Source organism: Melospiza melodia, chromosome 13 (genome assembly GCF_035770615.1).
Source record: "Melospiza melodia melodia isolate bMelMel2 chromosome 13, bMelMel2.pri, whole genome shotgun sequence".
Lineage (NCBI taxonomy): Eukaryota > Metazoa > Chordata > Aves > Passeriformes > Passerellidae > Melospiza > Melospiza melodia.
The window spans coordinates 4,182,257-4,470,614 of NC_086206.1; the positions used below are offsets into that span (position 1 = coordinate 4,182,257).

Consider the following 288,358-nt stretch of genomic DNA (forward strand, 5'->3'; position numbering starts at 1 on the left):
GTCAGTCATCATTACTGCTTCTTCACACTATGTCATCACCCCACAAATAGCAAATGAGTGTGAATTTCTCCCTGCTGAAAGAGAAAAGAAAAAACTGGTTAGTACAGCCAAGTAAAAAAAAGAAACAATATTACAATAGCATCAACTGGAACATTATATAAAATATTAATGACAATGAGAATGCAGAGGGAAAACCCTCTAAACTGTCAAACAATAGTATCAAACCTCAAAATGTTGAGCTGGAGCAGAACTCATGAATTTCTCTTGATTTGATAACCAAGCTTGAAATATTGATGGGACACAGTCTCTCCTGCCCATTCTTTATGAATGATTCTGTGCTACTTGAGGTGCTCAAACAGACAGAACTCAAATAAGAACAGCGAGGAATGTAATGTAATAGTTTGTCTCTGGGGCATCCATAAAATCTTGAATTTCCTTTTTAAGCAGACATCTAGGAAAAATATAATTTTATTTAATTCCCCAATGTTCCTACTACACTTTAGTACAAAGGTTGCAATTGAAATGCTTATCTGCAAAGCCCCTCTGCCATTTTTGGTCTCTTGCAAAGAAATGTATGACAAAGCAGCCTTGGAAATAGCTGCCGCAGGAACTTAACAAACCCCAACTCTGGAAACATCTGTCCCAGCTTTGGAATGGATATTTCAAAACCATCCTTCTTGAGAAGCAGCAAAAACAGTTGGGGTTTATGGGGAAAAAAATGTGTATATATGTGTGTGTGTGTGTGCAAAAAAAAAAAAAAAGCAAATTAAGAGCCTCATTGGAATGTCTGAAGCAGATCTGGGCCATGTTGTCTCCCAGTTCTCTAATCCTTCGTTTCCTTTGGATCCTTCCCTCAAACAGCAGCTCATAACAGGATGCTAATGCACCTGGAATTGAGCCCCACATGTAAACAGCAAGCTCATTTGCAGACTCCACGGACTCTGGCACCCACTGAAATAAATCTGTATGAGGTGCCCTTCTTCAAACATCTGCCCATGTAGGCTCTTGGGCTGGAGAAGTTTCTCCTAGGGCCGGTTCCAGGATCTGATTGTGTTACTGATGCTGCTTTAGGGTTCCCAGACCTGACTGGGGGAACAGAGCATTTCTCTGAAGGCCATTTTCTTAAAATTGCTTACACACAATGAGCCAGTCAGGGTGAGCTGGGCAGGCTGGGGACAGAGCCAGTGAGGGTCAAATAAGAGAGGAAAGCTCAGAGTAATGCTAGGGACAGAAGAAAGTGGAGTGAATTTTCTGGGACCAAAATTAACCAAAATTAAGAAAATAATAAATAAGTCCATGCATTCTGCCCCTGGAGCAATGCTTCTGCATAGGTACTATCTGGCAAGGTTTCTGTGGAGAGGCAGTGTCTTTTTCAGACCAAGAAATATCCATGGGACAAATTGTAGGGTACACAAACCATTCTTTAGGAACAAAATAAAAATCTCTGGAAAGATTATAGAAACCTCAAAAGACAGAACTGGAAGAGATGTATTAGATCATATGGTTCCTTGTTGGTAGAAGCAGTAATAAATTGCCCCCTGGAGATAGAGAACATCAGTTATTTCATAAAATATAGCCAAAGGGCCCTGAAGGAACAATATGGTTTAGACAGGAAAGCCTGAGAAACATTTGATTTAGTCTTAAGTGAGAGCAGCCAGACCTGGCAGACTCAGATTCCAAAAATGGCACTCAGAACTACTCTTTGGAAACTCCATCAATAACTTGGAGTAACTGGGAGCTGGAGCTGGTGTGCTCCTTAGTGGGTAGGTGTGGGTGTCTTTCCATATACAAAGGTGTGTGTTGAAATATTCCCCAGAACAACATATAAAGCTGCAGGGGTTTGGAGTATTTTACTGCTCCTGTTTTTTGTCCATCCTGGAAAAACGGATGTTAAGATGGAATAATTGCTGATGGCTCTTCCAAACCAAACCTGAAGGTAATGCTGTTCTCTAAGGATTAGCTTGTTGCAGGTGATACAATGTGCTCCTCTAAATTTGGGTCTTTAGGGGGTCTATTCAAATCTTATCCATGCTGGCATTTGGGGCCTGGGGCTCTTTTGGATTGGCTTCATTGTCCTGGATGGATTTGCTTTGTCATTTCTGAGACAGTAAAGCTCAGGGACAGAATTTGCATGTGCCTTGTATGCAGCTCCTTGTTGCCTGTGTTTGGGCAAGAAATGAAACTATGATCTATCAATATAGTGATGGACTTTGCTGTGCAGCTGTTGTGATGGTGCTGAGCATGTTTTTCCAAGTGGATGTGTGGAATAAATCACACTGGAAAGATGAACTGGAGAAAAATATGCTCAATGTTGGCCAGTAAAAGTGATCCTAGTGGGATCATTCCATCACTGAAGGAATGTGTCACAGCTCTTTCATAGGTGGCATAAACAAGTTCCTTTTTAGGCTGCTGAGAACAGGGGCAGATCTCCTGACACTTGCATTCATTCTTCTCGATTTTATGTGTTTTGTAAGTTGGTGGTATGAGTCAGCAGAGAGGGAGCACTGTGCAGGCATTAAGTTTACTCCTGAACCACTGCTCTGAGGACCAACCAAAGCAAAGTAACTACAAAGTCAGGCTTTGCCCAGCCTCATGTTAGGCCTGGCTCCTGATCCCTTATCATGGACCTAGCTCCTGATTCCTTATCATGGCTCCTGATCCCTTATCATGGACCTTCTCTCTCTTCAGCATCTCTTGCCTTCTGCTTCCCTATCCCTGCAGTGCACCTCTGCCTCATCCATCCCGCCCACCTGCTGCCAAAACAAACCTGGCTTTGGCCAGACCTTCCTGCCACCTCTTTTTTTCCTTTCCTGCCTCTGTCTTTTCCCTCTCATATTACTGTTAACAGTTCAATTCTTTTTTAACATAAAAAATGAAGAATTGATTTTGTGTGTGGTTTGTGCAGAGGGAGCTGAGCCTGTGAATGTAGCTGATGTTTCTTTTTTTTTATTCTCCCTTAGTTTTGCATCTGTCATGCTGTTTTCAATAAACAATTAAAATAAGTACAAGTACTGTGCTCAACTGGGATTTCACCTAGTCTGCTTGCTTGAATACCCCCCCTGTGAAATGGGCATGCCATACTCTGGAGCTGCTCTGTGATCCATGGTTTCATTACATGGCACCACTCCTTGTTTCTCCTGCTCTCTCACTGTGTGAAATACTGAGAGGAACAAACCAGGGCCAAAGGGGAAGCCATAGATTTAGGCCTGGCTTTGCATGACCTCATCTGCTGGGTTTTGTTTGCAAACCCACGGGTGCTTGAGATTCAGGTCATTCCTCTGAATCCCCCTGCAGTGGTAGGCGTGTGTGAATGCATCAGAGAGGAGACATAAATGACTCACACTATGATCCATCTTTATTTCAAACACTCCTCAGCAAAAGTGAGAGGCTGGCTTTTCTCTTGCAAAACCATGTTATTTCATTTTTATTTTGCCAAGCTGGGTGTGGTTTGGGAAGAGGTGCTTTGTATCTTGTTATCTATCTATCTATCTATCTATCTATCTATCTATCTATCTATCTATCTATCTATCTATCTATCTATCTATCTATCTATTATCTATAATCTATCTATCATCTATCTATCTATCTATCTATCTATCTATCTATCTATCTATCTATCTATCTATCTATCTATCTATCTATCTGTCTATCTGTTATCTATCCATCTATCTATCTATCTATCTATCTATCTATCTATCTATCTATCTATCTATCTATCTATCTATTATCTATAATCTATCTATCATCTATCTATCTATCTATCTATCTATCTATCTATCTATCTATCTATCTATCTATCTATCTATCTATCTATTTGTTATCTATCTATCTATCCATCTATCTATCTATCTAATCTATATATTATCTATTTGTTATCTATCTATCTATCTATCTATTTGTTATCTATCTATCTATCTATCTATCTATCTATCTATCTATCTATCTATCTATCTATCTATCCATCTAATCTATCTATTTATTATCTATTTGTTATCTATATCTATATCTATCTATCTATCTATCTATCTATCTATCTATCTATCTATCTATCTATCTATCTATCTATCTATCTATCTATCTATCTATCTATCTCCCAGAGGGTGAGAGCAGCACAGACCTGTGATTTTCAGTCTGGCCAGCTTCTCAGAGGAAAGCAGATCAGTTCAGAGGGAAAAAAAAAAGTAAACTACCTTTGTCCCGTAGATTTCCCCCTGTTGTTTTCATTTCTGAACAGGCATTGTCATCTTGTCTCATTAGAGGTAACACAAGCTGAAGGTTAAGAAGGAAAAAATCCAGCTATTGACATACATGATGCAAACCAGCTCTTATTTCCTTTGTAAGTCAGGAATTGTGGGAAACTGTAGCAGATGTCTTGTCAACTGGGGAATCTGCTGTTGTCCTTTAAAAGGCAGCTGCTGCCTAGGTGAGCTGGTTTTCCTTGGAGCTGTGATGCTTCCAGAGTCAGGCTTTCAGTCTTCTCTGAATTTTGAATCACTAAAGCACCTGCAAGGTCACTTCCTGGAATACCTCTGGATTTTCATCACTTTGGGCCATCTGGACTAGATGAGCAAGGTGATGTCAGTGAATTCCTTTGTGAGCAACTATCTATATGGCAAAGGGAAGAATGTCATGAACAGGGGAGGCAAAAATCTCAGGGCAGACTCGGGATTTCAGGTTTATTTTGAACCAAGCAATGTAACCTTTCAAATTCATAAAGCATTGTCAGCTCTTGTAATCCTTTATTAGTCTGCTTGGGTTTGATTTCTGTTTGTATTTTTGCTATCTAGGGAAAAACAGATTTTGGCATCCTTTAGTCTGAACGTTGTCAACTGTCATTGTAGGAATAAGGCAAGTAAGAATTCCTTATGTAAGCAAGATTTAATCGACTGGGCACTTAGGGAGAAGAAAAAAGGAGCAAAAAGAAAAGGGATGAGCTGTAGCTTGATTCAGGTACCTGGTCCATTCTGCAAAGAAAGGAAAAGAGAACATAAGCTGCTACATTTGTGTGATTGCACTGAAATAGCAGCTTGTGTTTACATTTTAACTTTCCATTACAAAGCTGCTGGCTGTGCAGCTGGAAGCACAGATTTGGGATGTGCTGAGTACCTGTTTGGTGGGCTCTGTTACAGTGCCCCAAACAGCCAACACACAAATATTATCCTTTTGATATCAGTGCCAGCTTCTGAGGCCAAGACTTATGACACTGGGGATTTCACCGTGCCATTTAAATGAGAATATGCAGAAAAAAAGAATACAGATAATGTTTGCTGTGTCTCTCTCAGACTGATTTTCCTTGTTAAAGTGGTCAGTGACTCTTTGTGCTACTGTTAATTCAACACTGCAGAGAAATTCTCCCTTGTGTCATCCAGGGCCAGGCTCTGCCCCCAGGTCCATTTTGAGGAGTTTCTTGGTCTGTCAAGTGCCTTGTTAGACTCCAAGTGTGGTAAAACACAAGGCAATATTTTATAGCATGGCAGACCTGAAGCACCAGTTGCAATGTAAATAATTCACTCCCACTGATGCCTAATGTAGGTGATTCCCTGGATGGCTTCCCCAAATACTGACAGCAGAACCACAGCCATATGCTGGAGGGGCCAATGGCCTTTCCTTTGTAATAATTCTTATTCTAGTTACAAAGCTGTTCTCAGGGCTGAAGAAAATACCCTCCTTCCCCTCCCCTCTCCCTAGGCTTTTGGAGAGATTGAGTAAAGACCTGACTTTTGGCTGTCACTCTGCAAATCAAGCTGTTTTCCAATCTCCACACAGTTATTTGCCCTTCTGTCCCTTGAAAAGCATTGCTAGAGATCCCTGATGTGAGTTCAGTGATGACATGTGAACACTTTCTCATTAAGCAAGCCAATTTGCACTGGAACCTCGCTGCTCCTGCAGCTCTCAGAATGCAGTAAACTTTTTGTTTAATCCCACAGGGCCCTTGAAGATAATTTCATTACAGACTATAATATCTCCTAATGGAAACTAGGTAATAGACATACCAAGAACTAGCAAACAGGAGATTTTGTGCCAAAGGAGAATTCAATTTTAATTAATCTTTTCAGAGTAATTCAATTGAGTCTTCAGGAGGAACCTCTTTCTGCTTTTCCCTACAGTTCCCTACACTGATTCTGTGTATTTTAAATCTGTAACTCAGTTGTCCAAGAGTGTAGCTAAATAAAAAGCAAAATATACATATTAGACCACAAACTGGGAAGTTTTCTTGTGTACAAGGATTGGATCTTTTCCTTTTATCAGGACTTGTGTGTTTTGGTGAGAACTGTAAGATCTTTATGGTTTTCCTGTGTCTCATTCTCCATCCTCCCCCACAGTGCCTGCACAGGTGTATGTGTATCCACATCCATCTGTGTAAATATTCTGTTGTTTTTCATATTTTTTCTGACTCTTAATTTAAATATGAGCATTTCTTTGTCCCTTCCTCTGCATCCCTTTAGCAGTGCAAGAAAGATCCCTGTGGCAGCAGGACAGGTGCAGTATTTGTGTGTTCAGTCTCTGCCTGTATCCACAAGCTCTAGAGCCAGATATCATAATTCACACATGAATGTCGGCCAGTTTAGAAATGATTCTCTCTAAAATGATTCTCCTGCAATGGCAGGAGTGACAAGAAAAGCCTGAAAGGAAACTGAGGAAAAGAAAGAGAGGGCGTTTTTTACAGTGGAGGCTGTTGGTAACAAGAAGGGAGGTGGTGCTGCTTTCTCCTGGGGTGCAGAGATGCTGGTTGTCCTAATTCAGATGTCATAATTCACACATGAGTGTCAGCCACTTTAGAAATTATTCTCTATAAAATGGAAAGAAAATACATAGAATGTATAAACATGTAGCCCTTCTAGCTAGTTCTCTCCGGACCTCTGAACAACTAATTCCTCAGTTTTGATTTTCATTTTGTTTAAGGCTGATAAAAAGGATTTCTTGCCATCCCTCTGATTTTTGATTGCTTTCAATTAAAGCACTTTTATTTCTTAGATGCTATGCCATTGGCCATGAAGGGATGACATCACCCAGATTTGCTCTGCCTCCATCCAGCTGGGGAGGGCCTGTCCCAAAAGGATGTGGTTAGAAGGTAGCTTGGGATTCACTTGCTGTAAGTGTAAAAAGTACAAAATCGTGTCATCCCAGAGCAGCAGTTATTTTCTGACACCCATTTTCTGCAGAAGTATCTGAGGGTTTACCACAAAATGTTGGCCAAGTGTGTGCAGGGAGGCCCCACACCACAGTTCTGAGCACGGAGCCAGTGCAGAACGTGCTCCCTCTCCCTCTCTGATTTCTGCTGTAGCCTGTAATAGAAAATAAATTAATGTACCCATTTTAATTTTAGGCAGGGGAGAGTGACATATATTGCTTATCTGGCAGTGCAGGGTGTCCATATCATCTCTGGCAGAGTGGGGAACATGCCAGCAAACAGAGGCTGCTCTGCAGAGTGGGGGCTGATGGAAGGTGTGCACTGCAGTTATTGAAGTGAGAGCAGCTGGGTGCTGCAAACCAGGCTTTAAATGCCCAATTTATTTCTCATTTAATTCTCCCCTTAGCTTTATTTAAAATTGTTTTGATAATGGGAGGCATTTGGCTCTGGGAATTTAGCACGGGGAGATGAGAACGCTAAGAGTTTGATTTGCTGTTTCTGTAAGTGTATCTAGAATTGCTGTAGTTGTACAGTGCAGCTTGAATTCAGATGCACTGCTCCCCCTCAGCACAGTGGGTAATACATCTAGCCACAAAGTGTCACTAGAATGGGGCAGGGAGAAAAAAGAGAAGCAAAGAGTTGAAGGGAAGAGGGTAAAAAGAAAAATGGATCAATAAAAAATGAGGAAACATAGACAAGGGGATAAGAGTGGTAAACACAAATGAAGGGATAGGGGATATGTTAGAAATAGAACAGGAGAATGTGAAGGGGCTTGAGGATGCTTGGAAATCTCATCCTTTCAAAAAATGAGACTCTGGGAACCAGAGTAAGGCTTGATGTTAGAGCATTCCCTCACAGGCAGAGGGATGGCAGGAGTGAGAAGAAAAGCCTGAAAGGAAACTGAGGAGAAGAAAGTGAGGGTGTTTGTGACAGTGGAGGCAGTTGGTAACAAGAAGGGAGGTGGTGCTGCTTTCTCCTGGGGTGCAGAGATGCTGATTGTCCTGCTGGGGGTTGTGAGGGATACAGATGCACAGCTGGACCCACCATGAGAACTCCCTGTTTTCCAAGAAACACCTTGGAAGAACTTGACTGTATTGTACTTGAGGGCTATTTATTTGACCTGCTGTAGAAACTTGCTTTTCATTAGGGGAAAAGGTGAATCTGAGGTAATAGCCTAATTCATAAAAGAAAGTATCTTTTCCTCAGCATTTTTAACAAAGGAGTCAAACAGAAGCAGAGAGGGCTGCAGGAGGAAGCCCCACGTGTCCACTGAGCAGCAAATAGTTTGACCCAGCAGCTATCAGTGTTTATCTTGGGGCACTTTGGAAATGTCTGATTCAAGGCACAGTCTGCAGAAGCAGGGGCTGCCCAGGCTGCCAGCAATGGCTGGCTGTGGGGGCTTTGCATGGGAGGTATTTATGGAAGTGATGCAAAGCTCCTAGCTGCTGCAAAAGTGTATATGCTTCTGTGAAAAACACATGTTAAAGATGAAAGAAACCCAGGAACATTTTTACTATTCATGAAGGGAAACACAAGAGAACTGGTTTCTTGTAGAGAAGTCTTCATAGCATTAACAAGAGAGACTTCTCTCCCTAAGTGAACCAAAGAAAGACTGTTCCAGATGTAGTAAACTGACTGAAATTTTAAGTTTTATTTCTTTGCATTGTCATTAAGAAATAAAAGGTTGTAAGGGGAAGAGAAGTATTCTAAAAGTTTTGCTCTGATTCTTGTTACTCTTTCTTTTAGTTACTGTTAATAAATTTTTCTTTATACCCTTTTAAAGTTGTAAGCCTCCTTTACCTTTCTCCCAGTTCTACCTGGCAGCAAAAAATAGGTAAGTACAGCCTAGTGAGTGCACTGGTGATTAGCCAGCACTGAACCCACCACACTTATTAGTGCATTAGCTGAGAAATCTCAAATCAACCAACCAAAACTGTGGGAATCCTTAAAATCAGAGAGGTTTGGGAAAGCTGCAAAAGGCAGGCCTCAGAGACAGCAGAACTGTCATTAGGGCTGAGCAGTAGCCATGAGATTGGTCAGCAGAAAAATTATATGAGAAGTAGAAAGTAAGGACAAATAGAACAATGGTCTGTGTATTAACACTTGGCTAGAATAACTCTCTAAGCTGCAGAAAATTTTATCTAGTGAGATATTGGGAAGTTTGAAGTTTAATAATGGAGCTCTGTGCATTGTGTTTTAAGGCTTACAAGCAGGTATTGTATGTGAAATAAGCAAGGATTGTTTAACCAAAGGTACCTGTGCTTACAGTGGTTGGATGGAACTACTGTCAATGTGCTTTTGTTTTGTGAGATTGGTCAACAAACTTATAAAGTGAGTTGTAACATTGAGTTCTTTGCTGCCTGGGATGTGATCTGGTGGCATCTTCCCATTGTCATGACCATGGAATGAGGCTGATGCTGGAAAATCAAACAGCTCAAGGCACGTTCCCAGCAGTCCTGTCCTGTTTGTGATTTGTACACAGACCCCAGCCAGCAACACAAACCCCCTGCCCTGGCACCGAGGCACAGAGGCACTGCTGGAGCTGTCCCATCATGGGCAGTGTTCCTCAGTCCCTGCCCAGCAGCACACCTGGCACCTGGCAGGCTGTGGCAGCACGTGCTGAGCACCAGTGAGGGGCTCCTGGGCTGGGGCTGTGCCCTGCAGTGCTGGTAGGGGCTGAAATTGGGTTTGTCAAGGCCTTGGGCTCACCTGCCCAGGGCTCCTGTGGGCCCAGGTGTCCTGGTTTGAAAAGGAAGTGAGGTGTTTGGGAGGCTGTGGTCAAACCAATGGGTGCTCAGGTTTGAATACCTGACAAACCTGCTGTCAAACCATGACACCAGGGAACCTACAGTAAAATACAGGGTGCCCCCAACGTGCTGAAATGATTGGCATCTGACTCCATTGATTCAGAAGGCTGAACAATTGCTTGATGAAATTATATTACATTATACTATATTAAAGAAATAAATAGTATAATGTAATATAATATAATATTATACTATAGTATACTATAGTATAGTATACTATAATGTAATATTATAATATTATACTATACTATACTATACTATACTATACTATACTATACTATACTATACTATACTATACTATTCAAAGATACATACTAAAGAAAAACCCATGATTGTCTGAGACAGCCAGGACACAGCTTTGACCCAATTGGCCAAGGAAACAAAGCAATCCCCAGCAGAATCCAATTGCCAAATCCCTTCAGGTAAACAATCTCCATAACACATTCCACATGTGCGAAAACAACAGGAGCACAAGTAGAGATCAGAATGATTTTCTCTTTCTCTGAGGTTCCTCATTGCAATTCCCAGGAAATATCCTTGTGAAGTTGTGCCTGGAACCAGGCTGCCCTGCCTGTGCCCATGTGTGTGGGCACATCCACCCTCCCTTTGTGTCCTGGTACCCACAGTAGCACAGCTAATGGCTGCACAGAGAATGAGGAGGATGGGCTGTGGTGTACAGCAAACACCTGGGGGTGTCTCTTCTGACCACACAAAGAGCTGCATCTCTTGAAAACAAGACCAGATCAACAAAGGTAAGGATTCTGTGTTTTCAGTTGCTTCAATTTCTGGGGGGATAATTGGATTGAGGAAAACTCAGTAAAAAATATAAAATCTTGGAAATATCCCTGAATGATTCTCCAGAAATGTGCTTAGGAAATTAGACAAATTATAGGGAACCCAAAGGAAGACCACAGCAGTGTTCAGAGCACTCCAGGCTGCAAATAGGAGCCATCTTTTTCTTAAATCAAAGTGATGGAGAAATATTAGGAAAATCTGTATATATTTGGTGCCATTGTATGGTATGGCTAGCATCTCATCTGCTACCTGTTAAGGAGCAATGTTTACTTACAGCTTCCTATTTACTGCCATCCTTTTCTATTTGAGCATGTGTAATTTAAAATCATTTGGAAAACCAGCAGAGTGAAACAAACTGACTGAAGCACTCAAGGTTATTTCCTTGGAATTTGGGCTTTAACGGCATGCAGAAAGGGGCTTGCTTTATTTCCTTCAGGTAGTCCTTGATTTTGCATGGTTCCTTTGAGTCCAGTTTCACATGAAATTGTCTTGGGAAGGTAAAAGGAATCCCAGTTCCTGGGAGGAGAGGGGCAAGTCCCCTTCTGTGTACCCAGGGACAGGGGGGTGGCACCAGCACTGCACTTGGCCCTGTTTGGGAAGGAACATTGCTGAAGGTGCTGTGTGTGCTGAGCAGGGATAAAATGAAGAACCATGTCAGCCCTGTAATTCTTGCAGATTAAAGAGACTTCCCCTTCCCCCCACCCCCATCTCACAAGCATTTGGCTTAAAATGTGCTCTGACTCAGTAGCCAGGTGGCTGGTAGGAAGCACAGAGCCCACATCTCTGCCAGGGAGGGAGGCTGCTGCTCAAAGCCCTTCCTGGGAGTGCACAGAGCCTGCTGCAGGGCTGCCATTTGATGCTCTGGGATCTTCCCTCTCCCTGCCACAGACTTCGCCTGGTGTGCCATGCCTGTTTGAAAAACCTCTGGGTTGTTTTCTTATGTTTCTCGTTGGAGTGTGAACCACCAGCCTCATGCCTTGGCTTCCTGCTGAAGCTGTTAAACCAAATTCCTGACTTGTGCAAAATACCCTTTTCTCTCCATCTGATGCAGGGCTTAGCAGCACACAGCTGTCCCAGGTGACTTTCTGAGAGGATGAGCAATCTCCTAATCCACTTTCCATCAGCATCCTGCTCTGCAGCTGTGTTGGTCATAGAGCTGAAAGGCATCTGGATGTCACTGGTGAGGTGACATGTCAGGTGCAATCTTCTGTACAGCCTTTGGCAAATGCACTGGCAGGATCAAAGGTCTGGTAAACAGGACATAGCAAAGATAAACAGTCTTAAATAAAAATCTCTAACTCAGATTTTGTGGATGGGCTCATCCTCATCCTTACTTCAGGATTAGGTTTTTTTCTTGCTCCTTTTATTCCCTTGTTTTTCAGATGGCTTTGCTGTGGGTTTTCAGGAACATTCTTTCTGTTCAGGAGGTATGAAATAAGCAATTAAAACCCTCAGTTCTGTAATTTGCCATGTCTTGGCAAAGCCTGCCAGTGTCCCCTCTGAAGGCATTGCTGGCTCTCCAGTGCAGATGCAGCTGGCAGGGACAGGGCTCCTGGGTGGGAACACAAAGCTGGTAATGCTGGTGAGCTAAAAACTTTGAATTAACTCTTCTGAAGGTCTTCTCTGGACCTGGACCTCCCTGAAGGCTCCCCAGTAGCCCCAAGGGTGCCCTTACCCCATAGGGCTGGAAGTTCTGCAGGGCATGGATCATTTCATCCCACATCTCTGGGGTGTGTGTTCCCAAGGGCCCTGACCCCACAGGCAGCTGGAGGAGCTGTGCAGCACAGGCACTGTGGAACTGCAATAAGTTACACGAAAGTAGCAAATAGGAAGAGAGATTTTATTTTTGTTGGTTTTTATTTTTGATAGCCTTCAGAATAACAGAAGTTATTTTTCTCAAGCTGTCAAGGAAAAAATATTGGGTGGAAGCAGAGACTGAGCTTAAGGCAACTTGGGTGGAGCAGGAGCATTCAACAGCTCCTTCCCCATGTGCAAGCACCTACCCAGGCTCTTGGCTCTGCCTGCCCTGTGCTCCAGGCAGGTTTTGTGCAGGAGCTGGGTGTGCCCAAGCAGAAGAGGGCTGGGACAGCTGCACATGTTGGGAAGGGAGGAGGGATCTGGGCAAGCACTGCTCCATCACCAGGCAGTCTGTGGTACCTGGGAGCAGAATGTGTGTTTCTCCTTTCATGCCTCTGCTCAAGGAGCAGCAGGGAGGCACCAAAAGCTGTGAACACACTACTGAGCAGTGCTCTGCACTTCTGCAGCAGCCAACAAACACTGGGTAAGGTTCAGTTGAGGTTGGGCCTCCAGGGATTAGCTTCACTGTGGGAACAGAGAGACCCAAAAGTTCTGTCATTATAGCAAAAGGAAGGAAAGTGATGTGAGCACAGATGCTTGCATGATTTTGTATTTTGGAAAGTACAAAGGATCTGTAAACCTGCCAAGGAAAAGGGTTAAGCTGGGTTTTGCATCTTTTAGGCAAGCAGGCAGCGTGCATGGAAGCCTGCTTGGAAGCACACTTCAGATGGAAATGGCATCACTACTACTTGGCAGTGGCTGATCTCGTCCCTGTAACACACTGCAGGCACAGCCAGGCAGTGCTTCATGGCAGGAGGGCAAACACAGCCTGATTTGGTGTGAGAGGGATGGGGAGAGCAGGAACTGGGAGTGCCCTGGGCTGGGGTGTGGGAGTGATGGGGGTAGGATGGTTGGGACAGACGGACACGAGAGATCTCTGCAGCCAGGGCTGGAACTTGGGGTTATTGCAGAGGGCCTGGGTGCAGGGCCCTGCTGGGATTTGGGGTTTATTGCACAGGGCCTGGGTGCAGGGCCCTGCTGGGAGCTGCCAGCCACAGCTTAGATCAGTAAAGAGAGAAGAGAGGGGGAGAGAGTAAAAGGGTAAGATCGTGAAGTACCTGTTACAATACCATAAATCTTCTTCTGTGTTGAATATTCTAATTCTCACTAACCAATCTAGTACAATACACAAATCCTACAGTATTTACATACAGCCTATAAGAATCATTACATTACCACACTGTGTTACATTTTAAACCCTAAAAACTCCTCTTTGGGCCCCTTCTGCCAAGCTGTAGGGTCTGCTCTGAGCCTTGGGCCTGTCTGCAAGCAGAGGGTGTTGTTCCATCAAAAGGGGATCACCTTCAGCTGGCCACACCATTGTTTTCCAGCTGTTCAGTAACTGAGGGATCTCAAAGCTTGCTTTCATTTCAATCTCATTTATAGTTTCCATATTCTCAAAATCTTTTGTCAGACAATGATATTTATAAGGCTTTCCTGTTTCATCTTCCCCCACACTGGGGCTATGTCCTGGGGCTCCCTGAGGGCAGCTCTGCCCCAAGCACAGGCCTGGCTTCAGTCAGATGCTGTTGTCTATCTGACACATGAAATATCTGAATCGAGTACAGTGCTAACAACTGACATGCTAACAGCCCATTTGGAATCTCCAGGGAAAACAGAACCTTTGGAGCTGGTACAGTGTGGGGTGGGGGAGCACAGGGACCTGCTGCAGTGTGGTTGTAGCTCTTGATATCAATGTGCTTAGCTGGAACCTGAGGGGTTTATTAAAAGCTGCTCTGTTTCACATTTTTTCTCCCCATATCTATATTTTGCTAAAAAGGTGACATGTGAAATGTAGATTTGGATACTTCAAAACTACCCAATCTCAAAAGCATTGACTGAGATGTGAATGCCTGAATTTCATCACTCTTGAGGATACCTTCCTGAACACAGACACTGGAGAAAGTTAAACACAAAGAAGAAATAATTTCTTACTTCAACTGCTGCCAAATGACGGATACTTTACAATGCATGGATCTAAACAGACATCAACATTTTTTCAGTCATGTTTTATAGCTGTTATTCTTGAGACTGATCATAGTCTAAGGGACAGGTATGCCAAAACTCCTTGGTAAAAAACATAAAAACTTTGGAGTTTGAAATAATTCTATGAGTGTCTGCCATTTCCAGTCCATTTCCTCACCTTGTCCATCCTTGGCCTATGTGATGGTGTTCACAGGGGTCCCAGGATGAGGGACAAGATGAGGATCTGACTCCATGTTTCAGAAGGCTGATTTATTATTTTATGATATATATTATATTAAAACTATACTAAAAGAATAGAAGAAAGGATTTCATCAGAAGGCTAGCTAAGAATAGAAAAAGAAGGAATGAATAACAAAGGTTTGTGGCTCGGACTCTCTGTCTGAGCCAGCTGACTGTGATTGGCCATTAATTAGAAACAACCACATGAGACCAATCCCAGATGCACCTGTTGCATTCCACAGCAGCAGATAATCAATGTTTCCATTTTGTTCCTGAGGCCTCCCAGCTTCTCAGGAGGAAAAATCCTAAGGAAAGGATTTTTCATAAAAGATGTCTGTGCCTGGCCTGGCCAGCCAGAGGAGAGCAGCATCTTGGATGGCAAAGGAAGAACCTTCCCTGGTGCCAGGAGGCTGAGTCTCAGTGCTCTGCTTTGGAACAGTGAATGAAGAGCTTGGTGAGGAAGGACAAACACAGCAGGATGATCACAGTACCCAGCCATCCCCAGAAATGGCCTGCCCAGGTGAAAGGAGCTGCAGTGTCAGAAGGGATGCCATGGCCATGTCCTGCTCTGAGTGGGACCAGCAAGAAGTCAGCAGATCCTCCAGATTGGCATCAGCAAAATCACAGATGGAATTGTATTTTCTGAAATTTCTGAAGGATATGCAGCTCTGCCAGCAGAGTGAATGCAGTCAGATCCAGCACAGCAGCAGTGGGGCTGGGACACCATTTTATTCTTTTTCAGTTTTTAATAATTCTGAGCTTTAGCACTCCCACTTATTATTGCAGTGGCTGGCAAGGGACCTACGGGAAAATCCAGTTTTATTGAAATTGAAAAGGTCAGTTTTGTTGAGCATTTCCATGGTGAAAACAGGGAGTTAAATGTATTCAGACTTCTCAAGCTACTCAGCTCCATGGCTGGACTGACCAACTGGAAGATTTTCCCTGCAAGCTATTGTAATAGTATCTCATTGCACAGCTTTTGTGTGTGGGGTGGGCTTGAGGTTTTTGTCAGAAAAATAAAAATTGCTGGCCAAGTTCTTCAGCCTTTGCAGTGCTGTTCATGGCCAGACTGCTGCCAGGAATCTTGTGGCAGGCTCTGAAGGCAATGGGAAGGCAAATTTTCAGTATTTCCATTTCTGTCTCACCTGAGGCTTCTGCTGGCTGCCCCTTTAAAGGGTGTTTTGTGAAAACATTGCTTCATTTGTCTCTGGCAAGTGTCACCTGTGACTCTGCTGTTCCCCTGATGTCAGTGAGCTCTTTGCTCTGTGTGGGTTAGTCCATAAGAGGATATATTTTATTTGGGCCCAGATTGATTTTGGTTCATTGTTCAGGGGAGTGTGATCTCTCTATCATTCCCTGAACATTGGATGGCGTTCACAGCTCCAGCCTCAGGAGATGCAGGCCCCCTTCTCTGAGATGCTGCTACACTTGAAATGTTCCTTTTCCTGTCTGCAAACCTGCAGGAATCCCTGCCCAGCAAAGTCACACTGGAGCTGGAGAGGCTTCTCTCTGTGCAGTGACTCCTTGGAGGGAGCAGGAACACATTTCTGGCTCAGTCTTTGTAACTAAATGCCCAGTCCTGCTCTATGAATCTTCAAATAATTCATCAGGCTCATATACTTTATTTCTTCTTCCTTCTGTGATGGTGTTCACAGGGGTTCTTGGATGAGGGAAGGGAGTGTTTCAGAAGGATTGATTTGTTATTTTATGATATATATTACATTAAAACTATACTAAAAGAGTAGAAGAAAAGGTTTCATCAGAAGGCTAGCTAAGAATAGAAAAAGAAAGAATGATAACAAAGGTTTGTGGCTCGGCTCTCTGTCCAAGCCAGCTGACTGTGACTGGCCATTAATTAGAAACAACCACATGAGACCAATCACAGATGCACCTGTTGCATTCCACAGCAGCAGATAACCATTGTTTACATTTTGTTCCTGAGGCCTCGCAGCTTCTCAGGAGGAAAAATCCTAAGGAAAGGATTTTTCATAAAAGTTGTCTGCGACATCCTTCTGCTTGTTACTTAGGTGCCATGGGCATAAAAATGGAAATCTTCCTTTTTAAAAAGTTCATCTTCTCCTGCCACTCACTGCTAATTAGTTCTTTCTTCCCACAATTTTCATAAAGCTCTCTCAGCAGCCAGGTATGGTGACACCTCCTTACCTTTTGTGGTGTAGGCTGTCACTGTGCAACTCCTTCAATGATCGTGTGGAAGGGGTCACCTCCTCTGGCTGTTCTGTAGACATATCATACATGTGAATTATCAAAAAGGTGTAGGGAATTATCAAAATTGCATGGGAATTATCAGAACTGCACTGGGAAGGGAGTGCTCCCCTTCACAGCCAGGCCACAACCCCTGCCCCAGGGTGTGACCCCATGAATGGCAGCTGGGATTCCACCAAAGCCCCGAGGGTCTTGTGCTGGATTTCCCTCAGAGCCTGTCTGGCAGCACAGAGAGGGGCTGGCGGGGGCCTGGCGGGCTGGTGGCATTGGTGGCTGTCCCCATGGGCAGCAGAGGGGCAGTGTGACACTGCTGCCCCCAGTCCCACTGCCCCACTCCCTGCATGAAGGGCAGGGAGAGCATGTCAGTGAGAGACTCCCTGCAAAGAACCAGAATGAAATTGTTTTATTTTATAACTTTTTGCTTGGATATTTACACCTTGAGACAATCCCTGAGCAGGTGAGGCACTGCTTGGCTGAGCTCTGGGGCCCTGCCCATGCTTGTGGGTTTTGCATGTTGCCAGGCTGGCCTGTGCAGTTTGTACGGGCAGCAGAGCCTTGAGAAACAATTGTCATGTTAATGGGAGACCTGTCTGTGTTTTATAACCTTGGATCCAAGCCCTTCACCCCCTGCTACCCCTGACTCTATCACAGCTTCTCCTTCTGCTCACCCCTGTGCCAATCAAGCAGCTTTTCCCTTGGTGTAGCAAGAAGCTGGAATAGCTGAATCTTGTATTTTACTGTATGTAAATTGAGGGAATTAGCTTTGCTTGGGTTTTTTCTTTCTTTTTTTCTTTTATTTCTTATTTTTCTTATTTTTCTTTTTTTTTTTTTTTTTTTTTTGCCCACAGTAGGCTGCAATATGCATACCATGGTAATCCTTGTATAATATCCTCAGAGTTTTTATGGCTCCCAGTTCTCCTGTACCTCATCCCTGCCAGTTTCTCAGTGCAGCACCATACACCGTGCAGCAGTGTGAGCTGCTGGAGGCTGGGCAGTGCTCCTGCTCTCCCCTCCATCCCCACACTCCACCACAGCTGCTCCTTCAGGCACAGCCCTCTCTCCGTAGGTTTTCCCCACGTTGCACATGCTTTTTAAATCCTGGCCTAATGGGTTTTAGCCATTCCAGCTGATTTCAGAGGGGTTCTTCAGCCTATACATGTAAGAGATGTTTCATTTTGCATTCAGTGTAACATAAACTGAAGAATGAAGACCTGGAAAACCAACACATTGCAAACTTTGCTTACTTTCACTCTGGTTTGCAACACATGCACATTCTTGCTTGCTTACAAGGGTTTGGTTGTTTATTTCTCAGGCCAGGCAATTTTGCTATTAAAATCTGCAGAGGTTTTTGTTTTTGAAAACAGATGAGCACCCACAAGCTGGTGTGTGTTACTGTTCTCCATTTCCCAGGGATGGAAGTTTAAATGCAGCCAGCAAACCTGGAAGAGGCCAAACTTCCTTAACATCAGTTTCTCAGTGAATATGGAGAAAAAAGGGAAAGGAAAGGAAAGGAAAGGAAAGGAAAGGAAAGGAAAGGAAAGGAAAGGAAAGGAAAGGAAAGGAAAGGAAAGGAAAGGAAAGGAAAGGAAAGGAAAGGAAGCTCAAAAATTAAATATTACAAATCATTGTTTATTTTGCAGCTGGCCTGGGGCATCTTCTTTCACATGGGAACTGTGCATGCTCACAGAAAGATGGCACAGCCCAGTACATGGAGGGAAGGAGAGGAATGTCCCCATTGTGAAGGTAAATGAGAGGAACAGGGACATTGAGGAAGTCAGGATGAAGCAAGGAATCTCTGGCAGAGCTGGAGCTCACTGCAGAGTCCCAGCAATCAGTGCCTTATCTGGAAGATGATTTTTTCCCCCTTGCTAATAGTGAATATGATCTTTCAAATAAGATTTTATGTTTGTTTGCATTTAATAGCTCATCCTTCAGGAAGGACTCAATCCTGCTTGGTACTACATCAGTTTGGGCTGATTTAGATCTGTTGGGAGCTAAGGATGCTTCTCTTTTCCTAAACCAAGCCCTTCAAGAAGCTGATGCTATTGACAGATTACCATTTATAGCTCTTTATTGCTTACTGTAGGTTTATTGCAAACTCCTTTCCTGCTTAGTTTTCCTTCCCTCTCTCAGAGCAAACATAATGTACAGCCTATGTAAATATAAAGCATTAAGCAATTACTGGGTTATTTCAGATGCAGCACTGATAATATATCATTTCTGGAAAGCACAGAAGCACAGATTCCCATGTTCAGTACTCCCTGAAAGGGAGCTCAGCCATTCCTGCTGCATCCCTGAGCTATTACTCACCCACCCCAGGAAACAAAGGGGAGTCCCAGAGGTTAATGTGGTTACTAAAGCAATTTGAGCAAGATGAGCTTGAATCTGCTTACACAGTGCTCAGAAGATATTTAAAGAGCAGACTTCCATCCCCTGCTCTGCAGCTCCTGCATCTCTGCTGTGCTTGTGCAGGGAGTGCCAGGCTGCTGCTGGAATGAGGAGCAGCCCCTCTGAGAATCTGCTGTGTCTGAGATCCCCCAGGCACAGTGCCTGGCACCAGCTTTGAGAGGCTCTATGCGGCTTCTTGCTGAAAATGAAGACTTCTGAGTGTGCGTGGCTGCTGTGTGCTTCTGCCCTGTCAGCCCTGGCACTCAGCCTGGTCAGTGCCAGGGGAGGAGGAGGCAGCAGGGCCAGGGGATGGGGGCATCTCCCAGCTGAGCCCCCAGCCTGCTGCCCTCTGCTCCCCTCTGCACTGCACACCCTCGCTTGCAGGCTGTTCAATTTTTCAGCAGGTGCCAAAGGCACATTGGTCAGGCAGGCTCAGCAAAGTTTGTGCTGCCTGTGTGGAGCCTGTTCAGTGGGTAAACAGCAGAATGGATCTCCAGAGCTGTCAATCCTCCACCTCCACTGGCACTGCAGTGCCTAAAAAAGATGTTTTTACAGAAAGGTGCAGATGCACTGTTGTGCTTCCTTGGAATGCACAGTTGGAAATAAAGCTGGGATGTGCTTAAAAGCCTGTCTTCTTTTCTGTACTCTTCTTTTCTCCACCTAAAAAATCCACCTTGTGAACTTATAAAGCTCATTTGGTAAAACATTGAAATGGATGCATGGTGGCTCAGGACCCACCCTCACCTCTGAGCTCTGCAGGTCCCCGTGCCCTGGGCTGGTATTTCTGCTTTATTGGTTTGTTCTGAATGGGAGTGGGGCTGTCTCCAGCTCCTGCTGAGCCCCCAGCCCCTGCTCTGGAGCCTGGCCCTGGCACAGAGGGGCTGCCCAGCCCTGCCCGTGCCAGCCTCACCTGGCAGTGCTGGTTTCTCCTTTAGCACTGAAAAATGAGCTTTTACTGATGGATTCTTGGCTGGCCCTTCCCAGGCATTTGGCTCACAGCTGAGCTAGCTGTCATGGCAGTAATGGGGCTGCCTGTGATCCTGATAAGGAGTTAGTTTGCTGAGGATTATCTTGCCCTTTCCTTTTGCACTTGGGATATGAAGAACACTTATGTTTTATTAAAATATCTGATCCATAATTCCAGTTTGGCACCATGGTGTATGTGCTTGGCTATGAAGGTGTGGTAAGACAGAGAGACAAATCACAGCAGTGGGCTGAGCTTTTTATCTTTGAGTCTTGTTAAATTTGGAGCACTATGGGGCAGATCTTTGGTGCAGTGTCCAGATTTAATTTGTATTTGTGTAGGAATAAGCAGTGCTCACTTATCTCTGCAGCATTTGCCAATTACATAAACAATGTTTATAATTATGATTCATTTATTTAGATTTTCTCTTGTGGGATTTCCACAAGCACAGAGAATTAGAGAGAATTAAAATAATGTGGCTAGATTACTAGCAAGGCATTATTTCAGGCTTGCTCTGGCTGTATATCATTCCCCTTTGATTCAGTATGTGAGTGCAATGGCCACAGTGTAATTCTTTATGGACATAATAAAAATCTCCCAAGCTGAACGTTAATTGACAGCCTGTCTGGATGACCTGATTATAACCTGCAGCAGGACCAAGGCAGGTTTTGTTTCTGGGGAAAATAACTCAACCTGGGGCACTGTGAGCAATTCCCCACTCGTAATCTTGTAATGTGCTTGGGAACATACAGAAATTTCCAGTGCTGGACTTGTGCTTTTGTTAAATTCAGAATTTCAGTGCATTGAAGCAGAAGTGATCAATAGTTTTACACATCTTTCTCTCTTTTTGATGTGCAGGATATGCTGAGCAGGGCTGAAAGGCACAGCTGCTATTCATTCCTTTGGGAAATACTGGCCTGCTTTGGTAAAATGATTTTTGTTCAGAAGAAAATTTTTGATTTCTTGTAGAAGCCTTAGAATATGCAAAAATAAATATTTTTAGTCCAGAACTGGAGAAAATTAAAATGTTTTCAACATTTCCTTAAAAAGCTGAGTACTTCAGTAGGAAACCCCCCCACATTCTGCCATTCCCCGTTCTGTGGTCTGTTCCTTGAACATCCTTCACAAAAATCCCCCAACACATTCATAAAAGAAAATTAGGAGGAAAAATTTCCAGCACCCTTGATATTTACAAAGGGAATTTTTATCAGCTCACAGTTTCCAGAAGCAAATCTCATTCCTGCAGAAGCAGGAACCCAGACATATCTCCTGTAATGAATTTCAGCCATGAGATGAGTGTGTGATGGATTGGCCAAGGCTGTGCAGGAGTGGGTGCTGATAGAGCTGGGAGCAGGGCAGATGGGCAGATTGCCTTCCTCAGTCCTGCAGGGGAAACGACAAACCCCTGTGAGGGTGTTTGCAGGGGTCTGAGGGTGAGGGAAGAGACGAGGATCTGACTCCATGTTTCAGAAGGCTGATTTATTATTTTATGGTATATATTACATTAAATCTATACTAAAAAAATAGAAGAAAATGTTTCATCTCAGAAGGCTGGCTAAGCTAAGAATAGAAAAGGAATGAATAACAAAGGCAGCTGTCCCAGACTCTCTGTCCAAGCCAGCTGACTGTGATTGGCCATTAATTAGAAACAAGCACATGAGACCAATCCCAGATGCACCTGTTGCATTCCACAGCAGCAGATAATCATTGTTTACATTTTGTTCCTGAGGCCTCCCAGCTTCTCAGGAGGAAAAATCCTAAGGAAAGGATTTTCCATAAAAGATGTCGGCGACAAACCCCCATTATTTCCTAGCCTTAAATAACTTGCCACAGTCCAAAGCTCCCCTCTGTGCTTGGCCAAAGCTCCCAGTGAGTTCCAGAATTCCAGAGGGTTAACTGAGGATGTGAGCACTGAGCCAGGACACCACCATTAAGCATCCACTCCTGCTGGTTTGTAATTAGGGCTAGAGAGGAGACACCTTGCTAATTTGCTGATCTTCCAAGGGTGGCAGAACCACTGGGCTGCCCTCACTGGGGCCCCTAAATGGTTAATCAATGATAAACATCACACATGGGAAGATGAGAGAGTTCCTGGAAAGGAGTCCCAGCCACAGGTGCCCACATCTCCTGGTCTGATTTCTGCTGGGAGTTAGGAGGAAAGGAGCCTACTTTGTCCATGCTGGCAGTCAGACACTTTTCAGGGAACATTTTAATGAAATAGATGAAGTCTCCTTTTTGGGGGAAAGTTGATTCATTGACATTTTCTGACAGAACATGTTCTGTCAGAAAATCCTGTCAGAAAATCCCTACCTATTCTGAATTAGAGGGCTGGTTCTGGCCTCTGTGCTCCAGGCTTATGTTTGGATATCAGATAGTGAATTTTTACCAGTGTGAGCAATTTCCTAAAAATCACTTGAGTATTCTGGCAGTTTGTAACATGGGGAAAAAAAAATTTAAAAATGCTTAGGGGCAAATTTTCTGTGTGGTGTGCAGGGAATTTTAACACATAATAACTGCAGCTAGGTGGGTAGCTCACTAGGCTGGAAATTTACTTCTTCATACCTTGAGATTATAAATCAGGGTGTTTCTTTGTGTCAGCCTTGGGGATTTTTCCTTTTTTAGACCTCAACTTTGTAACTAAGTGGAAGCAGATGAAGTTTGTAATGCACAGAGAAGGGAAATTTGCACTGCTCCTTACATCAAACAGGGCTGAACAGCTCAGGAAGGCTTCTGTGAGTCAGCAATGCTACCCTTCCCTAAAAATCCTCTGGAAATCAAAGGTAATGGTTGTGCTGGCAGCTGAATGCATTTCAAATGGGAATATGACCTATGTAATGAAGATAGTGGGGCATAATTATGGCACTTCAGAACTGAGATTGATAGATTTGCATGATACCCTGCCTTTCAAGGCATCTGCAGCATTCCTCCCCAGAGACCTTAAGAAACTTTCCAATGATTTGGGAGGAGGAGGAAGGTAAACCTTTGGCACAGTGCTTTAGGTAGGGCACTGCTGAGATTTGCTGTTGACCATCTGCTGGTGCCTGGTGTTTAACAGGACACAGTGCAGCTCTGAACTGCACCAGGGACCAGGAAATTATTTTAGAGAGCACCTCTAAAATTACTTTTTCCCTTTAGAAAGTTTTGATTCCCTGAGGAAAGATCAAGAACAATTGTCACAGACACCTTTTATGAAAAATCCTTTCCTTAGGATTTTTCCTCCTGAGAAGCTGGGAGGCCTCAGGGACAAAATGTAACCAATGATTATCTGCTGCTGTGGAATGCAACAGGTGCATCTGGGATTGGTCTCATGTGGTTGTTTCTAATTAATGGCCAATCACAGTCAGCTGGCTTGGACTCTCTGTCCCAGACACAAGCTTTTGTTATCATTCCATTCCTTTTCTATTCTTAGCCAGCCTTCTGATGAAAACCTTTGTTCTATTCTTTTAGTATAATTTTAATATAATTATATCATAATTATATCATAAAATATATCATAAAAATATATCAAAAATATATTTTTGATATTATATTTTACAAAAATATATCAAAAATATATATATATAAATCAAGCCTTCTGAAACATCGAGTCAGATCCTCATCTCTTCCCTCATCCTGGGAGCCCTGTGAACACGGTCACAAACAATCTAATCCAAATTAAACCCATGTGTCCCACATGCTGGAGATGTGAAGGCTCTTGGCACCTGCTGCTTTGGTGTCCTGATCCCATTCCAGCTGATCTTGCTCATGGAGACCCTGCTGGAAGCATCTGCAGGAGTGCCCCCCTCTGTGCTGCTCTTTACTCCAGGGGCAGTAAAAACCTCTGGGGGCTGCTCTGGTGTCTCTGGTGAGTGGCAGCATCCAGAGCAGCACCACAAAGGACAGAGGGCCTGGGAATGGGCACCGGGGACCTGGAGGGGAAACTGCAAAGTTGGGCACAGGAAGCAAAGCTGAGAGAAAATGTAGGTACTGTGCTACCAAGACTAGGAGGAATTAAATCCTGTCAGCAAAATACTCTTAACTGGAGCTGACTGTAAGATCTGACATATTTTAGAGGTTTTGATAGTGACTGAGACATGGATAATTTGGGGTGAGAACTTTTGTGACTTTGACTTCCAGTTTGTTCTTAGCAACAGGAGCAAGCTTTGGGATGCCTTATACAGTTCTAAAGGTTTACATAGTTTATAAATAGTTTTGAAAATTATCAGATTTCCACTATTTTTTCCATATTTCTAAGTTTTCTCTTCTTCATCATATCTTAACTTGAATACAGAAGCTGTAATACCATAAAAATGTCCTTAGCTCTTACACCACTCTAATCTGACAAAACAAATAGATCCACATTATTACACTCAAGATGTAAGGGAAAGCCAAAAACCCCAATTAGCCTTTCTCAATCACTGCTGAGTTGACATGGGAGGGATGAAGATAATACTAAAAAAAATGTTAGTTTTAAAAACCTTGTGTAAGCTGGAGAAATTGTTCTTAGCCAGCACTTGCAGAATACAATGCCAATGTCAAAAGAGTCTCTGCACAGAAAATTGTGCAAGAACAGAGAAGCAGAAGAAAACATTACCAGCAGATCTCTGCAAAATACATGTTTCACTTCGAAACAGCTGCTGCAATAATTTTCTTCTGATTTTGACCTTTGTGAATTTAACATTACAAAGCTGTAGCTGTAGCTTTGGATTCAGGTGAAGACAAAAATCTAAAAATAAACCTAATTTGTTCCAAGACAGAAAGCTGAGGTCTGAGTAACTTCAATGTGCAATTACAGGTGTGCTGAGGTTCACTTGACTAGTTCCTGTAGAGACTCAGTTGAGAACACTTGCAGTGTTAATTTAAAGCCAGTAGCAGAACTTGCCAAAAGACAAATCAGGCAGGTTTCCTGCAGCTTTATATTGTTCCAGAAGACTTCTTCCAAATGAGTAGTTTTCTCCTCCTGCTCATTCATTAATTCTGCAGTGCTGTGCCTACTGTCAGAGTGAGATGTGGGGGTTTGTCAGGGGATATTATGATATTATGGCTATGAGCATGAAAAGCAGGGTGGCTGTGAGCCAGGCAGCGGGGGTGGGATGCTGTGTGTGTCATGGTGTGTCCTGGCTGTGTCCTGGTGCCCCTCTCCACGCTGGCAGTGCCTGTGCAGGCTCAGGGCCATGGGCTTTGCACTCTGCTGGCTCCAGAGGGGCTCTGTGCCTGCAGTGCTGTGCTGCTGTGCTTCGGCTGAAGTGGTTTGCAAGGTTTGGGATTACTCACAACGTGGTTTGCAAGGTTTGGGATTACTCACAACGTGGTTTGCAGGGTTTGGGATGGCAATGAAGGGCTCCTTGCCGTGCCTGTGCTTGAAGGGGCTTCCCTCTGGAGGCTTTGGAGTACTCTCTGTGCAGCTCACACAAAAGCAGTGCCCAAGAAACGTAGCTAGACAGACAGAGGTGAGGTTGGGCAGGATAAAGGTCCAGGAAAGGAGCATTTTAAAGGCAATTGCACAGGCTTGTTTGATCCTAAATTTCAATTAAGAACAAATAAAATTATGCTGCTGGGCAGTCAGAGATTTCTCTGATCACTTTAAGGCATTGCCTAAGGCAATCTATGAATATTCAATGTGATGATCTCTCTTATAATATTGCAATCACCTGAAAATACAAATCATCGAGGTTTTTTATCCTCGAAGTAGGATTTGTCTTACATTATTTTTTTTCACCTTGATTGACTGGCACACCTTGAACTCAAGTACACAGTGGTTAACATTCCTTGATCATTGTATGTTGATCTTGACTATGCCTTTCTCATCATAGGATTGATTATTGAAGTAGTTGTGTGAGCCCATCTAACCTGGTTTCAGATTATTCCAGTGGGTTTGAACTTTTTTTCCTCCAATAAAACCCCTCATCTGCAGTGTCTGTACAAACAGGCTCTGATGCCTCTGTTTGTGCAGGGCTGGGGATGCTGGGTTCCACACTGCTCCCTATTCCATCAGCTGTGGACACAGAAACCATTGGATTCCCTGTGTCTTTTCACCAGAGCTAGCTAGCTAGCTTTTATTGAGCATTAGGCTGAATGGAAATCCTCATTCCCAGGTCCATGCAGGCCCATTTTCTAGGCTGTGACCTTCCCCACTGTTCTCCTTCAGACCCTTCCCAAGTGGTGCAGGTCCCTCCTGCAGGACAGTGCCCCACAACAAACTGCACACCCTGCAGAGCATCCCTTTATTTATGCGTGCCTGTCTCTTTCAGAATTGTAGCATTCTTGATTGCCACTCAGTATAATTTATTATAATGCTTAGATCCTTTCCTAAAGAACTTCCCACTAACAAATCTTTCTCCATCTTGTATTTCTGCAGTGGAGTATTTTTGCAGGCTCTTATTGAAATGCACCCTCTTGTTTGTGTAGTTCCCCAGCTTGTTGGGGCCATTTGCAATTCTGATGCTGTCCTCCCACACATTTGCAGTCCCTTCTGGCTGGGGTCATTGCAAATGCACCGAGAATGCTCTGTGTCCCACCTTCCAGGTCACAGCAATGTGGCACCGAGCAGAGCTGGCTCAGAACAAATCCCCAGGCAGTTCCTTTGTTTTGTGCATCCTTCCATTCTGAACAGTAAACAATCAATAACTCCTCCCCAGCTGAAGTCACCCTGTCTTTCCTGCTTCCTCCTACAGAAGTTTATTCTACTTTGTATATCTGTAGCTCACATAAAAATATGAGAAACAGTGTCAGACTCTTAGTAGGGTAAGCATGAGGTTCGCCCTTCTCCCTTCAGCACAAGGTCTGCTGCCTTGTTGCAAAATGCAATGATATTGTTTTGATATTATTTTTACATGACAGATTCATGCACAGGGCTGTTCATCTCCTTCATGTCCTCCCTGGCCTTACAAATGACTCGTTTATTTGTTCCAGCATTCTCAATGCCCTTTCATTCCTCACTCTGCCACCCTCCCCCGTGTTGAGCATGGGCACTGTCACTTTCCAATTGTTTTGTGCCTCTCCATGACTTCTCCAAGGTGAATTCCTAGTGATGCCCCTGACTAGTTGTTTGTAAAGCCCTATGGGTTATTTACCTCAGGAATTAATTGGCTGATGCAATCACAGAGACCAGGCTTACTCAAGTATCCTTGAGACTCAGTTGCTGTGAGTTTTATTTCCCTTTATGCAGATGGTGATAGTTACTTTCATCATAGGTCTGAATTGTTGTCTACCTGTTGATGGGGATTATTGCTCACAAGAAAGCCTGGAAATCATCAGCATTCACCTCTGCAATCCAGAGGTGTGGCACTCCTGGTTTTCCTCCAGTTTCCTCCGTTATTGGGGTTCTTAGGTCATTCCTTAGCTGTAGCACGTTCTGTGATTTCTCTGACCTTGCAGCCCACTTTGCAGGGTGACCATGCCTGTCCTGGCAGGGCTGGGGACACCAGGTGACACAGCCCAGCTGGGAGCACTGCAGGGACCTGGGCTGGGCACACCAGGGCTTTGCTGCTGCAAACAGGCAGATCTGCTTGCCCAGGGGTGCTCAGTGATCACACAGAAATAAACCTGTCTGAAGTCACCTGCATCCCTGGTTCTCAGTCTGTACTGAGTTAGTGCAAACTAATTACATCACAGTTCTCAGTCTGAGTTAGTGCAAACTGATTACATCACAGTTCTCAGTATGAGTTAATGCAAACTGATTACATCACAGTTCTCAGTATGAGTTAGTGCAAGCTAATTACATCACAGTTCTCACAGTATGAGATAGTGCAAGCTAATTACATCACAGCTCTCAGTATGAGATAGTGCAAACTAATTACATCACAGTTCTCAGTCTGTACTGTTAGTGCAAACTAATTACATCACAGCTCTCAGTATGAGTTAGTGCAAACTAATTACATCACAGTTCTCAGTCTGAGTTAGTGCAAACTAATAACATCACAGTTCTCAGTCTGAGTTAGTGCAAACTAACTGTATCACAGCACCACAGAGCATTCTGGGTTGGAACAGACCCACAGGGATCATGCAGTCCATGGACTCTCAGACGACCTGGCCTTCATTTTCCTTTTGGGAGGCAGCTGGTGAATGTCACAGAGAGCCCCTGTGCCCCTGCTCTGCTGCAGCTCTGTCACACACACCCATGGGCAGCACAGCCAAGGCACCACAGCTGGGAGGAAATCACACACAATGAGAGTCCTCTGGCCCAGCCAGTCTTTGTGATACATGAAAGAATTGTGTTAATTTATATAAAGTGGCTTTTGCTAAGGCTGCTCCTACTTGAATTTGATTTTGAAAAGAAGAAATTATTCTGCCTCCTTAATGCAGACTTTGTAATGCTCATTGTATTCTTCGTTCAGGTCACTCTGAAGCATCCCACTGCTTTTCTCCTGCAGATAAAATGGTGCCTTTTGTTTCCCCTTGTTCAGCCTTGACCTCTCCTCTTGGCCTGCCATCCACATCTCTCTGATGTCTCAATCTCTGTGGGCTTACCTGGTGCATGAGGAAGCCCTTGTGGAGGATTTAAAGGAGACCATCTTGTAGGTCCTCACATTCCCCCTCTGGTGTCAGCCCTGGCCTCTCCCAGCTCCAGCAGGATCCTTCCCCCCATGTCCCAGTTCAGTCTGATTCATCTCCCTTCCAGAAAATTTGCCATAGGAGGCTCCTGATCCTGGGGTAGGGGAACTTGCATTTCCCAGAGGGCACAGGACCTTTCCTGTCTGCTGCTCAATGCAGGAGCTGGAAAAACCTGATAAAACTTCTACAACTAATAAAGCATTGCTTCTCTCACCTGCTTTTCTCCCTGCACCTCTTTTGTATCTTCCCTTACTCATAAACCTGACACCTCATTTTCTTTCTCATCCTTCTTCTCATGCTTGCCACTTGTCCATTTTAAGATTTTTCTGGTAGATCTGGTAAATGAGAATTGGATTGTTAATCATTAAATAAATTTCTGTGTGAAGACAGGGTTAGAAGGTCAGGATTAGCTAGTTAGGAAGAAAACTAGTTGGAGTTGATGTATAAATCAGAATTTCAAGTTAAATTTCTTCCCATTTGCTGCTTTAAAAAATAAAAGGAAATGGAAATATTAAATTGACAAGAGGAAGACAACAATTAAAAAACTTGTACATTTTGAAACATGTGTCATGAGTGCCTGAAACTTGCTACATTTTGTCTATCAACATATAGTAATGTTCATGAGAAAAGGCATTTGTTTATGTGACTAATAAGAATTCACACAATTAGAGAAGATTTAATTAAGAGAAGAAATTTGTCAGACATATGCCTAAAGTATACTCAGAGGTGTGTGTGTGTGTCCCTTGAAATACCCCCTGGCTTCAGAGCACACAGCAGCCACTCATGGAGAGAGTTTGGTTACAGCAGAGGGGCCCTGCCCCACAGCTCCCCAGGCTCCCGGCAGAGAATCCTGGCTCAGGAAAGCTCAGGGCATTTCTGACAGTCTGGCTGCACGTGGTTTTTTACAGGAAGGGTAAAGTGGCATCTCTGTTTCAGAAAAGTTTGATGAGATCTCAGTTAAGACTGTAGTTTTCTGCTACTTTCAAATACAAATATAAATACACAGAATATGGCTTTGAAGGAGTCTGTGCTCTTTGCATTCCCAGGGCACACCACAGAGCCCTTCTGCATGGGAGACATCATACCTGGCACATCTCTACTGACCACACACCTTCAAACATCTCTCTCCCCGAGATAAAGGCACATGAATATTAATATACATGAGCCCTCACAAGCATTTTTCCTGTTGCCTTTTGTGAATATTTGTGACAGTGTTCACAGGGGTCTGAGGATGAGGGAAGAGATGAGGATCTGACTCCATGTTTCAGAAGGCTGATTTATTATTTTATGATATATATTATATTAAAACTATACTAAAAGAATAGAAGAAAGGATTTCATCAGAAGGCTGGCTAAGAATAGAAAAGGAATGGAATGATAACAAAGGTTTGTGACTGACTGAGACAGTCCGGACAGCTGGGCTGTGATTGGCCATTAATTAGAAACAACCACATGAGACCAATCCCAGATGCACCTGTTGCATTCCACAGCAGCAGATAATCATTGTTTACATTTTGTTCCTGAGGCCTCTCAGCTTCTCAGGAGGAAAAATCCCAAGGAAAGGATTTTTCATAAAAGATGTCTGTGACAAATATTAAAGATCAATGTTTTTGTCATTATTTTGCTTTTTGTTACCTCTTCAAAGCTGATGTTAAGTAACAAATTAGACTCAAAACCAACCACAAAGAGCTGTCACTGGCTGAGGTATTTGATTGAAAATAACCACAACCATGGCAGCAATACTATTGGTATTGGCAATAGAGTTATAAAGCCAGGCACATCTCCAGAGGGCTCTATATTCTGAATGATCTAAGACTTGGATATCTTTTGTTGTGCAGCAAAATACCAGTATAACTCACTTACCACAGACAAGCTAGGGCAGACAGTGTGAGTCAGTCCCCAAAAGTTGAAAAGCTCTCTCATCAGCTGCAGCAAACAAATCACACCTGGTGGGTGTGATTTGTGTCCAGTGCCACTCTCAGTGCCACGCTGGGCATTCCCTGCACTGGAGAGCACAGAGCTGGTGGGGACATCCCCCCTGAGGTGACTGGAGGCACAGCTGGGGTGCAGGGTGTGAGTGACCCTGCTGCTGCACAGCCTGAGCTCTGTCACCTCCCAGAGCACAGCCAGCCTGGGCTTTGGCTGGGCAGGCACCCACATCAATAATGCTGCAGGAATAGGGATTACTGTAAGGCTTTGATAAATAGCTACAGCAAATAAGGGGCAGATAAGATGCTGTAATAAAAAGACAAATAGGTTACATGAGATAAGCTAGGGAGAAAACAAGTTAGATAGCTTTATAAATCACATCAAGGAGTTATGAGACACACAAGTTTGATCTTTGCTAGAGAGGCTAATGGGGAAGTATGAGCAGTATGTACAGACAGGAGAGCTGGACCCTGGTAAATGAGAGATGCTCACAGGATTACAGGAAATTATCTTTCTGTCATTACACTATTTAGATCTGGCAGCTTAGGTACATTTGAGCTCACATCTATCCTGCTTTTATCAATGACTTTAGCTAAAAGAATAGCAAAAATGTTCACAAAGGCCTTGAGGTCTCCTCAGAAACTGCAAGTGATGGCACTAGGCCTGGGAGCAGACCCAGTATTTTGTTTCCCTTGGCTGTTGAAGTTCTGTGACAGTGTTCAAAGGGGTCTTATGTTGAAGGAAGAGACAAGGATCTGACTCCATGTTTTAGAGGGCTTGATTTATTATTTTATGATATATATTACATTAAAACTATACTAAAAGAATAGAAGAAAGCTAGCTCAGAAGGCTGGCTAAGCTAAGCATAGAATCAGAAAGAATGATAACAAAGGCAGCTGTCCCAGACTCTCTGCCTGAGCCAGCTGACTGTGATTGGCCATTAATTAGAAACAACCACATGAGACCAATCCCAGATGCACCTGTTGCATTCCACAGCAGCAGATAACCATTGTTTACATTTTGTTCCTGAGGTCTCTCAGCTTCTCAGGAGGAAAAATCCTAAGGCAAGGATTTTACATGAAAAGATGTCTGTGACAAAGTTCCACGTGCTTCTTGGTCCTTCTCAGTGTGGGATCACACCTCACACCATCAGGAGTTGGGGTCAGGGGTTTCCTGCAGTGCCAGAGGATGTTCTGCACAGCTCCATCCATATGGCAGCACGGTAGAACTCTAAGCAGGATCCTTTTTTTGTGGGGATGTGGGAGCAGGTGAGCCATGAGCCAAGTGGGGGTGTTGTCAGAGCTCTGAAAGTCCCTCTGCAGCTGATGTGCTTCATCCCTTTTTATAATCTCCTTGAGCTAAATGACACATTGATAAACTGTCTGGGATAAATAGTGTTTTCCAGACATCACCAGACAGTGGGGACTTTTTCAATGATCCTTTGTCACCGTTTAAGATCAAAAAGGTTTGTACCCAGTGAAATGGGAGGAAGAAAAAGCTTCGTGATATTGCAGCGAGTGTTTAAGTATCCTATTGTTTTGTTAACATGTTTTGACAGATTTGGTTTCAAGATGCATAAAAGTGTAAAAAAACCACTGTTGTATAGCCCTCATCAGTCAAGGATTGAAATTTAGATTTACTTCTTACTGAACAGGGCTATTGTGTTCTAGCATGGAGCTAGTGAAAATGCATAGCCATAACAGTGCTGGGATTTAAAACACAATATACCAGGTGGGCTCACAGGGAGTGATCAGAATACTAAGTGTCACTGGTGGGTTGCAATGAGCCTGAGAGATTATTTGTTTTAGGAAGAAAGATGAGTAGAGCTTGCTGTAAAAAAGTGTGAGGAATCTCTGATTGGGGTACACATGCTAGACAGGCCAAACATCTTTCACTATGATTAAGTGGTATCAGACACTGAAGCTGGATTGCTTGTTCTGGTGATGCTGCTGCTCCCTGCGTGCCATGGCAAGTTAATCTGGTTCAGCAGTAGCTGGGGGATGAGTTTTGGCATTTGGAGTATGTTTTATCACCTGTTTCCCTTCTCTGATTTCTCTATTTGAAGTAAGGTCTGTGTGTGAGAACAGTCCCTCTGAGCTTTGATGTGCTTCAGGCTTTGCCCTGCTGTCACTGCAATCTCCAGCACACAGAACAGAAAGCTTTAAAACAGAGCATGGCACAATCTTCACCCATGTTGAGCTGGGTTTGTGCTGCTGTTTGATTTTGCACTTTCTGCACGTTTCACATGACCTGTACCTGGTGCCTGCTGTGTCAGGGCTTCAGAGGGGCTCTCAGGGGACCCTGCTGGATCTGCAGCCTCTGATCTGCTCCTTGCCTTGCTCCCAGCAGAACAAAGGGGATGTATGAGCATGCCATGTAAACATGTCATTGCATAGGAGTTCATCATTTTTGCCTTTCCCATGCAGTGCAGACCTCCTAGCCCACAATGAGGAGAGGCAATAACAGCAGTGCTAAACAATAATGTTTGCAGAATGGCAGGTTTGGGCTCACCAACCTTGCCAGTGCTGTCCCTCCTGGCTGGCAGCAGTGGCTCCTGGAGGGCTGGCCAGCCTTGGCTGCAGGGACATGCTGCTGGAATGCACAGTTGGCAGGAAACCCTACTGGGGAAAGCAGGCACAGCTACTGATTTGGATGGAGCTACACTTGTTTACACTTGAACTGAGCTCCATCCCAGCTCTGCAGCAGTATTTAGATTCCTGGTGCTTTGCTGTGTCTGCCATTGGCTCAGGCCACCTACACACAGAGGCAGTGCTGCAGCTCCTCAGGGCTCCCAGCAATCCTGTTAGTTAGGGTTTTGTACAGGGCTTGCCTTTTCCCCCAAAATGTATTTAAACAAGTAGTAGCACTATGTTCTGCTTTTTTACTGAGCCACTAGCAAAAGAACTAAGCACAACAAGAACAGCAGGAGAAATACAGCAAAGATATGGGGGATTAAACAACAGGCATCTCCTCATCTTACCAGCAAAGCTTTTACTGAAATATCTTCACAGAAAGAATTTGAATGGTTCTGATTTTACACAGAGCTACATTAAAAATAAATGCAATCTTTCAAGCATTGTAAAATCTCTGTTCCTGGACTACTTCAGGCTCTGGCAGTAGGCAAGAATATAAACTTTTCTTGTTTGCAAGACTGTGGCAGTGGTGTGGGTATTCCTGGGGTAAAAGGGGAATGGTCCTGATGGATGGAGGCAGGGCTGCCCCTGGTGTGCTGTAAGTCCTCTCAGAGCTGCTAATGAAGAGGTGCTTGCTGCTGCTGTTTGTAACCAAGAAGGATGAGGGCTCCCTGAGGCTCTGATTCTTGTGCTCCTGGCCATCCATAACTCTCAGTGTAGCAGCATGACACGAGCAAGAAAATGAAAAGGAAAACACATTGGTTGTCTATCAGCATCTTTGAAAAATTGATCCAATAAAAAGTTCAATGAATATATTCACAAGTAATCTACGCAGCTCTATGAGTGGAAAATAAATATAGGGAAGAGGAAGGTCAATCATTATATACCTTGTTCCAAATAAATCAAATAAGCTGTCAGATCAATTGTTTGTCAAATATGAACTGAGCAATTTTTGGTCTCCTCTAGTAGCATGTCAAAGAGCCACACAATTAGCATCAGCCTGGCTCACCAGTGATGTTGACTTGGCCTTGAAATTCTGCAGGCCACGTTATTAAGCTGCTCAGACTCTTCATGAATTTGTTGTTGGGTTTGGCTGTGCACTGGCAGATGCCCCAATAGATGTGTGTCATTGCTGGTTTGCACCTCAAGAGTTCCATTTCACCTTCTGCCCTTGGCAGATCCCTCACAGCAAACTGCTGGGAACACCTTCTCATTTGCTTCCCTTTGCTGTAGCTGATGCCTTGAGGATTTCTGTTCCTTTGTCTCCTTGTTACCCTATTTGATTCACTTATTAGCCTGTAAATGTCCCTGGGCACTTAGAACTCTTGCCTAGATGGACCAGTGGCTCATTAATAACAGAAATACCTTTGGAGAACTCATTTGGATGTTTTGTTGGTGGGTTCTCCTCTATTCTTAAGAGTTCATGTCTGCTCTAATTTGAGAAGAGACTTTGATTCTTAATTTTGTGCTCAATACTGGGATGCTAACTGACAGCATCTCTTTGCTTTGCTTCCCATTTTAATATACACAGCATTTAAAGCCAAATCAGTAAAAATCACTCACTGACTGTTTAACCAATGACTTCAGCACAAGCTTTGCCAAAAGAAGATAAAAGGTTTGGGCCAGTTACCAGTTTCAGTGCTGCAGAAATACTGGGAGGCCTCATACTGGATGTCTCACGCCTTAGACAAGCACAATGGGGGACAAAAGACTGCCCAAAGGACAAGATACCAGGGAGCTTCATGAGCAGGGGTGGCAAAGAGGCTGCAGGAAATGGGAAGGGAGGACATACAGACTTGGGAAGGAAATCTGAGTACAGAAGTAGAAAGGAGACTTTGAACAAATGGAAAATCTCTCTAATTCCCAGCACCCACAGTGGCAGCTTCTCATTTCAGTTGACTTTCTCAGAACTCAGACTCATGTACATGTAATATTTGATGACTTAGGCAGAAATAGGTCTATTTTCAAAGCTGATCTTTGCATTACATATTGAATCCATTATAGATTCTCTTCTACTTTAATGAAAAGCCTGCATGAATGGCTTAAAAAATGAAAAGAACTTACATCATAAATCGGACTGAGGCACTTGCTTGAGAATTAGCATGAATATGTAAAAACTTCCCCAATCAAATAAATGGTAATAGTAGAACTATTCAAATATCTCAGCATATATAAAATAGATGTAAGTGCACTCTGCATTCTGTGGCATTTTGTGCATCTTTGTCAGAGGTAATATTTCCATAGTATTTAAAGGACATGGTCTGTGTTTTTATGCAGGGATGAGACATGAGAGCAAGTCCTGATAAAACCGAGTACTTGGATCAAGAATTTATGGCTTGTGTTCAAAAACATTTTAAAAAGTAGTCCTGTGGAGGAGATCTGGGTGTGTGTGGAGCTCTCCATGACTCGTGATCAAATGCACAGCAGCACGAGCTGTAGTGCACTGTACCCTCACAAGGAACTGTCCAAAGGATGTTGAACTGTTCATCCCCTCACAACAGCAGAGCGGATGAAAAAGTGCCATAATCCTGCTCTTGGGCAGTTTTTCCACTCCAGACAGTGCCTCTGCATTGTAGTTTTCAGCCCTGGAAGGGAATGATCACCAAGCAGGATGAAATAATTGGGTCAGAACTGTGATAACAGTGTAGTTCTGTTTTGCTAGTTAAGCTAGTATTTTACCCAAAAGATTTAAGAATTTTGGATAGGTAACAGAAATGAACAGACAGAATTAGAACAGCAAACAAATTAAACTTGGAACCACTCTATTTTTTCTGGTTTTATTTCCTTTCCTGGGGCTTGCTGGGCAGCACAAATGTTGCCTTGCTGACACTCCTATAGCCAATAGCACCTTTTCTGTGCTTGATAAGGGAACAAGTCTTTCCCACTTACCTGGGAGAACAGCACACTCAAAGTAAAACCATTATTTATTTATAGAACAAATGGGAAGGTACTTAGAGAAGATCAAGTATGTAGAATGAAATGCCAAGGTTTTCTTTTACATCACAGATGGAAGTGATTTGCTGTCATCCCTCATTTGGAAGATCCTCATCATTGTGGATGTTCTAACCCATCCATCCCCAAGCAGAATATCCAGGCTCTGTGTGCTGGGTTGTCATGGGTACCTGCATGTGTCCATGAACTCTCTTCAGATGGAGCCTGAACAATCACATTCCTACACAAAGAAAAATTCTCTTTTCATCAAAAAGAGATTCTTTCTGTCTCTCCACAGAAGCTTGTTTTTTAGTCAAAAGCAGCAAAATAGAAAACATTTATAAAAATGTCAGCGTAGCTGCAGCTTTGGAGTGGGGCTGGGGAGAGGAAGGTTTTTCCCCAGAGGAGGGGTAGAATGACTGTTTTGGTCTCATGACCTTGGAGAAATGAAGGAGCCTCTGAGAAGTTTGGAGTTTGGTCCTGCCTGTTGACTACTCCAGCCTTTAAGGACTGACTGACTGAGTGCCTAGCCCAGCTGCCATCTCCTCTCCCTCTCCTGGGAGCAGGGGAAGCAGCAGATTGGAAATAAATCACCACAAAATGCAGTACCAAGTAAGGATTCAAGCTTTCTGCCCCGTTCCACCTACTCCAGAGATATTTCCCAGCCTGTGGCCCATGGGTTCCCAAATTTGATGGAAAACACAGGCTGATTTTGAAATGTGACAGCAATTCAGAGGGAGGGAGGAGAGACTGCCAGATGGCTCTGCTTTGCACCTTCTTCAGTTTGCAGGATAACACTTTGTGATTTGCCATAAATTTATCATTTTCTTCTATGCTGTGGAATGAAGCAAAACTTTTGGCCTCTTGGCTCCATCTTTTCACCCAAGAGCAGAATGATGCAGGATGGTGGAGGGAGGAGGAAGAATGTCTGCTCTGTATGTGCAAAGGGAATAAATGGGGGTGTGCTATGGAAGGAAGGAGAAACAGCTCATGAGGAACAGAGCAGAGCTGGAAACACCCCCTCAGTGCCCACAGGGAGTGCCACTCATCTCACCCCTCTGAGAGTCTGGCTGTCTCAGATCCATGAGAGCAGAAGGAACTGACATGATCATAATCTGAGGTGGAATTATAGCCTGAATTGATGAACTTTTGGAGGTATACTTGTTACTGTACAAATCCAAATGACACTTTCTTTGCTAATTTATTTTGCTCACTTCCTGCTGGTGCAGCAGAAAATGGTGAAGAATTCCAGTGGGGCATGGTGGCCACTAATCTTCACACCAAGAGACAGGGGGATGTGCTGTGCTTTCAGATCTGTGCTCCAGTGTCCTCCTTTGTCCTTCTGGCCTCTCTTCAGAGCTTCCATGGAGAACATTTTAACCATGTTTTAATTCACTTTCACACTGTAACTAGTGGGAGTGTGATAATATCACATTACATGATTATTTTTGGTAGTTTCTACCAGGGACTAAAGAGTAATAAGACTATAAATACTCATTGCATGACCTTAATGCAAACCTTCTAGTTTATGAAAATGTCAATTTTCTTTTATGATAATTTTAACAAATGTAGCACATAGAGCACAAACTTGCACTTGGGAGCTCTGATTTTTTTATTTTTTTTTAAGTTCAAGAGAGAATTCAGTACAGAAAACTTGTCAATAGGAGGGGTTTGGAGCATGTGTCAACATTTGCAGAGAAACTAAGTTTATGCATGTAATTTCCATATTCTGATTGAATTCTCAACCAGACTTTTAAAATTGCAGTCCTAAAATTTGCAGTGAGGTTTAGTCTCTTCCAGGTTCAGATCCAGTCATGTGTATGCACTGGGCTGTTCAGCAGGACAGAATGTGACTTCATTCTGTCATCCACACACAGAATGAAGAATCACAGAATCACAGAAGTTCAAGGCTGGAAGAGACCTATAAGATCATCAAGTCCAGCCGATGTTCTAACTGTTCAACTAGATCATGGCAGCAAGTGCCACATCCAGTCTTTTTTTGAACTCTTCAAGGGATGATGACTCCACCACCTCACTGGGTAAATGATTCCAGTATCTGACCACTCTTTCTGTGAAACATTTCCTTCTTAATTCTAGCTTGCATCTCCCTTGACGCAGCTTGAGACTGTGTCCTCTTGTTCTATCCGTTGTTGCCCAGAGAAAGCGGCCGACCCCCAGCTCACCACAGCCACCCTTCAGGAAGTTGCAGAGCTTCCTGCAGCTTACCCTGCTCCATTTTGAGTTTGTTTCCAGCAGGAGTCTTCCTGTGCCACTGGTGGGAGGAGGAGCTCAGCCCAGGAGAGCTCCTGGTCACCAGCTCCATCAGTGTCCTGCCGCAGCTGGGGAAGGATCCATGCCCTGCACATCCCCATGCACCACCCCTGTTTCCCTTCAAGGCATCACCCCCAAATGCTACAGGTCCCTGTGTCTCCCCTGTCTGTGCCTTTGCCATTGTTTTGGTGCCTCTGCAGCAGCACAGCACAGCATGAAGTGTGATTTCCAAACCTCCCCCTACCCCTGGCATTTGCAAAAAAGGAAAGCTTCTTGCTATTCATATCATATATATAATCATATATCCTGACAAACTGGTGGCACAGCAGGGCTGTAGCCAAGGGCTTGTGTAGCAATAGAGCAGCTTCTTTCACACATGAGAGCTTTGGGGCTTTGGATTGAAGCACAGCATTGATTTGTTCACTTGTGGACAAACACGGAACCTACTGAGAGAAAGGTAACTGGGGAACAGCAGCTCAAACTGTGATCCTCATCTTACAGCCCTCAGCTGAACCTCTTGAATGTGGGAAATGTGAGTTCCAGTCCTCTCTGGGGTGAGGAAGTCTGTCCCAGGGAGGATGAGCTTTTGCAGAGCCCAGTTTCCTGTCCATGTCCCAAGCTCAGGGATGAGCTGCTCCGTGTGATCTCCTTCATCCATCCCAGGCAGGCAGGCTGGAGCAGAGGCTGCACACTGGCAATGGTACAAGCACTGAGCTGCACTTAATAATTTGTGATCTAGATGCATTTATAATGAAGTGAAAGTGTAAATATCTGCTGGTTTTGCACTCTGATATCTCTGCACCTTTTCAGTTCAATGTTACCTGGAGTGGCTCCTTCAGAGCAGATGCCTGCAGCCCCTTGCCCTGTGATGGGCATTAGGTCACAGAACCTAAGAGCTGCTCTCATTTCTGTTTGTTCAGGGACAGCCCAACTCAGGTTTAGCCATCAGTTTACTGTAAATGTGCAAGCAATTTAACTTCTATTTAGAAATGTGTCTAAAGCTTGCAAACAACTGTATGAGCAGAAGTTTGGTTTTCTCAAGAGAGCAATGTGCAAATGTGCCGAGATAAGATTAATTAAATCCTTTCTATCTGTTCCTGTTTTAAAAGTTCTTCAATGCTACTGCAATGGCTAGAATCACAAATCTCCTTTTTCATGGAACATATCTAAATGGAAATAAAGATAGCTACAAATATATGTGCTGTGCTGCACATGTGTGCTCTGGTCAGGGTAATAACTTTAATGTAAGAAATCATACTTTTTTTGATAGCACCTGCTGTATTTTGGTACTCCAATAGGAATTCCAGACTTTGAGAATAAATCCTTTCTCAATTTAAATCCTATTCAAATGAAAATTGTAATTTAGACACAATGACATGATTTAAAATAATCTGTGTAGGTTGTAGCAAGAGTCTGTCCTTAATAAAACATTGATCTCAGTCTTATTTGTCACCTTTAACAAGGTTTTTCTTGCAAAGGGAGAACTGTCTCCAGAAGGTCTAGTTTAAACAATAAAGCAGGATGAAGAGGCTCCCTGTTTTCCAGACTGAGTTTGTTTCATGGGAGTAAATTCTATTAAGTCTGAATTTAAACAGAAACTCATCAGGAAAACAAGTACCAGTTTCAATCATCTAGCATTTTAGTTTGCTTGGGTTTTTTGGAGGTTTGTTTTATTATGAGACTTGGTGGCAAATCTGCTAGGACTAAACATGGTCAGGTTTTGTAAAAACAAGCTCCACTTCTTTGAGCTCTGTCTCAAAAGTGTTTTCAGGTCTTGGAGTGAATTAAGATGGTTCATTTGAAGCAGGAGGTCTTCTGATTGCTCCTGTCATAGATCTGAGCAGTCTTTCATGGGAATCATCCCAAGTGTGCTTGGCACTGGGCAAGTCCGGGTGTCACATGAGGTGACAGCTCCCAGCCCGTGGTGGGGATGGTCCTGATCCCTTCTGCTGAGGCCCCATGGACAGGGACAAGCAATGCCCACACTGCTGCCACTCCCCTTGGGCTGGGGGGCAGAGATCTGTGGTGCCAGCTGTGATCTGGCTGTCTCACCACACTGCTCACCACTGGAGAGGTTCTCCTGGGGCTGGAGCCCTTCCTCAGGTGTCTCAGTGCTTAGGAACCACACAAGGGTGTGATCTGGCAGTCTCACCACACATTGGAGAGGTTCTCCTGATGAACACCTGGGGCTGGAGCCCTTCCTCAGGTGTCTCAGTGCTCAGAAAACCACACAAAGATGTGATCTGGCACTCTCACCACACTGCCACTGGAGGGGTTCTCCTGGTGACACCTGTGTGTCCCTATAGGACACGAAAACACAAGCGCACACCGCTGCTCTCAAGGTGAAGAAGGAAAAGGAAAGTTTATTTTCTGACTCCAACATTTATAGTTTTCCAAAAGTGACAGTGGATTGGAGGGTGACAGTGCCACCTCTCCAATGACACTGGACAAACCAACAGTCCATCACATTTCTCCTCCTCCATAAAAGAATGTAAAACAATGAGTTATTTACAGAAAGTGTGTGAGAAAGTTCGCTACAAGGATGTCAACATCAGAAGGCTTAGAAAATCTCAAAAAATCAGGGTGACACGTGTGGCTGGAGCCCTTCCTCAGGTGTCTCAGTGCTTAGGAAAGCACACAAGGGTGTGATCTGGCAGTCTCACCACACTGACTTTGGAGAAGTTCTCCTGGTGAGCACCTGGGGCTGGAGCCCTTCCTCAGGGTGTCTCTGTGCTTAGGAAACTGCACAAAAATTCACTTCCAACGAGATGCTGCTAAAATATTTGTAGCAGAATGGACTGATTTCAGGAGAGATGGGCATTTAGGCAGGATTTTCAGGCAGGTTGTCTCAGCATGGGTCCTGGTTTCTTACTAGAAAGACGGGCAAGGGAGAGGAGGTCAGGATTGCGCAGGTCTCCCCTGCTGCCATGACTTGTCCACAATAGATTAATTAAAATTTTCTTTTATGAACTGGTGATGGTTAGAAGGCAAGGGACTTTGTCACCCCAAAAAGGACTTGAACTCACATTTCCCACATTCAAGAGGTTCAGCTGAGGGCTGCAAGATGAGGATCACAGTTTGAGCTGCTGTTCCCCAGTTACCTTTCTCTCAGTAGGTTCCGTGTTTGTCCACAAGTGAACAAATCAATGCTGTGCTTCAATCCAAAGCCCCAAAGCTCTCATGTGTGAAAGAAGCTGCTCTACTGCTACACAAGCCCTTGGGTTCTGCCCTGCTGTGCCACCAGTTTGTCAGGATATATGATTATATATATGATACGAATAGCAAAAAGCTTTCCTTTTTTGCAAGGGTAGGGGGAGGTTTGGAAATCACACAGCATTTTTGTGACAAAGAGATCAAGATTTAGTACTTCATAACCATTGCTGCATGTGAACAAAAGGACTTTATTTTGTAGATTAAACAAATTCTGGTGAGTGGCATCTGTTTCCTGTTGGCCCTCAGTGCTGATCCAACACTGCTTTTCCTTAAGCTTGCACAGCACTGCTCTGCTGCAGTAATGCTGGATAATACTACAACCAATATTGATTGTTCCAGGACTACAAAAGGTAGTAGCTGTTGCAAATACTTTGATCCTCTCACTTCTCCACTGAATATATGCTACTTTCATGAAGGCTTTAAAAAATCCCAAATAAATAGTTCTAATCAAAGGAACACAGGTGAGAGTCAAGCATGGTTATGTATGAGTAGGCAGGAGCAGAAATCTTGCACCTGGTATGGGCAGGCTTGTGCATTCATAGCACTCAGCCTGTCTGTTTATCAATATTATGATCACTTAAAAACTGCATTTCTAAACCCTTAGTTTTGATTTTCATTGTTTTGTCAGCAATTTCCATATGATTGGCAGAACTTTGGATATAAAAGCCTACTTTAAGCACAGAAACATTAGAGCAATCATGAGATTTTATAGCTATTGCAGTTGTATCCTTTTCACTTGCCACTGAACGCTGGAACACTGGGGATTCCCATTTTCAACTTGTCTAGAAAATGAAGCAGAAGACTTGCACAGCTTTGTGTCATCTGCTGTACATTTGTGATAACCTGGTACACACAGTGACCATGAGGAGCTCAAAGCCTACCTGAACCATGGAATGAATGAGCCCATGAATATTTTCAAGGCAGAGCAAACACCTGAGTTCCCCCAGCTCAGCTGGTGTGTGCTGGCAGCACCTGGAGAGTTGTGTAGCTCAGCATTGGCTCCCTGTGTGGAACAGCCTTTTTTACTGTTGATTTTTCCAAGTGATAGCACAGGTTTTACACTGTGTGTCTGAGCATATCCTTAATTATATTACTCTTTCTCTGCTTGCTACTGGTGTAGTGAAAATATATTTTCATTTCAGTGATTGAAGGATCTGTGACATCTAACCAGTGCCTCACAAAATAAAACTGTGCCTCTCTTTATCTCTCCATTATTCCTTTAGCAATCTGATTTTCTATTTTTTCATTTCATATGTACATTGGCTGAAAACCTTAACAATATTGCACTGTAAGTTTTATCTTTTTTATGAGGTAGATTGCTCCAGTGCCTTTCCAAATAATAGTTATTTCTTCTGCAAGTCCTTTGCTTGAAGATTTTAAAGTCTTTGTGTATCTACAATTACCATCTATTAATCCAAGAGTATAATCAATCTAACGCCTCCATGGTGTTAGAAATGGTTTGGATGTTTTCTCTAATTTAATCTCATCTGCAAAGTCTGAAATGTGAATTTCAGGCCCATCAATCATACCATTTTTATACATGATGGTACAGTGGGAAGATTGAGTTCAAAAGTTCAGGTGTGGAACTTGTTTCTAAGGTCTTTTTGGGTTACATGTTATTTATGCTTTCTGCTTAGTACTTCTACTTAGAGCCCTTAGTTATGTTTGATACCTTGGAATTCTGTTCTGCTGGGTTTTTAGCTCTTCTGGTATTTTTATAAAAAAAGAAAATATTTTTTCCCCATCATAGTAATAGAAAAAATTAGGGTAGGAGAGTCAACCAAAGCCCTGGACCAGCTGAAGTGTTTCAGTGAACATCACTGAGTTTGAGATCTGTCCTTCAGAAAGGGGGATAAAACTGAGGTGGCAGCTCATTATCCTCAGCAGCCAGGACTGAAGAAGGCTGAAAAAATTTGGCTACCTGCTCACCCTTCAGTGTGATGTGGGTAGGTATGGATAGATGTGGATAGTGGGTGAATATTTGACTAGAAGTACTTCTGGAGTGGGTGGAGCACTTGATATTTGCATATCCCACCATTCTACCACCATTATATTCACCTTCAGAACATTAAGGATAACAGTGTTCACTTGGAGATTTTCATAATTGGATTTTCTGGAAGTATTTGCCACAATAAAATAGCTCAAATAATCTATCTTTTATTTCTTTTTCTAATCTGAATTTAAGTTTATCTTTTTTGTGGTTTTTTTTAAGGTCAAATTGCTGCTGCCCAGGTAACGTGCATATGTTTGAGAGGAAACATCTGTTCTTATGTTTGGATTATTAATATCCCTGAACCTCTTCCACGTGCAGGGGAGGCAGCCCTGTCACCCCAGGCGCCTTCCTGTGGGCGCCCACACATTGCTTGCCACTTCTTGCTGGCTTTTTGAGGAAAGACCCATTGGTCAGATTGGTTTGGCTTAGATCACACAGCTTCAGCCAGAAAAGCAATGCTCTTCATGTTCTGTTCCCCAGGAGCAGCTGGAAATGCCTGTTTGAACAGAAAATCCTGTCTGTACCAAAGCTGCCTCCAGCACAGGGCTGGCTGGGAGCAATTGCTGCTCTCAAATGCTCACAAGAAGGTGGGAGGGAAGGGGGAACTGTGCCTGTTTGGTGTCTGTGCTCTGGGCTGAGGGGAAAAGGAGATCCTTATACTGATAAGGAGTTGAGCCTGCATTTGATAGTGTAGAAATTAAAGGTTACGTCTCTACATTCCCACTGATTTTACTGAGGTCACTGGAACCTCTCAGGGACTCAGCTGTCTGCCCAGGCACAACTAATTGCAGGATTGAACCCAGCTGATTATATTTGAAATTGTCTTTATAGTGGTTACTCCATTTTCTGAAGCTCTGTCATGTTAGTAGAAATCTAGCTTTTTTACTAAATCTATATTTTGTGTGATCTTGGATTCAGAAGAGAGCTTGTTAAACTTCTATTTGTACTGTTCATCCCATCGAGGTTGCTTCCCATTGTTGCACAAGAAAAGGAAACATATCAAATGAAAAAAATCCGTTTTATAGTTGGCAAATGCCTGTATTTTGTCTTTGTATGATGTGTTGTCATTCATCATCTAACCTTGGGGAAATCACGGGCACTCTAACAATGTAAGAGGCCAATAAAAAAGAAAACGATTTCAGTAAAATTTGAGCTAGGGATATGTAAAAGAGAAATGCCCCTGGGTAATAAGAATTACCCATGCATAATGGCGGTGGCTGTCTCCAGCAGGCAGGCTGTGTGCACCCACAGCAGCTCAGCTGCAGCTGGCCCTGCTCAGCAGGCTCAGGTGTGCGGGGATGAGGGCAGAGCCCACAGAACAGGAGGGCAAGCACAGGGCTGGGGAGCCAAGTGCTGGGTAAGTGCTCGTGTGTCTGTGCCCATCTCTGCTGCCTCTCTGGCAGAGCTGTCTGCTTTCATCTTGCCTTGCTCATTATTGCTCTGCTACAGCATTTGGGCTCAGTTCCAGGGTTGAGGCCTGCTCTGCTGAACGTCTCCCATATCCTTTCCCTGTTAGCCTGTCTCATTAGAGCCTGCAGCAATGACATTGCTCTCTCTGCTTTGCTGCACTGTAGGGGCTGTGCTTCTCTCCAGTTAATAGCTGGGAACATTTTCTGCTGTCATCCCCTTTGGACTTGGCTGGCACAGCTTTGGGAGGCTTCTTAATCTGCAGCTCCTTAGTGTTCACTTTTAGTTTGGTGAGGACCTAGCCCCAATCTGTGCCTTAATGTTTTGAACAAAAAAGGAGTTTTTTACAAGAAACCACTTTTCTAGCAAGTCCTCTTGTGACAGATTGCAATCCCAGCAAGTAGTGTGGCTCCTGCTGGAGGACTGAAGTTTACTGGAAATTTCCACTTTAAATTACATTTTTGTTTATTGCACTTTTTATTCTCACTGTTGCTCCAGCTAGCAAGGGGCATGAATCTCAGGTTAGGGGTAGGTCAGTAGGTTATTGGGTGATGGGGCTATGTCCTTCCTCTTGGGCAGAAGTTACCACACATTTGACTGCCCTGGGCTATTTCCTGCCTGTCTGACCAGCTCCCAACAGGCAAGAGTCACATGCATAAAACAAGTCACTGTTACAAAGAAATTATTACAAAGGGCTGGTTCTGCCAGCTAGTACTGGGAATGTACCAAAGGCCCCTGAACTTTGACACTGGAGTTAGAAAAGTCTTCCAGAAGCAGTAAATCAGCTCTTGCAGCACATAAAGCTCCTTGCAGATAAGTCTAGACACAACCTCTCCTCTTCTAGTGCACATTACCCCAATGACTCTTTATTAATAGGAGTCTCCTTCATTTCCATGTGGCATTTTCCATTTGCAGTGACACAGAGGATTCACAGTGCAGCCAGACCCTTCTCCACAGCAGGCTCTGTATTTACTGGCTCTGTCCTCCCGACCCCCAGCTCATTGTCCACTACAGCAAATTCAAGTTTTTGTCTTCTTGTCTTCATCAATGTAGCTCCTAGTGTGAGCAACTGTGAGTTTTCTCTTTGAATCAGACTGTTGCTGAATCAAGTCCTTTTATCTCCTTTCTCTCATTTCAAAAGGGTTTAGTTAATCCTGCTGGCACTGATATTTGAGCCAAAAAGCTGGGTAAATGAATCTATGATGAACTCTGTGCTACTATAACTGATTTCCTCCAGTACCAAGCTAGGTGTTTCAAAAATAGCTGGGGTAGCAGTGTGCTCCAGCACAGTCATTCCTGTGCCTGGAGCAGAGACATGCCTGAAGAATCTCCATCAGTAACAACTTTGCTGACTTGATTCCAGCTGCACCAGCTGTTTGTTTAGGTAGACAGCCAAACAGCAAACACCCACAAAGCTGTTAACTCTGCATATCTTCAGGAAGTATTTCCTAAACTACTGCCGACAAATTTCTGCTGGGACCTTAATCTCCATAAAATCTATTGAATGATGTCAAAGCACCATTAGTCAGCATGTCACTGGGCCTACTTTGTGGGGTGGCTCAGAGATTTGTTTTCCCATTCTTACTGCAGAAAAGTCAAACTGGGAAGATTTTACCCAGCAAGGGAGATGGGCACAGCCCACAGCAGGGATGAGCTGGTGGATGGTGCCCCAAGGTGTGCTTCCAGAAAGAAGCCTGACCCTGAAGAGCTTTTTCCTTCTCTGTTTTTTATATCTTTGGAAACAAGTGAAAATTACCTTTTTACAGTCTTGGCAAAGCAACATTTTTCCTTTTCTGCCCTTACTCATACAAGAGCAAGGGTGATATCACCAAAGGGATGCTGCAGAGCTAAATGTGCAATCAGCAGGAAGTAAATGCACAAAGCCATGCCCAAATGAGCACTGTTAGGCCAAGTTTAATATTGGAACTGTTCTGTTTTTACCTGCTTTAGACCTTTACTCAGCACAAAGCCCTGACAGTTATCACTGAGAAGAAGCTGGGGCTGGAGGGGAGCAGGCTGCCTGCCACAACAGCATCCCAGGGTGAAGCCTGCACTTTATTGCTGCTTGGCATCTGCCCAGTTCTGGGACTCACTGAGAACTCACACAATTTTCTGAAGCTGAATCCTTTTTCTGTGGCCATCATATAACATCAGCCTGGAATAGAGAAGTTATTGCTGTCAACAGTAACAGATGGAAAAAAGTTACCACTTTTTCTGAAAATGAAAACAAAAGCAAACCAAAATAACCCAACACCTCTCCTGCCAGCCTACAAAGCAAGGACACCAGGCAACAATTCAAACAGGGCCCTTGCATACAAAGATGCCTGACAGGGCTTGAAGCAGAAAAAATGGCACAGCTGCACCACCACATCAGTGAAATTGTATGAGCTTTTTATTCTCAAGGATGCAGACAGATGCCACCTGAAACACAGTTAAACCACACACATTCTTTGAGTTTCACTTCTGAATCTCCTTTGCCCAAATGACATTAACACTGCTAGTGCTGACAGGAACCAAGAGGAGCTGTCCTCACAAAAGCTTAAACTTGTTCAGAACCAAAGGGTGGTTTAGCAAAAAGCTTTTTGAGATGGCAAATAATAATTTCTTAGAAATCACCTTGTATTCATGACTGCAAAACTAAAAACAGACAATGAGATTTGAATTTAGAGGCCAGGCAGCAGAAGATGGTGACTGTAGATACTATTTTTGTTGCCCAAGTTGACTCTCATTGAGCCTAATTTTCATGCTTGGATCCAAGTCACCTTGTAGATACCTGTGCCCAGTGTGATGTGTGCAGGGAGGTGCCAGCTTGTACCCCTGGAGAAACACTCTGCAAATAAGGGCTGCCTCTGCAATAAACTGAATCACACTCATCAAACTGACAGTCTGAAAATGCCTGGAAATGTGACCTGTTTTTAAAATAAATGTTAGTCAGTTGATTCATTAAAAGGCAAAGAGGCAGATAACATCCTTAGTGAACTTTGTGTTTTTGGCACAGTTTCCCCTGCCTGGGGAGAGGCTGTGTAATGCCTTTAGGGGAGAGAGTGGTTGTGTAAAACAGGCATTTTTTCCAGTTCAGAAGATAACTGAACTCTCTGATTCACAAGCTCTAGTTTTTTATCCTCTCTGTCCTCCAGTATGTTATTGCACAGTCCCCCTGGTCCTCCCTAAGCTCCCAGGTTAAAGCTGCCTCACGAGAGGGGCCTTTGGACACTGGGTAGTGGAAGCGTCTGACCAAACTGGAAAAGTGCTCAAGTCCCAGGACATAGACTGCGATTAGATAATCTGATAGCCAGTTTCTTATCACTTGGGGTTCTTTAGGTTTAAATTGAAGGCAGGAGGCAGCTGGGTTAAATTTCCAGTCAGACGCAGAGGAGATTAGCTGAGTGGTTTGCAGGAAAGGGAAGTAATTAATCTCATCGTGTGCAGTTGGCACGGAGGGCCAGCGCTGGGAGGGCTTTGGGGCAGCAGCCCTGATGGCTTTTGGCCGGGAAGGGCCGAGTTCAGGCCGTGGCTCCACTGCTGGACTGGCTGCTGCCCCTCCGCAGAAAGGAAAAGCTGCAGGAGCGGCGGTTCCTGGCGTTGGAGGGCAGCACCGTGAGATGCCTTTCTTCCCCAGCAAGGAGGGTAGGACTGTTCCAAGCAGAAAAACAAATGCTGCCTGTGGGATCTCAGCACCTCAGGACTGATGTGCAGAGTGACCGAGACCACCCTTGGGGGGCTCGGGAGTCCTGGAATGTTGCCAGAAGTGTCTGGTGGCTGGACTTTGATCCTACACGGGAGACGACACCTGTATGAGGATGGGAGGATTTCACTGGGTGAATGGTGAAGGGATAAGTTAATTAGAGTGTGAAACACAGGGTTTAGGATTTCTGTACAGGGGGGTCTAAAGAAGTAAGATGGAGGAATTGGGGCATGTCCTGTTCTTCTTCTTCTTCTTCTTGGCCTCCATCTTCTGTGGTGATGGTGGCACTTTGGGATTGGTTATTACTAGAAGTGCACTGGTTAATAAGGGTAAAAGGTATTGGGGAAAAATGATAAATATTGTACACGTAACTTCGGGTATAAAGATAGGTGACCGCCCCGGGGGCTCTCAGTGTGCTCATGGCTGGCTGCTGTGCAGACCTCTGTTGGGCTGAAAGAAAATCTTTTAGATAAACAATTAATAAACACCGAGACCGAGAAAAGATCTGAAGTCTCTCCTCGTCCTTTGAAGCGCCAGGCTGTCCAAGGCCACCTTGGGCCTTTCCAGGCCACCTAAACAGCCGAGAAACCGACAGCTGCCCATGCAAAGCCTGAAAGAACTAATTTCAGACAATTCTAATATGTCTGTGTAAGAAACAGCAATTTCTTCATCATCAACAAAATACAGATCTTGCTAAACCAATGGCTTACAATTTTATTGTAAGATTTCAGAGTGGAAAATACAATCCAGATAAACAATAATTAAAGAGGATTTTCCTACCAAAAAAAAGTGAGAAATCTGACTTTAAATTGGTGTGAAGATATGGATCTTAATCTGCAAAAACCTGAAGGCATTAATCTTTTGAGAAAATATTTGCATATGCATATTATAAGCTTGTTTGGGGATTTGTTATGCACTGGGGGGAGAGTATATTATGCAGACACTAAGGAAAGAAAAAGTAAGCTTTGTAAACATGTTGTGTATTAAAAATCCACAATATATTGCAGGGGTTCAGGTAAGCTCAAGGTACCACAGGGAACTTGCAAGAGAAGTGGTGCTTTCCCATTGTACAAGTGGCACATGTTCATGTGTGCAGGCCAGACAAATTCTCTGTGACACAGGACAGAAGCTCCATCAGCCTCTTCCCGTGCTGATGAATGTAGTGACTAAGTGGTGCAAAGTCCCTTTTGTTGTGGCCTTCAAAATCCAGCCAGAGAGCCACTCCTCATTGTAGAGAGAGGCTGTGCTTTGAAAGTGAGAAATGCTGAAGGAACAGACCATGAGTAGTGTGAAGGGATTTTGTTCTCAGATGTGGTGTCTGCTGTAACTCTGGTGATGGTGTTGGGGTGATGGCTTCAGTGATACTGACTACATTCATGTCCCAAACCCACTGTTGCAAAATTTCACTACAAGTTTGTTAAAACTTACTTAGAATAAACAAAAATGTTCATCTATCATGTGTCGCAGAAAACTTTCATAAAAAATCCTTTCCTTAGGATTTTCTCTCCTGAGAAGCTGTGAGTCCTCAGGGACAAAATGTAAACAATGATTATCTGCTGCTGTGGAATGCAACAGGTGCATCTGGGATTGGTCTCATGTGGTTGTTTCTAATTAATGGCCAGTCACAGTCAGCTGGCTCGGACTCTCTGTCCGAGTCACAAACCTTTGTTAATCATTCCTTTCTATTGTATTCTATTCTTAGCCAGCCTTCTGGTGAAACCTTTTCTTCTATTCTTTTAGTATAGTTTTAATGTAATATATATCATTAAATAATAAATCAAGCCTTCTGAAATATAGAGTCAGATCCTGGTCTCTTCCTTCAACATAAGACCCCTGTGAACACCATCACAATCATGCTAACTGGTATCAGTTATAAAAAAGGAGATACAGGTTGGTGGCTTATCTCTTATTCCTGGCAATTAGCCATGACTGAACTGCACTCATGTCACATTTTTAATGCAGTACAAGTACACCTGACTCTAAAAACCAGAAAGGAGCCATGGTGCTGGGCACCAGGCAAAGGACACAGGACAGACATAAACTGTGCCTTCCTGGCCTGTGGGTTAGCAAAAAATATAATACATGAGCAAACAGACTGAAAAATCATTGAGAAGTCTCCTTTTATTGAAGCAAAGCAATATGTTGCAATATACAAAAATTGATTTTTTCAAGCTTCCAGAGATATTAGAGAAGCATTACAGACAACATCACATTTGCTACTTATTCTTAAAAAAACCTGACAACACAAACCTCTAAAAAAAGAAGCCTTTGAAGCAGTTTTGATAGTGCTGTTTTAATACATTTTGATGAGATAGGACTTTCTGAGGCAGCAGTTTATAAATACTGGTGGGCAGATTGATTGAAATGAAACAATTACAGTCTATACTAATGAACCTAAAAAACCCCATTTTTGTGAAGGTCAACCAATAGCTGGAGAAGCTACCTTAGACTGTGATCCTTGATGGGCACATTTTGAATATACTAAATTTTCTTACTCTTAAAGTCAATGGTAAGAGTAATGAGGTAATGTAATGCTTCACCTTTCTTGTGTTTATAATAATTTAGTTCAAGCAAGCTTTAGGAAAATCACACTTTCATTTCAAGATCCAAAAGATCAATACAGCAGTATACATTTAGTGCTTGAGGGAAATTTACTAAAAGTTGTTTCATGATGAAAATGCCAAAGGCAGATGCTTTTGGTCAATCTGTTGCTTTGAAGCGACCTTGTAATCTTAATTCCACATTAAAGACTCATGGCCATTATATCAAACAAAGGCAGTAGGGGTCCCTGTAGAATGATGCTATTTTAAACCCCCCACAGCATTAACACATTTTAGCATAGCAGTCTGTATAATTACTTTGGACTAGCAGCTGATCCTACAATGTATGAAAGACTTTGACTCAAATACATACAAAATCTGTCTGTTGTTCTTTGCCTAGCCAGTGCTCCCCCATCCAGTGAAGTGTCACAGACATGTTTTATGGAAAATCCTTTCCTTAGGATTTTTTCCTCCTGAGAAGCTGCGAGGCCTCAGGGACAAAATGTAAACATTGATTATCTGCTGCTGTGGAATGCAACAGGTGCATCTGGGATTGGTCTCATGTGGTTGTTTCTAATTAATGGCCAATCACAGTCAGCTGGCTTGGACTCTCTGTCCCAGCCACAAGCCTTTGTTAGCATTCTTTCTTTTTCTATTCTTAGCTAGCTTTCTGATGAAATCCTTTCTTCTATTCTTTTAGTCTAGTTTTGATGTATATGATAAAATAATAAATCAGCCTTCTGAAACATGGAGTCAGATCCTCATCTCTTCCTTTATCCTCAGACCCCTGTGAACATGGTCACAGAGAAGAGAGTCACAGAGTGTTTCAGCCAGCAATGTTTTCTACCTTCCAAAATTTTGGAGGAATAATCAGCAGAGAAACAGATCAAGCTGAACTCAGAAAAACAAATCAAGCTGAACTTTGAACAATTCCTGTGCTGATAAATCAGCACTTCCCATTTCTGTTTTTGTGGTTTGATATGGAATATTTAGAAAATTAGTTGAAACTTGTATTGAAATCATTCCTAAAGTAAGGGTTTACTAGGGAGGGTGACTTTAGTCACTGAGCCTCAGACCCTGTTCCCCACTCCATGTCATGGTACTGGCAGCTCAAGCCTTCCTCCTGTGGTACCAGGTTCTCAGTGTGGCTCTGTGATCCTTCACAGCAGCCCCAGGTGATCTGGTCTCTTAACAACTGCATTTTCCCAAAGCACAAGAGAAGTTCAGGCACTGCAGCACACAGAGAGTGTTTAGCTCCAGTATTTGACACCACTCTAGGCTGGAGGGCAGAAGGAGAATTGATGCTCCCCAAGGACACGCTGTGACTACAGCTGCAGCATCCTTCCTTTTCCATTGGTACATATTTGGACTGCATCTGCCCTTGTTAACTTTGGATTTTCATCTATTGAACTCTAAAAGCAGCAAATGCCTTGACCTGTATTCACAACAGTTGTGTAATTTTCATGTAATAAAAGGAAGTCTATTAACCTAACATTCTTTCTTTTCAGCTGAGATAATAGAAGCAATCAGCACTGATGGTGCTAAGATCCTGCCTGGACAGCAGTGTGAAATAGAGAGGGCTAGTGCAGAATCCCATCACATGTTGCAGTTTTGCGTCTCTTGTACATCCAAACTGCTACAGTGGGAATTTTGCAGCTGCCTAAATTGCAAAATGAGGCCTCCAGCATGAGAGAGTCACAGAGAGAGCCCTACATGGAGATAAGTGACAGTAATGGTCAGCCAAAGCTTGGTGTAGAGGGAAGTGTTCTAAACTCAGCCTCTCAGATATGAATGTTTACTCCTCTCAGTTGCAGAGCCAATTGCAGCATGGAGAGAATCAGAATTGTCTCTGTGTGCAATAAAGCTGGGCTTGCTCCCAGTCTGACAGCCAGTGCCATTCCTGTGGCTGCCAGTTCAAGTATTGCCACCTTGCACATGAGTTTTAGTTGTGCACAGTGCAGCAGTTTCATTCTTTCAAATCCTGAGACAAAAGAACAGGATATTTCTTTTCCCCTAATGAATGCAGTCTTATTTCCTGCTGAGATTTAATATACTGCAGGTAACTTCTAAATGTGATGATTGTTTTTGGAAGGCAGGTAAAATGACCAAGAAGGAAATTAAAATAAACAGAGATCCAGAAAACCCATTTCAGAGAGCAGATACTGCAATGCAGGAGACCTTTACTCTACAGAGGGAAAGTGTAGGGGTAGGAAAGGGGAGCAGGGAAGGATGAATGCCCAAATGAAAGTATTTGGGAGAGTGCCTTGAAGCTTTAGTCTTTTCTCTCTAGTCCTGAGAGGAGAAGGAAAAGCAAAGTGAGCTTCCCAGCCTCCGCAAAATATTTCACTACAGTTCACCTTGTTTTTTCAGTCTGCAAAAACGCAGGGAAGTTTCTTGAAATTCAAAAACTTATCAATTATTTCTAAAATGGGGCTTTATCTATGAACCTGGACCCCAAATTAAGTATTGTTACTTGTCAAACGTGCAGTTCATGAAAGAAACTTTTCATTATATATATTTTGTACTAAATGTCTCTGATTCTTGGATGTAAAAACATAAAGAGCTAGAGAATGACTGCTTGACTTTTCTAGTTTTATCAATTTACATGCACCTATCCAGACTTCCTGAAATCAATCTTTGCCAGTCGTTGCCCTGCAGCTCTCACACACCTCTCCAGAGCCAGCTGTGCATGAGTAGCTGCAGCTTTCTCACATCTTCTAGAGGACAATGTGACCAAATGAGAAAAAGGGGCTTAAGTGTGCATGTGTCTTAGTGACAGTGTTTCATAACACACATGAACTTTAAGCTCCATGTATTTTATGATCATACCCAGCCTTTGCACTGTCCTGCACTCCTCTCTTTCCCGAGTGTTTGTGATGGAAGCAGCTGGTTATTTCAGGTATCACAGTATTTATTTGGAGATCAGTGCCAGGCCAGCAGAGCAGGGGCATTACTGAGCAGCCCTAGAGCAAGGGCTCACACTTTGTTTCCAGGGAGGGTTCCTGCCCACCAGAGCTGCATCTATCTCTGCACAGCAGCAGACCCAGCAGTGTTCAGGTCACCGAGCAGAGCTCCAATCTCTCATTCTTATCTGGTGTTTCATGTTCCTGGCTATTTGCTTTTGCAACTGCATCGAGTCACTCGACATGTGAACCCTGGACTATGATAGTTTCTTCAGGTATCTTGTAATCTTGAAACGAGAAGTAATTTTGAGGCAATGTGAAAAATGCGAATTGTATGATTGGCTTTTTGCAAATATTAAAATGAATATAGTATGTGTTGTGTTAGAAAGCAATGCTGTATTAATTCTCTTAAGTAGTGTGCGAAATATAGTTTTAGGTTATAAAAATTGTTAAAATAGAAACTATGCTATGTACGATAATTTTTTAAAGAAAGGACTTGCAGCGAGATAGCAGCCACAGGACACCTGAATCTTTCAGAGAAAAAAAAATTTATTGCCCCCTTATCAGAAGAAACGAACTTTTTCCTGCCTCGAAGGCGCTGGCAGGATTCAGAGGAAGAAGCTGACACTGACCAGACAGAATCCTGTATTTGAATGGAATTTATGCATCATGTATGAGGTGTATGAATATACAACAGGTTATTGTTTTTAAGGGTTAATCCTCTGTTAACGGGTGTCCTTTTTCAGGCGGGTGTTGCCCAGAAAAAGGTACCCAGACGTCTGGAACTCTTTGTTTTTATTGTCTCATATTGTCCTAATTAAAACTGTCCAAATTATTATTATTATAATTGCATTACTTTTTTAATAACCATTTTATTACTATTAAACTTTAAAAATTTAAAAAACAAATGATTGGCGTTTTTCACAGCAAGAATTTCGGGTTCTGACAAAATCTGTGTGAATAGGAAAAAACCAGCAGAGTGGAGCGAGCCCATGGGCTGGCGGTGGTTCCAGCACACCATGCCCCAAGACTACGGTTAAACACCTTCACCACTTCAAAATGCAGGTGGAAAGCAACTCTTGCAGGGATTGCAGCAGAACTGCACATGAAGTGGATTTTTCAGCAACCGTTAATCGAGGTCAGCAGTAGAGCAGCAATTCCTGTAAGAAGTTGTATTTACATGATGTTATATTGGCTTCGAGGCCTGGATTGTTCCTTAGCAGCCAGCACGCGCGGAGCAGGCCGGAGATGGTCCCTCGGGACGGCACCTCCCGGGCTCGGGGAGTCCCGGCGCGGTGCCAGCCGGGCCTATGGCGGGGCCGTGAGGGGAGCGCGGAGCTGCCGCGACAGCAGCGCAGGGCGGCCGTGAGGGGAGCGTAGCGGGTCGGTGAAGGCAGCGCCGAGCTGCCGTGAGAGAAGCGGAGCTGCCGTGAGGGCAGCGCGTAGCGGGCCGTGAGGAGAGCGGAGCTGCCGTGAGGGCAGCGCAGCGAGGCCGCGAGGGCAGCGCAGCGAGGCCGTGAGGGCAGCCCGGGGCGCCCGTGAGGGGAGTGTAGCGGATCCGTGAGGGCCGCTCCGCCCGCCCCGCGCTGCGGCGCAGCCGCCACGTGACCGCGCAGGGCCGGCGAGCGAACATGGCTGCGGCGGAGGGGTGAGTGTACGCCGGACCGGCACCGGGACCCCCGAGCCCCCGGCACCGCCGCCAGCCCGCTCCCTGCGAGGGCCACGGCGCGGCCGGTGGGGCCCGCCGGGGGCCCGGCGCTCCAGCGGTGTCCCGGGCCGGCGGCGGGGCCGGGAAAGCAGGGCGCGGGCTGGCGCCGGGCTGAGTTTTCTGAACCCGGGCTGAGTGCTCCGGACCCAGGCTGAGTTCTCTGAACCCGGGCTGAGTGCTCCGGACCCGGGCTGAGTGCTCCGGACCCGGGCTGAGTGCTCCGGACCCGGGCTGAGTTCTCTGTACCCGGGCTGAGTTCTCTGTACCCGGGCTGAGTTCTCTGTACCCGGGCTGAGTGCTCCGGACCCGGGCTGAGTGCTCCGGACCCGGGCTGAGTTCTCTGTACCCGGGCTGAGTTCTCTGTACCCGGGCTGAGTGCTCCGGACCCGGGCTGAGTTCTCTGTTCCCAGGCTGAGTTCTCTGTACCCGGGCTGAGTGCTCCGGACCCGGGCTGAGTTCTCTGTACCCGGGCTGAGTTCTCCGGACCCAGGCTGAGTTCTCCAGTCCCGAGCTGAGTGCTCCGGACCCGGGGTTCTCCGAAAGGATTTCGGGTTTTGCACGGGGCGGTGGCAGAGCTATGAAGGATCCCACGGGCGGGTTGGCTCGCAGTGCCTTGTCCCCAGCCGTGCGTAATCCTTGAAGTTGTCTCAGGTTTGGAAGTGATGCTTAAAGGTGGCTCGGATTGCGCAGCACAAGAGTTTTCTCACATTTTGTAGCAAAATTCAGCCGTTTCTTGGTGCTGTAAGAAAGTGCCATTATTAGTGTCCCCAGCGCTGTCCGGGCCCCGGGGCCATCCCGGGCTGGGCTGCCAGGAAGGACATGGAGCTTCGTCGGGACTTTGAGCTGTCAACTTCACAAGAAACACTGAATTAGCCGTGAAGATCATACCCATTTTATACTTTTTACAGCCGTAGTTGCCATTACTGTTTGTTGTATCGCCCCTTTCCTTGTGCTAGGCCTCTTGAGCTTCACATACGGGATGTGGAAACAGCGTTGGAAAGTGTTTATGCTTCAGGCTGGTGTTGATGAATCTGTTGCTCAAAACAAACAAATAAATAAGGCCTGGTCAACAAACAAGTGGTAATTTACTGAAAAGTAGTTTCAGTGGTTTCTCATCTTCTTTGAAATCTGGATCCTCTCTGTGGGATCTCAGTAGAACAGAAATGGCAGTCAGTCCATGAATTTTCTGCTCAAAAAAAACAAGTACAGAAAGTTAACTGACAAATGGTAAGAAAACCAGAAATAAAATAGGAGTTTTAGTTACCAGTGTGTTCTGGTGGTTGCTTTACAACAGATCCAAAATGTTAGATGCATCATATAGTACCAGAATGTACGCTCTTTGAAATATAAGACTTCTGAAATAAGCATTGAAAATCAGGAGCTCCAGGCAAAGGGAAAATATCTTTAAAGAAACAGATGTAGTTTAATGTTCCTAGCTATATTTCACTTGCAGTATAATAAAATAAAAGAGCTCATCTGTGAGCTTGGGCCTAAGTGATCATAAAAATTGTATGTGACAGCCAGCAGGAAGCTGTCAGCTACAGTGGGAGGCCTTTACCACACTGAGCAGTGGTTAATGCTGGTACCAGACTGGGGAAAACAAGGGAGCTGAGCTTCTCTTGCCCTGTTTTGTTCTTGCAGGTATCCACTTTTGACAGCAGCTGAGGTTTATTTGCAGAAACTTGCATAGGTTCCAAGAGTTGTGCACCACAAAGCAGTGCTTGTATTAAATTCCCTTCTTTATCAAATGTGTAACTTCACATGAGAGTTTTGGGTTGAGTTTGGGGCTGGATGTGCTGGAGTCCTTGTGCTAACAGAAGAAGACTTTGAATGACCAGCCAATGTGTTGTATTAAATAAATTCTGATAACTCTGCTGAAGCAAGTCCAGAAGAGGCCACAAAGTTGATGAGAGGACTGAAGTGTCTCTCATGAGAAGACAAGCTGAGAAAATTGGGGCTGTTCTGGAAAGGAGAAGCTGTGTGGAGACTCCCAGCACCTCCCAGTATCTGAGGGGGCTCCAGGGAAGCCGGAGAGGGACTGTTCATCAGCAGCTGCAGTGACAGGGCAAGGAGTGATGGGTAGAAATGGAAAGAGAGGAAGTTTAGGCTGGATATTAGAAAGAAATTGTTCACTGTAAGAATGGTAAGATACTGAAGGAGGATGTGGATGCCCCAGCACTGGCAGTGTTCAAGGCCAGGCTGTGCAAAGCCTGCTCTAGTGACAGATGTCCTTGCCCATGACAGGAATGTGGGACAAGATGATCTTTGAGGTCTGTTCCAACCCATTTTATGATTCTTTTATTTATGTGTCTTGTGCGATATAACTGAGTAATTAGAGATCATGGGCCAAAATGAAAAACTTGTAGTTTCTTCCCTAGAGAGAATTTTATGTCAGTTTTTTCCAAGGCAAAGACCATGGTTTTACACTGCTTACACTGTAGTTGCATGTGTATTTGAAGGGTTGATACACGTGAGGCAGTTGCATATGAGAGTTGCACTCAATTTACTACAAGTCATTGAACAGTCAGTCCTATGTGTGACATTTTTTTCTCGTGATCTTGAGTATTGTGCGAGTTCTGTTTCCCAGTTTTTCTTTGCCATGGAAAGCTGGTTGTACAGCCATACACATTTTTGTGAGACTTGAATGCCCCTGTCAGCACTGTCTGGAAAGAGCTCTCTGTGCTAGCTCTGGAAATGGCTCATGTGTGTCAAGTGAGGGGATCTCTGCAGGCAGAGCAGCACCTGTGGCTGTTCTGCCGGGTTGTCAGTCCATCCATGGGGTGCCATCAGTTTGGTATCTGGGTGCTTGCAGGAGAAAAAAAGAGAACAAGAGCTGTGGAGGCAGCAAACTCCTCTAAGCTGAATATTGTCTCTAAAACCTAGCTGGTTTTCTGCGCAGAATTGCAGTTGTGAAGGTCGGTGTGTTTCTGGCAGGCTCACTCCGTGTGAGGTGTGAATTAACGAGTGCTCAGCAGGAACATGAGAACAGAGCAGGATTTACACTCAGCCCAGCCCTTGCTGCAGGGTGCAGCATGCTCAGCTCTCCTGATTTCTGCAGCAGCCTTAAAACAGAGGCCAAGGCCGTGCCCCTGAGGGAGCTGTGCTGCTCTAAAACTACTGCAGGGACCCTGCTCTGCTGTGGGGTAACACTGTGCCATCATATTCACCAGGGAAAGTGGGATCTGTTGTGTGCAAGGAAGAACACACTTTCACTCAGGGAAAATGTGCACCAGAACTGCCATTTTGCACTAGAATGCAGTTCAGCTTCAGCATTAGGATCCCAGTAAAAGGCACACTTCAGTGGCTGATTAAAACTACTGGTATGAATTGCTGCCTGATGTCATTATTTCTCCTTAAGTGTCATTTGGATTGTCAAAGGTTTTAAGTGTAATAAAAGCATTAATATTAGACTTAAGGGAGATGAAAATGTGCCTTTGTAGCAGCTTCCTCTGAACTCCAGGGTGTAGGAATAGACCTGGAGGAGAGAGGTCAGAGTTCACTCTTTTTTCTTTTTTTTTTTTTTTTTGTAAATCACAGCAAAAGATCCCCAAACTTGTGAAGTGAGTAACATGGCAATGAAGGTGACTTTTTTCCTTACTTTGAAGCAAAACATGAGACAGGCTGTGCTACAACCTCTGCCTGTTAGTTTTTTGGGATTTTTTTAATTAGCAGATAGAAAGATCTGAGAGAAACATGTGATATAAGGGTATCTGATGCTGTTCTCTCCTCTCTTTTATAAATGCCCCATAAGGTGAGCATGTGATTTCCAGGCTGTTGCATGTACTTACTCCAAGGGATGAGCGTGCTTGGAAACAGCATTTTCAGCCTCCTGTGCATTGCTGAATTTCTGAGCCACAGCTTTGTACCTGGAAGGCCTTGCCTGTTTTTAGTTTGAGGTTCATTATCTGACTTTAAACTTTCAGTAGCTTTTGCTAGGATTGTATGAACTTGCTTCCTTCTTCCTGCCGGCATGGGTACCCCAAAACAAAAGCTTATGTTGTTCTTCCAGGCTGTGCTGATGTGCTGCAGCCCTTGTGATGATTACCTGCCTTGTGAGGGGCTGTCAGATGTGTGTTTGAAAGAATAAAAATAAACACATTTGGGTTTTGTGCACCATCAGCTGAACTTGTAAGCAGATATTTTGAAAATTGGATTAGCAAGAGCAGTCCTTTACCTTCTAAAATGACTTATGCTGTTACATCAAGTGGTTATAAGCAAGTAAAATAAAGTATTTTATTAGGTCCTTTATGCTGTGGCTGCAGTAGGAAATTACAGGGTTTACATTTCTGAGGTTGATAGTCTTTTAGGAGGTTATGCAGCTATAAATCAAAGGTTGCCTTTCAGATTGCCCATGAAAGCTATATAATAATTAAGATGTGGAGCTTTGCTCCTCTAAGGTTAAGTACTTTGGTGCTTGGTTCATTTCTTGTCATCTTAACATAGTAACAAGGTAACTGCACCTTTCTGGATCTCCTGTAAAGCTTAGCTGATAGAAAGTGACCATCCAGTCAGGCTTGGAGAAGCTCAGGTGGGGGGACAAATTGGACTTAAATAATAGGATTTTATGGATAAATTTTATTGATCATTTCTAATACTGAAGCTCCAAACCACAGCTTTGCTATTTAAGCATAAAAAAACACCCCCAAAATAAACTGCTTTTAGATTCTTCTCATAGCATCTGGTTAAACTCCTCCCTCTGCTCCATATCCTAGAAAAGCTGTAGTGTTTCTACTGAGAAACCTCCAAAAGGTGCTCTTATGGAGCTCAAACAAAAAGGAATGAATCAGCCACATGTTCTTGAGGTGCTTTCAACATCTAAAATTCCTTAATAACAGTGAGCTCTCAGCTTTTAAACTGTGTCCCTGCAGTTGCAGCTCTGTTGAGCATAATTGTTCAGAAGCTTTCTGGGCTGGCTCAGCATATTTGTGTGGCCTTAGGGACAAGTGGAGGTGCCCAAGCCATGCTCCTGTGGCCAAGTGTTTGAGTTCAGTCACTGGCTGAAGCTGCTTGTGTGTGTTCAAGAATAACCATACATACATAGGAAAGAGATTTGCCCATCGTGTGTGTGGGAAACGCTGTTGTCCTGTGTCTGCTGTCCATCATCTTTTCTCTGCACTCCCTGTTTCCCAGAAGGACTTGCTGAAGTTTGCTAGACTTACTGTAAACTTCCACTTCTGTCTTCAGCTCCTCAGAACTGATTTTGTTCCCTCCTGCTTTGCCTCTCCTCAGCTGACACGGGCTGTGGTCACTTTGTGTTGCACTACCCCAAGGGATGTGGTGAGGGCTGTGCTGTGGGCTGGAGCTGCAGCCAGCCCTGTCTGCTGTTTCCACCTGTGAAAAACGCCAATCACTTGTTTATAAAATTTGAAAAGTTTAATAGTAATAAAATTGTTATAAAAGTAGTAATACAATTAGAGTAATAATAATTTGGACAATTTGAATTAGGACAATATGAGACAATTGAAACAAAGAGTTCCAGACGTCCGGGTACCTTTTCTGGGCAGCACCCGCCCGAAAAAGGACCCACATTAACAAAGGATTAACCCTTAAAAGCAACAGAGAATTAACCCTTAAAAACAAGAGCCTGTTGCATATTCATACACCTCACACATGGTGCATAAATTCAGTTCAAACACAGGATTCTGTCTGGTCATCCTCAACTTCTTCCTCTGAATCCTGACAGCGCCTTCCAGGCAGGAAGAAGTTCGTTTGTCCTGATAATGGAGCAATAAATTCTCTTTCTCTGAAAGATTTGGGTGTCCTGTGGCTGCCGTCTCACTGCGAGTCCTTTCTTTAAAAAAGTATCCTACATAGCATCGTTTCTATTTTAACATTTTTTATAACCTAAAACTATATTTAACACACTTCTTAAGAGAATTAATAGAGCATTACTTTCTAACACAACACATATAATATTCATTTTAATATTTTCAAAAAGCCAATCATAAAATACATGCATTTTCCACATACCTTTTTCCTTTGGTCCTTGTGTGAGCAGTGCTTGATGTTTGCTTGACAGCAATATGTGTACAGCAGCTCTTCCCCAGGAGTGATGAGCCTCTTGTTAGCAGAGTTGAATTAAACTAATGAACACTGTGCATCTAAATTCTGCTAACCACTGTTTGCCATTAACTGTCTATTGAAAAAATCTCTTCCAGACCCTCCTTTTGGCTGGGGAATGAGACTTTGAAGGTGCCTGTGGCGCTCTTTGCCTTGAACAGAAGGCGGCTGTGTGAGCGCCTGAGGCAGAATAAGGATGTCCAGAAGAATTCAATAGTTCTGCTGCAGGGTGGAGAAGAAACCCAGAGATACTGTACTGACACTGGTATTTTGTTTCGCCAGGTAAGGGCTGAATCCAGCTTCAGACTAAGAAACTCTCTTCCACTGCATGGATTTTTAAATGATTTGAAATTATTTTCTCTGTCTCTTGGATGTGCATTGTCTTGCTTCACTTAAATAAATTGGCTTCTTTATAACATTGCTTCTTCAGCTTTGAGTTGCTCTCACATTCAGTGCTTTAGTGCAGGCTCATTTAAAGGCCTATACCTGTTCAAGGCCTTACTGCTCATCAGTGTATCTAATCTTGAAGACAGCAGTAGAATATTTCTTCATTTTTTCAATCTTGTCTGTGACCCAAAAACAACCTTCTTTGTGTAATAAAACATGTTAGAGTGGACCTAAGCTGAATTAATTAATAGAAAAGTATATTTCATGGTTTTATAAAGCAACAGTTTACAATATGTGTCTTCTTAAATTAAACTCTTCCTTAAGCAGCCATGTGTTCTTCTGTCACAAATAGGACTTGACATGTTCTGGGGATACTGATGTAAAAGAACTCAAATTATCTGTATCCCACACCCTGCATGGTTTCTGCAGCACTTTGTTTTGTGGATTTAATTGAGCTGATGTATGTTATGAAGAAACAAACCCAGTAAAGTCTAATTTAAATAGCACAAATCCTTATGTAGTTATGAGTGTGGTTTTAGAGGAGATGCACCTTTCAGGGTACTAGAGCATATGCCTGTCCTTACCAAAATTAAATCCTGTATTATTTGGTGTTTTGTTGTTTGCCTGCTTGTTCTTAAAATAACTCTTGGCTGAGGGCTGTTCCTAGTGCAGCTTCCTCTTCTCTGGGGAAGGTTGGGGTTTCACTTCAGCACTCTGCCTTTGCCACCCAATGAAGCTGCACTGATTTTGCCTTGTCTCTTGTGAGGTGCTTGCTTCTCCCTGATCATACATTCCCTAATTCTAGACTGGAAGAATGTATTTTAATGTGTAGTGTATGTTTATTGTGCTGAGTTAACTTCTTTATGGTAATTTATTAATCTCTGATCCTTTCCAGTTGCCAGCAAAGGGATTTGTATTATTCTAACCTGAAACTAACCAGTCTGTAAAGGTTTAGACATAAACCACTTCTCCCACTCCAAAAGCAAGAGATCTCTTCCAGATATGTGGGAATAGCAATTAATATGTGTTCTAGTGTATTTTTAGAGCTGGTAGAAGCGAGGTCTTTCTTCTAAGAATATATTTTGTTTTAACCTAGGAATCTTACTTTCACTGGACTTTTGGAGTAACTGAAGCAGGCTGCTTTGGAGCAGTAGATGTTGATACTGGAAGATCTATGCTTTTTGTTCCACAACTCCCTGAAAGCTATGCTGTTTGGATGGGAAAGTAAGACCTATCTCTTAACTGCATTCTGGTGTATCCAAATACTTTATATAATGTAACTGCCTGTAGAGCTCCAGTGTTGTCATTTAATCAGATTCCACCAAATCATGCCCTGGGAATGATATATACATACAGTGATATATACAAACAGAGATACAAAGCATGACCAGTTGATATTGATCATGTGATATGAAATGATTCACCACCATTTGGAACACACTACCCTTGGGATTGAAGCCCATGAATCTCAGGTACCTCTGTGAGGAACGTGAACCATGAAGAAAAGTCAGCATCTTGTGTTGAGCCCAAGCAAGTCAAATAATAAAACAGGATTTTTCAAGCTGCTTTGCCAGTTTGCAGCTGCCTTAACTAATGAAGCTTTCTGAATGGCATAAGGTAGTTTAGCCTCTGATAGGCTTTTTTAAAATGAACTCACAGACAGGAAAATGTGCTTTTAATGCTATTCTATGAGTGTGCCATAAACATCTCTCCATCCACCTTGGTAGTAAATGCTGCACAGTGCCACAGTGGTGGAGGAATTGATTTATTTATGTGTTCATTTATTTTCTCAGTCTTAATTGTATTTATACCCTCTACCAATTTTTGTAAATTTTTGTATCATTGTCTCAGAACATTGGATTGCTTCTAATTTAATCTTTTGACAAGCTGCTTCACTTCTAATTGAAGCTATCACTTATATTTTAATGCTAATTTTGGGAAAAGGAAAACAGTTGTAACTGATCCCATGTGCTGAACTGTGTCAGACCATATGGCAGGGCATGGCTGCTGTCTTCTCAGAGAGTTTATGTGAATTTGACTGTCTTAGACCTGTCTGGGGACTGAAATTGTGATGGCATAAAAATCTGCCTACTGCAGATTTTTATGAAAGATTTTAGCTGTGAGCCACACCTGTCTGGGAGGGCAGGTTCTGTAATCCCCCCATGTGTGCTCTCTGGAATCTGTTCCCACTTACAAAGTTTTTTCCTATCCTTAGGTTCTCTCCTGTTAGTTCAGAACAGCTGTTTCATACCCACACTGATTGTGCCTAATCTAAAAAAACTTAAAAATATTATTGAAATTCCAGCATCTCATTTTAAATTCTCAAACAAAATATTGTGGTGCTTATAACTAGTGGCCTTTTTGATTTGTTTGTGCAACACTTGTTATCTGTCCACTTACAGAATTAATTAAGTCTGGTTAAAAGTGGTTCATTGTCATTGTTTGTGTCTTCTTGCAGAGTATAACAAATGGTCTTTGTTGTTTTTTAAATTCTTGTGCTTACCCTTCCTGAATGCCTCTGTTTGAATCTTGTTTTCTCTCCTGTCAGCCATGGTCATGTACTTTTTCTGCTTGTCAGAAGGAGGATGGGTGAATAACTCATTTGTGAGCCAGTAGCAGTTCTGCTTCATAAGTTGGTTGGCAGTGGGTCCTGCTCACAGCTGGGGACTGTGTTCCTTCCCAGAAGATTCAATTTTAACTCAAAATTAGCACTGAAAGAAAAACACAAGTAAACATGCCTTCCATCCACTGCAGGTTATTACTATACTGAGTGCTTATTTCTGTGCCCATGGAAGGCACTGGCTGCCCACTGCAGAGGCAGTCATTTAACATCAGTGAGGCACAAATCTGTGGAATTTTTTTGTGGTTTTGGAGGGGTTGGTATCTTACAGAGGTCTGCAGCTGGTCTGCTAGTTCATGGCACAAGGTGGAGTTGCTTTGCCTGGTGTTTATTCTGCTTTCTATAGAAGACAGGTGTGAATTTGGGCAGAAATACATAGATTCTCTTAAAATTAATGCAAAAGGCTCTTTACTACAATTTTACCACTGCTGTATTACTAAATGTATCATTTGATGTGTTGTGCCTTCACTTCACTGAAGAACACATATTTGAGTTGCTTTTGAAGCATAGTGTGGGTAATGTGAAGAAGAGTTAATAATTCAGAAGGGTTAATCTTTTTGCCTGGAAATGATACAAAAATGGGGTTCCTTGACTCCATTCACTGCAGTGTTACTGCACAGTGGCCACAGCCAGTGCAGTCCCTGGGAGTGTTTGCTTGGAGATCAGCAGGCTGTACCTTTACAAATGACACCATGAACACTGTGATTCTGCCAGCCTCACCACTGCCCTTGATTCCATGAGTGGTGCTGTGTGTGAGGTGCTGCCTGGACACTGCAGGACAGACAGACATGGAGGACAGACAGACATGGAGGGGGGAGGCACCACTCTGGGCTGGGGTCAGCCACAGCCCAGCACTGAGCAGTACAGGTGATGAGGGGGCTGCTGCTTTGGAGGTGTTATGGATCTGGTGTGTGCTCTGAAGGTGTGTAAAAATAGTTGTAAGGCTGCCTTTCAGAAATCCTTCAAGCCAAAATAACCTCTGCAGTTTTAAAGGGAAAGAGGGATTTAGTTTAGCTCACAGACTATGGAACTTCTCCAAAAAACCTCAAAGCCTCCTAAGGTGGCATTGCAGAATTGTTGTGAGGGTAATTGTAGGACTGGTGGTCCTGTGGTCACAACACTGCTCTGTTTTTAAATTATGGATGTGGGCATTTCCCCAGATGTTGGGCCAGCCAATTTCTTAGTTGCTGGCTGGAAAAACCTTTTCAAGTAAAGAACCACTTTGCCTGTCTCTTGACTTGTATCTCTGCCCTGTCCCTCTGTCATTTGTAAGGCAGAAACACAGACTCTGAGCTTAGTGGGTGGCTTTTCTGCTCCTGAATATTCTTCTGTTTTAGCTTTAGAAGTAAGAATTTTAGAAATGAATATGGTAATATAGGATAGTAAAGGCTTCAGAAGTGTAAATGTTTTGTAAATGTCCCTCTTCCTTGGCACAGTCTTAGCTAATCAAGTTTCTGGTGCAACAAAGCTGTTAGCCATCATTTCTGTTCCTAGAAAGCCTTGAGTTGGTATGACTGCATGCCTTCACAAGGACTTCAGTTTTGCTAATTAATGCTGCACCTGCCATTTACCTCCTTAATTATAAATGACAGACCTAGTCAGTGTGCTGATTAAAGATATTTTCTAAAGTAAAACATACTGTACAGCAGCTGCTTTCTGTGGAGAGCATGCCAAAATGACTTCATAGCCTTGCCACATAGAGTGTTTTTAATGGGAGACAAAAAGTATTTAACCCTTTCACATCCTAACTTTAGAAACACATATTAAATGTATTACTGGTTCAGAAAAATAAAATGGTGCTGTGGTGCCCATGAATGGTGCAATTTCCTGTGTTTTCTCTGAAGCTCTGCTGGATGACTGGTAAGCATTGCAGCTTTTATCTGGCTTTAGTTGCACTCACTAAGTTGCAGCTTTAAATTCACTCACTGTAAGTAATGTTTTTCCATGAATTTGATTGAAAGCTATCTGTGTGTTCAAAGTTGAACATTGGATTAGCACTTGGAGCTGTAATAAAGCACAGTGAAATGCTTTGCAAATGTTAGTTATTTCTCAGAGACCTAATGAGGAAGCTCTTTAAAACATTGTCATAAATTTCAAATAGGTTACAACCAAAATCAACCTTTGGTTTTGGTGATTACACTTGACTGACATCAGCAAAGCTGAGTAGTTTTACTGCCTTTTAAAAACTGCAGAAATATATGGTTGGGGGATTTTGTTTGTTTGCTTTTTTTTTTTCCCTTTAACACTTCTGAAAGGATCAGATACAAGAAAGGAAGGGATCTCATGTTTGAAAGGATCAGATCAGTACTAGCCTCTTAGTCTGTGTGGGCTCTTGCCTTTTTTTTTCTTATAGACTTCTTGGGACTATGAAAATTAGAAGCTAAGAAACTGATTTCTTGATCTCTTCTTCTAAATGGAGATGTGTGAGATTTTGTGGCATTTGTATTTTGAATTATTGTGAGTATTAAACTGAGCACATCATGGCATGTTGACTGTGTGGTGGTGATGGAGACTGGTGCATTAATCCCCCTTGCTCTGGCAAGCAGAGGGCAAGGTCTGTAAAGGGAAGCTGACAGGGGGCAGCTCTTTGGAAGGGGAGTGCAGTGTGTGTGCAGGGTAAAGGGGATGAACTCCAGATTACCTTAATTGCACTTCTTAATGCACATTTTGCAGGAATGAAGGAGTTTTATTAATGTGGAGCATACAGGTCTTCTCCATAGCCTGCTCCAGAGCTATGTGGTTTTTGTTTTTACCTTCAGAACTGATCTGCCATCTCCTGCTATTTTTTATTATAATTTTTTCTCTAAAATGAAATATACTTTTCTTTTTCTGCGTTTCCAGTTTGATCTTTACTGCAGTTTGTCACTTCCCAGTACCCATTGAATCTTTATTTTGCTGTTTAAAAAAACCCTAGGTTTTAATCACTTTAGGTCATCTTATTACTGTGTTGTACCAATTGGCATTGCAAGTTATCTGCAAAGTTTGTTACCATCTGGAGATGTTCTCTGTGGATCTCAAACATGCTCAGTTCTGCTTCTGTTTCTGAGTAGTGTCAGAACTCATTTCAGTCTTTGCAGTATCCCACTAATCAAGACTTGCAGTCCATTTCTGTTTATTGCTTTAACTTCTGGGAACATTAGTCTAAATTGACACAGCACTTTTCAGTGTGGCAGTTGGAGGGTTTCCCAGCCCGGGAACACTCATCTTTTTATTTATTTATTTGTTTTTATTTTCTGCTTTAGGCTTTTCCCTTTTCTTATTATGACTAGTCATTGGGTTTCAGGTTGCATTGTAGTGTTTCTGTCCAAGCCAATTTGAGCTGATTTTGGAGAGTAGCAGTCTTGAGAGAGGGTTTTTGTCAAATACTTTACTGTTATTCATGTAGTACATCTGTTGCTTTGCCCTTGATCTGATCCTTTCAAAACTGCACGATAAAGCTGGTTGCTTCTGATTGACAAGGTTTACTTGTGCAATCCCCCAGGGTGCTTATTTTCCATGATTCCAGTTCTCTCCCTGCATTGTGATTTCCATTCTTTGTCCCCCATTCACTTATTATTGTATTTCATAGAATCATAGAGTGGCCTGGGTTGGAAGGGACTTTAAAGATCATCAAGTTCCAGCCTCCCACCATGGGCAGGGACAGCTTCCACTATCCCAGGTTGCTCAGAGCTCCATCCAGCCTGGCCTGGGACACTTCCAGGGGTGAGACAGCCTCAGCTTCTCTGGGCACCCTGTGCCAGGAACTCAGCACCTTCACAGGGAAACATTTATTTCTGATATATAATCTAAACCTGCTCTAGTTTAGTTTGAAGCTATTCTCCCTTGTCTTGTTACTCCGGGCTCTTAAAAATTGCCTTTCTCCTTATTTCTTCTTGGCTCCTTCAGGCGCTGCAAGGCTGCAGTTAGGTCACCTTAAAACTTCTCTTTTTCAGGCTCAACAATCCCAGCTCTCCCATCCCTCTGCCCATCCTGGAGCCTCCTCTGGGCTCTCTGAGCAGCTCCAGGTCCCTCCTGTGCTGGGCCAGGCTGGGGCAGCTCTGCAGGTGGGAGATCACTGAGGGGCAGAATCCCCTCCCTGCTGCCCCCAGCCCAGGGCCGGCTCTGCCCCGCAGCTCCCCCAGGGCTGCCCCAGGGCTGCTCTTGCTTGACTTGTTCACTCCCAGCCTGGATTGATCCTGAGGGTTGCCCCCACACAGAGGCAGCTCTAGCACTTGGTCTTGTTAAACCTCATGAGACCAGCTGCCTGATTTCTCTGTGGATAAAATTACTTTTTCAAGTAATATCCCACAGATATTAATCCATGTCTGGATTGCTTTTACCACTTCACTGACAATTGTTTTCTCTAAAAGCACTGCTCAATTACTCAGACTTCTCAAATGTTCAGTTCAGTCATTGTCCCAGTATTCTCATTGTCCACAGCCCTGCTTGGTCTGGGATGAATGTGTATTGTTTTTTATGACTTTTACTTCAGTGTTTATTTTTATAAATCTTTGCTTTCTTACAGCTGTCTTAAACAGCTTAAGTTTCTTGTTGAGAAGGCTTGAAACCATAATAGCAATTTGTATCAGTCCATTGATTGGCCATCTCCACCATCATACACCTTTTAGTGAATGCTCCAGTTGGTGGTTTTGTAAGCATTAAAGTACTTCTTTTTCCTCTCCTCTTTTTGATTCAGGCATTTTGAGAAAAAACCAGCACTAAGCAAATCTGTTGGGTGTTGCTGCACCAGAGTTTTTAATATCCGGGTGTGGCTTCGAAGCACAGGCTGAGATAGCACAGCTCATTTCAGTGGTGTGGCAGGGAATGCTGATAACCCCCACCAGGCATTTCTTATTTTATACTTCATGTTATGTGCTACCAGGAGTACTGAGCTCAGTGATATAAACTCCTGATAACATTTTGAAATATCAGAGAAGCCAAGTTTTTCTTTTTCTATAGGCATGCCATGTGTTTTTTCCACAAGGCCTTGGCTGCTGCTGGTAGGAAGGTGAGCTGCAGCAAAAGAAGTGTCCATGGGGATTTGCCAGCAGTGCTCCAGCAAGGCTCTGCTCCTCCACCCTGCTTGGCCTGAGGGCAGAGCTCTGCTCCTTGCTGCCCTGCTTTTGGGAAGGCACTTCAGTGAGAAAAAAAACCTCAAGTGAAGTACCTACAGTAGTCCCTGTGTTCTTGCACTTCTGAAATTCCACATTCTTAGCTCTTGATGTTATTTGTTTTCCTTAGGTTTTTTATTCCCTGTGACCTGTCTGTATGCTCAGGAAGGACTCTCTGAAAGAGTGTGGTCTCTCTTGAGAAACCAAAAAAGGAAAACAAACCAAACAATATGCTGGGGAAAGGTATCATTAATATTAATGCTTCTTGCAAGTTCAGTGTGAGTGTAGAGCAGGCAGGATGTGTTTTGCTGCTGTGTGGCCCTTGCTGGAGCTCTGGCAGTCGGAGCAGGTGGTCCCAGCCCCAGCCCTGGGGGACAGCAGATGCTGCTTTGTCTGGCAGGGGCAGTGTGACATCGTGGATACAGCACTGAGTGCAAGGGGAGGTTCTGTCTTTTCTTTGTGCCCGTTGAGGACTTGTGTCAAGTTCATTTAACTTTGTTGTGGTTTGGCTTTCCTTACAAGTTGTGAAATGGGAATGTTACACATCATGCCTTTCCTTCAAAGCTGTTCAGGTCATCTAATGCTGCTGTAAAAATCAGTGCTCCTTTTCTTGTTCTGTTAGCAGTTAATATGGGGGCTGTGAGACTTGCTACTGACCTTGCAGAGCTTGCTGTGGTGCTTTTATCTGTGGGATATTAAATATTGCTTGTGTCCCCCTCCCCCCAATAGTGATGTTTTCCCAGAGTACAAACAGAACATCTGCTCTTGGCAGATTTGCTATATAACTTCCTTTGTTAAAAAGCATGAACTGGGACCAGTGTTTGAGTGAAACACTTACTGTATGTAGTGACCTGGAAATTACACTTAATACCTTAACCACTATAATTCTTATGCTCTTTTTTTTTTTTTGAGAAGAGAGCTTTCTAATGAGTATATGTCATCAGTTTAATGCTACAATGAATCTTTCAGGGATTTCAGTGTGTAAACATTTCCTTAGGCACAGTTCTTTCTGTACAGGGCCTTGACTCCAAGGAAGAATTTTATTTGCAGAGAGGAATAAAGCAAAGGTTACCAATTGCAAGTTTCCTGTGTTTTTGATGGGTAGGGTTAGGGTAGTATCTATTAAATGTCTAATAGAGATACTGCTGCTTGAGGTAGAATTTATAGAAAGTCTAAAGAACTGTTCATCTTTTAGAAATGCCTGTGGTGGGAATAGCTGAGCAGGAGCAGTGAGGCTGGATTCTTGAAGCAGATGAAATAGGGAGCTGGGTGTTTGGCTGTTGCTAGGACTTACTGTGAGATTCTCCCCAATACTTATTCCTGATTTCCTCAGTGCAATGGGCTGTATTGGTGCCCCTGGTTACTCTGATTGTGCATGGCCTGTGTGGCACTGGGAATTCCAGTATCACCCACCCAGCACCTTGTGTCCAGCTGCATGCTTATGGACTCTGCTGTTCTGCCCCTCACACAGATGGGGCTTCACTTACAATCCTGCTTGCTTCCCAGTCACATCAGCTTGAATTATCATCTTCATCTTAATTTCTTCCAAAATCCATTATTGTCTCAGAATCCATCTTAGTGCAGAATGTATCAAGGGGAGTCTGAGTTTACATGTGCAGGTAGTTTTGTCTTTCAAACAGTGTAGCAGTAATCTTGAGAGCAGTGGAAAGGGAGCACCATGAAGGTACTCAAAACATTGTTGGAGGCTGTCTGTGATACCAGCAAGCCCATTAGTGCTGTTTTGTTTTAAATCTAGCTTGATGCCTTTTAATCTTCTTGTTTGAGATAGTGAAATTCCTTTTGGATATAAAGGTGATGGCACTGTTTTGGACAAAGTCAGGAACATCTGCTGGTGTCTTTGAAAGTGTGCTGTGTTGTTCTTCCTAGCAGTTGTTGACACCCTCTTGTTTGGTTAATGCTTTACCATCTGTTAACTTGATGATATTGTAATGAGAAGGGAGTTTATTGGTGAATCTCTGACAGCATTAAAACATTGCTTTTGCATCCCTTTTCCGCTTTCAGCTCTACTACATATTCTGATGTATTTCTATTTTTCTGCTTTAAATTTTGCCAAGATTGTTACTCTGTGTTTGCAGTCTCTGAAATTTATACTCTGCTGTAAGCTCATTCTAGCAAGGACTGAGAAATGAGTTGTTGACTGTGTAGAACTTCAAGTGCTGAAGATTATGCTTATCTAATTTTCTCCTTGTGCATGTTCTTTCCTTCATTTAAGTGATGAAAAATGTAATGTATTTCATGCCATGTGTGTGTGTGCTGCAGTGCCTTGTACAGGTGATGTCTGCAGGGTAATGTAGGCATTTAATTTGCTCAAGACAAAGTGATTTTGCCATAAAGTAATCTTTTATATCTGTTACTCTGAATATGAAAGTCAGGGTTGAATGGAAGAAGCAGAAAGCTTTAATGTGAAGTTAACTGGTTTTAGCCTTTCTGTCTCACTGCATCAAGAATCATCCTCTCCTGATTTTGTGATACAAGCCTGGACAATTTTTTGTGTATTTTAGGCACTAAAACTTGTAGAACCTATGAGGAGAGTACTGTGCCCTGAACATTATTGTGTCAAGTCTTTGTTATTGGTCTGTTCTTTTATTGTTCCAACTGTGTTAATCCTTACTTTTAATTACTGCTTATTTTCTGGTATCTACCAGGAGCTGTGGCTCCTAAAGACAGCAAAACTTGTGGATCTGTTTTTTAATTGTGGGAGAGTCTTCAGCATGGCATGCTGCTTTCTGTCAGTACTTGCTGTCTTCTCCCCTGACATAGTAGGAGTTCCTCAAAATGGTTGTTGAGTGGTTATTTTGAGATTCCTACAGCTCCTTTTCAAAAAACACATTAAATTAATGCTGTTGAGTTTTGCTGATTGGTTGAAGGTTTTTTGTTTTGTTTTGTTTTGTTTTTTTCTTGCTAAAGCCAGATACAGTGATTAGAAATTGTAGGTAATTCCTATTATTGCCCTAATGTACATTCAGTGATAGCATGTGTGGTCAGCCAGACAGAATACTGCTTTGTTGTCTGTGCCCCTTGCTATTAAATTAATATTTCATTTTGCAGAAGAGCAGTTACATCACATTGGTGTTTATTGTAGGCTGCACCTTGCTTTATTTTGTATGTAGCAGTGGAGTAAGGCACCCCTCTTCCAGAGTAGCTGCAAAACACAAACCAGGCCAGATGTGAGGACTTAAGGAATTCTCTGACACAATTCAAACCTTAACATGAAAGGTGTATAATTGGTTTAATATTCACAGTGAACATACCATTAGGAATATTGTTTTCCTACAGGAATATTCTACATTCTATGCTATGCAGTAAGATAACTAATCTTGAACTGGGAACTCCAACTGAAATGTTGAAGAAAAGCTAAATTGGGCTGCTTCAGGAAAAGCTGAATTTCATTTCAGAGCTGATCCACTCTAAAAGCTAAAAACTGAAAATCTGTCCTAGAAGCATTGAAACATGGAAATACCAAGCAACCTTTAGGAATAAATGTTAAATATATTGAAGTTTGGATGAATGTTTAGATGCAAATGAAAGCACATACATAAAAATGTATATCAGCAATTAGGCTGCAAATATATTAGCAAGTGGCTTAGATGTGTTTCTTTCAGGAATAGCTATCAGCTGTTATAAATTCTGTTCACAGCTTTTCTTTGGCATTTGTGATTTAGATCCATCTCATTTTACCTCTCTTCTGAATATGGTTCTGAAAACTAGAACACTTTTTAACATGTTGATATTACAAGGGTATTGCTCCAGAGTCCTTTAGCATACAAAGAAATGTTGCTTAATGGAATTCTTACAGTAATGTCAAATTTGTACAGATCTCTTAAGATTTGTGTTATGAATTCTTGTGCAATGTAATGAACAAGAGGTTTAAAATGTTTTTAGACAATGAGACCAAGTTTTTATTCAGTTTAAAGTGGAAACACAAGGTGGTTGATAAAATGCTGCAAATAAATTGTGATGTGAAATTTGTCCAAATATGTAAAAACTTTAAAGCAAAATTTTGGTGTATTTATAGATATACAGAACTGTCATAGCTGTTCATCTTAACTGATGGATAAACAGAGGAGTCAGTTTCCAATTCCAGTTTGAGAATCACATCAAAGTGGAGCCAATCCTAATAATGTGGTCTGGCAAAATCTGAATTGCTGTGATTTGGTTGTGATTTGATAAAGTATCTTGGTTTTTAAACATGCCATCATGTACTGTGTGAATTTAGTTAAACCAAATGGAAAAGTTTATTCTAAACTGGGTTTTTTTCACCAAGATGAATAACTGACTGGGATCTGTGATTACTCATTTTTAATACTATGCTCCCTTACACTTTTGCTGGTGGTTTTTGTGTTTGATAAATGTGTGTTAGAGAAATGAAGTACAGTTATTGTAAGGTATTAATTTACTCTCTGATTTAATGTTTCACACTGGATTTTTACAGTGAAAGTTTTGCTGCTGCTCCCCCACCTCTTTTTTCCCATTGCTTGAGTAGCATTTTGCTTAAAATAAAATTGTCACTTGTTATCATTGAGGGATGAATCTTCAATATTTGATGTTTAAATAAAACCATAGCTGTTAAAATAAGGCAGTGCATAAGAATTCAAATCTTCTTAAAATAGAGCTTCACATCTTTAGGCCAAATTCAGCATTTTCTAATCCTCTTGAGAGTAAGAAACCAAGTAGGTTATCTCAATAGGGCAGAAAAACATGGCAGAGAGAGGAGTTTCATGGGAAGCATCAGCAGAAGGTAAACAGCTTAATGTTTAACTCAAAATGACTCCAACTTTTTCACTGGAAATTGGGATGAATTGTAAGTTGTGAACTAGGGACAGTCACTTCTTTAAGGGGTTTTTGTGGCTGAAAATGAGAAAAACTAAGACCATATTAATGTAAATCAGTGTCAGTGCAGGACTCTTAACATTTCCTTTCTGATGTCCATGAGCTCTGAGATTCCAGATTTCTGCTTAAATGCTTGGCTATGTGAATATGGGCATGACCCAGGAGTTTGGAGTTGCTTATTTCACTGTAAGACAGCATGATAACTCCTGTTATTCTGGAAGTTAACTATTGACACGTCTAATTAACACTGGTATTTGCTTGGCTGAGTCATAAAACTATAGGGAAAGGATATTGAGCCTTTTTAGGGCTGATATGCATTATTATCTGTGGGTTTTTGCCAAGTTGTGTTGTCAGGGAATCTAAACAATTCTGCACACTCCAAGCCCCTTCCTGAACCTTGTAAAAATTAGGTCATTGCTTCTGTTCACATCTGTTTACAAAAGGTTTGGGTAAATTTTTATAGGTAAATAGGCATGATTCAATAATATCTGGGATCATATCTTCTGCTTGGGCAATCCTTCTAATTAATTTATGGCTTGCTGTGGGGTTTTTTGCACATAGTCTCTGCAGTGATTAATCAGAATTCTAAAACTGGCAGCCCATAGCAGTGTTACAAATGACAAAGCCAAACCTAGAAGTTGTAACCAGCTAACTTACTCTGGCTTCTTGAGAGTCATTTGTGGAGAGAAGCACTCCTCATCCCTGGGAAGGATCAGATGTACTTGAAATGATGAAACTGAATGAAACTTCTCATTTTCATTATGCCAAGTGAGCATTTCATGGAAGATACCCTTTGGCAATGGTGATCAGTGCTAGCTTTAGCCTGTTTTGCATTCAAATTGGATAAAAATGGGTACTGAGCCCTGGATTTGCTCAGGAACTCTGCACCAGTACTGTTTACAGTAACTACCATGTTGTGCATGATTATCTTTCATTGAGCCCCACTAAAGTGGGAAAAAAATGGAAGAGAGTAGAGAGAATATGGAAAGGTGCCATTGAGGGTGACAGAATCACAGAATGGCCTGGGTTGGATAGGACCTTAAAGGCCATCAAGTTCCAACCTCCCACCATGGGCAGGGGCGCCTTCCACTGTCCCAGGGTGTTCAGAGCCACCCAGCCTGGCCTTGGGCACTGCCAGGGATCCAGGGGCAGCCCCAGCTGCTCTGGGCACCCTGTGCCAGGGCCTGCCCACCCTCACAGGGAGGAATTCCTTCCCAGTATCCCATCTAACCCTGCCTTTTGGCAGTTTGAACCCATTTCCCCTTGTCCTGCCAGTTCCCTGTAAATAGTCTCTCTCCACCTTTCCCGCCAGCTCCTTCACGTACTGGAAGGTCACAGTCAGGTTAGCCTGAAGTTTCTCTTCTCCAGGCTGAGCAATCCCAGCTCTCCCAGCTTTTCCTCCCAGCAGATCTGCTCCATCCCTCTGCTCATCCTGGTGCCTCCTTTGGACTCTCTCCAGCAGCTCCAGGTCCTCCCCAGGGCTGGAGGCAGCTCTGCAGATGGTGTCTCACCTGAGGGGCAGAGGGCCAGAATTGCCTCCCTTGGCCTGCTTGGCTTCTCCTTCTCCCTGACCTCTGGTTGCTTTCTCTACTGCTTTTCCATATGTGACAGCACAGAATTTTTTGGCTCTGTTACAGACTTCTTGTTCACTTTTTCCTTGCACCTCTGTGGTTCTGCGACAGAGTTGGTCTTAGAAATCTTCCCAGTGGGAGAGGCAGCTCCATCACTGGAGCATCGTGGCTCCTGTGGGATGGGTTTGTGGGAAGTGTATATGAATTTATTTTTCCATCTAGTTGGAGGTGCTAAATGACTGTATAAAAAAAGGGAGGCAGAGCTGTGGGTGCTGCAGAGAGGAGCTGAGAAGTCTGGCTCTCAACTTTGTGCTAAGTCTTGCTGACTTTTGAGTGAGCTAGCAAGAGGAAGATGAGCAGGGAGGGACACATCTAGGAATGAGGGCAGCTTGTCATTAGGTGTGATGAAGGCAAAAGGATCACAAAGATGACCTAGTTTAACAACTGAGGGAGAGGATGGAGGATTGTGGGAAGCTGCTGTTCTCTTTCTCTTAGAGAAAAATTCAGCCATGAAAGAACCATGAGCCACTTTTGTTCCTCAAAAGAGTCACAGTGTAGATGAAAAGAGACGTTGGAGGGATTAAACTGGAACGGATTAATATTAACCAGAACCTAGAATTGTTTTAGTAGCTGTGCTGTAGGCTACACAATTATAGGAGACAACTAGCAGCAACAAGAACAAAAAGGTGAAGAAAGAGCTTGTGAAAGGAAAGAAATTTTCTTATTGGAGTGATGGAAAATGAGACATATTCTTACTTTAACTGTATTAAATGAAGTCAATAAAATCCAGCACACTTGTGGGCATACTTCTATGAAACATTTACTTTACATTAAACAGGTTTTTTTATTTAAACAATGCAGCTAATTATTAAAAGGTGCTTTGGATGTATTGCTCTAAAGAGCATACATTGCCATAAATTACCATTGGCCATACATTAGCTGGTTTTACAGTTGGGATTCTTCTGATACCAGATGAATTGGTTAAAGCTGTAAAAGAGAAAACCAAAACCAAAACCTGTTCATCATGTTTCTGGATTATTGAAATACTTCAGCGTGTGAGGAATGAAGGAATAATAAGGAGATGCCTATAGGAGAAACAGAGTATGCAAAAGTTGGAGGTAAGGCTACTATAATAGAGAGGGTATATAAAGATAAGAGGATATAGTGGTGATTTTTTAATTTTATGTGAGATAAGCCAGGGAGAAAAGATAAATGATAATTGCTTTGGAATCTCTGTCACTGATACGAAGACTCTACTCAAGGAGTATTGCAAAAGGGAACATAAAATGAGATAGTTTTGTGTTACTTTTGAGTAGTACTTTCACAGATAATAAATTTTTTAAAATCTGTGATTTTCTGCTTGAGAACACCATAAATGGTTTCATGTTGTTCATGTCACAGCCCAGTACTGTTTGGAGCATGAAGAAATGTAAGTGATAAAGAAGCAGACAAGATAAAAAATGGCCATAAGGCAGTGCTGCAGCCTCCTGGTAGTGCCAGCAGCTCTGTGGTGTGGGGCAGCTCCTCAGGGTGCTGTTTGCCCACCTCACTGCAAGGTTAGAAATGCCCTTGGGCCTCCAGCCTCAGTTATTCTTTCCCCAGATGGTTTTGTGCTCTTGTTGTGTAATGTTTCCATGGCTGAAGCTTTGTCCTGCCCACACTTCTTGCTCTCCCCCTGTCACTCAGGAGGCAAAATGCACAGGGTCCCCCAAACTCCGGCACCAGCCATGGGTTTTATCCTCCCATTTTCTTTACCCTGAAAGTAAAGAAATGTTTATTTTTGTGGAAGGGTATCAACCGGGTGATTTTATTATCTTGAGATCACATTTTCAGGATTATAGAGGTTGTATTTATTTCAGTGTTGGGGGGACATGGAGATTTTAATCAGAGACTGAAGTCTCCTGAATAACTGGCTGCTCCCATACAGTGAAGGAATGAGCAACAGTGCAGCCATTGGTACAAAAGACAGCAGGAGAGCCCTGGAGGGACTGACTGCCAGCAGATCCTTCATGTTCTTCTTGCCTTTAGAAAAATGTCTCTGGCTGCATATCAGGAGAAAAGAGTAGAAAAGATTTAGGTTTGAACATGGACCTGTAAAGTTGCCCACTCTGTTGGGTTAGAGGAGTGGATCTCTGGTATCCTGAGAGGAATACAGGCAGCAGAGCCCATGTCTTAATAGGCCTCAGTCTGCTACATGGTTACCAGGGTAAAAAATGAGTGTTTTATTCACTCTTTGAATGTAACACAGGCCAGGCTGGTCTTCTGTCTTTTCCACATCCTTCCAAAGTTTAGTGAGTTAGAAAGTTATACCTAAGTGGCATGGCAAAAGTCCCTAACAAAGCTGTCTTGCATAGATTGGGAAAAAACAGTTCTGAGGAGACTGTGCTATCAGCATGGACTGGATTAAAGCACACTGATTTTTGTAGCTGTGGCAAGTTCCTGTGTAATCTCCTATTTTGAGAAATAAAGATAAGATTAGTAATACATTCCTCGTATCTGATGCTATTGTTGTGATAGTAGAGAATATAGTTTTTGTTCTCTGTGGCCTTATTAAATGTAAGAGCAAAGCTAAACCCAAATATTTCTTTTTATTGTTTTCCAAAGGATTCATCCCCCTGAATTTTTCAAGAACAAATATGCTGTGGATGAAGCCTACTATGTGACTGAGGTGAGTTGTCTGTCTCTGAATATTTTTTCCTGTGAACACAAAATCAATGAGTGACAATGACTTTGCTTGATTTTAGTCCCTTTCTTGCTGGATGTCTCCTGACTTGTTGGGATCTTCTCTCCCTTCCCTGTTACTGGAAAATATCCTTTTATCTTACAAAGCACTTGTAATTTTTTTAAGGCTGCTCTTTTGATCTGACCATAGTTCTTAATCCAAAGTCAGTCTCATAAACATGCTCTGTTCATGATGAGACCTGTCAGTGTTTGGCTTTATCCAACTGAAACATGTTGCTAAATACATTTTTTTGAATGCTTTGGAGATATGTGGACATTGCTGTCAAGGACGTTCCATGTCCTAGCTTGGACTTGGGAGCCTGCATTCATTTTATGCCTCCAAAAAGCTGTTGGGAAAGGTGTGGTGTTTGTGAGGTCCCCAGGATGAGGTGAGAGATGAGAATCTGACTCCATGTTCTCAGAAGGCTGATTTATTGTTTTATGATATTATATTATTAAAACAATGCTATACTAAACTATACTAAAGAAAGAGAGGGATACAGACAGAAGGCTTGACAAGAATGAATAATAAAAACCTGTGACTGACTCCTCAGAGTCTGACACAGCTGATAGTGATTGGTCATTAAGTAAAAACAGTTCACATGGAACCAATCAAACATGTGCCTGTTGGTAAACAATGTCCAGACCCATTCCAAAGCAGCAAAACAGGGAGAAGCAAATGAGATAATACTGTTTATTCTCTGAGGCTTCTCAGCTTCCCAGGAGAGGAAATCCTGGCAAAGGCTGCATGCCTTTCTGCAGAATCATCCCATTACTTGAATAAGCAAATATATTCACATTTTTGGGTGCAAGTGTGCCTTGCTTAGTTAGGTTTCTGATTTAATTTCTGAGCAGATGTTTGGACACTTGTGCACCTGGCCAGCAGTGGTTTCTGTGGTAGGAAGGCTCAGCAGGTGAGGACAGTATTCCTGCCAAGCTCTGTGTGTGACTTTCATGGAGAGCAGCTTGAAGAAGACTCCTCTGATTCTTCTGTTCCTGTAGAACACTAATTCTGACTCTCTAGACCACAAGTTTTGCTCTCATCAGCTGTGAGGAGATTTCATTTAATTATCCTAATGAATCTAGCAACAAAGTAGAGTTAGATCTGTATGTCAGGAGCTGGGAGTGGAGGGAGCTGTGGAGAGGTTGATTTTTGCCATATGTGAGTTGGAGTCTTGTAGTGTCCAGGTGCTCCAGTGCTCATCTGTCAGATGGTGAAAATTGCAAGTGGAACATACATGTTTTGGTTTTAAAAATCACATTTTTAAAAATCACATTCACCTTATTTAGTTTGGGTCATTTTCTGTCAACAAATGTCTTCATTGCAGTTCTGTTCTCTGCTTTTTTACTGCTTAGAAACTTCATTGATGGGAAAAGAGCTCTTTTTGTGGAACAGTAAATAAATTAAAAAATGAAGGCTGCTTTTGGCCTGGACTGCATGTATTAAAGTGGGAAGTTGTTGAAGCTTGCAGGATAACTGTTCAGCTCTCAGTGGTTCCTTCAGCTTTTGGCTTTTTTGCCAAGGAATTTGTTTTCCACCATCAGGACAGCAGGGGCCTTTTTTATAGAATAGATTTACATCAATGAATGACCAACATCTGTAAGTGTGTTATCCTGATATTTCATGGGATTGAGAAACAAAAAAAATAAAGGTTGGAATTGATATTTTTGAGCTTCACTGCCATATACTTTCTTTTGTTAATATCAGTAGTGTGTATTAAGGTGGTTTAAAGTTGATAGAATACTGCTCCATGCAGCTATGCCATGTGTTCATTGCCTCAAGATAAGTGTAATTCAGCACCCACCCTTCCCTTCTGCAGCTGCTCTGAAAGCCCAGCACTCTACAAGCCCAGGGATTTTGTTCTCAGATTGTGAATGTTTGAAGGAGGCTGAATAAAAGGATTGGTCAGTAGAAGTGACCCTGTGAAAATAACAGTAAATATTCTTTGCTGAGCATTTAGCACATTGTACCATAATAATATCAATGCAAATGTTGCATGTGCAGGATGGAGCACCCTGGTGTTCCTTATTTCTGTGTGACATTACAACTTTTTTGGCTCCTATGTTATGTTTTCCTAATGATGACAATAGACATCATTATAATTGGTATTTATGTCTTTAAAGGACACAATGAACTTGATCACTGTCAATATTTTGTATTCTGCTGTCTCTTGTTGCATGTCTCAGGTAATACTACAATATCTGAAAGGTATCAGAGGAACATTTTTCTCTTTGCAGCTCATTTACTTTATATACAGTGAATATTGATAAAATTGGTATCAATATGGTTATGTGGAAGAAAAAAAAGACAAATAATGATCAAAACCCTCTTTTTAGCTATGCAGTGTGTTGGCTTCGAAGAAACCTGCTGTGCTTCTCACTTTGGTAAGTCATATTTGGAAAGTACTGCATTTCTTCAATAAGGATACCAGTTCATGCAGCATTGCTTTGCATTGTCATTCTCTATATTTTCCCCCCATCTTACACCAAATTAGAGGTCACCTGTGTACACCAGTCTAGTCTTCTGGCCCCTCCATGGTTTCCAGATTTGTAGCTTCTGGCCTCATCCCATGTGCATTCTGTTTGCCAAAGCTGGTTTGGTTTTCTGGTAAAACACAACAAGCCTTTTGACCATGATGGCCTCCACCTTCCCTGCTCTGACTCCAAACTCCTTTTTCTTTTCCTTTCATGCTGTTCTGGTCATGTCATGAGCAGGTTTGGGCCTTTCTGTGGGAATCCCACAAAGGTTCAGGGAATACTTTTTTTGTCCATAGAGTGGTTTAGTAAGAACAGCTTCTGGGAGGAGTGAGGCAATATCAAATGCTTGCTAAGGATTTTGAATGGTGCTTGCTTATTTCTTGGGAACAAGCATGAATGAATGGAGGTGAAGGCTGTAAGTTTCTCCTTTCCATCATCTCCCAGCTGCTCCCCTGATTTACAGGTGTTTTGTAAACTCCTACTATCTGTTTTATTGTCTCAAATATTTATAAAAATTATTTGCTGACTCTGAGCTTTCCCTTACAGCAGATGCAGTGGCAGCTCCTGGATTTCTTGTTTTCCCATGATAGAGACCAGGCAGAAACCATAACAAAAAAATCCCTTCTTAGGCAGGTACATGGCCTCAGATCTGAATTCATTATCCATTAAGAACAGAGGCCCTAAATAGTTTTCAGTCTTTCTTTCACTTATATTTGTATACTCTTAAAAGATGCCTCTATGGCTTAATTTCATGTTCTTTAAGAGAAATGAGAGAAATGGAATGTTTAACTATCTTGTGTTCTTACTGTGCATTTCTTCACATGGAGTTGTTGAGTAGTTATCACTCTGGGAGCATCCTGTTGTAATCAGGAATTTTCAGATAATTTTTGGCTGAGGGAAGGGTGCTGTGGTGCTTTCACATTCCTCCCACTGCTGTGGAGAAGCATTCAGAGAAGGGAAGAGCTCTCCTCTGTCTGCTGCTGAATGGAAACCTGGTCCTCTCCTCCTGTGGTCTGGTTGCAGAGCAGCAGCTCTGCAGGGCTCCCCAGGCACGTGTCAGAATGTTCATCTGCTGTGTAGCAGCCACAACACTCTTGCTGAGGCTGCTTCCTTGAATGGAAAGCTGTAGGGGAGCAGCAAGCAAATTTAAATAGTAACAAAGCAAATTTAAATTGCCAAGGCAGGGCATAATAATTTATTTTAATAATAAATTACTTTAGAAGAAGCTTTGCTATTTTTCATTATTGTGCCATGTAAAATTATATTATAGGTCTCACACCTCCCTCTGAAGACAAGGGCATTAGAAAGCCAAGCTTGTCTTTGTCCTAAGCAGCACATCCTGACCTGAGCTTTGTGCTGGTCTCCTATGGAACTGATTATTTCTTATATTGGACTGTGTTTGAACAGTCAGGGGTTTTCTTTTTTATAGTGATTCAGGTAAAGTCACGTGTAAGTTTTCCCAAATACTTACTGCAATCAAGTTGTCCCCATGATTGAAATTTTAAATACATGTGTTTGGCTCAGCATCACAGTCCTTTTTAATCTCTTTCCTCCCAGCGTGGTGTTAATACTGACAGTGGAAATGTCTCCAAAGAAGCTTCCTTTGAGGGGATCAGCCAGTAAGTGACACAGCTTTTTTGTGCATTAATTGTTACATGGTTGTGTTGAATTCATTTTACATTTCAAATTAAATTATGTTTTTTCTTGATGAAAGGATGTTGAATGGCAGATCAGATGCCAAACATTTTATTTCCAAAGACGTTTTAATATGTGTTTCCAATGACTTGAAATACAGTCAGTTGTTTTTTTTTTGAAATCTCTCTTGTATCTAAGTTAATCCAAATTTTCTCTTTGTCTGTGTTTATACTGTAGCTATTTAAAACCAAATAGACCCATCTTCATACATCCATTTCCACTTTTGTGATTGGAATATTTGATTTTCAGATGGAAGAAAAATTAATCTTTAAGAGTAGCCTCTCTCTCTTACTGAGTTCCTTGTACATTATCAATCTAGGTATTATGGATTCTGGTAATGCACAGTCTTCTGAAAAAATGTTACATTACAGGTGTAAAATAAATTCACAAATCAGAAAAAAAATAAGGAATAATCATTTGTCTGTCTAGATGTGAGCTTTTAGTGTCCTTAGCTGTCTTTTTATGAAGTTTGGCCACTAGTGAGGTAAAATGTCTTCCTGCTTGCAGTATTTTGAAAAGGCAGTAAATAGAAATACATCACTGCTTGCTCTGGGATGTGGGGATGATGGCCTCAATTTTTAATGAAACACAACTATCTGTTCTGTTATGATATCTTTTAAAGAAGATTATTTTGTGTTTTTAGCTCAAGTGTATGGCAAAAAGAAACAGACCCCCCCTCATTAAAAGGCCTGTTAAAATAAGCAGTTGTGCTGAGATATTGATCATTGACTTCCAGACACCTCACTATATTTTTCTATCCTCCTGTGTCAGCAGCATGTTAGTTCTACAGGGAGGATGGTAGGGCACAGGATTGGCTGCAAGTCTGGGCACTCATTTGTGTAATCTGAGCATGTTTTCTGCTGGGATTGTTTCTTTGTATCAAATATCTGAAATCTGATTTTATAATTACTTAGTTCTCCTCTCTGTATCCTAAATGGGAATTTAGTGGTTCTGTCAGGGATATTGGGAACAAGGTACCAGGCATTTAGACATTTTTGCTGCCCACTGAGTTAAATAGAAAGTATTCCACAATACACTCAGGTCACTTCTAACTAGTGTTTGGTGTCCTCTCTGCTGTTACAAGCAGTGTGAGTTCTGTTGCTTTGTCCAAGTAGATGGCCATCTTACAGGTGGACTCCAAAATCTGTGTGGAGCAGTATCTCCAGTTTTATTTGATACACCACCATATGAAATACAAACACTTGTTAACTTCACCAGCAATTGTTTATTGGAATGCTGTACCAAAGTCTGTTTGAACTACCAAACCTCCCTTTTTTACCCTGAATTCCACTAAACTCCATTTAAAGAGTTTAATTAGTAGCCCATTCACTAGTCAACATTAAGCTGGGAAGCCACTCCATTCAGCACTTCATTTGAGATTTTAAATGAGTGTCTCCTACAACACTGAGTGATATTTAAACTTTGGCTTCTCATTTAGTGCTGAGCCTGCTCCCTGTGCTTCTCAATTCCTAGCAGGGATTTCCAGCTGTCAGCAGATATTTCTCTTTGGCACTTGGCACATGGTTCATCCCTCTCCACCCCCAGGCACTGGCTCATTCATTTTGCTGCCTTTGGCAGGTCTGGTACCTTCCCCTCCCTGTCAGGGCCTCTGGCTGCTCAGAGTGATCCCAAGAAAAGTTGGAAAGTCTCTTTTCCCAGCCCAGCTTGAAGAAGCAGTCAAGGCTCTTCATTTCTCAGTCTCAAGGTTGTTCATTGTTCCTTATCTATAAAATTCTTTCTCCTGCCCTGCCCAGGTCCATCCAGCAGGACAGTTCCAGGCACTCTGCCTGCCCCCAGGGCAGTGTTGTGGCTTTATACTAAAAACTACGTGTGCAATGGTTACAATTACTGTCCAATCCCTATCACCTGTGTTAGACAGTGAGCTTCTACTCTAAACCAATCTGTAAGTGCCACCATCACAGCAGGAGATGGAGGCCAAGAAGAAGAAGGAGAAAGGCTGGACATGCCCAGATCCCTCCATCTTGCCTCCTGAACCCCCATTCCAGAAACCCCAAAATCGACTTTTTCAGTTTGTGATAATTTACTTAATCTACTTAATTTGTCATGGCTTGCTGGTCTTCATCTAAGGCTGCTAACTTGCTCCACGGGTCACAATCAAACCCACAGGCATTTTGGGCTCTGTGCCAGGGTCTCTGAGCCCCCTGGCAGGGGTCTTGGCTGCTCAGGACAGCCAGAGGGATGTCCTGGGTCCTGACACCTCCCAAGCTCACCGTCTGGAAGAGCATGCACTGATTTTGTTGTTGGATCAACTCCCCATTTCTGACAGAGACCATGCCTTCAAGCCACTTGTCACTCCAGCCTTTCTTTGATCTCCCTGGTTCTGTTTGTATCTTCTCCTGGACTGTGGTGGCTCTGGTGAGCTCCTGCTTGGTCCATGTGCAGGGGGTGACTGAGGGTCTGGAGGAGGGGGTGTGTAGGAGCATCGGGGGTAGGATGGTTGGGACAGACGGAGAGCAGAGATCTCTGCAGCCAGGTCAGGAATTTGGGGTTTATTGCACAGGGCCTGGGTGCAGGGCCCTGCTGGGAGCTGCCAGACACAGCTCAGAGCAGGCCCCAGAGAAGAGAAGGGGAGAGAGGGTGAGAGAGTGAGGGAGTAAAAAAGGTAACAGAGTAAAAGGGGTAAGATAGCGAGGTTCCCGTTACAATACCATAAATCTTCTTCTGTGTTGAATATTCTGATTCTCACTAACCAATCTAGTACAATATACAAACCCTACAGCAGTTACATACAGCCTATAAGAATCATTACATCACCATACTGTGTTACATTTTAAACCCTAAAAACTCCTCTTTGGGCCCTTCTGCCAAGCTGTAGGGTCTGCTCTGACCCTTGGGCCTGTCTGCAAGCAGAGGGTGTTGTTCCATCAAAAGGGGATCACCTTCAGCTGGCCACACCATTGTTTTCCAGTTGTTCAGTAACTGAGGTATCTCAAAGCTTGCTTTCATATCAATCTTGCTTATAGTTTCCGTATTCTCAAAATCTTTTTCCAGACAATCATATTTATAAGGCTTTCCTGTTTCATCTTCCCCAACAGGGGTGAGCTTCCTTTTAAACTCTGCTTGCCTCAGAATTTTGTAACTGTCTATATAAACCAGTCCATTTTATATTTGTTTTCAATACAGACCCAAATCAAATTCAACTTTCCTACTTTCTTGCTTCTCCACCACTCCTGCAGCAAATGTTTCCTTTATAGAAAGATATATTTCAGATGTATTGATTGTTTCCAGGAGGATTACACCCAGAGCAATGTGTTCCTTCAAAGTGTGCTCCCTCCTGCCTGTGGCTGTGCCTTGCTGGCTCTCAGTGCTCAGCTCAGCCAGGCTCTGCCCTGCCCATGATGCTCTAGTTTATGCCTGATCTCCTGTTAGTTTTATTTTCTGGCTTCCTGGCTGAGATCTATTTTTTTGATAGGACTATTTTGTGTTTCTCTTGCTTCCATATATCTTTTTTTCTCCTAGGCCGACCTGGCCCAGTGGGGGTGGGGGGCATGGGGGGGTGTTTCATGATGGATAATAATGAAAATAATGTCTAATTTCCTGAAGAGGGTGAATCTTGCTCTCTTTGCAGGCTGTTCACCTGCTTCTGTCAGAAGCTGTCTTTTCCTTGCCCTAGTGATGTTGTTTCCTTGCCTTACTTTTTGAACCTTTTGAACTTCTTCTGGAACATTATTCCTTAAGCTATTTGGTTAATTTTTCTACTGTCATAAATAGTCATTTGAGACAAAATGACTGCTGTGGTTGTGGGTTATTTCTGTGCCCTGAGGATCACCCTGAAGTTATTTTTGTTATGCTAGCAATAGCTAAGCTTGATTCCATTCTGATTATAGAATCTGTAGGGGTGAATTATTTCCTGGTTTCCATTAGTTTATGTATAGCTCTCCCATATAGCCAGGGATGTTGCCCTTCAGAAAAGCTGCTCTGTTGCTGCAGGCTGTGGAACAGAGGCCAGTGGCACATGGAAAGTTCCCTGCTCAGCAGAGGGACACTGAGGGACCAGCCTGGGACAGGGATTTGGACAGGAGACCTGGACCATGTCCTGGTGCTGCTCTGGTACCTGGGACAGGGATTTGGACAGGAGACCTGGACCATGTCCTGGTGCTGCTCTGTAACTCCCCTCAGGTCAGCTCTGTTTGCAGCTCCCAGGAATCCTGCAGGAGGGGATTGCTCACTTGCCCCAGAAAACTGAACCGTAGAAGGCAGATTTCTGAAGGTTTCTAGTGCTTTCTTTTCTGGAAATTCAGATTTCTATTTGCTAATAGAGGCCAGTTCTGTGTTTGCAGTTTTTTTCCCTAATTCATGGATCCTTTCTTCAAATGTGCAGGATTTTCTTTCATCTAATCATGCCAGTTATGTAGCCTTTGTAGAAATGCTTTGAGAGGATGTGACTCACCATACAGAAAATGTATTTTTAACCTGTAGGGTTGAACAGTAATGTACCATATACTTTAAATCACTGTTGAATAAACCTTTGCTCACTGTGTTGGCAGGGTTTTTTTTCATCCTCAGAGTCAACTGAGGTGAATGATGGACAGTTTAAGCAATGCACCTACTGTTTAAAGTTCTGCAGTGAATTCCTCCTTTCATATTGGATAGCCAAATCAGTTCATTAGGACAAAGACTCTCCATGTTGAAAAAGAGAAGAAAATTCTAACATTGTGTATCAATATGTTTTAGATTTTTATCACTGTAGACCCACACAGTGTGTTCATTAAACTGACAAAAAGAGGTCTCATTATACAGTGCTTTCATATGGGAGGTGTAGATTTCTAGGGTTGTTTTAACTAATGAATTTGTCTTGCATGTGAAAGGACAACTGAGTATGAAATCAATTTGGCCATGCCTTAAAGTGTAGTATTTCTTAGTTCTGCATTGATTAAATGAGAGCATTAATATGTTACAGATTGCAACTGTAGCAAATGCCAATTTGTTTTCTTCCTCAAGACCACATATCTCATCATCTAAGTATTGTCAATTTGCAAATTGCAGAAAAATGTAGAATTAGATTGCACTGCCTAATCCTCTTAGCATTAGGGTAGTACATGTTATGAGTAAGCTGTTTGCTGTCTAGTGAGATCAAAACTTTGCTGGGAGCCATGGTCAGGGGATTTTATCTAGGGGTTTGTAATGTGAATTAAACACCATTTGTGTACATTTCATACTATTGGTGGTGAAAGGCTCTTTCTGTTGAGTTTGACCAGTACCTTTGAGGATGTGGTTGGTTGGTTTGGCTGCCCTGCTGGCAGATGTCCTGCGTTGATTTCCTGCAGTGTCTGGGAGGGGCACAGGCAGGACCCAGGTGTTTTGTCCCAGCTCATGTCGGGGCTGGGGCTGGGGAAGGGACTCTCTCTTGCTTTGGAGAAGAAGGGGTTTCCATCCTGCAGAGAAACGTGGTGGGCACAATGGTCCCATTGGGTGTTTTGTTTATTGTCAAGAGTTTCCCATGTAAATCTTTTCTTTGACCTTTTGTTCTTAATTTTGTTGTTGTTGCTGTTCATTTTCTTATCTCACTGCTCTTTCCAGAAAATCATTCTTGTCTTGACCCCTGATCTTTGCCTTTTGTACTTCCACTGGGAGAGGGAGGGGAAGCATGTGGCACTGTGGTTGTAGTGGGAGCACTAGAGAAAGAAAATGGGACAACTTTGAAGGGATATTCTGTTCCCAAGGCTTGAAAGCTCATGAATGAGGAGTTGAGGGGAGTTGTAGTGGAATCATATTGTTAGTCCTGAGGTGGTTAGGAGAGCAGCTCCCAGTTGGAAGGGAAGGGGGCAAGTGAGTGGCAGTGATGCTGTGGTTTTGGTGAGAGCACTAAATTGGACACTGCTATCCCTAAACCACCACAGTAACCCCAGTGAAGTGTGATTTGAGTCATCAGCCTTTGAAGTCTCACAGTTATAAACAGGTGGCCCTGTGGCTGCTCACACAGGACCCACAGCTGCCATGTGGTGGGTGGAGCTGAGACAGTTCTGTCATTAATCTTCTTGAGAAAGTGGCCTACAATATATGCTGTGTCTCAGAGGTCTAACATCTTGTTTTCTAGTTGGCATTACCTCAGAAAGTCTGTCTTGCAGGTGAGAGAGAGAACTTGTATTCAGCTGATGACCTCCTGGCTCTTCTCCACCCACCAGCACCCTCCTGATTCAGTCCTGCTGCCTCTCTGTGTGTTCAGTGAGCTTCCCCAGTTGACAGCAGACCAGAATTTTAAGGAACTGCCACATAGTAGGCATAGTAGGTGGTGCCAGCCAGCAAAATTTGGATTTCTGCCAGCACAAAGACAGTTCAAGAAGAGCCTGATGCCTTGTGAAGGCTGCCCTAGACCAGAGGCTAGATGGAGCTGAAGAATAAAGTTGGGATTTATTAGAAGGCCTGAATGGATCCACCTTGGGCAGCCCAAGAGCCCAGCCAGGGCTGCACCCAAGATGAACCAAAATGGTCCCAAAATGCACAACCAGTCATAGGGTCTCTCACTTTGATCAGTTCTGCTCCGTTTGCACCTTGCAGTTCATTGTCCCATTCCAGCTTTAGCCCAGGCAGTCCCACCCTGCTTGTTTTTCTCTCTCCAGCCCACGGTGTTTGTGCTCTTGGGCTGAGATTTGTGTCATTTATCCTTGGTGCCCAGCTGGAGCAGGAATTGTTTTGTCTTTGCTCTGTGCAGAGAGCTCACCATCCCCTCATACGAAGCCCAGACCCTTACACTAAAGCAGCACAGAATCTGAAAAATATAAAAGCTAAAATCTAAGGCATGGCCAGGAAAGATAGAATGCAGGGACTGTAGCTGAAATGGCTTTTCTAAAGAGTGAGCTGCTGTAAGTCTACACCAGTGTACAATTTCCCCCTTTTCTGAATGCTCAGGTGAGACATATTACAGCGACCTGAGGAGGTCTCCATGGTGAGAGAAGGATGAGAATCTTGTTTCTTGATCAGAAGGCTAGATTTATTGATATATGATATATAATACATTATAACTATACTAAAGAGAATAAAGAGAGAAGTTGCAGAGGCTTGCTAAGCTGAGAATAGAATCAATAACAAAGTTCTGTATCCAGGGAATCTGTCCCTGAGCTTGCTTCTGTGATTGGCCCTAATATTGTACACATGGAACATGAACCAACCACAGGTGCATCCTATTGCATTTCACAGCAGCTGATAGTCATTGTTTACATTCTTCTTCTGGGGCCTTTGCTTCCCAGAAGATGCACAAGTCTGAAAGAAAGGATTTCTGTGAAAAAATGTCTGTGACAGAGACAGTCTTCTTTTATGAGGTTCATATTTGGCTCATTTAGTTTGCTTTTGATTTCATCCATTTGTGTTTGTGGTTAAAGTGATCAATTCAGTTTTTTGAGATGTGGATTTTCAGAGTGAAAGTCAGTTGCCTGCCCTTCCCTGTGCTTTATTTTCTGTTATTTCACAATAACCATGGTTTACTCCTGTTTGCATGGAGCTGCTGTTGGACTCTCCAGTGCTGCACTGGCTCCTTACATTTACCTTCATTGATCAGTTTTCTCTCTGACACGCTGATGACATTACTGAAAGCTTTTGTGTCTCTTGTTACAGCTGCAGCATAATTCTGTGTCTTGGTGTTCTGTGGTGGTCTCTGTTGGTGTTCTCCAGCCACACAGGTGCTCAGGCTTTTGGGTTCTTAAAATCTTCATAGACTGATTTTACTGTGTCATTCATATATTTTCTTCTATATAAATTTGTATTTCACTGTATTTTACATCCATTGTAGAATTATTTCTGCATTGCTCTACCTAAGTGATAATTTTTGAGATAGTGATGATTAAATTGAAAATATGCCCTTTTGATACTTTCTTGTTTCCAAGTGACCAGTTTTATTATATAATGATGCACTGTTCTGAGACTGGTGGGTGGCTTTTTGTCTTGAAATTTTTTACAGTTATTTCCTATTCATACCCATAATATTGAATACCATACAGCTTGTCCTTGTTGAATGTTGGAATAAGTTTGTGATTTGAGCTACTAGTCTTCTCCTTATTAGGGTTTTATAAGTTTATGAGCATGTGTTTATGAAAAAGAGAAACATAGGATTTTTTTCTGCTTTCCCAGGACACAGGAGGACCCTTACATAATTAAAAATGACTTCTAAGTAATTTTTTTAAACTGGATTTGTGCTTTCATTGGTCCCTTCTGAAGTATAAAGAATGGTTAATAACCTGGAAAAATTTAATTTTTTCCTTCAAAAATGTGGGAAAAGGAACTGTTGCCACATAACATTGTTTTGAAGAACTATTGGGAGCTTGAAGCATTTTAATTCTCTTAAATACCCTAACTGGAGAGCCAACAGTCCTGAGCAGACAGAAATATCCTTGATGCAGAACACTCCTTAGGCATTTAAATTGTTAGCAAAAAACCCTTTAAACAATGCTTGAAAATCCATTTGTGTTCCACCTAATTACTCTGCTGCTTGCTCTATTTGCCACTGTGGTGTTATTGTTTAGAGAGCCTCAAAATCATTCCCAGAATACATGAATTGCTCATATAGAAAATAAACAGAAAAATAGTGAGGTGTCAGAGGCCAAGGTGAGTGTGGAGCTTCTGCTGTGCCTCTTGTGCAGATTGGAGAAGACCTGGAGACGTCATTTTCCTTTTCAGCATCCTCTAAGCAAGCTTGTTTATCTCATGGCCACCTTCTGTGCACACTGAAGTGGGAAGGCATGAAACAAAGGATGAAATCTGCAATTTGCTGGGTTTAATTTCATTGAAGGGTGTTTGAGAACAAAGTAATAATCACAGAATAATTTGGAATGAATGCCTGGAGGCCAGTCTGGTCCACCCCACAGTCACAGCAGTGAACTGATAACCCAGCATTGTATTGTTGCCAAAAGAAGTGTGATAAGCATGTCCAAACATACTGTTACACTGCCTTCTGCACATTCTTGAAATTATGTATATGGTTTAGTTTCATGTATTGCAAAATTAAATGCATTCTTCTCACTGGGGTCTCTGTTGAATTCCCATACAATACTTGTTTTCACTTTACTTCCTCAGAGAATACACAGTTAAAAAAAGAAAGAGTATTTAGTCTCTGCTGTTGTGGCTGGCTGCTTTTTAATATTAATATCTTTGGGTTTTTTTAGATTTAATGTCAACAACAAAATTCTTCATCCTGAAATTGCTGAATGGTGAGTAACATAAAATATTTCTCTTTGGGTAGTGTTGAACATGCTTATACTGTACCATTGCTTCAGAGGGGTTCCCTCAGCTGAAGCCTCCTACTTTACCACAGGACTTTTAATTTTAAATTAATTTCATGTTATGGACTGGAAATAATGGACTTAATAATAAAGCAAGGTAACAGCATTGAAAACCAAAGAATTTATGTAACATTTCTTAAGCATTTTATCTGGATACACATTTCTCTAGGATGTGTTAGGGTTTAAGTCACATTTGTGTAAATATGAATTTGTATGAATGAGAAAGACCTGAGGAGAATTTATGTTCTAGCACCAGAAATCAAATGTAGATCAAAACTCTGTCTAAACAGGTAGTATTTAATTAGGTGTTATTTCTTCTCCAGGATTTATTTTAACAGCCTTGATTTTGTTGAATTATTATTCAAATAGCTGTACTTTGTAATTCTTGGGGAATTCTGCTGTAGCCTATCTGAAACAAATAAATTGGATGTGTTACTAAGTGCAAAGCTGCTCCATTTTGTTACTTTTCCTCTTCTGGTCAACATTGCTGACTTTGTCCACAGGATTGCTCCAACTAAGGCTCTCTAGTTTTCCATTTAGAAAATTACTGAAGTAACATAGTAGTGGATGAAAGAACACAGCAGTGGATTTTTGTTAATGAATTAGGTTTTTAACTGAGCTTTTTTTGAGTGCATTAATCTAGAAATGAGGAAGCAAATCCTTAGTTAAGACAGATAAGCTTAAAATACAAAACACAGGTGCACCCTCTGGCTACCACTGTGGCAGGGTATTGCATTGCATGCTACTACATATTATGTTTTTAATGCTTATTTCCAGCACATATGCTGAGAACCATCTTCTGCTGTCTCCATCTACAGCTAATTGCCAGCTTGAAAACTGTGGAGATGTTATTTGAACATCAGTGATTTTTGGAACATTTAGAATTGCTAAAAGGTCACATATCTGTTGTGGCAGATATTTTCCATTGCTTGGCAGGACATAAGGCTGCAGAAGGGAAGTAGGGAGGTTTTGTGTAGGCATTATTCCATCCCTGAGTCCTGGGTGTGCCTGGAGCTGTGATAGTGGACTCATTCTCCTGTGCTGAGTGTCAGGGGGCTGATCTTTAGATCCTGCCTGTTCTAGAATTTGTGCCATTCCTTTTCCTAAACAGAGAAATATGTTATGAGCTTGATTTCTGAGTTTAAGAGGGGTGAGGAAGAGGACTTGGAGAGGGCCTGTCTGACTTCTAAGCTTTGTACTGAAGACACAACAGGCATAGAGATGGCAATTTTAGCTGCAGAAGGCTTTGAAGTAGGGCTACAGACTTTTTCCCAAGGTAGCTTTCAGCTTGTTTCCATCCACCTTACCAAGGTATCATGAACTTTCCCCCTCTGTGGTTTCAATTAAAAGGTGATTGAATCTTCTTTAGGAAGCTCAGGTAAGGACAAACATCAGGTCAGTGCCCTGGAGGTTGTGCTGAGAGAGGTGGAGCACTGAGGCAGTGAAAAGGCAGCACCTGGAGCTGGGCTGGAAGGAGTGATCTCCTCAGTGATCTGTGAGAGGCAGCCTGGAATTCTGATTCAGTTCTTCCTGCAGCCTGGAATTCTGATTCAGTTCTTCCTGCACTCTGGAATTCTGACTCAGTTCTTCCTGCAGCCTGGAATTCTGATTCAGTTCTTCCTGCAGCCTGACTGAAGGGGGATGCTTGGTATGCACCTTCCCTACACCTGGCTTTCAAGGAAGGGCAATTCTAAGTGAAGAGAAAGTTCAGATTTGTATTCAGAGATGTTTTAAAAGGTTTTACTGAGTTTGGTGGCTTTCCTTTTAAGTCAGAAATATGTTAAAGATGGTTGTTAGGATTTAAGTGTCTGGTGAAATTAACATGTGAATGGCAGGTCATATTAAAGCTTACTAAAGTAGAAATCTCCTTGGAATGTCAAGTTACCAGCCAAGGAAGTTTGTTTAGAAATCAATATTTTTAGAGTTAAGAACATTTTTCTTTTAGGAAGATGAATTCTTGTGGGTTATATTCTGGGGTAAGAAATTGCATCCTTTGAATCATCTCCTTGCAGGGATGCATTTCATTTCAGATTTGGCAAGCTCTGAACTACTGTGTTTTACATGGTACTTTCAGAAAAACTTTGCTCTGTGCCATGCTGTCAAGCTGCCAGCTAGAGATGAAATGGCTGAGCTTTCTGAACCAGCCAGGGGGAACTGGGAGCTACAAAAGGCAGCTCTAGCATTATACACTCTTCTAATAAAATGCAGACAAAATGACAAGAGGCAAAGTGTTTGTGGTTAAGGATCTGTTGCCTCTCTTGCTTAATATTTCAAGATCTCATTATTTTCTGACTTGACGTGGAACTTAAAGATAAAGCAGAAGAATTCAGCCTTACACTGGATTTCAGCAGTTTGCAGATGGTGTTTTGTTAATTTTTTTCATTTTATTGAGTGGGTGTATTTTCAAACAAATTTTAAAACTTTCATTTTAAATTTAAAGGCTTCCACTTCAGATTTCATGGCGAATGGATATGCTAAGTATTGATTCCAGTGTTTTGAAAAGAAAATGCCATCTAACAGAAGAAAGAATTCAAACTTGTCTAAATTATCTCCTTAGCAATCAGGAGATTTTTTGACACCAACACGTAGCCAAATGGCCTTTTGTTCCTGTAATTTGCCAGTGTCTATCATAATCCTGTTGTTGCTAGAAGTAAACATTTAGTAATTTGCAGCTTTGTGCCTGTATATACTGTATTTTCCTGTAAACCCAGTGAAAATGAACTTTGATTGTTTTATGTGGGAGATTTCATATGTTCTGTTTTTTGCATTATTTTGATGGAAAACTATAAATATCTCTTAGTGAAAACTGATCTGTATGTTAATATCTTAAAACTGTTCATTTGCTTTTTGTGTTTTCAGGGGTTTTTCTATCTATGCTGTAAACCCCTTAACATTTTTTTGAACTCCTGTCTTTGGTGTTCATGCACCTGTCTCAGAATTGTGCTGTGATGCCTCTCCTTTGCATATGTGCATTGCTGTGTTTGCTGGATTTGATGCTAATTCAGTCAGCAACTTTTTATGCATTGCAGAAGAGCAGAAATGTATCAACTGTGATAGAGACATTTCTATAAATAAAATGTGGAAAGGTAACAGCAGAGGTGAGAAAAGGTAAAAATAAGGCAGGCCTGTGAAGTCTGCCCACATGGGCATCATCCTTATGTATTAGGTGGTCTGTAAATCTAATATTTCCAGAAGGAAAAGGTGGAGTGGACATTCCCAGGTGTTTTCCATGTGTGTCACAGAAAGGAGACATTAAGGTTGCACACATCTACCAAAAAGCAGCAAAACAAGCCAGTTGATAAAGCACTCATCTGATAACTGGAAACAAATACTTCTGGCAGCATTATCAGAGCTGCAGAATGCACATAGAGAACCAATTTATGTATCTTTGAGGAGAGCACTGGTTTAGGAAAATATAGTTGAGTTATGCGAGTTTCAGCCTCATAATTGCCTCAAATTCTATGTGCTCTTCACCACTTGATTAGGTCATGCATGTAATTTGGTATCCAGACATTTAAAATGCCCAGATGCACTTTCAGGATTGAAATGTCTCTTGTTTATATTAGAGTTTCTCTGTCCTGCTGGATGGCTGACGTGGTTGAAAAGACCAGCTGCTCATATGGTTAAGTGAAAATAAAAGTAGAAAATGTGTGGAAAAGGAGAATGAGGAAGAAGAAATGTTTTTACACTGGTGAAATGAGGGGGGAAAGGGTGAAAGTTACAGGTCAGTCCTGACTTCCAGAGACTTGTGCTTTTATTTCAACTGGATTGCACTGAGTGCCTCCCCTGCTAATCTGGGGAGTGCCTTCCATGTGCAGTCTGTACATTGGGGCAATTTGCATTAGCTGGAGCCTGGAAGTTATTTGTTCCCATTAAAATATTAATGCATTTATGCAGAGACTGTAACTGGTCTAGGAGCTGTTTTTAATAGAATGTTGAAGTTCACATTCATGAAAAAAGGTGGGATTTTCTTCCTGTCCTTATTTTGGAAGTGGGGGAGAACATCCTGAGAACTGTGGACACTCATCACAAGATTGCCCTGAAGTGCCAAACACTGCTGTAAACCTGGCTTGGGAGGGTGCTGCCTTTTGCACTGTCCAGACAGTGAGAAAGGGGTGAAATCCAGGCTCTTCTGCTAGCCAGACATGATGTGGGAGCTCCATCAACAGCACCACTGTAACCCAGGAGCCCAGGGTCTGCTGATCCTGTTCCCTGCACAATCCTCCCTCTCCTTCCTTCTCTCCTTCACTCCTTGGATAGTGGTTTTTGTTGGTCTCAGAATGACTAAATATTTTCTGTGAAGTATTTCAGTGCCTGACCTTGTGTAAATGAAGGAGCTGCATTGCATAAATAGTCAGTCTGAGGCTGAGCATGAATTCCTATTTTCAAACAGATACCTGAGAAGTTGTGATCTAGTACAAATACATTGTGTAATCTGATACATTGTGTGATCTGATACAAATATATTGTGTGATCTAATACAAATACATTGTGTGATCTAGTACAAATACATTGTGTGGTCTAATACAGATACATTGAGTGATCTAATACAGATACATTGTGTGATCTAGTACAAATACATTGTGTGGTCTAATACAGATACATTGTGTGATCTAGTACAAATCCATTGTGTGGTCTAATACAGATACATTGTGTGATCTAGTACAAATACATTGTGTGGTCTAATACAAATACATTGTGTGATCTGATACAGATACATTGAGTGATCTAGTACAAATACATTGTGTGATCTAATGCAGATACATTGAATGATCTAATACAAATACATTGTGTGATCTAATACAAATACATTGATCCTGAAGCCTTGTGCCCAAGCCAAGGGAAATGGTTTCTAACACTGTTTGCACTTGCTGTGGAGCAGTTACTAACTTTTATTACCAGCAGATTGCAACAAAGAGATCAGACAGGTGAATTATGAAACCACCTATTTTTCAGGCAATTGCAGATCATGGATATGTACTTTATACTGAAGGTAATATAAAGGCACATCAAACAAGTATTAAATTACCCTGCTAGCACATGCAGTCTTCCAAGAAATAGGATTAAAAAAAAATTTAAAATCTATAAGCCTTTGCTGCTGCCTCATTCTAACGGAAATATATTTGAGCCACTCTTTTTTATGTCTTGGCTGAAAGACAGGAGTGAAAGTTTGTTTCCTCACTCACAGTCAGCAGATTTTACCATCCCAGTGTAATCTTTTCACCTGGGTGTGCATTTTAAAACCTTGTACTTCTCATTCTCAATTGCATAGTGATTATTTTGTGTCATCTTCCATTTGACTAAGAAAGTCAATCCACTCACCTCTACAGTGTTTCTGTTTGTAAAAGCATCCTGATCAATATCAGGATTTTACAAAGGTACCTTTACTCTTGCCAGAGGAGTTGTTTGAAGGGAGTGGCTGTGCTGTGGTAATGCACTGTCTGTGGGAAATGCTGTAATCTCACATCAGAGGCACTGATGGCTGGGAAACCTGTTTCTGGACTCATTAAAACAAACTACAGAGCAGAAATACAGTAAAGAGTTTTCTACAGCAGTGTGAGGAGGAGCATGGAACAATAAAAAGAGAGGTCTTGGTGGCAGTTTCAAAGTGTGACAGTTATGGTTCTTTGTAACTGCTGCAAACCCTGGAGTGCAGCTCGAAAACATGATTGAAATATTTTCATGCAATTCAAAAGATGTAGTTCTGTACTTTGTAAACAGTAAGTATGTACTTCACAGCTGCCCTTGAGATGGGCATAAACAATACCAGGAATTCAGTGTGTGTAACAGTGGAAGGAGTATGTGGGCTTTAATAGAGGTTATGGAACTGTGTCTGCTTTCCTGTGCATGTCACACTCAATAGCTGCTTTTATTTGAAATACATGATAGAAATACATGTAGAGAAGAGTTAAACAGTGCATTTTTGACATGAGTTCAGAAGAGAGTATCAAGGCTTATAAACATACCTGAATTCAGTATCTCATAAGGCACAGAGTAGGATGGGGTTTTCAGGGCATTGGTTTGTTTGAGGTTTTATGTTTTTTATCTTCCTTCAGAAGCATGTGAAAGAATGAACATCTTGGCTGTAATTACTGCTGTGGCTTCTGAGTTCATGGTTGGGATTTTTGAATACCAAACAAAGATAGCATTTTTCACATCACCCCTTGCCCACCTTTTGAGGTATTGCAAATAGGTGGGAGTTGTGATTGTGAACAGAAATTCTGGAGCTCTGGGAATTTAAATATGTAAAATAGTTTCAAATTGTATTTAAAAGGAAATTGAGCGTGCTTGTAGAAATGTTCCATTTGAAGTAGTGTTAGAGTTATGACAAATGTAGAATTACATTGATTTTGTTCCTAATGTATTGCAGAAGAGTTGAAAAAATGCTGGTTCAACCACTTGTTTATCAGTATTAAATAGGGCAGGCTGATATTTGAAATTCTTGTGACTTGCCTTTGTAAGATTGTTTTGCTAATGCTGAATCAATGCCAACAATACTTTGCTGTCATGAATACTGTAATAGCTGTTTGCTCTTGAGGTGTACTTGATCTAATCTTATTATAGGTGATGCATATAATTTTCAGGGTTTTTTCACTTTGCATTCTTTAGCTGTGGAGTTGCAGTCTAACGTGCTGTCTGTTGTTCTTCTCTTCAAGTCGTGTCATTAAGACAGACATGGAGTTGGAAGTTCTGCGCTACACCAATAAAATCTCCAGTGAAGCTCATAAAGAGGTAATGGATCCTTTACTGTTAATAATTTTTGCTCTTAGTGTAGCAGTGGTACTCAGAAAATGTCCCCAGCAACCCAGAATTGCTTAGTAATAAAATAATGGAAAGGCTGGATAGAAATAAGAGGATAATATCCCTCCTATTACAGCCCAGTAATGTACCTTGCATTGCCCTTGAACTCAGCGGTGCGTTTGTGATGTGTGAGAAATGAAGTGTGGGTTTGGGCAAGAGCTCACACACCTCAGCAGAAGGTGACCTGCTGCAGGCTGTCTGTCCTGTGTGCACAAATACCTGAATCATGATGGAGAAATAAAAGATCAAGGTCATTCAGGCCCATGTGCAGCTCTGAAAAGCTGAACTAGCAGGTGACTGTCCCCAGATCCTGGTGGGCTGGGGGAGTTTTGCCATGCACAGTGTGGGACAGGGAGAGGATTCCTCAGAGCTGGGGGAGTCCCTGGGGCAGTGCTGAGCCCTGCTCTTCTGTTGCCATACCAGGGTGGCAATGCCATGTCCAGGCTCTCAGGTTGGCCCTGGCATACACAGGGGAGCTGCACCCCTCTCCTGGTGGTCATGACAAAACCAGCCTGGCTGTCACTCCTGTGCTCCACACAGTGATGCAGATCTGCCCAGGAGCTCTGAGAGTGGTGCTGGCCAGGGGAAGCTTAGGTAAAACTAGCTGATGAGGTTATCTCAGATTGTCTTGGCTCCTGCTCCTCAGATATCCAAACTATGAAGGGTAAAAATGTGCTAAAATGAAGACTATAAAATTGAAAACTCAAAGGGTAGTCATTTTGCATTCATATTCCTTGGGTTTTCGTCATCCTTGAATAATCTTATCACACCTGAGAGTATTTTTTTCTGTAGAGCAGCTGCCTAGAACTTCTATAATACAGAAACAAAGTAATGAAACTTTCTTAGCAAATCTGAGAACAAGAATCAGATTTATGACTTGTAAACTGGTGTTAACTCTAATAGTTTTCTATTGATTCAAACTATAAAAGAGACTCTCCCATGTAGGCTAATCCAGTTCATAGCTTTGTTTTGCCTAAGCAGCACAAAAGGCCTTGCTGCCATGTTCACCACAGCTTTCACAATTGAACATTGGTATTTTGGTGAGCTGCACTTCATTGGGATATTGTAGTTTGACAATTAAACTTGCTTTATTGCTGGAGACTGCAGGCATTTTTAAAGATTTAAGTGTTTGATTCCAGTGTAGTTTTAAAATGCATGTACTGATGTAAATTTAAATGAAGTACAGATGATATTTTTGTAATATAGGTTTCTCTGGAGATAGTCATAAGTCATAAATTTATAAATATGAGATTTCCTCCTGCTATGATGGTCTCATGCTAATATGTATCTTACAGGTAATGAAGGCTGTAAAAGTAGGAATGAAAGAATACGAGCTGGAGAGGTAAGAGTTCTTATACTAATTATAATAAAAAAAGATAATAGCTCTGTAGCAGGGGGAAAAGCAATAGCTGAGACAATGCAGTAGCTTGGATTCAGTTGAGACTGAGAGTTCATTGGTGTTTGAAGGCCATTGTCAGTATTATTTTGTTATTTTGAGGTGGTTCTTCATCTGTTTCCAACATGCATTTGATGAGGGGTGATTATTTTTTGGTTAAGTGTAGCATATCTCTCTTGCTGAAGCTACAGTAATTTACAGAAGCTCGATGAAATAGCTGTTTTCATTGTCTGAAGCCATCCAATAAAACTGTGTTTATGGTTAAACATTGCCTTTAGTCTGGTGGTGTTTGAAGGATGCATGAGTGGGTGTTTAAGTGTCTTGTGAAGGGCTGTGTGCAATTACATTTTGTCTGCAATTACAAGGCAGCAGTACCTGTACTCAGCCTGCACAAGGAGCTCAGATTACACCTGTGGTGGGTGTTCTACAGCTGCTGAGAAGTCAATAAGAAAGCAGCACATATCTCTGGTGTTGGAAAGAATGTGCTGTACAGGCATCCATGAGGGGTTTGGCTGGTCCTAACTGATACACTAATGATGTGTCTGGATCTAAGGAAAACATTGCCTCCTCTCTTGAATCAATATTTACATTAGATCAGCAGCATTTCTCATATAAAGCATGGTTTTGATCATCAGGCCCATTTATTTTTAGATTGTACGTGGTATTTTCAATTTTTAAAGTATTTGCATAATGAAGAAATAGCAAATAGCAATCATATGTCAGTTACTGTGGTTTCTTGGCAGTAATTTTTCAGAGGCTTGTAAGCAGGCTAGAGCAGCACCCAGGGAAGGGAATACAAAGGAACCACGATATTTGTCATCAGGATTTCAAGGTAGCTCAAAAGACAAATAAAGCCCTTAGTTCCATTTAAGCAGTTTAAATTTCTGGAGATACTATAGTCTCATGCCTATAATTTGTCAGTGCCTCAAACTACATTAACACATACCACCAAGTAACAGGGAAAATAAAATATTGTTTACATTCTGTCTTTATTTTTGAACTTTGTGTTTGTGTTCATTTTACTCACTGGCAATGCTCTATGTGCCAATAGTGAAATTTTGGCTCTGGAAATCATTAGCAATCAAAAATTTCCCTAGAGCAGAATTTCTTCTCGGGTGCTTTTAAATGCCAGTTTGATTTAAATGTCATACAACAACTACTTATATAAACACTCTTCTGTAAATCCACAAGGTATATTACCTTTTTTTCTCTGGGACTTTCATTCTTCCCTGGCTAGCTCCTTTCACACACATCAACCATTTGAAAATATTATTTATGTGTTTCAATTGAAAAAAATAAATAAACAGCTACTACACCTATTTAAAATTGCCTTCTATTTTTCCATAAATCTTGATGGATTACACTTCTTGAAAGAGTTTGAAGTTATTTAGCTAATGAAAGAGGTCTTGGCAGACTGCTCTACTGTGTCTGCCTTGGAGACTATAATTAGAATTTCAGTTTCTTTTACTGAATTAATCCCTGCACCCGTTCCTTTAGGGGAAAAGGGCCCTAAAAATTTAAACTGTCTGCTGTTCTTCTGACTGCTAGGAAGAATAATGGCAGAGATCCCAAAAGCAATTAAAATTGTCTGTTACTGGATGTAGAACCTAAGTGTTGCCTTTTCTTTGTCCATTTGGTTAAACACTGGTAAATGATTTTGAACCAGTAATGTGTTAATGCTGAGATATATAAAAAATAAATGCATTTAACTGCAACTCCAATCAGCCCTGACTTCTTTTCTGGTTTGATATTATTTAACTTTAATGTGTGGTCGGTTGACTTTAAGGAGACAGCCAAGGCAATTATCTACAGACAGTAATTCACAGCATGTGTAATTGCATATGAAGTCATTTTGGTAGGTCAGATTCTGGGTTTTCTCTGAAGCAGTTTGTTTAGTATTTGTGCTTATCTCATGTTTAATTAATCTTCTTTAATTAAAGGGTTTTAATTATGAAACTGCTCTGTAGTGAATATATTGTTCAAAATATAGCAAAATGCTAAAAAAAGTCTTCAGCTTGAGAAGTGTGTGAATAAAATCTGTGATTCCAGCAAAGTTGTGTGTGAGCATGTAGACAAAGATGTTTTGTGTCTATATAAAAACAGACTGAAAGCACTAATTAGGAGCTACAGTTATCTGTTTCAGAGTTCTCTGAAGGCCTGGAGATAACTTCTGTAGATCAGTGCTTATCAATTTCTAGATTTTATCTGTGTATTATCAAATTAAGTGTGGAATCTTCTGTGCACTGCCTCATTTGTTCCCTTTTTATTAAAAAGAACACTTTTAAGATTGAGGTGGCTACTTGGAATGTCAGTCTGGTTGGGGAATGATGTGAAGGTGTATGCTGTAGCAACAGGTGAGTGACTTCTGCATCAGGAGTTCTGGACACACAGCTCTTGTGTGCATTGCCCATTTTTGTGGGAGTTTGTCCCCTTCTTAATAGCACTGAACGTCCAAATATCCAAAATACCAGAATAAGACTCTCCAACACTAAAGCTGTATTAAAGAGGGCATCATTTATTCAGGCCTGAGGTTCATGCTGGAGATCCTAACCTAACATGGACACGTAGTTCTTATATACAGTTACTATATGCATATGAAAATTTACCCATTACCATAAATCCCAGCCCATGTTCCCAGAGGTTCAGTCCTTTGTTTTCTCTGTCATGGCATTCTTGAGCCAGATGTCTTCTTTACTTCCAGCTGTCCTTGCTGAAAGCAGCGTGCTGAAAGCACGTTAAAATGAATGAACCCTTTTGGTGTCACTGTGATGGGAGTGTGTGCACAGTCCTGGGTTCATTGAATGATGATGTGTTTATTTCTCACTGCCTTGAGCACACCAGGTAGCACTAAAGCAGCCCTAACCAGCCATTCCCTTGTCCCACACCCCCTGGATTGTGTGACTGTCTCTGAAACCTCTGTGGCTGCTGAACACTGGGGGTACCATGCCAATAACTGTGATTGCAGTGCCCAGAACCTGGGGCCTCATCCTGCAAGGGGAGCCCTGTGAAGCAGAGCAGCACTGGGCAATGTACCCCAGTGGTTAGTGCACAGGGGACAGTGGCTAGTGTACAGAGAGCATTGGCTAGCAGACAGTGGGCAGCAGGGGAGGGGATTCTGCCCCTCTGCCCCTCAGTGATTTCCCTGGCCCAGCCCAGGAGGGACCTGGAGCTGCTCAGAGAGCCCAGAGGAGGCTCCAGGGTGAGCAGAGGGATGGAGCAGCTCTGCTGGGAGGAAAGGCTGGCACAGCTGCCATTGCTCACCTGCACAGGAGAAGCTTCTTTTGTGACCTTCCAGTACCTCAGGGGAGCTGCCAGAAAGATGGACTGACTACTTACAAGGGCCTGGATTGACAAGACAAGGGAGAATGGCTTCAAACTGACAGAGGACAGGGTTAGATGGGATATTAGGAAAACTTCTTCATTGTAGGGGAAGTAATTGTGGGGATTTTGTAGCTGTTTAGTACTAAAGTTAAACTCCACTGTGCTCTAAGGGCAATAATTTGAAGAATAAAATGGCAAGGAAGCAGCTACAGAGGTTTTTTCTTGATGGTTTACAATGCTTACAGACTATTTTTACACCTTGCCTCTCTTACCAGCTGAGGCTGATAAAAGTTCTTTATCCCTATTCTTTTCAGTGCTGTCCCTGATTCCAGAGCAGAGCCTGGGCTCTGAGATGAGTTGCTGTTGTATCTGCCAGTGTTAAATTTCACTATCTGGGAAAGTCTGAGAGCACTCTCACAGATTATGGCTCTCATCTTTCATTTTTCTCTCTCTCTCTCCTCTGCTCCAGTGGAATAAACTGAAAATAAAACACACATTTATTTCACTAAAAAAGAGAAAATAGCCAGAATAATTTTATTTTCCTTTGGGCATTTCCTTTTAGTGAAATGCTGATGATTTTAGCTAATCAGTATTTGCCACTTACTATTTCCTGATGATTTTGCTCTTTGAATGTTTTTGAAAAAGTCACTGACTTCTGCAGCAAATGATCTTCAAAAATACTTGGATTTTTTATGAGGCTGGATAGATTTTCAGCTCAATTATAACCTTGGTGAGTCCTTCACATTAGTGTGCATAGATAGTAAATAAGAATGCCCATTGCAGCTGACAAAAATACACAGGAGAATCTTTCAGAGTTGCTTTTTGGTGTGGGAATGGTGTTGAATTGTGTCGTGACCCTCACTGCTATTTGTGTATGTTTATTAAACAAGATACTAGCTCTCCATTAGTCTCAAGCAGCATGTCAGCCTGCTCAGTTACTGATGCATCTTTTATGTCTTTTTCCTTTTTTTTTTTTTTTTTTTAACAGTTAATGTTGTGTAGCCTGGAAATGTCTTGACTGCCTTATTTCCCAAACTGCCTTGCAGTCAGAGGTGATGTGTTTTTCATTGTAGGGTGCTGCTATCAAAAGGTTACTTTTCAAACTTTAAAATACATGAGAAACAGAGAGAGAGGTAGAAGGTGACCTTTTCCTGCATTTTAAAAACCTCAGTGCAATCCAGTAATTTTTCCTTTGTTTCTGCAGGCCTGTGTGGTAGGACAGGAGTCTGCCTGCTGTCTGGATGGTGTTTGGTGTAAGATGATCCTGTACCTGATATTATTTATTTGTCTGTGTATCTACTTCTAGCAGACAAGGGTTGAAGGAAGAAGGATCAGCCACAATCTCTGTTTTTAGCAAGAAATCCTCCCCATGCAGCAGCCCAGGAGCTTCTGTTGAGCATGGCTGCCCTGGGGCTGGCAGGGAGGGAGTGCTGAGCCAGTGGTTTGTGTCTGTGCCAGGGCCAGCAGGGCTCATCCAGGGCTTCCTAAAAATGGTGATTGGAAATGACCTGCAGTGTCCAGGGCCAAGCAGGCAGCTTAGTGCTGACAGCTCTGACAGCAATGCTGGGTGCTAATTGCTTCATTGGAGTGAGCTGCTGAATCTCATGTGTTCAGGGCCCAGAGGGAAGGCAGGGATGATGTGTGTGCCTGGAAAAACAACTGGATTGAGAGAGACACTTCCTGCAGCCTTCCCCTCCTGCCCACCTGCCCCACGTACTGCTGGTCCTTTGATGTTTTAAATTAGGCTGTCACCACTCCTTTCCTAATCCAGCTGAAGTCAGGTTGTAAATAGTCTTTAAATAAATCTAAATTTAAAAATTGCTTTAGAAAACCCCTGAGCATTGTTCCTGTTCTGTGACATACAGAGACACAATGGCAAATGTGTGCACACTCCACTCAGGAGAAATGGGGACAGGATTACCTGTGAGCATGGAGCTCCTCTCTCAGCACCTCATCTGCTTTGGGAGATGTAAATCCACTGCAGAAGGTTCAGCTGCCCCAGCCCTGGCAAACATGTGCCCACTTCCATTTGCCCAGCTGAGAGGAGAAATGTGGGAGTCAGACACTCCTTGGGGCACTGAGACCCATTTTACCTGAGCTGCTGCTCACTGTGTTCGTGGGGCTTGGGGATGGACTCCATCAGCTGCTGGGAGGGAGCAGGGCAGTTCCAGTACATTCCCAGTGACCTCCCAGCATTTTCCCTTTGCAGGAGCTCCTGGGGGAAGCTCAGGTGTTCTCTCTTTCAGTCACCTCCTGGTGCAAGAGAACTGTTTCATTGCACACTCTTGTGATTGAAATTCACATATTTGGGGTTTCTTTACAAAAAACCTGTGAACCTAGATCATGTGAGAGATTTCAAATAAGCCCCTCTATCATCACAGAGATACCAAAAAACAATTACCATGCTGATATTGGAAAGGATTGCCTTCAGAAAGAGAGCTGTGGCAGGATGTGCACCACGTGTGTGCATACAGAACTTGGCTCATGGCATAGCAGGAGATAAGCCACCTTTGAATGCTGTGTCACTGTCCTCACAGGGTTAGTAATACAGTAAATCTGATAATTCACAATTATCCTTTGATTATCTTTTTGGAAATTAAAAAACAGTAGCATTTTAATTTTGTAACATTGAAAATTACAAGCATTATTAATTTCTGTGGATGTTTTCTACAGTGACTATTAGTCACTGCAGAGACTATTAGTATGTTAAAGGAAGAACCAGCTTTCTTCTCAAATTAGCAATGATCTCAGTTTTTACTGAATCCAGTGTGGTGTTGAGATAGTGAACTAATTAACATTGCTAATGACAAGCTAAGATTGGAGATATGTGAAATGGAACTCATTGTAAAAGACAGTAGGCTGAAATTATTATTTGATGTGGATTTTCTCATGCTTGTTCAGACAAGTCAAAAGTAAAGATTCTACTGTATGTGAGGCTTTATCTGCGTTGTAAGCTTTACCTCAATAATTTTTGCTAATTACTGATGAAGCAGAGAGATGAGAACTTTGTGTTTTTTGGTCATCTTTTGATAAGCAGAATTGCTTGTGATCATGATCAGAGACCAGAAGCTCAACTTGAAGGAAATGGATAGAATACAAGACTGCCATTAATGTCATGATATCACACACTGACCTGAAAATTGAACCTATTTTGCACACATGAAAAGAAAAAGAGCAGATTTTGTTCCTTGCTGCTGGCAATACTGCTGCATAATTCTTTTCCAAATTTGTTCTTAGTGCATCCTCATTATCATAGTGTGCAAGTGACACCTCACAGCTTATTAAGCAGCATTTTTAATGTCTATTGTGATGGCTTTGTTGTTTGGTTTTCTGTTGTTGCATCATCTGTCTAGGGGATGAGTTGTGCAGAATTGTGTGCTGTTTTGGCAGGTGGTAGTTTTTTGGGTGTGTGCATTATCAGCAGTATTGAAAAATGCAAGATCAGGGTTGTTGTTACAGGATGACATGCCATCATAGAATCAAGGGTGGAAGAGGCCTTAAAGGTGAAGCCCAGCCACCAGCACTGTAAACCTTACACCACTAAACCATTTCCCAGGCCTGGCAGGACACCTTTGGTAGGCAGGCAAAAGGGATGGAAAATGCTGGGACTGGAGAGGAATCTGAATGACACTGGGCAGCAGAGGTGATGTTACTGCTCAAATCAAATTGAACCTTCAGGCAGCCTTGGCAAGTGAGGGCTGCAAAGAGCTTTGCTGACAGCTGACTCTGGGTGTCCCAACTCACCTATTGAAACCTGTATATTTAAAAGAACTAATGAGATCTGTGAAGGGTCCTCAGATTCATCTGTCAGTGTAGGGTACAGTTGCTATCACCTCTTAGTTGGTACAAACCTCTTGTAAAGAGCCATATCCTTCAGGAGTATTGGACTGCATTTCTGCTTTTTCTTATTTCAGAATGAGCCTGCTGTGTCCTCTTGGGCAGTACTGAGTGGCAGAGGTGGGCAAGTATTCTTCTGTCTCTGATTGGCAGATAATTTGCAAAAATTGTGTGGGGTTGTTTGGGTGCACAGTGTAACTGTAAGGACTGTGTGAAGTTTAGGATGTTACATGTGATTTATTAACAGCCTTTTGCCTGTGTAACCTCTAGATTTGCTCTGTAATGGAAGGCTTGATGCTGGGTTACATTACATTGGGTCAATTTGCCAGTTTTTGGGGATTTTTCTTTATTGTGTGTTTGAAGGAAGAGAAGAAGAACGTGTCTGTTACTAATATGTTGTGTGGGTTGGAAATTTCAATGGCATTCAGGAATTGGCTTCCCAATCCTGCAAGACCTGGGGAGTTTCCTGAGATGTTTGTGTTGAGGGAGCAGTCATATGCTTTTCATCAGTAATTCTGTCTTTGTGAGAAGGAAGTGGGTATGACAAGAAACCATTAAACTGGGAAAGGTCCTGGCCAGTGCTGTTTCTGTTGCTGCTGCAGATCAGAGAGTTGTGTCCACAAGACCTCTGAGAGGGTCTAGAATTTGTTTGGATCAGGTGAACTTGTTGGTTATTTGGAGCTGGTGGGGCAAGGAGGCCTCTGTTACTTGAAGGAGTTCTTGGGTAATTGATATAACTCCTTTCTGGTAGTTTTCTGTTTTATTTTGTGCTTCATTTTCATATTGGCTCTAATACCTGGGATCCATGGAGTGATTTTGCCACCTGTGATAGGCCCTTGGAGCTTGATTTGGGTCCCTTGTGCAGTTTAGAATAACAATTGAAAATGAATCCTGTTTCAGTCCCTCAGTCTGCATTAAGCTCTGATTTCCACTGCTGGTGATTGGTGTCTCTGCTCCATCCTGCAGCCAGCTCAGTGCTGGAAAGCAGCCTGGGCTCCAGGCAGAGGGAGCAGCCTTTGTCCAGATGGGAGTGGCTTCAGGGGACCCTGTGAACAGGGTGCAGGTGTTTGTCAGTGAGGGGATGTGCAGATTTTTTACCTGCCTACAGAGCACCTCTGTGGTCATTTGTTTGGTCCCTGCATAAAGAAAGGAATGTTGAAATGTTCCCAGAAACTGGAGAAAGTGTCATGGTAGACTTAGTTGCAAAGTGTGTCTGGGTCTTCCTGAACCTCCTTTCTCAGCTTCCCTTTCCTTAAAAATTCTGACTTCTGCACCTGCCTAAATTTGGTCCAGACATTAGAATCATAAATTGAGTGCTATTATCTTTTATTATCTTTAAGGTAGGAGGCTTGCATATCCCAAAAGACAAATTACTGCCTTTTCCTCTCAGAATAGCTCAATTGAGGACAAATTAAGCTCTATGCTGGGACACCAACGCCCTTTTAACCTAAGCCCTTACTGCATTGCTGCTTGCTCTGGGTTGTTGAACACAAGTTCAAACTTCAAATATTCAATTTGAAACTGAAAGGAAGATTATGAGGCATTAGTGATTATGTTGGCACTCTGTCACTGAACAGCACTTATGTGTTGTGTGCTATGTGGGTGGCTGTGTATTTGCTAAGAAGCATAACTGAAGATGAATGTTTAATTATTTCTTCAAGGCAAATCCTTTCTCCCGTGGACTTAAACTTGCATAAGAAAAATGAAAATTCATAAGGAGTTTAAAAATTGGCTAAAATTAAAAACCATTTATTTTTACCCTATTTATTCTTCTGAATAATAAAATTTCCCCATGGGTTTTTGGAACATATGTAGAATAATTATACTGTAGAAGTGGTGCTTTAGCTCAGCTTCTGGAGCTAGGGCAAACATTGTGATTATGCTGCAAGCTTAAATCTGGGTCTTACAGAAAATCTCAGTCAAGGCTCTGTTGCCATCAAGTGCAAAAAACTGTGACCCATGGATTGGTCCCTGTGGGAGCAATTACTCTTTGCTGAGATTTTTTTTCCAGCACTGAATATTATAAATGTCAAAAAAAAGTTTAACCCTCAGTACCTCTAACAGAATGTTTTCAATCCTGCTGGCAAGAATAAAAATTTTTAGCTTATATTTGCATGTTTGAGCCAGGATTTTTTAGAAGGCTTTTCTTTATAAACAACTGAAAGGTAAAAGTGCTGTCTTTTAAGTCCCAGTCTGCCTGCCTTGGTGAAGACAGAAGCAGGGCTGGAGCTGCCTGATGCTGCAGTGCTGTGCCCAAGCCTGTCCTGATGGCGCTGTGCTCCTTGGATGCAGAGTGAATTGATGATTAAAACCTCTCATCTGGCGGTGGCAGCGGGGCCAGAGTGTGCAGGGAGTGTGGGGTTGCTTAGGAACAGGGCTGGATGTGTTCTCAGCTGCAGCCCAGCAGAGCCCAAGGGCAGCAGGAGCTGCCCTTGCCTTCGGGGAAACCCACATCCTTTGTGGAGGTGCACTTGGTGTGCATTTCTGCTTCCTTATTCTGGTGTTTGTGTCATGTGGTAGGAGGCTCCTAGCTACTTGTCTAGGTTTGGAAAGACAGGAGTCTGCTAAGGAAGGCAGGAGCCTGCCCTGAAATGGAGGATGTAAACCCTCCCCACCCCTCTGAATTGCTATAAATTTTAAATTAAGGGGCTCTCAGGCAAAAATATGGGAGCAGGAAATAACAGTTCTTTAATAGGGAAGAAAATATAAAAGGATAAAATAAACAATGCAGTACACTGGAACAACACTGACAGAGTCAGAACCCAAGCTGACACCCTGTGGGTCAGGGTGTTGGTGGCAGTCCCATTGGAAATGTGGCTGCAGCCCTCCTTCAGTGTCAGGGGTGGTTCTGCTGGAGCAGGGATCCTGTAGAGAAGGATGTATTGTTCCTCTGAAGATCCAGTGGAAGAGGCAGCTGCTGTTCCTCTGGGGAATCCAGGGGGAAAGCCATGCTGGTCTTTCAAAAACCTCTGGATTATATCTGGGTAGGAATGCTTGGCCCCTCCCCCTGGATTATATCTGGGTAGCAATGCTTGGCTCCTCCCCCTGGGCTCACATCTCCCTGTGGGATGTTATAGCTCTTATCAGCCATGCAGTGACATTCAATAGCTGTTATCAGCAGATGTCCCCTCCCGATGGAGGAGTGAATGTGGTCACTCAGAGATAGAGATAAGGCAAACTGCCCACTTGACAAAGGTAATCTGCCATACAGATGGTAATAGAATACGTCTTGCTTTGCAATCTGGAACGCTGCTAATTAACATTGGCTCTATGATCTAGAAGGTATGAAAGACACCTTATAATTAGAAATTTACAGTTCTTATAGAAACAATGGTGGACTTAAGACTTGATTGGTCTCAAGTGGAAACCACTCATACACTATTGGTGGCTGTTGTAAAAAAAATGTATATTTTATTATTGGCTTTTTGCAAATATTAAAGTGAATATTATACATGTTGTGTTTAAAAAGTTATGCTGTATTAATTCTCTTTAGTAGTGTGTTAAATATAGTTTTAGGTTATAACAAAATGTTAAAATAGAAACTGCTATGTAGGATACTATTTTTTTCTAAAGAAAGGACTCACACTGAAATAGCAGCCAGAGCATACCCAAATCTTTCAGAGAAAGAGAATTTATTGCTCCATTATCAGGAGAAATGAACTTCTTCCTGCCTTGCTTGGGCAGGATGATGCCATCAGGATTCAGAGGAAGAAGCTGACACTGACCAGACAGAATTCTGTGTTTGAATGGAATTTATGCATAATGTATGAGGTGTATGAATATGCAACAGGTTATTGTTTTTAAGGATTAATCCTCAGTTATTGTGGGTCCTTTCTCGGGCTTATTTTGCCCGGAAAAAGCTACCTGGCCTGTCTGTAACTCTTTGTTTCTGTTGTCTCATATTGTCCTAATTCAAATTGTCCAAATTATTATTACTCTAATTGTATTGCTATTTTATAACCATTTTATTACTATTAAACTTGTAAAATTTTAAAAACAAGTGATTGGCGTTTTTCACAGCTATCAATAATACACTCTAGAGAACTATACCTATAAACAATGGTTAGAGAAAGAGAGATAGTAATTGTTTGAACTCTTTTCCTCTTAGTTTCCTACAGCTTTTACACAGCTTCTCAGGATTTTTCTGGGGAAGTCTGTGCCTGCTCTCTGTGGCCAGAGAGCTGCTGCCACAGTGTCAGACTTACCAAATCAAAGAGAGTCCGTTATTCCTAGCAGAAATTAAAATAATATTTTCCTATTATCTAAGTAACAGATCCAAACCCAGCAGATTTCCTGCCTCTTCCCTATTTTCTCATGTATGTTCTTTGGTGCTGGATACAGTCTGCTCATTAACTGTGACAAAACTTTGATAAAATGGATAGAACTTGCATCATGTGTTCAAAGACTTCTGCACAGAGACACGAGCTGTGAGATGCTGGGAGGAATGTTGTGCAGCCTTGCAGCTGAAGTTTGAGTCAGGAGCACCATTCACTCACCCTAATGCTGCAGTGAGACATAAAGACAAATGGCTCCCAAATATACCAACCCTGGGACAGGCTGAGTCACCTTTACTTGTGCTTTTTTCTTCTCAGTTAGTGATTTGTGTTTATCACATTGTTTTCCAAAGATAAAATATTGATGATTCTCAAAATAGTCTCAGGCAACATTAAGTGAAGAACTTTGGGTTTTTAGACATGAAGATAGGACTTTGCAAGTAAAAATCCGTAAGATTTTTGCTTTCTAAAGGCTGCAGATTTCATTTGTGTGGGTAGACACGAGTGATATCATTTAGTTAATATGTAGAACTTCCAGTAAAATTTAACAAGTTTTTTCTTTCCTAGAAGTCACATTACATTTTGGTTCCATTTTGCTTAGCATGCATAAGCAATTTTAAAAGTTTTTGTGAGGCCTTTCAGCAGTTCAGAATGTTATTTCAGATTATTGTGACAAGCATTGAAAAATTTCTTCCAAAATGTGGAGAAATGCACTGCTCTCCTTTTATTAACAATTTTTTGTAGCCCAGGTGACTTTGCCAGATCTGAGGTGGAGCTCTGTGACCTCCTGCATGTTCCCCCCTTTGATCTCACAGAATGCACTGATGCTCTGCAGGCTGTACCTGCATCTGGGAGCAGGATCCCTCTGGGTTATTTGTAGCTCAATTACTTTGTTGTTTGCCAGGTGTATTCATTCCTTCAGGGCCCAGTCTATACATTTAACCTTGTTCCTCTTTCCCCTCCTGCTCAGTGGCAGAGGAAGGGCAGGGTTATGCCCTTTGCCTCTGCTTTGATGCTATGAAGACAGCTTGGAAAAATCAAATATGTGTACTGTTAGTTCTTGGCTTTTTTGTTGTTTTTTTTTTTTTTTTTTTTTTTTAAGGTTGGGATTGAAAGTGCTTGAGAGGATATTTTGTGTTCAGACTTAAAGGTTTATTATTTTTTATTTATATTACAGTCTTATAAGTTGTGAGTTCTACAGCATTCTACTGACAAGTTACAATATGGTTAACTCTCTCTACAAGGTTTTTTAAGGTTAAATTGTGTAAATAAGAAATGACACTTAAATTATTTTCACTTTTAACTTAATAACTAATCTTTTGTGCCTTGCAATGTGGACTTTTCTGTCTAATTATAAAACACTACCTAAACTTATGAAGAAGAGGGTGAGGAACAACTACCTACTGTCATAAAACCTCTATCTTGCCCCATATATATTTCTATATTTTAAAACTTTAAATTTTAAGTTTTCTACTTTCTGATATTACATACTCTTATTTAAACTATACACTTTTAATTCTAGTGCTATCAATTAATTTTGGAAGCTTTCTCTAAGGCCTCAGGTTAAATGTAACATTCTCTTGTGGATTTGTGCCTTTCAGCACAGCAAGTTTAAAATTCTCAGCATCCAGGGTTCCAACAGTGTAGAAGAGACAGCTCAAGGATCTCACTTGAGGCTGTGCAAGAGAAAGGCTGTGTGTCACAGGTTGGTGCTGGGCCAGCTCAGACATGGGGTTCCCCTGCCACCAAGCACTTTGCACCCCCTCCATCTTGACTGGCTTCTTATGGCATTTGCAGGGCACCCACAATGAAGGAAGGAATGATGAGGAGGACTCTATCTAATCAGAAGGCTAATTAATTACTTTATTATACTATATTATTCTATGTTATATTAAAGTATATTACATTACATCTAAACTGAGCCTGCCAAGCACTCAACTCAATTACACAGCACCTGTGACTGTCAGCCAACAGTCCTGACACACCTGGATCCAATTGGTCAGTGAATCCAAACACTCTCACCAGAATCCAATTATCAATTCCCTTCAGGTAAACAATCTTCTACAATGCATTCCACTTGTGAACAACACAAGATCAGTAAATAAAATAAAATTTTGATCATTCTTTACTTTTCTCACTTCTCCCAAGTTCAGAGAATGTGAATCCCACATCTCTTGGTGGCTTTGCCTTAATCCTCAGCACCTGAATGGGGTGTAGGGCACCTGGCTTCCAGCTAAACCATGGCAAATCATAGATGTCACCATTGTCACTGCAGAGAAATGCCAGGTCACTGCCAGGTGCCATTCATCTTCCTGCACTGCTTCCCCTGAGGCTCACTGGCCCTGTGCTAGCATCCAGCCTTGCTCTCAGCACAGCTCCCAGGATATACCCACATCCCTTCAGGTGACTCCTGGAGCTAGCAGGGCTTGGGCAGCAAGGCTGGGTTACTGCCAGAGACCTGCCATTTGGAGCTGTACTAATGCAAGAGGCACAGGGCAGTGATGAAAATATGGCTTAAAGTATTTGCTTAGATCTAGAAAAAAAAAGACTGAAGGGCTGAGTGAAGGGTTATTGCATGCTGAAGGACTGGAAAATGGAAGTGCTTTGTTTGAGTAGTGTCCTCCAGCAGTAGCAGAAAGAAGAGACTTGATCTATTTCAGAGATAAAAAACCTCAGAAATTGAAACTTTCTCTGCCATCTTTCATACATCAGGAAGGAAGTTGGAAGCTGATAGAGATGAGCAGGATGCTTGTGTCCTTCAATGTATTTTTTCTTGCTGAGGGATAACCTTTACAGTGGCAACAGTACTTTAAAATATTCTCTTTTTTGAAGAAGAAAAAGGCATTACTTGCCTTGTTTTTCAGGTGGACTGTAGGTAATCACAGCTGGGCATGTTGGTGTACACTGGTAGACAGACCATGCACCTTCTTTTACTCTGACTCACTCTTAGACTACATTTCTTTTTTTCTTTTTTTGCTCACTCTGAACAACTATTTTGAATCCATGAATCATATGCCTTAGTGGTTCTCTTCAGAACTGGAAGCAGGTGTAAATTCATCAAGCTGTTAAAAATAGATCTGGGTAAAAATGAGTGAGTCTCAGCTGCCATGGCAGGTAGTGCACTCACAGCCATTGCCAGTGGCCTTTGGATCAAACAGCAAAGAAAGAGCTTCACAGGAAAGAGCTCAGAAAATTCTAACTAGGTAATGAGTAGTGGCTTCCTTTTGATTGCAAGCAGAGCTTTGCAATCAATCTATAAAGCTTTGAAGAGAAAAAGAAATCTCTAAGGAAGAGGAAAGGGCCATACGATTAGTTGCTACTGTCTGCTTGCTTGTCTTCCCTAATTCCAGGAGTGTGTGCTGAAAATGGATGATAGTGTGCAAAAATCTCAACTGTGGCCAATTCCTTTGTAGCTTCAAGCTGAGATACAGTTCACATCATGCTGGTTCTTGGAGAATATTCAGTTTCATCTTAGCTGTAGATTACGTGTAGATGGGTGTAGTTGGAGGAATTTGACAAGGGTTGCATGTTTGTTGTAACTTCCAGCTCTTGTATATCAAATTCCTGCTCTGATCTCTTCTTCTTTCATCTCCACTATGTGTCTTTCTTTTCAGAATGGGATGCTGAAGTGGATGTGATAACTTGCAGAGCCACTTTCAGCAGTATTTCTTTTACTCAGGCAAATGACTACAGTTCAGAAAACTTACTCAGTAATCTTGCATTGGAATTTGGATTTAGAATTGCAGTTTGTAATTGTCAAGATGCCATTTGGCTGAGATTGCTCAGCCATTAATTTGTTTGAAGTCGACACTTGAGTTGAAAGACTAATAGCTGCCTTGGTGCATTGCTCAGTTTTAAATCTCATCTGTTCTGGAGTTTGGGTGTGCTGCAGCTGGGGGTGTAGTTTGTCATTTTAATGGCAGGGGGGCAGAGCTGTTGTCTGGGGACCTGGGGCTTTGCTCTTCACATGCACAGGAGGCTTTTTGTGGTACTCGAGTAAAACTTCAACATATATAACAAAGCTGATCCTAAAGTCTTAATATGTGTATTGGAGCAATTGTTTCTACTACTCAGAGCAATTTATCTAGGATTAAAAAAGAGACACAAGGAAGCTTGTGTTTTCATCATCTGAAAAATTGAAAGAATTGTTCAAATGTATTGGTGTGACTCCTGTTGTGTGCAGATTGCTGTCAGTGTTCCTGTGTTGGCATGCAGATGGTATCTGGGGTTTTTACTGCCTGGGACAGACTTCTAGAGGGACTTAAGCAAGGATTTGTGTGTGCCACTTTTTAAAAAAAATGGTTACTGACTTGCAGATATGATCTTCATTTCCAAAACTTGTAACTTGTGAATTGAGGTAGGGTTTTCATTCATAGCAGCAATCTATCTAGCTTTATTTCAAATTGATGGATTATTTTTTATTCATAATAAAATAGTTTTTCTTAGTTCACACAGGAATATTAATTTCAATGTTAATGATGGTACAGGCATGAATTAAAATGTTTCTCCACCCCAGTATTAGAAAGCTACTATCTCTTTATGCAGCTAAATCTTTTCTTGATCTCTTAGTTCTTAATGTTTCCCCAGTCTGGCTGCTGCTTTGCTCTGGAATGATTCAGGCTGGCAGTAGTCAGCAGACAATTATTTTTTATTCACAGAGCAGGATGAGTTGGAAGGGACACACAGGGAGCACCCAGACCCCCCAACAGCCCCATCCTGTGCCTGGCAGGGTTCTCCAAACCCTCCTGGAGCCCTGGCAGCCTCGGGGCTGTGCCCATGCCCTGGGAGCCTGGGCAGTGCCAGCACCTCTGGGCAGTGTTGTTGGTTGGGGTTTTTTGTTTGGGTTTTGGTTTTTGCTCCCCCCATCCCAGTACTTTCTTGCCTGCACCAATTCATTATTTCAGTGTCAGGAATAATTGAAACTCAGAGCATAAACTGTGAAATATTTGGTGTGCTGTGTTTTACATAGCTAATAGATGTACTGGATCCCCAAAATATAAATCAAATCGTGTAGCCTATTAGACTTTACATAGTAGAAACAAAATATGAAATACTTTACAATGCAGAAAGTGCTTTGTTGCTCCTTAGGGATACAATTTTGACAATTTTATGAGGTTACAATTTATTTGTGCAGTGAGTTGGCACATGTTTTTGATAAAAGTAATGTTCACAGAGCATTTTGCTAACAAGAATACTTTTTTAAAGCCACTAGTCTTGCTGATTTGTATTGTACAAACAAAGTATCTGTTAAACTCCCTGGAAGTGTGCCTGTCTGAGATATACTTACAAACCCTGCATGGTAATACTGCTCTGAGTGTGAGCAGCTGAATAAGCTTTCAGCCTGTGCTGAGGAACATCTTTTAGGCATAATAGAAAAGAAGAAACCTGTTAAGAACTGGGGAAAGCTGTATTACTTTTTTCTGATGCAGACTTTATCTTACACAAAAGACCCAGAAAAGCACATTGGCCTCGAGACTTTCATGCTACCCCTTGCTGTGTAAGAAATGGTCTGATGTGGCTGTTCAAAGAATGGTGCAGTTGACAGGAATGACATTTCACTGAACAAATGCTTCAAACTGTTGTCTTGCAAGATATTCTTCTATAAATACATGTGAAGCCATACTGCACACATGGACTGAATGTGCATTGCTCAAAATTCCAAGTATGGCTTTTCCTACGTGCATCCTGGGTTTTTCTGAATGGGATGTAGAGAAAAGGTAACATGGAAATCTGTGCCAGCTGTGATTGTGTTGCCAACAGCTGACAGGGACTGTGAAGCAGAGAGCAGAGCTCTGGTGATGGTCCCATACTCATGTAACACTGAAGAATCATGGCTGAAAATGCAGCTTCCCTATTAGACATCAGTTTCAACTTCCAACTTCATTTTCAGCACATCTGTTTTCATATCTTGTTTCTTTGAAATTGCTTGAATATACTTGACTGGCATTTTTGCTGTTAAGTAGCACTAGAGAGCAAGTCAGCAACTCCCTTTTCCTTTTCCTTTTCCTTTTCCTTTTCCTTTTCCTTTTCCTTTTCCTTTTCCTTTTCCTTTTCCTTTTCCTTTTCCTTTTCCTTTTCCTTTTCCTTTTCCTTTTCCTTTTCCCTCTCCTCTCCTCTCCTCTCCTCTCCTCTCCTCTCCTCTCCTCTCCTCTCCTCTCCTCTCCTCTCCTCTCCTCTCCTCTCCTCTCCTCTCCTCTCCTCTCCTCTCCTCTCCTCTCCTCTCCTCTCCTCTCCTCTCCTCTCCTCTCCTCTCCTCTCCTCTCCTCTCCTCTCCTCTCCTCTCCTCTCCTCTCCTCTCCTCTCCTCTCCTCTCCTCTCCTCTCCTCTCCTCTCCTCTCCTCTCCTCTCCTCTCCTCTCCTCTCCTCTCCTCTCCTCTCCTCCCTTTCATCTTTTGAACTATTTTTTGTCTCTCTTCAGCCACATTCAGTAATAAACCAAGAAAAAGTGTCTTACAGTATCTATCCCACTATTTTAGATATATGGGATATAAGTTTTGTAAGAATGTTGTGGACAGATTACAACAGGCAGTAATGAACCTGGGAGAGGATAGTTCAGGAAATAGTGGTGAAAGGAGTGTGTTAGAAACATCATTTATAAACTAGAGAAACTTAAAAAAAATGGGATTAGAGTAGAAATTAGAAGTACCAGAGATCAGAATTTTGCTTGTTATATTTTGTCTTTCTAACACCATCAAGGAGTGGCAATATCTTATTGCAGGGAGAATTGAAGCCTCTTAAGACCTGAAAACCTCTGGGTTTTGAATGGTTAAATTCTGAAAGAAATGAGGTTGTCAGAAGTGTTTTCAAGATCTGTGTGCTTGGCATGGAGCTCTGTTCAGTATTGCAATGTGCTGAGAGCTTCAGGAGGGCTTCCTGCACATACAGGAGCTTGTCAAAGCCTTTGTTAATGAGGATTTGTACCAGTTAGGTGGAAAGACAGCAAAAGGAATACTGCTGCCTTTAAAAAAGCACTAGTTAGCCTCCAAAATGCATTTTCTTCTTTGGCAAAGTTATTAGATTAGGGAATATCTGAGAGGTGTGATTCCCTGAAACCAGCTGCATGGGTGAAATAATGAAACTCAGTACTCTAGTTAGATACTGTATGTGTTTAAAATATTATTTTTACATATTGCAGGTTTTAGAGGATGTAAGTGTGCACACACACATGCATATCTCTCTCTGCAATATTTAAAATTGCTTTAGATAAGCCCTGATGAAACACAGAATCAGATATGCCTTAGCAGCTCCAGTTGTTGTTACAGCTATAAAACACATCTCTCTCAAAAGATTGAGTAGCAGTGCCCTGTGGGGTTATTAGCAGCTTCTGAAGATTCTTGCATTCCTCATCCTACAGTTTTGGGAAGAGAAAACACATGAACTTGTTCAAATTCTTGGTAAGAGCCAATATTCCCCTTTTATCCTTCTTGATCTACATGCAAAGCTGGCAGAGGACTGTGAAACTCTGAAGCATCTGTACCTGCAGAGGTGAGGAGGAGAACACCAGTGCCTGTGGCCATTCCAGGGCTTCACTCCTACGCAGGGTTTGCCTCCCATGTCCACAGTCCACACAAAAGGTGTCTGTACAGCCTGGGAACCCTGGCTGCTTCCCTCAGCACAGGGCTGAGGACCACTGAAGTGAGGAGTACCAAACAGCACGTCCCAGATTTCAGTATCAGTAACTAAAAGTGGACATTGCATATTGCAGGGTGTTTGTTTGCCTCAGCAGCACACAGAGACTGAGTGTGTATTTGGTGTGTAGCTCTGATCTCTGGTCACAGGAGTCTAGGCAATATCAAAGTCACTTTTTATCATCCCATTCTAATGTCTTGATTTGCAGAGTGATTAGACAAAGCAAGTGCTGCTCTGAGTTGGAGTGCAGGACTGCTGAGACTTGGTTGAAAGGTGTAGAAGTCCAAAGGGATTAGGGAAGATGAATGCTTATAAGGATACTAAACATAAAAGCAAGTAAAAGTAAATAGAGATATGATCTTTCGCCAACAAAACATTTACAAAAAATTTGACATGACCTCGTTGTTACTGCAAAAATCCAACAGAGAGTAAATCAAAAAGGTGTAAAAATGAAAACAGATTCCTCATGTTATCAGGGTTTTTAGGAAAGAAGAGTGGGAAATAGGAAGCAAAAGGAGAGTATTTTACTTAGGAGAGCTTGAGAAGCCACTAGGATTTGATCAGGTTGGTAATTTGTTTTTTCTTGTCTTTCTTGTTGGTTTATTCCTCCTTTTTCTTCAAAGATTCATAGTGAGGTAATAGTTTGAGAGATGCAGATAGCAAACTCAGAAGCCTTTAAATAGTTCATACAATTATATATATTCTGAATAAAAACAAATAGTTCTTAGAATATTGTATACTTTATCTTTTTTCAGCTAGGAGACTGTATCAGATTAATTTTCTGTGAGTCCATTGGTATTCCCTGTTCAAGGAATATATTTGTTGCTTAAGAGAGTCCTTAGGAAATTAATTATGAATTGGCCTGAATGTGCAATTTTGTCCAAGGCTAAAGAATCCTTTTGTGTGGGTGTGGGGGGCATCAAAGCACAGGGTGGACAGAACAAGAGGAAATGGCCTCAAACAGCATATGGGGAGGTTCAGGGTGGGCACCAGCAGGAATTTCTTCTTGGAAAGGGTGGTCAGATAATGGCAGGGGCTGCCCAGGGAGCTTTGCAGTGCCCATCCCTGCAGGTGTCCCGGGAAGGGCTGGAGGTGGCACTCAGGGCTCTCTCTGGGCTGGGGACAAGGTGGGCATTGATTACATGTTGGGTTCAGTGGTCTTGGAGGGCTTTTCCAACCTTAGTGATGCTGTGAATTGTAAAACATCATCACTATGTGCCAGTGTGTAGCCTATGCATCCTGAGGTGTGAAAAATACTTGGGTTTTTAATCCTGTTAATGCATATAATTCAATAATGGGGCTAGATGAACTTGCCTTGCACTGAAGTTCTCATAAGAGAACAGAACAGAAAACTGGAATTTTAATAAATGCTCATCTAATAGCTGAAGTTGAGAAAGCTGCCAGCTGAGACACTGCCAAGTCAGCCAACTGGGACAAGGATCAGTGTGTCCAGGGGCTGAGGCTTGGACCAGAACTTCAAAATGTGTTTCCATGCCGAGCTCTGCTGGGAGATGCCAAACAAGTCTGTTTGACCGCTTTATGTTTTTCCTTTCATTATTTCTTGTCTCTGTGGAGACAGAGAAACTCCAATTCTCCCTACAGTACCTGTGACAGCAAATGACCATCCTCAGCTGGATCTCCTGTTCTCTGTGCAACATTCAGGTGTGCCCCCAAAACCACCCCAGGCCTCCTTCCTGCTCAGGTGCTCCACAGCTCTGCTCCTTTGGAGTATGAGAGTCAAACCCCAGTTTTCTGTTGAGCTATTCAGGTTGCTTTTGTTATGAGGTGGGGTTTACTTATTGTTAGTCATTAAGAGGTGAAGTAAAAGCAGAATACAACTCAGGAAATTACTAATTAAAGGAGTGGTGCACTTGCTTGTAAAGATTCTCAACGTGGGTTAGTGAATATAAGAACAAAATTAAACTGCTGGTAAATGATGGGGATAGGAACATGAGTCTGGGTAGTCTCTAACTGCTGTTCACCTCAGTGGGGTAATTGCTGCAGGTATTGGAAGCAGCTGGAATAAATAGGTGAAACTTTTTTATGATCTCCCAAAAGCTGGGAGTATTTGTAAATGAGTTCGGCAAGTTTCTGTAGAAAATTCATTCAAGAGAAACATGATAAAATGTATTATAAAATTAGTAACACAAAAAAAAATCTTTTACCTATAGGTGAGACTTTTACATCATGGTCTTATTTTGGCTGGCTGTGATCAAAAAGATGCTTATCTGAACTTGGTAAAGATGACTTGTAGCAGTTTGAAGAGCTTTTATTGCATTGATTTTTTCATAGCAAAGTAAGCAAAATAGTTTGGAGAACTGCAGTTTGTTTCCTTACTGTGTGCATTATAACAATGGCATCCCTTTCCAGCTGCAATTACTAAAAATTCAAAAACAGAAATTAGAAATCTGCATTCTTCCCTGAGAGTAACAACAATTGTTTAAGGTTATCCCTAAGCCACTCCTGCCCCATTTTTCCTAATGAAGAGCAATAGGAGTAATTCCATTCCCTTACCTGCAGAGGCCTGGAGCAGCTGTGTTTGCCCAAAGGCAGCTTGGGCTGTGCTGGGGGCTGTGAGCTCACCTGGTGCTCAGGAAGCTGCAAGTGAAATGGATTCATCTATTTTCGTTATCCAAGCTAACAGGGTATTAAAAGTAAGACTAGAGAGTGAAAAATGTATTGGATTCCTTTCAGCTTAGATTATCAAAGGAGCTGCTGTTAATGTAAGGAAAGACTTAGGTTTCAATTTTAAAAAGTGCTCTAGTTCCTCTTCCATATCACCTTTTCAGTAGAATTTAAAGTTTTAAAGGCTAGATTTTTAAGGCCAACTGGATCTTTTTGAATAGAGTAGAAATCAGTCTATAATATTTTGGGGATATGGGCTTAAATTTCCAAGATACTTAAGTGCTTCCTGAAAGAACCCCCTTGCCTTCTTGGCTATTCTTAATTTAAAAGCCTTATTAATAATGCAAGATGGGCATGAAGAGATGCTCCTGTTGAAAAGGAGCAGCAGAAGTTTGTGGTGCCATCTTCCTCCCTGGGACCCAGCACAGAAACTGGTGAGCAGCACTGGTGGCTGGGCACACAGGGCACCAGTTTGGGTGGGGGGTGGCTCAGAGGCAAGGGCAGGAAGAACCTCCAAAAGGACTGGTCCTGCCTCTGCTCCTGAGCAGGGCTGTGTCATGAGGAGATGCTGCATGAAGTCTTGAAGGTTTCTCTTGAAGTTCATGGAGGCAATTAGCATAGGAGCACAAAATACTTGAATAAAAGTAATTTTCTCATTGTTCGTTCTATTCCAAAGCTACAGAACACAAACCAGGAACTTCAGAGAGCAATAAGGGGGATCTGAAAATATTGATGGTGAAGAAGAAAAGACATTTCTGTGATCATTTGAGCTCTTCACCAGTAGTTGTTTTGGGTTATTTGGGTTTGGAGTCTTTTTCTGTTCTATATTTTATGGGGTTTTGGTTTAATTTTTGAGACAGATATTGGCAAACAGAAATGGCATTAGAAATGAGAGGAGAAAGAAAATTAAGTGCTAGTATGATCTCTGTGCTTTTGTTAAACAGTATTAGGAACTGCAGTAAAACATATTGCTTTGATTCCTTTCTTAATATGAATAATACTGATGTCCTGTCTTTGGCTCATGAAAACTGGGTATTTATCCCCAATGATCATGGAACTTGGGTATCTGTCCAATTAAAAGTTATTTCCATTTGACTAGTCTATTTTAAATACAGGTGGCAAAATACCAAATGTACTAATTAAAAACAAACCAGTGGGAGATTCAGAGTCAGAGCTACAATTTATTAGGAAAATTAAAATAAAGGCAGAAAACACTGGGTCCAACTGCCAGAGTCAGGGTAGAGCCTGGCACCCTGGGGTCAGGGTGGTGGCAGCAGTCTGATGAAATGGTGGCTGCATCCCTCTTGAAGGGACAGATGTGGTTCCATTGAAGCAGTGATCCTGCAGAAGGGTTTGATCTTCCTTTGAAGGCCCGGTGGTGGTTATGCAGCTCTCATCCTCTGGGAATCCTGCAGATAAGGCTGCCTGTGGTGTTCCAATCCTCAGATTATATCCAGCCAGGAATACTCAGTTCCTCCCCCTGGGTGGAGCATCTCCCAAGGGGATGATGTAATTTATCAGCCATGCAGTGACACTCACTGGCCCACTGACAGAGACAGCTCCCAGAGTTATCAGGGATGAGTCATGGAAGAGATAAAGAACACCCCCCACCTGCTTTTAACAGCTCATGAAGATGGTGATAGAATACCTAGTTTTGGTTACATCTTACATTGTAACCTAGGACACCAAAGAATGATTTGATAGCATGGGGAGAAGCAGAAAATATTAGTTAAAAGCTAGTGAACTTTCTAGCAAAGCTGCTGTATTTTCTACTCTCCTATGGTGATTTTCTGATTAGTTCTGTGCCAGTCTTCTTTGCCTCACTTGTTCTTGTAGACCTTTGTTCCAGTACCTGTATTAAGTACTTTTAATTTATTATGATAAGCCATATACAGTTTGCAATTCAGCAAAGTCCTTGTCACTTTGCTGTAAACCATCTCATGATGTGACCTAACCAATTCTGACAGCAGAGAGAGTACAGCCACAATGTAGAGTTTTAAAGTTATTTACAGTGCTTGAAGGTCTGTCTGACTACAGTATCCACTTAATCCAGCCTAAATCTAGGAGCTGTCTTCTGGTCCTGCCACTCTGTCTAACAGCTGTTAATAATAGCTGTTCTACTCACCCTGTCTGCTGACTGAAAATCTATCTACAGCTCTTGCATCTTAGAGGCAGATCAAAATTGACATTTTTTTATTGATGTTACTGGTTTCTGCTGAATAATTGAGGACAAATAAAAGTAACTGAACTCAAAGTGAAGCGAGAAAGGAAATTGTTTGGTAGAATTACCGGTCTGTAATCTGACATCTGTAGTTAAATAAGTAGTCCTTTTAAAAATGCAGGTTTCATACATACATATATATATATACATATATATACATACATACATATATATATATATATATATATATATATATATATATATATATACATAATTTCAGTACTAACTTTATTAAATGAAGCCATGATGTAGACATCTCTCCTTTAGCAGTTCCATTTCTTCTGCAGTGAGTATTAAAAGTGAAAAACTGCACATTTGTTCCATGAGGAAATGAATTAATATTGTTGGCTCTTACTGTCCTAAATATTTTACTATCTCTATGTGTATTCAATATAGAAATTCTAAAGCAAGGTTTACATTTTAGCAGATCATCTGGTTCTGATTTACACTGGGGCAGGAGGAGAGGGAACAGCCAATAGGTGCAGACTGGGGTTATGGGTGGTGTCAGGCAGAATTCATGATGAAAAAAGCTTATTTGGCAACTGCAACAGTGCTGATATGAAGTTCCAGTAGTGGAGGACAAGTATTAAATTAATTTGAATTAATGTGGTGTTATGAAGGACATCTTATTGAAGAAACCAGGATTTAATTTTTTATTTAGTTTACATTTAGTAGATAAAGTTAATTCCGTGGCTTATATTTAATATATTTAGCCTTCAGCAGTGCATTTGACTTATTATCACACAACATGGGGATTAGCTGTATAACCATATTAATAAGGTACACATTGAGTGGATTTAAGCCTGGCTAACTGACAGAAGGGGTTGTCAGGAACAAGTCATCCTCCAACACTTGTTCTTTTTTCACCAGTGGAGTTGCAAAGGAGATGATATTAAATCTAGCAGTATTGACATCTCAGAAGAAATTTCTAAATCTCAATGAATCATGTAGATGTAGACGTTTTTTCAAAGGTCAGTAGGTTATCAAAGTGATGGGAATTGAGCAGGAAGTTGAGCCTGTCAATATAACATTTTTAAAATATAAACAAGAAAGAGGTTATAAGTTTAAGAGAAAGAATTTAGATGAAAGCTAAAGAATACTGCACTTGTGATCTGGAAATATTTTAGATGTGAGAGCTTGCAAACAACTGAACATATCCTCTGTGTAGTAAGCTCTCAGAAAGAGCTAATGAGACCTTTGTATATACAAAGAACAAAGGCTTAATTACCTCAGGGGGAGACACTCTAGTCCAAGGTAATGTTTTTTAGATGTCTCACTGTATTATTTCTGCGTGGAAAGTCACAGCTGATATCTTCTAATGTCAGCTCCATTTTGAAAGTGATGGGAAGGAATACTTCTTTCTTGAGAAATATGAGGGCCTACACACAGCGTTATCCAAAAATGGCCATTTTGGTAAATACAGAAAATGCTTTAAGGAGCATTCAGCTTCTACTGGGGGCTGCTTGGGTGCTTGAACAAAAGGCCCCACATGTTTAGTAACTGTATGGTGAAGCCATATGATGATGGCTTTGAATAGATGACATTGAATAGAAACTGAAGGGCACAGATAAAATATAAATTATAAACAGAGCAAATGGTGAATTCTACCTGTGTACAGAATCAGCACTTCTTAAGTAGAGAACCAGCTTGTTTTGGCAAAGAATTTTTTAGGGAAGTACTTAGAAGTGAAGTGTAAAAATGCACATGTCTGAGCAAACCAATGGGCAGCTCCTAACCACCCTGAATTCAGAGAATTCAGCAGCCCTCACTTCTTCCTGATGCTCCATGGTCTTCAACAATCCTGGTCTTTTACCATCCTCCTCCTCTTGCTCCTCTGCCTGGTGCTCAGGGCATGAGCCAGATCTTTGTGTTTGTGGAGACCTGTCAAATCTGATGTAAGAGTGCCTGCATCCATAGCCTGTTAGTGGGGTTTCAACACTGATCTCCTCTGTTCTCACTTTGAGAGGAATGGCAAATAATGCCATATTTCTGTTTATATCTGCTCAGTTTAGTGAAAACAGTGGAAGATCTTTTCCTATTCTGCATATAGGCACCTCCAGAGGTGGTGAAAGGTAGTGTGTACTAGTGAGAAGGTAATTGCCAGCTGAATCAAGAGGTATTTTGGACTTCATATTCCTGGCAGAATTAGTGGTTTGTAGGCACCCTGAATGACCTGGTGCAGCCACTCCCATTCCTGTTGCAGAGATTTACATGGCAAGAAATAAGAGTTGAGAATTTCTGTAGATGAATCCACTGCTGCTTGGATGTGACCTTAGACTCTGGGACATGGTTTGAGGCAGTGTGACTGTGTAGAGCTTTCTCAACCATCTTTGGGGGTGTGATTTCTTCTCCAGCAACATCAGCAGGAGGCACAGAAGAGTTTGTGGGGTAAAGTCTGGGAGACACAGTCCTGGCAAGTGCTGCCTCTGTGTCTTGCCCTGTTTTGCTGTGTGCCTTCATCTTCCTGTAGGGAGAAGGAACTGGGGTTGGAGGGTAACAAATCCTTTGTGTACAGAGAACAGATGATGTAATTTTGGTGCAATGTCTGTACTGTGCCTCCCCACAGACTCTTCTATGGGCTCTTCTATGCAGTTTCACATCTTGACATAAACAGTTTCAATCTTTAAGTAGACATGCAGCATCAGGACAAAAGTTCTTTCATTCTTTTACAGTTCTAGACATGATGCTCTGAGCTAAGGACTGGAATTCTTGTTTTGTTTGCTGCTTGTGGAGGCTCTGCCATGAATGGAGGAACTGAAGCACTCTCAGAGTTTCAGGCATGCAGTGAAATGTTAGGCTCATTTATACTATCTTTCCAATCCTTACAGCTTCAATTCTTTCTAATAAGATCAGTAGATCTGCAGAAACCGATGAGCACCAAGTCAGGCAATTTTCTGTGTGCCACTTGAAAGCAGGCAAATGGATTTGTCAAGCCTTGTGTGACAGCTTAAATTGTTGAAAGTTGTGTTGAGGGTGTACTTTCCCTTCACTTTCACCCAGATGATGATTTGTGCTCTGCAACATGGATTAAGGGAATCACCATCGGTGTTATGGATTTCTTCTTGAGACTGCAAGAGCTTAAGAGCTGTTGGAATCATCTCTCCTGAATGCATTTCATTTTGTTCCCCAGGTCTTGCAGTGGTATTTGTTTTCCAAGTTGCAGATTGTCTCCTTAGGAGTTGCAATCAGTTAATGTGACTTTAAAGCTTTATTCTCATGAGTTCAGCTTTGCAAAACTCTCTGCGTGAGCAGAAAACCAAACCATGCACGTGGGAGTTTCCAGGTCAGCATGGAGGGGGTGTCTCTTGATATCACTTTCTACTTCTGTTGTGTTGCATTCACTTTAATTTAACTTCCTGGGGTGTCAGGACAGGAGATTGTTGGAGACTCAACAGATTAATCTGGACACTTTTTGCCATATAATGTTGAAATGTTGATACATGTTTTCTTTACTCAGAGTCTTTTGCAAAGACTTATAGGTCCTCTCTCGATTTTTACAACAGATATTTCATAGCCCCAAGAGTAGATCCTTGGAGTCATCTATCTCAGACTTGGCTCTCAAAAGAGTAATTCCACTGGATTGAAGAGGCAAGTGTTTGAAATTCAGGAGACTATAAAATTGATTCTTCCATAAAGAAGTAATTTGTGGTAAATGGTGTAGTCCTCTGGACAGCCATTCACTCATTTTATGTGACTGGGACCCTTGAAACATGGTCAGAAAGATTAGAGAAGGACACCTCTGATCTGTTATTTATCAAGCCAAGAAAACTTTCTTTCTGATGATACAGCATCTGGAAGCAGACCCAGCCAAACTCACCATCTTACTCAAGGCTGCTGGGACCAGGGTAAATGCAGTTTTAAGAAACATTTGGATAGTGTCGTGGAGTTTGCTAGAAGATTCTGAAATACAGCTTTTCTATATTTAGTTGCATATTCCCTGCTGGGGAAGCAGCAAGGCACTGTGTTACTCCAGAAAGCACGTGGGAGATCCAGGCAGGGTTGCAGGGATTTGAATTCTGGCAAGGAAAATTGTCTGGTGTGAGCCTTCTCCAAGAAAGTATCCCCCCAAGAAGATGTTAGTCACTCTCAGGTGACAGCTGCCATTTATTTATGTGCTGTGTCCTTGCTCTGGCAGTCTCTGTGGTCTGAGGAGGAAATCAGAACACTCACTGGCCAAGGTGCTGCCTTCAAACGAAAGCAGTTACATAGTTAGCATTTAAATGAAACACAACATTAAATTGAAAGACAAGCTATCAATATATATCTGATTAGCTTCTATCATAATTCTGTTTCTAGTATTGGCCTTATTACTGTCCTTCCCCAGCGCTTCTAACAGCTGAAATATTTCTTCTTGAATATTTCATATAGTTTAATATTACTGTGTGTGCAGTCCTTAAACGTGTTTGTCCTTGGTCTCACAGTGCCAAGGCATCCTGAGAGGCAGGAAAAGCAGGGATGTGGGTGGGAGAGCAGTGCTGGGGGGTGATGCTGTTTGGGGTCTGCTTGTCACCTCTGCCTAGTTTGATTTACACAAATCCTATCCTTTAATTTCCATTTTTGACTATTATTTTGACACCTCCTGCTCTGAGCCTCTGCCTACCAAAAACCAGGGGAGGTAGACCTTGACTTACAAGTCTGTCAGAGTTGACATTAAACCTTGTTATTATGAATATCTCAATCATCTCAATTATTATGAAATTACTACGAAGTATGAATCCCCAACACTGCAGGGCTCCTGGGGACAGCAACCAGGTACCATTCATAATAGGCTTTGAGGCATGGTGATTTTGGAGGAGTTTTGAATGAGTTAGAGATGAGACTTTTGAGTGGGTTTTGATGATGTGGTTTATTTGTTTATTTTTTACAGAGGTAGGAGTGTTGGGTTTGGTTTACATCAACATATCATGGTTTAGAAGGTTATAACACTCTTGGTTATAAGACCTTTTAAGGAGCTATTGATTAATAAAACACTGATGTTTGTATGATGATTTATGTTTTTGACCTAATCTTTAAATATTTCATTTTATGGACTCATGCTACAGTGTAAGTTTTCTTAGCTAATTATGTTATGACACACAAACCCACAGTACTGCATTTTAATTTCTTTAGCTTTGTAGCTATTTTTTTAATATCTTAAACTCTAAAACTCTAAACTGTATTTAGCTTGTTTCTGCTTTAAACTGTAAATCTACATTTTTGTTTTTAGCACTTAAGTTTGGAAGCTTTTTCTAAGGTCTCAGATTAAATCCTGTGTTTAATTTTAAGCTTCGGCTTAACAGGCCTAAAGTTCTGAGAGTTTCTTGCATTTCAAATTTCATTTTCTCTTCCAGGCAGATTTAGTGCAATCTTTGAAAAAGTGATGAGTGTTCTTGATAAACCTTGATAAAGCTCATTGCTACATCAGCATTTGTTCTTGTTAGATATGAACCCTTAGATATTCCAAATGACCTTCCCAGACATGTTCTTTTGAGGAGATACAGCTCATATACTCTTCATAATAAGCTATTGTTCTTATTATTTCATCAGAATATAAATGGACAATGTACTTTGTAAGGTTTTGAAATATATTCTCTGCCCCCAAGAGCTTGCTTATAAGCAGAAATAGTCAAAAATGGAAATTAAGGGATAGGGTTTATGTAAAATCAAACTAGGCAGCAGGTCAAGTCTTGTTTTGTGGTTATTTCAGTATTTGTATGTTCAGTGACTTCATGATGGGTGCCTGTGATGAAAACATCTAACCATCACAGTGCTTTAAATGTTAAATATTTTTAGAGAAAACTTGAAATAAACTGAAATACCAGCAATTTCATTAACATATCCAAACAGTAGAAATCAACATGAAAATTCAATTTTAACATGTCTGAGTTAGAAGAAATAACATCATATACCTTTTAAAATATTTGTAAAAGAAAATATCATGGGCAAACAGGATTCTCCTACAGAGTTACTGGTTTCCTTATGTCACATTCAGATCACTGCAAGCAGTGAAGCCATAAAGCAGTTTACAGTGATGTACAACTACTTGGAACATGGAGAGCTTAGAAACATGTTTAAAACCTGTAATTTATCACATTTTAGTTTGTCTAAGCCAAACAAAATCTATTGCAATAACATGTAACTTTAAAGGTTGAATTGCTGTGGGATATTGAGTTTTCCTGAAGAGCTTTAGAAAGATTTGCACTGCAAAGTGCCTTAGCCAGAGTAGAGAACAGTTAAACTTTTATCACTGTCACATTGACAAGTCCCATTAGTGCAGCTGATGGGGAGCTGGCTGCAGCCATGGCATTGTGTTCACATGGAGGCAAGGGGATGCCCTAAAGAAACGAAAACTGATGGCTCCTCCAGCAGCTAAAGCCTCTCTTGGCTCTTGTTGTTTCCTAAAATTAGGAAGGAATTAAACAGGAAAATTGGTTAATTGTCACCTTCCCTAACGAGCAGGCTTTTAGTAGCCTTGTGCTTTGAGCTGAGGAAGCTTGAAGACATGCTGGTGCAATAATAAGGATAAAGCATTTCTCTTTATTATGGTCAGTTACTGCTAATCTCCTTTTAGAGCTTTAACAGGGATTTATAGGGATTCATTTGTGCTTTAGATTTGGAGATAATTAAGTACCTTTCTGCTGCAAAGAAGAAATGGAGAGAGAATTGGCTCAAAGCTAGAAAAAGATTCCTGTACTGTCACATGTATTAAACTTCCTTTTATTTGGTTGTCACCCCAATAGGAATGATTAGTGGGTTGTAAAGAAAGAAAATGTATTGCATTACATCTATTAAAGCATGTTTTATATGTAACAGTAATTAAAATATAATTGAAATCATGAGTTCTTCTAATTATTGGCTTTACATAATGCATAGTTAAAGAGAGAGCATCTATAAATGTGTCTTTTTTACACATCCAGAAATGGTTTGCTGGCAGCATTTTAATTAAAGATGGATTAGCTAAAATCCAGTTTAATCATTCTGTCATCAAAGGATTTAGACCTCGTTAATTAGCTGTTGATAAATAGGTTTAAAGTACAAAAAATTTAATTTAAAATATGCCAGTTGTGATCTAGAATTATTAAAGCTGGAAATGGAGCAATGAGTCTCAGAAAGATCTGTGCCATCTCTTTCCTTAATATTAAATTAAATATGAAATGTAGGCCAGTGCAGAACTTTGTTCTGCCTTGTTAGTAATGGATGTGATTCCAAGGGGTCTTTGGAATTGGGGAAGAATTAAACCAGAGACTCTTTTTAATGATCATTGCCTTGCAGTGCAGCACTGGGATCCATTTTCCATTTATGTATTAAGTAAGGACTGAAAACTATTTGAAAAAACCTTCTGCTCTGGAGAATGGATGGAAACAAATCCTGTTGAAGGGTTTGTAGCTCCTCCTTGCTGCAGAGGTGTAGCCATGATATTTTCTGAAAATTCTTTTTCCTTAGGATTTTTTCTCCTGAGAGAACAAAATGTGAACAGGCCTCAGGAACAAAATGTAAACAATGATTATCTGCTGCTGTGGAATGCAACAGGTGCATCTGGGATTGGTCTCCTGTGGTTGTTTCTAATTAATGGCCAATCACAGTCAGCTGGCTTGGACTGTCTCGGTCAGACACAAACCTTTATTTTCATTCCTTTTCTATTCTTAGCCAGCCTTCTGATGAAATCCTTCCTTCTATTCTTTTAGTATAGTTTTAATATAATATATATCATAAAATAATAAACCAGCCTTCTGAAACATGGAGTCAGATCCTCATCTCTTCCCTCATCCTGGGACCCCTGTGAACACGGTCACACAGAGGAGCAGAGCAGAGGAGCTCTCTGCAGTGGCACAGCCAGGCTGGCAGAGGCAGGAGCAGCGAGGAGCACGGGCAGTGTGGGCTCAGCATGGCACAGGGGCAGCTCCCACCTTGTCCTGTGCTCCTGGTGCCAGTGCTGAACCTGCCAGTGCAGAGCAGGAAGGTGACCTTTTCCCTGCTGGATAGGCAGCAGGAGCTCATTCACATCAGCTGGGTTCCATCCCCTGGGCTGCTCTGATCACAGCTGGAATTCCAGCCATGGCCTGTGGGAACCCAGAGCATCCCTCTGTCTGTCCAGCACGGCCAGGACCCTGCCAGGGGCTCAGAGACCCTGGCACAGAGCCCAGAACACCTGTGGTTTGATTGTGACCCATGGAGCAAATTATCAACCTTACATGAAGATCTGCAAGCCACAACAGTTTAGGTAGAATGATAGTCAAGTTATCACAGGGTGGAAAAGTCGATTTTGGGGTTTTTGGTATGGGGGCTCAGGAGTCAGGATGGAGGGATCTGGGCATGTCCAGCCTTTCTTCTTCTTCTTGGCCTCCATCTCCTGCTGTGATGGTGGCACTGACAGATTGGTTTAGAGTAGAAGCTCACTGTCTAACACAGGTGATAGGGATTGGACAGTAATTGTAACCATTGCACACGTAGTTTTTAGTATAAAGCCATAACAGTGCCCTGGGGGCAGGCAGAGTGCCTGGAACTGTCCTGCTGGATGGACCTGGGCAGGGCAGGAGAAAGAATTTTATAGATAAGGAACAATGAACAACCTTGAGATGAGAAATGAAGAGCCCTGACTGCTTCTTCAAGTGCTGGGCTGGGAAAAGAGACTTTCCAACTTTTCTTGGGGTCACTCTGAGCAGCCAGAGATCCTGACAGTGGCCGTGTCCCAGACTAGGCAGGCTTTTTCTGTCCATCACCTGATGGGTTCCTGGCCTGGCTGGAGGGGGAATCCTCACCTGTGTCCCTGTAGCAGCCCCTGTTCTGAGCTGGCAGCTCTGCAGGTGCCAGCAGAGCTCACACCTCCTGCTCTGAGCCTCTGCCTACCAAAAACCGGGGGAGGTAGACCTTGACTTACAAGTCTGTCAGAGTTGACATTAAACCTTGTTATTATGAATATCTTAATCATCTCAATTATTATGAAATTACTACGAAGTATGAATACTAACTGTATTTCAACAGGATTGATAGTTAAAATCTCAGTAGTGTAATAGTCATAATATTTGAATCCAATGAACTGGGTTTTGTACAGATGAATCAAACAGGTCTGACATATGATAGGTGAATTTTCTGAGTAGAGTTAAAAGAGTTTCAGGAAAATAGTAATTTGACAATCATACCTGAAGACATTTTTAAAGGCTTCTTAAGTGTTAATTTGAAGATTGACTTATTGAAAAGTGGTATTTACAGAGCATTCTTGGTAACTGCCCTATCTCTAGGGTACCCATTCCGTTGTCTTGCCAATCTTCTGCAAAAGCAGCAGCTGAGTAGGAGGTTACAGGCTTACATAATCATTGTTTGCATTTGAGCATTGCTAATGAAATGGCTTAACTGAACTCCTGTGGAAAAGCATAACTTGATGAATTTTCAGAGTCAAAGAGATGTGGCACCAGTGTAGAATCAGATGAAAGGCAAATCAAGCGAGAGTGTCCATATGCACTTCTATAAAATCACATCTTTGAAAGCTCTTGTCCTTTCCTCATGCTGAAAAAAGAAAAAATTGGACTAAACTCCAACAGTCCTCTTAGAAAAAACTTACATCACTCTGTCTGGAAGGGAGAAGGGGCGATTGCTCCACATGAAATCTTAAACCGCTGCAGTATCACAAGTCATGTTCTCTGACTCAAAAATCATTCAAAAGTTCTAGACTTGCAAATTGATGGGGGAAAAATTTCTTCATGTGGAATAGATAAAAGGAAGAGCTATGAAATTAAACAGCAAAAAGGAAATGTCTCTATGTGTGAGGAAAATGCAGTTCCTGATTCTCTAAATTCTCCAACCCATTTAGCTTAGACAAAAAGATGAATTATCAGCTCATGTTATATAAGCTCTTCAGTTATTCTTTACATAAGACAGGTAATTTATAATTCCCAATTATGCAATTAAAATGCTAATTACCCCTCACCTAAACTCTCTGTTCTTGAACTGATATTATCAATTACCTTCAATCATTGCAAATCATATATGACATATGTGACAGTGCTGAGTCCTGTATTATTTATGAACTTTCTGTTTCGTGTGTCTCTGGTTTCCAGGCAGTATTGATGGCTTTACCTTGATGGATTTGGCTTCCTGAAGGAATGGTATTCCTTCTGATCTGTGTTGTTTTGTATCTTAAAATATATCTGCATTTTAGGGTAATCCTGCCCTCTGTTCTGCCCTGAGCTCTGGATTGTGATCCATTTTAGTACAGAGGAGTAACATTTAGAAATCCCAGTATGAATTATTTATTATAGAGGTGAACCCACTTACTTCTGTGCTGCTCCCACACAGCTCTCCCTTACTTCATAAATGTTCTTACTGTATTTACATGAAGGTACTGCCAGTTTCCTGTGTCATACCTGCTTGCCAAAGTTACATTTCTTCTGTCCCTGCTGAACTCAGACAACATTGGTCACTTTTAAGTTTATATTATTATGTAGCATTTGCTGCACATAAAGAAAAATGACTTATTTAAAGAAAACACAGCAAAAATAAGAACAGAATCTAGCTGTTATAATTCAGAGGGATCAACATTTTTTTAAAATCATATATTATTTCTGCTTGTGCATGATACAAATTAGGAGAATTGTAAATAGAGATGCTTCAAAGTGTAGCTCCTGTCAGTATCTCTGGTTGATAGCAAGCTTCAGCAGCTCTCCTCTCTGAGCATGCAAAATAACCCAGCCAGGGATTTTAATCTAAAATTTTCATTAGGAGTAGTGTAACCAGTTAGTTTAAGAAGTCAGTGCACAGAAGTGGTTTTATTTCCTGTTGTTCATGGATCTGCAAGTTCTGTTCTAAACAATTTCCAGGCAGAAATCACTAAGTGTATTGTCTCCAAGGTGAAGAATAACTTTGCTCATCTGCTCATTGTGCTATTTTTCTTGTTTGGCTGCAAGTTACTAATCCATTGTTTGTTCATTAATAGTAAGTTGGATTATTCCTCCTAGATTTCTCCAGTCTATTTTACCCTTTTGCAATGAAGTACTGACTTTTTTGTTGTTGTTGTTTTTGTATTAAAACAACCTCAGAGATGTTTTGCAGTACTGCTGTGTGCTGTTGTGAACTAAATGAAAATAGGATTAGATAGGCTAAGCCTTTAAGCATCTAGTTGCCCATGGAAAATAAATTACATTAGCAGAGTAAGTAGGTTAACAAAGAAAAATGCTCTGTTTTTAAGAGCCTCACTATGTGTAGTGTGGGATTAAAGGAAGCACTGCTCACCTTGTTCCTGTATTCACTGATGGGATGTTACTGACACCTTGTCTTCTTCCTCTGAGCATCTTTCAGTCTAGCTTGATGTTAATATAAATGCTTTACTAATCATTTGCAAATTATAATTACTGTGACTCAACAATTTTGTGGGGTTGTGGCTTTATAGCTTTCTTATGTGGAGATTTTGATGCGTCTAAGTGATCAAAATAATGGTCTCAATCCTGGTATAACTGGAGAGATCAGCTTTGGAATACTTGGCCTTTTGTGAATGCTTTAGAAAGGCTTTGGATTTTAGGTTGTATCATGGCTATGCTTCATATTTACACCATACAAAAACATAATGGCACATTCTAGTTGAAATTCAAAAGCAATTTAGTGCACAGGTAACTAATAGATGCTCACCTACATCTTCCAATTGTAGTCATAAAAACAAAAGAAGGAACTGCAGAAAATCCTCCAAGTCCTGTCCAAAACTCCCTTAAGTTAGTGTGGTTTCCAGTTTATAGTTCAAACCCTCCTGCTTGCATTTCAAGGGCTATGTTCAATCAATACTATTTTTGAAGCATACAAAGGTTTCTTTTTATTAGGAGGCAGCTTTCTCAAATATCTGTTTTCAATATAAACCCCATAATGAGATACTGACCTACAGGTGTCCTTGATCTTCTGTACTTGCACTCTTCACAGCAGCAAATCCCTCTGATCCACAACCTAAATTTGGGTTCTATTACCATTATCCACAAGTGTTCTAGATGCAGTACCTGGCAATCATGAACAGGGTTATTCAGGGCTTTCCTCTCTCTTGTCAGAAACCTTGGGATGAGTAATTGTCCCTCCAGCCTCAAGTGGTGTGCATGTCTCATTCTGCACCTGGCTGCAGTTACTGAGGGTGTGGGACCATCACAAGGTCACTGAGGAATCTCTTGGGCAGTGTTACAGAAACTTGGCAAGGATTTAAATGTTTGTTGCTCAGATATTCTTGCTTCTTTTAGTTCCTTCTGTATCTCTCTTTTCTCCATGTTTATCATGCTTTCTGTAATTGCATTTCTCACCGGTTTTGCAAGATGCAGGTCAAAATGCTCAATTGGATTTTTATTTAAAATTTGAACCTTTTTGATCTAGAAGTGTCTTGGTTTCAGGAGTGAATAGCTGAGAAATGCCAATGTTGCTTTTTTATAAAGCTTTATAAAAAAAGTGACATTTGAGTTATATTTCTTATAACTCAAGAAGAGCTGATGATAAGAAATTAAATTAGAGATTATTTATGTACTTCTTTTAGAAATAAAAATAATGCTGCTGAGTGTGCATGTGTTGTATTCTAGTATAAGGAGGAATTGAAAATAAGCAAAATGTGAGAGCAATCAATACAGATAGTTCTATTCCTCCTGCTTTATGTGTCTTTATTCTGTAAGTTTACTTAAATTAGGACAAGTGTTAACATTAAACTACCTTAGTTAATGTAATTTCCATTCAGAAGCTGGACCAAAGCTGACCATAAAACACAAACATCATTGTCAGAGTGATTTTGATAATTTGTCAGAAAGACTGTTCATAGAAGGTTTCACTTTAATGGCTTTTTTGGCTGGTTTGAAGTTGAGGCTCTTTAAGCATTGTGGAGATTTGTTTGGATGTATGCAGTACTCCATAGGATCTAAACACAGCCAGTATATACTTATTCTGTTATTTCTACTGGTGAATAACCCATTATTTCTGAGAGTTTTCTTCTCTCCAGTCAGCACAGTCAGTGAGACAGTTGAGTCTCAGCAGAGCAGTGGGGTTAACATAATCTTGTGCCTCAGCAAATTTGCAAGGAGGAGAAATTCACTCATGTCATATTTACCTGAGTTGATGGTGACTAATACTTGGCTGTTTTTAGATTGATGGAAAAAACAGTGAGTTTTTAAAACTTCCTTAACTCTCTGCATATTGTCAGTCAATGAAAATGATGGTTTTGGCAAAAAAATGAGCACCAAACCCAGGATGTTCTTTTACACAGCAACAGCAACAAACCAATTGTGTGCAAAGCAATGCACAGCCCATGCCAGCTCTAGCAAAGCTGTCTGCATTTACAGGTTGGTCTGTGTACACCACTGAGGCCATCCTTCCATGGCAGGTGATACACACACCCTCTGCAGAAATACTGCACAAATAAATATGGCATGAGCTTTGAAACCTGTGCAAGGAGAAGAGGAAAAACTTCTTCATTTCTGTGCCTGTGCTGGTGGCATTAGAAGCTCAGGGTGAAGCATCCAGCACCAACATAAAACTGACTGAACACACCAATCCTCCAATCAGAAACACCAGGAGAAGCTCAGGATGCAATATTTGCAATGGATGCAGAGTGCCAGATTAAATTATATTCCATCCAACTATTTCAGACTGTACTTTTATGTTGCTCTTATGGATAAGGATTCTTGCAGAGTGTAGACAGTAAAATCTTGGTGTGGTGAAATCCAGTTCAGAATCTGCATTAACTTCAGTGGGGCTGGGACTTCACCTTCAAAGTCCTGGTACTTCTCTAATTCTGCATTTATTCTTTCTAGCTTTGAAAAGCCAGCCTTTGTCATCTTCTTTGTCACTTATCTGTGTGACAGCATTCGTAGGGGGTTTTGGATGAGGGACGAGACGAGGATCTGACTCCAGGTTTCAGGAGGCTGATTTATTATTTTATCATATATATTATATTAAAACTATACTAAAAGAATAGAAGAAAAGGTTTCATCAGAAGGCTGGCTAAGAATAGAAAAAGAAAGAATGATAACAAAGGCTTGTGGCTCAGACTCTGTCTGAGGCAGCTGACTGTGATTGGCCATTAATTAGAAACAACCACACGAGACCAATCCCAGATGCCCCTGTTGCATTCCACAGCAACAGATAATCAATGTTTACCTTTTTTACCTGAGGCCTCTCAGCTTCTGAGGAGGAAAAAATCCAAAGGAAAGGATTTTTCATAAAATTGTCTGCGACATATCTGTGCTATATCATACACGGATGTTGGCTGTCTCTGATGAGAATTTTGGAATTTTTTTTCCAATTGCATGAAGTCATACAAGTGATGTGAATAGTTTTACTAGCAGGAAACTCATCGCCTGGCAAAGTTGTACCATCATCAGCTCAATCACACAGATGGCCCCTTCTTTCTTAGTCTTAAAAGGAAGTCTATGATGTCTGATGAAAACAGAAACAAAGTTCAGGCAACAGCTGGATTACACAATGCATGTCTTAATTTATTTATTGCTTTTTACTGCCAGTCAGGGAGTACTGCAAGAGGTACTGCCATTACTGGCTGCACAGTTTCATATTAATTGCAACTATGAATATGTGATCAGTTGGCATAAGGAAAAATAAACCTTGCTATCCTGCATCACTGATGATGGAAAGATATTTAGGACCTTCATATTTCATTTTTACATTTCATTTTTACGCTCTTTATAAGGTTACTGGAAGTTGCTGTCTAGGGGCATAGTTTATTCAGTCATTTAAGGTGAAAGGTTAATAAAATATTCTAAAAGTTGCTTCCTAAAATGTAACTATATGTATATAACAGTAGAATCATTGTGCAAAATGCTTCTATACAGTGTCTTGTCTTAGAGAGTAAAGCTTGCCTGCAAGCAAATGTTTCCATATGAAATGTCCATTTCTGTGAAAGGATGTCTGTGTCAGAAAAAATGACAGTTTAGGTGATAGATTTTATCAGCTCAGTTTAATGATATCTCTGTTGAGTTCTCACCATGTCAGAGTTTTTCCTTAGCTTCTCTGGCATTTGAACTTCTCATTGCCATCATTCATTTGTGGGCCAAAACAAACTTAGTGTTTCCTACCTTGTAAACCACCACAGTATTTTGAACAGAAAAGAGATCTTGTAAACAGGGTGTCCCTCTACTGAGTCTCTAAATGGAGGCTTTTCTTTTTTCATATGTGTTAATATGTATGTTTTCTTTTGTTTCTCTTTAAAGACTGTCATTTTGTGTAATTTTAAAATCCAGTTTAGATTTACAAGCATGTAATGTCTTTAATGTCTTTTGAATTTGAATTGTGTTCTGTGGCTCTCTGCTGAAGAAGGACAAAATCACAACATCTCTATTATTTGAATAGCACCATTATCATTCTATGTTAATGAAATTATTTCAGTATTACAAGAAATGAGCTTTTGGAATTCATTCAGTATTACAGGGAATTGGATTGTAACTAGAGCATATTTCAAAAAGAATAAAAGGATCCATGATATGTGCTTAGCTCGTAAAGCACCTAATCCTATATTAATTGTGCTTTGGGCAAATCTGCCCTCATCTGAAGGGGACTTTGACAGTGAAGATGAAAATATTGTAATGCTTTTTAAGGCCAAACAGCTCCTCCAGCAGGATGGCAGTGAAAGAGGAGTTCCACAGGCTGCTCTCCCTGCCCTTCCCTGTCCCAAGCAAACACAAAATCAAACAATGTTGTGTTGTACTGTCCCTTATAGGCTGCAGGAGACTTGGCCTTATGTTATCACATGATCTTCTTGCTCTTGGGATTGAGTTTGTGTTAATTTTTTTCCCCATGTTTGGACAGGGAAAGATCATAGAGGTATTTAGGTACCACAATCTGAAATTGAGTAAGTCTTAGGTTTTCTCTGTGTCTGTTGTGCTACAGACAAGAGAACAGGAGAGGGTCCATTCCAGCCCAGCCTGTGGTGCAGAAAGGAGCTGGTTCATGTGAGGGGAGAGCTCTGCTGGCTGGTCTGGAGAGGAGGGTGAACAGCACAGGCAGGTGTAAATCAGGGTTAGGGGATATTTAGTTCAGCTTCCAGCAGAAGGTGTCTGTGAGGTGGTAAATGGAGAGGACTTCTGCTGAAATTATTTTGAAGAGCTTTGACCAGTCTGGCAAGCTCCTTCCTCTGTGAAGGGCTGGTTGGACTTCACTTTTCCTGAATCCACATGACATAGATTGAGGGCAGCAGGATTGAAAAGGTGATCATGGATGTGATTGTGTGCCTGAAATGCAGCAATGCAGCGATTTTCTCAATTCCACTTTGGAGAGTTTGGCCAACTTCAGCATTTTACCTGTTACCATCCTGTTTGTTCTGTGGTCAGATGAAGTCTCTTGCCAGCAGTAATATTACCGTGCCTGAGTGAGTCGCAGCTGGTGATAGAGAGACGGTGAATCTTGTATCTTGATCAGAAGGCTTCATTTATTAAGATAATATATATAATACATTATGACTATACTAATAGAATATAGAGAGAGGTTTGCAGAGCTGCTAGCTAAGCTAAGAATAGATAGAAAGAATCCCAAACAAAGTTGTGTCCAGGGACTCAGTCCCCTAGCTTGCACTGGTGATTGGCCCTTAATCATAAACATAGAAAATGAGCCAATCAAGGTGAATCCTATTGCATTCCACAGCAGCTGATAACAATTGTTTACCTTCCCTTCTGAGGCCTCTGCCTTCCAGAAGACACAGAAATCTGAAAGAAAGGATTTCTGTGGAAAAATGTCTACGACACAGTAATTTCCCTTTTGGTGTGGAGCTGTGAGGAAAGCAGTTGCCATTTGAGGTCACTGAGCTGCACTGGAGCCCCTCTCCCCTGCTGCAGAGTTGCTCTGTGGCAATCCCCTGCAGCTCTGCAGGGCTGCTCAGCTGTGCATGGGGGCACGTGGAGTGTTCAGCTGAGCAGAAATAGGCAGAGACTGGGGATTTCCACCAACACAGCTTTTTCTCTAGCAGAACTTGTTTTTCTACCTGTCTTGGGGTGGTTTGGCAGAAGTGAATAATTGCCACCTTTGTTTCTCTGCAGCCTGTTCCAGCACTACTGCTACGCTCGAGGGGGCATGCGCCACACCTCCTACACTTGCATCTGTGGCAGGTAAGAGAATGCTTTACACTGAACTGAGCAGGCTTTAGAGTCAGCTTCCCTCTGGGTATTTTTAAAATTGGTCCTTTTAGGCATATCATGTGTTTGCAAATGCCACCAGAGTGAGTTCTGACCTGTTTTCTCACTGGAAAAGACAAAGAGAGGTAGGTGGTTGCCTGTGTCTCCTGAAGACATAACGTGGCAGTAGAGTTTGCTGCACCCCAGAGGTTCCCAATGGCTGCTCCTGCTGCTGCCAAGATCATGGTTATGCTCACCCCTGTGCTGCACTTGGCTTTTTTTATTGAATAGCACCATGGAGAGGGGCTTTACAGCTATTCTCTGTTGCTCAGAAATACTTTATTTGAAATACACCTTAAGTGTATTTCTTATCATCTTCAAAATTCTTTGTCTCAAAGATTAGGATGCAATTGAACTAATCTTTTTGGAATTTGGAATTTTTTGCTCTCTCTGCTTCTTGCTGAGCAGCTAGTGTTGAAGGTTACTGTGTTTGGAAAAGTAGTGTAAAAGTTCTCCCTGCAGTTGTAGAAATGCACAAGAGAACAGTGTGGGACACATGCTGAAGAACAGCTGTGTGCTTCATGCAGAGATTAATCTTACTTAGTGGAATTAATCTAATCAGAGATGTATGACAGTGAAATGAGCCATATATGTTGGTATATATGTTCCACTTGTTCTGCTGCTACTCAGAAACATTTGCCCTCCACTGAAGTCACATACACTTACAAAAGATAATTTTTATGTTAATGACAATAATTCTATATTGCTTTGAAGGTAATAAGAACAATTAGCACCTTCACTTCTTTCTGCAGTTTACTCAATTGCTTATTTGTAAATGCAATTTTCCAATTTATATGCAAAATTGCAGCAGGAGCATGAGCAGTTTTATGGCAAATTGTGTATCTAAATTGTCTGAAAAGTTTCCTGGTTTAAGTACCATTGTGTAACTTGAGAATTAACATCCCAGGGAAATGAGACTCCATCTCTAAGCTTTTGTCACAGACAGTGATGGTGTGATTTTTCACAGCCATGCAGACTTCACATTGACTCAGAGTGGATCAGAACCTGCTGCAGGATCTGGTTTGGGTGCTGGTGGTCAAATAATTTTGTTAAACCTACAGAAATGCCCAGTCAGTGTTTGTGTGGTGGCTCCTGGTGAACTGTGGGACTGCAAACCCAGGACCTGCTGGGTTTTACACCCCAGAGGAGAAAAGCTCCAACAGCAGCTCAGAATTGAGTACAGACAGGAGCTACTGGGTGTCCTGTCCTGCTCTGCAGGCAAGGGGGTGCAATTAGAGCTGCCTCTGAGCTATTGGAGGATTTAAATCACAGAGAAGGGCTGTCCTTAGAATGCCATATCCAAACATTTTTTTCTTACCATCTGCCATTGTATCCTACCACTAGAAGTGCAGACAAACATGATTTTTAAAAAAAATTAGTTACATGAGATAGCAATTTACAGACTAAGGTCTTTGTATTCTATGTTCTGACTATGAGTGATGAAGTAAGAATGAATAATATTAACAGTTTTAAGCTAGCTCCTAATAAATGAATGAATTCAATTAACATAATAATGGCAAAAATAATAGACATTTTTTAATACTGTGAGAATGTCATGCATTGTAAATATTTCACTTAACTACATTTACAGCTAAAAATAACTTCTGCAATTAGGATTTTTGAATATTTTATTCTATTCATGTTGAATTTTATATTTTCCTGAACACACCTAAAATGGGCATATTTTGACAGGATCTTTCCTTTTTAGATTACAGGCCTGATAATATTTTCCATAGAAAAGAATAATCCTTTTAAATAAAAACAAGTTTGTTATTTTTTTTTTATGCTGATTAAGCTGAAAATCAGGAGTATTCAATACAATATTTCAGTACAGAAATAAACCACTTGTCATGTGATGGGTGCAGTTAGTTATTGCTGTCCTGTGCAGTGTTACATTCTTGAGGAGATGCTAAATGAATATTTGGTGTGACCAGAAGTGCTCAATGTGTTGACTGTTACTATGAGAATAGTAACACACATTGATGAGTGTGACAGGGTGTTACCTTCTGAGATCAGTCCTGAAGTCAGTGATATTTCAAAAGCTGCCAGCTGGGGAGTGGTTTGGAGTGCAGACCTCACTGAGTGTCATGGAAGGAGAATAGGAGCATTTGTTAAACATACTTGGATGTTTTTGGCACTCATCTACAAAGTGCTGCTTCCAAATGCTAATGAATTATTCACTGCAGTGTCTTGGGATGCCAAGGAACCATTTTTACAAATGGGAAAGCAAAGGTCATCCATTCCCATGTCCTGGTGGTGCTGGGGTGGGTGGCATCCATTGGGAGCAGAGGTTCCAGCTGGAGTCAGGTGCTGGTGGAGGCATTGGTTTCTCTGGATCCACCACAGAAGCCACCAGCAGCTGCTGCTTGTTGCTCTCTCATCCTAGACTCAGGTTCAGATCTCCTTGACTGATGTCTCTCATCAGGTGCTATCAGTCATCAAGAATAAGCCTGTGCAGTGAAATGCCTTCTTCCATCTGAGGGTTGCCATAAGTGAAGCTTTTTGGACCAGGTTAGGTTATTGTTGAATCAGATTTTCTTTCTTTAACTTCAATACAACTTTTTTAGATCTCATGCCTTAGCATCAACCCTTCTTGCCACTTTTTTGTCTTTCTTCTGGGTTGATTCTATGATGATCTAAATCATGATGGAAATAAGTTCCAGTTTTATTCAATGGTCTTTTGTTTTTTCTTTAGATGTTCTTAATATAGAGCTACTAGCTACACTTTTTGTAGTGCTTGATGTTCAGCATAGTCCTGTTCTTAAAATATTGCTGACATTTCTCCTCTTTCTTATAATGATTTGTCTTCAGGGTGCTTTCTGATCTCAAATGCATCTTGGGGGATTATTTTCCTTTGCTAGTAATCAGAATCTCTTCCTGCATTTTGCATTCTCAGTGGTGTTAATTTGCACCTCTTCTGCTGCTTGGTACAATTCTTTCTGGAACTAACATGTCTTTGACACCAGTTAGAAGCAAGTTATTAAAGGAATAAAAATGGAACAAAATGGAATAAAATGGAATAAAGATGGAATAAAAACAGGAACCTCTTGGAGGATTTTCCAGGTTGGCTGCCTGAAGGTGAGCATTGGCAGCCTCATGTGTGGTGATTTTCAGAGGTGCTGACCAAAAGGGAGGCAGTGATGCCAGTGATCCTCACCTCCCACAGTGCTTCATCATAAACTGCAACTTGGCACTGCAGTGCTAGACCTTGCAACTGGTGCCTCTTGGAAGAGAAAGAAGTAGCTTTACATGAGTCTCATTTGCTTTCATTTGCTTGAGTGATAAAGTTCTGGAATGGCTGCCTGGGGAGGTGGTGGAGTCCCCATCCCTGGGTGTGTTTAACAAAGCCTGGATGTGGCACTGGGTGCCAGGGTTGAGTTGAGGTGTTGGGGCTGGGTTGGACTCCATGATCTTGAAGATCTCTTCCAACCTGGTCATTCTGTGAATTCTGTGCTTTGTCAGTGGCTGGGGATTTTGTTTAAATTGTTTTAAAGCCACCTTGAAAGGCTTACTGAATCAGTGTGAACAATTTCTGGCTAACTGTAGCATTTACCTTGTGGGTACACATCATTTCTGCAGCATTCTCCAGAAGCATCTTCCTGCCTTCATCTCAGGACAGGGGTAGAGATGCAGCTTGCAGGGGAGATTGGGTGTGCTCCTCTCAGCAGGAACCCACTGGAGGTTTCCATATCTCTGTCCTAATTTGGGTCAGTAGTGCATGTGTGAGTCAAGCTCTCCCACTCATCCTCAGCTGCAGGGCCTGCCCAGAGCCAGGGATCAGTCCTTCAGTGCACATGCTGGTTTTGTTTTGGGTGAGAAGCAGTTGGGGAGTTTTCAGGAGCAGGTTGGCTCTGCCTGGTTGCTAATGGGTGTGAGCCCAGGGTACCTGCCCAGAGCCAGCCAGGGGAGCACACCCCCTCATGCCAATGAATCCCTGAAATGCAGATGGTGTGCAGATCTGGTCCTCAGCACCAACTGTGCTCCCTGTGCTGTGATCCCCTGTGTGTGACAGAGCCAAGATGTGCCTGACAGATCAGGAGCCTCCAATGCCAAGAAAGATTGTGCCTGCTCAATGCTTCACCGACGGTGCTGAAAAACAGATTCTTCATGCAGCTCCCTCACAGTTGGTGCTGAGCCGAACAGAAATATTTTGTAAACTAAAACCTTTACATTAAAATGTGCAAAAGAAACCCCTCATCTTTGTATTTGCAATGTGTTGTGTTGAAAGCATTTGTGCAGTTGTCAAATGTGAGTATATGACTTATTTATGCACTGGTATGGTGTTTGTCACTGGGGGTGCCAGCACATCTTGATAAGTAAACGAGCTGTCTGCAAATACATAAGCATGGACTCATGCCCTTAAGGTTCATGATAATTTTTTAAAAGTTGATCATAAATATATGCATGTGCTGTTTGATTCTCCTACTTTATCCCCAGTATTGGAGGGAGATAAGGAATAGTATCTGCAGCTGAAATCCTGGCAAACTGCTGTGGAGTGTGGGTGTGCACGCCAGCTGTTGGTTGTCGTAGTTGAGATGGAGACAATACAAACAACACACCCCATTTTCAGAAGGTTTCAAACCTGTTTTTATTATTGGATGGATGATTTTTATACATTCTTACAAAACTCATAAGTTTACACTTTACTCATTGGTCAGGAGAGACAAAGTGCTCATTGGAACAGGCAGTTGCAGGTTTCTCTTATTTATCCCTCTTTCTTTCTTGGTTTCTGTGTCAATGACCTTGGTAGGAAATTCTTTCAGGGATAAACATGGATCTTCTTATCAGACTTCTCTCTGGCTCACAGAAGTCACTGTAAAACCTCTTCCACAGTTGATACTTTGTATTATTTCTTGTGGTTTTCCTTAACACCAAACAGTGTCATGCAAGGTCATTCTAGTTACTTCCACGTGCCATCATCCCAAAATTTCAACCCTGCACCTGGGAAGCAGTTCCTGAGGCAGAGGAGCAGTCAGGGGCAGGAGCTCTGCCCCCCTGTCCCCTGCTGGGAGAGCTCAGCTCCCACTGCACACCCTGCCTGGCACAGCACACCTTTTCCTTTCATTGCACTCCATTGCTCTATTACAGATCTTTTCTTCAGATAGAGCAAACTCATTTTGAAAGTGTCCTGGTGTGGAAAATATTCCACCAGTGCCCAGGAGACGGAACATCTCAGAAAGAAGTTTATGTCTGTCTTCATCTTGTATACAGGCTTTCTGGGTCCATTTTTAGCTATCTGCACAGCTGCAGAGGTTCTCAAGTCCAGCATCCAGCCAGTTGTGAAACTGTGCTTAAACCATTGGACCAGCATCACAAAATGAATGTATTGCAGCCTTAGTTCTTAGGGCTTTTTAACTCGTGATTTAGCAACTTTTAACTGTTCTAATTTTTTCTGTTTGGAGTGTGTATAATTTTATGAAGTACACTTTGTATCAGAAAATCATCCCTGTCATTCTGAAATATCAGAATTTCGCTGTCTTATTACATAGTTAAAAAATACTTAATAATAAATACTTACTGTTTTCAAAATATCAATGTAGAATTATTCAGGTTGTAAGAACCCTCTGAGATCATCCAGTCCATCCATTAACCCAACAGAGCCAAGTTCACTGCTAAACTGTGTCCCCAGGTGCCACAGCTACATGTATTATTAAATACTTCCAGGGACACAGTCCAGCCAATTTAGATAGGGAGCCTGCAGTAACTTACTGCTTTCTACTCCATGATCATTGTTCATGAAATTATCTGTGTGACTGATGATCTTTTATCACAAGTACTTAATGTATCTTGAAGGTAATCTCTTTTTGGATACAGTGCATGCTCACTGTTTTTGTAATTGCACACATCAGAAGTCTTAAGATGAGAAGTGTGTCAGATGTCACATTTACTCCAGACACAACAAAAGATTGATTGAAATTGAGCCTCAGATTCCTGACATCCAAGATACAAAGCTGTTCCAGCATCACAGCTTGAAAGAACCAAATTTGAGCAGGGTGACCAGTGAAAGGTTTTGATTAAAGCTGGCAAGTGAGCTGCAGGGGTTGGAGAGAAGCTGCAGTAACCCTGTCCCAACATGGGTATTTTTGGGTGTGATGTAATTCTTCCAGCTTTTTGAAGAGAAAAAACAAGAGCATCTATCTGAGGAGAACAGTAAAAGAAAAATAGGTAGAGCTTGAGATCTTTATCAGCCTTTCAACTGACATTTTATAGACCCAGAGGAATATCAGTAGGCAAGAGAGGATGCCAAGGCCAAATGTAGGTCACTTAGTGGATCATGGAACTTCAGAACAACAGAACAAGTGTCCATCGTTCTCTGAAGCTGTTTTATTCTTGTGAATCAGCAGTTTACTCTGAAAGGTTTCCAGGAATAAAAATCTTTTCTTTGCAATGTGATTTTTCAACAGCAGGTAAGAAGAGAGTGACAGTTTTGATCCCTGCTCCTGCTGCTGGCATTGTGAGCTGGGAATGTTCCCCAAGCAGTGCATCCCTGCAGCAGAGCCCACCTGTGGCCATGCCAGGGGGCAGCTGGAGCTGTTCCCTCAGACAGCTCAATTCCTCCTGTCCCAGTGATTCCCAGAGTGTTTCAAATGTCTGATTTTACCCCAGTGGAAGTTAGTTTGTTTTATGCCTCAGACTACTTAACCTTGAATAGGGAAAACTAGCACTAAGTAATTTAAACAATAAAAACAACAACAACAACAAAACCCATCAGAAAATAATAAATGGGTGTAAATTGATAATTTACTTGCACATAATTCTTTCCTTTCCACTGTTATGGACATAGGAAATGTTGATCTGAGCTGTGCCCAGCTCTGCTGCACAAATGCTGGGATGGTTACTGCAGCCACACCAGGCAGGGACTGGGACAGCTCTCACAGGCTGCTTTTTGTGTGAATGCACTGATGCTTACAGAGCTCCTTCTTATGTCATATGAATGTGTGTGTTAATGTTTCTTCTACTAATTGTGCCAATTTTCTGTTTGCCCATCAGTGGGGAGAACTCATCTGTTTTGCACTATGGCCATGCTGGAGCCCCAAATGATAAAACTATTGAAGATGGAGACTTGTGGTAAGTAAAGGGTTACAGTTTGTTTGGTATTTTTGTTTTGCCACTGCTGTTTCCATACAGGAATTGTCTGTACTCTTAGAAAAAGGATGACTGCATACTGATAAAAAGCCTAAATCTTTAAAATAAAAGGGAGCTTTGCATGTCAGATTATTCTGGTTTCTTCCAAAGGTTCTGTAGATTCAAAGACCCAAACCTCAGCTGTGGTGGTGGGGTGGAGAGTGTTGGCTACTTTTAGAGAATTGCATCAAATTGCAGAATGGATTAGATATTACTAATGCCTATGTGCACACAGACACCCCACAAGATATAGAGATTAAAATATGTGAAGAGATCAAACCCAGTTCAGGTCAGGGAATGGTGCTTCTAGTTCTGTGATGTGCCAAAAACTCCCTATAAAGATTTCCTTAGAGTTTAGTGATGTGTAATTCAGCTGCAAATCCCATGAAGTTTTCTCTATGTGTACTGCATGTCCACATGCTTTGCAGTATCCTGCAGGTGAGAGCAGAGTGAATGAAGCACCAAATACATTCCCATAAATTGAAATACTATTTGTCTATTTGCCTATTTGTCTGATGTGTAATATATAAAATCATAACTTTCACACTTCACCTCCAAAGACATGGGTCAAAACGCCTTTGTTTATAAAAATGCAGAACTAGTTTTGGAGGAGTTAATCACTGACATTCAGTGGAGGAATTGTATAGAATTACCTTTGTAGCCTGTGCAGGAGGAGTGTAGGTATCTATTTTCACAGTGGAATGTAAATGCAGAAGAAAAGCAAATTAGTATTATCACTGATAAGCTCAAAACCTATTATGGAAAACAAATTGAATCTCAGAAGTTAAAAAATATGCCTGGTTGGCTGAAGTTCCAGGCACCTTCAGGTGCTGCACAGTGAACTTATGGAATTACAGATAGGTAATTTCTTTATAATACTGTAAAAACTTTTTAAAAAGCTTCTTGTACAATAGTTTATGTATTATCTTCATCTGTGGTTAATATCTTACTAAACCCATCAAATACTAAAGTTAATTTAGTATTGCAGGGCAATATTTTGATTTGTGATTATGTTGTGTTTGAGTAGATAATATGCTATGAGCATTTTTTGATCAGGAAGGACATACCAACATAAAATGTATCAGCTGTGTCATTCAATTAAATTTCAAAAGGAAGGTGTGTAGCATACAGGAAATCTCAGCATGTGCTACTGAGAGAAGATATGAGAGAGAGAAGATAATGCCACAGAGCATTATCATATCCCAGATTTAAAACTTAGGTCTTTAACACTGAGGGAGACCTCAGGGTGAGGGGTGTGTGCAGGAATCTTTCACTTACAGTGCCCAAGGACAATTCAGTGCATGGCTGTAGTCCTCCTTAAACCACAAGAGTTCATACAGGACTCTTTGCAAACCCTTCTTTTCTGCAGTACTGGAAAAGTCTTTAAAATATGTTTGGTTTTATCAGCCTCAGATATCTCAGTGTCAGGAAACCATAACCTACCAAATACATCAATTACTTCAGGGCTTCAAACTGCTGAGCAGCACCTGTGCCTCAACAGAGAGACAAGGTGTAACAGGGTCTGCAATAACCTCCTGCACCACCTTCCTTGGTGAAGACACTTTCAGGTGCCAGCAAAGGCTGCCTCAGAGGCAGGAGTGTTGTATTTGTGGGGTGCCCCGTGGCAGGGAGGAATGATAAATCTGACTCCATGCTCTCAGAAGGCTCATTTATTACTTTATGATACTATATTATAATAAAGAATGCTATACTAAACTATACTAAAGAATACAGAAAGGATACTTACAGAATGCTAAAAAGATAATAATGAAAACTCGTGACTCTCTCCAGAGTCCTGACACAGCTTGGCCCTGATTGGCCAAATAATCAAAACAATTCACATGAAACCAATGAAACAATCACCTGTGGGTAAACAATCTCCAAACACATTCCAAAGCAGCAAAACACAAGAGAAGCAAATCAGATAATTATTGTTTTCCTTTTCCTCTGATGATTCTCAGCTTCCCAGGAGCAAAATCCTGGGCAAAGGGATTTTTCAGAGGATGTGAATGTGACACATGAGCACCTGCCAGGCTCCAGCCACTGCCCTGCCCTTCCCTGGCTGGCACTCAAAGAGCAGACTCTGCTCCACATTGGCTTCTTAGCATTTATCTCAAGGGGGAATAAAGCAATAATAAGAAAAAGTGATTTAATTTCTGTAAAGACAATTTAAAAACACATTTATTTTCCAGAGTTAAAAATAATGATTCAGAAAAAGTCTTGAGGTGCAGCATGCATGAGCAGCATACAAATTCTGAGTGGTTTCACTGTGGGACTTCACAAATGTCTAATTTGGGTGTGGAAGGGTGTGTGTGTGCATACAGAGGAGGCATTAAAATGACAGTGTGCTGATTTGTCTTCGTCTATTAGCATTTGTATATTGGCTTTCAATTAAGTTTTTTAATAGCTATGGGGAGCCCTCTGTTGGATAGTGTTAGAAAGCCCTGAACATGGAGAAAAAATAGACTTTTATTCTTGATGAAAAAGAGTATTTTAAGGGTTATTTCTGTTTCTGCCAGCATTTTGGCATAACATTAATCTAACTATTCATAGAGTTGTGTGTAATAGAATTGGGAGAGTGGGAATTTGGTGTGATTTTTAATAAATTATTCTGTAGAATTTTATGTCTTTTTCTTAACATTACTTGCTGGATATGAATAACATTCATGGGTTTTGCAGAAATGTGCAGCTCAGTATTTTTATGTACAAAGCAGTGCAGTAAGTATCATAAATAAGTCAACTAAGCACCTGAATATTAGAAAAAACACATTTGGAAAACTAAGGCTTTGCTTCTGTGAAATGCTTGAGTGCATGCATCACTGGCTTTTTAGAAAGTGTAAGTAACAAGGATTTAATTGTTAAAAGAAGATCATAGGCCAAAACACTTGTGCTATTGCATTTTTATTTCTTTTTTAAGGCTGTTATTCTGACTTCTTTGTCAAAAGCTGTGGAAGGTTTAGAAAAGCCTGGCTTTAAGATGTTTTTTTCTTAAATTAGCATGTATCAAGTGGGTTTATTGCTTCTGTAAGAAGCTGGTATGGAATTATATCTCTGAGACTGCATCATAATCCACACTTTTTATAGGTACAGCTTCAGCACTAAAAGATCCCAGTGCAAAACAAAGGACTGTCAAGGGAATTTCTGGCACTCCTTGTTAATACACATTGTCTTGCTAAGCAGGGCTATCCTTTTCAATCTGTTAAATATTGAAATAGCTGTCTAACACAAAGCACTGCGATTGACAGAGAAAGAAATCAGTATTTTTAGGGAGGTTTAGGTGTTCAGGATACAGATATTTAACTGGTATGGATATTAAAAGCAAATATTGCAATAGCACCAAATCAGTATTTTGTATAAATGATTCATGTACTATAGCATTCTGTGGTGAACATGGAAATTATCAATTTGCTCTAAACCAAATACTTTCCCTAAGCAGGTGCCTGTTTCTGTGATCATAAAGGTCATCCAGATAAATGGGGTAGGCTGAGTCACCATTGTAGGCACTTGGCCCTTTTACTCACTATTAACTTTAAATAAAATCTTCTACTTGGAATGTAGCAAATCACAGCTGGCAGCGACGATGTATGGCCATGCTGTTCACAAATTCTGATTTTCTTCTGTCATCTTAAAGCTCTGACAGCTTGGATTGGAGCTGAGCCCTGGGCTGAGGTTCACTGCATCCTCTCCAGGTTTTGCATTACTAATGGAATGCCAAGACCCTTTTGTTTCTGTACTGAGGCATTTGGTCGTGGGGAAAGTGGAGTCACAAGCTAAATACTTGTTGTAGTTTGCAATCTCCTGCCTTGCACACAAGAGGCTTCCAGCATTTTGGAAAACCAAAGGTCTTTCAGAGTTTGGTGAGGAGTAGAATGAAATTGAAAGCTGCTACTCAAGAAGACAATAACCCAAATAAATAGAAGGAGTAGAGAGCTGAGTCCTGTAGGCACAAATCAAATGTGCACCTGGGAGTCCTGCTCAGAGAATGGCAGCCCCACATGGTAAATGTCTCATGAGCAGCTGGCTTCTGTTCACACTGCAGGAAGATGTTGGGTCAGTATTGGTTACAGGGCCCCTGTGGGAGGTGGGAACTCTGGTTTCAGCCCTCCTAAACAGATCCCTGACTTTGGCTGGAAGTGCTGACCTGACCCTGGGAAACAGCATCCAGTTCAGTAGGAGCCAGTGTGCTTCAATGATAAGTGTTGGCTCAACAAATCAGCATCTGCCACCTGAGAAATTAAAGCTTCCTTAAAAATAATGGAAGCAAATTGCCTTGAGTCCTCCTTTGTCCTGCTGCCCTTGCCCTGCAGGGGTCACACCCTGGCTGGGGAGAGAGGGCAGGGAGGGGACAACAATGAGCATCAGGAAGGGGCAGGGCAGACGTCTCTGCTCACCTTTGCAGTCTGCTGGTTTGTTCTAGAAACCTGAAGTGTATATTTTATGTTTTGATTTGAGTAGTTTCTGAGTAAAATTGGGGTTTATTGCATTGTTGGCTCTGGCAGGCTGACTTTGTGGTTTCCTGGCGTTGCCACGTGCCAAACTCATGGCAGGAGTTGATTGTTCTGTTGCAGTTGATCAGCAGGGCTCCTGCAGTGTTTGGCAAATAAAAAATGCTTCTGTGATCCTAAATTAAACATTGATTCTTCATGATGAGGCTTACGCTTAAATAATAGAAATGTAAGAAAATCAGCCTGATTTAACTGAAATCAGATGTAGCTGAAATAGATACAGCTCTTACCTGGGGTGCCTTCCTGCAGGTGTCATGGGTTGCAGGTCTTGGTGTTTTTATGGCATCTGCCAAATGTACCTCAATGAAAATTCAGCACTTTGGAAACAACTCTCATAGGCAGGTTCACTGACCTTCAAGCACTTAATAACATTTTTGGGGGTTAGTAGGTCCATTTTGGCTTTGCAAAATAATGAAAATAATTGTCTATTCTGCTGAAAAAAAAAAAAAATCAACATTTTGAAATATCCTCCTCAGTTACAGTGTTAATGAAGAGCAGACCCCAAGGATCACAGGCACTCACCTGGGCTGGGGCAGCTGCAGGGGACCCTGCTCCTCCCTGGAGCCAGGGCCAGAGTGTGATTTATGAAGAGGACTGAGGTGAAAGCATAAATAAGGGGAGTACAGCCAGCATCAACTGCTTGGGAAGTGTAGCAGACCTAGGAGAGAATCCATTAACCTTGTATTCACAGTGGGACTGTCTATTATTTATAAAATAAAACTAGCTTTTAGAAGTTTAAATAGAAGCAGGTTGGATAATCAGAGGATGGATTTCATTTTATTTGACTGTTTATTTTAACATTCACATAATTGCTTATTGATTACTTATTTTATTGAAATAATTTATAGATTTCAATGACAGTACAGTGTCCTTGGTGAAACAGAATCTCTCTCAATGCTGTTCTCATGATGTGCCATCACTGCTGTGGATGACAGTAAAACAAGTTTTACCTGGAAATAGTTTTATTGCTTTCAGGTACTAGAAAACTTTGTAAGTGTCACAAAACCAAACACATCTGTCATCAAAGTCCAACCTTTGTATAATGTTAAATGATTTAAATGTGTCTTGGCTGTATCAACAAGCATGGCTATTTGCTGAGTCAATGATAGGGCTGGGGATCTGGAAAACTGTCTAGAATTCAGAAAGCCTTTATCTGAATGCTTTAACTCTGAGGCATATTTTTGTTTCTACTTCTTTCCTTAATATCCCAGTGCAAATTTAAGCCATCAGAATCATACTGACAGCAGGGGGCACTGAAAGAAGAGCTGTGGAGAGAAGGGAGCTTTGCCCAAGTTTTCATTTTGGTAACATCGTGCCCTTGCCAGAGCAAACACTCAGCAGCCCTCTGGGAGCACTGCCTCTACATGCTTGCATTCTGCTCAAGCTGTCAGACTTGGGTTTGTTTCCTTCCATTTGGCACTTGCATGTAGCTTTTGGTGTTTTCTTTGTATTATTACCTGTGGTGCTCTCAAAAGATCCTCCTAGCACTCTCCTATTGTAATTTCAGAGGATTTGTTCATCACAGGGAGTTTTTCCTGGCTGCAAGTGCAGGTAGTTGGGGAAGTTTGTTCTGGATGAAGCAGAGAGGGAAGATGTTGAATGTTTGGGGCTGTTTATTTTTAATGGCTAAAAGGGAGAAAGGACAGTTTTTAACCTCCCTGGGGTGGCTGGTCACTCCAGGGTGTGTGTTAGGGTTAGTTGGAGACCAGGGAAAGGCTCTGCTTCCCCCAGAGGTGCTGGCACTGCCCAGGCTCACAGGGATGGGCACAGCCCTGAGGCTGCCAGAGCTCCAAGGGACTTTGGACACCAGGGATGCCCAGGGGGATTGCTGGGGGGTCTGGGCAGGGTCAGGGGCTGGACTGGATGATCCTTTTGTGTCCCTTCCAACTCAGCCTATTCTGTGATTCTGTGAAGAATATCACAGAAGAAAGTGGCTTCATGCAAGAGCCTGCCAGATTCAGTTGTTCATGACTAAGCCTTCTATCAGCTAAAATAAAAGTTACTTTGCTGATTTTAATTCTTTGACCTCAAAGCATAATACACAGTATTCTATAACGAAAAGATTTGTCAATTCATGTATAATCCATATGTATTTATCTTTTATATATGCAGACACCATGCATGTGCAGTATAGATATTGCATTGAAACTATATTCACATATTTATTGTAATATTGTACAGCTTTAATTGTAGGAAATGCACTATTATTTGTAGGAAATGCACTATTCTCTTCATTGGAAGAATAAGTGTAAGACTTTCTCTGAGGACTGAATCGTTATTTCAGGAAGATATTTTCAGGCTGTCATTTATTTCCGGAAAATATTGGAAAATTTTCAGTAAATCAAGAAAATATTTAGGTGAGCTTGAAAAAAGTGTACCAGAAAAGATGATCAAAGTTTGCTGTATCTGTTTTTCAAACTCTTTTTGGAATTCTCAGTATTCTATCAAGTTGCACAATACTAATATCAACCTAGAACCAAAACTCATTTGTCCAGGTGGGGGCAATGTTGTATTTTAAAAGCAGGAACTGATCCTCTTTTTCCATCAGATAATAGAAGTCTTTCTTTTTCCAACCCAAGTTCTTCAGTGTCTGCTATTAAAACCATCTATCCTATGGTACAAAATATTGTATTTATTACTTCTTGAAAGCACAGCTTGTAAGATCTCAGGATGTTCATGTGTCAGATGTAAATGCTCAACCATTTTATGTGGGTGGGACCAGTATTTTCATTTGGCCTTGTGCACTTTTATGCATTTTGAAGTTCAGTGCTGTAATAATATGCAAAAATTATGGTTAGCTTTAACTTTTCAGTCTGCAGTTTTGAAACAGCTTGTTGGTAGTAATGGCTTTGTTTCTAATAATAATACAAAGTACATTGCTGCTACTTACTGGTTGATTGCAAAATTAACTGGCTATCCATTTCTGGAATAATTCCTTTGGCCTGATTCCTCTGGTTTGATTAATATTTACTGTTTTCATCCAGTGTAGGTATTTTTCATTTTGTTGTACCTATGGACTATATTAATTTTATGCTAATTCAGAAAAATTGAATTTGATTAAAAACAGAGAAATGTATTTGCTAGAATTAACAATAATTTTGCTGTAATTGAATGGCTTCTGTTAGTACTGGTTAATTCAGGCTGTGAGGTTGCTTTCTGTCAGAAATAAGAATAAGCCTATTCACCAAAGCTCAGATCACTAAGTATTAGTAGTGTGTTTGCTGTAACAAATTTTAGCTTTTCTTTAAGTGCTGTATTACAGTCTGCCTTGTAATTTTTGCTGTCTATAATGTATGTGAAATGTCTTTTTAATTGTCAGCTGTGAGTTTTATCTGTCATAGTTTTAGCATAGCATTCCCCAGTATATTCTGAAAAAAAACTGGCTGCTGTTGGACTTGTAATGTACTTTTTGTGGTGGTCTTTAACACAAACACACATGCAGTGTGATAGAAGCACTCTTGATGGATGTTGCTTGTGCTGGATGGAATTCAGTAGCAAAATCCTTTTCCTTGGTGTGGGGAAGTGAATTGGGTAGGTCAAAATGCAGTTTTAGTGGGAGTCTGCCTGGCTTTTAAGTCACTCCAAGTCCCCAGCACAACCTCTGTGTGCTGGCCCTGAAGCAGAGGTGATTCCCCGTGCTTGTGTCAGGTCAGTGTCAGTTCTTCCCTTGTGTCTGTCCAGAGAATCTCATTCCCCACAGCAGGGGCACAGTCTGGTAGAGCCTCAGATGGGGCTTTATTTTAACACTCACACAATTGCTTATTGATTACTTATTTATGAGCCCCTGTTCAGGGCAGGACTATTCCTAATTGCAATTGCCTACAATCCACTTCAGGTGCTGCCGTGAGGAGTGGATGTTTCCTTCAAACAGGAAAGAAATGTTCTTACAGGCAAAATAACCTGCTCAGCTGGGCAATAGGCAGCCTCCTTTTTGGAAATACTGGTTGCTATCTTCACTGCTGTGCACTTAGCTTGAGCTTTTGGACGTGCCCATGGAAAGGCTAGCAGCTTCTTCTCAGGGGTTTTTCATTCAGTTGTCAGCTTCTATAGAGTATTCTAAAGCTCTTGTGTGTTGTGTTCCATTGGAGAACTGATAATTTGGAGGTTGCTTGACCAATCAACAAAAAACCCAAGTGAACCTGTGCCATTGGACACTGGCCCAGTTTTCATCATGGAAAACATTGAAAGTGTTTTACTTTCATGGGCACATGTGTGTGGGCATGCCCACACACGTAAGAAAACGTGACAATATTTACAGTAAGATCATGAAGTAACATCTGCCCCTTCACGTGTTCAGCTGCTCTCCAGTGGCTCTTTGTCAGGGCAGCACAGGTCAGAGTGCCCAGACACAGCTGCTGGAAGCCAAGCCTTGTAGTTCTGATTGCCAGCACCCAAGAATCATGGCCTGGTTTGGAAGTATCAAACTTTTACAATTCACTTTCAGTACCTCCCACTTCTCAGCAGACATCTAAAAATGGACTGGTTTAGTCAACTGCAGCCATTCAGTGACTTCCAAATGGAGCTGTGCTGTTCTTACCCTGTCAGGTGAGACACATCCTGGTGAGGAGCCTGTGAGCTTTGCTGCTGTTGTGTTGATTGGGAAGCAGGCAGCTGCTTCCAGGTTTCTCCCTGGGTGCTCCCTCTCTTCCTGCAGCTCTGGTTTCCTTGCTCCCTGTTGGAGCAGTCATTTGCAGCCATAAGTGCCCCAGATACTGCCTTTGCAGTGGGGAGGCTCCTCATGGATGGAAACTAGCCAGAGCTTGGAGTTTGCTGCCACCTCTGCTGATTTTTCAGCAAATTGTCTCTGCTAAAGAGAGTACTGCTGAAGAGAGTGACTTGAGAGGCTTAGTAAATGTATCTGTTAAAAAGGGATAATAATTAGGGCAGTAAAGACAGAAAAAAGAACTCATCCACTCAGCAAAAAGACAAGTCAGATAGGTAACCCTGTCATCAGAACTTCCCCTGAGCCTGCTCCTGCTCTCTGGCACACTGTCAGAGGGATCTGGCTGAGGTTTGCAGCTGCCTTCTGCATCCTGTGGAGCCCTCACTGCTCCTTCCCCCAGCCCAGTATGGTGTTCCCAGTACTTGTGATTTGTGTACATCCCCTCTGTATCAGAAACATCCCTCTGCTTTAGCTGAAACTCTGAGAATGGCACTTGGGGTGAATTTATCTGTGAACAAGCCAGTCTGGAGATTTTTTGGCTCTTTGCTCTGGGCAAACTTAACATTTTTAAGAAGGCATTAATGCAAACTGCATGGGGATAGAAGAGGGCTTATATTTTGTCATGGAAATTGATTGTTTTAGTGCAGAAACTTAAGGATCTCATCTTAGATTTATTCAAGACATAAATGCTGTAAGCAAGGGACTCCTTCTTAGCCTGTGGTGAAAATAGCAATCTTACTAGTGTACATGGGTGTTTACTGAACCAGCTCTTGCATGCAGCTCATTGGTAAATTCAGTGAGATTTAGATTCCATATCCTATGGGAGGAATGGATCTGAAGGTCTGCTTGGCACAAACCATTGTAAGGTTGTGGTTTTGTTGTTGGTTTTCTGTCAGCATCAGGGCTGAAGCAGCAGAGCAGGGGCACAGCTCCCCCCAGCACACTGCTGCTCTGATTCTCTGATTCTGTGTCCCGTGTGACAGTGAGGGGAAACCCTGAGCAGTGCAGGCACCAACACCCACTGAAGCTTTTGTGTTCAGTTGTTTTATTTTATTTTTATTTTTAATCCAGCCAGCTCAGACTTCTGTCTATTCTCGCTACAGCCACTGAAGTCTCTGTAGGTGGAATTGTAGAGATCCAGGCATGCAATCCTCTCTCCTTCAAAATTCAGAGTAGACAGAGATATTTATTTTTATTACACTCTAACTGAGCAAAGCTTAGTTAGTGGTGGATTTTGTCATCTTCTGTGAGAAGAGTTTGAGACAAAACTCCCTTAATCTTTGAGATAGCTTGGGAAAGCCTGTGAAGTGAGACAGTGGTACAAGATGAGCAATGATAGAAAAGTCATGGAGAGGGTAGACAAGATGAAAAGAGTTGAGGAGAAACAGCAAGTGTGGGAGCCCATGGTTACCTGACTTGCAGCTGGGTGGAGAGCAGCCATGCAATGTAAGTACATTTACCTGGCTGGCTGCAGCCTCTCCTTTTGAACAGGAGGCTTAAACAAAAACTTGATTTCCTGTGAATACCCAGAATCAAATCTCCTACACAAAAAGTATTCTCCAACACTTTTTAAAGGTTATTCTTGACTCCAGGAGCGCTGATGACAAAAAGCTGGCTTTAAACCAGTGAGCCAAGCCTGGCTTCAAGACAGAGCCAGTACAAGTTCCTTGTCTGCCATGTCAGATGGAAGTTGGTAACAGCAAGGCTTCTCTCAAAAAACCTCTTCCTGAGCAGGGTAGGAGTATTCACTGTGCTGTCCCAATTCTCTCTTGGGGTTTGTGACCTTATCTTACCTGGTGTTGCTTTTTTAATTGATAACTCTTGGCTAGTTAAGATGCAAATGTATGAAAGAGTGTGTGTCACTTATCTCTCTGTTTTCTTCCTTGTCATATCATTTACATTAATTCATTCTTGTGGTCTCCTATTAAACCACCCTATTTCCACATCAGCTGGCCTGTTTCCAAAACATATCTCATAGAAATGCTGATACCTAGTTCCCTTAAGCTTGAAGTTGCCTTAGAAGTGTTTAACCAAACAAACAGTTGGATTTTGTGAGTGTGTGAATACTTAAGGATTTAATTGGTGCATGAGGTGTAAAGCACAGAGTGCTCTCTGTGAACTCAGAGCAGAGTGTGCTGAGATCACACAGCATAAACCTCCAGCTGGGGGTGACTTGCTTTTATGGCAGTAAGAGGAAGACAAAACTGTGTGTGCCTTTATTCCTGCTGTCCTAAAACTGGCTGGCACCATTTCATTGGTGTGTTGGTTAGTAATGGCTCAAACCCCTAAAACCACAGTCAGTGTTGCTGAGTAAAGTGATGGCTCAAACCCCTAAAACCACAGTATTTTCACACCTGTTTAACCTGAGGAGTGAGGAGGGCACTGTAAGATAGGGCAATACCAGTTTTCTAATTGCTAGTGTTGCAAACCCAGCCAGGGGAAGGGAAGATTTTGTCCTGAGAACAGACTGGGGAGGAGCTGGGCTGCAGGTGGGTGATGCTCAGTGGGACACTGGGTCGGGGTGCATTGTGCAAGGACATCCACCTGGGGCTCACCCCAGTCATCACTCTGCCACATTAACAGCTGCACAAGAGTAATTCTTTTATAACCATGAGGAGATCCAGCTCTGAGTGTACAGATCAAGCAGCTCTGTGGAACAGGAAGGTGACAGCTTTATGTGGGAGTAGATGTAGGCTTCTTCTCGCTCTCTGCCTGCGAGAGCTTGTCTTTGGGTTGGGTTGGTGCTTGGATCATAACAATTCCTACACATGGCTCAGATATCCCAAATAAAGTATTGCTTCCCATTGTGATATTGGCCATAATTTGCTTCATTGCCTGGCAGTTTCAAATTATTTGACAATAAAAGTGTCAGCAAGCCTATAAAAGTAAAACACATGCTTAAAGGAAGATGATGCTTTATTTTTGAAAAATGGTATACAGTGACTTTATGAAGAAAAGAACTATGACTTTTTATAGTCCACAGTGTTCAAATTTAAAGTGTTACACAAAGTGTTCGTGGTGCTTCACAGTCAAAGGTTAAGAAAGCTAAAATCAATATCAAAATGCATAGTATTTTTCTTGGCTTGAAAGCAAGAAATGTAACTATAAATCTGCATTTTGTGGTGCCAATATTCTGTGAAAGCAACACAGCCATGTCTTACTCATGTGTTTTGTTTCAGAGGGAAAGGAGGGGAAAGGAGCTTTTGTGCATCACGTTGTGTTTCAGTTCCAGCATTGACTTACAAACCTGTATTCATTTTAAAATTGACAGGACTTGAAATATTTCCTCCAAACTTCCCTGCTGGGTTCCTGTGCGGGGAGCAGAGCCCCAGTTGTGTTGTGCATGGCAGAATGCTGCAGGGACTTGCTGGGAAGGGCTGCTCTGAGGAGGGGCATGTCCAGCCAAGCCTGTCTGCACTGCTGTGGCATGTCACACACGTCTCCTTCTTTTTGACTGTGATACTGGTTTATGTGCAAAATGATTTAAACTTGTGGGTTTGTGTTTTTCCCTGTGAAAGTAATTAAATGCTGTTAGTTATTTTTGAAGGTGGTTTATAAAGCAGGCAGAAGGAACCTTGTATTCCAGTGCTGTTGGCTAATGTTGGATTACTGGTTCATTCTGTCAGTAGAACAACTGGCATGTTATCTGATTTTTCTTATATTTTACATTGTTCAGTTTTAGTTAGTAATGTTTACAGTATTTTGCAATATGCTTTGTAGCAAGGATTGTGTACACACACAGAACTGAAGCCTCCACTGGGAGAGCTATGTCCATAATTCCAAGAAGTTTAGACTGTTTTTGCTATGCATCTTTTACTTATGGTATGGCTTCCTGATTATTCTAGAAAATAAATTGAAACAGTAGCATAGGGTTTCTATGGGGTGCTCAGGTCTTCTGGCTGTTAAATCTGCTTTATACATTATCATTTTCACCCTGAAATAAAGGTGTTTGTTGCTTTTGCTCACAACAAAATGATGCAAAGCAGGATCAGCTTTCTCTCAGAAGGCTTTGAAAGAGATTGAGCTGGCCTCCTGAGCTCCAAGCTGAATCAGTGAACAGTTTGACATAAAACCCAATGTCTCACTTTGGTCAGCAACACTCCTCTGATCAGCATCCCTTTCCAATGCCTCAGAAACCTGACAGCCTCAGCCTTATCATCTCATTGAAATCAGCAATTCACAATTGTGTTCTTGCTGCCGAAGGAGTGGTGAAAGGGTATTTTTAGAATGAAGTTTTCCATAATTCAGCAGAAAACTGAACTCACAGTTAAGTTTTGTCATACAAAATGGAAAGTATATGCAATGTGTATGTAATGATGACATACACAGGCTGCTACATGTGCAGCACTTAATTCATCTAAAAGGGAGATGTGATAGGGTTTGGTGAATGTTTATGGTATTATTGCATATGTTGTTCTGTTTTTAAACAGCTCTTAAGAGGTAAGCTATAGATCAAGATGCCTGTAGGCCTGTTTTCATTTCTGCATTTAATTTGTTTATATTGCTGCTGCATTTGATAACATTCCAAATAACATTAAGTAGTTGTTTCTGTATGTGACCCTTTTAAGACCACACTACCAGACAGGTAATTTTGTACATGCAGTTGAGAACAAACTAGAATGCACTAGTAGTATCTTTTTCAATTTACCATCTAATTTCAGTGTAAAATAAATGTGCTTTTTATAAGGAACCTTCCTTTACAAATTTTTTTTCTGGTTAGTCAACAGGAAAAGATAGTAGCTGTCAAGCATTTTATTTGATTTGATATAAATGTGCTTCACCATTTATTTTGCCTGGCAAGCAAATACATGAAACTGGGATCTTCTCAGGCTCCCATTATTTTCTCAGTATAACTACAATATTTTGGCTATTTCCATGTCTTGGGCAACATTTTAGCTAATGGATGTGTTCCCAACTGAAGTTAAATGGAAGAGAATTCCTGATAAGAGCCAAAATATCTCCCAGATGTCCCATTTGGTTTGGATGCTTTCTCACTGAAGCATACAGGCTGGATGGTCTGTGGTGGAATTTGAAAGATCATCTTCCCTCATGTCTCCTCTTGTCTGGAAGCCAAGAGACCTGAACAAATGGTGCTTCCAAGCTTGTGAGCCTTGTTTTGGTGTACCAGCAGCTTTGTGATATTTTTTTTCCATTCAGTTCTCCTGTAATTCAAAAATTATTTAACAGCCACTGAGTGATGAATGGGTTTGAGAAAATGCTGATAATTGTAAGGTTAAAGACATAGGTAAAATTCTGCCTCTGGTAAGTTCAGAATAACTACTTTGCAGGGTAAAATATACAATAAAATACACAAAGCATAGCAATTTCCAGTAGACATGTTCAGGGAGTTCTCAAGTTGTCACAGCTTTAGTGTCACACTGCTGAATTGGCATTTGCACTTGTAAGTGCAACAGTTAGGCCACAGAACTGCTGCAGAGCCCACAGAGCATCTTGAAACTTGATTTGGGACTTTGAAAGGCTCAGTCTGGGATGGGTTCAAAGGTTCAGACTGATCTGTTTCTTGTTGGTACATTACAGCATGTAGCAGCTTCTTCCATGATTCCCAGTTGCTGCTGACACTACTTTTCTGTGTCTGTAGATTTTTTATGCGCATCTTTAGTAATTTTTAGAAGTGAGTCTAACCATAAAATCAAAACTTAGGCAGTGTTGATGGGGTTTCTGATTTTGAGGTTTGGCCAGGCTGGTTTACCAGGCTGTTCTGGTGGCCAATTGTGGTTTTTTCACCCTGACACTTGCTGCCTGTTTTGTATCTTTTTTCAACTAGCAAATTTCTGATTTAACTTTCCATATTCCATATTTAGGCGAATGACTGTGGTGTGTGCACCAGCCTGGTAACACAGATGACTTTGCTCTCTCTCTGAGCTCTCTCCTGAGGAGCTGCTGCTGCAGCTTTAAGGCTCGTGCAGCTGCAGCCACTGGGGCAGTTCCTGATGTTCCAGTCCTGCAAGTCTCTGCAGCTGAGCCTTGCCCAGTCTGGGGAGGCTGGCAAAGACTCCAGGCAGGGCAGAGATTTGTTCATGGAGGAAATTGTAGCATGGATTTTAAAAGTTCTTGGAGTAAATCTTCATGTGGCTGTGTGTGCAATGAAGCAAGAAGAGCCCTAGCCCTGCTGAAATATTCTTCAGTTTTCTCACGATTGCCTTTGTTTACTCACTGTGTGTTGTTTTCGGTGCAGTTGTGTTGGAAATGGTGATCAGCTACAGCAGAGTGTGATAGCAATTTCTGTGGTAGTTTATATTTATCCTTACCTAGTCACACATGCTGCTTGGGGACAGAGCCACGCTGCAGAGTTTTCCTCATTGCTGCTGTAATTAGGACTCAGTGGCAGAGAGGGTGCCCCAGAGGAGTGCCCTGCCTTCTGCTTGTGCTGCTGACTGACCCTGCTGTGAAACAGCAGCAAGAGGAGGAAAACTCCAAGGTTTTCAAGCACAGTGAAGGAAAATCATTTTTCTTATGGTGATTTCCTTGGGGTGGTTGGAAGAAGACTTGAATTCACAGATTTCAACTCTGACTCATTACCACAGAAATCAGGAGGTCACACTAATACTGTATCAAGATCAAAATCTTGTGTGTAAAATGTGCCTTCCTGCAATCAATACATGATGAACCAAGGGGGTTATTTGCTCAAGTGTTGTCTGGTCCAAATGGTTATTAGGTTATTTACTGATTTCTGATCCTTTTGAAGGCACTGCAATGCCTTATCCAGCAGGCTTGAGAAGCATGGTACTGCAAATGTCTCACATAGTCCTCACAAGGGTGCAGAGTCCCACTTGCTGTTCTTGTAGCTTGATTTCTGGCAGCTGAGCAATCAGTGGTGAGTCATTTAGTCATGTATAGAATAAATACACTTCTCAAGGGGTAAGCCAGGTTCTTTGGCCCCATAAAAAAAGCACTGCATAATTTCTTTCTTCTGCCTCTGATACAGAGAGCTGTACTGTGTGTACTTTTATGGTTGGCTCTTTCCATAATCCTTGTTCCATTAACATTTCTCTGTTAAGTGGAATTCTGTATTGGAAGCTGGATGCTGTATGTGGTGCTAGCATTTTTCAGGAAAGAAAAAAGGATATGTTTTTTCTTCTGAGAAGAATTCCTAGAAACTGGAACTGAGGAGCTTAAAGTGGATTTTTCATGTACTTTTAATCTCCCTTTCTGTGTTCTCTGAGCATTCCCATCCTGACCAGCACAGCCCATGAGGGTGTCCCTTTAAGCCATATGGAATGCAGACACTCTTCTGCCAGGGGATTCCAAGGGACTGTCATCCTGCTTTACTTAGAACAGGGTTCAAGCAGTGATTTGGTGATCAGCTGCAGCAGAGTGTGATAGCAATTATTTGATGATCTACCAAAATGTTATTGAGCGCAGAGCAAGACAAATGTTCTACCACCATGTTCTACTATTTCTTTGGAACTAAATTTTCATTTCTTTCCCCTGTGTTTCCTTTTCAGCTTGTTTGATATGGGAGGAGAATATTACTGCTACAGCTCTGACATCACCTGCACCTTCCCTGCCAATGGCAAGTTCACAGCTGACCAGAGGGCTATCTATGAGGCAGTGCTGAAGGCCTCAAGGGCTGTCATGGCAGCAATCAAGCCAGGTAAAACATCTGCCAGCAGGAGTTCTGAGCTTTGGTAGCAGCATTCAGGCTGTCAGATCAATTATGTTTGCATTTTAGAAAGGGAACAAGATGATAAAATTAATTTCCATGGTTAAGCAGCTTCTAATGTATTCACAACATTTTCCATTCACTTTTAAAGGCATAACATAGAAACAATTATTAATACAATTAAAATGATACTTTAATATTTATTTATTTTTAATTCCTTTCATCTACTTTCTGTTCTTATTGTTGTCTTGCCTGTTTGGAAGAATGATGCAAATGCATTTACACTCTTCATGAAACCAGTAATGATGACAGTTGTTGTTCAGATGTGTCTTGACACACACAGCCATCTTTTCAGGAAGCTTCTGCCAAATGCTGCAGTCAGAGTTCGTGTGAGCACATGTTGTGCTTCAGTTTGTTTCAAGTACCTTCTGCATTTTATGTGTAAGCACAATAGAAATATCCTATTGAAGAAAGGGATGGAGTGTGCATCTTTGGGAAGGATAATTAGCCTTCAAAGCTTTCAAAAGCACTGGCTATTGGGTACTTCACTGTATGCCTTTAAATTGCAGGCAAACTGATCCAACAAATACACATTTTCATTTGAAACAACTGTCTGCCTTAATGAAAACCTTATTTTTCTCCCATTCTGCTCTCAGGCCAGCAAATAAATGTTTTAGAGCTAGCTGCTGCTGTGATTTTGTCACTGGTGAAGGTACTTGAGCATTTCTCAGTATTACTAATGGAACATCTTCAAGAAGAATGTACTCAATGCACAAAGCACACTTATCCTTTAAATGTGCTGTATTAGTCTTCAGTCATCAGTCTCTGAGTGCCTGAGCTTTGTGGATTGCCTGTTGGAGCAGAAGCAATTTTCCTGTTACACAGGCTGGCAGCAGCTCTGTTGATTTGAGCACTTTGCAAGGGAGTGATGTCTTAGGTTTTAGCTTTCATATTTTCCAGATTGTGCATTAGTGTAGAACTCTGAGCTTCATAGAGAGTGTTAGCAGGTTCTCCTCACAGTTCAGTCAGACAAAACAATCCTTTCCAGCCTGAGAGCTGAGGACACCATTGCAGCTTCAGGCCTGAAATTGTAAACAACACGGAATTGAGGAGAGCAAACTGGGAGGATGGGACTGCATAACCTGGAGCTGTAATTGGACAGTTAACCCCAATATGGAAATGGGCCAAAACTTATAAAAGTGTGAAACTCTGTGATCCATTGTCCATCCTGGTTGTAGCCTTGGCCAGGCTCTTGTTCTGCCCAAGGTGTATCCTTTGAAAGCCTTTTGAATAAATCCCTATTTATTCCTTTAACTCTGTCTAGCCTGTATTCTAGGTAGCCTCTCAAGGCATCAGGACAAATAACACTTGATATTTATCTGCAAAATGAGACTAGATATTTTGCTGTTTTAATAACAATATGCATTCTTCATCACCTGCTGTTCCTCCCCTCAAGACTCCTCCCATTCCTCTTCACAGTTCATGTTGCATTTCAGTGTCACCTTTAATTTCAGGTAACATTTTTAGCAGTATTTTATGCTAATAAGTTGCAGACTGTCTTCAGAATTTGAGAGCTACTAAGATGTTGGGCTCAGGGTGGTGTAGAGAATTTTTCAGTTTGCTGAACACTTTATTTACAGTGTCAGAAAGTAAGGACACACTAAATTGAATATTTCTGAGAAGTAGTTGCAAGGGTCTTTTACTAGCTTTGGGAGCTTGAGATCCACACACAGACAAATCATTCTTAATCTCTGGCAGAAAAAGGGACTGAACTTTCAGTTCTTACTGTTGTCCTGCCTGTTTGGAAGAACAGTGCAAATGCATTTACACTCTTCAGGAGACCAGTAATGATGAATTTTGTATCTACAGAAAATGGGCTGTGGACTGGTTCATTGATTTCATTCCTTTTGTACTTCAGAGTGCAGTAAAATGCAACCTGGACTCTTGAATTACAGATCCTGTCAAGAGTCTGGTAACAAAAAAATTTTCACCATCTGAGAAGTCTGTTCTTTAGGTCCCTTTTAAGATCTCCTGGAAGACCAGGATTCAGAAAAAGGAGAAATGGAAATGCTGACCTTTACAGCATGGTTAGTGTCACACACTTGTCAGAGAAAGCCCAGAGCCCCTCAGGGGGCTGATGCCATTGTCACTGCTGTCCAGAGGGACACTCTGCAGGGAGGGAGGTGCAGCTCCTCAAAAAAGCCTCATTTGGGAGCTCCTGGACTAAAGCCCTGGGATCTGCCCCTGGGGGAGCCAGGTACTGCCACTCAAGGGAGCAAGAAATGATGGTGCCAATTCACAAGAGCCTCTTCTCCCTGTAATACTTTGTGTCTCCAGAAGAAGAAGAAGCAAAAGAACTTGCAGGGTTGGAGGCACTAAATTTAAAATCCAGAGCCACCATGTTTCAGTGAGATTTTCTGGATTATGGAGCCTTTGTTGATTTTGCTGTTATTTTTGCTAGTCTTCATTTCCCAGGGTTCCTAAGGTCAAAGTGGCTGGTCAGGTGGCAGGAGCCATTCCTGGAGCAGCCTGGGTGAGGGTGGGCACAGCACAGTGTAGGAAATGCTGTTTATCTCCTTAATTGTGCCTTGTGGCAGGGCTCACAGGGCACATCTGGTAGTTGTCATCAGGATGTTGATGATTCCTGGGGTCTTTCTGACTGCAGGATAGGGATGAGTACTTTAGGGAGAGTCACTGACCAAATACTGGCTTACATAACTGTGTTTATGGAAGGACACAGCTTGCTAGCAACCTTAAGCTTTCTGTATAGGTCTGTTCAATTCAGAGATTTGCATTTCTTTTTACAGTTTGGCTCTCATGTGAACCTAATTAACTTTTGAATGCAGGTATTTTCTGAGAGATAATAGACCTCCTAATAAAATTCTGTGTATATTTCTATATACACAGAATTTATATATTTATAACTGTATATATATACAGTTGTTATAATTTTTAAAATACTCCAAAACATTGTATTTCATTATAGAGAAGCATTCATCTGCCACATTCTGTGCATGGTCCCAATATACAAACAGCTCTAATCATATATATGGGTCTCCTTTCCTTACAACTCCAAGAACAGAATTCCTTCTGCAAGGCAAATAATACATTCTGAAAGTTAAGATACACTCTCTGTAGGATTACAGCCCAAGTTCAGTGCAGTTGTCACAGTTTCTGCCACAAACAAAATCTGTTTAAAAAAAAGGGGGGAGGAAGACTCAGTCTTGCATAATCAGCAGTTTTGAAACCACTGAACATGGAGCACTGATGAAGACAGAGATGCTTGTCACTGAAGAGAAAGTCAGAAAAGTGTGCTTGTGTGGCAGTGGGCTAATTGTCTTTCCTCCAAAGTCAGGCCTATGATCCAAGATGTGAGAGAGGAATGTTGCATTTCTGCTTAGGGGATATTCTTAATTGTGTCAAGTCCATCTGCATTAAATTTCCTCTTCCACAGAACTAAAATTCCGGGGCAGATGTGCAGAATATTGACACTTTCATTTCCTTCAGTGACTGAGGCATCATCTGTTTCTTTGTCAGAACAGAGACTTGAGAAACAATTTTTATGTATATGTACATATATATGCTTTACAGATATATGTTACATGGACAGAATAGTTTTAAAAGAGTGAAATTGTAAAGCCACGTGTCCCAATTTGTCTCACTTCTATTTTCTTTTTTAATCTCATTGGATTTGCCAAAGGTTGAGGCACATTAAATGCAGTCCTGGAGCACATCTCCCAGTTTACTTTCATCTGAAATGAATTCAATTCATGCACTTCAACATTGCACTGTGTACACAAAAACACAGTAAGTGGGGACAACCAAGAGATTTCACCTCCAAGGATGACTGGAATTAAATGTTCCTGTAGATACATTCATTGTTTCTCACTCTGCTGTCTTCACACAATGCATATAACAGTCAGAGCTGAGCTAATGAGCAGCTATTCAGTAATTTAGTTTAACCTTTTGTTCTGTGCATGGCCTGGAGCTGTTTATTGCCTCCTGTGCAAAACCTGCTCTGAATCCAAAATTATCAATGTGTCCTCACCAGTTTTTTCTCAGAGTGCTCATCATAACAGTGCACAGGTGCTGGGCAGGCATGGAGGTTTGCTTGCCCTGCATCTTAAAGATGTGCAAGTGTGCAGCAGTCCCCCTTCTGCAGGCAGGAGCCAGCAGGCTAGAGAAGTTAGTGTAAAAGCTCTTGACTCATTTGGGATTCCAACATGGAAATTCTTCAGACTCAAGATCTTTTTTAAGAGAGTTGAACATTGCTCTTGCTCAAACCACAGCTGTTTTGACCTCTGTTACAGCTGCTGAGAGCCCAGCCTTTCTGCAAATCACACTCCAGATTGTCAAGCCAAACTCTGGTAAAATGAAAGAAAATGATTAATGAAAAAAATGTAAAATAAATTTTAAAAACCCCCCGTGTTTGAAGCAAGTTGCTGAGCATCCTGCTGGGAACCTGAGTCTGGTGCAAGAAAGGTTGCTGATTACCAGAGGCAACTTTTAGGTGCATTTGCCATGTTTGCCTTCTTGTGAAGTCTCTTGGGTTTTTTCTTGCTTGTTTTCAGCTTTTGTAACAGATGGAGGAGGAATTATATAATGAAGAGAAATCTTCAGTGGTTTATCAGGAGCTGTGCTTGCCTTGGTGGTGGGAGTCTTCTGGAAACTGGGTAGCCCTAGAAGTAAATTTACCTGGAGCTTCCTGTGGATTTGCATCTTGTGCTTGGTGGGAAGCTCTGCTTGGACTGGTGGAAGCTTTTCCACTGGTGCTGCTGTGTCTCTCCTCCATGGCTGTAGTAACACATGAATGGATGTTGCACTTTTGCTTGCATGAGTTCTTCTGTCCTTTAGCCAGCTGCCTTCATTGCAAAACAGAGCCCTGGGCCTCTTCTTCTGGCAAGTGTCACTGAAATTCTTTTTAGAATTGGAAATTTTTTTAATATTTTACTGCAGGACTGGAGTAGGCAGCATCATCAGAAAGGTAATTTGAAATTCTGTGTAGAGGAGTAGATGTTCATGGAAGTGAAGGACTGAACCCTAACATGTCAGCACCAAGGGGCCAAGCAAAGCTCACACAGACACAGTCAGGGGATATTGCTCAACTCTGCAGTCCTTGATGCTATAACCATAAAATTACTGCTTTTAGTGGAGCTCTCCCCCACCCCCATAATTGCCCAGGCTTAAAAAAGCAAACTCTGGTGGAAAAATAGTATTGTGCAGCACAGCCTCAGTAGGATGAGGCTGCTGGGGGCAGTGGGGAAGGGCAGGGGTGAGGTCTCAGCTCTGGTGTCTGGAGCACCTCCTGTGGACGCCTCTGATGGCAGCAGCTCCAAGCCTGAGCTGCAGGGCTAGATCAGACTCTTTTCTGAGCAAGTTGGGCATGTTGTTAATAGTGGAGAGCTCTGAAGGGTTAGAAAGGGCACATGTGCATGGCTCCCAAATCTGTCTCACTCCATTCTTTATCCTAGTTGCATAAGTTAGATCCAATGTCTGTGTGTTTGCTTTGTTATCCATCATTAGTCACTGGTTTCACCTGGGAGACCACTACTGTTTGCTCTCTGAAATTAATATCAATCTATTGGGAAAAAAAAGTGTGAAATAATTTGTTTTGCTGTAAGTCCCTCTCTAAAGAAAACAATTTGTTGAAGAAACATGATCTAACTTTGAAGTTAACCCTACACTGAGCCAGGGCTTGGTACCCTGCTGGTATCCCTCCTAACCTGAATCACTCCATGCTGTGTTGTGACTCCATGCCCATGGAAATGCCAGTGGGGGAGGAAAGGAGATGCTGCTGAGGAGCAGTGCCAGGCTGTGCCCAGGCAGGGGGTGCTGCCAGCCCGCAGGCAGGGCACTGCTGGATGTTCCTGTGAGCTGTGGCCACTCCAGCCCTGGCACACCCTGCTCTTGCCCCAGTGTGTTACTGTCAGGGACACACAGGGTCAGTGGTGTTGGGGAGGTCTCTGTGGAGTGGCTTCTCTTTTATTCTTCAGCACATGGTGTATTGATAGCATGGGCAGCCTCTCAAGTGATTTCTGCTATTTGTTGGTCGGGTTATTATCTTAAGCATTTAAAGAATATTAATAATACAAATATTAATACAATATTTATATTATTATAAATTTAATTCCTACTTCATGAAGACATATAGTTGCTACATATAGAAAGTTTCTCTGTACAGTTTCTGTTTATAGAAACATTGAAGTTTCTGAAATATAATAAGTTGCTACTGTGTTGAGAAGAACTAAAAAGGAAGTATGCCTATCTCAGCTTTGCAATTAGAACTATTTTGCATTAATGCACTAGAGCATAAACAGAGTCTTTAAGATTAATGAGCTAAATATTGGAGCAATCACATACTTTCCATCTTCATCCTTTTGCAATTGCATCCTGGGACCTCCAAGCATTACTCTCTGTCTTTTCTGTAGACGAATGGAAAATCACAGGAGAAGGGGAAGGAAAGGAGCTGGTTGTGCTTAGCATGCCTGGTATACTGCAAAATCTACGTTGAAAAAAAATCTTTTTTTTAATCTTTAAAGTTAAATACATTAATATTTGGGGTGCAAGGAAGAAGGAATTTAAATACCTCACTCTGTAAGGTCCGTTGTCCTAAATTCCAGTTTCCATAAAGATCTCCTTGTCTAGCAAACTGCTCCCAAGGAACAGTTGAGTAAGGCCAGGTTGGCAGCCACTCAAGTCCCTATCTCTACATTTTTATGATTTGAAAAGCTTGTGTATACAGAGTCCCCATTGAATCAAAATTGCATTCAGACATTAGCTATGCAGCTGGGAATATCTGCTGATTGATGTTTGTTTGTTTCAATAAACGAAAAATAAAAATTAGTTCCAAATATGCACAGAAGTTGTTGTTCATCACATCAGTTTATGTGCAGTGTGAATTCCTCCTTGGGATACTGACATTACCACAGGGTTTCCCTATAGGATTTCTATCTCTGCATTTTTCAAGTTGGAGCTCATCTTATATGCATATCCCCAAGTTCTGCATTTTACTATCAAGACAGTGAGTGTTCCCTTGCCTCTGGCTTTCAGGCTTTGCTTTTCCAATAAATGCATTTGAGGAAGGTCTTGAAGAAAATCTGTGCCCCAGGACTGACATCTCTGATAACACAAGATGGAGGTTTCTCCATGTCAGGGCTGGAAGGTTCCTTGTGTATGGCTCTCCCAAAAATCCAGTTTCACTTAAAGACATGGGTTCTTTAAGCTCCTAAATCCTGTCTTCCAGGGTCAAAGAGCAGACTTTGCAGATTTCATTGATTCCAGGATTGCCATATAATCTTTGACCAAGAAAGTGCAGTCAAGTACACTTCAAGTACAGTCAAAAACATTTCAGGCAAAGAAGTAGACCTACATATCAAATAAAAGATCCTTTTATTAATCATGTGAATACTAGCTGATCCTCAGAGCCCACAAGAAATGGGTGCCCTTTTGCTGGAGATGTTAAATAAGTGCAGAGAGATAAGTAGTTCCCAAAAGACTCAGGTGTTGTGAGATGGAGAGGCCAAGGGGAGCAGGCTGGAGCAGCCAGTGAGCACAGGCCAGCAGAGTCTGGCTCAGAGAACTTCAGAAATTCTCTGTAGCTGCTGGTCCCTCCTCTGTCTTTGCTCCAAGTCAAGTCTTGCATTTTGCAGTTGAGAAAGAGTGTTTGAAGGGGTTTCTGTAATGTTTGGAGCTACCCTTCCACTCTGTCATTTCCAAATGAACAATTTGAGAAACGGAATGATTCAGGAGGGCCTTCTGTAGGTCTGGGGCTGAGCACTTCCTTTGAAGAGCAGGAGGAATCCTTGGGAGCTCTCTAGGGTGGAACATCACAGGTCACCATGAGCCACCTCCAGAGGCAGCCTGGGAGGCAGGCAGGCTGTTCCTGTGTGTGACCCCTGTGTCCTGCTGCAGTTTCAGTGCCAGCCACTCCTGCTGTCCCTTTGTGCGTGTGTGCAGAACCAAGTTAATCCCATGTGGTCTTTGTCCTGTGGGCAGCTGTAACTGCATCAGTTGAGCTGCTCTGTGAAACTCTGACCACTTTTTGTGCATTTCTCCTGATTTCTTCAGGGGTTTTTTATTGTTGTAACTTCCTAAGTGCTTTGCAATGGAGGGGTTGTCTTAGCTAGTTTTCCCATGTACAGCCTTCCAAGGAATGTTGTGAATTAGAAGGACAAAACAAAGAGGCCACTTCATTTTCCAGTGTTTTGCCTCCTCCCTGTTTGCCTGATGCTAAAGGACTGAAGCAGTAAAGCTGATGGGGGTAGAGGGGCAAGCCCAGGGACTTCACAGGGTGAGTGGTCTGTATTTCAGTACAGCAAGATGTAGATTTTGGATGGTATGTCCTCCTTTGGTACCTAAATACTGAGTGAGTCAGTCAGACTGTCAAGAATTAAGTTTAGAACCACTACCAGTTTAAATAACCTACTTATACAACAAAAAATGCTGTGATTTGAATTCAAAGCAGCAGTATGAGTCCCTGTTCTATTTTCTAGTAAAATGCCTCTAACAAAGAAAGAAGAGTGGAGAATCCAGCTCAGGTAGAATAGTACCAAGAGCAAAGATTAAAATAACTCAATTAAAGAACTGTTTAATAAAAACAATTTAACGAAAACTAATAGCTAGGGTATATATTTGGCATAGCAGATCATATTACCAGCAGGTGTTTCTGTTATTAAGCTGAGCAGAGTTGTACTTGGCAACATACAAATTCAAAATTTGCAGCTTCACAGATTACTGCTTCTTTTTGTCCACAACAAATATATTCCTTCTTTACAATTCAGATTGATTTTTGGTTTCTAATACTGCTTAAGAGTAATTGTCACTGTGTCCAACTAGGATTGAAATCCATTATACCTAAAGAAAATAACTGTAACTGTTACTAATATTTATCCTCCTAGGTAAAAAGTTCTTATTCACATGCAATGGGGTGTTTTTGCATTGTAGTATTTTTTATTATGTGTAGTCCAGAGTTGTGTTAGTGGAACACCATGGTGATGCTTCTCTGCTGTATAAAAGCAGTAGCTGATTTTGGTGAATTTTTCAAAAGAAACTGGTCTGCAAACTGGAATTTTTGACAATAGCACAACAGGGAAGGGTATGAGAGCACAATCTCTTTTACAGTTTGTATAATTTCAAGATGCCCATATGAATTATTCCCATTCAGATTGTCATATTTTAGTCAAAGCACTGCTGATCATTATTAATCTGCTGTAATATCTGCAGCAAAACAATTCTCCTCAGGAATAAAAAATTAATGACAGAACTTGAAGACTTTATTCCAGTTCCTCTGAAGAGCAAATGCTTTTAGGACATGTTGTAACCAATATTTGATGTTCACAAATCTTGCTGAATGGCACCACAGTATTATTTTTCCCTCCTTGCAGTTCAGAATGTGTTACTGTGTTGAAAGACAGATTGGAAAGTGAATCTTGTCAATATATGTTTTTAAAAGCTATTTGTAATCTGCTCTCTCTTCTCTATTAAATAGAGTGGACTGTATTTTTTTTTTTTTTTGCTGGCATTAATGTTCATTAATTGATAAACAAACAAAAAATTCAACAAAAGTTGAATACTGCCTCTCTGAGATGGACCCAGCAAAGGTAGAACAGCTTTCTGTGGTGTGTTAATTGTGATTTTCTCAGTGTAAATGGTTGATGCATTGCTGCTACTTAGGAAAAAGCAGAAGGCACTAAAGGATGCATAGACAATACTGTCAGTCAAATTGAAATTCTTTATTCTTTCAAGATATTAATTTTAAATGGTATGATTGATTACTGGAGCTCTCATTGCTGGTCACCTGTCCAGCACAGCAGTAACCCATGGTGAGAGGTGAAAGAAAAGGGAGTTTTGTGCAGAGCCTCAGGGAGAGCAGCAATCTATTGAAATGTGAAGGATCTGATTGCAGACCTGGGAGCTGCTGCTCCTGCTGGGATGGACAGGACCACTGCAGCATTCAGAGGATGAAATAATGCTGAGTTATCCCCAAAGGTACAAAAACTGGCATTTAAACTGTTCCTGCCCTGAAGTCCCTCTCATCTCCAGGTACCTGAGCAGAGCCTGCAGGAGCTGCCATGGCTCAGGGGATTTTTCACTACTTTAAGGGATTCTTCAAAGGTGTGGCTTGCAAAAGCAAATACATTTAGATTTCTTTACAGACTCAGCCTAAATTGGCTGCAGGTTTTTTGCCTTTCTATACTGAATGGGGTTTGGCTTAAGACCTTTTTTTTTAAATCGTTTTTTCCTAATTGTAACATGCTGTATATTGTAACATTGTGCAGTTCTGGTTTTGGGGAATGAGCTGCCTGTACCTTGTCTGAATTTTAGTACTTGCACTGATTTTCTCACATCTCAGTGTTCAGGAATTGTGCTTGATATTTGCTGTAATTTGAGTTGAAGTGCAAAGTTCACACGTCCTTCAATCTTGACACTGCATCAGCTGTAGCTGTCAGAGTGCAAACCTGCCAGACATAAATTGTGCTGTTTGCCCTGAGTCTTATCTAAACAGGCTCTTTTCTGAGCTCCAAAGATTGATAAGTTTCCACACTGCAATCACTCCCTCCAACACTTCCTTCATCCTGTCAATCCTTTTCCTTTTTTCCTCTTCAACATGCACCTCTTCTGGAAGGACCATGCTGTAAAATAGTGTCTGGCAAAACTCAATCCCAGATGTGGAAAAAATCCCTCTTCTTGCCATCTATTCATATTGCTTTTCCTGATGTTTCTGCATGGCAGAATGTTATCCTCATGTTGCTCCTGATGAGTGACAACTCACCTTGTGCAGGGTTTATAACTGGGAGGATGGGATTACTGCTGGAAACCTCCATCATCCATGCAAAGGATGGAATTCCTGCTGGAAACCTCCATCATACTGATGCAAAATGTCACAGGACAGCTGAATTGCACAGTGCTGTTCAGTCTTTTGAAGAAGTCCAAGTTTCAGAGGCGATGAGGATCAATCTCTATTTCCCTCCAGTAACTCCCATCCCTGTAAGGCAGGTAGATCTTTCTGGGGAACAAAGGGGTGACTTTATTGCCCAGAAATACCATCCTGGTGTGGAGCTGTGCCACTGGGGCTCCAGGCACAGGGCAGGGGCAGGTCTGGCAATCCCTGCAGTCACAAATGAGGGTATTTGCAGGTGTGAGCAGCAGCAAATTCTGTCTAGTTCCATTTTGTGCTGGGAAAGTTAACAGGCTCTTCTCCTCCCATGGCAGCCAGATGCAGCCATGCCACAGCTGGAAAGTGCAGTCAGGAATGGCATCCCTGAATTTGGCATCCACGAGCCATGTGTTCATCCACACAGTCTGTGAAGATTTGAACAGCTTCATTGCTCCCAGACATTGGCAGAGTCACAGTCCAGCTTTTGGGGGTTTGCCCAGGGCACAGCTGCTTTACCTGGTGCTGCAAGACCCCCAGTTCAAAACCAGAGCAAACACTGAGTGTTTCCTGTAGTGGGCAAAAAGAAAGCATGAAAATCACAAATATGACAATTGTTTCTCTAGCACCCAGCTGAAGAGGGAAAAGATAATTGGTTTTTAGTGTTTAAATTATGTTTTGCTTTGTTTTTTAACTGGGTCTGATTGAGTTCTAAAGTCCTATTGTTTTATGTCTGATATGGTCCGTGCCAGTTGGCAGATTTCAGATTTCAGTCTGTTCCAATGGGTTGCTGGCTGGTCTGGGATTGTGTGTTCTGTCTGCATTTCAGTGGCACTGCCAGGGGACATTGGGCCTTTTGCCCTTGTCTGTGGACACTTGGAAATTAAATGTAACTTAACCTTAGCACAGTTTGGGGAGAAGTTACTAGAACCTTGCCATGCTCGTTTTTTTTAGTAAGATTGTGACATCTATGTTGGCAAAAAACCCCCGCCCAACAACAACAACAAAAAAAAAACCTGTTAAATCATTTGTGGTTTAATCATTGTCACATTACAACCACAAAGTACCCTAAGTGGTGGCCAAAAAAATCCTGTTAGGCCTTTTCAGAGTACTTTCTGACCAAAGTGGCTAAATACCACGCAGTAATTCTAAATTATTTTTGTATGCTGTTTCTACTTTATGTTCTCAAATGGCTTCTAATAAAACTTCAGATAATAATCACTGGGATAAAAATACCAGTGAGTTAACAGCAGCTGAGGAACAGTTTATAGTGTGATGTGTTATAGCAACTCATCTTTTTAATTCTACCGTTTAAAAATTTATGGTATATTCATCAAAAGATAGGAATGCTTTTGATTTCTGGTTTCACAAGAAGCTTTTCTTTCTTTTTGGGGGCTGGCAAAGAGGGCACAAAAATCCCCTCCATTGGTGTGATCAAAGAGGTCACACATTATTGCAGAGATCGTTATATGATGTTCCAGAGTCCTTGAACCTGGTGTTTTATCTGAAATTTTGTGTGGTTTGGCAAACAGATATCAAAGAGGAAATATTTTCAAGAAAGTAAAATAATATTAATTTTTTTCCTTTCTTTCACAGTAATATCTAAGAGTATCAGACCACATTTAGCTTTATGGGGATATCTTTAAAAAAAGACTTTAGGCAAACTTAATGCACTCATTTTGCCAGTTTTAAGTGGTACCTCACACATCTACAAATTTCCACTGTACAGTTTAATTATGTCTGAAAACAAATAACCTCCCTAGATTTTTGTTAATGAATGCATAGTCTGGTTTATTTCATAACTGGACATCTCCAGTGTCTGGTTGCTGCTGTTTTGGCGTTTTATCTGAAATTTTGTGTGGTTTGGGAAATAGATATCAGAGAGGAAATATTTTGAAGGAAGTAAAATAATATTAATTTTATCTTTTTCCTTTCTTTAATATCTAAGAGTATCAGTTATATCTAAGAGTATCAGACCACATTTAGCTTTATGGGGATACCTTTAAAAAAAGACTTTAGGCAAATTTAATGCACTAATTTTGCCATTTTTAAGTGGTACCTCACACATCTACAAATTTCCACTGTACAGTGTGAATTATGTCTGAAAACAAATAACCTCCCTAGATTTTTGTTAATGAATGCATAGTCTGGATAATTTCATTACTGCACATCTGCAGTGTGGGGTTGCTGCTGTGCAGCTCATTCACTCTGCATCTCCAGGAGTCTCTGGTGCTGTGAGAGGTGGGTTTGAGCTGACCTCTCTGCTGAGCACGGGCTGCATGCAGGTAACAAACCCAGCCTAACGAGCCTGGGACTGAGCTTCCCTGCCTCAGTGACCTCTATCACCCAGTGTCTCATTTGGCACAGAATTAGGAAGGGAGCAGACACCTCATCAGCAGATTTTCCTCAGTACAGACTCATTTTGGTACAAGCTGTCAAAGTCCAAGGACCCTCCAATCTGACTTTTTAAACCTCATCTGTCACTGGACTATAATTGGTTTATGAATTGGCTTCAAGATAATAACAGAACTAACCTTTCTACACAAAAAGCACGTCTGCAACTATCATAAAAGTTCTTACAGAAAAAGCATGTCTGCAACTATGATAAACTTCACCAAGGCTTAAAAATAATACACCTGAATGATACATGAGTCAAACATGCTGGTGAGTGCTTGGTGGTGGGAGTCAGTGCTGGTCAGGTGTCAGAGCACTCAGCCACTGAGAAACTCACACGCCCAAGGGCAGAGGCACTTGTGTGGGAGTAGTTGTGGGGTTTGGTTGGTTTTTAGCTGCTTTTTCTCCCTACAAGAATGCTGATATGGTGTTTGACTTCTGCTTGCAGCAGGCACAGAGGTCTCTGCTGGACCCCCAATAACCCAAAAGTTGAGGAGCCTCCACAAACCAAGGATTCTCTGTACAAAATGTTCATTCAGCACTGTTCAGCCAGCGTTGTTCTTCTTCACACCTGCAAGTCTGCAGTCTGTAGGGCAGATTGTTCCCTGGCTGCCTGCAGACTCCTCTGTGTTATTGTTTTAACATGCTAAAGCTATCCACACAGGTGTGTGCACAGAATGAGCATCTCTGGCCCATCAGCATTCTGCATCTGAGCAGAATGAGGCACCTCTGGGCTTTGACAGAGGCACTCACATATTCTCACTCACATATTCTCCCTGCAGTCCTTGGGGCATTTCCAGATTATTGAGCTGCACATCATATGAGAACACCAAAAGGTTCTGCTCATGGCTTCTTATCAAGTTGTCAGGTTGATGAAGCTATCAGCTCTGATATTCAATTTTTCCTCCTTTCTCTGCTTTTTGCAATTATTGGAATTCAGTATCTACAAAGGAAAATTAGATTAGCAGAATTTAAGGATTTCAGCTCTTTGAGTGTACTTACTAGTTATCTAAATAACACCTGAGTGCAGGGATGTCAGTCAGTCCCAGAGACAGCTGGGCTTGCACAGGCCATTGTATTATGAAGATTTCAATTGCCACATAAAGCTAATCCAATTTTAGTTTTAAAATAACTTTAAAGCATATATTTCTGTTTTACAATTTTAGTTTTAAAATAACTTTAAAGCATATATTTCTGTTTACTCTATAATAAATACATGTGAATATACTTTTGTATAAAATGGACAAAGACATCTTCCTTAAATTATGGTTGTTACTTTTTTCAGTGGATTTTTCCTATACTTTTAAGTAGTTGCCTTAGTACTGTAAAATAGTTCTTTCTCTTCACAAAATTAATGTTTTTAATATTACAAAGACAGTAGGAGATGTTTGAAGATTTGCATTTAGATCCTCTTTCTTTGTCAAATTACCTGTTTAAGAAATGGGTAGAAATCTGTTTGAACTTTAATAATAAAGTTTATTTTTAGCATGATGGGAATCCTCTCATCAAACAGGACAAGGATATCACCATTTTTTAAGTGAAGACCAAAAAATCACTCCAATTATTTCACTGTCTCTGCTCAGCTCAGAATATCTTTCTATTTTGTCTTAGTACTCAAGTAACAGTCTGTATATGAGATTTTTATCCAGGGCTTGTAGGTTAAGTGTCCTGGAGGGAGATGGCCACCACCCCATAGTCATAATAGAATAAAGCATGAAGCCAGACAATAGAACAGAAAGTGCAATCTATCTATAAACCCTTTCTTTTTAATTAAGACTATTTGAATACCTATTTATTTGTATTATTTAGCAGGGTGCCTCCAGCAGAGGTTTAATTTCCCTGTGCCCAGAGCTGCCCCAGTGCTGTCTGCAGCTCCAGCAGCATGGGGGACACAACTGGAGCTGACATGTTTCATATCTCTAGCAAAGCTCCTGGCACTGGCTGGATGATGAAAGAGTGCTCCAGAGCCATTTTGCTGGGCTCTGTCTGAAGCACCACCCTGGCTCCAAGAGAGAGCCCAAAGGTGCAGATTTTCCATCCAGCCTCATTATTTCTTTCACAGTAGAGCTTTTTGTTGTCTTCAGTCTCTAATGGAGCAGATAAGATGAATAAAAACCAAAACAGATGGAGAATTAGGAAGGAAGAAGGAGAGGAGAAGTATTTGCACTGTCAGACAATGAGAGAAAAAGGAAAAGGTAGGGATGAGGGAAGAAGGAGTTCTAATGGATTTGCTCAGTGCCTGGAAATACTCAGGATTTACAGCCATGGCAGTCTTTTCAGCTAAAGCAATAATGCCATTAATTTGTTAATGTCTGTTCAACTTCTGCAGACAAATGGATATGTGGCTTTGGTGGTTTTATTTCTGATCAGTTTGATATTTGTATCTCCTTTTGTATCTCTTCCTCAGTTTGATAAAGGTGACTGTGTCACTTTGAGTGGAGTCTGTGGGTTTGGATTGAGAGCAGCAGTGCCAGCAGAGCTGCAGAGGGAAGCTGAGCTGCAGACAGCAGATACCTCAGCTCCACTCCTCTCAGACAGCTCAGCCTGCCCCAGAGCACCCAGGGAATGGCTGTGTTTTGTCTTCCAGCCAGGGAGTTCTGACCTTCATTTTTAACTAGAGAGGGTGAGGCTTCAAACACTTGACCAGGGTCAGATGTTGTCACATGTGGCTTTGCTGTTATGGTGGTGAAAATAGGTGACTTGTGGTAATACTCAGCTAAGAAATCATGGAAGAGATCTTGAAAGAACATCTAGTGTCCTCAGAAAGAAGATTGAAGGCTTTTAGAGCAGTTGGGGTTAGCTGCAAACTGCAAAAGCTGAACCTCGACTTAGACATAAAAATTCTGTATTTCCACACCTATAAAATAAACAGGAAAGCAACTGTGATTGAGTAATACTTTTAGTGTGATATGTGTCATATTGATGTGAGGGATTGTAGTGATTTCAGTTTATCATTCAATAAAGTGGAGCCTAATATGAGAGAGCTGTGAAACACAAGTGAAAATTGTGTGAATTCACAAGTGAATTCACAAGTGAATCTAGTGAAAATTGCAGTACAATCAATATTCAGAAAGAGAAATGTTTATATAATATGTTGAACAGTTGTCAGAGAACAGCTGCTTATAGTTGTATTGGTTCACATAGAATGAAAAATCTGAATTCCTTTTTAAAGTAAGGAAACCATAAAAATATCACATTTTGAGCAGGAAGATTGCACACATTCTGTGAGTGAGCATCACACACCTGGGCACTGCTGGCTGTTGTGAGGAAGTAGCAACCAAGGGTTTGTCTGTTTGTCTGCCACTTGCTGCTCAGTTTGGTTCTGATCTTTCTGTCAGAGCCACAAAGACAGCTGAGTGCTTTCTCCAAGCACTCCCATAGGATGATTTTATTTCTGACTTTGAAGCCTCAGTACTTTCAGCAAAAAGTGATAATGTAATTAAGAGATGACATTTATCTTCACAAGACCCTAGAGCTGCATGTTTAACTGGATTAAAGCAAACGGAACTTGGCGGGAGTTTGGCCTTAAAAATTGCTCAGTTCTTATTTGCTTAATCATGCCAAAATTGAACAAGGAAAATATTCTTCAACTGTACCTTAGCCCTAGTTGTCTTGACTCTGCAACTGCTGCTCTGTTGATGATGACTCAATGCCATGGTGAACTAATTAGGACAGTACTTTGTTACTAACAAAAGAGCTGCTTTCTTCCTCCCTCCTCTCCCCAGCAGTTTGTCAAACAAAATTGCATCCTATACCAAAATAATAGCAACCTAATGTATCCTGGCACTCTGTCTCTAGTCAAACAACAGTATTTTGTAATGCTGGTTCAGTACATGTATTAGAGGAGTTGTGTTTTACACAGCCCATTAACACAAGGGAATCATTAATTTCTGGAGAGTGTCTTTGCCAGAAAGATGTGGGCTTTAAATCTTCAATGTACGTAGAAAAGCAGTGTCCATGTCAGATGTTCTAAATGGGGATGGTCATTCTTGAAAATAAAAGGATGGTAATGTTCTATTCTCTGCATTTTAAAAAACTGCAGTCTATAGTTGACATTCTTATAGGAGACTCAGGGATGCATTTCCATCTGTGTGGACATGCTTAGATCCATTGTATTAACATTTTTCATATGGCTCTGGATGGGAAGGTGCTGCTGTTTCTCTTGTTTGTATTTTTCTGTACTTCACAGACATCTTAAAATAGTTTTGTCTTGTTTAAAGTGTTTTTTTGTGAAAATGCAGTTGCTCTTTCCACCTTTGTTTTTTCTCTAAACAAAGGGCACATGTGTTACATCTGTTTTTTGAAAGCTGCCGTTCAAATCTTGCAGCAATAGTTAACTGAGCTGCCTGTTTGTGCTCTCCAAGGGGTGGCCTGGCCTGATATGCACCGTCTGGCTGACAGAGTCCATCTGGAGGAGCTGACCAGAATTGGCATTCTGCAAGGCAGTGTGGATGACATGGTGAAGGTTCATCTGGGTGCAGTGTTTATGCCACACGGGCTTGGACATCTCCTTGGAATCGACGTGCATGATGTTGGAGGCTACCCAGAGGTTAGTGCTAGTCCGTGCTCAACTCCCCTGCACATTAACCCTTCAGTTCCATCAGCACTGCTCATACTCTCTGTCTGGTTACCCAAATGCATCTTCTCAGAGATACAGCAGTTTTGCACTTAAATACCTCCTTTTTTTTTTTAAGATGTGGTATTTTATGAAGTTTACTCTAAGGAAATCTTTTAGTTCATTTAAAAAAATCTATTAGTTCATCGAAACATAAATTGTTTATGGGGAGAAGTCAACTGATGGTGCTCTCTGGGCATTCTTAACCTGTTCAGTTTCTACATACACTGTGTTGTTCCTCGTGATTCACTGCTCTGACAGGCACCACCCAAGTACCCTGTGCTGTGGCACAGCACCTCAGTCTGCCTGAGTCCTGTGTTGCCAAGATTCACCTGCTCCATTGCAGATGTGAGGCAGCTGCAGGAGCCCCTGCTGTACCTGGGCAGTCAGTCCCAGTGGCTGTCACATGGAAACAATCTGGCTCACAGCCCTTTCTTGAGCTTTGCTGTCCAGCATCAGCATGGGCACCAGAGAGGATGTAGCAAGAAAAAACTCCATCAAGTCTTCCAGTCTTTGCAAATGTGAAGACATAACCTCTTGTATTCTGAGTTACTGCAGAAAACACAAAAGGATTGGTTTTTTTCCTTGAATTAATTTGGTGATTCATGACTATGATCTGAAAGCAGAATAGGTAAAATTCTGTAACCAATTAATGACAGTAGGTCTGCAGTGATAACTAAAAGAATAAAATCTCTAAGGCAAATTGTACTTAATGTTTGAATAGAGGAAGTTTGCAGCAGCTTTGGAATGATTTCAGAAGGATTGTGTTTGTGTTAGATTGTGGTTATTTGAGGCTAACTCTTTAAGGATTTTCAGTGATACAGTACTAAAATGGATCATTTTCCTCCTTTCATTTGTAAGCTGTTCTTTTGCAAGAATCTGTAAAAGAAACAAGGAACTCCATAGGTAAAGTTGAAGCATATTTTGGTGCTTGTTCCTGTTGGGTGACCAGGCTACCTGACAGCTGCTATTGCTGGTTCAGTTTTGCAGGCAGGGGAGAAACAGTATGTAATATTTGAGGATACTTATTACAATGTAATTATAGTTGAGATACAATATTGTGATAATGATGTATTAGCATCAGCTAATAAACTTGCATGTAATAAAAATGAAACAAAAATCAAAAGCAGTGCTATTCTGATTTTAAGGTTTCTGCACTAGCTGATACAGAGAGGATGGATGCTTGTCCCTTTGTTCCTCCCCAGTGCACAAGTAGAGACATCCAGCAAAGAACAGGGACTGTGGTTACTTGGAGAGTTCATAAACTTCAAAATCCAGGACCCTGCTGTAGCATGCCTTTGCTTAGATTGTTTTCACTTGTGTTGTGAATAACCTCTCTGAATTTAATGGACTTAAAGAACAGGAGCATGTGTTCAAGACTTGGTAGGGTGAAGAGATAACTAAATTTTAGGAACAAGTGGGAAGAATTCTGAGAGTGCAAAGTACTCTTCTTGGTTTTGCCTAAAAAGTGTATTCTTTGAGGTCAGAGCAAGCACCTTACTGTCAAGGGAGATTTCTAGAACTGATTTTGTGTGAGTCTGAAGCATTGGACCCTGTACATCTTCCATCTCTCAGCAGATTTCAGTATATGACATACAATACGAAATCTTTTTTTCACAATAGATTTTGTTTTCATATGACTGAATTTATAATTGTTATTGTATGGTATTTTATATTATTTAATGGTCATTTTTTGAAAGCAAACTGATCTCTCCACAATTTTGAAAGAGCAGCCTGTTACAGATAAAAATGGATATAGGGACTGTATTGTAAAATGAGTTAGGCTCTCCAGTTTTGTATTTACTGTGTGTAAAAATGCCAAAGCTCTACACAGAATTTTATATCTGCAAATACTGAAATTGTTTGTTTGTTTGTTTGTGTTGGCATGCAACTGCATTCTTACATGAAGAATGCTTGCATGGCTAATTTACTTTCAAAATCTAATCCTAAATAGGAAATTTTTTTTAATATGAAGCATGTATGAAAGCTCACTAACAAATAGCTAATGTTCTGTATTTGCATATAAAAGTGCTCATGGATGAGTGTATGGCATCACTTTGAAAAATTATGAGTTCTGGGTTGTGCAGAAGAGCAATTCCTTTAAACTCTGTGTGTGGCATGAATTTCACCTCTGGTAGCCCCTTCACTTCTCTGTGACCCAGAGCAGGAGTCGCTGTGACTGAGGTGAGGTACCTGGTGTGGGAGGGACACTGCAGGAGCCTGTCAGAGAGCTGGGAGGGAGCTCCACCAGCCCCTCTGGGCTGTCCCCATGGGAGCCTGGTCCCTGCCAGGGCAGGGGAGCCGTGCAGGGATGCAGGGGACGTGCAGGGGATGTGGTTCTGCCCAAATTCATCTGAACACGAGCAGCTGAGCACCTTTCCTGCAAGTGGGGGACGTGTCTGCATTAAATGGGAGAAGGCTTATTCTCCACGCCTCATTGTTTCATGGAAAAGCACATTTTGAAGACATCTAGTACACTCTGGAGTGATTTGTGGTGCATTTTAAATGTTTACCAGCTAGCGAGATCTTCACAAAGGTTTTTATAAAGCCATTTTGGTGTTCATTGTACACTGAGCCCATGCCTGTAGTATCATGTCCTTTTTTCTAGCTGGTTAAAAAGCAACTTCTTTGCTTTTGGCCGAGGGAATTTCTGGGAGTATTACAAACGATTTTTTAAAAATAAAAACTTTCCAAGTGGATATTATTCCATTATTTTCCTCAAGTGTAAACAGTTACATTTGAAATAATACAATAAACGTTAATTTCCTAATTTTTATCCATCAGAAAGTTTTGTGTGTTCCAAAAAAACTATTTCCAGACATTGTTAGCTTAGATTAGTTATTCATTGGTAGCCAAATATTTCTTTTTTCAAAATTGGCAATAATAAGTTTTCATCTTTTCCAGTAAGCTGCTTTCGCATGCAGCATTGAACAAGCACTTTCTTCTTCTTTGACAAAAGTTGTAAATACTTGCAGATTTTCTGCAAAGTATACTCTGGGATATTAGAAAATATAACATTTCCCTTTCCTATTTTTTGCTGTGATAAAGAACAACTGGTTTTGGCCAGCAATGAACGTGTCTTGGCAACCTTATTTGAGGACAGCACGTTCACAGGAGTGTGAGCACAGTGTTTCACAGAGGAGCACACAAGTGAAGGTGCTGGTTTTCAGGAGGGCTGAGCAGCAGGAGCTCCCTGGATGTTTCCCAGTGCAGCACACAAGTGAAGGTGCTGGTTTTCAGGAGGGCTGAGCAGCAGGAGCTCCCTGGATGTTTCCCAGTGAAGCACACAAGTGAAGGTGCTGGTTTTCAGGAGGGCTGAGCAGCAGGAGCTCCCTGGGGACTGCGGCGTTCCTTGGAGAAACCAAGCACCGCATGTTTTGCCAGCCATGAACATGTTTTGGCAACCTTATTTTAGAACAACACGTTCACAGCAGTGTGAGCACAGTGTTCCCCACTAAAGGATGCAAGTGGAGGTGCTGGTTTTCAGGAGGGCTGAGCACCAGGAACTCCCTGGACACCGTGTCTCCTGACGGGCACTGTGACGTTCCTTGGGGAAACCGAGCACCGTGCATTTTGCCAGCCATGAACGTGTCTTGGCAATTTAATTTTAGGACAACACGTTCACAGCAGTGTGAGCACAGTGTTCCCCGCTAAAGGATGCAAGTGGAGGTGCTGGTTTTCAGGAGGGCTGAGCTGTCAGGAGCTCCCTGGGCACCACATCTCCTGCTGGGCACCGCGGCGTTCCTCTGGGAATCCGAGAACCGCGCATTTTGCCAGCAATGAACGTGTTTTGGCAACCTATTTTAGGACAGCATGTTCACAGGAGTGTGAGCACAGTGTTTCCCAGTGCAGTACACAAGTAAAGGTGCTGGTTTTCAGGAGAGCTGAGCAGCATAAACCTGGGGTTTATGTCTCCTGCCAGGCGCACCACAGCGTTCCTCAAGGAAACTGAGCACTGCTCATTTTGCCAGCCATGAACGAGTCATGGCAACCTTATTTTAGGAGAGCACATTCACAGGAGTGTGAGCACAGTGTTTCCCAGTGAAGCACACAAATGAAGGTGCTGGTTTTCAGGAGGGCTGAGCAGCAGGAGCTCCCCGGGCACTGCGGCATTCCTTGGGGAAACCAAGTGCCGTGTGTTTTGCAAACAATGAGCGTGTCTTGGCAATCTTATTTTAGGGCAGCATGTTCATAGGAGTGTGAGCACAATGGTTCACAGTGGAGCACACAACTAAAGGTGCTGGTTTTCAGGAGGGCTGAGCTGTCAGGAGCTCCCTGGGGATCACATCTCCTGCTGGGCACCGCGGCGTTCCTCAAGACAACCGAGCACCGCACATTTTGCCAGCCATGAATGTGTCTTGGGCACCTTATTTTAGGACAGCACGTTCACAGCAGTATGAGCACAGTGTTTCCCAGTGCAGCACACAAGTGAAGGTGCTGGTTTTCAGGAGGGCTGTGCACCAGGAGCTCCCTGGGGACCGAGATTCCTGCTGAGCAACGCAGCATCCCTCTGGGAAACTGATCACTGTGCGTTTTGCCAGCCATAAACGTGTTTTGGCAACCTTATTTTAGGAGAGCATGTTCACAGGAGTGTGAGCACAGTGTTTCCCAGTGAAGAATGTAGGTAAAGGTGCTGGTTTTCAGGAGGGCTCAGCAGCCAAGAGCTCCCTGGGGTTCATGTCTCCTGCCGAGCACCGTGGCATTCCTTAGGGAAACCAAGTGCCATGCATTCTGCCAGCCATGAATGTGTCTTGGCAACCTTATTTTAGGACAGCACATTCACAGGAGTGTGAGCACAGTGTTTCCCAGTGAAGCACACAAGTGAAGGTGCTGGTTTTCAGGAGGGCTGAGCAGCAGGAGCTCCCTGGGGACTGCGGCGTTCCTTGGAGAAACCAAGCACCGCATGTTTTGCCAGCCATGAACATGTTTTGGCAACCTTATTTTAGGACAACACGTTCACAGCAGTGTGAGCACAGTGTTTCCCACTAAAGGATGCAAGTGGAGGTGCTGGTTTTCAGGAGGGCTGAGCACCAGGAACTCCCTGGACACCGTGTCTCCTGACGGGCACTGTGACGTTCCTTGGGGAAACCGAGCACCGTGCATTTTGCCAGCCATGAACGTGTCTTGGCAATTTAATTTTAGGACAACACGTTCACAGCAGTGTGAGCACAGTGTTCCCCGCTAAAGGATGCAAGTGGAGGTGCTGGTTTTCAGGAGGGCTGAGCTGTCAGGAGCTCCCTGGGCACCACGTCTCCTGCTGGGCACCGCGGCGTTCCTCTGGGAATCCGAGAACCGCGCATTTTGCCAGCAATGAACGTGTTTTGGCAACCTATTTTAGGACAGCATGTTCACAGGAGTGTGAGCACAGTGTTTCCCAGTGCAGTACACAAGTAAAGGTGCTGGTTTTCAGGAGAGCTGAGCAGCATAAACCTGGGGTTTATGTCTCCTGCCAGGAGCACCACAGTGTTCCTCAAGGAAACCAAGCACTGCTCATTTTGGCAGCCATGAACGAGTCATGGCAACCTTATTTTAGGACAGCACATTCACAGGAGTGTGAGCACAGTGTTTCCCAGTGAAGCACACAAGTGAAGGTGCTGGTTTTCAGGAGGGCTGAGCACCAGGAGCTCCCCGGGCACTGCGGCATTCCTTGGGGAAACCAAGTGCCGTGTGTTTTGCAAACAATGAACGTGTCTTGGCAATCTTATTTTAGGGCAGCATGTTCATAGGAGTGTGAGCACAGTGGTTCACAGTGGAGCACACAACTAAAGGTGCTGGTTTTCAGGAGGGCTGAGCTGTCAGGAGCTCCCTGGGGATCACATCTCCTGCCGGGCACCGCGGCGTTCCTCAAGACAACCGAGCACCGCGCATTTTGCCAGCCATGAATGTGTCTTGGGCACCTTATTTTAGGACAGCACGTTCACAGCAGTATGAGCACAGTGTTTCCCAGTGCAGCACACAAGTGAAGGTGCTGGTTTTCAGGAGGGCTGAGCAGCAGGAGCTCCCTGGGGACCGTGGTGTTCCTCGCGGGAAGCCGAGCGCCGCGTTCCGCTTTGAAAATCCGCCTGTTCCTTCTGAGGATCTGACTGCAGCCCAAGCACTGCTGGAAATTCAGCCCCAGTGGTACTAATCACTTCAGAAAATCTGGCCCTCAGTCAGACTGAGCTTGCTTCAAAGGGTGAAAACCCCACTGGGCTTAGCTTCTGCTGGAAAATTTAATCATGGAGATGGTTTTCTCACATTCTTTCAGTTGTTTCTGGGTAAATTCGATATGGGATATAAATGAGGGTTTGTGCCTGTTGCAATGAAGAAAATGTGGTAGGTGGCCCCAAATTTTCAGGCCCTGAGGTAGATGAGGCTGAAGTTTTCATTTAAATCTAGGTTCTGTGTCTCTAGATGCCTGAGTTGATTCAATTTCATGCTATATTAATTGACTATAAGGCTCTAAAGAACACTAAGTACATTTGATGACTTTCTATAATAATAAGCCAGTTAATTTAAGTTAGGTTAATAACTACTGTGATTTTCACATCTTATGAATTAAGAGTTTAATTTCATTTTGTTTTTTAAAATTATAAGATTTACCTTAGTTTTAATTTTTAATTCAATTATCATGAAAAGCTGATCCTTTTGTTGCTATTCTGCATCACAAATTATGTTTGGAGGTGTGTTTTGGAGTTACCCACATCCTTCCATCACTGTGCATGCTTGGGGAACATCTCTGCTGTGCACAAGCTGTGTCTGCCTTTAACAGAAAGCTTGCTCCCAGATGACTGACTGGGAATTTAAGTACTGGAGAATACAGGAATAATCTTGTTCTGGTAAAAATTATTTTCCTTATGTATCCGACTTTATGTTGAAGCAGAAGATTTCATTTTTTTGTGGTTAGCATTGCAAATGATGCATTAATGTTTTTTCCTTTAAGAATCAGAGGATGAAGTGAATTTACCAAGAAGCCTAAAGCTGTTGTGCAGGGCCCTGGTGCTGCAAATTGCTTCATTTGCCATAACCTTGCAAAGCCTTGGTTACCCAGGACCTGCAAACATGAAACAACCTGTATGGAAGGCACTTAGGATGCCTTCATTTTACAAGAGTAAAAGGACATTTCATTAGGTTTAACTTTTGGGTTTGTTCTTGCAAGTGATTGTACACCTTGGGAAAATATTAGGAGAAAAAACTCACTGCTTCTGCTTCATGGGACCCACTGGAATCCTTTGTTTGTTTGTTTGTTTTGTTTCTTTGAATTCCTGCATAGCAAAAATGTACATACTGAGCAGGCAGCATGCAGGAAGGAAGCAGATGAGTGGAAACTGCCTTTCCATGCAGAGCAGCACTGAAATCCATGGTGCTTATTGCTATCTGCCGGGTCAAACACCAGCCAGGAGTTTCCTGCAGCCTAGGACTCTTCTGTGGGGTTTAAACCCCTCCCAGAGTTAGGCTGATAGATCTCACTCTGCTGTGTCATTTTGATCTCAGCAAAGCTGTGATCAGTGCCCAGCAGCTTTTCCCTGTGAGGACAGATGCTGGAGCCTGGGTGTTTATGGAACTTTGGGCTTGAGCAAAGAGAAAAGAGGGGGAAGGCTCAGGTGCCATGATGCAGACATGCCCTGTATTACCACAGAGTTCCCTCCTCCACTGAGAAAGGAGGTGTTAAGGACTTGAGGTTTTTAGTTGCTTGGTTTGGGTTTCATTACTTCTGTTTCTTTTTTTTTTTTTTTTTGATGGAGATAGTTGCTTATGTTTCTCTGACTTACTGGAGTTTGTTGCAAAAGACTTTGTGTGCTAACAAAGTTTTTATCTGAGTATTTGTTGTCCAAATATTTCTGAAATTTTAGCAGCAACTAATGGAGCTTGTGTGTTTTTGAACAATTCATTCTAGGTGCAGTAGGAGAGAAAAACCAAAACAGTAGAGCTCTGCTTTCAATTACATGAAAAAAAGTAAGGTATCATTGGTGTACTGTGGGGTTTCTGCAATTTTCACTTATGGTATCTAAAGATCTCAAAAGCAAAGCCTTTTCACTTGAGACTATTGCCTATGTCTGCTTTCTGTGTGTCACAAGAAATTTGTTCATTAGATTTTAAATGGTGCTTGTCCTTGGTTTCATTCTGAAACAGTGTTCTTGGTAGCTTTTGCAATTCTTTCTGTTATTTCTTATAAAACTCTTATAAATTATTCTAAGTACTCCCCTCATCTTCCAGGTTAATGCTGTGGTTGTCAACTGGTGATTTTTACTATTTGCTATCTCTTTTTTTCTCAAACTTAGGTTCTAAGAAAAGAGAAAAAATACAAAACCACAGTCTACATGTTTTGTTATTTCCATTATGATAGCACTGGAGCTTGGTAACATCAGGGATCAGAAAGCAAAAATTATATGGAGAGTTCTGCTCAGAACCATGATGTAGTGCTGGATTGAAATCCAGCTCCAGCTGAATCATGAGGCAGCAGTGCCTCAAATAAGTGGCAGATGATTTTTCCTCATTCCCTGCAATAACAGGAGAGTTATCAGGTAACTTAAACCTGATACCACAGTTAATACTTAGAAAAAGAAGAAAACACTTCAAGTAAAACAGAGAGTTAAACATCATGTGTCCTCTATTCCCCCAATATTAACTTTGAGCAGTGTCCCAAAAGCTCCAGCCAGTAATTAGATTCTCCTGCAGAAGTGGGAGCTTTGATTTGCAAATGCCAGGAGTGATCTGGGTGCTTGGGGCCCCTTCTCCTGTAACCTGCTGCTGATTTCAAAGGCAGCCCTGCCAGCAGTTCCTGCAGGTGCCACAGGCAGCTCAGGCACAGATTGAATCAACTAATCTTCATTAGGAACACTCAGCAAGTGAAACAAGGGCTTGGGGAAGGGACCAGGAGACACGTGAAATGGAATTAGAGACTTTTATTTTCCTGGCTGCACAGAGCTCTGCAATTTTTACATTAAATGAGCTAATTAGAAGTTAGGTATGTGCACTGGGAGAATAGGGAAGAGTAAAAGAGCTGAGATTTCACTTTGGTGCTCATTTCATATTATCTAAATGTAATGTTAGTATTCTGATTAATTTAAATACTTGATTGCACTTAGCTTGGTAAAGTGGTTTGGACTTCACTGTACTGGATGTGTTCCAACTGGGACAGTCTGTCAGGCTCCAAAAAGTTCTGTGATGATTTAGCTGGAAAAAGAGAATGTGAAACTAGATTGTGTCACTAATGAGCCTTTTACTGTGGTTCAGTATTTGCATTTATGAGTACCTCAGGTGTTCTGGGCTGTGGCTGGGGTTTGTGCCACCACGGGCTTGAGGAAGCTTTGGGGTGATGCCAATTTGCAGCCCCTGGTTTGGCAGGCAGGGTGCCCTTGCATTTCTCTGCACTTGTGCATCTCCAGCTGCTGGGTGAGCACAGGGACATCACCTGTGGTTTTCTTCTGTTCTGATCCAAAAACAAAGCCAGGAGTGGGCCTGGAGCTGTCTCTGCAAGATCCAGCATGATACACAATGGAGCTCTTCCATGGAAAAAGCAACATATTAACTATTGAGTTGCTTAGGAGCAAGCAGTGGTTCATCTTTATACTGAGATATTCTGGGGATATTGCAAATTCTGGTCTTCCACAGCCTTTTTCTGGGAAATGGGCAGATTTGCATACTTCCTAATTCCCTGCTCATTCCAAAAATAGTAATATTTTGTATTACTGTACACTTAATTTGAACTTTTATTTTGCTTACATAGTAATAAAATCAGTTTACATAATAATTCTCTGGTTCCCTTGACAGTCCTTATTGCTTAGCCCTGCTGGTTTTTGTTACCTTAGATGAACCATTAATTCGAATCCAATGTTCTTGGCAGGAGTACAGTCACAAATGACAGTGTCATACATCTGTGCTTACTGAGGGAGGAGTGTCTCAATCTTAAGATGTGATCAGATTTAGATGTGGACTCCAAATAAAGTCAGTCTTAGAAAACAATTTCAGATATAGTCTGTTGTTGCAATATACAGGAGAATAAATTCAAAATTTAGTTTTCACAGAATATAACTGCAATCTCTTTTTAGATGCCTGGGCATTAATGTTTTCTAGACCATTCTGTACACTTTTTGGAGGCAAATTATCAGCTTATACTTTCTGTCTGTGCAGCACTGTGCCAAGGGTCCTGCTCAGTGGCCAGGCCTGCAGGATATAATGGGGATAAGGAACAGGTACCCACACAGCTGCTGTACCAGCACTCACATTTTCACTCCTAATTTCTTCTAACTGCAGAACAATGTCATGGTCATTGTTGAAAATAAAGTTTGAGCTGTTCAGCTGTGAGATGTAGGGAAGGTTCCTCCTCACAAAGAAGGAAATCCATTAATGGCAGGAGAGCCCTACTGATGGATGACTGTGTGAGGTTGCCCTGTCGGGCTTTGGTCCCAAGAGAGCTTGACTTGATGAAGAATGGCAAGGGTTGTTTCAGACTGTCATCTTCTGTTTGGGGATTGTGGTGTTTCAGTCATTAAGAAAGGTCCTGAGTTCATCCTGCTTTTCATAAACAACCACAGCAGAGTGAGAGCTGTCAGCCCTGGACCTGATGGGTGTGGTGGCTCCCGAGGTGGTCACAAGTGCCCAGAGATCAGATGTCACTTGGGAGGCTGAAGCCATAGTCTGATATGTGTTTAATCCAGCACTGTTCTCAAAAGAAGGGACTTTGTCATGCGCTCAGCTTGGTCATGGCCCCTCTCTGCTTATTTCCTGTGCCAGCTCATTTTGCCCTTCAGCCTCACAGCAAATTGGGCTGGGGCTGTCCTCTGCTCAGAGTGAGTGGCCACATCCAAGCACAGCCAGAACCTGTCTCTCTGCAGCCACTTCACACATCTCCTGGTCTCTGTTCAAAGGGACAAGCCCACCCACTGCTGTCCTGCTTGTTTTCTAGCTCTGGAAAGCTGAGCAGTGTTCCCCTTTCTTCGGAGGCCCACTAGAGATGCTTTCATGGTAGGGATAGAGCTGCACCTGCAGAATCCAAACACCTGGAGATGAAACCTAGAGCCACACAACCCAGGACTGAGACAGGATGGAGGGAATAGCAAAAAGCCTTTATGAATTCCTTCCAGAGAAGTTAAGAATTTTATTTTTGGGTGAGCAGCAATATTCAGGTGCCTTGGGAAGTCTCCCTGCATTGCTGAGATGTTTCCAAATGTGTATCTTTGGTCTTGATGCTGTGTTAGCTCCTTGGAGGAAGAGCTAAAATCAGGACCACACAGCTAGCATTCTAGAGAAAATGCCTACCATTGCTTTAGCAGCTGTACAGAGGTAAATAAAGGGGACTGCTGAGGCTTTATTGTCACACATGATGTTAAACACCATTTATTTTAAGGAAAGGCAAAAAAATCTGGATGCTGTGCCAGGGCTGCCTTCAGAGGATGTTTGCGATTGTTTGCCTTGCTCTGCATTTGTCTTTCTAGCATCTGTCTTGGATTGACTGCCTTGGAAAAGGCATTTGCAAGCAGAATTGAGAAGTGTAGTTAAAAGCCAGATCTGGGTTGTTTGTTGTGAAGTAGCAGATAGATAGTTGGCCAGGCACCAAAAGGTCCAGACACTAATCTAATTGTTTACAGCTCATGGAGAGATTAATCCACAAGATTGGATGCCCTCATTTCCTTTACACATTACAATGAATGTGTGAAATGCCAAACCCCAAAGGGCAGTATGAGAGAAAAAATGGCTCCATTTCAGTGCAGTTATTGTTTCAAGTTTAGAAATATATTGATTTTCTTTGAGTTTTGATAAGAGTACAAATTCAAAATGCCTTGCTTAATATTACCGTATTCTTGTTTCCTAGGCTCAGTAAAACAAAACCATGTTTTCTTATTTTGGTGTAATATATAGTGCTCTGCAAAATCCAAATCAAACATATGTCATAAAACACATGGAACACACAGTCAAAATGGGCAAAGCTATGTCCAAATATCCAGGCTGGTCAACTCTAGAAATCTTGGCTACTGTAAGATGCTGTACATTGGAACAGAATAAGCTCTGCAAAGGGAACAAAAGCAACCCCAGCCTTGCTTGGGTAGCCAGTGGGCATAAAGCAAGCATGATGGAAAGCAGTATTTCTGTAAAATAAACTTTCTCTGAACTGAAAGTGGAGCTCAAGAGCAAACAATACTGCAGGGCTGTGTCCCCTGTGAAGAGGGGATGCTTCAGTAAATGAGAACATGGGTGATGTGCAGATGTGCTCCAGCCTCCCTCCTTCCCCTGGATGGGCAGGGCAGCTGGGCTGTGCCAGGACAGGGTGCCCCACACCCAGGGTGCTGCTGGGCTGCTTTGTCTGGGGGAAAGGGCAAGTTCCATCTCGTGGCACCAGTCATGCTGGCAGTGATGCTGACACCAGCTGCCCCTCCTGCCAGCCAGGGAAAGCACCATCGTGGCTTTGGGCAGAAGCAAGGCTCAGGAAAGCTGTGTGGAAACCAGATAAATGTTGCTGTGGTCCCACAGAAGTGTTAACCTTTGATGTGCTGGCTAAAGCAGAGAAGGTTTCTTGAGCGGTGTGAGCAGGATTGAGAGCTGCTGGGCGTGTGAGCTGTTCACAGGTCATTACAATAGTTTGTTGGGAAAATTTTGCTACCATTGCAAAGAATTTTCAAAAAGCTAATGGGATTGATATATGTTTGTTCTGATATTGCAATACCTGGCACATTTGGGGGGAAGAAAATGAATACCCAGAACTAGTCCTTGCAGTGTTTCTAATTCCTTGACTAAGCACATCCTCATATATCATTTTTCTTTTACCAGCTTTTGGGAAGGAGAGAATATTTTGCTAGTTCAGACTTGTTTTGACTTAACTTTTAATAATACTAATCAGCACCATGTTGCCTGAAAGTCTGAATCTGACAAAAGTTTAGTTTAAATGGGCTGCTTTTATGAAGTCATGTGTAGACTCATTGCTCCTGAATCCAGATCATAAATGTGTTATTTTAATAACATTTGGTGAGAATAAGTATTTGCATATCCTTGGAGAGAAATTGTTCTCTGCTGCATAGTTCAGCTGTTTCAGCCATGACGTGGCAGGGGCATTTCAAGATTTGCATGCCACTTACAATACCATACCTTCCAAGGGAGGGTAGGGCAAGGAATAGTGCAAGGAATTATTTTTGCTTTGTAATACAGTTGCTATGGGACATAAAATAAAATGACACATACGCTGGAACCTCCAAGGTAAAAGAAGGGAAGTTTACTTTCTGACTCCAACATTTATAGACTTCCAAAAGTGACAGTGGATTGGAGGATGAAAGTGCCACCTCTCCAATCACACTGGTCAAACCAACAGTCCATCAAATTTTCCCTCCTCCAGAAAAGAATGTAAAACAACAATTATTTACATAAAAGTGCATGAAAAACTTCATTACAAGAATGTAAACATCAGAAGGCTTAGAAGAACTTAGAACAGGGCAACAAGTAACAGTACCAAGCATATCCAAAGCCAAGATTTCTGTGGTGCAAAAAGCAGTTGGGGCATTGAGCTGAAATCTGGTCATCCCACTATGTGAAAGATAAATGAGGACTGATGGGAGGGAGGAAATTGCATGGCTAATTTCAGTCCTTTGTGATTATTTTTTATATTTTGTGTGTCTTATGGAGCAGTCAGCACAGGAGGGCTTGCTGTGAGGTGCTCCATGTGTTGGTGTCTGTGAGAGCAGGTTATAGTGCAGGCACTCCCCAGTGAGGGGAGAGAGTGATGCATCTGACTCCATCTTTATCAGAAGGCTAATCAATTATACTATATTATTCTATATTATATTAGATTACATCTAAAGTGAATCTGCCAAGCACTCAACTGCACAGAATCTCGTGGCTGTCAGCCCACAGTCCTGACAGACACACACACACACACCTGGCCCTGACAGGCCAAATGTGATGGTGTTCACAGGGGTCCCAGGATGAGAAAAGAGATGAGAATCTTGACTCCATGTTTCAGAAGGCTGATTTATTATTTTATTATATATATTATATTAAAAGAAAATGATAGAATAGAACTATACTAAAAGAATTGAAGAAAGGATTTCTTCAGAAGAAAGGAAAGGAAAGGAAAGGAAAGGAAAGGAAAGGAAAGGAAAGGAAAGGAAAGGAAAGGAAAGGAAAGGAAAGGAAAGGAAAGGAAAGGAAAGGAAAGGAAAGGAAAGGAAAGGAAAGGAAAGGAAAGGAAAGGAAAGGAAAGGAAAGGAAAGGAAGGGAAAAGGAAGGGAAAAGGAAGGGAAAAGGAAGGGAAAAGGAAGGGAAAAGGAAAATAAATTCTTGTGACTGACCAGACAGTACAAGACAGCTGGACTGTGATTGGCCATTAATTAAAAACAACAATATGAGACCCATCAAAGATGCACATGTTGCATTCCACAGCAGCAGATAATCATTGTTTGCATTTTGTTCCTGAGGCCTCTCAGCTTCTCAGGAGAAAAGATCCTAACAAAAGGATTTTTCATAAAAGATGTCTGTGACAGCCAAGGAAACAAAACGCCATCACTGGGTAAACAATCTCCACATTGCATTCTCCTTTGGCACAACACGGGCACAGCAAATAAGAATTGTTTTGATCCTTACCTGAGGCTCACAAAATGTGAATCCTGGAGATATTTTTGGGCAGATTGCTGTGTGAGGAGAAAGGTGACAGTGTGTGTGTGTGTGTGGCAGGGCGTGGAGCGCGCGGAGGAGCCGGGGCTGTGCAGCCTGCGCACGGCGCGCCGCCTGCAGCCGGGCATGGTGCTCACCGTGGAGCCGGGCATCTACTTCATCCAGCCCCTCCTGGAACAGGCCCTGCACGACCCTGCCCGGGCCTGCTTCATCAACACGGACGTCCTGCAGCGCTTCAGGGCCTTCGGCGGGGTGAGTATGCTTGGCACGTGGTTCCCTTAATTGGTTTTCTCTTTGTTCGTCCTTACCGTGTATCCAAGCAGAAGTCTTTTGGGACTTACAACTTTTGGGACTTCTTACAACCCCCAAAAGTCTTACAGCTTTTGGAAGTTGTAATGTACTGCACATAGAGCTGTTGCTTGAAGCAGCACCTTGAGTCATTCAGGCCATTTGGCTCTGCAGACAAACTGAGGGGTTTTATTCTAATTTTTGAATGTGGTTTTTTACTAGTGATTAATGATAGACCCATATTTTCCCATTGACTGAAATATCCTCTGCCAGCACCATGCAGTGGCTTGCCAGGTAAGTGTTTTGTCTAGTGTGTGAAACATGTATGTTATGAAATATGAGACTGAGTTCTGTAGTCCAGAGTTGGCTTCCTTGTCAGCAGCACAGTCCAGTGCTGGGACAGAAGATGCAAACAGCAATAATTGCTCTTACAGGATTTTTGACAGAATGGCATGAAACCTGTGCCTTGGAGGAGCCTTCCCTGTTTCCAGCAGAATGGCTGATAGGGTTCCAGAGCCCCAGTGCCCAGTGTGACAGGCTCAGTGGGCACAGGGGCATTGGCCAGGGAAGGCAGAGGTGATCTGGGCAGTCTTTCCATGCAGCAGCTGCTGGGCAAGTGGAGGGGCCTTGGCTGTGCATGCTGTCCAGGGCACGTTTCCCATTCAAAGCCACCACCCTCACAGAGCATTCAGCAGCTGCAGTGCTTCCAGTGGGCTTTTATTTCAGCAGGGCAAGCCTTTGTAGGGTGCCACATTGTTCCTGCACAGAGATAGAGCAGGCAGCTGCCATGCCCCATCCTCCCCTGGCTCTTCTGCCAAGTCTCAGTACAGCCAGCAGTCACTGCAGTGGTGGTGATTTTCTGGAAGGAAAATTCACTCATTAGGAATTGTCTGCTGCTGCCATTGGCTGATTTATCCCTGTACCCCAGCCTTGAGAGGGTGATCACTTTGGTCTGAGCTGCCTTGGAGCCACCAGCCCTGACAGAGGAGTTGTGTGTGCTGTCCCCAGTCATGTGAGCCAGCCAGGCTCCAGGACAGCCACCCATGGTGTGGGTGCAGCCTTGTTGAGAGACACAGGACTTTACCCTTGCTGGTATTTAATTCACTGCTGAGCTCTGGGACATTATCTGTCTCTGTGTTGCTTCTTTATCAAGATTTGCCAGCCAGACAGCTGAGGTACTGGTGAGCAAAAGGCAGCTAATTCTGCATTTTCTAACTGTGAGCACATTCTGTGTGACAGCACACACTGAAATGTATTTTTAAAGAACACTGTGATGTGCAATGGAAGCAGGTTTAATTATTTCCATTTTCCACGTAAACACTCTATGAGCGTTTTTCAGCAATTGAATTGATTCCTGGTGAGCTTTCCCTGAAATTGCTCAGCAAAGCCCACATTTTCCCCAAATTTCTGTGAATGCCCACTCCATTTCTGCACCTGAGCTGTGCCTGTGGCTCACCTTCTGCCAGAGGTTGCACAGAATATAAGGGACAGCCTGGGATCTCTACCTTGGTAATAACTTGCTGGATCAGGCACTTTTGTTCCAGAGATTTCAAGCAAACTTTGTTCCCTCATTTTTTTTTGGCTTCCTGTAATGATGACTTGTAAGGAGAGCTGGCCAACAAACTTTGCTAAAAGAAGGGGCAGCCCAAAAACGATTGAGCAAAAATCTTAATCTCTGATCCCCCTGTGAACAATACATTTTACTTAGAGAGAAAAAAATAATAATACACACATACTCTGAGCCAGATGTTGTCACTTGATTTTGTCCAGGAGAAGAATGAAAATAAAATCTAAGACTGGAATACATCTGAATATTTCTGAATTCTTCACAAAAGATGAATTATAGAGCAATCAAAATAAGTTTTTCCATTTTACCATTCTGACTTGATTCTGCATAAAAAGAAGATGCAATTTGTGCTGTGTAGAGTGCTCAGTTATGAACAAAATATTTCATTCTAGTTTATCCAGAGTGAGTGAGCATTTCTCACAAAAGCATGCCAGAAAACTTTCTTTCTATGGGATTAAAAAATGATCTTTTAAAATCTTTTTTTTTTAAAAGCTCTTTTTTTTATTGACAAATATTAATAGTATACAGGGGCTAGTATTGGTGTCAGTTGTAGCTGAAGAGTTCACTACAGCCACTCCAATCTTCCTTTTGGTGTAAAAGTAAAACACATTCCACAAAAGGAAGTAAGTTGTGCATTTCTCTCTGCAGAGAGAGAAATGTTCTTGATTTGGTTTAGTGTAATTCACTTAATTAAAATGTTCTTGATTTGGTTTAGTGTAATTCACTTCGAAAATGAACTAACATTCACTGAAGTAACACCACTGTAATTCTAAGTCTGTCCACACAGAGAATTTGTGGATTTTTCACAAATTCACCTTGAATTCATGTCTTTTTGGGGCTTTCAATAATTTTCTTGACTGTGACAAGTCTCTGCATTGAGAAGCAAAGCCCTTGTAGCGTGCCAGAGAGGGCAAGGCTGAAGCCATTGACTTTAGTTTGTGCTGGCTGGAGTTGGCCATGAGGAGGCTGTGGGAGCTGCAGGAGCAGGAAGGAGAGGCAGTGTGAGGGGTGCATGTCCTGCTGGGGCAGGTCCATCAGCAGCCCTTCCACCTTTGAGCTCAGCTCAGCCTTTGGGCCCTCCCTGCTGCTCTGGGACATGAACTGGGGCTCTTCACCTCCTCTGGGTCAAGGACAGGTCCCTGCAGGGGGAACCTGGGGGATGTTGCCTGTCTGAAGCCCTGCACTCTTTACTTGTCAGCTCAGTCCTTCACAGACTTCCTTGGCCAATTTTGGGACGTTTCAGTCACATGGAGTTGAGTTGTCCATCTGCAAAGCCAAGGTCCAGCTTAGCGAGGTCACAGCTCCTGTGGGACAAGGGCTGCTGTCCCTTGCTGCTGGATCTGGCACAGGGCCTGGCCCAGGGCACCTTTGCTCTGCCTGGACTCTGCCCCACAGCTCCTGAACAAACACAGATGTGCAAACACAGGGGTGTGCATGCAGTGGTGTGCATTGCTCAGGAAAAGCAGCTGAATCCTCGGGGAAGGGGAAATGCTGACTCCAAATGCTGCCCTTTAGGGGTTGACATTTCCATTCTTCATAAGCTGATTACTGATTCATGCAGTTCATATGATGTTTTCTCAAAGACACAGTAAAGCCATTCAGTCTTTCTTTGGCCTTACACATTCAGTCTCTGTTCAGGCTTTATTTTCCCTAGGATTTGTAGAACTAGCACTAGACTTAATATCTGAAAACTATGCAACTTAGAGGAAATGCTGAAAGGCAGATGGGTGGTAAATGCATTACTTTCATTTACAGATTTTTCTCATTTAAAAATTAAACAGATTTACAAAGCCCAGGAACTTGAAGATCTGCTAATATTACAATATGTTTCAAAACAGTAGTAGCTCCCTTACTCAGAATAAATGCTAAATAAAATAAAGAGCAAGACACCTGCTTCTGCCTTTGGTTCAGAGAGCAATAAAGTTGTGTCTGTCCTGATTTTATTTTTCAGAAGATCAGGCTCTGTTTCTGAGTTTATGGTGAATTTATATTGTGAAATGAAATTGTTTACTAACCAATAAACGTTATGCTCATCTACTTTTTAACATTGTATCACAGTAATGGTGCTACACAGCATTTCTCCAAAAGTTTTCATGGGAAAGCAGTTGTCACAATGTGCATGCTTAACTTCCTTTGAAAGTTCTCCTAAGGGAAGTGATAGGTGTAGGCAACCCAAAAACTACTGCTAGGTGCTTATAAACCTTCTTTAGCCCTTTTCTCTTCTCTAATTAACACAATTAGGTTAAAGTAAGACCAGCTGTTTCTAACCTGTATTTAGCTTGCAGTTTAATGCTTCTTTTTGAGCCTGAATGAAGGGACTGGGCACCTGAGGCTTTTTTCCTATCTGTATCACTTAATCTAATAAAATCCATGGCCTCACCCTACTGATATTGATCCTCTTCTATGAAAATGTCAACATTTAAATGTGGACATTTAAAATACAGCTTCTCTTGACATGAGGGCTTGGTTGTGAATGAAACCAGCTTGTGCCAAGAAGAGTGCAGCATGGGATGAGATTCCCTGAGCACTGAGCCCACCATGCACATACAGCAAACACCTTGGCACAGGCACTGTGCAACAGCAGCAAATGCCTGGGTTTGGTGCAGCAGCTCTTCTTCCTAAGTCAAACTCTGCTCAGGATAAGCTTGCTCTGTTAAAAATTATTGGGAAGTCGATGGCTGAGTTGAAATAAGCTCCCTTGGCTGCACAGCTGCCTCTGTAGGAACAGACCCAGGCTCCTCCAGCCAGACCTGTGCCTGTCTGCTTTGGATGGTCCCATGTGTGGCCATGTCCTGTCATCATTTCCAGGCAACTCTCCCACTCTGATGTCTTGCAGTGATAATGTTGCTGCTTTCCACAGCCATAATCAAACAAATGATCAATAGATTAAAAAAAAAAAAAAAAAAAAAAAAAAAAAGGACATTTCATCAGTTGCCTTTTTTGACATCTGGGATCTGTCATCATGCAAATCTGGATTATTTAATTGGCCAAACGAGTTTCTTGGTTGTCAAAACCTCGTAGATATATTATCATCCAAAAGAAATTAGTGAGAGCTCCAGCCCTGTTTCCCTTGGAAGGTAGCTCAGGAGGCTCTGGGGAGCATGGCTGCATTAGTAAGTGGGGACAAAGTGCGAGGCTGTGTGGGCTGAGAGCAGCCCTGGTGTTTAACTCCTGTGCTGCCCTTGGCTGTGCCCCCAGGCCCTGCTTTGGGACACACTGAGTGGAGCCACATGATGGGCTGTTGCTGGTGTCAGGCAGTTGTGCAATCAGGTCTAGCTGGACAGATCATGCCACTGCCCTTGATAAGAAAAGGCATTTTTGGGGCAGTGCTGGCATTCCTGGCCACTGTATCTTTACATGAGTGGTTTGTTGAAGTCTGCCATTTCACACCAAGAAAGTAAAGCCTCCCCTAGGATTTTGCAGAGCACCCTGAAAGCTGGGGGTGCAGAGAGCCTCACCCTTCGGTGCCCAGCTCCAAACCACTGTGTAGCCCTGAAACAAGCAGTACTAATGAACAAAGAGCCTGCAGACAGGGACAGCTCTGAGAGCAAGTTTCATAATCACTGTCCCCCTCTGGGAAAGGCAGTCCCAAACCAGTCAGCCTTGCCAGAGAGATCCAGCATCTTTTGTCCATTTGGCCAGAAGACAAGACCAAATGACAGGCTCTCCTGTGGGGAAGGTTTTGCAGGTCCTCTGAAGCTGCTTCTTGCTGCTGCTGAGTTTAAACTCAGGGTGAAGCATGGACGGTGTGAAGGAAAAGAGCAAATGAAACCATTTCCTTCCCCTTGAGAGCCTATTCCTCTGCACTCATGTTGCTTTTGGACAAAGGAAAAATTATGCACTGAAAATGGGAAATCTGACTTCTCTCCTGTGGCAAGCATCCATTGCAGGTGAGATTCATGCAGCAGAGGAAGGATTGGATTCTGGGGAAAGAAGAGGCATGTTCTTAGGGAGTGGTGGGTGGTCCCAGGGCCCAGTGGTTCTGTGTGCCTCCAGCCACATCCCAAAGAGCATTTGGAGGTGCTGATGCTGAGCAGGCTGATGGGACAGTCCTGGCTCTCCCACTTCTCACAGCAGATCGGGCTGTGACACAGACTGTGTGATCTCCTGACAATTGTGTGATCTCCTGACAATTGTGTGATCTCCTGACAATTGTGTGATCTCCTGACAATTGTGTGATCTCCCAACAGTTGTGTGATCTCCTGACAATGCTCCTCCTATACAGGGAGTCACAGGGCATGGCTCTCATCCTGCTCCATCTGGTCACTCTCAGTTCCTGCCTTTGGCAGCTGCAGCCCCTGTGTGCTCTCCTCTTTCAGGATGTCTCACTTCTCACCTCCACCAGGATCTCCCTGCCTGGGCCCCTTAGCCAGTCCCAGCTCTCTCTGTCCATGATTTGTCAGACCTGTCTCACCTCACTGGACCTTCCTTTCCCTGGTCCTTCCATGACTCTTATCTATTTCCCAGCTCCTTCCCCACCCTGATTTTCTCTTGTGGCCTAGATAAAAAACAGTGGACAGACACCTTGCCCCACTTGTTCTTCCCCACTCTAGTCCAGCTTTCATCTGCTCTGCTTTAAGTCAGTCCATCCTCCCAAAGAGTGCAGAGGTATTGGGAAGTCATGAAGCACTGAACTGGAAAGCACAAACCACTTTTCTTGGTTTTTTTGCTAATTACTGAGGCTGAATTGTGGCTGATACATTGCTGTAGCTGGGGAATTTCAGCTCAAGCAGGGGGAGGTTTGTGGAGCTGGCAGTGCTTGGGAAAAGGCTCTCTCTGGAGGCAGAGCCAGTTCTAGCTTTGTCTGCCCTTCCCTCTGCTCTCAGACTCGCTTTTGCACTGACATTTTTACTTTCACATCATCACTGTGTCCAGCTCCACTCACCCTGGCTGGGCTTGCCAATGTGATGCTTTGGCTTTTGCTGCCTTCCCAGGTCTGTCCCTGGGTGCTGACACTCCTGCAGGGCTTGCCTGGTGCCATCAGGATTTTGGCAGGGACTGATCCACCCAGGGAGGCTCTGCCCAGGCCCAGGCCCAGCAGCATTTGCCTTTGGATGCAGTGGGGCCCTCCTGCTGAATGCTTGGGTTATATTTTGCTCAGCAGTCAAATTTGAAGCAGGGAATCAAGAAGCCCATCCTGATAAATTGTGTTCAAGTGCAGAGTCATTGCATGTGTTGCTGATGTGCTCTGCAGCAAGGCACTGAGCATACAGAGCCTCACAGCTTTCCAGTTCACAGCTGTCCAAAACAAATGTGTCAACTCAATGGAGTTTGTTTATTTAATTCTGCTTTATAATACACTTAACTTGATACCAACTAAAAGAAATAATCTGGCAAAGACATCATTAAACAGTTTAATAAGGACTGGATGACTCATTCTGTTTGAACAAATGGATTATTTTGCAATCAGAAGTACAAATGTTAACCAGCTTTATTTTTAGTTGAAAATGTCAAGAGGTCAGAAACAATTAAAGCAATTGTAAGGTGGGAGTACCCAGGGTTTGTGTTCTTTTGGATTTGCACCTTACTAAAATTGCTTTTATTACAGCTTAGCAACTTAGCAACATTTTTCTGATAAGATAATGGGAATGACTGTGTAGGCACATTTACTGGTAAGAAGAGATTAGAGACAAACAGAAATGAAGCACATTTTTCATTTTAATAGCAAGAGTTGAAAAACTGAGAGGATCTGCTTTTTCCTTCCAGGATTTGAAATTTTGTGATTGTATTTTAAAAGAAACACCTGACCTGCTTAGGACTTTCTCATCAGCTCAAAATTCAATGTGTGGAATATCAGCCACAAGCTATTTAATGTTCAAAGTTTCACTATGAAAGTTTATTGTGTTAAGAGAAAAGTTTTAAGTGCAAATTGATGCTACCTGAATTTCAGCTCAGAAACAGGAGAGCTTTGAGAGCAGACATTGTGGGCATCAGGAGGCAGTGTCCCTGGCAAGTTAAGAAGGTTGGAGGTAAATCCAGGGAAGAATGTTCTTTTTACTGCTCCTGCTCTCAGGGGTTGAGGTTTCCTGGCCCCGTGGATGACAGAGCATGAGCTCAGTGCTGCAGCTCCTTGCTCAGGCTGTCCTTGATGTACCCACTGCAGCAGAGGCACCTGAGGGCCACCACCCCACCAGGGTCACCCCAAGCCTGTGTGACCCCAGCAGGGTGGCAGGCACCAGTGGCCCAAGGGGAACTGGAGCCTGCTGTGGGAACCCACAAAATCAGAGGGCTTTGGGAAAGCTGCAAGATGCAGGCCTCAGAGACAGCAGAAGTGTGAGTAGAGCTAAGCAGCAGCCATGAGATTGGTCAGCAGAAAAATTATTGAAACTGTAGAAAAAGCAAGAGCAAATAGAACAATGGTCTGTGTATTGACGCTTGTCTGAATAGCTTTCTAAGCTACAGAAGATTTATCTAGCAATATATTAGGAAGGTTAAAGCTTAATAATGGAGCTCTGTGGGTTAAAGCTTACAAGTAAGTATTGTATTCTAAATAAGCAAGCATTGTTTTAACCAAAAGTACGTGTGCTTATGGTGATTACATAGAACTACTGTCAATGTGCTTTTGCTTTGTGTAATTAGTCAAGAAGCTTATAAAGTGAGTTGTAACATTAAGTTTTCTAGCCTGCTGCCTGGGATGTGAGCTGCTGGCATCTTCCCATTGTCATAACCATGTAATGAGAGTGATGCTGAAAAATGAAACAGCTGGAGGCACAGTCAACGTCTCGTTCACATCTGTAAATAGCCCCCCTTGCCAGTGTCACCTGCAGAGCCCCAGGGTGCTGGTGGTGACAATTCCTGCTTGCAGGGTGCTGCTCTGCCTGGTTGCAGCAGCACCCTGTGCCCTCCCTGCTGCTGCCCGTGCCATCTGTGCCCCCCTGGTGACCGTGTGCTCCCGTGCAGGTGCGCATCGAGGACGACGTCGTGGTGACAGCCACGGGCGTGGAGCTGCTCACCTGCGTCCCACGGACCGTGCAGGAGATTGAGGCCTTCATGGCAGAGGGCCAGGGCAGTGCCAAATCATTTGGCTGCCTCTCCAGCCAAAAGCAGTAAACTTCAGGGTGGTGCTTATTGCCTCAACTAATCAGTCATCGTTCTGATTTAATGCTGCAGCACAGAAAATGAAATGCATCCAATTCTCAATAGCAAGAAAATCAGCAGTTTACGTGACCAAGCAGCAGCCAAATAACCCTGCTGCCTTGTCAGTGGGGCTTATACTTCTGTCAGATCTCAACTCAGATTATCTTGCAATTAAATCTGAATTTTGATGATTGGGACTCTACCAAATGGATTATCTGAAAGCTATGAGCAATTGTAACACTCTTAAGTCCTTTTTTAAACTTCATCACAAGTACTGTGAAAAACAGAAATAAAAATCAGTTGTTCTCTGTGGACATAATGACATTTTTCTTATGGACCTGTATCCATGTACTAAGCAGAAACAAATTTTTATTAAAATTCACCTTGGCATCATTTGTGTTCACAACTTTGTGGTCATTTTACTTTTCTGCTCCAGTTCCTGCTTCTTTATCTGACCTTATTGCCAATTTGTGCCCTGCAAACTTTGACCCTTCCCTAGCCAGAGTTCTCTGCTCTGGACAGTGGCTGTACTGATCCTTCAAACACATCCCCATCCTCATCAGATTTGTTCATCTGTTTGTTCCTTAAAAACACAGATTGCTTTAGTGTTCATGGCCCTTAGAAGTTGAAAGAAGGGAATATCTTTGCTGCAGGGCTCATGGTCATTCAGCAGCATATGCTGTGCAGCATGGTAGAGTTACTTTTAACTGTTCAGTGTTAGACATTTCAGAATGAAATAATGTAAATCTTATTTGGATACCTTACAAACATATTGATATTAGTCACAAAATTATTTTCCACTCATGCAAGCTTTAAATTACCAAGAGAAGCTTTTCTTTACTGTAGGTATTCATCAGCTTGCAGGATAATAAATACATTTCTTGCATCATAAAATAGCACTAGGTGCTGGCAACTACATAAAAATAATCTTTCTCACTCTACATACCCATCAAAACTCCTGTTCACTATTCAGATTCTGTTGCAGTTTGACTGCAAAGCCACTTCAGAACATCCCCCTGCTGTGCCAGGAGGAGCTGAAGCCACAGCAGAGCATCAGGGCCTTGCTGGGTCTGGTCCCTCAGCAGCTGGGTGCGAGCAGCTCGGCTCTGTGGCTCACACAGGTGATGGGATGGGCTGTGAGCTCCTGTCCCACCTGGGGGCTTGGCTGCTGTCAGGAACACTGCCCCTGCCTTGCTGCCTGCCCCCAGCACTGCATCTAGGCCTGCCATCATTTCCTCAAGAATCCTCATAGACATTGCTCCAGGAGAGCTCCTTTTGCTGAGCAGCTTGGTCTGTGTGACAAGAACTGCCCTTTATTCCCAACAGCCTGGTGATCCATTGCTATGGAGGAAACTTCATGTGGGAGACCAAAGAAACACTGTGAAACAATCCAGAGGACTTCATTCATGCCACTCAATTAATAAATAAGCCTATTTACATATTTTAAAGGTTTCTTGACACTGGTTTGTAAGAGACAAATACAGGAATTGCTGCACTGCACTTCTTGACTGTGAAGGGAGACATTTTTTTCAGGCAGGGAGGTTGTGGGATGAGGAGCTTGTATGTGCTGCTGCATTGGTGTCCCTGCTGTGGTGACTGGAATGTTCCACTTCTGAATTCTGTCACCTGCACAAGGACATCAGGCTTTGCTTGGGTAGCACTGCAGATATGAGAACACAGAGACTGTACTGGCATTGCTCTGAACTCATCTGCCCCAAAACTCAGGTTTTTCAGTGCAAAACAGTGCTTGTAGGCCCAGCCCCATTCGCTCCACAGCCAAGAGTTGTGCTGGGCTGTGGGAACCCAGAGCATCCCTCTGTCTGTCCAGCACGGCCAGGACCCTGCCAGGGGGCTCAGAGACCCTGGCACAGAGCCCAGAACACCTGTGGGTTTGATTGTGACCCCTGGAGCAAATTATCAACCTGAGATGAAGATCTGCAAGCCACAACAGTTTAGGTAGAATAACAGTGAAGTTATCACAGGGTGGAAAAGTCGATTTTGGGGTTTCTGGTATGGGGGTTCAGGAGGCAAGATGGAGGGAACTGGGCATGCCCAGCCTTTCTCCTTCTTCTTCTTGGCCTCCATCTCCTGCTGTGATGGTGGCACTTACAGATTGGTTTAGAGTAGAAGCTCACTGTCTCACACAGGTGATAGGGATTGGACAGTAATTGTGAACATTGCACATGTAGTTTTTAGTATAAAGCCATAACACTGCCCTGGGGGCAGGCAGAGTGCCTGGAACTGTCCTGCTGGACGGACCTGGGCAGGGCAGGAGAAAGAATTTTATAGATAAGGAACAATGAACAACCTTGAGACTGAGAAATGAAGAGCCCTGACTGCTTCTTCAAGCACTGGGCTGGGAAAAGAGACTTTGAACAATCTCGGGGTCACTCTGAGCAGCCAGAGATCCCGACACTGTGGCAGGCTCTGAACACACCAGGGGATGATGATGATGCTGAACCCTGGTGCTGCTGTTTTATAGAAACACTGCACAGATTTGGAAACACTGCCATCACCCCGGAGCATTGGGAGGCCTCTCCCGGCTGTGCCGGGCGCTGGCAGGAGCAGGAGCGGGGCCGGGCCGCAGAACAGGTCGGGCAGGGAGGAGGCAGAGCCGGTTCTGCCCTGGGCGCGGCCGCTCGGAGCCTCCGGGCAGCGCCCGCCCTGCTCCACCGGGGATGCTCGGGCTGTGCTCGGGCTCTGCTCGGGCTGTGCTCGGGTTCTGCTCGGCCTCTGTTCGGGCTCTGCTCGGGTCTGCTCGGGTTCTGCTCTGGTTCTGCTCGGCCTATGCTCGGGTCTGCTCGGGCTCTGCTCGGCCTCTGTTCGGGCTCTGCTCGGCCTCTGTTCGGGCTCTGCTCGGGTCTGCTCGGGCTCTGCTCGGGCTCTGCTCGGCTCTGCTCGGGTTCTGCTCGGGTTCTGCTCGGGCTCTGCTCGGGTTCTGCTCGGCTCTGCTCGGCTCTGCTCGGGTTCTGTTCGGGTTCTGCTCGGGCTCTGCTCGGGTCTGCTCGGGTTCTGCTCGGGTTCTGCTCGGGCTCTGCTCGGGTTCTGCTCGGCTCTGCTCGGCTCTGCTCGGGTTCTGTTCGGGTTCTGTTCGGGCTCTGCTCGGGTCTGCTCGGGTTCTGCTCCGGCTCTGCTCGGGTTCTGTTCGGGTTCTGCTCGGGTTCTGTTCGGCTCTGCTCAGGCTCTGCTCGGCCTATGCTCGGCTCTGCTCGGGCTCTGCTCGGGTCTGCTCGGCTCTGTTCGGGCTCTGTTCGGGCTCTGCTCGGGTTCTGTTCGGCTCTGCTCGGCTCTGCTCGGGCTCTGCTCGGGTTCTGCTCGGCTCTGCTCGGGTCTGCTCGGCTCTGTTCGGGCTCTGTTCGGCTCTGCTCGGCCTATGCTCGGCTCTGTTTGGGTCTGCTCGGGCTCTGTTCGGGTTCTGTTCGGGCTCTGCTCGGGCTCTGCTCGGGATGCGGCACCATTTTCATTTTCCCCCCGCTGTCCTTCATCATCAGGCCCATGAACTTGGTGAATGTAAATTTCATCCTTCATTCCAGAAGATTGTTCTGTAATTATGATCATTTTTATCCACTTAGGCAAAAAGTGAATTAGACCTTTTTTCCTAAACTGGGGAGGGGAGGGGAATAAACCTTTTTTTAAAAGCAAAGTGATATTTAATACTTTAAAAAGTGGTGTTTAATAATTTTAAGTGTATTAATGGGGTGAAAGTACAGCTTATGGCAAATCTTCTTTTTGACTACATCAAGATATTTTATATTCTGTCATGTGTTCCCAAATGCCTTTTCCCCTTGGCACAAACAGACTTGAATAGAGTTGGCACCGAAGTAACAGAATGTGTCTTATGCTGAGCAAATTTGTGTGTTTAGAAACGTCTGAGCACTTCTGAAATGATACATGTAAATTGTTTAAGGAGTGCTCTGGGGGCTGGAGCAGACCCCTTCCTTCCCTTGGGGGACATTGAGAAAATGGGAATCAGCTTTCCTGGTGAAATGTGCTGTAACTCCTTGTGCACTGACAGGCGCTGGATTCTGCCACAGTCTGGAGTTAAGAGTAATGAGTCAAAAGGAAAATCTTAACTTTTATAGGTCCACGGTGAAATTTTGTGTGCCCTGCAGCAGAGGGTGAGATGGAGGATGTACTCTGCTGCCACACAGCCTGGGCTGCTTCACCCCGGGGGAACCCACCCTTGCTCCCTGGAGCTGCTTGGGCAGGGGGGCCTTGGAATAAGCCTGAGCCCTCTCCTGCAGCCTCTCACTGGGGCACGTTTAAACACGGATTGGTTCCAATCACCAGTGAGGTGCTGCACAGAGCCATTGCTGCTCTGGGCCTTGTCCTGCTGCCAGCCAAGGACAAGGATCATTGTCCCAGTGCCAGTCGAGGCCAGGGATCCTTGTTCCAGTGTCAGCCAGGGATCATTGTCCTGGTGTCACTAAGGCCAGGGATCGCTGTCCCGCCATCCCCAAGGCCAGAGTTCCTTGTCCTGCTGTCCCCAAGGGCAGGGTGGCTGTCCCACTGTCCCCAAGGCCCTGTGCCAGGGCTGTCCCCAAGGGCAGGGTGGCTGTCCCCGTGTGTGCCCAGCAGAGACAAGGCCAAGGTGCCGTGCGGAGGCCGCACCACCGTTCCTGTCACTCCTGGCCCTGTCCCTGTCCCTGTGCTCTGGTCACTCCTGGCCCTGTCCCTGTGTTCTGGTCACTCCTGTCCCTGTGTTCTGGTCACTCCTGGCCCTGTCCCTGTGCTCTGGTCACCCTGTCCCTGTCAGGCTCCAAGCACTTTGGCCATCACTTGGGGGACAGGAGTGGCTGCATGGCGTTTATTTTCCAGTTGGGCTTAAACCACAGCATCAGTAAAAAAAAAAAAAAAGCCAATGCACTGATGAACCAAAATTTCATTTTCCAAACAAATTACTTTTATAACTCAGTGGTTTGGTTTTGAACAAGAAGGAAATGGGATCAGAGCTGTCGGGAGCAACAGGTGAAGTCACCCACGAGAGCTTCGGAAAGAGGATCACCCTCACTCAGGAGAGATCCAGGAAATCATTTCCACCAAAATCACAAACAAACAGCCAGGATGTGCAGCCCCTCCTCAGACTGCAGAGGAGGGACCCACAGCAGCCTGGCAAACCAGCTGCAGGACAATGGGGACAGACAGCCCCAGTGCAGGTCAGACAGCCAGGGCAGAAATCAGCCCTGGCCTTTCCACCAGGGACGTGCAGTAACAAAGGAGATCCTTCAGGTCATCTTTTCCCTGGGAATTTTTGGTGTTCTGCTTCTCTCCCCACCTCCTGTCGAAAAATTTTCAGCCTTAAATTTCTTTTCCTTTTTTTTTTTTTTGCCTTTTTTGTTAAATCAGACATTTAGACAAAACTGTACAGAGTTTCTGATGGCTTCTATGGAGCAGAAACCTGAGTGAAAGAGGGGAACAGAGACTATTGCACTGATTTCTCCAAGGGCAACTCTGCACTTGGAGACAGAAAAGGGATGGGAAAAGTAAGGCCACTACAAGCAAAACATTTTTATTAGCTCCTGGTATTTCAACCCTACCAACTTCAGGTGCAGTTAGAATGAAAAAACATATCTGTAAAAAGTCTAACATAATCCAAAACAATCCATCAAAGTTTTCCACGTGTATTAAAAGTTTAAATTCAAAAAAGAACTTCTCAAGGTTTCATTCTCTAACAGTATCTTCATAGAGATAACATCCAAGTTTTTTCCTAAGTGCAGATACAGAGCAAACAAGCATCCTCCAAAATAATCTATGGACAAAGGTAGTGTAAGAGGGAAATTAAGACAGTGTAGTAATCTACAAGACAGACACACAGGTTAAATGTAAAATAACCATACCATCAATGAAATATTTAAAAATTAAAATAAATTAAAGTTACATCAAAGTTCCTGCTTTACTTTGTTTAAATCCTCAGTATAGCACATAGCACTGCAGTATGGATCATGGCAAAGACTAAGCAGTAGCAATAAAAAAGTTGCTACAGGAAAACTTCTATGGAAATAAAACAAGGCTACAGATACTCCTTCACACAGACCTATGATGGCTGTAGAAATTCCACTGAATCAGTTACTAGGGCCATTTATTTTTAAAATCACTGTAAATTCCTGTAATGTCAGCCAGCAGTGATCCATGCATCCCAGTTCCACACCTGCTGTCCTGCCCCTTCCACTGCTAAGCCAAGCTGCACTTCTTGTTCTCCCCAGCACCTCCTTCCCAGCAGGAATGCCATTTTGCAGGGCACAGGTTTTTGGTAGCACTTTGAAATTTTCTGGAAAAAAGCTCTTGTTCTCATAAGGCCCCAGTCACTTATGTGAGCAATATGAAATACAAGCTTCAATAAAAGGCTTTTATTGTCAGTGTGCTGCTTTGCCTCTTGTACATGATGCTTCATGTGCCATTTGGAGGCCAAGTGCCTGTACATATCGTCAGAGCATATTGTTATTTTTCTGGTGAACATTGGTAAGCATCCCAGCTCACTATTACTACAACCTCCCCATTACCTATAACTGGGCAGGAGGGACCTACATGGTGCTTCATAGGACTTAAATTCTACAGATTTAAAGTAAAAAGCAAAAATTCTCCACAGCCTTTGCAGTTTGTAATATGTAATGGAGAAATCAAAGGGCTAAAACACTCTAACAGGTATTTAAAAAACATTCTATTCAGTCACAAGTTTCTGATACTACAGTGAGCCATCCTGCTGGATTCCTCCCATTATGCAAAGTCTAAAATGGTAAGTGAATATTCCTGTGAAAATGTTATCTCCTAAATATTACATTCCTAGTTAGCTAGGAGTTCAGATCTGATTAAGTCTTTGAGGAGAAAAATATTTAAAACAAACGGTTAACCAGTTTCTGGTTTAATTGTTACAAATCTTCAGTGTTAAATCTAAAAGAAGAAAATCCACAAAACAATGGCTAAAGGTACAGTTTTTGCTGGGTTACTGCACGGGCACTGCAGACAAGCTGCAGCTCAAGAGTTTGTCTGATGAGGTCGCAGGTTTCTACTGCCCACTGTTTTCTGCGTTTGTTGTGGCGCTCTCAGTGCCAACAGGCTGCACGTTATCTGCAAAATTGTGGGCATGCTCAAGGAACAAGTCTTTCAGTACGCTCAGCTCCTTGGTCAGGAGTTTAATTTTTGCCTCTAAACGTTCATTTTCTTCTTTGAGCTGGTTGACCCTCTGCAGCGTGTCCTGTGCTTTCTGCTTGCTTTTTAAGCGGCTCTTTTTCACCGCCATGTTGTTCCGCTCTCTGCGCTGCCGATACTCATCGCTGTTTCTGTCCACAAAGGAACTTTTCTTTCCCTGCTTGCTCGGGGGCACAGCTTTGCCTCCACCCCCAGGACTGACTGGCACCAGCTGGGGAACCTGCTGCAGGCCACTGGAGTGTGCTTGAGTGTGGATCACACTTACTCCGCTCGCATCTGTGCCGGGGTTCTGTTGGGGTGTCTTGCTCATTTGGGCAGGCTGTTCTTGGACACTGCAGAATTTATCAGGAGACTGAAAACTCTTGGGTTTCTAGAAGGTGTTTCCAATGGATCTTCACATGGATTAAGAGCAAGGTGAACCTAGTAAGGGAAAGAAAAAGCTATTAAACATGCTTGCTTCAGCTACAATCTTATACATCACTGGCTTTAGCATAAAGCACTGATGGTACATCTGGCATAACACACCGTAACTGTGCTGGAGGTGGACAAGCTGCCAGCTACATTTCTGAAGTCTCCAACATATTTGGATTGGATGGGACTATTACTGGGTCATCTAGTCAAGCTGCTTGAATTGTTCACTGGCTTCACTCAGTTATTCCAAAGCCATCCCTGATGGATGGGTGTCTAGCCTAGCCTCAAATATCTCCAGTTTCACAACCTCTGTCTTGGCAACATGTTCCACTGTCTAACTTTTCCTCCAGTTATACAATTTTCTCAGTCTTCAGACTGGAGTTTTCCTTCTGTGGCTTAAACCTATTAACAGCCTGACTCTTGACCAACAGGGGTATTTGATCCTTGTCCCCTTCGGACCACGTCTCTGAGTGTATCCACAGACAAATTCCTGCCTGACCTCTGGAGCAAGGGTGCTCAGCCTGTCCACCTTTCCTCAACCACCTTACAGCACTTGTTTTGAAGACGATGTTCAAACCGATGGCTGTCATAAGGCCCACTGGTACTGAGTGGAAAAATAAATCTATGGAAGAAGGTAGTGCATTGCAAAGGCTGTGACTGGGTGACATTCTACCACAAGCAGTGTGCTGAGCCTGTAACAGTATGCATCAGGGTGGGACAGTGCACAGGCTGATGGCAGTGTAGATCACAACTCCACAACAGAGGACTGTCACCCATTAAAAGACAGCAAGCACAGCTGACTCATCCATAAATAAGGTCACCTGCGTGGCTGGTGCACTGGTCACTGTCCCCTCTCCTGTCCAGCACACAAACCTCCTGATGAGCAAGGCATCCTCACCTGACTGACGTGCTCCCGCTGCTGAGGTCAGCCTGCTCCTGGCCCTACTGGTGGCACAAGGAGGATTCCACCACAGCTGCAGGGCCAAGGCCCTGGCAAGGCTAACAGCGGGTCCCCTCCTCTTCTCATCTCACAGGATCACTTCCTATATGGCTGGGAGAGAAGAGGGGAAGGACAACAGGATGGTCCTAAGCTCCTGAAACACCTACCTATGGCTCCAGTGAAAAATACCCAGCGATCACTCAAATCAGTGCGGATTGTCATGTTGAAAACATTTAAGTGGCACTAAACAATCCTACTGCAATGCAGCCCAGCATTGTCAAACAGATATGCAGTGTGAGCCACACAGATCAGTGTGACACATTCTCCAGAGGGCTGGGGAAAAGCTGCAGCAGCACTGGGCAGAGCTGACTGCCAGGATGGGCAGTGTCCAGCCCAGGAACACCTCTCCCATCCATAACAGCAGATGAATGACAGGATGTGTGAGGTCTGCAGTGACCTCCTGTGTGTCACTGGTCCTTCTAAACTCCCAGGTTCATCAGCTGTGTACTGTTCCTGATTGTTTTTCTCAGCAGTCTGTGTTGCTGTTTTACTTTTGGATGGGCTATCATTAAAATGTTAAAATTCAACCGTGCAGATCAACTGCATATTTTCTTCCATGATGAAGGAGCCACAATGAGATGCAGCTGCACAGTGTGGTTCAATAACATTCATGGAAAAGCCCACTAAATTTGGCTTGAATGTTACTCAAAATTAACATTCTCTGTCACCAAGAGGTCTTCCCACTTGTGAGGATGTGTGAGTACACCCACACCCTTCCTATCAAGAAATCTTTTCATTTTCCCATTTCAGGGCAGAATGAGACCATGAACGCTTTTGGAGCTGAATCTAAACACACAGCGTCCAACACCTCTCTGTTAGCATTTCCCCAACTGCAACCCTTAAAGCAGCTTCTGCATGCCGTGTTTCCGTGTCAGATGCTGACCTAACAAGCAGTCAGGCAGAGCTGCACTGCACACCCAGCTGAGGAGGTGCCTGTGCCAGCACAGACTGGCAGGGCCGGTTGTAGCAGCTGTGCCTGGGTAATTGCACAGACATTCTTACTCGAGGTGTAAGTGCCTGCTCCTCTTAGAGCACACACTGGCCTTGTCTGCACTTTATTTTACAACAGAGGATTTCTGCAGCCCTCAAAGCATATACAGATATGCAGTTCTCTTAGGTTGTCTCTGACAAGTAGATTTTTGACACCTTTTCCAAATCAAACAGAATGCTCTGCTGTCTCCTCTGCTTCAACACATTTCAGTGCTTGCAAAGTTCACCTGGACAGGCCAGTTATGTAACCCACACCATCCTCACAATCTGATTTTTGTGCTCCTACTACAGAGGAAGGGGTGGCTCCTGCCCCCCAAGGAACCCCACCTGACATGAAACAAGTTTCTTCACCAGGTTCCATGTGCTACTTCTCTCCATGCTATCCAAACTATTTAACACTGCTTTAACTCTTCTTTGCTATCTCTATCAGATTTCCATTTGATTCAATGAAAAAATTATTTGTTCCATTAAACCTAATATTAATGAAGTATTTCAGATGGATATAAGCAGAGAAGATAACCAGTGTCACACCTCTCAAACAAGAATTCCAGCCCTGCCTGCTAGAACAGACCTCCCTCAGTTCCTTCCCACTGGAACTGATTTGTTTTTTATTAAATTGCTGTTTCTCGAGTGAGACATGCTCTTATCTGGCCTGATGATCAGAACTCTTAACTGGGACAGGTGACACCTGGATTCCTGTCCTGCTCCAAAGAATATGCAGAGCAAATTGCACTAAACTAGAACTAGCACTGAACTGCATCACAGAGCTACAGAGCGCCAGCTGAGGCTCGGAACTTGTTTTCCCCCTGGTATTTGGAGGCCGGGTGCCTGTCACAGCTGTCAGAGGGCTGTCCCAGGTAGCAGCAGGTGCTGTGGGGATACTGCAAGGAGAATTAAAGGCAGCAGCAGGGACAGGGCACACCGAGGGGACGGCCATGGTCACTGGGGGAGGCACACCGGGCTCAAGGCTCCCAGAGCCCCTGCACACAGGTTGCCTCCCCGAGACTGCTGACAGCCCCAGCACAGCAGGACACAGCTCCTCAGGGAGCCAGCCCCGTTTCCCAGCATCTTGTTCCCATAAAGCTGCCCAAGAGCCTCAGCCCAGCAACAGCCCCAGGCTGGTTCCACCCAACACATGGTACTGCTTCCAGTGGCCAGTTAGAACTGCCTGGTTCCCTCCTTGGGCACCAAGTGGCCACCCAGGAACCCAGCTGGCCACCCACTGCAGCAGAATAGCTGGGAACTCCAGAGGTGCCTTCTCAGGCACAAAGATGTTTCTTACTGTCCCACACTACTCCTCGGGGACCAGTGAAGCAATGAAGGCCCTCATCTGCTTTCACACATACAAAAAGTAAAAATAAAGACATTAAACTTCCAAATGTTTGCTTTGGCAAAAAAAAAAAAAAAAAAAAAAAAAAAAAAGGCAAAAAAAAAAAACCCCAAAACTGTTTTGCCAATTCAATCAGTATTTGTTTTTTAAAAAATACGAAGTGCTTCTCTCTGCTCCTTTCCTGAGGTGTGATTGTGGTGATTCTGATCATTAGTCAGAATAACTCTATCGCTCAAATTCACAAAGCTGTCTTGTCAAATGCAAAATCGGTGCCAATTTGAACAGCAATAGGGACCTCTCTTCTGTCACACTTCACAAGGAATAGAGATAGGATCCTTCCTGACAGGATCCGAGTCCGGATTCCAATGACCCTGCACTAAGGAAGTGCAGGCACAATGTGCAGAGCAATGCGAGCGCCGGCTCACACTCACGGCTCACGCTCAGGTGTGCAGGGGATGTGCTAGCTCTCACTTACTGAGGGCTGGGACACAACGCTTTTGGCACTGGGCAGCTCAATCCCATTTCTTGTCATAGCTGACAACATTTCCACATTTATTTCAGAATCTCCATTTTTAATGCACATCTTAACAGACTGTACCAGAACACATAAACACGTATCTTAACATGACAGAACCCCAAACGCTGGGAGGCGAGGAGGTATCAGAGCACTGTCTTTGGAATTAAAACCACAGCTGGGACTTCTAACGATAAACCAATTCCTTAATTCCGAAGTTTTGCCAACGCTAAGCGTTTTACTTTCCGAAGCGGCTCGGCACGGCCCCGTTACGGAGCTGGGGCTCTTCCTGCCGGATGTCAGCGCCAAGGCCGGCGCGGAGCTCCCTGCCTGCCTAACCCCGGGTGCGAACCCGCCACCGGAGCTACGGACACTCGCCAGGAGCCCGACCCGTCTGGCCGAGGCTCCCCGGGCGGTACCGGGCCGCGCTCCCCGGCTGCCCCTCGGCCGGGTGCGCTCCCGCCGCACCGTGAGCCCCGGAGCCGCCCCGGCGCGGCCTCGCTCCCCCCGCCCCGGGCCGGGACCGACCGCGGGGACCGGCACCGGCCCTCCCCGGCGGGCCCATGGCGCCGCCGCCGCCCTCCCCGGGCCGCCCGCCCGCCGAGGCCGCGCCGCTCCTCCCCCGTCCGAGCGGGGCGCGGGGGTGCCCGGCGCTGCCAAGCCGTGACTTCACCGGGGGAGGGGAGGGGAGGGAGCCGGGGCCGCCCGCCGATTGCATCACGCGCTGCCGAGCGGGGCCCGGCGGGCGGGGGCGGCCGCGGCCCCCCGGCCCCGCACGCGCCCCCCGCGCTTACCTGAGCGGCGCGAGCGGCGGGAGGGGCCGGGCGGGCCGCGCTCGGTACCGTGCGCGTGCGGCCAGCGCCGATTGCGACACCGCGCGGGCCGGCCCCGCCCCGGGTGATGCAACCGGCCCGGGATCGGCACCGCGCGCGGCCAATCGGCGCCCGCCGGGGGCGGGGCCGAGCCCCGAGGGGCTCCTGTGGGGCGGGGCGGGGCCGTGCGCAACCCGCGGGCTCCGCTCCAGCCCCGCCGCGGCCGCGGCCCCAGCGAGCCCAGCACCGGCCCGGGGGAGCTCAGCACAGCTCCGGCCGCGGCCCCAGCGAGCCCAGCACCGGCCCGGGGGAGCTCAGCACAGCCCCGGCCACGGCCCCAGCGAGCCCAGCACCGGCCCGGGGGAGCTCAGCACAGCCCCGGCCACGGCCTGATCGAGCCCAGCACCGGCCCGGGGGAGCTCAGCACAGCCCCGGCCACGGCCTGAGCGAGCCCAGCACCGGCCCGGGGGAGCTCAGCACAGCCCCGGCCACGGCCTGAGCGAGCCCAGAACCGGCCCGGGGGAGCTCAGCACAGCCCCGGCCACGGCCTGAGCGAGCCCAGAACCGGCCCGGGGGAGCTCAGCACAGCCCCGGCCACGGCCTGAGCGAGCCCAGCAGGGCATGAGGGAGCTCAGCACAGCCCCGGCCACAGCCTGAGCGAGCCTAGCATCGGCCTGAGCGAGCCCGGTCACTGCCTCAGCCCGCCCACGGCCTGAGCGAATCTGGTCACGGCCACGGCCCGGGGGAGCCCAGCACGGGCCTGAGCGAGCCCGGCCGTGGCTGCTCGCAGGGTTTGTGTCCCGGCGCTGCCGGAGCCGCGCTGAAGGAAAACGCTCCCGGGCCCCGCGTGCCCCCGGGCCGGCTGTGCCCCCAGAGCCGCTTCCCCTATCGGACGAGGAGCGGGCGCAGAGGCGGCCCCGCCCGGCCCGGCCCGGCCCGGGGGCTGGTGGGGAGCGAGGCGGCCGCGTCCCCGCGCCGGTGGGAAGCGGGTCCCGCCCGTATTCCAGGAGGGTCCGGCACTCCCTCAGCCCGAGGGGCAGAAGCCGAGAGCGCGTTCCCCGCCGAGTCCCTGCAGGGGCAGAGCGGGGAGCCCGGCCCGGCCCGGCCCGGCGGGAGGCACAGCGCAGCCCCGGTGTGCCCGGGCCGGGCCGGGCGGTGCTGGGCGTACCTGGCACAGCCCCTGCGCTCGATCCTCGTGTGCGCCACTCGCGTAGGGGCTGGGCTCCATGAGCCCTGCGCGTCTCTTCCAACTCTAAATAATGTTCTGTCATTCTGCTGAAGTTGGCCAGTGCCCCACGGGCATCGGAGCTGATGGCGGTGTGTCTCTGTACTGATTGGCATCTTCTAATTGTTCCCAGGCTGTTAATTAGCACCTGGGATGCTAATTCCCAGGAGTATTCCCATCTCGATCCTGGCTGCCGTGTGGTTTGCCTCCTTAGAATGCTGTGAGATCAAGGGGAAGGAATGCCAAAGACGTCCCAAAAAAGTATCAACAGTTCTCTTGACAACAGAAATTATGGCAAATTTCTAAATTTCATAGATTCCTGGGTAATTTTTCTTTTCTAACTTGCTATTAGAAAAGAAATCCTAAATGCTGGCAGACTAGGAAACATCTGGATCTTAGAGTTAAATGTGAAAGGAGGGTTTTGCACCATTTCATTGGTATGTTGTTATAAAATACATCACTTTTTGTGGAGAAAAGTTCTTTTTGCCCTTAATATTTTCCAGACACTTTGTTTTGTATCACTTTTGTTCTGCCCAAACAAGCATATACTTACTATATATATCCACACATGCGCTCACAACCCAAGCTGTGTGGGAGCAAGGTGTGTTTGCAGCTCCCTGAGTGGGAATTGTACACTTCAATACACAGGTGTGTGTGTTTGCAGTGGGCAGGTCTCAAAATCATGTTTATAAGGTAGGCAAGTTTGGAACAAGTTCAAGTGTGCAGGCAATGAAAACAATACTGTTTGAAAAGTAGGATTTTTTTAATGTAGAGGGGAAAAAAGGATCTATGCTACTCTGAGACCTGCTTGAAAATGTTTTATGTCTGCAAAAGACTTGTGAATAATTAGATTTGTAAATACAGTTCCAGAGCTCAGTAATGTAGATACAATTATTTATATTTACCATTTTTATGGCTGGCTGATGTTGAGGAGGGGTTTAGTTTTTGTAAAGCCCCGTGGAAAATAAACCATATTTGCAGAAGAATTCCAAGGGTTAGTCTGGGCAAACAGTTTTACTCAGCTCAATTACCACAAAGATATTTTTCCTTGTCAGTCATCAAGTATTTGCTATAATTTCTTTAATGTTTTTTCTGCTTTTTAATTGAAACTGTTAAATTTTCTGTGACAATGACTCATCCATCTATAGCTGGAGTGAAATTCCAGGTAAGCTTTACACATTATCCTTTGCTCACAGTAGTTAAGTGTGTGTGCTCTTCGGATGCTTTCGTGGGATTTTAGAGCTCTTTATGACCATTCATTCATTAATCCTCACCAAAGATAGCTGAAGAAAATAAAATGCAGACACACTTAGCTCACAGAGCTGACTATTTTAGACATTAAAGCTCACACATAATTCCCTGCATGCAAGGCACTCCGGTGCTGGGTTGGCATTATGTGGTGTTATAGAAACCCTCACGCAGTGTGCTTCAGTTTTTGCAGGATTTAAAACAGAATATCGTGGCAGCAGTCTAAGAAGTAAGCACAGAGATGTCTGGACAGCTGGGCAGTGGCACTGGAATATACAACTTCCCTGATGGTGTGCAGGCTGTGCCAGGGGAGCAGCAGCTCTGGGTGGGTGGCAGAGCAGCCTGATCCCTGCAGGGACAGACCCTTCTCCCTCTGTTCTGGGTGTGCTCCTGCAGCAGCTGCTGACCCAGATATGCAGATAATGCTGGAGCAGTGTCTTGCTTTCACATGCATTAGCCAGCTCACGATTGTTTAATGACTTTGGTCCTGGAAGATAATTACACTGATACTCAGTGTCTTCAGGTAAGCTACAGCAATTCCCTTTTAGAGCATTGAGGAGATGCAAACACTGGGAACTGGAGGCAGAGGGTACAAAGGGGAGAGGAGCCTTAGGGACAAGTGTCCCTGTTTACTGCCCATGCAGTGTGTTCCCTTAACACAAAAACATTTAGAGGTTCCCTGGTGCCTTTTACTCAGAGTGAAAACTGCTTTGTTGCCCTTGGAATAGTTTCTGTTGTGTCTGATTCCATTGTTCACCCATGTTTCCTCTGTCTTCATGAGCAATTATATATTTCTTTGTCTTAAAATAAAAACCCTACAAACTCCTAGACTGCAACTTACACATTAAAAATGTTTCTTTCCATAAGCATTTGCCTCTGTTTCCCTCATGGGTAAGCCTTTGCTGGATTTTTTTTTAACTTCAGACTTGCACATTTCAGTTTTAAGTTTACTTTTCACACATGATGTGCTGTGTACTTTTTCACTCTGGTCTAACAGCCAGGCTTTTGAATTCTAGAGAAGAAATTACTAGTTTCTCTCCAATGATTTAGAAGACATAAGAATAAATATATTTTATATGTAGTTTACAGATGGAAATAAACAGGCCCCTTAGGTAAAAACACATAATTCCAGGCTGTGAGGAGCACTCAGATGTATTTAAGGGTAAATGCATGGAATGATACCAAAATAAAACATTTTCTTGGTAACTGCTACTCCTTTTCTTGATAATGTCAACCTAGTGGAAAGATTCAATATGATTACATTCCTTCTGATCACCAAGCAGATGGCATTCATTCAGGAATATCCCAGAAACACAAAGTCTGTAATAGAGGTTTTCTGTAATCTTATTATTGCAAATCTCCCTTCTCTTCCCAGCCCTGCATTTTGGTATTACAATAATTACTTTTCGTGTTCAGGACTGACCTGTACCAAGACCAAAATCCTGCTGTTAGAAAACTGAATTTTGCAGAGCTGAGGCTATTAAGGCTTCAGAAAGCAGAAGGATTGCTGAGTTTCTTTTCTTGGGATTCTAGCTATATTAAAAAAAATTAAACACAAAGAGAAAAAGCAATATGAATAGCTCTGCCTATTGGTTTGAAAAAGCTTATACTTCCTAAGCACAGAGTTGGGGTTTTCACTATGATTTAATAATTTAAATGCCAGATGATTTAATAATTTAAATTCTCTAAGAGCTGATTTGTCAGAGGTAGCCTTTTTGACTAGGTGAGGAGAAAGGAAGGATTGCATAGTGCTGGTCACTATTTCAGTATCACACTGCTAATTCTAGCACTGACAGCAGCCTTGGAAAGTCACAGTGCTTTTGTTCTAGCAAATGGTAAGGAAAGAAAGGAACCAATCTGTTCTAATAGCAAACATCCATTTTATTGTCACTTTGCCTGGAGTTCATTTGCAGGAAAAATCGAGTGCCTTTGTTCTCTCTCTATGCAGCTAAGCTAGGAAGTCTTGTAACAAAGTATTTCCAGTTTCTAGTTCTGCATCTTCCAGAACTACTCCCCTTTATTTGCAGTTTTCAAAATATCCAGGTTATCTAGATATCTACAATTGCTTATACTGGTTTGTGAAAATCAATGAACTCAATTACATGTGCAAACTAAATGCAATGGTTCTCAAATGGAGGGGAACAAAAACCCCATAACACACAGCTGTGCCTCACAACTTCAGCAGGCTAGCAAAAGGAATCAGGCTAACACAGAAATCCTACAGAGTCTGACCAAACTAATAGACAATGAGATATATACATCATATAGTAGAAAACTAAAGCATTGATGATTTGGATGCTGTTAGAACAAACCCAAGCTGTCACTTCTACAGGCTTGACATGCTGTGCTTCTCCAGCTGCTGCAGTTCACCTTTCCCTCTACAGCTTTGAGGGGATTGAGAGGTTTGGTGCTTCGAGCTCAATGAACTGGTTCCATCTAGGTAGGGTCTGCCACAGTGGTGCCTTAGATTTGATTTCCTAATTGCTGTGGTTTTGTTTCATGCCATTATCAGGAAGGTGAATTTTTAATCAGAAACTGTTAGCAAGCACCTTCAGAATCAGCCAGCTGCACAGATAAAGGTGTGCCCACTTTGGCAAGTTTCATTTTTTCATGTGGTATTCTGTGGGTTCTTCAGTCACATATCAGAGGTTTCTCTTTCATAGCTACAAAATACTGTTGATTGTAATTTATATTTTAATGGAACCCTTACTCAGTCTGTGCTGTCATGCTGTCAGGAATTTGTTCTTCAATCCAAGCCAGCCCAGGTTTTCCAATACCAATATTCCATTTCACCAGAAATGGAATATTCACTTAGACCTGAGCAGTGTGCCATTTCAGCCATGGCTTCTTGAGGGATTGAAGGTAGAGGAACGTCTCATTACCTTTGTGGCAATTCTTTGCACATAAAAATACTGTCACAAAAATGTGTGCTATTTCAAAATTTAGCATATATCATCCCTTCTTCACTGTATTCCAGAGGACTGCTTAGGAGATGGCCAACATATTTTAGGTATATAAAGATGACCAGGCACACATTAGTGTTCAGTAGCCACAAGTCCCTTTGGAGTGAATGAAGCAGCTGAAGTATCTGTGACCTTCTATGGAAATATCAGAATATGGAATTAAAAGCTTTCTTGTCAGCATTTGAGTTTAAAAATATCAAATATGTCCCTGAAGAATGCCTGGTCTGTGAGGAGCCTTCTAGGTGTGTCAACCCAAAGAAGATCATCTAACAAAAAGAATGAACACCACACTCCTTTACATTTTTTAAAGGATTTTACAAACATGCTTATGTTTGAGTGTTCTCTGGCTTTGCTCTGATGTCTAGTGATCCAATAACAATTAGTGCAGCCTTTGTTGTGAATTTCACTGGGGCTTGGCTGGAGTTTTACCCGAGCTTCTCTACTGATTGTACAAAACAATGCAAACTGCGAATCTTCTGGTATCTACAGACCATGGCAGGGATCTGCAGACTGCCACTGATCATTCTGGGGGTTTGCTGCCATGTGTGTGTCAAACGTTAGGTAAAATGAGGGCTGCATAGCTAAAGATGAGTAAAAACAAAATAGATAAATTGATTGAAAGGAAAATGCCATTTATTGTGTGAGTATATGTGCATATATAAAATCTGGTTCAAAAGAGACTTGTTAGAACTGAACAAGTCTGAGCGAGAATTAATGGCCCACACCTGGGAATAAGAGGTGAATTCTCAAGTATCCAGGTTTAGTAATTGCCACACCTGTCCTATATTCCCAAAAGCATAAATGAGGCCTGCAAGGATTTAGATAGCTTAGCTTCTGAATGCACAGTGCCATGGCTCTTTTCCAAGGCATCATCAGTCACCGCGTGAAAATCCCCACCCATAATTACCAGGGCATTATTTATCACAGGGCATACTCCAGTGAAGAACTTTACTTATTCCTATGATATCAAGAAGAGTGAAGAGTTTTAGTCATTAATTTTATGCAGACTTCAAAATGGTTTAGAACAGAAGCCTAAAATAAATACCCTTCCAGAAAAGCAATGAAATTGGAGAGACGTAGCTTTGTTTATGGTCTCATGCTTTTGGAAAGATGAGGACACAAACTGCATTCTTATAAATGGCTTTATTATTCTCCACAATCAGTATGACCTCTGAAATACCACGAAAAGCTTAAGGAATGGCCATTTGAAACACAAAACTGAGAGTCTGGCACCTGGCAGAGGACAGTCCACCTGATTGTTTACTCCACCTGAATTCGGTTCATGAACATGAATAAAAATGAATTATTTATAATTATACAAAATATGTGGGAGGACAGCTTGAGAAAATGTATTGGCAATTGCAACATGTCTGTCATTGACCTCCTGCTGCTAAAGTTAAGGAGAATTTTGGATGAGATAATCAGTGACTGATACTTTGGTCAGGCAAACAGACTCTATCTTTTGTCCCCAACAGAAAAAAAGGTAATCACTGACCTCAGCAGGGGCCATCTTAATCCAGAACATCAATTCTTTGCATTTGGTGAGTTAACTGTTTCTAGTTCTGATGCCTTAGGATTGAGCTTTTATATTTTTCAGATCCTGTACTGCTTTAGTGTATAACTCAAAAACTTCATAACCTGTCAGCTACTGTTCTCCCATTTTATTCAGACAAAGCAATTCCTCTCTAGGCCTGAAACTCAAGGACACCTTACTGTCTCAGGCCCCAAGAGATGCAAACAACAGTGAATTGGGGGGGCAAACTTGGAGTAAATGACCTCATTATCTGAAACTGTACTTGGAGGCTTGACCCCTGATATGTAAAAGGAGCAAACTTTTACCTGTATGAAAAACTTGTGACCATTGTCCATCTGGGGTGCAGGCCCTCAGAGGCTTTGAGTGCCCAGGGTGTACCTATGGAAGGCCTTCAATGAATACCCTCTTTTATTCTCTCAATTTTGTCTAGCCTCTGGTTTAGGTAGCCACTCCAAGGCATCAGTTCTCTTGCTCCTGAAACAGAAGTAATTTCCAGAGAAAGAGTGGGGCACAGCTTTCTGCTTTGGCTCTGCCAACCTTCAAACCTAATGCAGGCTCCCAGAGGAAAAGGCAATTGCACTTACAATGCAGGCATCTGAATGTCTCTGTCACTGTGAGCTTACAAGACACAATCTGGGTTTGTATTGAATATAAACATTGCGGACAAATTTGTAGAAAAAAAGACTTTGTAGCATATTCTAGGAACAACAATGTCTGGTTTTCTCTCCTCTCAGCAGTAGCTAAATCAGAATTCCCTCTGATAGGAGAAGCTTTGTGCTCCCTCCATCACTACATGTCCTTTGCATTCATGTTTGGGCACCTCAATGGCTGCAAAATTCAACTTGGCAAATCTCTGCACAGAGGCGTCTCCTCATTCTGAGTTGTTTAGCCTTCGTGTGGGGGTTTCAGGCATCAGGTATGATTTATTGCAGAAGTTCTCCCACAATTAAGACAACTTTTGAAGTTATCAGGAATCCTTCCCAAGGAGAGAATTCAGGCTCAGCAATATTACAACAATGTTGATGTCAGTGACTTGCAGTGGAACAACCTGTTTGCAAAAATACGGGGCAAAAGAGAGGAACATGGAAAGGAAAAGGTGATGACAGCACAGAACACGTCAAAACACTGAACCTGCTCTCACAGACTCCCGTGTGCACTGGCAACCAAGCACCTGCAGCAGCTGGAGAGACTGAGACCTGCCCTACAACAGCACTGCTGTCCCTAAGCCTTTCACTGCAGACTCAATATTTGCTGAGCATGCACATTCTAAAGAGGACTTCACCAAGGTGCACAGAAATGGTAGAAAGTGCATAAGGAATATGGTAAAAGCCACAATCATTTGTGCAGGTTTTTGAGGCTCTCCTCCAGGGAGCACAGGCTTTGCTTTCAAGTCACCTGCAGCCCTATTGTAAATGTGGAGAAAAGGACTTTGCTTACCAGGAAAAGAGATTCTTCAAGGCATGTTTGTTTCTGTGTACTTTTGTATCATGTCTTCTTGTGTAAAGCCCTGTGACATTAGGGCACTCAGCAAGTGGGACAAAGGGTCTAATGCATATTTTCCTTCCTGAACAAAATGAAGGCAGGATGAGTGCACACAGGTGCATGTGTACTCCTGGCAGGAACCTGCACATTGGCAGCCACTTCAGGAGAACTCCAGCTTTGAGAAACTTCTGCACTGCTACCAAGGTAACATAGGATGTTGTGCTTCAGTGGTGCCATAGATAACTGAAAAAACTCAGTTTTTCCAAACAAATACCAATGCCTTAAACACAAAAAGTTTATAACACGCTACTTGTGTGAACACTGATTTAATGTAGGGGTATTTATTCAACACCAGTGTATGGCATCAGTGGACAGCACTGCAGCAGTCTGAAACAGCCCATGTGTCTGTGGCTTCCCTCACATGAAGCTGTAGCAGCACAGGTAGCTGAGCTATGGAAACTGAAGAGCTGCATGCTTTTACTTTCTTTCTGACTGTTTTTTAATAGATTTCTGGAAAGGTTTTCAGTCCAGTTAAAATTTGGCAAGTCACACATTCAGATGATCCCCCAGCAGATGGATGTGAACAAAATGTGCAAATCCAAGCACACAGAGGTGTTTCAGTGCTGCAAGGGAGCTTTGGCTGTGTCTCTCTGAGCCCACTGAAACAAGCAGTAAGGGGCACTGGGGCAAAGCACCTTCCTAAGGCTGAGTTTGCAGCTGATATGTCACAAGATCTGAGTTCTGCCTCACATTTTCCACAGTTTGAACATAGAGCATTTCTCCTTAATAGGGACACATACATTTATATGGGCTGTCTTCCATTAACACTGGCACCACTTTTTGCATACCCAGTGGAAACAGCGGCTGAACCGGCACAGATATGTACAAGGGACAACTGCAGTCGGAGTCCCACAGTGTCTTCAACTTCCATAATGAAATGGGAGTCTCAGACTTTATCAGTGACAACCTGAACTGGGTAAGTGGTGCATATTTCAGTTTATTAATAAAGGAGCACAAAGTAATTCCCATGTGGTCTAGACCCTACCATAGATGCAAATGATCTCCTGATGACTTAAATTAAATGTAAATGGTGCATAAGCCCTGCAGTTAGTCACATAAATGCCTCCATCTACTGAGCCCTTCTAATGCATCCCAGAACATCCATGCTGGTGGGGATAGCCCCTTTCAGAATGGAAAATGCTGCCCCACTCTCAGCTGTACTGTCTTACCCAGCGTAAATGCCAGCTCTGTTGGCTGTGGTGACTGTCAGCAGTTGTTTCTCTGACAGGGAGTAACAGGTTTCTGTGCCAAAATACACTTTCCTGTCCTTGTCTTTGCAGCTGAGTGTCAGATTGCAGACAACCAGCATGGATTCAGCCTTCCCATGCTATGGGTTCTATGCCACACAGGTTTTTAAATCATCATTTTCCTTTTAAAGTTATATATTTTAGTAAAATAAAGACAAGAACTGTAGCACCCAACACTAATACATGTTGCATGAATTCTTTTTAGAATCATGCAACTCACGTAATTAAAAATCTGGAATTTTTGCCTGCTTTAAAGAAGACAGGAGTTATTTTTCTGAAATTAAATTTTAGTTTGCCAAGGTGAATTTCACTTTATATTTACCACATTCATGTCATAAACGTGAGCAGCTTGTACAGCTCATATTGCCCATTAATATAATTATGTAACATTAATATAATCTTGGTGTTTGTCAAGGAATGTAGGATTTATGCTCATATTAACATATTACATGTAATTTGATTAAAATTAGCATCTAGCATAATTGTTTCAGCTTGAAAGAATTATTCAAAGTGAATAATTTAGAATCCAAAGCCTTATTCCCATTTCCTATCTTTAATTACAGCAGAAGAAAAAAATTGGACTTTTTCTGAAAAAAAGAAAGAAAAAATTTTCAGAAAAAATTTCTGAAAAAAATGGGCTCCCATACAGCAGAAAAACTTTTCTGCTGTATGGGAGCCCATTTCATAGTTTGTTCATTTTTTTTCTTGAAAACACATGTATTTTGCAAGGACTTTTTGTTTGGAATTAGAAACCTCATAGCCCTGGGCTCTTGCTGAATGATTAGCCTTGATTGTACTTAGCTCTTCTATTAACTATGGCCAGGTAAGTCACATGGCATTGTTGCTCCCTCCTATCTGAAGGGCCGTGTCTTTTCAGCATTGTTTGTGAGCTTTTAGATACCCAAACCTTGCAAAAAACCTCCTACTGTCACTGGCTTTTTACTTTCTGAAATATTATTGCAAACAAAATACTGTTATGATTCCATAAAATGAGTAAAAAATATAATGGCTTCCATGAAAATAAATATTCTGATTGTATGAATTCTGATAATATTTATTCGAGTATTCTGTAGCTCAGATGTCAACTGCCTTTAAATACTAAGCAGAAGGAATGGTTTATTCCAGGCATCATCAGTCCTGTTTTCCTCCAAAAATTTGAAATTTTGGGTTCTAGATTTTTATCTGTCTGTGATCTTTTCAGGAAAACCCTGCTGACCATTGGACTCACTTGCTTTGTGATGAAGTCTTATTTGACTTAAGACTTGTTTTACCTAAAGCATAGGATTCCAGATAGAACAACAAAATGTAAATCTGAAGTCCCGAGGAGCTCAAAAATGTAAATCTGAAGGTCTTGAAGAGCTCACATGGTACTGACTAAAGACTCCTTATTTCATTTATAGGGCTGGCACGCTGAATGTCACTGTGGGCAGCTTCTCCTCCTGTGGGGAAGCAGTGAAGTGTGGAGTTTCTGAGAGTTCAGAATGGGTGTTATCCCAGCAGTGCCAGGCTCTCTGGATGTGTTCAGGTGGAAATGCCTGCAGGATTATATCTCATGTCTCCTGCCCGTGGAGAGCTGCTGCTGCAGGTCAGTGTGCCACAGGGGAACTCAGCACTGCCAGCTCCAAATGAGCTCCTCCTCTGTGCAGGGCTTGCTCCTAGGAGAGTCCAGGAAATTCTGATGCCACAAGTGCCACTATGATTAGCTTGAAACTGATAAGAAAACTGTGATCCTTTTCAAGCCAGGATTGCCTCTGACCTGGTTCCTTCCCCTGCACCTGTTGCTCCCCATGCTGGTGGTTGGTTTGATCACGGCTTGGATTCATTGGTGATGTCCCTGAGAGACTCTCAGAACTTTGCTGAGCCTCCTTCCTTCCTCAGCTCCCTTTCCTCTTGCTGCCATTGACACTTTTTATTTATAAACCAGCTCTTGCTTGGATTACTCATGCCAGTAATCCCTGGGCTAGTAGTGGGATAATTAAAGAAAACTGAATTTATCTCAACAGGAGGGTCAGATTTTAAGATCCAAGATGGCATCTGCTCTGAGCAGGAAAATTGCTTCCTCTCAGTTTAGAGTCAATACTTACACAACCTCACATTTTAAAATTTGAGACAAGTGTGTTCCCAAAACTTCCTGCCACTGAAGTTGAATGCTTTATGACACTAATAAAGGGTTTGCACCAAAAGTATATTATCTTGATATTTTAGAATCTTATAATTCCATAGGTACTGGACATAGGCTGGACATCAAAACCTGTGAGGTCATGGGTTATCCCAGTGAATCTCACAACAGCTTCACTGCAAGAGGAGTGGGAAAAGCCCAGCAGGTCCTTGACTTCTCTGAGGGCTCTCATGCTGCAGTCTGACATGGATTTAGCAATGTCTTCATCTCTGAGACAACAGCATGAGGCTTTCAGATCCATTTTGCACTACAGAATGTAAATTTCTACCACATTTTCACTCTTTAGCCTAATCCTGATCCTTGTAACAATCTCACCTAAAGAGGAGTAAGTTGGATAAGAACATAGAATTTCATCCATGTCAAGGACTAAGTTTATGACAGGATATGTCATGTACTAAAATACATAATTAAGAACCGCCATGACTATTTTTATAAGCTGATCTTTCTCATCATTTCCAGTCCCACTGCTCTCACTTTTCATATCTTCTGATTGTACATTCTTTGTGTAGCAAAGCATCTCTTTCTACACTTCTGGAAAATGCTTAACATTTTTTGGTATTTTGGCATATATATTTTTTTTTTCAGAAACTCAAATAATAATGCCTACAGTGCAAACTACTTAGAAAGAGTGATGAAGCCTGAGACATGCTGTCTCATCTTCTTTTGAGAAGAGCAAAATGTAACATCCAAGTCAGTGGCAAGATTCCTTATTACTTAAGCAGTCTTCTCAAGTACTAGCTCAGCTTTGTAGGTGTACCTTCTCAAAACCAGATGATTTTGGATTGACTATGGACTGCCAAAATCATGCTCACAAACAACCTTTTACATTAAAAGGTATGAATAATGTTGCAGAATGACTACATTAATGTTTTCAAAGGATTAATGCACAGTCACATATAAGAGACAAACAAGGGCACTTCCTTTGTAATTCAGTGTTACCTCCCAGTGTTCATGTAGTTGTTGGGCCTTAGATGCCACTTGAGGTAATGTTGCAAATTGCTGTTTTATGGAGAAGCTCATTATCATAATGTACTTTGGGTATCAGGGTGAATTACTCGCTTACACAGGTGAGGAGATGCTGCAGCTCTAACTGGCAGCATTTTGGTAAATACTGATGCTAACCCAGGTGTGCAGCCCTGCTGACAAGACCATTAAGTGACTCTTATTTCAGCATCTAATTTCAGGTGCAGTTCAGGACACTGAGATTTGTGAATCTGAGTTCCATGCACAACTCATGTAGGCACTTTGAGAGCATCTGGAAGTTGGTGTCACCTGAGTGAGGGGAAAAAAAAGTACAATTTTTCTGGCTTTACCAGGATTTTAAATCTTTGGGTTTGAATTACCTCTTGTATGACACCATGAAAAGTAGCTAGCCAAAGTCTTAGAGCCATAATGTGCAGAGAATATTTTGAGAACATCTCCCTGAAAGCACAGTTGGGAATTGAGAATTGAGTTTGGGGTGGGATACCCTTTTACTGTTCTGCTGCATAAGGGTCTGCACAGGTTCCTACTGAGATCAATGAGAGCCTTCAATCCAGTAGACTAGGGCTAAGGTCTAGAAGAAAATAAGCTGTATTTTCCATATTTCTTGGCAGTTCACCTCAGAGATAAATTTGTTTCAGATAAAAATGGATCTATTTCCATTTAAAAAACCAACAAACAAGAAGGCACTGTATGAAAGGATTTCCTTTGTAGGAGTGCAGTAGTAAAACTTTTGCATTGGTGGAGATATTAGGAGGTTGATGTTAGGGCATAGGAGAGATTAAATGCTCAGCTTTGTTATGTATTTCTTGTATGGCTCTGGCAAGTCATTCATCTCACAGCTCTCTAGCTGTGAAACAGAGAGTTATAAACTGCTCCATCTTCCAGGGAGATGTAGCATGAGCAAATTAAAGATGATGAGCCATCCATGGTGAGAGAAACCACTGAAGTTTGTAAGGTAAAGACAAACAATTGGAGATTCGGGTGTGAAAGAAACAAGGTTATCATTTAATCAGAGGTGAAATACTAAAGAGAGAGAGAGAGCGAATGGGTGATTGTGGATAGGCCAAATATAAAGCAAAGGAATAACTGATGCATACATATTAAAACTACTGTTAAACATCATAACATCATTTGTAGAAGTTTAAGGCAAAGGTGATGACCCAGTACAGCAGGAAACAGTTCACTGAGAAGTGAGGAGCAACAGTATCACTTGTTGATTTGTTTTTTGGTGGCATTTCAACTGTATGTTCTTTGGAACAGGACTTAATCCTGTCTCTGAAAATCATCTGCAGTGTTTTGGGCACTGTGGATGTGGTCAGTGAAATATGGTCCTAATTATGAAAGAGGAATTGTGTATGCAATGGCTCATTAACCATGCAAAGATTGTGAATGGATTAAAAAAGCCTTCACAGACTGATTGGTGCAAGATTACAGGTGACAAGCTGGAAACAGACTGGGCTGTGAGGGTCATTGAATGGAAGTGAGCAGTTCCCAGGTAAATGGAAGTGAAAAATGCCCTCAGTCACCTAGCCTGGAAATTGCAAAGGGCTGAGCTCTCAGTAGAAGAGCCAGAAGCCAGTGGAGCACAAGGATAGCAAGAATTGAGGCATGATCATAGCAAACACCTGAAAACACCCTGAAGACAAGGGGAATGGTACAAAAAAGGAAAATAGCATGGATTTGAGTTGGTTCACCTTGGAGTTGTGTTTCTCCAAAGGAGAAAAGCTGTAATGATAAGTCATTAAATCATCTGTTGTTGGAGCAAAATGCACATTAAAGAATGATAAGCAGTCCCCAGCTGCCTTTCCCAGCTGAAGGGAAGGTTCTGGTTGACTTGTCAGACACTGCTGCATACTGATCTAAGGGCCTGCAAGGCTTTGGCATATCAAGTCTTTTCCTTTGAAAATTGTCATGTGTGGCAGCTTTTATGTGCAGTATCATGTGTCTCCTCCCTGGGGCAGAAAACACAGCAGGAGAGGGGAGAAGTTTGTGTTTCAGTGTACCACAACAAGTAAGATGGTAGATTGCCAGCTCTGTATTTGCATAGGAAACCACTGCTGCTCCATCCCTGCCTGCTCCCCAGGTGCTCTCAGGAAGCAGTGAGGACAATATCCTCTTGTCACTCCCAGCACAGCTGTGCCATCCTTTCTGCTCCACAGTGCCCACCCTGGTCTTCTTTCCCCCCCAGTTCTCAGGTGGGAGAGAGGAGAGGCTGAGCTGTTGCTGCCATTCACCCCAAGAGGTTTTGCGTGCAAACTCCTGCCTGGAGCTTTGTCAGTAGCAATGAAATATTCTGGTTTAACAAGGTAGTAAATAAATGTGCAGCTGCACTGGAGCTCCTGACAGGGCTGCCACATGCTAGGCTGTGCACACAGTGCCAGGCTGTTGGATCAGCAGCACAGCACCATCCTGCCCACAGCCTGCAGAGCTGCTGCATCCTGCAGCCAGAAACTCATTCAGGGAGTGAAAGCCTGAGAACAACACAGGAGACATAAAGAGACTGCAGTGTTCCAGTGCAATTAAAAACGAATTCATAGTCACACATGCACTTAGGTTCCTTCACAGTTGTGTTTTTCTGATCAGTTTCCTTCCCTCAGAAAGGAGTGCAGCTGGCTCGGTCCAGACTCTCGCTGCTGTTTGGAATTGTGGAGCACTTTGTTCGCCCTCCCTGAGCTTCTGGACAGCAAAATCTGCTTTGGGATGGAAGAATAGCACCCTCAAGAGTTGACAGTGCTGCTTCAGGGAGCCATAGTATGCAACATGCATCCTTCCTCTCTGTTAAATCAGCTCCCTGTTCATGGAACTTAAACAACAAGTTTTCTCTTTAATATTTGAAATATTTGGTATCAATCACTGTTGATATGAATGGGGAAATAAGCATTTGTGCTTGTTTGGGGATGAGCTGGTTCTAAATATTTTGTCTTCCAACAGGGAGGGAAAATAAAAAGACGAAGATATGTCTTTTTTATGAGTCTGGGAACTTCATTTTATACTATATTAAAATCATTTAAACAGGAATTTAAGTTTCTATGTAAAAATAGAAGACTTAAAAGTTCTTAACTTAGATAAAAGGGGTCTATGTAAAAAAAAAACCCAAAACTGAGCAAACCAGTCCTTAAATTGTGGGGACTTGTTCGTTAATTACAGTAATTAGGAATGGAATCTGATCCTAAATGTTCGGATTTACTTTAATTTTTTTTAACATGTAGTTAGGCTTTAATTTCAGAAAGATTATAAAATATGAGAGTGTTTTAGAGACTAGAGAGGCATAGGTATTGTTATTAAATCACAAACTTAGTGATACAATTCTGCTTACACTTTCTTAGTTATCCTTTTGCTGTTTCGTGCAGCACTGACTTTTTATTTTAAATTTTCATGGCCTATTCCTGTTTCTGCTGACTTCAGAGTCAGACAAGGCCTCTTGAAAGCTCTGAGCATAAACTGCTTTTATTCCAGATGATATTTCTCCCAGCAGGCAAAAAGTCCAGCTCTGTGCTTGTCTCATTTCTGGAAATGGTTCACTTGAGTAGAACAAGCTGAATCTGGACAGTTGGGTGCAGTCAGGGACATTTTACTCTCCACTCTGAAACACCTCAAACTCACTCCTGTCCCAGACCCGAGGCTTTTCCTCTGAACCAGGACTTTGTTCAGAGTTCCTCTGAGTGTTTTCATTGCTCAGACAGTGCTGCAGCTCCCTGTGGAAGCAGCCCTGTGGGGCACTGCTATTGCATTGAAACCAAGACATATAATTTTAGAAAATACTGGCTGCATATAAAACAACTTAGGATTAAATTTTTTCTATTGATAGTGAAAAGTACACTCTGTAATCTGTAAATTAATGTTTCCCTGCTGTAATTAGAGAATCCATTCTCCTGAGAGGACACTGGAGCATGCCAACTGACTCTGCTGGCCTTGCATTTGCTCATGAAGAAAAAGTTCACACCTGCATTGTGTGAAATAAAAACATGAGGGTTTGGTGCATTGTCATTTTTGTTTCCTGTTGAATCCTTTGAATTTTTAATTGCAAGAAATCTGTCAAAGCCTTTCTGAGTAATTTACTGTCACCAGTTTCTGTTTTACTAAAACACTCAGAACCAAGAATTGCATCTTTTTTTTTTTTTTCTCCAGCCATCACTATGTTTGATTCATTTTCCCTGCAGATCTTCTGTAGCAATTTGAAGCCTGCACCTGCTCCAGTGGGCTTGGCTTGTCCTTCCAAAGGGACCTTCAGGACCAGCAGAGCCAAATGCCCGTGGGACTGCCCAAGGTGCAAGCAGCGACAGACACATCAATTCTGCGTGCTGCAGTGATGGCAGCAAGAGGAATTCTGAGGATTCAAGAGGAAAACCTGAGGAGCTCCTGGGGAGGCTGTGGGCTGTACACGGGAGCCTCAGGGGAGCAGTGGCTGGGACATGCAGCTCCTCTGAATCCCGCGCTTGTGGGAGCATTGATCACCTTCAAAACCCGCAGAAAACAGAGGCTGGGAAGGCAGTGAGGCTGATCCCGGGGCCGGGCACAGGCCGCAGGGCACAGGGACATGGGGCCACTGCAGAGCTGGACACCTGGCCATGCAGAGCTGGACACCTGGTCACTGCAGAGCTGGACACCTGGTCACTGCAGAGCTGGACATCTGGTCACTGCAGAGCTGGACCCCTGGCCATGCACAGCTGGACACCTGGCCATGCAGAGCTGGACACCTGGTAACTGCAGAGTTGGACTCCTGGCCATGCACAGCTGGACACCTGGTCATGCAGAGCTGGGCACCTGGTCACTGCAGAGCTGGACACCTGGTCACTGCAGAGCTGGGCACCTGGTCACTGCAGAGCTGGGCACCTGGCCATGCAGAGTTGGACTCCTGGCCACTGCAGAGCTGCGCTGGAGGGTCCGGGCCCCGCTGCACCCGCGGTTATCCCGGGTCGGGGCCGGGAGGCGGCCCGTGCCCGGCACTGGTGGAGATTGCTGGGTGTGCGTTTGGGGAAATCCGTCATTAAATTTACCTTCTCGATTGGTGCGGGGAATGAAGCGGCCCGCGGGTGACCCGACCCGGGCTGTTCCGTGCAGGCGGGGCAGCTCCTCCGGGCTCGGCACCGGCGCTAACCGCGGGCAGGGCGGCCCGGCCCGGCCGATCGCCCCGGGCAGCGGAGCCGGGGAGTCCCCGCGGCCACCGAGCTGCCCGCCCCTGCCCGCCGGGCGCCATCCCGGACACGTCCCGCTGTGACCGGGCGAGCCCCGCGGGTCCCGCCGGTGGCTCCGAGCCCGGCGGCGCTGCCGGCAGGTAACCACCGCCGGTGAGCAGCGCCTTGGCTCCCAAACCCGACGGGGCCAATGTTCCCGACTGGCCAAATATTTTCAACTATGCGCGGATGGTGAACTTTGAGACTGTCTGGGGAGCGCAGGGCCGAAGCTCCGGGCGCAGAGGCGGGAGCGGGCGGTGAAAATGTACCGGCCGGTGGAAACGCGCCGGCCGCGTTTGGCCGCTCTGCCCCGCCAGCGGCCCCGGCAGCGCGGGCACAAAGTCCCGGCGCCGTCCCCCGGGCCTCTCATCAGCGCGGGGTTCCCTTGCGGAGCCATGCAGCGCTCAGCCGGGCTCGGGGCGGGAGGGGGAAGGGGCCCGGGGAGCGCGGGGCGCTCTCCCCGCGGCGCGGCGTTCCCCGGGGGCGGGCGGGAGGCCGGCGGTGCCCGGCCGGGGCGCTGGGAGCCGGCTGCGCGGCGGTCAAAGGTTCCCAGCGGGAGGTTGGACACTAGAGGGCGATCCCCGGCCCTGCTGCGGGCTGTATATATACGGCACGCAGCACCGCGGCAGCCCACTAGCAACAGGGCAGGCAGCGAGCGGAGCGGAGCGGGGCTGCGCCGGGGGACGGGCTCCGGGAGCGCCGAGCCGTGCCGAGCAGCGCCGTGCCGCGAGATCGCTGGAGTCGCCGCCGCCGCCGTCCCGTTCGAAACCTGGATTGCAGGAGCGCTTCACCATGCCCGGCAGACTGTAGTTGCTTCATGGAGCAAGCCAATTTCTACGAGGTCGATTCCCGGCCCCCGATGAGCAGCGGCCAGCACCACCAGCTCCAGACTCCCCTGCCCGGCAGCACCTACAGCTACAGAGAGGCTCCCTCGGCGGCGGCACCTGCTGCGGGCGGCGCGGAGCTCGGCGATATCTGCGAGAACGAGAACTCCATCGACATCAGCGCCTACATCGACCCCGCCGCCTTCAACGACGAGTTCCTGGCCGACCTCTTCCAGCACAGCAAGCAGCAGGAGAAAGCCAAGGCCATCCTGGCCGGGGATTTCGACTTCCACACCATGCACGGAGCCGGCGCCGCCGCCTCGGCGCCGGGGCACCAGCCGCAGCACCACCAGCAGCCGCTCTTCGGCTGCGTGCCCGGCTACATGGACGGCAAGCTGGACCCCCTGTACGAGCGCATCGCCGCGCCGGGCTTGCGGCCGCTGGTGATCAAGCAGGAGCCCCGCGAGGAGGAGGAGGTGAAGTCGGCGGCCCTTTCGGCCCTCTATCCCCATCACGCCCCGCAGCAGCACCCGTCCCACCTCCAGTACCAGATCGCCCACTGCGCCCAGACCACCATGCACCTCCAGCCCGGGCAGCCCACGCCGCCCCCCACGCCCGTGCCCAGCCCGCACCATCCGCACCACCCGCACCCTCCCGGCGCCCTGTCCGCCGCGGGCACCCTCAAGATGATGCCCTCGGACCACCGGAGCAAATCGAAAAAGACAGTGGACAAGAACAGTAACGAGTACCGGGTGCGCCGGGAGCGCAACAACATCGCGGTGCGCAAGAGCCGGGACAAGGCCAAGCAGCGCAACGTGGAGACGCAGCAGAAGGTGCTGGAGCTCACCACCGACAACGAGCGGCTGCGCAAGCGGGTGGAGCAGCTCACCCGGGAGCTGGAGACTCTGCGGGGCATCTTCAGGCAGCTGCCCGAGAGCTCGCTGGTGAAGGCCATGGGCAGCTGCGCCTAGCGCCGCGCCGGGGCCGGCCGGGCTGCGCTGCCCTGCCCGCCGCAGATACTGTAGGCACCGGCGTGCGGCAAGCGCCGTGTGCCGGCGGGAGGGGAACGGGGGGTTGTTTTGGTTTGGTTTTGTTTCGTTTCGTTTGTTTTTTATCGATTCGCGACCTATACAAGAAGCCAGGCAGCTCTAGTATTAAAAGGTTTGTGCCTTAGAGATGACACACGAGTAAGCTGAAAACATGGTGGGTTTTCTAAGGAGAGAGGCAAGGGGAGGAAAGAAAAGACCACGTGTCTACACAGGGTAAATAACAGTAATAATAATAATAATAACAATAACAGTCATAAAGCACACATAGCAACCCAGATGTGCCTTAAAAGCTGGCTGCAGGAGCTCTGGGGCTTACTGTGCCCTCCAGCCTTGCAGGGTGCGAGGAGAAGGAACGAGGGACGTGCAGGCTTGGGGGCTGCGGTGTCTGGGGTGTCCTTGCTGAGCCCTTCCAGCTGGCCTGCAGTGCAGCAGGCAGGAGCAGCTTTGGGGCAGCCAGCGATGAGAAGAGGATTTGAGGCTGGGCGCCGTGAGGAGCACTGAGGCGTGGGGCAGCCCCCAGACTGCTGCCAGGACTGTCGCAGCCTGGCCGGGCTGCCTCTGCCGAGCCCTGTCCCCTGCCTTGGCTGGAGGGGGACAAGGGGCCAGCGCCGCTGCAGGACCGATGGACAGCCTGGGACTGATGGAGCAGCAGCTTGCAAGAGTGTGGTGAGCTCTCTCCATCGACAGAAAGAGCAGCAGTGTCTTGTACTGTATGTCACGACGTGGCGAAGCACAAATGAATAAATACCTATTGATGCGGGTATTTACTATGAACTTTCAGTGTATTTTGCTTTATTCCAGGACATTTTGCTCTTCTCCAAGTCTCTGTCCACCCAAACTGTGCCTCATGTAATGTGAAAGCCGTTCCATGTACACTAGCTATACTTTATTGCCTTACTTAGATCTTTGCCATCACACAACTTTCTTATCTGGTGACAGAGACTATGCCCTTGTGCTGCAACGTTATTTTATTATTTGTATGGGTGGGTGAGTGTGAGTGTGCGTTGCCTTCTTCATATTGTCCTGTACTGGTTGCTGCCTCCCGACCCCAAGGCAGAGGTTGTGGGGCTGCACGATGCCTGTGGTGAGGCAAGGAGGCTTGTCCCTGGTGCTGCTGCACCTTTGGACTCTGGAGCTTCTCCCAGAGTGAGGGAAAAATAAACAAACAAACAGGCCCCCTGGGCATTCTGGTAGCCATGCAGAACATTTCTTCCTTGTGTCGTAGCTGCATAACAATTTGTCCAACTGAAGTAGGTCTTGACAAGAGAGCAGAACAAGGTGGATGGAGCCGTTTGGAAGCATGACAGTGAGAGCACAGTGCTGGCAGCGTGTGTGTGTGCAGTGTGTGTATGGTATGTATACGTGTATGTATATGCACACACGTTGGTGGGGTTTTTTTAATTTTGGGGAGGGGGGGGAGGGAACTGCATATAAAATGTGTCAGAAGTCCTGGTTACGTTCATAAATAAACAGCATATATTCTACCATAACCACCCGCCTCTCTGCTTGTTTCCAGTCCTCTTCCTGTAGCAGGAGTGCCAAAGCTCTCCTCTTCCTCCAGACCAGCATCCAGCTCTCCACCGACTTCTGCATCCCCTGCCAGGGCTGGTGACTGAAACGCGTTAATGGAGTGCAACTCCTCGGTTTTCACCCCAGAGAAATAAATACACGGTTGCCTTTAAGAGAACGGCAATTTCCTAAACGCTTGCGGTGGCAGATGTGAGCCCGTGAGTCACGCCTCGCTTCGCCCTTCACCCTGCCGCGGCCGGGCCGGGGGCCTGCGGCCGGGCTGCGGGGACGGGCGGCCCCAGGGACCGGGGAGGCTCCGGGTGCCAAGGACGCGCAGCCCGCCCGCTCCCCCGGGCCCGGCCGGCCGGGCAGTCCGCGTCTCCGGGGGGCGCGGGGGGCAGAGCCGGGGCGCGGCGGGGCCCGGCGGAAAGAGGGGCGGGCAGGGCCGGGCCCCGCTCGCCCGGCAGCGCTGCCCTGCCCGTCCCTTCCCGGCCAAGCATAGCCCTGCCGTTCCCCGGCGCCCTTCGCTCCCGCGGGGTCGGGCCCGGAGGCGCCGCCCCGGCCCCTCGGTGCCGGCGGGACGCGGGGCAGGGCAGGGGGCAGGCGGGCTCCGGCCGCGGGCCACGGCGGGGAGGTGGCGCGAGACCGGGCGGCGACGGGGGCGGGCAGGGGCAGCCGTGAGGGGGGCGGTGGCTCCGCCTCGGCCATCCCGTCCCGTCCCGGGGCTCCGCCGTGGGGGCGGCCGGCCCTGAGGTGAATGCGCCTCGGCGTGTGGCGCAGTGCCCGGGTGCCTTGTGAGGGGGCAGCAGGGTCTCCCTAGGGGCGCCGCCCGCTCTGCTCTCCGGCGGCACTTGGTGCCCGGGCGGGCGGCCCGCGGCCGGGCTGGGACTGCGCCTCAGGCGTGTGAGGGAAGCGGCCCCAGAGCCCGGCCCTTCGGCAGCGCCGGTCTGGACCTTTCCCGGGGAGGGGAGCCCACCCGGGGAGCCGCACTCCCCACAGCTCGCTGCTCCCCGTAACCAGCTCGCTGCCCCCCATAGCTCACTGCTCCCCACAGCTCGCTGCTCCCCACAGCTTAGTGCTGCCCACAGCTCAGTGCTGCCCACAGCTCAGTGCTGCCCACAGCTCGCTGCTCCCCACAACTCGGCGCTCCCCACAGCTCAGTGCTGCCCACAGCTCACTGCTCCCCACAACTCGGCGCTCCCCACAGCTCAGTGCTCCATGGTGTGCCCACTGCCCTCATGCTGTGTGTGTCCAGCGCGGCACATCAGCCCAAGTTAAACACCGCAGAGGGAGAGAATTGGATGCACAAGTGTGTGACCCGGGATGCTCGAGCTGTGGGGGGAGATTGGCTCCCGAAGCGCCTCAGCCGGGGCAGGTGCAGCCCCCGAGCCCTGCTGGGCCCTGGGCTGGATGGACGGGGCAGTTCCGAGGTCTTTCCCTCCTCTGGAGGGGTTCGTGCCGGGGCATCAGGGAAGGCAAGGCTGCTCTTCCGACATCCAGCATGATGGTGATTCTGCAAACACTCTCTGCTTGGGGTGGTGAAAGATGAATGCAAATCAGGAACAAGGATTTCATTTTTCAGTTAAATGTAAGTTGTGGAGTCCAGAGCTAGTAATTTTCCAAGGAGAGACTTAAGTTCTAGTGGTGTTGGGCAAAAATAATGACTTTTACTTGTGCTTCCTTCCTTCCCCAGCCCTGCAGAGCTGTACACCCGTCGGGTAGGATGTGCCTAACTGAGTAATGCTGTCCAACGTGTAAAGTGGGGAAATGCTGTTATCATTTGAGCAAAGATTATTGCAGGGTATATGTGGGAGGGACTCTAATCTAGTGGTTAGAGCCTGGGAATACAGTCCTGGTTGTTTGAGTTATGTTCTGAACTGTGACTCACCGTGTGTGTGTGTGGTTTCAGCAAATCATTTATGGCCTCACAAAGCAGATTTTTCCATTAATTTAAATGAACTGTAGATTAAACTGCTCTTCAGTGGCACAAGAATCAGCCATTCTGTGACTCAAAAGTAAGATCACCTGTCTACCACATAGGTGTTTCAATAGTTATATAAACACAGAATGCCCTGGAATAGTACAAAGGGTAAATTATTGATAGCATAAAAGTGTTTAGAGACACTTGCCTTAAACACAGTGCCAAAGTGAGCAGCGTTCTCTAATCCTAACCCTAACTGTAGGCTGAGCCCTCGACAAGGCCCTCACTCATGGCTTAGACAAAACAGTTCTCACAGCTCAGAGCTTTTTGCAGTCTTCATGTGCTCTTTGTGGACTGCCTTTTGCTTTGGCAGCCCCCTCCCAGCCCTTCCCAGCTGCAGAATCTGCATTTTCTCTTCCTTTCAAACCAAACCCTTACCCTGGCACACAGCTGAGCCTTCAAAAAGTCATTGCCCAGATGACAAAAGTTCTGAGAGCAACATATCCAGGAACATGTGCCTTAGCAGCAGGGTCAGAGCCTGCAGTCCTGCAGTGCTCCACTCTCACACATGACCCCATGCATTGTCTGTTTCAGCAATATTCAGGCATGTACTACACAAACCAGATGGTGGAGAGGATTTTATGCACTGTCCACTCCAAATATCACAGGACATGGAGCTGGAAGGGGCCTCTGGGGGCTGTCTGGAGCAGCACACTGCTGTGAGCACGGCTGCAGAGGATGGCAGGCACAGCTGTGCTGTGACACACAGGTAAGTGTGACAGCACCGTGGGCAGGGACTGTTCTCACATGTGGCACCTCCACTCCCATGTTCTCACAGTGGCACTTCCACTCCTGCCCTGCACACAGGCACCCTGGCATGGGCAAAGCTTGATCAGCTCCAGCTCTGTGGGTGTCTGTACTCAGCAACGTTTGTCTTCATGGCTGCTGGGTGGTTTTTTGGTTTTGCCACCGAGCTTGTTCCTTTTGCACACAGCGCTGCTGCAATGCTGCCGAGCCTCTGCCCGTCCCGCCGTGCTGCTGGGGCTCTGCTGTCCTTCCTTCTCCACCCCTGCCCCTCAGCAGTCCCAGACACGGGGTTGGGGACACGGAGGGGGTGAGGTGGAGGCTGGGCACTGACTGGGAGGCTGAGCAAGTAATCACATGTTGAGGATGAAGGGAGTAGTTGTCTGCTAGCACTGTGTACAGAGTTGAGAGATTGCTCATGACCATGGCAAAGTCCTGCAGCAGTTGGGGGTGGTGGAGGAATGTCATGGTTTCTCAGGCTTTTTATTGCTGTGACAAGAGAACTGCCCCTGAGGAGCTTTCCTCATCTACCTGCTTCAGGAGTTTGGAGGAGAGGAACAAATTTCTGCACTGAAGTGGGGCATTGAGAGATGCTCTGCTGGTAAGAGAAAGCAGGTGTTTGTGCTTATTGATTTTAATTTGTTGGTTGAATTGGCTTTGAATCAATTCAGTGGTGAAAAGAATGGCAAATGTCTGAGTAAAGGATAGAGAAACTGGCCCACTGCCCTCTCTTGGTATAATGAAATAAAAAATTATGTTTTATACATTGACAACTCTGGTTTTTGGTGTGTTTTTCTTCCCCTGTAATGAAATCCATGTTCATACACATGAAATTGCATACAAACACCACACAAATATCACTGTTACGGTGTGGTTTGCTGTATCACACATAAAATACATACTGCATTTTAAAGCCAAGACTTGGTAATAATAAGCATATCACAAGAAACTTCAGAAGAAACAGAAAATCTGTTCAGATATTCCTTCCAGTTCATACTATATTATTATTATTATTATTATTATTATTATTATTATTATTATTATTATTATTATTATTATTATTATTATTATTATTATTATTTTGTACTACTACTTAGTCTGTGGATCCAAAGAGAGAAAATCAGCCCATATTTCAAAGAGTTTACACATTTGGTGGAAAATCTGCCTATGCTTAAGTGATATATAATATATATATATTATATGTCCTGAGTCAGGCTGATTATATATCACTTAAGCATATGCAGATTTTATATATATATATATACCCAGTCAGTGTATGTAGCCTGAAATAAAAATCAGCTGTTTGGAATACAGATTTTTAGTCTTTTACACTATTGGGTTGCTGCTCAGGTTACCCCTGGTGGGTTGAAGGCAGAATGTTTACACTTCCTTTACTGCCAAGTATTTTGCTAGAGATTCACAAACTGCCTCTCTATGCAGGAGGAATGGGCTGGTGCCTTCAGGACTATGTGGGTATACCTCTTTAATTGGAAGGGAATCCTCACAAAGGGAATCTGATTCATTTATTCTCAGCAAGTGCAATTTTCTTAGTTTAACACCATCCTATTTTACTGCAGTATTGCATCTTAGCTCTGAAATTAATAGCCAACCACAGAGAAAGACTGGTCTGGCAGAATGGAAGTTAGGCATTATATTATCCCATGAGTCACATACATGCAGAGAACCAAACAAGTGTCAGCCAATGGCTTTGAGCCCAAAATGTGTCAAAGAGGAGATGAGTATCTTCATTTGTGTTAAGCAGATAGAAGGCTTGTTGCTGCTGCCATTAGTCAGGTTGGAGCTGTGCCTGGCTTCAGCAGGAACAGGATTGGGCCCATGTGCTGGAAGCTGGCTCTGCTCACCTGCCCTGACTGTGTTTTATGTGTGGCAGGGCAACTTACATTTAACAACAGTTCTTAGTCAACGGAGAGATTCAAGACCTCCCCTAGTTAAAGGCATGACTCTTTATTAGAGGACTTCTACAAAAAGTGAGAATGCTCAGTAGAAGGCAGCAATGAATGCTTTTCTGAGGGCAGCTTCACTGACAAGTAGAGAGGAATTAGCACAGGACCTTTCCTGAGAGGGGTTTTGTGATTTTTAGTTGTTTACATTTAAAATAAAGAACAACATTTAGGAATTAAGCCCACTTTAGACATTCAAACCACTTCCTCTAGCAAAATCATTTTGAAATCAGGGAAAGTCTTGGCTGAATAGATGCCTCAAAAGGTTTCAGAACTGTCTTGAATACTGTGGAAAATTTGTGTCTCAGTTTTCTCTCTCTGGGTATTCACTCTGCAGCTCCTAATGCATCTGACTGTAGACTTGCCTCAAGAACCAAATGACTCTTGAGCTGCTCCTACATATTGGATCCACCATTTGATTTGTATTCACATCCCTCAGGGAGGAGAGACTGTGAATAACAGTAAGTGCACACAAACCAGCAGCTCTGAGACCAGGCCTGAATGCCACATCTGCTGTGGTCACTGAGTGTCACATATTCTAGCTCTTATAGAGAAGCTTATAATAATTTATGTCATAGAAATTTTCTTTTCTTATATTGTGTTTATGCATTAGGGTTTAATTTGCTGTGGTGGAAACATGTCCAATTTGGTGGACTGGGAATGTATTTTCCCTAACTTTTAAAAAGTTATGTTCACATTTTTATTGGTATGTCAGTTCAGATAAAATGCTGATGACAGAGTCAGGCTGCAATGAATGTTGTTGATTCATAATTGTGCAAATTAGCATTTAGACTTCTCGTAATCTAATATAAAATTTGAAAGGCTATGTGCCACTGCTGTTTGCTTCATTCCAGTCAGCATCCCTCCTGTGTTTACTGGAACTCATGTTAAATATCAAAGGAATGGGATTGCCAGAGTTTTCATACCAAAAATTTCTTGACAAAGCTTATTATTTGTTACAGAATTGGCTTATTCAAATTGTTTCTGGAGGTGAGGGGAGGTCCTGTTGACTGGGATAAAACTGGGATTTGATTCCCTGGACTGCAGTTTTAAGTGTAACACTATGTATTTGGTTTGCTAAGTGCGGAATGTATATAACAACTGTATTGGCAACATTTATTTGAAAAAGTCAGTCTATGATTTCCACAGCACAGCATCAAGTTGTGATTTTAAGTGAACATGTAAGCTATGTAAATAAATAAAGCTTTAGGTATACTGCTTTCTGTTTGCATTGGGAGTAATAACATTTACAGATATCACATCAACAATTCTGAGTTGATGGAAACAGTCTAAAGGCAGCCTTTGCTAAGGCAAATTCCAAGTGGATATTTCATGAGACCCATAGCAATATATAGGTCATTATATAATGTGTGAAGAATGTCATTCATGTTTTTCATTTGTCTCATGTAATATATTATGTAATGGGATTACTAAGTGCTTTAGGAAATCTGATTTTTTAGCTATCAGTAATATAACTAACTTTTATTAGTTAATTTGCATATGGTTGATTTCCTTAGCATTTTAAACAGTGGCAGATATTTCTTGATGTGACTGATGTTCATCATGGCTTTTGTTCAGTAGCTGGATGTGTTCCTCAGTGACCTGAATTATCCCTGTGAGAGCTCAGCAGCAGCCAGCTGAGAGAGTTCTCATGTATTCATTCAGTGGAGTGAAATTTGCTCTTTCCTCTTTCAGTAGCCAATAGAAGATTTTAAGTAATGAAAACACTTTGGGGCTCAGCTGGTCACTGTATTTTGGTATTTGTAGTCTGTGCCCATAACTGAGCAATGATTTTTAGAGGCTTATATACTATATATAATAATTAGCTGCACCACACACACACAGCCCTGGAAATGCCATCATTGGGATTCACAGTGGCTTGTGGGACAGGTTTGCCAAAATGGCAATATCACAGGTAAACTTTTGCATTTTACAGCAAGCCCACTTTTACTGATAAATCTTCCATAAAAGCCTATTTCCCAGTTTTGAGTGATGTGCTAATGTGATAGCTTCTAGTCAGTCTGATACGTTTAATGTGTGGAGCAAAAAGGAGTATATAATCCATATTGTACATCATAAAGCAGTGCTCAGGATGTGAACATACTCCAAACTGGAATAACCTCACTGTGCTCTGCCACCACATTGGAATTATGGGTGGGACTCTTGTTGATGAAAGAAATGGAGAGAAGGATTCCCATATGTTTTCAAAAATTTTCTACAACTTTTCTTGTTGTTCTCACATTTCACAGTACTGGAAATTACTCTGTCTGGAGTAAAAATATACTTTTCTAAATAAACAGATTATGTTATATAGCATGAAAACTAAAAAAAATAAAGTAGGCTCAGCACGCCTACACCCTGCCTGCCATCACCAAGCACTCAGACATGCCCAGGCTTTGGCTGGATAACATTTCAAGTGCTAGGCCCTCCAAGAGCAGATGGCTGTTTTCTCTCTCTAGGGCCCTTTTTCTCCTTTTCCTGGATTTTTATCCTTGAGCATTTGCTCCCAGTCCGGCTAAACTCAATGCTAATTGTGCCACTGGCAGAATTAAACTCTAAATAGCCTCACATCCTAACTGCAGCCTTTTTTCTCCTCTCTTCTCCAACCTTCTCCTCCTTGTCTCCAGTGACATTTTGCTGGCTGGTGGGTGCCTGTCAGTGCCTGTAGTGACCTGTGCTGTGTTTTACAGGTGCAGCACCCTGCAGACAGCACTGCCAGGCTCTTGGGAAGCTGTTCCCATGCTGGTTTGCTCAGCCCTGTTTCCTCGGTGAGTCCTGAGCCCAGCCCCTGCTGCAGTGTGAGCAAGCACAGGCAGGGCACCAGCACAGCCTCTGTCATTGTCAGCTGCAGCACTGGCACAGGAAGAGTGCCACAGCAACATGGAAACTTTCTCTCTGTTAACAGCATATCCCAGAAGAAAAGGCAGGCACAACTGCATTTGCTTCCAGGAAGCTCCTCCAAGCCAGCCAGGAATGCCCAGAAAATCAAAGATACCTGTATTCCATAATGGGCATCTTGCACATAATTGCAACTGCAGGTGTTGTGGCAGTTCACATGAAAATTATTCTTACAGTCTAAAACCTGGCACGTTGTTACACATACAAGTTGAGCTGTTGTTTACATCTGTGTGAGCTTTTCTGATTTGTACACGCAAAAACAAGTTTTTGAGGAAAATTAAAATGCAGGTCAAACGATCAAAATATTTTCAAGCCAAGTTTTATTTTCTGGGGATCAAAATGTATAGGCTGTACTAGAGCTCTTTCTAAAATAGCCTTATAAATGTCATGGGTGACTGCATTAGTAGAGCCTATAATCTGTTGGCAGTTATTACTTATAGACCTTTGTAATTTCAGTAATTTTATGTAGTAATAAATGGCTCATAGGCAGCTCCCTCTTTTTTGGCAAAGTAATAATGCTGACTGTAGAATGGAGAGAGGAGAGAGGAGAGAGGAGAGAGGAGAGAGGAGAGAGGAGAGAGGAGAGAGGAGAGGGAAAGGAGAGGAAGAAGGAAGAAGGAAGAAGGAGGAAGGAAGAAGGAGAAGGAGAAGGAGAAGGAGAAGGAGAAGGAGAAGGAGAAGGAGAAGGAGAAGGAGAAGGAGAAGGAGGGAAGGGAAGGGAAGGGAAGGGAAGGGAAGGGAAGGGAAGGGAAGGGAAGGGAAGGGAAGGGAAGGGAAGGGAAGGGAAGGGAAGGGAAGGGAAGGGAAGGGAAGGGAAGGGAAGGGAAGGGAAGGGAAGGGAAGGGAAGGGAAGGGAAGGGAAGGGAAGGGAAGGGAAGGGAAGGGAAGGGAAGGGAAGGGAAGGGAAGGGAAGGGAAGGGAAGGGAAGGGAAGGGAAGGGAAGGGAAGGGAAGGAAAGGAAAGGAAAGGAAAGGAAAGGAAAGGAAAGGAAAGGAAAGGAAAGGAAAGGAAAGGAAAGGAAAGGAAAGGAAAGGAAAGGAAAGGAAAGGAAAGGAAAGGAAAGGAAAGGAAAGGAAAGGAAAGGGAAAGAAAATAAGAGAACGATAAATGAGATTTTTTCCAAAGTTTTTGTCTCATTCCTTTAGCTTAGTGCACTTGAGCTAGGTTTTGAAATTTTGCCAATGTTCATGATTTTTAATAAAAAAGGATTTTTTTCCTAAGGCCAGGAAACATGGTTTGCCTTGAGAACTGTGATCCCATGGTTAAGTAGGTGATGTTGCTGAATATCACCTTGAATGGCAAGGCAGAGCTGATGCGTGAGTCAGGCAGTGCAGCTGTACCTGCATTGCTGCACGTGCCCAGGGCGTCCCCAGGACAATCAGTGTTCATTCAGGCCATGTGCCTGGATGGAAACGTTCACCTGTGTGAGGAAAACCCAAATTTTCCAAGGCAGTTCTGGTTCAGCAGTGTCCAGGAGTCACTGGGAGTCAGAGCATGGGGGGAGTGTGCCAGACACCATGCAGGGGCACAGGAGAGAGGAACAAGCCCAGACTACCTTAACTGTGAAAGAGTGACTCAGCTGTTTCTTCCAAGTCTTGAGTTTCAGCAGAATATTTTCCCACTATGCTAACAGCTTTTCCACCCAAGGATTGTATACGTGGCTCTGTGCCACAGAGGTATTTTAGGATTACGAAGCCTTGTGTAAAATTATAAAGTTAAGTGTGAAAAAAAGGTGCCTTCTGGATCTTAAAATGTATAGATGGTGTGTGGAGTGTAGGGAGCAGGCATGCCTTTGCAAACCCCAGGATGTGCAGGAGGTATATTCCCCTCTATCATTTATCTGAGTATTTTTATTCACCAGAAGCTCATCAGTTATGTTTTCAGACAACCTGCATCAGCAGAAATAGAATTACTGAAAAATCACCCCAAAGCTATGGCATTGTTTTTATCATGGGGTATAGTCATTCATATACTTGGTATATACCAGTCTATTTTTGGTCCTGTAATTGTATGGCATTCCCAAACAGTCCTGCAGGGAAAGCAAGAGTGAAAAAAGGGAATTAAGCCTAATAAAATAAAAAAGGTTTCTTAATCTGTCAAGTGTATTGCAATATTGAGTGAATTACAGTACTCAGCTGAAGGTGAAATTGGATGGAGTGTGCTTGTAATATTATTCCAGCACACTGAACCATTACATGCAAATCCATCCAGCCTGCTTTGAGCAAGTCATTTGTCAGTTCTTGATGCAAGACTGTAACCCTTGCTGTCACTGTGTGACTGCTGCATGAATCAGGCTTGGGAGGACAGGCTGAGGAGGAGGAGGAGGACAGTCAGGGGCTGGGGTAGTGCTTGGTCATTTATGTCTTCAAGCAACATAGCTGTGGAATCCAAACTTTTGCTCTATTGTCACAATTATTTTTTTTCATGCCAGAAATGCTGATACAGCAGCAAAAGTCTCTATCAAGGGCCTCACCACATCATGGGACTGGAGAAGAAAAAGAGCAGAAATCTAGGGAAGTCATGCTGGTGACCAGTAACCACCAGTCAGTGGCAGATCATGTTGTAAAGCAGGCAGGGCTATGGCTTCTTTTGGCTCTGTGTCAGCTGAAGGAGCAGTAATTCATGTGTGATGTCTGCAGAACTCCTCAGTTTTCTATGCTCTTTGGATTGTGGGGTTTGGGATTGTGTTTTCTTTTGGTCCTTTATGAAGTTGCTTCCAAAGAAAAGCTATAATAGAAAATGACAGCATATATTAAGCATAAAAGCATCACTGTCCTCTGGGAGTTGTCAGAAAAGAAAGCACAGAACCACTGGCACCCCATCCAATGTCAGAAGTGCCCACTGGCATGTCAACAAATCTCTGAGATCATTGCTGGACAGATCTAAGAGAACCAAAAGGACAAGTGGCTTTGTCCCTGGCTAGCAGGAAGACACCAGCCAGGGAAAAACTCACCCTTTGTTTCACCCTCAGGTTTTTTAAACAGGTAAGAAAATACATCCTCCCAACACCTCACACTGGATGCTGATCATGATTTTCCTGTGTCACAGGAGGGCAACTTGGTTTCATACAGAAGTGTTCAGAGGAAGGGGAACAGTTCTGCTCCACAGCTGGAGCTCAGGCTTGGCATAGTTCATCTCTCTAGGCTGAGTTTGGAGCTTTGTGATGCTGAAATGAGTGAAACTCAGTGGATGTGCCAGGGGAACCACAGCAAACAGGAGGTTTGCAGGAGGTTTGCATGGATCTCCATGGGGTTGGAGCTGCCAAGTTTCATATGGTACTAGAAAAAAACAAAACAGTGTCTCTGGAAAAAAAAAATCTGTCTGTGTCTTGAGGCAACTGCAGGCACCTCAATCCAGCACCTGATTCACTAGCAATAGTTACTTGAAGGTATTTCAGCTGGCAGACACTTGTCCCAGGCGCTCTGGGCCATAAGGGCTGTTTGCAGTTTAATCTACATTTAAAGTGGCACCTTATTGCACATGGCTGAGTTCTGCCATTCCTGGGCTGTCCTGGCAATGGGATTGTGCAGTCTTACTGGCTAAAGTTTTCCACTCCAAGTGCTGTAAGTCAGGTTCCTAAACCCAGACTCAGATTCCTCAGTGGGACTGACAAATCCCACACAGACAGTGGGAATTGGCCGTGGTGTTGGACAGCAGGCCAGGCCCTCAGGTGCCCCAACCAGTTCTGGCTGCAGGCATGCACACTGCCAGATGTGGCCATGCTGGGCATGGCCTGAGCCCAGACTGCAAACAGGGATCCCCAAAGGTCAGGGAGGTTCAAGTGCAGGTTGTGCCCCAGTGGACCTGTTTGTGAGGTGAAACTTCTCAGCGTGGTGGCTGTGTGAGCTGTGATGCAATGCACAGGGTGGCTTTCAGAGGGCAGCTTTAAAGCAGATGTTCCCCTTCCTGTCATGGCTGCTTTTTTATCCAGAATGCCTACCAATGCTGATGTGTGGGCAGGAGGCAAGGTTAATGCAAGTGGCAGTTTTTTCAGAAATTTGGAAGTAGAGTGCATTGAAAGTCTAGCAAGTGGCAGAGAGCAGCAGCATGCCTGTTGCTTTCATTGGCTTCCTGTCTGTGCTACTTCTCCACCCGTGATCTAACATTGCATATTTTTACTCTACTACCTTCTTCTGCTATTTCTATTTGTAGCACCCTGCTAGACTTGTATCCAAGCCAATCCAAAATTATTCTGAAACTCCCTGTGCTAGCAGCAACATGAAAGCAGAACTCTGCAGTGGCTTCAGCAGCTAGAGCAGGGTTTAACTAAAGTTAAGAGTGGTGTAAGTCCCGTCAGCCTTTTCACTGGAAATGGAAATAACATCTGCCAAGGGAAAGAGCTTGCAAAAATTGTGTCATATTGCCTTTTTCATGGGATTAACAACCAGCACTTGCAGCTGATGCACTTTTATTGCTTTGTTTTATATGGAAAAACTTGTTTTCTTATTGTTGTTGTATTATTATTGCAAGATAACAGATAAGGCCATGAAAGTACACTGTGCACAGATGAGGCAGAAGTTAGTACAGTGTAAAGATTGTTCTGCTGCAGTATGAAAGCCATTTTTTCTCCTATATACTATGAGGGGGAGGGAAATAAATTTTCAAAGTGTACCATCCCACCAAAAGACAAAAATAGAGAAGAACCAAAACAAATTCCCATAGAACATGTCCATTCACTGGCCAAAAACTTATAAAGCTTCAGTGAAGGTTTCATCCAAAGAGCATGGATGAAGGACAAGCCCCTGGTGCTGGTAGTGCCCCCCAGGCACCCCAGAGCCCCAGCTGTGAGTGCTGCTGACTCACTGCAAGGCAGGGGCTGGAAGGCTCAGGGTCCCAGGAGGAGCTGCCACTGTCCCTGGGCTCTGCCACTGTCCCTGGTCTCAAGAGCCAGCCCTGGTGCCAAAAGCAGCTCTGCTGTGCCAAGGCTCCCTAGCCCATGGCCAGGGAGGGACAGCAGGCAGGCTGGGGTGGGCTGAGGGATGGCAGTACAGATGGTGTGTGCTGCCTGGAAATGGAGCTGCAGTGCTGTACAGTGACATGGCACTGTCCCCCTCTCACTGTCCCTGTTCAAGCAAGGGCTGCTTTCAGACCTAACCCAGGTCTTTGGGACATCTTGCTCCCAAACAGAGACCTTGCTTGGTGTCTGAGGGCAGACTGAAAATACAGTGTTTCTGAAATCATCTACTCTCCCATCCCTGCCATTCCATCAGAGCACAGAAACCTCACTCAGGACTTGGTGCTTGAGTTCTGTAAACACTCTGATGGCATGAGGACAGTGCTCCCCGAGGACAGTGCTCTTGGAGATAAGAGAGCAGTGTTCCTTCCTTGTGGTTGGTGTCTAAGTCACTGTCTTTGTTTCAGAGCATTCACTGAGGAAGTGCAAGACCTGAGTTGAATGCCTTCCTCAATCTGAGAGTGTTTGTCTCACTTCCCATGAGCCTGTCCAACTGCCAGCTGATAGCTATTCTCAGTGAAGGTCTTCAGAGGGAAACCATGCCCTGCACTAGTGGGATGGTTGCTCTCCCTGTCCCTCTGTTGGTGGGCAGCTTCTGTTTGAGAGTGGAGGGATTAGAGCTCCGTGGTTTGAGGAGCCTCAGGGTGTGTTTAGTGTTCTTGGAGCTGGTTTAGCAGACCCCATCCCTGAGGGAATTTAGAGAAGTGGCACCTCATCTCTGAATGCCCACGGAGGATGGTGTAAAGTGCTTCTCCTCAGGGATGCTGCTGTGGGCAGGTGTGGAAGATAAAACTTGAATGTGAGCCAAGGAGAGAGCACAGAGTACAGGCACATGAGAGCAGAACCTCTGTGACTCTGCACTTCAGTGCCTGAGTACTGTTAAATCCAGCTCAATGCACTTGAGCCCTTTATTGGTGGTAACTCCTTAAACCTATCCTACATTTGGCTGTTTCACGTGGACACATCCAGGCAGAGCAGTCAGGAACTTCACTGCCACTTTGATAAACATTTCCAAGGTTTATTAAATCTAATCTTGTGACATTCTTTTGTGGAGATGGTAATTTGACAGTCATCATGTGAGAAACCAAGAGTTTGCCATCTGGCCTGGCAAGACTTTTTTTCTTCTTACTATTAATTAAACTGAGATTATTGCAAAATTTTATGATGATGGTTTTGATTTGTCCTGTGATAACGCTGGGGCTAATACTGAGGTATGCAAACCACCTTAATGGGAGGTGCAGCTGAGCAGCACTCTTTGGATTCTGGTTTCAGGGCCAAATCCTGCTAACTCTATTCAGGCATCTTTCCCTGGAGTGAGTTCCTCTGGTTCTTAGGAGATGGTTTCACAAGTAGGAGGATGTAGCTGGGGGGAGGAAGGGGGCAGTTTCTTGGCCACAGCAGTGTCATATAACATGCACTGGCAGGAAATGTGACTGACCACAGCTTTGCCCTGCTCAGTGAGGCTGTGATCCTTCATGGGAAAGTAGATGGGCAGTAAGAGATTCTTAGAGCACAGTGAAAAAAGAAAGGAGGCAAAGGCAATAGGACTAAAGCTGAAATCATCTGCAAAAACAGCTGCTGATGACAGCTGAGGTGAGAAGGAGGAAATGAAGCTTTTCTGGTGATGTGACAGAAGGTGGCTGTAGGCTGTATGGGATGGACAGGTGCGGTATTTGGCAGCTTGGAAACCTGTTTCCAGTCCCTGCACAGACCAGTTCAGGGCCCTTGAGGGTCAGAAGTTCTCATCCATCCTTCCATGGTCCCAAGCTGTGACTTGGCAGATATGCTGATACTGATAGGTTTGAGGAAGTTGGCTGGGTGTGAAGTTGGTGAGTAGTCTTCTCGCAACACTAACCTAGATATCATTCCCTTCTCTGCCAGACTCTTGAGTGTTTCACTGCTCAAAAGCAACCACTTCACAAGTATTTCAATGAAATTTATTTTTACACAAATCCCTCAAAGTCTGAGGGACTGGAGACAGTATCAGTTTGTGATGAACAGCCAAGAGAAGTAAATCATTCTTGGGTCAGAGTGAACTCTCGTTTGAAGCAGCCAAGATGGCAAAGATGTTGATGAATCAGCAATTTTACAGATCTCTGCTCATTCAGAGAGTAATGTGTGTAAAGAGATGAAACAACAGCACTGGGTCACAGAGCTTTCCAGATCCTTTCTGTTTCTTTTTCACTGCTGAGGGGAACCTCCACAGAGAAGGAGAGGGCTAAAGTGCACAGAGCTGGGCCTAGGGATGGTCATCCCACAGCCTCTGCTGCAGCTGTGTGAGAGCCAAGGGTGAGGGTGAGACACTGTGCCCTGCTCACCTGGAATCACCCCAGGTGTGCTCCTCAGTGAGGGACACAGATACCCAAAAACCAGGGCTTGGGAAGGGAAGGGAAGGGAAGGGAAGGGAAGGGAAGGGAAGGGAAGGGAAGGGAAGGGAAGGGAAGGGAAGGGAAGGGAAGGGAAGGGAAGGGAAGGGGGAAGATGGGTTAGGCAAGGGCAGGATGTGTTGCACTGCTGCCCTGCTGCAGGTACAGAACAGCTCCTGGGTATTTGGGTGGTGTGGAGCAGGCCTGTCCCACTGGGCAGCTGCTCTTGGCAGCTGATGGATTCATGGAAGTGAGGAAGAATGATGCAGAAAGCTGTGCCAACATGATCCTTCTCTTTGATGCCTGCACTGGAATCCTGCCCATGAGTCTGGGACCTCTGGCCCATTTCCTTACTGTGGTGCCACATCATGGTCCTGTTGTCTGTTTGTAGGATTGTCTGTCCTTCCCTCCTGTGGGAGGGAAATAGGGCCAGCAGGGAAGGCCAGCCCACAGCTGGGTGAGACAGAGCTAGGAGAGCTTGTGTGGGGTCTACACAAATCCAGGGAGCCTCTGCCCTTAGCAAGTGGAGGATGCACACATCTGTCCCCAGGCTGTGAACAGGAAGCTCTCCCACGCAAAGGTGTCCTCCCAGGCTCTCAGCAGGCTCCAGCCTTCTTCCCTTCATCCTGCCATTGCTTTTTTTTCCCCCTATCCCAGTCACAAAAGCTCTTCAGAAGGCTATGTGTAGTTCTGTGAATGCGTGCAGGCAGGGGTGTGTAACTGGGCAGCGCCTCACCCTGCAGAAACTCCCAAAACTGCTGCCAAGATGGGGAGATGGGATGGGGGGTGAGGGTGGATTCTTCCTGCCCTTATTTGATGTTTGCATGATGTTATGCCTGGAGAGTGCAAGAGCAGTGGGGTGTGCAGAGGACCCCCACCTTTGCTTGGGTTGTGTATTCCAGGATCTGCTGGCTAACAGGGCTCCCAGAGATGCAGCATCACTTCCATTCCTGCCTGAGTGTAGGTCCAGAATTTGCTTCTGCTCTAGAATAGCATGAGGGTGCAGAAAGCTGGCCAAGCCAGACACTGTGCCTGAATTGTTTGCCACACTTCTACAGACTGTCTATGTGGGATGAAACCCAGATCTTGAAAGCCCTGTGTGGGATGGCAGCTATGGGGTTCTCATTTAAGTTACCAGGCAAACCTTCTGTGGCACCAGTGGGATCGTGCAGAGGATGCTGAGGCTGGGGCAGCTGAGACACGGGCAAGTGGAGGGAAATGAACTCTGCCCAAGACCTCACAGGATCCCAGCCACGGGACCAGTGTCTGTTTTGCAAGGAGCAATTGGAGTAAGTGTCACAGGGGGTGTAAAGGAACATGTGAAACATAAGGATTTATTGTAAACAAATCATAAGAATTTATTGTCTTCAAATTCATTGCAAAGGTGGAGAGCTTTCTAAAGAACTTGGGGAAGTTAAATGGAGTAAATGGGATGAATTTGATGGTGAAATCAGAGCATCCACCTTTCCAGAGAAGAGAAGAGGTGCTCAGAGAATATCTTCACAGGGTGTGGAGCACGGGGAGTGAGCACAGTCACAGAGTAAGAAAATGCCCACCTGTCTGAGTGATTGTATCACAGACAAGAAAATTGAATCAGTCTGGTCACAATGACTTTTGTCTTAGAAGACACTGATGGGTGAAGGCTCAGTGTAGGCAAACTTTCCTTTTGATGTGAACTAACTACTATTATCCTAACTTTACAACTGGGGACAGACAACTTGTGTGCCATGCTCAAGATCACATGGGCAGTCTGTGTCAGAGTTAGAAACTGCACCTGGATCTCTCACCTGTGAGGCTGTTGTTCTCAGGACTTTGTCCTTCTGACTTCAAGCAAAGATTGACTTTGTCTGTGTCCAGATTGACTTTGTCTGTGTCCCTTCTATGCCTACAAATGGTAAGTTTTTGGAACAAATCAACAAAACAAAAGAATCACTCCTCCAAATTGTACATCCAATCATCCAAATGCTGTGGCATAATGTACTTTGGAGGAGTCTGCAATTAGTACAAGTAATTACCCCATGCTGCAAAATCTGTTAGACATCACCAGTTAAGAATCTAGATGAAACTTTCAGCTTGTTAACCCAGTACCTGATGTTTTCCTTTACAAAATGGATTCGGGTGATATCTGCAGGATAAATTAACTTAAAATCAAGATGAATTCTACAATCTTGTTGGTGCTATTGTCATGTTTTGGCCACCACTGGAGGTTTCATTCCAGTAGAGACAAGTCAGGGAAATAATTAGGTAGGAAAAGGAGTCATCAGCTTTGCAGAGGAGTTCCTTGTGGTTGTCAGAGTTTGCCTCCTTCGTTCAAAAAGTTTAACATAAAAGCTGCCAAAGGAGTGGATAGCCATAGCTTGTTTGACATTTGCAGATTTGTAGGCATGCTCTTGATCTTCAGCTTCACTGAAATCTGCAGAATGGGATATTCCAAAGGAGCCATTCACCATGGATCCAAAGGCACAAGATACCTGGGCCATATCCCACTAAAAGCACAGCAGCTACTGAAAACCCAGTGGAACAAGCTGTCCTTTTGATTCCAGTTCCCAAACCATCTGCTGCTCCAGATTTGTGCTGTGGGCTGCTGCTTTAACCTGGCAGTGCTGCCAGAGGCACTGTGTACCTGGCATTTCATGACACCATTAATTGAAATTCATCAAGCAAACTGCCACTTGTGCTTGCTGGTGGCTGTTTTCAGCTCTGAAGCAAAGCTGACAATTTCTGCTGGTTTCTCAGATCTCCTGTGGAGTTTTTTTAATTAATATTTGTGAGGTACTTAGATGTTTTCAGGTTGATGGTGATCCCAATAAGTATTATTACTGTTGTGTTATTAAGACTAATAATACTGCTAATAACCCTGGTGAGCCTGGCAAAATTCAATTTGCCTAAAATCCTTGCCACAGATGAAAAAAACTGACTCCAGGGATGTGAGGGGGTACGTGACTGAGTTACCAGTAACTTCTGTTTACAAGGGGTAGGAAGAGTGTATTTGCTCAAATGGAAAAGGTCAAGGCAGAGGCCCATTTGCTGTTTGTTAATAAGTAATCTAAAGTACAGCACAGCTTTACTGTAACAAATCAGCCTGGCTTAGCTTTCCTTCCATCACTATTATTTCCAGTTCTGGACTAAAATACCAGTTTAAAATGATCCACATTCTCATAGGTGATTTTCAACATCTCCAAATCTATTGAGAGGGTTTGTAACCAGGGACAACAGCAACAATAACAACAAAATCTTTTCCATATATCTGCCAGTGTTTGTCTCAGGACACTGTAGGCAATCAAGGTTGAAATATCAGATAGGGCATTATTTATCTCCTGGGAAATTCTCCTTTAGGCTCAGACCTGTGCATCCTCACTATGGAATGGTGCCAGTGCAGAGCTGTGGTGCAGCTGGCCTGCTCACAGACACCCCACTAAGTTACTAATGTCATTTTTAAAAACCACCCACGTCACCTCTTGGAGCTGGCTCACAGTCAACAGTTAAAATTCAAACATGGGTGCTGCAGCACATCCTTCTTCCCAGTGACTGAGCATGAGTGCACTTTATGCATTGTGACCTGTGTTCTGTCATTGTCTTTTGCAAGAAAAACCCCAAAACAGTCATTTTCTAAGAAACACTTGTCTTTAGATACCAGTGTTCTGGAAATAGATGGAGTCTGTCCTTCGTGGTTCATCTGCTGGTTGTAGGTGGGATTCCCCAGGAAAGGTTTTGCCATTGGAGGCACTGATCATTACAGTAATGCTTGTGACAGCTGCCAGCTAAGCACAGCTCAGCTCCGTGCTCCTGTCCTTCAGGTGGCCCTGCCTGAGGCACAAAGCAGTGCTCAGAACAGGGGTGTGATGCACACGGGGCTGTGCCAGCCATCCCCAAGGTGCAGCCAGCACAGCACGTCTGGTGTGGCCCCACAGTGCTGCTGACTGAGGGTGCTCTGTGCTCTACCCCCGGTTATTTCTCAGGGGAGGGTGGCACAAACACAGGCACACTCACAGGATCACCTCTGGACACAGAAATCATGCAGACTGCAGGTTACAATTCCCATCTCCCTGAAATGCAGTTTGTAAAGGCAATGATCCCTTAACAGATCAACAACCCCTCTCCAGCAGTCCCCAGTGCCTGTTAACCCTGGGGGAGGGAGAGAGGGGGGTGAGGAGAGGTGTAGTGCAGAGCAGGTCCTGTTTGGCTGGGAAGTCAGAACATCATTCAAGAGCCAGACTTTTATCAGATTCTCTTGAGCTCTGTAGTCGTGGAAGGAGCAGGCTGTGAAATCAGAGCATCTTCCAAGAGCCAGACTTTTAACAGAATCTTCTTGAGCTCTGTAGTCATGGAAGGAGCAGGCTGTGAAATCAGAGCATCTTTCAAGAGCCAGATTTTAACAGAATCTTCTAGAGCTCTGTAATCATAGAGGGAGCAGGGTCTGCCTCCATCCAAGGCTTGGCCACACTGGCAGCAGAGGAAGGAGCAGCTTTGTGCCTTTGTCCCATCTGCACCAAGCAGAGACAGTGAGGCTGAGCAGCAGATTCTGATGTGAAGGAACATTGTACACTGGGAAGAACATACGTGGGATGTGTTGTAGGGTCTTTGCAGTGTGAGGAAAAGAAGATTCGTGCAACTGAGTGCTCACACACATCAGGAGGCAGCACCAGTGGCTCCTTGCTGCCAGGAAAGGGATATTTTGTGTGGCCCAGAGCCCTCATGTTTGCCTTACAGTGCTGTGTGTTCTTGACATAGGATGGGAAGGAGGGGAGCACACACAGTGTCCTGGGGGAGCAGGAATTGTGCTGCCCTGTGTGTCTGTGCCTGCAGGATGGGTTTCAGGGGGGTGTTGGCAAGCAGAAGAGCTCACAGATCCTGGAGCTGACCTGTGTGTGCAGGAGGCTCATCCAGGAAACCTGGTGTGAGATACAGGGAGTTAAGTGAAACTGATGCTCACTTGTATGAAGTCTGGCTGAGCTGGTGATTTTGGCAAATACCTTGTAGCTTAAGCAAGGCTGGAAGGATGGCAACAAAAGTGCAGATCCTGTGACTCCATGCTGCTCTGGAGGAGCCTGTGGCCATGCTGTACATCCCATGCCATGGTAGGGAGAGCAGTAAGTGTTACTAGATGGCAGACTTTGCAGAATTGAATGAAAATTCACCTTACACATGAGATAGATAACACATTAGCTGCAGCAGTATACACCCAGGGTGAAGCTTTTTCTGCTCCTTTCCCTGAATTGTGTGGGTTGTGTGCTATTTCCTCATGTTGTGCAGGAGCCTTTAGCAAATCTTATTCTCTGCACTCTTTCTCTAAGAACCAGGTGATGATTTAATTCTTCTCCTTACAAAAGTGGAAAAACTGGGGTACCAGGATGTCTGCCTGAAGCAGTGGGCTTAGCTAGAAAATGTTAAGCATTCCCTGAACCTCAGGCTGAGTGTTGTTCATCACTACCATATCAGCCCTCAGTGGCTCCATGGCAGTGAGCCCCTGCACTGTAGAGCCTCTTGCTCACAAATGTGAGGTTTTTAATGAAAAGTGAGCCCAGTGCTGCCAACAGCACTGCAGAGATACACACTTTGTTCTACCTGGTAGCCAGGATGCCTGGGAAAAAATGCAGGTGGCTTCAGAGGATCATAAGCAGCCTGTTATCACAGAGGAGGGAGGAAGAAACGCTGGGAATTTTCCCCATGAGCAGCTGTGAGTTTTCCCCTGGGGCTGGGGCTGATTTGCAGGGTGGCCCTGCACACAGGGCTGTGAATCAGAGCCCTGCACTGCCCAGGGGAGCTTCACTGCCCTGCTGGGATCAGTGCTGCTGCCTCAGCTCCTGAGAATGTTTCCCGCCCCTGTGGTGTCCATAGCCCTCTGTGGCTAATGGTGCTCTTGGGCTGGAGCCACCAGTGGCTTGTTCTGCTCCTGCCCTGTGCTGGAGGAGCCCAATTCCCTGGAGCAGCAGCCAGGGTGATGCAGAGCTCAGGGAGTGCTGCTCCAGCTGGGCAGTCACTGATGTTCCCTGAGATGGGACTCCAGAGATGAGCTGTGGCATCACTCATGAAGTCACGTGGAGCTCACTTTGGCTCAAGTGCACAATTCAGAAGCCCATTCCCAGCTTTCTCTTCCTTTCTTTTCATTCTTCTGAGGTATCAAAAAGAGGTTTTGCCTCCAGATCCTGGCACGAAAGCAATGTGAACAGCTTTGCTCTTTATCATGTCATCTCAGATGGAAGCCTGAGAGCATTTATGAGAAGCAGCTTGGCCTGTGGCTCTGTGCTGGTATTTTTGGTGTGTGTAGTGGGTGTGCTGAGTGGTTTCCACAGGAACCTCCTCAGCACTGTGGTAAATAGGGAAATTCACTATGGAAGAGTTCTTGAATAAGTGAAACTTAGAAACAATTTCTACTTTGCATTTTTAAACAAGATATAGCATTTTTCAAAGCATTTTTGTGTATTTGGTCCGAGGCAAAATTATCAATTTTTACCAGCACAAATATAATTTTTTAGTAAAAGATGGAAACCAACCAGACCAAGCTGCACACTGTCATGAATTTGGCCTAGATGGAAGTTGGATATTTCCTCAGACAAATGCAATAATTGCATTTTTAAATGCAAAATGCATTTTTATGGTAAAATAATTCTTCTATGAGCAATGCAAACAGACACAGAAATAATTTTGCTATTTAAAAATAAAAATGCAATTTCCCCCCATTTTTAGAAGGAAGAAAGCTGTTTGCTCTCGCCCCAAAATGGTCCTGAATGAGACAAATGCACCACTGTTGTTAGGGAGAGAGCATCATCAGGGAGGAAGCTGATGCACAGTCTGGGTAGGGAGGACTTTGTTTCCCTGCAGCAATAGCAGCAGTGCAGATTTCCCCATGGATTTCTCACTTAGCCCAGGTTAATTCATGACACACCTCACTCAAACACCAGGGCCTGGGTGCCTAGGCTGAGCATGTGCAATATCCATCTGCAGATGCAATTGGAAGTTTTTAAAGTTATATCATACTTTGGCGTCTCAGTATTAACTCTGTTTCTTATTCCTAGTGCCCAGCTCCCAGTTTAGAGCCAGCGATCCCTGCAGCATTCCTGAGCCAAGCCTGGCACTGCCACACAAGGAACAAAACGTTCAGGGTGGCGACCACAGAGATCAATAGGGAAATTTTAAGATTTAAATGCTACTGCTGCAGTGACCCAGACTTCTGTCCCAGCACAAATCTATAACCTGAAATATTTCCAGCAGGCAGGAGGTGACAGACAGGGTCACTGCAGCTCTGCAGCAGCCCCACAGCACCAGGGCAGCGAGCAGGGCTCTCCTGCCTGCATTTGTAAGGCAGGCTGAGATTCTGGACTCTGCTCCCAGGCCTGTTTGTGCATTTGACACGAAACAGTCACCAGGTAACATTTAATCCCTGATCAGAGCCTCGGGGGCTGAGCACAGCAACGCCTCCTTGCTGATCCTGATCAGGCAGAGGTGTGAGCTGGGCTCAGCTCCTGGGCCTTGGCAGGGCTGGGGCAGCTCTGGGCATGCAGGGAGGTGCCAATCTGGATCTTTGAGCTTGAAAGTATTAAAGTGAGTTGGAGACTGAAGGGGCCAGATAGTGGGAAAGACCCAGGAAGGCAGGGGGATGGATTCAGTGTTTCAATCCGGAGTGCAGATTTCAGGTAAAACATCAGGTGCTCCAGTAACAAATTCCTCTTACAAGGAAACGATTGTTCTCACAGATTCCTGAAGTGGAAACTCATTTACATAACCATTTTATGTGTTTTTTTTTTTTTTTTTTTTAAAAAGCCCATCCTAGCCACTGCATTTGCTCAGGTTTTTTACCCTGGGTGCCTGTGCTGAGTTGCACGATGGTGGCTGCCAGCTTGTTGTTCTTCCCAAGCATGACGAGTGCTGCAGTGAAATCAAGAGCAACCTGCTCTAATGTAAACTGATTTCACATTGCTCCTGGCAGTCCCAGCTATAGTTACCTAGCTACCTAACATCTCCTTTTTTTGGCCAGTCTTTTTCCTTTTTCCTTTTTTATTTTTTTCCCCACACAGAAGACACACCCTGTGCTTTCTTACAAGGGTCACATTATTGGGGTTGCACTAGTGTCTGTGACCAGCAGATGTGCTTCTCTGGAATTATCCTTCATGCATTCCAAGGCACTTGGGCTCTCCAGCAAACAGAGATTCCAGCTGCAGGGATGAGGTCTGTGGTGCCTCTGATGATGGCACCCAAGCACAGCCCCACAGATGTGTCTGCTCTTGATGGGGCTGCTGCATCTCTGAGAGCCCGCCTTGAGTTTGGAGTGCTGGATAGCTGCAGACAGAGAGAAACTTCTGCAGAATGACACTTCTGCCAGGCTGAACACATGCAGACACCCAGGGGGGACGTGGGGGAGTGGGTCTCAGCCAGAAGGGCCATGGCAGAGCAGCCCAATTTGCTGATCACAGTGCCAGGTCAGTGTGTGTGATGGATGTGACAGAAATGACTATCCATAAATACCACAGGAGCATGGTAATGAGGTGTTTTCTAGGAGCACTTGTCCAGGCTGGTAGTGTTATGTTAAGGTTGGAGAAGTATCTCCAAGCAAGCTACTTGGCTAAACCTTGATAAGCATGGTGTCACCCGAGATCTAACCACGATTTGTTTGGATAAGGGGTTTTGCTTGTTATACTTTCAAATAGGTTTGGGGTTTTACTTCCACTTATTTATTTTTTCCTTTTTGGCCCAGGTTTTGTGTTGGTGTTACAAAACCCAGCTAATGGCAGATATCTGCATTTATTATTTTTAATGCACAAATCTGGTGCCTTTTCTGAGATTCATTGTTGTTCTGACAACAAGAAGCTTACAGAAGGGCTGGGCCTTTGGGGCTGGGGGGAATTTGGGTCTGTGACTCACAGGAGTGACCTGTGTCTCTCCAGAGACCAGCAGGTCTCTGGAGAGAGATATTGAGATATATAGGATATACTAGATATATCCTATATATCTCAATATCTCCCTGATATTGAGATACTGTATATCCTATATATCTCAATATCCTGTTGTATATACTATATATTGTATTGTATATTGTATATCCTATATATCCTATATCTCCATATGCTGGCCCACTTTTGGGTGACACACCTGGCATTGCAGGCATTGCTGTTTGCAGCCATGCTCTTCCAAGCCCAGTGTTTGCAGCTTGGTTCTGCTGAGGCTCAGCAGCCAGCTTTGGTTGTGGTTTTGTCATGGCAGCAGCTATTTACCTGAACTCAGGCAGCTTGGGCTGCTGGACAAATGGCTGCACACAAATAATGCACGGCCCAGCATGGCTGGGGTGCAGCTGAATTAGGCTATTTACAAAATACCACCTAAACTAATGAAGAAGAAGGTAAAAAAGAAGGACTAGCTTCTGTCTTAAAAATAATATCTTGCTTTATATATATTGCTATATTCTAAAAGTCTAAGCTCTAGGTTTTTAGCTCTGTGATATTATACACTCTGTGTGTGTCTGTGTGTGTTTGTGAACCTCTGTGTGTGTCTGTGTGTGAGCCTGAGTGTACTGAGTATGTGCATGTGTGTCTAGGTGTGTGTGCCTCTGTGTGTGTGTCTGTGTGAGTGTGTGCACCTCTGTTGTGTGTGCACCTGTGTGTGTGTGTGCCTCTGTGTGTGTGTGTGTATGAAGTATGTACGTGTCTGTGTGTGAGTATGTGTATGTGAATACATGTGCCTCTGTGTGTGCTTGTGTGTGTATGTGTGTATGCATGTGAGCGTGTGTGCCTCTGTGTGTGTTTGTATGTGTGTGTGCCTCTGTGTGTGTGTGTTTGTGTGTGTATGATGTATGTGAGTGTCTTTGTGTGCGTGTGAGTGTGACTACATGTGCCTCTGTGTGTGTGTATGAAGTATGTATGTGTCTGTGAGTATGTGTGTGTGAATACATGTGCCTCTGTGTGTGCTTGTGTGTGTGTGTGTGTATGTGTGTGTGTGCATGTGAGCGTGTGTGCCTCTGTGTGTGTTTGTATGTGTGTGTGTGCCTCTGTGTGTGTGTTTGTGTGTGTATGAAGTATGTATGTGAGTGTCTTTGTGTGTGTGTGAGTGTGACTACATGTGCCTCTCTGTGTGTGTCTGTGTGTGAGTGTGAAGGTGTGTATCTGTGTGTGTGTGCCCATGTGTGTGTGCCTTTGTGCCCTGTGTGTTTGTGAGTGTGCCTGTGTGTGAGTGTGTGCCTCTGTGAATGTCTGTGTGTGTGCCTGTGTGTGTGCCTTTATGTGTGAGTGTGAGCTGCATCTATCCAAAACAAAGCTGAGAAATAGTCTAGTCTGTCTCCTGCTAGCTCTGAATTGAGGAGGTTTTTCCAAATTTGACTCCTGCCTGGAAGCAGGACCTCTTTTCTGCTTAGTTTTAAGACCTGAGAAAGAAAGTTAGTACCCTTGATCCTTAAACACAAAATCTCTGAAGTCTCTTGACTGTTAGAACTTCTGATGCATAGTCAGAATTCATTCATATTATAAATAAATAATTAGCAGGTAACCACAACAGCTAACAGCTAAATACAGTTAAAAACAAAAAAAAAAAAAAAAAAAAAAAGCCCAGCAAAACAGACACAAAAGAGTATTGGTTACACACATCAACCTCCTCAAAGCAGGGCTAACCTCAACATCAGCTGAGGCTGCTCAGGGCTCTGTCCATTGCATTTTGGAATCTCCAAGGAAGGGATTTCACAAACCTCTCTGAGCACCTGCTCGAGTTCAACTGCTGTTATTTTCAAAAATGTCTTCTGTGATGTTGATTGCAGTTTCTTCTGTTTTTGTGCTGTTCAGCCCTGCAGAGAGCCTGTCCCACACAGGCCAGGGTGCCATTGCCCATCAGCACTGCAGAGTCAGGCTGCTGAGTGTCACACAGGTTTATTCTGTGTCAGGTGCACACTTTACATTTGTCCTTGATGAATTTCAACAGATTTCTTTCACACTTGTCTTCCAGGTTGTGGAAAACCACCTGAATAGCTGCCTATTGACACAGAACCTCAATTCAGTGTCCTGCACACACTTGCTGAGGAACCATTATTTTCTGTCATCCAGATTATTTTCTGTCGTCCAGATTGCTGGTGAAGTCTGGGCCTAATGTTGTCACTTGAAGAACACCATCTGTTAATACCAATTGAATGTCTAGTCCTTGAGCTTTATTATCCTTCAAGCCTTAGAGGATAGCTGTGAGCTTTTTTTCAGCCAGGTTGTGGTGCATCCATTCAGGCAATGCCACCCTGGCTTGGCCCATATTGAAGACAATGCCAAAGACCATGCTAGAACAAAATGAGAGACATCCACTGCTTCCCCCACCTTGTCCATTGAGCACATCATTCCAGCACAGGTCACAACCACCCCAGTCAGGTGCAATTTGTCTCTATTAGATACAAACTGCCTGTCACTAGCTAGCTACCTTCTTGTGTCTTTGTGGATTTGCTCCATAGCATTCCCAGGAAAAATGTATGGATATCTTATGTAAAACATCTTCACCTTTGCTTTGGCTAATCCCTCTCAGGACAAGCAGGTTGATTACATGTGTTCAATTCATGAGATCTTCAGCATGAGCCTGTGCTGTTGGTTGAGGAAATTTGTGTTAGGGAGTGGCTGGGCAGGCCAAACCCAGAAGCAGCCTGAGCAGGACACTGCTATTTCCCCTCTCTTGGGACTCCTTTCCTTCCCAGCCCCACCACCAATGACAATTTCCCTGCCAATGTTGCTCTTTGTGTTACTTCAGAGCAGGAGCCCTACAAGGAAGAGATGGGAAGAGCAGGGGAATGAGGCTGCTGTGCACAGGATGGTGTGCCAGGTCCTGCCTCTGGCAAAGATTCAAATAGTTGGAGTAAAAGGAAAAAATAAGCAGGGAGAAAGGGCAAGGCCAGCTGCATGGAGTGTTAGGGATGGGCATGGTCCTTTCTTGAGAGCATGAGGAGTTCAGTCAACAGGCAGGGCCAGGGACTTGCCAAAAACCATGTTTGCACAATGGCCTGTGGTGGTTTGAATTCAGAGAGAACAGTTGAGTTTCACCAGTTATTACTTTGGGTATCTGAACAGGGCTGAGGTCAGTGCTGCTGCTATGGAAGGTAAGAGAGAATGGGTGAAAAGCCCCCAGGTCTGAGTGTGGAGCCCAAGCAGGACAATTCCTACAAGCTGGATTGCATCTGGGTGGCCTGAGGCTTGTTCCTGCCCCAGGGACACCTGCTCCCAGCCAGGACAGGTCTGTGACAGCCCCTGGATCTCCCCTTTGCTCTGGGAAACAAACCTCCTGAGCACAGAGCTCTGTACGGCCATGGGGCAGCCTCACAGCCTCACAGGTGGATCCATGGGGCCTTCACAGCCAGACACACTCAGCAGAGCAGGCACATTCCCTGTGACTGAAACTGGACCATGGAACTGAGAACTTGCACTTGAGGAAAGGCAGTGGCTGGTAATGACCCTGTAGGGCACTCAGGCAGGCAGCATGGGGCATGTCCTGCTCACTGGAAGAAACAGATGTAATTCTGCCATCATTTGTCATATCCATGCTAATGTGATGGCAATTCTGTGGTGGACTAATACCTGCAATCTCCTCAGTTGCACATTGGAAGACTTCTGAGAGTGGCGCACAGAAAAGCAGAAGGGCTGTCAGCGTAGTGCCAGTGCATTGTGCACTGCTAATGAAGGAGCCACAGCTCAGATTGCCCTGCATGGCAGGCTGGGCACTGCAGGGTCCCAGGGCAGGTGTGAGCACCTGCACTCTGCCTCAGTGGAACCTGATTTGCTGGGTCACCCTCCGGAGTGGCACAACATCATTCAGAGCTGTTTGCTTATTACGGAGATACAATCAGAAGGCGTGGTGCCCTGATTGGAGTCTAGCAAGAAAGTAACACACTTATTCACCCACCCACCCTTCCACCCACCTCTGGCAGATGGTCTGAGGGTCTCTCCTGTGCTTCCTGGCAGAAAGTGCTTGGCTCATCCCCACCCAGCAGTAATTAAGTGTTGCTGCCTACTGGAAGTTCCCATGTTGGCATCAGAGTGGTGAGCCTGGAACTCCCTGCTAACATTAATTGCAAAGTAAAAGCATGATTTCTTGATGTCTGCTTTATATTCAGTTAATACTCAGTATTATTTCCTTATGATTTCTTTAATGATCGCTAATTGCTGTTACCCTGTCACACTTCTATTTCTCAGCAGCTGTTTGCATGCAGCCTTCCCATTAAGCTAGAATGCAGGTCTGGTAGCAAAAAAAATTATAGTATTTTTTGGTTTTCCTTTCCTTTTTGAAGAGCCTCCTTTTAAATTCTAGAGCCTCCTGTGTAAAACACAGCTCCTACTGTAGGGGCTTTGCCATCCTGAAAGCTTATCATTTCATGCCCTTATCTTTGGGACAAAGTGATTCCCTTGTCAGTGCAGTTCCTATTGAACCACTCTGGCTTGGCAGTTCTCCATTCCTTCTTTGTTTAAGGTCATTTATTTTCATATCAAAAAGGTAACAAAATTGACAAAATATGTTTATTCATATTTAACTGTACAGATTACACACAAGCAAAACAAAACGCCCAGCACATCCTTTTATTTATGGCATCGATGCTGAGCCATTTCAGTACCAGCAGCAGGCAACTTTTCCTCCCTTCACCTTCTGAAACCTCTTTGGCCCCAGTGTCCCACACCAAGCTCTGGGGTTGCTCAGCCTCTTCCACCATCCCAGGGGGTTGTCAGTATGCAGTTTTAAGAAAAGTATAACTTTTAAGTTAGCATGACTTTTGGAAATTTGAAACATTCGCACCAGTGCTTGTGCGTTTTGGTGAAAAAAGGCATGGTTCAGTTTTGCTTGTTCACAAATGTTTGGCAAAGTGTTTGAAATAACCATTATCCGTTTGTCCACTCTCACATTTCTTTCTACTAAAAATCCAGGAAGCGAATAATGAGCCCTGATGTGAGAAACAAAATATGGATTAGTTCTGTATTGCAAAGTTGTATAAAGACATGAAAGACAATGGTATAAAGTGTCATTCCTAACATCCTTTAAAATTGACTCTTTTAAACTCTTTAACTACATTAGCAACATAAGCAGATTCTGTGATTAAATTAAGAGGTTGTGGAAAGAGCTGAAAAGCCTGAACCACCGCAGCAAACTCAACAATCTGAGGAGATCCTTCCAATATTTGAATGTCTGACTCTCAAGCATTATTTTTTTGGCTCAACCTACTTATGACTGATTTGTGACTTTTGCTGGAGATTGTACCAGAAGTAAGGCCAAGCGCGCAGGGAGGGTCCCAGCCCCAGCTCTGCCTGGGCAGGGAGGGCAGGAGGGGCAGGGCAAGGGGCCCTAATGCCCCTTCAGACACTGAGCTGGTGTTCCAGCACAGCACAGCCTGCAGCAAGGCTGTGGGAGCCTCCTGGGTCTGTGCAGCCCATTCCTACAGGAGGATGCTGCCAAAGCCTCCATCAGGAGCAGACACAGCCTCCCCTTGCCCTGGCTCAGAGCTCTGGTGCTGAGAGCTGAGATGAGTGACCTGCTCCACAGAGGGAATGCTACACCCCAGTCCTTACCCAGGAAGTGGGCTCACATTCAGGGATCAGATGTAGTATCCAAACAAGCTTATAAACCCACCGTGGAACAGCAGCAACGATGTTTAGCAGATCTGGTTTTGTGTAGGTTCATCAGTGAGTTGGGATTAGAGTGTAGGTCTGACTGCAGTGACCATGGCAGAAAGATGTATGGAAGGATGGAATAACACTTCAAAAGAGAAGATGCATTAACATCATTGTTTCTAGCCAGTGGACAAGGATTCTCCTGATACAAGAATACATGAGCCCTGGACATTGTATTTTAATGTGCAGATCAATGAGGGGAAAAGAGAAGAGACAGTGATGGAAGGTGCAATCAATTCACTCAGTACATTAATTTACAAGCTCCACAACCTCTCTAAGCACTGTGGTGTCAGTGTCATCTGTACAGCCGTGTGGCAGGGATGCAGCACAGGGGGCAGGATGAGGCAGTGCCAGCCATGCCATGGGATGTTTGGATGTTTGCTGCAGCAGCAGCTTTGCCTCTGACCCTGGTGCTGGGACTGCCCAGCCTCCACACCTGGCAGCGTTTGGGTGCTTTCTGTGCCCTCTGAGAGCGTGCATGGGCAGGTGTGGGTGTGCAGGAGGGAGCTGGGCAGTGCCTGTGCCCCCAGAGCAGGGTCAGTGCCCAGCAGCTGCTCCCAGGGCAGGGTTACAGGCAGTGCCAGCAGCATTTCAGCTCTGCAGCTGTGGCAGCACTGGGCCATGGGCTGGCTGTCACAGGGCTCTCTAGAGCTGGCTGTGCTAAGTGCTTCTGAAAGCCAGAGGGATGGGGTACCCAAATTCCCCTGGGGCTGCCAGTGTCCCTGTCTTGCTCTTGCTCACTTCAGGCATGTCCAGCAGGTGTTGACCCCCAGTGTCCACGTGCTGTGCCTTAAGGAGAAGGGTCTGGGCCCTGGCTCTTGGCCCAGGAAGGATGCACAGCCTGTGTGTTAAACTCCCAGAAGCAAGGCTTTGGGAGCTGTGTTTTGGCTTGGCACTGCCCATTCCCTGCCCTTTTGAGCTGCAGCTGAGGGGAGCTGACCCCGCTCTGGTGAGTCACACCCGCTGCTGGGCTGTCCCCAGCACTGGCACTGCCACCTTTGTGCTGCTGCAGCTGCACACAGAGAGAACTTTGCCTCCTCTTCATCTATCAGGAAGGTCAATCTCTCTATGGGCTGCCTTTCTTTTCAATCTATACATTAAAGGGTGCCATAAAATGCCGTGCTAGGGGTGCAATTAATGACTCGTTAGGAGCACTGTGAGATTACCAGCTCTCAGTGCAGCAAATAGAGAGCAGGAGATCCTGGAGTTCATTTCCAAACAGGTGAATGAGTGGGAACTCTCACCAGGAGGCAATTAATGTGTCTGGTTTCTGCTTTCCCTGCAGTGAAGGTGGGCATTAGGCTGGATGTGCAACATTCACATCATGCCTCATCTAAAATTTGCCAATATTAATTCGTTGCTTTCTGCTCTTTAGCAATCAAACAGAAACATTTCAGCTGATACCTCCTGGCCGACAAGGTTTGAGAAATAACCTTTTAGTCACTTTTGCAACTGAAGTGAAACAAGTGAAAATGTTCTTAGGTGATAGAACAGGTACATCACACAAGCAGAGAACATTATCTCAGTTGCCTGTGCTCTCCATTGTGACCCAGAGAGTTCATTAACAAGAATGTGTATTAATTCTCTGACTGATGCTGTACACAGTGCAAGGGAAATGCTGCTCAGGCTTACAGGAGTGTATTTCCCTAATACCAAACCCTTTAAACTGCTACTGCTTTAACAGCAGCAGGCCCAGGCAGCGATGCCATGTTACAGGAATGCCATGTTACCGTAATGCCAGGTTGTACCACCATTGCAGTTACTCAGTAAGCTGGTGACCCTCTAGTTAGTTTTGAGAAATTAAACCTTGAAATTCCAAAATTTGCCCTGAGATGTCTAACCAGTGTGAAAATGCAGGTAATGATATGCAGCAGGTATGTTTTCCCTGTGAAGCCATGTTGAGTCATTTTATATTAATACCAAAGGAACAAACCAAGTTTGTACAACAATAGTTGGCAATATTTCTATTAAATACATTAGCCAATAATTTCTAAAACTGCCTGTTAATTACAGCACTCAGGCCTTGCAGGCAGCTCTGTTTTACGTAAGTGCCATCCATGGCACACTGCAGCCTTTTGTCATGGGCAAACAAGACCATGAGCTACCAAATTACTGTCTGGGGTGAATCCATTCACACTGGGGGAATTTTTTTTTCCTTTAGTTTGGTTTTGGTGGGTTTTTCGGGCTTTGTTTTGGTTTAGATTTTGTGGTGGTTTTGTGGGTCTTTTGGGTGCTGGCAATGGTGTGTGGCTGTACCTGGTGTTCCTGCTCCCCAGCTGCTCCTGGGAGCTGCCACACCAGGAGGACAGCAGCATGTTGTGCTGTCACACCAGGAGGACAGCTCTCAGGCCTCTAGCTGGTCACAGTGACCCCAAGATACATCAGAAAATCTCTTTTCCCAACCCAGTGGTTGAAGAAGGAGTCTGAACTCTTCATTTCTTGGTCTCAAGGTTGTTTATTGTATCTTATCTATAAAATTCTTTCTCCTGTCCAGCCAAGGTCTGCTCAGCAGGACAGACTGAGACACTCCCCCTTCCCCCAGGGCAGTGTTATCTTTTTATACTAAAAACTACGTGTACAATATTTACAATAACTTCCCAATCCCTATCACCTGTGTTAGACAGTGAGCTTCTACTCTAAACCAATCCAAAAGTCTCAACATCACAGCAGAAGATGGAGGCCAAGAAGAAGGAGGAGAAAGACTGGACACACCCAGATTCCTCCATCTTGCCCCCTGAACCCCCATTCTAAAAACCGCAAAAAATCTATTTTTCACCCCATGATAAATTCACTATCATTCTACTTAAACTGTTGTGGCTTGTAATCCTTCATGTAAAGGTTGGTAATTGTTTTTCCAAGGGCTAAATCAAAGGCACAGGGGTCTGGGGCTCTGTGCCAAGGTCTCTGAGCCCCCTGGGCAGGGGCTGGAGCCCCCCAGGGCAGCCAGAGGGATTTCCTGGGTTCTGACAGACACAGCATGTTGTGCTGCAGAGCTCCATCACCTGCTCAAGCACATCCTAGAACACGCGGTAGATAAGGATAAACCTCTTGCAGGTAACTGTAACAGTGACATTTATTGTGTACTTATCACTTGGACTAGCTACATTTATCACTCTGTTGGAGTGTTACCTGCAGCTGCCCAGTCAGTGCTGAGCTCCCCTGTATTTAGCTCAAATGCACCCAAACCCCCCAAAAAAACTTACAGCTCAGAATGCAAGTGACTTACAGTGGTGAAAAGGAGGGATAAAATCAAATGGATACAATTAGCTTGGGCACAAATTAGTCATTCTTTTCTTGGTATAATTATAAAATGGACACAGGTAGCACCAACTAACCTCAAACACCCTGCTAGCCATAATTAACAATATTGCATAATAATGGGGTCAGTTTAAACATTGTTTAAACCCGATGCTTTGCTCAAAATTACTGCATAGCCACATATCTTGCACAACAGACTAACACACAGCAGTGTCTTGACTTCCATTTTCTATTTCATTGTGTCATCTGTGCATAGGAAAAGCTCCTGGCCAAAGAGGAGTCAGTGGTATGGTGGTAAATAACAGTGGGTAGATTCATCTGTCTGTGGTGTATGAGGAGCAGGTAAATACTAGAAGTGCACAGAGCAGAAGTAGCTACAAAGGGAGTGCCCTTTGCCTGGATTTACCCTTGACTACACCACCTAGAAGAATTGCATAATTGATACAATTGAACCACATCAGTCCTTTATTTATAGCACATAATGAAATGGTTTTCAACATCCTGGATCATGCTGCACGGGTGATTGCCATATATGCACCCAAGGAGGATAAATAAAAAACATTTCCCTGAGGTGTTGTGTCTCTGCACCTTCTCTGGTTGCAGGCAGGGTGTGTGGAGAGCAGCTCTGTGAGGAGGGCAGCACGTAGCCCTGCTGTGCTCCTGCGCAGTGGCACCCACAGCTGGGCTGCCCTGGGGATGCTCCACGGCCCTGCAACGTCCCCTTGGCCACGTGTGGGCTGCAGGGAGCATCTCCCAGGCTGGCAAAGCTCAGGGTGTGTCTGAACATAGCCAGGCTCTGAACACCATCCCCTGGGCAGCACCTCAGCCCCTGCTCGAGCTCCACAGCTGGAATTCGGCACAAACTTGATTTTGGGATCTTTTGGTGCTCACAGTGACCCCGAGATTGTTCAAAGTCTTTTTTCCCAGCCCAGCTTGAAGAAGCAGTCAGGGCTCTTCATTTCTCAGTCTCAAGGTTGTTCATTGTTCCTTATCTATAAAATTCTTTCTCCTGCCCTGCCCAGGTCCATCCAGCAGGACAGTTCCAGGCACTCTGCCTGCCCCCAGGGCACTGTTATGGCTTTATACTAAAAACTACGTGTGCAATGTTTACAATTACTGTCCAATCCCTATCACCTGTGTTAGACAGTGAGCTTCTACTCTAAACCAATCCCAAAGTGCCAACATCACAGCAGGAGATGGAGGCCAAGAAGAAGAAGAAGGAGAAAGGCTGGACACGCCCAGATCCCTCCATCCTGACTCCTGAGCCCCCATACCAAAAACCCCAAAATCGACTTTTCCACCCTGTGATAACTTCGCTATTATTCTACCTAAACTGTTGTGGCTTGCTGATCTTCATCTCAGGTTGGTGATTTGCTCCACGGGTCACAATCAAACCCACAGGTGTTCTGGGCTCTGTGCCAGGGTCTCTGAGCCCCTGGCAGGGTCCTGGCCACCCTGGACAGACAGAGGGATGCTCTGGGTTCCCACAGCCTGGCACACACAGCCCTGCAGGGTCAGGCTCCACCACCCCAGCACTGTGGCCTCTGGAGCTGTTTCCATGGTGGGAACCATGGCCACGAGCCCCTGAGAAGGCAAAGGGCAGAGCTGAGGCTGCTGCTTGAGCCAAGGGTCCCACACCAGTGACCCCTCAGTGCCTGCTGCTGTGCCAGGACTGGCTCTGACGCCCTGGCTGGGGCTCAGCAAGGCAGGATCTGCCTACAGCACAAGCAGGAGCATCAGGGGCACTGAGACAGAGACCCTGTAAAGGCTGCATGAAATATAAAAAAACACCTCTATTCTTTTATCTGTTGTTGTTGTTGTTGCTATAATTGGAAAAATATAGATAATTTACAAGTATTTAGCTTGTTGGCTTTTTTGTCCATCTTCATATGATGTTCTGCTGTTCCTATTGCATCATTTACATTTGGCCTTTATTTATGATGCTGCATTGTTTTATGTATGCACTTTATAATTAGAAGTACTAATTGCAAGCTTGCCTGCTACCTTCAGTCGGCTTTTCCAGAGCATTACTTGCAAAAACCTCACAATTACTCAGTTGTTTTCAACTGCTCAAGGAGTGTTTTCATAAATCAAAGAAAACCCCAGGACTGTCTTTTCAGCTTGCTCTATTTCTAAGTTTTACATGGTGCCCAGCTGGTGCATAGAAATTAACTGCATCTAAACCTGCATTTTCTTAGAAGCTGTTTAAGGATTCTTCTCAAAAATCCTCTTTTTCTGAATGAAAATAAAATATTAATTACTACTTAGAGACACTGGAGGATTGCCATGCTAGCTGTTATATTAAATTTTAAATTTTTTTGACATGTAAAACTTTAGCCTAGGCACGTTGTCATATTTTTGATACATTTCAAACTGAAAAAAGTCCATTTAAGTTTAATGGCTCTGCAAGAGGGAGCGAGTCACTTCCATGCACTTGCTGCAAACTTTGACACAATGCTCCCATTTTATCATTTGTTATTTCAGCTTTGCTGATGATTCAGTGGTGTTATTCTTCTGAAAAGCTGGAGTAACACAGCAGTGAATCAGGCTCGTTGGCCCTGCACCTCAGTATCTCAAATGAAGATCCACCTACAGGTAAAATACTATCAAGATACTGCAAGTATCTCACGGGCTGAAATCTGTCCTGGCTTGCCAGATCTTCATCAGAAAAGGATTGCACAGGCCCAGAACTAAAGAGCATGGTGACTGCATTTTAGTCAATGGGAGTACTCATGTCACGGGTTTGGCTTTTCTCATTACAACTTGCTCAAATCAAAACCAGCAGAGCAGAGGGTTGCTTTGCTTGGCTGCTGCTGTTTCCCCTGTCTGGCTGCCCTGGGTGTAGAGAGCAGCAGCTCTGGCAGTGCCCAGGAGGGCTGCAAGGCCAGGGCAGCACCTGCAGGGCTCAGGGCTGCCTCTGGGTGGGCTCCCCATGGCTCACACCTCCACCCTGGCAGTGCAGATGCAGATGAAGGCTCCAAGGAGGCTCCAAGGATGGCAATGGTACTGCCATCCCACCCTGGCACTGCCATCCCACTCTGCTCTGCTCTCCTGGCAGCCCTGGGCTCAGCTCCACAGTGGGACACCTCAGCACACACCATGGCAAGCAGGGATAGGAGTGTATGCAGGTGTAATCCCTCATTGGGATTTCCTACTTCAGTGTGATCGTGATTTAGTAAATAGTCTCTGTTCAAACTACCAAATAACTTCCCCTTTTCCTTATTATTCCCTTAATATTCCCATTCTTGTTTTGTTCCCTTCTCCAATTCAGTCTTTTAAGTGCATCTCATAGAGAAGTACCTTCTTCCACATTCTTCCACTGCCTCGTGCACAAATGCTGTGCATTTACCTCTCACATACCCTGTGCTCAAACTGACTGATAAAATAATGGCTCCCAGGTACATGATGGCCATGTCAGATGTTTGTTGATTGACAAACCATCATCACAGAGGTTCTAAGAAATTAACTGAGTGCATGGTTGTGATGGTGTTCACAGGAGTTCCAGGACGAGAGAAGAGACGAGGATCTGACTCCATGTTTCAGAAGGCTGATTTATTATTTTATGATATACATATTATATTAAAACTATACTAAAAGAACAGAAGAAAGGATTTCATCAGAAGGCTTGAACAGAATAGGAATAGAATGATAATAAAATCTTATGACTGACCAAGACAGTCCAGACACCTGGGCTGTGATTGGCCATTAATTAGAAACAACCACATGAGACCAATCCCAGATGCACCTGTTGCATTCCACAGCAGCAGATAATCATTGTTTGCATTTTGTTCCTGAGCCCTCTCAGCTTCCCAGGAGAAAAAATCCTAAGGAAAGGATTTTTCATCAAATGTGTCTGTGACAGATGGTTTTACCTGGAAGGGAGGGGTGGGAGAGGGACTGCACTCACATCTAGGGATTGCATGGGGACACAACTGCAAAAGCTCTTCTGTGTCTTGGTACAAATGTCACCTTGGGCAGCATCTCTGCTGCTTGGCAGCACTGAGTGAGCCCTGGGGCTCTGCCTGGCATGGCTCACACCTCCACCCTGGCAGGGCAGATGCAGAGCCCAGGCCCTGCCTGCCCAGGGCTCCGGGTCTGGGAGTGCCAGGCGCGAGAGGCGTCACAGAGCCTGCGCTCCTGAGGGTGACATCAGCACTGAGCACTGCTGCTGCTGCTGGTTTCACTGGGTTAGCACCAGCTTTTCACCCCATCAAAGGCTTTGTCTTCTTGTCTTCAGCCCAAAATCCACCCCGTGTTGGTTGGTTGGTGCTGCCTGCTGGTGTTCAGCTGACGGTGCTGATTGGGCTATGGTGGCACCATGAAGAGTTTGCTGGGGACCCCAGAGTGGGGAAAGGGGGCTGTGACCTGATGCCCCCCTGCCAAAGTCACAGCCCCCGTGGTAAGGTTTGGCTGCAGCAGATGGGAGAGAACAGCCGTGTCTAAGGGCTTTCAGGAGCAGATGATGTCCTCAGTCTGCAGTGACACCCAGCACTGACCAGCACTAAGCAATTAAAAGTGTCAAAGAGACACCAGATGAACCCAGGAAAAGTGAATGGCCAGGAGATAAAACACAAAACGAGCCAAAAAGGCAGACTATTACAATTACACTAATGTAAACACAAGTCTGTTAACAAGACAGCCAGCTCTTATCTTGTAGCAGGGAGATTGTTTCTGAGAACCTTGCAGAGTCAAATGAATTCATGAACCTCCATACCAAGGTGCAATCATTAGTCAGTAAATGAATTACACATAATTATCTCTTTGTATTTAATTCACTTGGCTTCCAGTTTCTTACTCTTCACACAGTGAAACTCTCTCTCCCTCTCACACAAACACACTCCATGGGCAGGAGGCTTTGGAGGGCTGCCATGGCCCTGACTCACCAATCACACTCCGTGATTGGAACGATATTTATCTAAGCCTGCAAACAAAGAAGATGGCCATGTGTCCAATGAGAGAATAATTATTGTTATTATGTTTATAGAGCAACAAAGTTGGGAGTTAGGACCCTGGGGGGAAGGAGGCGGGCAGGGCAGAGGCTCAGGACAGGCTTTGCCTTGCAGGGCTCCCTGCCTGAGTCGCGGTGCAGCAGTGCCCAGCACCAAGGGTGATGCCTGGCCTGGCACAGACGCTGGCTGGGAGCTGCAGGACCCTCCCCAAGGGTTCTTGGTGTGATACCAGGAAAACACAGGCCCTGCAAGGGCTTTGGCAGTGGCTGGAGGGAGCTGGGGCTGGCACGGGCACCCAGAGAGCTCCGGCACTGAGGGAGGATGTGCCAGCCTGCAGGGACCCACGGGGAGCAGCACTGACAGAGCAAACTCCTGCCTGCAGCAGGTCCTGTGGGCTCTGTCCTCATGCAGAGATCACCTGGTTCATGTTCTTTTCCTTCCAACTGCTTTGTTTGCCCTTTTAAATTTTTGAAGTCCTTTCTGGTGTCACCATGGTTGCACTGCCGCAAGTGTTCGGCTGTAAGCTGTCCATATTGCCAGCTTCTGGACTGCCTTCAGAAAACTTCCCACTGGTTTTGTCTAGAAATCACAAGCAGTAGAGATGACAAAGACTGCAGAAACCTTCTCATCTCCTTCTAGAGCAAGACCATGTCTTTCAGCCACTCTTAACTAGACAACTCTCATCAGTCATGAGGGAGTCTCATGTTCAAGTGCTAAGCAGTGACAGCTGTAAATGACAAAAAGCAGACTGAAATTCTCTTGGGACTCCAGCAGAGAGCAATGAAGGAGGTTGAATTCACCTTCTTGGGAAGTTCTAAGTTCCACAGGTACTTCAACTCACCTGCCAAAGAGAAAATCCAGAGCAGAAAAGGCTTGCTATGCAAGTAACAGCTGTTGCCACAGAAGGTTTAAAAATAAAAATATCCTCTGAAATGATGTGGGCTGTCCCTGCTCCACAGGGCAAGGCTGGGCAAGGCAGCCCTGCTCCACGCCCGGGAGAGCTTTGGGCACTGACAGTGCCATGTGTGAGCAGGCTGGATCTGCCACGTTTGTGTTCTGTGAGCTCAGAGAGGGCAGGGACAGGGAAGGGTCCCACCTGTCCTTCTCCAGGGACTTCTCCACGACAGGGAATAAGTTTGGCAAAACTCACAATTTGAAACCTGTATTTCTTCCAGGACTCAAAAGCCTCATCTTTCTGTGACTTCAAGCGTGCCGTGAATTTAAAGGGCACCCCATGTCGTGCTAGAAAGAGGCCCCAGACCTCTGATGCCAAGCACAGACCTGCACAAAACTCTTGTTTTTTGTTGTGCCCATGGAGACACCTCTGACTTGTGGTGGATCTGTCCAGAGGAATAATGATTGGTGGCTTTTCATCACCTTGGTACCAAGCAGCAGCAGCCTCAGCCCTCACAGCTGTGGCTCTGGAGGGCTGGGAGGAATCAGACTCTGGAAATGCTTTGGTTTAAGGACACAATCAGCTGTGGTAATGGCACACAGCACTTCTGTCAGGAAAGCTGGGAAAAGTGTCATTTATACTTCCATTAACTCACCTTGAGGAGGGCAAAGTTTGAGCCACTTTGTGATTATCTCAAATCATCTTTAGGTTAACAACATCCAGCCAGGGAGACAGAGGGGAAACAGCCAGGTAAAGACATTGTCTGGGAATAAAAGTGAATTTACAATGGATATAATATAATATAATATAATATAATATAATATAATATAATATAATATAATATAATATAATATAATATAATATAATATAATATAATATAATATAATATAATATAATATAATATAAGTGAATTTACAATGGATATAATATAATATAATATAATATAATATAATATAATATAATATAATATAATATAATATAATATAATATAATATAATATAATATAATATAATATAATATAATATAATATAATATAAGTGAATTTACAATGGATATAATATAATAAAAGTGAATTTACAATTAATCCTGCACAAAGAACAAGACATCTCATTCTTGCTCTTCCAAGATCACTGTGAAAGAGTTCCAAATTTCATCCTTATTATTGGAAGGGAGGCAAAACCAATAATCTGGATAATTATTAATGCTTAAAAAAATACCACTGAAAATGCAAGATAAATAACTTGATGTCCCTTCCAGCCAACAAGTTTTAGAAGCAAGTTTTATCTCACTAGATGCTTTAACTGATGATTATATTTGTATTAGTATCCTAGGGGTGAAAGGGGAAAGGCTTTGACAAAGGAAGACTTGCCAGTGCAATGACAGACAACAATACTTTGGATCACAAAGCATTTCTTAGAGGATGGGCATTGAAGTGCTGGATTTTTAACATTGTAGAAAATCTTCCCTACTTAATTCCCTTTCCAGAGCAACTTAAATTTCCTGGAGAAGGTTGAAAACATCTATATGCCAACATTAACATCCCAAAGGCAGAAAAAGGCTGTGGAGGAGAGCAATCAAAAGTATTTCTTCTGAGACAACAGGGTCCACAAGGAGGAAGATGTGATTTTGTGGCCTCAGTAAAACTGGGAGCCTTGGATCAAGGCTTCCTTATTTCCTCAAAAGTGGCAGCTAACCCTAAGAGAGCCAAGCCCTCTCCCAGTGCCTCAGCCTGCATTTCTGAGCAGCAATGGGACTTGGAAGAGCCAAAGGACCTGGCAGCATTTACCTGAACTCACAGCAGCACTTAGCCCTTGTGTACCATTGAAAATTGCTGCTTCTGTTATTTTAAAATCGAGACAGATCTTTGTGGGCCCATAAATGTTTATTTAAATACCAGTTTGTCTGTCTACCACTCAAATTAATGAAAATATTACTGCTCTTCAGTGGATTACTATGAGGCATTTTAAAATCTTTGAACAGAGGGAGCAAACAAAGCCATATTAGCAAGCAGGTAGTGAAATAACTAAGCACAAGATTTAATAAATATTATTGTGCATGCAGCAGTTTCCACATCTTCCCCTCTCCCTCCCTGGTACACAGAGGGTTTATATTATTACTACAGGCAGAAAATCCAGAAAGCAGCCAAACTTACCCTGTTTACAGCCCTGAGCAATAATGCCATGAACTGGGGGGCTCAGTGTGGATCCCACAAATTATCCTTTGTGAGCTGACAGAAACCAGTCAAAGGCAGGGCTATAAATCAGTGCTGCATTATAAATCCCTGCATTTGTCACTCTGTCACACCCATTCCTGCACACCTCGGGCTTGATGGGGCTTTAATTTTGAATTTTTCTCATACAGCAACATGGATGGCAGCTGGCTTTGGCCACCTGAGCGTGGTCACAGTGAGCCCAGAGCAGCTCTGCCCATCCTGCCAGGCCAGGAGGTGTGTGATAAATGTGATAAATGCAGCTCTGCAGCTGGGTGTGGTGCTGTGAGCACAGCTGTGGAGCACATCCAACCCTCTCCCAGTGCCAGCAGAGCAAGTCCAGGGCTGCCTGCACCCTCTGGAGACACGGATCTGTTCAGCCTAACACGAGAACCTACAACCAGCTCCAGTTCCAGGGGCAGCACTGTTTATTTTGGTGCAGGATCAGTATGGGAAAATACATTTCCAGTTTTGAGAGAGGAGTTTTCCCAGTTTACAAACTGCTCCATGCTCATGGAGTTTTAAATTATGGTAAGTAACGAAAGAGCACAGATTCAGTAGCAGAAATAAGAATAAAGCATACAGTTGTTGTACATCTTGAGTTATACCAGTGAAGCCAACATAGTATTTTTATGATTAATCATTAATAGATTGTGATTAATAGATTGTGCTTATGGAAATTTTACTTATTTTTGCTGAAGGTACATAGGTAACCTTGAGTGTCCTGGGACAATGGCATTGCTGAGCCATTGCTGATGTGTGCTTTGGAAGGCTTAGAACGAATGGAAAGAACCACATCCTCCTCCAGACCACAAATCATGCCTGTTTGTACCTGAAAGACCATAAATTTATCTGTTTGCAGAGCACTGGCAGGCTGCCTGGGAACTTCCATAAAAGATGCAGTCCTGCAATGCACCTCACAGTGTCAAAGGTGGTACCTTAAGCATGCAAAGGAAAGCTCTAAGGTCATGCCTGTGATTGAAATAAAAAAAAATCTCTGGTTAATTTGACTGCATTAATGCGTGAGGCTCTTGGTGTACTTCCTCCAGTAATATTGCAATCCATTCCAGTTCCCAGCTTTTACATTATTCCATTTATATTTGTTGCACAACCCTTGCTCTAGGTTGAACCTATGAATTCATATTTTGGTGCAGTGAAGCAATGCAGCCCTGACCTTGCCACGGTTCCCTACACACATAGGGTGTCCTCTGCAGCAGGGAGAGCTTGGCTCTGGGGCTGATGGCAGGACAGGTCATGTCCTTTAAATCCAGGCAGGAAAGGTCTGGCTGTGTGCTCATGGCTCCCAGACCTTTCCAGAACCTTCCTCTCCCACGGGGAGGGCACTGCCAACCTGGGCTCCAACAAAACACACATTTCTTGCTGGACATCTTGAATTATACCAGTGAAACCAACATAGCGTTTTGCAGAATGATTAATAGATTGTGCTTATGGAAATTTTACTTATTTTTTCTGAAGGTACATAGGTAACCTTGGGTTATTCATCACAGCTTCTTGCAGAGTGAGTCCACCAGCACAGGGAATGGGCACAGCTGGGAAATTCAACCTTCTCTGAGGATCCCACTGCTGGGGCTGCCTCTGCTGCCCCGTGCCAAAGCCATGAACTAATCCCAGTTACAATTGTTTTGCTCAACATATGGGTCCCAGATAGGGAGAAACAGCAAAAAAAAAGGGCAAATTTAACTCAATGTGGGCAAGCAGCCCCCACTGCAGTGGCTGTGGGTGCTGGTGAGCCTGGGTCTGCAGCAGAGAAAGGACAAAAAGCCAAAGAGGGCAGGAAAAGCTGATCTGGGAGCGGCAGAGGGAGATTTTGTGTGGAAAGGGAACAATGGGACACGGGGCAGGAATGAGAGAACCACATCCTTGTGTGCATCCCAGCCCTGCATTTGAGCTCCTCCCTGAGCCTGGCCCAAGCCCTGGTGCCCTGCTTGTCCCCTGGGACTGCAGTGGAGCAGCTCCATCCATGGATGGGCTCACCAGGGCATGGGGGCAGCAGGGCTCTGAGCACAGAGCACAGAGCACAGATCTCATCTCCCTTCTCTGCAGTGACTCTGCGATGTGTCCCCACCCAGCCAGGCCTAGCACGAGCCCTCAGAGTGCAGCTGCAGCCCCACGGCCTCTGCTGGACAGAAAGCCAAAGATGTTCCTCCCTTCCCTGTGCTTCTGACCCCAAAGCAGCCCAGCTGCAGCAGATGGGCTCCCCTTGGACAGACCTTCCCACCCAAGGCCTCCCACCCGAGCACTGACTGTTCATTTGTCCTGAAAGCACCGTGAGGGAAGGGGGGATGTCAGCACGAGAACCCCACTGCAGCAGGCCCTGCAGAGAGGACAAGAGTTACCAGGATAACAGGATAAGGGTTACCAGGACAAGATTTACCAGCAGCATCCCTGGGGGCTGAGTGTCTTTTGGTGTGAAGAAATCAGAAATAGTTCTCCTTGATTTACGCCTCCCTTCAGACACAAAACATGTCTGCCATTCAGGGAGTCACCTTGAGAACCCTCAGCCACGTAAAATGAACAAAAATGGTTTAAAAGAGGTGTGTTTACAAACACACACAGATATACATGGATATATGGGTGTGAATGCACATATACCCACCTAATGTATAGTGCAGAGCTGAGGTAGAACTGCAAACACACCATAACAAACTGTATATTATATTGTATTTATACATATTATACATATTTATACATATTGTACATTTGTATTTATACATATAATACTGTATATTATATTATATTATATTATATTATATTATATTATATTACATTATATTATATTATATTATATTATATTATATTATATTATATTATATTATATTATATTATACATATCATATATGGTTTATATTATATATACACATCCCCATGAGATATAATCAGGTTTCATTTTGCATAAATAAGCCTTGGGCTAATCTATATGCATAATTGCATATATGCATATATGCAATTTTGCATAAATAAGCCTTGGCCAAGGTAATCTACATGAATATTTGGGATCACCAAATATTTGGGACCACCTCTTTGGAGATGATCTGTAAATGTGCAATTTCCCTGTCTCCAAAAGGTAAAGGAACTTTATCCCTTCCTCATAGCACCATGGCATTCACCAGGAGGAGCCTAAAACAACAAGAACCTCCATCCCCTGAGCTCTCTAGGTGCTGTTTCTAATTTAATTTTTCATATATAAATTAAATATATATATGAATTATATATATATATATATATATATATATATATAAAATTCATTTTTCATATAATTCAATAATTTTCATTTATTGTGGTCACACCACAATAAATGGCACTGCTGAGAGTGAAGGGTCAGGTTGCACACTTGGAGTGTGCAGTGTCCTTCAGCATTTATTTGCTCACTGCAGAGAGAAAGTGAGTCATGAGAAGCCTTAAGGTGGAGCACCCAAAACAAGGAGTGCATAAATGATTAGCCAGCAAGGGAAGGTCAGCAGCCCTTCAAGCCTGAGCATGTTCCACTGGGGATGGCACAGGAGCAATCCCAGCTGAGGGCCTGTGGGTGCAGGAGCACAGCTGTCACCCTTCTCTCCCTGACACATCATATCATATCATATCAAATCATCAATGGGGCTGATCTCAGGCTTCTTAAAAAAATATATTTCAGGTTATAGAAGTGGTAGAAAATGGAAGTTGATCAACAGATCCAGTTTCAGGATGCACACTTTTCACAAACAAACCAAAATACCTTCACTCCATGGAGAGCCACAGGGGTGGGAGAGGGACCTGAATTCCATTTACACTCGTGCAGCAATGCAATTAATCATCTTTTCAGATAAGATCCAATTGCAGAATCTTTAGTAGCACTCTGATGAAAATGAAAGAGCATCACTGCCTGTTTTCTTCACATCACAGGTGGGATTTAGAGCATTTGGTGATAGGGAAAAAATCAGTTCACCTCATCAGTGAGCAAGGATGAGTGGTGATTCACTTGGAGGTACCTGACAAGAGCACTGAGATCTTTTTCCTAGAAAAACTACTGATTTTATAGAAAATATTCTGTGAATAATACACCTGAGTACACTATGTTCTCCTTAAATGCACTGACACTTGTGGCATGTTGAACCCTCTAACTGCTGCCCAAAGGCTGGAGGTTCCAGCATTTTCAGAAATATCAACTGTATCAACTCTCCAGGTCATTGCTGGAGTTTATAATCCAGTTTATTCTGGATTTATTACCTGTGGCTGCTCTTACACATCTCTGACACCACATCTCTTGTACAGCTCCCAAGCAGCTGAGTACAATTTTTATTTAGTACCTTTTGATACTAAGCTTTTCTTCAGATACTCTGCAGTAAATTTTTTATCATGTATTGATGTTGGGTAGGTGAGCTGTATCACTGAGATGGGGCAAATCCTCAATGGTGCAGAGAAACAGAAGCTTCTGTGGAGTGGGAAAATAAACATTCATTTATGTTTAGTCTAAAGGTCTTGTGCTAAAATGCACTTCAGTAATTTCACAGACATCTGCATAAGAAAGGATAGACTGCACAGCAGTGGGGAAAATAGGAATTTTTTCAGCATATTTCTGTTTAGAAATTCAAGAACACAATCCTACCACAGCCCAGCAATTGGAAGGAATACCCGGAAAAGTGAAATATCTAAATATAACATGATCATCAGTCTGCCTATTCTCAGTGAGATTCTCAGGTGCATTTTTCCTTCACCTGCAATCAGTCTGGGGCACTTTGATCCCAATGCCCAAGCAGATATCTGGCTGAAAGAAAAGGAGCAAAAGCTCAGAAAGGCAGAAAGCCAAGGGCAGATGTTCTCAGTGAGATGTGGGGGATGAGAATGGGTGAGGTGAAATGGGCTGTTGTGAGTGGGTGAGGTGGATTATTGCAGATACCCTGGGCTGCTGCGGATGGATGAGGTGCCCATGGCTGCTGTGAGTGGATTATTCCAGGGGCCCAGGGCTGCTGTAAATGCATTATTCAGGGTGCCAGGGCTGCTGTAAGTGTGCCCCAGGGCAGTGAGGGCAGGGCCATGCAGAGCAGGGGGTGCTGCTGCATCAGTGGCTCCTGTCCCAGCAGGGCAGGTGACAAGGGGATGGTGGCACTGCAGACCCTGAGTGCTGGCCCATGGCTGTCCCTCCTGCTGTCAGGCCGTGGTGGCAGTGGTGGGGACACCCCTGCCCTGCAGGAAGGATGGAGCTCCCATCCATGGCCACACAGGCACGCCGGGCAGCCCCAGAGCCCTCTCACTCACAGCCCTTCCTCTGCAGCCACCACTTTCTGTCTGGGGTAGCTCTCAGCTCCTCAGGTGCTGGCAGAGTGTGCCTTGCTGGTGACTGAATGAAATGTAGAATTAAAATGCAATTTTTCATTTTAATGAGGTTTAACTCTATGCAGAACTCTACAAAATTCAATAAAATCATTTTGCTTGGTTCCCTGTCTAAATGCATCCATAGTTATACATCTTCTCTTAATGTAATATATTTGTGGATGTGATCCATGCATAATTTGGAGGTGAGAATCTTTAAATATTTTTAAACAAACATTCTTTAAGGGGTATGAACCATTCTTACCCCTCAGCATAGCTGAGGTACAGGGGAGGCATATTCTTTTCCATACAGCAATTATATTTTTCAGGATCCCCAAAATCTGATATTGAACTGGCCAAGAAAAGACTCAAATCTTTGGTAACTGGATGCCAACTTCCCACCTATCAGACAATTTTGATTAATACTTGACCATGTCTGGTTTGCAGATTTGTTTATCATTTTGCTTTCAAAAGAAGCTAAAATATCAGAAAAGATCCTTGAAAAATGAGAGAAAAGATGTCTGAAAAATGTCAGTTGTTGTACAAACAGCAACAGGTGAAACTGGGAGACAGAACTTGCATTGTTTGCACCTGTGGAGTGGCAGAAGGAAGCAGGACCACTGAGGAGCCATGATATCTTCTTCAGGTTGTAAGATCCTCTTCTAAGCCATTTAAATAAAAGTTATTTGCTGAGTTTGCACCATTCCTCTCTCTGTTCTGTGCTCACATGGATACTCACTCCAAAAATGGGACAAGACACCAAAATGAAATGGCCTTGTTTAGGCAGCTGAACTTCTGCAAAGGTTAAAATCTAAAATGATCTGTAAGAACTTGTAACAAAGGCCATATACTTATTTTAAAAAATAGGAGGAATAACCCCCAAAGCTGACCAAGCTATTTCTTTCTGCCCCCTTTGTCATTCCCCCAGTATCTCTGGATCTGAGTCACAGTGCCTGCTGTCCATCCAAGCCTTCCCCTGATTTCTCTGGGGCTTGGATGGGCCTTGCTTGTCATCAGGATTTGGTGCTGGCCTCAGTCTCCTTCTCATCACCCAGAACCCAGGAACTGAGAATAGGAGACCCCAAGCCACATGAGGAAAGAATTCAGATTAAAGTTGCCTGGGACAGGTTTCAGTATGTGTTTTGAGATAACTTCTAGTTAAGAAGACATGGCTTCAAAATCCAAACAAAGGGGAGATGTCTTGGCACAATATCCCT

At 43.5% G+C, this 288,358-nt stretch overlaps 3 protein-coding genes across 4 annotated transcripts; 2 read left to right on the forward strand and 1 right to left on the reverse strand.

The window, feature by feature from the left end:
• The first annotated feature begins 56,011 nt into the window (after positions 1-56,011).
• Positions 56,012-207,731, forward strand: PEPD (peptidase D). Its single transcript, XM_063167645.1, has 15 exons — positions 56,012-56,055; positions 62,274-62,457; positions 63,659-63,786; positions 79,299-79,362; positions 81,753-81,800; positions 83,451-83,512; positions 92,705-92,749; positions 99,478-99,553; positions 100,918-100,964; positions 141,893-141,961; positions 149,018-149,095; positions 165,787-165,935; positions 183,576-183,760; positions 198,467-198,658; positions 207,162-207,731. Exons 1-15 carry the CDS (start codon positions 56,039-56,041, stop codon positions 207,309-207,311), a joined length of 1,494 nt encoding a protein of 497 aa, XP_063023715.1. The 5' UTR covers positions 56,012-56,038; the 3' UTR covers positions 207,312-207,731.
• A 5,100-nt stretch (positions 207,732-212,831) lies between these two features.
• Positions 212,832-219,611, reverse strand: CEBPG (CCAAT enhancer binding protein gamma). Of its 2 annotated transcripts, none has more exons than XM_063167647.1 (2): positions 219,524-219,611; positions 212,832-214,904 (listed from the first exon to the last, which is right to left on the reverse strand). In XM_063167647.1, the coding sequence occupies exon 2, from the start codon at positions 214,792-214,794 to the stop codon at positions 214,342-214,344; it is 453 nt and encodes a 150-aa protein (XP_063023717.1). In that variant the 5' UTR covers positions 214,795-214,904; positions 219,524-219,611; the 3' UTR covers positions 212,832-214,341. The 2 variants fall into 2 exon arrangements, with proteins under 2 accessions (XP_063023717.1, XP_063023718.1); XM_063167648.1 differs by lacking the exon at positions 219,524-219,611 and adding an exon at positions 215,794-216,625.
• Positions 219,612-238,310: 18,699 nt separating this feature from the next.
• On the forward strand, positions 238,311-240,452 carry CEBPA (CCAAT enhancer binding protein alpha). The gene has a single exon (XM_063167649.1). The coding sequence runs from the start codon at positions 238,455-238,457 to the stop codon at positions 239,430-239,432; it is 978 nt and encodes a 325-aa protein (XP_063023719.1). The 5' UTR covers positions 238,311-238,454; the 3' UTR covers positions 239,433-240,452.
• Positions 240,453-288,358: the final 47,906 nt, after the last annotated feature.

Coding starts and splice junctions, on each gene's coding strand:
- PEPD (XM_063167645.1), top strand. Junction 79,363..81,752: donor AAGCCTACTATGTGACTGAG/GTGAGTTGTCTG, acceptor CCCTCTTTTTAG/CTATGCAGTGTGTTGGCTTC. Junction 149,096..165,786: donor ATTGAAGATGGAGACTTGTG/GTAAGTAAAGGG, acceptor TTTCCTTTTCAG/CTTGTTTGATATGGGAGGAG.
- CEBPA (XM_063167649.1), top strand. CDS start 238,455: ATGGAGCAAGCCAATTTCTACGAGGTCGATTCCCGGCCCCCGATGAGC.
- CEBPG (XM_063167647.1), bottom strand. CDS start 214,794: ATGAGCAAGACACCCCAACAGAACCCCGGCACAGATGCGAGCGGAGTA.